A 257,953-nucleotide genomic window follows, 5' to 3' on the forward strand; every position below is an offset into this window, starting at 1 on the left:
GAGGAGGATTCAGGAGGGAGGAGAAGGTGGCAAAGAGCTTCCTAGGGTTAGAGGCAGATGCTTGGAATTTAGAGTGGTAGAAAGTGGCTTTAGCAGCAGAGACAGAAGAGGAAAATGTAGAGAGGAGGGAGTGAAAGGATGCCAGGTCCGCAGGGAGGCGAGTTTTCCTCCATTTCCGCTCGGCTGCCCGGAGCCCTGTTCTGTGAGCTCGCAATGAGTCGTCGAGCCACGGAGCGGGAGGGGAGGACCGAGCCGGCCTGGAGGATAGGGGACATAGAGAGTCAAAGGATGCAGAAAGGGAGGAGAGGAGGGTTGAGGAGGCAGAATCAGGAGATAGGTTGGAGAAGGTTTGGGCAGAGGGAAGAGATGATAGGATGGAAGAGGAGAGAGTAGCGGGGGAGAGAGAGCGAAGGTTGGGACGGCGCGATACCATCCGAGTAGGGGCAGTGTGGGAAGTGTTGGATGAGAGCGAGAGGGAAAAGGATACAAGGTAGTGGTCGGAGACTTGGAGGGGAGTTGCAATGAGGTTAGTGGAAGAACAGCATCTAGTAAAGATGAGGTCAAGCGTATTGCCTGCCTTGTGAGTAGGGGGGGAAGGTGAGAGGGTGAGGTCAAAAGAGGAGAGGAGTGGAAAGAAGGAGGCGGAGAGGAATGAGTCAAAGGTAGACATGGGGAGGTTAAAGTCACCCAGAACTGTGAGAGGTGAGCCGTCCTCAGGAAAGGAGCTTATCAAGGCATCAAGCTCATTGATGAACTCTCCAAGGGAACCTGGAGGGCGATAAATGATAAGGATGTTAAGCTTGAAAGGGCTGGTAACTGTGACAGCATGGAATTCAAAGGAGGCGATAGACAGATGGGTAAGGGGAGAAAGAGAGAATGACCACTTGGGAGAGATGAGGATCCCGGTGCCACCACCCCGCTGACCAGAAGCTCTCGGGGTGTGCGAGAACACGTGGGCAGACGAAGAGAGAGCAGTAGGAGTAGCAGTGTTATCTGTGGTGAGCCATGTTTCCGTCAGTGCCAAGAAGTCGAGGGACTGGAGGGACGCATAGGCTGAGATGAGCTCTGCCTTGTTGGCCGCGGATCGGCAGTTCCAGAGGCTACCGGAGACCTGGAACTCCACGTGGGTCGTGCGGGCTGGGACCACCAGGTTAGGGTGGGCGCGGCCACGCGGTGTGAGGCGTTTGTATGGTCTGTGCAGAGAGGAGAGAACAGGGATAGACAGACACATATTTGACAGGCTACAGAAGAGGCTACGCTAAAGCAAAGGGGATTAGAATGACAAGTGGGCTACACGTCTCGAATGTTCAGAAAGTTAAGCTTACGTAGCAAAAAATCAATAAAATTAAAAATCTTATTGACTAAAATGATATAGTACTGCTGGCTGGTGAAGTAGCCTGGCTAGCAGTAGCTGCGTTGTTGAAAGTGAAGCTGGCTAGGTGACCTCGACAGTTTCTCTAAGTTTCTCTAAACTACACAATTATCATGGATACAAGGACAGCAAAGACAACTAGCTAACACTACGCTAATCAAGTCGTTCCGTTGTAATGTAAGTTTCTACAGTGCTGCTATTCGGTAGAAGTTGGCTAGCTAGCAGTGTTAGCTAGCAGTGTTGGCTAGGTAGGAGGACGGCAGCGCGGCAGGCGAAACTAGCTGGCTAGCTAACCGATAATTACTCAGAGTTACACAATTATCTTAGATACAAAGCTAGCAAAGAAAACTATGTAGCTAGCTAACACTACACAAAACAAGTCGTTCCGTTGTATTGTAATCGTTTCTACAATGCTCTTCGGTGGCAAGCTGGCTAGCTAGCAGTGTTGGCTACGTTGCGTTAATTTCGAACGAAAATAGCTCGCTAGCGAACCTCAATAACGACGCAATTATGTTTGATAAAAGACGGCTATGTAGCTAGCTAAGATCAAACAAATCAAACCGTTGTACTGTAATGAAAATGAAAATCAGACCGTTGTACTATAATGAAATGTAATGAAAAGTTATACTACTATTCGGTAGACGGTGGACGTTTGCTAGCTGCTGGGCAGATAGCAGTGGACAACGAGACGACGAAATACGATAATTACGCAGTTATCTTTGATACACAGACGGCTATGTAGCTAGTTAAGAAGAAATTGCTAAGGTTGGACAAATTAAATCGTTGTACTATAATGAAATGTAATGAAAAGTTATAAAAGTTATACTACCTGCAGAGCGAATGCAGAGCGAATGCAAATGCGACCGCTCGCCCCAAACCGGATGTCGGAAAAAAAAGTGCAGTCACTGCATTGTTTTTGGGTGCCATGGTAGGTACAGTATGCAAATCAAAATGGAGGCACATTTCAGCATTGGACCTAGAGAGCTGAGCTGGCTGCACTTTCCCATTAATATTTATACTTTAATATGAATATCAATGGTTTTCATAACCGCATTTCTCTTTATTTCTCTCCTCCTAACTTGTTTTCCCAGAGCTGGCCACAGTTTACTGATCTCTCCTCCTAACCTGTTTTCCCAGAGCTGGCCACAGTTTACTGATCTCTCCTCAGTGATCCATGCAGGGAGGCATGCTTACACACATACTATACACAGACACACACAGGCAGGCACGGATACACACACGCAAACACTCACATGCACACACATGCACACACATGCATGCAGCCCCCCCCCCCCCCCAACCCCCCCCCCCCCCCCCCCCCCCCCCACACACACACACACACACACACACACACCACTACCACCCACACCCTCCTTCTCTCTGAACACCCCTGAACAGTGTTGACTAAGTAATGCTCTTCTCCCGTCTCTCTCCAAATGGGACCTTTAAGATATATTGGCCTTTGAAATGTTTGGATGATGAAAATGGAAATTCCCATTCAACAGGTTCTGGAAGCATTTTCCAACCTCACAGTGACTGCAGCTTTAATCTCTTTCTAAGTCTCCAGACCTCCCACTAGTTGAAATTGCTCCCTGCATTTAAACAGAAGAACAATCCATTTACAGGTGAGCTTGGAGGAAAAGGAATACAGGAATTCAAATTGCTCCTTGCATCAGGTTAAAAGCATCCATTTATGAGTTCGGAGAGGGAATACGCAGCTAGATTTGCTTTGAAGATTGCTTAGGTGAAAGCAACAGAGTCTGTTTGTGCTTGGTATCGGCTGTTTACCATTCCCCCGGCTTTCATACCTGACCTACCAAATCCAGAGAGAGAGAGAGGGAGAAAGAGTGAGAGAACTCTCCACAGGTCATAAACACGCTTTGCCCATCAGGACATCTTTCTTTGTTTTTGTTTTTTAAAAGTGTATCTTTTCTCTCTCTTTCTTTTCCCCTCTCTCTCTATCTATTTTTTCTAGGGGGGAGATGGGATAAAAGGTGCGTCATGTCCTGTTCGCCGAGCAACTCACCATTGTGAAGAGGTTCTCCACTCCGTAACGGGATGGTATAAATAATTCAGCAAACACTGGAATAAGACACAGATTGTATTCTTTTATCTTTAAGTTTGGGGAGATGGGAGAAATTGTACACGAAGAGACTCACACAGGGTGATATCTCTACTTGGGAGATAAACACAGTACTGGGAAAGACAATGTGGAGATAACTTTTTTATGCAAAAGGGAATAGTGGTGTTGTTGTTCAGGCCTTCCTTTGCATTATGGGTATTGTGAGGGTGACCATTGCGGTGTATCAGTGAGGAGGACGACCAAATGCAGGTGCCAGAGTTTCAGGATTAACATAATAAATTAACGCTATTTAAAGATATGTACAACATGTGCAAGTGAAAGAAAGGCTATGCATACATGGCTCAAAGTATTTCAAGACCTTTAGCTCTGGCCTGGCATAACCCTCTCTCCTCCCTGTCAAATGGCACATCACAGCTTCTTATAGCCTTGCAGGAAACCACCTGACAGGAAACATGACTGATCAACCAATCAACAGTTACATACATGGTTTCAATAAGGCAGTACATTCAAATTAACACATCAAGGAAATAACATTGGAATTCCCATAAACGTACACATTTCAATAATAGTGTGAACCCTTGTCAAAAGGACATGAAATTAAACCATAAAAACTATTCCCCCGGGATAATTTTTCCTTGTCGCGCGCCCCCGACATAAGATAGAATTGCTTGTCTCAAAACCAAACTGTTTGGCAGCTGACCTCCCAAACCAGGAAGAGCAAGAACCCTCGCCAAACAGTGAGTACTAATAATAATGATTTATTAAACCTTTACAATGAACAGGCATACACTTCATGGTTAATGCTAAACATCTTTACATTGTCAATAATGATAAATAGATTTTGGAAACCGCCTCAGCTCAACAGACAAATGCCCGCATTTAAAGGTTCCCAGAATGTTTTATTAGGTTGTGGGAACAGTCTGGGAGGAACATTGTGGGGACGTCACAAAATATAAACAGTCCAAAATATAAACTGTGCAGATGATTATACAACGCTTCTTTTAGGGCGCAAAAAACCTTTACCTGATGGTTCAAGAACGTTCCCAGATTTAAAAAAAAGTATGTTCTGTAAAAGTTCCTAAAACATTTCTTCAGGCTGTTGGAACATTGTGGGGATATGACAACACATAGTTTCCGAAAACACTAAAACTGGAACTTAATGGGAATCTTAGGTAATGTTCTGGGAATGTTCCAGGTTTGCTGGGTAGTTATGTGCTCACAATGGTGTATTATTCAGTAGTCCAAGCACAAGCGTTTGAAAGGTAATGTGGTATTAGTCACTGTACTACACTCAAAACCTATGCAATAACAAACGTTTTGACGCTCAGACCACTGTCCATACACTGACAACATCCACACAAATCAATGGCGTCACCATGGTCCCCTGAGACTGTACCCAATAAAGATAGTCAACATCACAGGTCTGCTCTCGTAAAGAGACAACCATTAAACATATAACATAAAGCATGTGCATTCAATGTGTCACCAAACAGACCACTGTAATTGTATTAGGTTCCATTGGATCAAAAACCAGACGGTGATACAGAGTACATACCTCCAAAGCCTTTGGTATCCAGCACGTTTCAAGACAACATGAATGTGACATTTGAAAGAGGCTTACGTGGGTTGACTGCTTGACCTGTCGTCGTAAAAGGTCTGGTTTTGATAGAGTCTTTCGAAATGTGACTGCAATTTATCTTTTGAGTCTGATAATGAGACTAAGATCAACATAGAGTACCTTATGTGTTACATACGCTCAAAATCAAACACAACCACATGTTAGTCCAGCTCTACCTGTGGATGTTCTGTGCAAAATCCCTTCCACTAATTGTTTAAGCTTGTTCTCGCTGCAGCTTGGTTGCCAACTGTTTTGTACAGTATGTTACTGAGGAAGCATCTGAAACTTCTGAACTGTAACTATTGGAAAGCACTAATACAACCCTAAATATGTTTTACAAACCACATGAAGCATACTGTTAAAAGTCACCATTTGGTGTCATCTTCCCCTTGCCACCGTCCAAATAACCTATTACAGATACTGTCAACCGGATCGTTACCGTGGGAATTACAGTATCTGTCTCAAAAGATCATAACAATGATTTTGAGCCAAGATGGCGGTGGCGATAAAACGTGTGTGAGCTTTTTTAAACTTTGTCAAAGTAATATAATAATTAAAGCTCTTAAATTAGGTTTCTTTCTCCCATAAAAGAGGACAGCGGGGGGAGTCAAGTGAATAGCAGGAATATTGATTTTCGCATCAATCTTATTTACAGACTGACAGTGAAGATTGCTGCTTGGTTCTCTACAAGCCGACTCACAATCTCGTCTCTTTCACAGGTGTACTTGCCAATGGCAGGTTTGTACCCCAATCCATTTCAAATCCCCTCCCTTACTTAACAACATCCATCTTCTCACCTCAGGGTCCTCTGTAGGCAGTTAGACTCCAAAATAGCTGACTTAGCTGTATTCAATTAGGGCTTTTGGGGGGAAACTGAGCCATCGCTGTGCAGCCTGGTCTCATAGACAAGATGTAACATAGTAAATGTAAATCTGGAAATCAAAAATGTGTACGATATGTTATGTTTGGTATTGTTACAGAAGATTACTTAAGACAAACACTAAAGTAGGGTGGTTGAGCATATAACAAATGTCTAGTAACCCAAAGGTTGTATGTACAAATCTCATTATGGAAAACTTTAGCATTTTAGGTAATTAGCAACTTTTCTACTGCTTACTACTTTTTAGCTACTTTGCAACCACTTAGCATGTTAGCTAATCCTTCCCCTAGACCTTTAACCTAACTCCTAACCCTAACCTTAACCTATCTAGCTTAAGCCACCTAGCTAATGTTATCGACAACAAATTGGAATTCAGAACATGTTATACATTGTGTAAATTCGTAACATATTGTGCGAATTGCAATTCATAACATATTGTACAAAGGTTGCATCTATGCATTATAGTGACATACCTCAAGGACATGTAGGTGTAGGTGCAGTAAACACAGGGGAGAACAAGGTCTCTGTAAGTCTCTAAGTTTCCTTTTGATGTAGATTATCGAAAGTGCTGCTTGTGCCTATGAAAAGCATTTGAGTATATTTGGAAGAGGGTGAAACTACTGTATAGATTGTTTCCTTGCAATGATGTGTGAGTGAGTTCACTGCTTTGTCAATAGTGACAATGTTAGACAATGGCACATGTATTTTCTATTTATTGAATACAAAGTCCCTAAGCAAAATGGTTGCTTCCGGTCCTGCTGTGTTGAGGGTGATTGGCACATTCACAACACACTTGCAATTGCTTCCAATTTGAGGGCTCTTACATTTCTTGGAATTCACATTCCCAGTAGGCCTACTCTATTGAATGCCACTGTAGGTACCCTCAGATGGCCAATAAACAGACCAATCTTCAGAAGAAATTCCAATCTCCAAAAGCCATTCAAATGTCAATTGACCTACATTGCATTGTACATCTTTCATTTTTCATCAAGGTTCCCCTGCTTTTCTCCGGAAAAACACAAGCGAACATCTCTCTAGACTAGAATGACAAACAAAAAAAGGAAGGAAGGTGGGAAGGAAAGAAAGAGGGAAAGAGAGAAGGAAGGAACTGAGTTACTAACTTTCCAACTAACCAACTAACTACCTAGTAAAGACACAGAAGATACGATGCCGTAATAGCATGACGCAAGAGTTCTGTATGGATTGGTAAAAAAGACATACATTCAGTTTCGCCAGGCTTGATCTATTTAAGTGATAATGCCCTCGAAGCAGGTGTTTGGAGGATATATTGGCATGGAGTGCCGGCCCTCGACGTCGTCTCAGGCCTATATATCTTCCAAACACCTGCTTCTCTCTCATTATCACTTAAGTAGAAACTGGTGAAACTGAATGCAGTGTTACTACTAAATGTGTTCTGGGAACGTTCTTGCAACATCAGGCAAATGTTTTTGATTCAGCTGTGGGAAAATTAATATCCACATCAAAGTTCTCTGCCTATCCTAACACTCACAATCAAAGAGCGTCAGAAGTTGAACTTTACTTGGATTCCTTTTGCAATAGTGAGAACAAATGGATACAAGTATTGAGCTTTTATATACAGAGTATATCCTGGTGGTTTATAGTCTTTTAAGGGTTCAAGGGTTATACTAGAGGTATTTTTTACCAATCCATACAGAACTCTTGCATCATGCTATCTCAGAACCTCAGTTCGATTGGAACTCATTGGCTTTCAAACCACTACAGTATGCTACAGTTTTGCTGGAAGCGGTACCAGTAGCCAACTCACATATTTTTACATACTGAGCAGGCAGTCATGTTCAGCTTCAGGGTTTGCAGGCAATACCAGGAATAATGCATTTCACTAATGACAAATTGTGGAGCCATTAAACCCCCATGTCAATTACCATACAAATAAGAAGCCAGAAGACAGTATATCATCCATAGGGTGAGTGCTGATCCTTGTTGTCTATGGGCTATGATCAGGAAAAAGAGGCTTACAACAGAAGGCCTAGAAAAGGACAAGCTGGGTTGTTATCACATGTCTGCATACCAACATAGATTCACCGGTGTTATCTTACAAGACCGGTAAGTTCAATGTTGATAGATTTTGGAATGATTGTATCCATTTCAAACCTTAAGAAGGATTAATAACTTCAGCTACATTAGACAGCCATGGTATAACTGATGGACGGGTGGCGATGTGACACAGAATAATGGTTTTTGCTCCATTTCATTAATATCTCATTAAAGCCATAATCATTCCTACAATAATTCAATAATTATTTACAGTTGCCTCTGTAAAAGTTGATATGTTGATCATTTTTTAGAAGCCTTGGTCCCGTTACATCACATAGCCCTATTGGGTTGTGTCCCAAATGGCTCCCTATTCCTATTTGTCCCTTGTCTAAAGTAGTGCACTATAAAGGGAATATGGTACCATTTGGGAGGCACATTAGATGTATGGCAGCGGTTTAACGTGAAATTAGCAAGAAGAATAAACGGCTAAATGGCATTTTTCCATCCCCAGGAAAAGTTCAATCACTGCATCCCAAATGGCACACCTATATAGTGCACTACACTTTTAGAAGTAAAGGTGCCTGGTAGAACTTTTTGGGTTGCTACACCGGTGGAACCTTTGCAGTTGAAAAAGGTTCCTTAAGGAACCCCTCTGAAAAGGGTCTTCAAGGAACCCCTGTGTAAAGCTTAAAATCTGAATCTTTTTGTGATGGGAGGGGTTCAATTTGGAACCTTTTTATAAATACATTGTAGAGGTGGCAGGATATCAGATGGGAGGTGTAGCTTATTGGAGGAGTGGCTTTAAGATAGTTATTTATAATAGTTATTTTATGTACACATCTGGAGCTGGAGCTTTTGTTGTGAGTGGCATGTTAATTTTGAGATTTTTGAGATCGGTATCTCATTTCATTCTTAGTCTAAATTGCTATACATTTCACAATGTGCAGACCTCCACAATCAACCTGATACTCCAAATAAACAATTTTGGATATGCCTAAGGTAATTATGGGCATGGTTGACCACCCCCTTCCCTCCCAGCACTCATTCTTCTGGCGTTTCAGTTCGTCCTCCCAATGGCACATGTTCAAAGTGGATGGCCCTTGATAATGTCTCTCCCCTGAGCCGCCACTGTTCTTTACAGTCCATTATGTCTTTGTCCATTTTCCTACCAGTACACCAGCAGCATGAGAGCAGTTTGGACGGGATCTCTCTCCATGCTCACTCCACATGGACTCATGTCGCACTTCTGAGAGAAAAGGCAGTTGATAGCTTCGACTGGGTGCTGTGTACATGTTACTGGCTCATACACAGGTCTCACGGTAGAAATGATGAAGGACCATACTGAACGCCATTGTTGACATTACTTCAGCCACTAAGGAGGGGTTTACGTTGGGTTCTTCAGTACATTTCTTATCGAGAGAATTTGCATGTGTGCAACCAAACTTGGACATTAGATACCTCAAAGATTTTCATTTGTGTGCCCTTTAAGGTGCGTCCTTTCCTCAGGAAGTCTTTCAAAAGGAGAGACACGGCACCATTTTTAAACACGTCAACAAGAAAAACGTGGTAGCGGACATACGTCTTGGAAGAAAGAAAATAGACGTCTTAATCATTTTGAACATGTTGCATTGACATACATAGCCTTTCGAAAGTATTCACCAACCTTGGTATTTTCACTATTTTTTGCCTTACAACCTGGAATTAAAATCGATTTTTTTGGGGGGGTATGTATCATTTGATTTACACAACATACCTAGCAACTTAAATTTTTTAATGATGGATTTCATGGTGCTCCGTTGGATGTTCAAAGTTTCTGATATTTTTATAACCCAACCCTGATCTGTACTTCTCCACAACTTTGTCCCTGACCCGTTTGGAGAGCTCCTTGGTCTTCATGGTGCTGCTTGCTTGGTGGTGCCCCTTGCTTAGTGGTGTTGCAGACTCTGGGGCCTTTCAGAACAGGTGTAAATATACTGAGATCATGTGACAGATCATGTGACACTTAAATAAAGTCCACCATAACTAATTATGTGACTTCTGAAGGAAATTGGTTGCACCAGATCTTATTTAGGGGCTTCATAGCAAAGGGAGTGAATACATATGCACGTACCACTTTTCTTTTTTAAATATGTTTTTATTTTTTGAAACAAGATCTTTTTTAAATTTCACTTCACCAATTTGGACTATTTTGTGTATGTCCATTACATGAAATCCAAATAAAAATTTATTAAAAATAACAGATAGGAAAAATACCAAGGGGAGTGAATTATTTTGCAAGGCACTGTATGTTCCTGTGATATCAGCTAGCCAAAATAGGAAACCTGATGTTTAACAAATCTGCTAGGACCTTCAAAACAGTTGGTGCTTGCTTATCGGCTCAATATTCAGCACTAAAACATTTACTTGTATCTACTTGTCACGTTCCTGACCTTATTTCCTTTGTTTAATCTTTGTTTAGTTGGTCAGGACGTGAGCTGAGTGGGTATATTCTATGTTATGTGTTTCATTGGTTTATGGTTGTCTTTTGGCCTGACATGGTTCTCAATCAGAGGCAGGTGTTTTACGTTGTCTCTGATTGGGAACCATATTAAGGTAGGCTGTTCTCACTGTTTGTTTGTGGGTGATTGTTCCTGTTCGTTGCGTTCTTTGTTTTATAGGTTCACATGTTCAGGACTGTAGCGTCGTTGGTTTCGTTTTGTTTATTGTTTTTGTTTGTGTAAAATAAATGTATTCAAATAAATATGGATACATACCACGCTGCGATTTGGTCCTCCTCTCTTTCACAATACGACGATCGTTACACTACTTCAATTCTGGAAACAGTTCTACGTTTAATGAAACAAATTACTGTTTTAGATGACCTTCTTACTTCAATCACTGCTGCTACCCAAACTATAGCATTGAGCAATAATAATAATAATTGGAAATTTTCAAAACCATCTCTTACTCTTACTATTCATACCTCTGTCCCAAATGTCCCCACTGTGTCCCTTACAAACTGTTTTATTTCAGTGAGTACTGGTGGCTATCTATTGTTCCACAGGAAACTTATCTCTAACCCAAACACCAGATGGCGGCCGCTAATTTAATATCAGTCCCAATGCTCAATCCCTCTGTTCGTCATGTGACCTTATATTGCAACATTTACTTCTTCAAATTACTAAGACATTGCGTTATTAGAGTGCTATCTGAAAGCCAATTACCATTTGTTACTTAACACTTATTAACTTCTTTGGGGTAGGGGGCAGTATTTTCACGTCCGGATGAAAGCGTGCCCAGAGTAAACTAACTGCTACTCAGGCCAAGATCCAAGGATATGCATATTATCAGTAGATTTGGATAGAAAACACTCTGAAGTTTCTAAAACTGGAATTCTCCATTTGGAACATTATTGAAGATTTATGTTAAAAACATCCTAAAGTTTGATTCTATACATCGTTTGACATGTTTCTACGGACTGTAACTGAACTTTTTGGACTTTTCGTCCGTACTTTCCGCTGGACTTGCACGCACCTCGTGAGTTTAGATTGTGTACTGAACGCGCGAACAACAAGGAGGAATTTGGACATAAATGATGGACATTATCGAACAAAACAAACATTTATTGTGGAACTGGGATTCCTGGGAGTGCATTCTGATGAAGATCATCAAAGGTAAGTGAATATTTATAATGCTATTTCTGACTTCTGTTGACTCCAACATGGCAGATATCTCTTTGGGTTGATTTGTCGTCTGAGCGCCGTACTCAGATTATTGCATGTTTTGCTTTTTCAGTAAAGTTTTTTTGAAATCTAACACAGTGGTTGCATTAAGGAGAAGTGGATCTAAAATTCAATGTGTAACACTTGTACTTTCATCAACATTTATGATGACTATTTCTGTACATTGATGTGGCTCTCTGCAAAATCAACGGATGTTTTGAAACTACTGAACATAACGCGCCAATGTAAACTGAGATTTTTGGATATAAATATGAACTTTACAGAACAAAACGTACATGTATTGTGTAACATGAAGTCCTATGAGTGTCATCTGATGAAGATCATCAAAGGTTATGATTCATTTTATCTATATTTCTGCTTTATGTGACTCCTCTCTTTGGCTGGAAAAATGGTTGTGTTTTCCTGTGAATAGGCACTCACCTAACATAATTGTTTAGTTTGCTTTCGTCGTAAAGCCTATTTGAAATCGGACACTGTGGCTGGATTTACAACAAGTGTATCTTTAACAGAAAATCATTTTCAACATTCATTGGTTCTATTTATAGTTTTATTGGTTAGGGGTAAGTCAAGTCCCGTACATTTACCAATAGCCGATATACGCCAATCTTTGTCTGAGACTCTATTTCCCAGACTCTTTAGACAGTCATACAATGATTTAACCGTATCTTTATCAAATTATCCATAAAGGGACCAATCTGAACATTTCTCAGAATACTTTTTACACCACCTACGTACGTCTATGTGTGGGTGCGCAAATTGTATATAATTATTATTATAACTTTTTTCCATTGCGACTTTATCAAATCTCTAGAAACCAAGCATCATTTTCTTCACCAATTCCTTCTTTAGACTAGTATTCCATTCATACAGGGGTTTAGATATTTACACTAATTGTTCTATTTAACAGCATATTCGGGAATTGTACTTTCTCCTTTCATATCTTCATACAGAATCCCTTTATAACGTTAAAGATCATAAATGCCTACAGACATCCACACCACTCATGAGCATCTACGACTCTAAATGCCTACAATAACACCATGTGCTATTATCCGTGGTTCTCCGACCACGTAGACACTTCACTTATAAATGCCAACAGACAATTGTTAATCGAGCCTCCTGCCCTAATGCTAGCCTTCTCCTAAGACTAGATTGCCTCCACTTCCTATAGATACACAATAACCGTAGATAACATTTAGATTAAAAAAAACTCAGCTCACAGAACTGTTTGGGGTATCCATTCAGATACACAATCTCTCATATTACCGCTTTCACACTGGAGCCAGTCCCCTGAAAGCTCTTATTCACTCAGTACTTAATAGCAAAAATCTCTTATTATCCATATTTCAATCTCTTGTTATGAAAATGTATATCAGCTTAACATACATATTTCAATCAATCAGCTTATTATCCAAATTTCAAACATAAAGTAATACTTTCAATTAATTTATTATCAACATTTCAATCAGATTAATATGCTATATCTCACAATCACACAACTTTACATCCACATTCACTTAGTACTATTCCCAAACACACTCAGTGATCACTCTTATTACCCCATGTGCATCTTCAATGATTCTCTTGTCATTACTTCCTATGCACGATATATATGAAAAATGATGTGTCTCCTCCTGGGCAACTCACAGCAAGGGTCTGGGTGGGTCTCGTTGTCTTTTGGTCAGACAGGAATTTCCCTCACGCTTCATAAAATGCGCCACAGGTTTTACTCGCAGCCCCCACTGGAAAGCTCCACAGACAGAATCAATCATCCTGATGCCAAAGTGTCATGGAAATTCTTACACAGAGACAAACAAGTTATATTTGCATGATTTAGCTTATTCATCATTCATAATTAATTAATCATTAACATTTACTTTATTCATGTGACAGACCAATACTGGGTCATGCATGTGACAGACCAATAACTCACGAGGCTTCTTCTCTCTAAACTGAGACCTTGAGACTGATATATCCCTTTCTCAAAACACGGTTCTGGGCGTACTGCCAAATTGCAGATACTGATAGTGAGGATTCGTTCAATCAGTCACTTGCATGAACACAGCAATGGGTTATTAGAAAAGAACATGAATAGAACACAGAAATTGGTCATTATTAAAGCACAAACAGAAAAATGTCCATCACAAATACTTTCAGTTTTTTCAGAATTCACTTCACTGCACATATAGATGGATGCTTGCGCTACCAGAGTTTGCACATATGCAACTAAAATACACAGCTGGAATGCCGATGAAGCTGTTTACATGTCCCAATAGTTTGAAATATTGCTCAGAAAACCAGGTGTTTTAATTTGCGTATGCTTACTTCCATTTTGACTGTACGCTGATTAAGCTAAGCAGAGTAAAATGTTTCCATGACTATATCCATACTCGTCCTACTGCCACAATCAATTTAACATTGAATTATTAGTGTGCATGTACTCATGAAAGCTACAAAACTGTCAGTGTTCAACTTTAACATGTTGTGGCAATACAACAAAATAGATGAACAGGAATGACATGGCTGCAGGGGCAGTATTGAGTAGCTTGGATGAAAGGTGCCCATTTCAAACGGCCTGCTCCTTAGTCATAGTTCCTAATATTTGCATATTATTATTAATATTGGATAGAAAACACTCCAAAGTTTCTAAAACTGTTTGAATTATTTCTCTGAGATTAACAGAACTCATATTGGCAGGCCAAATCCTGAGTTGAAATCAAAACAGGAAGTCAGAAATCTGAGATTGTCTGTATTCAACAGAGTCCCTAAAGAAATCCAAATGACGTAGGACTGGGGTTGCACTGCCTAGGGGTTCCACTAGAGTTCAGCAATCAATAGAAATTCCAATGATATTTCTATGGTGTTGTGGGAGAGAATGAGAGCAGAATCAGTCAGGTGTCCATAAAGCAGCCACTCGCGTAACATTACACTTCCTCATGCAAGCCACTGCCGTTCCATGGCTCACGAAGAGAACAAAGAATACTCCAGTTGGAACTTTATTGAAGCTATATGTTAAAAACATCCTAATGATTGATACTTAGTTTGATTGATACTTAGTACTTAGTTTGAAATGTTTCTTCGACCGGTAATATCACATTTTGAAGTTTTTGTCCGATATGAAGCTGACAAGAATTAGCGTTTGGATATGTTTACCAAATGCGCTAACAATTGGACATAAATAACGTATTTTTTCAAACAAAACAAACATTTATTGTGGACCTGGAGTCCACTAATTTGAAGGGGTGTCCCTTTACTTTTATATATACAGTATAGTGTATAACTTAAAGCCATGCCCCTACTAAGCCACGCCTCCACTCTAGGAAGAACCCGTTGCTACATTGAACCATTAAATATTCCTCCAAGAACCCCTGAACTAACTGAAGGTGCAAATATGAACCATTGACTAGCAATGGTTCTTTGAGGATCTCCAGGGTTCCTTGAGGATCTCCAGAGTTCCTTGAGGATCTCCAGAGGTTCCTTGAGGATCTTCAGGGGTCCTTGAGGATCTCCAGGGTACCTTGAGGATCTCCAGAGGTTCCTTGAGGATCTCCAGGGTTCCTTGAGGATTTCCAGGGTTCCTCGAGTCACCAATATTTCTAAGAGTGAACTTTTGACAAGAACCATTTGTGAATAGGGTGCCATTTGAGTTAAAACTTTTGTTATTTCCTCTATGGCGTGGAACTATTTGGAGGTGCAGTGGTTTTAGCCATCTTGACCCCAACGAGACCACAACATATTCAAGTTTATCGCTATACCAGACACCATTGGAGGTCATGAACCTGTGGATTCTGTCTGATTCTCCCATCCACTGCTAATGTATTATAGATATGAAGGACATTCTGCATATTTCTATGTCTTAGGTTTTTCTGTGATGTAGGCTAGATTCTATGAGAAATTGGTAGGCTGCATTCAATTTTGAAATGTCCAATGGGATTTGATTTGATTTTGATTTGATGTGTTATAATTTTTCACACTTTGGCTGCTTCTTAATTAAGTCTTGGGTTGATAAACACCTGGTGTCTTTGTCCAAATCCATCAATCCCTCCATACCTCCCGCCCTGTCCACCGGACTCTCTCCTTTTGGCGCTGGTTGTGTTTTACTACTGGGAATAGCCTAATCCCTTGCCAAATCCGCCCAATTCACCGTATTGATTCTGCGCTGGGCCTTCTCTGCACGCACACTAGAGCTCAATTTGAATGCCCCAGCCCAGTACAGTACTCTGCCGTCAGACTCGACTCAGCCGCCAGCTATATGCCGTCAGACTCGACTCAGCCTTGTGCGGCTCGTTCATTTCTGGTCGCGTCTGTTGGCTGTCATGAGACATAAATGAAAATGATGACAAGATTGTTTCATTCTTGAGCATGCAGAGATACAAGCATTGCGCACAGGTCTATAACATAGACCTATAACAAACCACACCTCAAACTGCTATCTCAAACATACAGTTTAAAATATGCTTTCTATTATCTAACGGAGGATGATGTCTGGATCAGCGGACGAGCTGGCCAATCAGTGGTCTATTCACATGAGTATTTTCAGGACCAGAATACGCCACATAGTTCTGTTGTTGTTGTATGCCAACACCATTCCAACAAAGAAGCACAGGTCATTAAAAAATAATCTAAGGAAAACTATTTCAGTCATATTGTAATTGTAGTAGGTCATATTTCATGGAAATCTGGAAACACTGGACAGTTACTTTAATACCTTTTCTCAAATAATAACAAGTTAATAACTGGACAATGTCTTTAATGTTCTGGTTGCACAAACATCATTTTTATTCGGCTGCTGATCTTTAAAAAATGCCATTGCTTTATTGCGCTAATAATTCCCTCTGTGCGCACATTAACCTTTATGTCATGGCATAATGGAACATCTAATTGGCAAGAGTCTAAGGTGTCAGAGCACCTGCTACATTAAAGTAATTTTGATGCATTTCAGGAAATACAGTTTCCTTTGGACAGGACTACATTAAAAACCAATTACTTTGATTCGGGTTAATAAAAATAATGAGTTCTGAAGCACTATGAAGACTATAATGTGTTGGACATCCTGGTCCCTAATCACATCAAGCATCGTTATACATTGACACCATTGATTTGACTTTGATATGAACATTGTCAGATGTTATCTCTCTGCTGAAAGCTATGTTGAATAGGTATTTATCCGTCATATCATATTCGATTACTAATGGGCTATCACCACCAGTGTGAAAGCCACGGCGCATCTCTCTCTCTCTCTCTCGCTCTCTCTCCCGTTCTCAGCTCTCGCTCTCCTCTCACTCTTGCGTTCGCGTTCTCTCACAGTCTCCCTCTCATCCGGGTGTACATTCGGCAGCTCGGCTTCGATACAGCTCCTCCCCTATGTGGTGGCTCCCGCGACCAGCTCCTTGAACGTGAACAGTTTAGCTGAAGAGCGCTTTTCTAAATACCCCAACAATCTCACCGACTTCGGGAGGAGTTGGTCCTCGGTTGGATAAGGTTTTCCCGCTCCGTGTGTTGGACCGAAATCTCTAACTATACCAGCAATGGATACTTGGCTTGGCTTCTGCCCAGGCTTGCACTTAACTATGTGTACCTGGCTTCTGATCTCCGCTCATACCCAGCTAAATGTCAAGGCGGAGATAACTTGCGCATCGTGCCAGTCACCGGTCCAGCTACACCTGAAGGAATTACAGCTGGATATCGGTACGCACGCGGCTGATGGTACGAGGCAGGCGGCTCTGGAACAGGTCCTGCTGGAGCGCCAGCTACTCGGAGTTACTGACCAAAATACTGGAGTACCAAGCGACACCCAACAGGCAGGTGTTCTTGTGAATGAGCCGAGATTCAATGACGATGGAATTACACCAAAAGTCGCTCTGGAAGATTTAACTGGGTCTAGTGAAAACGAAGAAGGGTACCGTGATGAATATAATATTGGGGTGAATGATTTGGGTAAAATCACTGATGGTGCTGAGGATGTTGCGTTACGGAGAGCGAAGCGAAGCGGTCCCGAACCTCCCGAGTTTAGGGAGAGCTTTAGGACCGGTGGCCCCGGTTTAGAAGGAGAGACATCAGATGAGAGAAGGAGTCCTGGTCCGTTACTGGACGGACACAGACTGGGCCGATCCGAATTCAAGTGGAACAGGGACGAGGGTCGAGGGACTTCCAGAGGAGATGATCCCAAACTAAGCAGCACTACTTTCGCCTTGACCGGCGACTCAGCGCATAACCACGCAGTGGTTTACTGGTCGGGGCAAAACAGCAGCGTAAGTGATGATTATTCACCATTTGTCATGTGTATTTGTATTTCACAAAATAAACAATTTTATATTATGAAGCACTACGTTTCGCCAAGGACTGTAAAGGCTTATTATATCCAAACTGTTTTGTGCACGGAAATATTCGCTTGTTTTAGCGAGTTCTTTGTCCACTGTAACAGGTGCATTGGTTCAGTTGGGCACAGCAGGACAATATCCCACATAGGTTTCAGCACCTCCAGATGCATTCGGGGCCCGGTTGGACTGGTATTGCTATTGCACACGGAGATATGCTTGCTTGCTGCAGACTCCGTGACCGTGCCATACCGAGAGCAGGACTGCTTCACATAGCGGTTGGAAAACACTCACTATACTTGCGCCTTTAGGTTACTCTGACAGGTGAATTCCACTATTTTTAGTTCATTTATATGTAATGAATACGACTGAAATAAATTATAATCGTTAACGTGTCCTGTATTTTGCAATATATATGTTTTGTTATAGATCGTTTATATGTCGCTTTGGATCCGATATTTTTCATCCAATCTAGGCTAATTGATCGGGCAGATTTGTAAATATTTTTGACGTGGGTATGAATTATTTGAACTCTTTACTTGTAATAACGAAATTTAACATTGAATGAAAGCGAGCCTATGTGGTCCTCTGAATTGCTGGCTTGTTCCTGTTGCTTCTATGTTCACAATTCCTTTACAAAAGCCATAGATTTAATAGGCCTAGTTTAATAATTATATTCTATGCCTATGAATTATGTGGACTTTATATGCATATTTACCATTTATTGGGATTTTTTTATGAATGAATCTGCAAACTATCATCATACCAGAGTAACTCCTATTCAGAATAATGCCTCGCTCCTCAAATTAATAATCGGTGCACTTGTTACCTGCACTTACACAGACACTCCAAAGGGTGGCGTACAATGTACGAGAGACTTATCATTATGCTTCCCAAAAGCTGCATCTGCAGTGGTGTAGGGATACAGAGCCTGAGACAATGGTCTCTAATTGAATCGTCCAGGGAAGGACCCTTGTGAAGCCTGAACTTCCCTAGCAAACATTCACAGCACTTAGACCACTGTTCTTAACATGCCTTGGCCTATGTGATCAATACCTGTGGTGATGGTCAATAATACAATGTCATTGATTGGCAGGCTATGAGCCCGTAATAGCAGCTTTACAACTGCACAGAGGAGAAGTGGTATGTCATATCTGATTTTGATCCATAAATGTTGTTCTGCCACCAATATCTGTCAGTCTTCATAAGGGTAGTAATTGGTGATGCACTACAACCCGTCTCATCCTCTGTGAGTGAAGACAGCTTGTACTTTAACCGAGGTCTCTATGGAACGTGTAGGTCATGTTAATGATAGGACCTGTCCCTGTTCTGGCTAATACTTCAGGTTTCTAATAAATAAATGGTTGTTATGACACAGATTAATCATCTTATAGAAGCAGCCAGATCATTCCATCCCAATTGTATTCTGAAATGGCTGGAAAACTGACATGATTTCACCCCCCTCCCCCTAAAAGGGCACAGAGGCCTTCATTTGAAACAGAATAATAAGGTGAAATGAATAGAAGTTATTTCCACAACCGTGCAGACTCAGAGCAGAGAAAACCACTGGGCTCTTTTTTGCATCGTTCTTACATGTTTCTTTTGTTGTTGTGGCTGCCTCTTTTTGCTTGATTTCATTTGGATTCAAAAAATGAATCCCTCAGTTTCAGTCCTCTGTCTGAAATTATTATGACCCGCTGCATGAACTTGTTTTTTAACTCACAGTGATGGCTGCGGCGGTTTGGGGAAATGTGTGTGTGTGTGTGTGCTTGGCTCTGTGTGTGTGTGCTTGGCTCTGTGTGTGTGTGCTTGGCTCTGTGTGTGTGTGCTTGGCTCTGTGTGTGTGTGTGTGTGTCTGTGTGTGTGTGTGTGTGTGTGTGTGTGTGTGTGTGTGTGTGTGTGTGTGTGTGTGTGTGTGTGTGTGTGTGTGTGTGTGTGTGTGTGTGCGCGCTTGGCTCTGTGTGTGTGAACAAGTTTTTCTGGGTGTATTGTCTACCACAGCCAGCCCAACTCCCTGCCTCTGTTCCCCCAGCTGTAAATCTGTAATAGTTATCTTGAAGATGGAAACACGCATCCATTTTGAAATATTTTCTTATGGCCAGGCAAGGGGGACTGACTGCCTACTCAAGCATGTTTTCTCCAGCTCTCAGACACTAGTACTGGACTACTTTATCTTCATTGGGCCTTAGCTCCTGATTGAATGGGTGATGAATTAAGCCCTCAAGGACGGCCTGATGGAGCCTGAAGTCCTCTAACTCTAACTTAACCACAGCAGTTAGGGTTGGTGTGTGTGTGTTGTGGGGGTGGGAGGCTGAACGAGTCTAATCTGGCCTCACCCATGGATTCACTCAGTTGTCGATGTGCCACCACACTCCCTTTCCCCCTTTCCCTCTTTTACTTTTTTTGTTTTTGACTTCTACTCAGAATGCTCTGCTTGTGCTCCCTGAGCTGTGTTGTGCCCTGTGCCACTACTCCTCTAGGGTGACCTGGGTAGTAGTGGTGTAGTAGTGCCACTACTCCTCTAGGGTGACCTGGGTAGTAGAGGTGTAGTAGTGCCACTACTCCTCTAGGGTGACCTGGGTAGTAGTGGTGTAGTAGTGCCACTACTCCTCTAGGGTGACCTGGGTAGTAGAGGTGTAGTAGTGCCACTACTCCCCTAGGGTGACCTGGGTAGTAGTGGTGTAGTAGTGCCACTACTCCTCTAGGGTGACCTGGGTAGTAGAGGTGTAGTAGTGCCACTACTCCTCTAGGGTGACCTGGGTAGTAGAGGTGTAGTAGTGCCACTACTCCTCTAGGGTGACCTGGGTAGTAGTGGTGTAGTAGAGCCACTATTCCCTCTAGGATGACCTGGGTAGTAGTGGTGTAGTAGTGCCACTATTCCCTTTAGGATGACCTGGGTAGTAGTGGTGTAGTAGTGCCACTACTCCTCTAGGATGACCTGGGTAGTAGTGGTGTAGTAGAGCCACTATTCCCTCTAGGATGACCTGGGTAGTAGTGGTGTAGTAGTGCCACTACTCCTCTAGGATGACCTGGGTAGTAGAGGTGTAGTAAAGCCACTACTCCTCTAGGGTGACCTGGGTAGTAGTGGTGTAGTAGTGCCACTACTCCTCTAGGGTGACCTGGGTAGTAGTGGTGTAGTAGTGCCACTACTCCTCTAGGGTGACCTGGGTAGTAGAGGTGTAGTAGTGCCACTACTCCTCTAGGGTGACCTGGGTAGTAGTGGTGTAGTAGTGCCACTACTCCTCTAGGGTGACCTGGGTAGTAGTGGTGTAGTAGTGCCACTATTCCCTCTAGGATGACCTGGGTAGTAGAGGTGTAGTAGTGCCACTACTCCTCTAGGATGACCTGGGTAGTAGTGGTGTAGTAGTGCCACTATTCCCTCTAGGATGACCTGGGTAGTAGTAGTGGTGTAGTAGTGCCACTACTCCTCTAGGGTGACCTGGGTAGTAGTGGTGTAGTAGAGCCACTACTCCTCTAGGATGACCTGGGTAGTAGTGGTGTAGTAGTGCCACTACTCCTCTAGGGTGACCTGGGTAGTAGTCGTGTAGTAGTGCCACTACTCCTCTAGGGTGACCTGGGTAGTAGTGGTGTAGTAGAGCCACTACTCCTCTAGGGTGACCTGGGTAGTAGTGGTGTAGTAGAGCCACTACTCCTCTAGGATGACCTGGGTAGTAAGGCATGTAGACAAGGCTAATGTGGTCTCTTCTCTGTCTGTCTGTGTGCTTGAGCCCTGGGTGGATACTAGCCTCCCTTTGGGGAGAAAGCCTCCCTATGGGCTGAGTGTCGAGTTTCTCATTCTCAGTGGTGTTTATGAATTTAATGGCAGGTTTTCTTCTTCTTGCCAGTGTGGATCCAAAATGGCCGCCAGTATTGTGCTTCATGCTTATCATTACTATCATAAAAGCCACTTTCCTAAGTGATTTTCAACCTTGATAATGTATTTCATCCATCCACTCGCTTTTGAAGTCATTGCTTCCAGTAATGCACTTCGCTGGTAGTGAATATCTACATACTGTATATGTCAATAGTGCAGGAAAATCTGCTTGCCTTGGCAGGATATATGGCCAATTTTTATCTTGATGTTTTTTCTTCATGATGCAACACACGGTTTTCTCTTTGTTCTTCATACATCCAGTGGGGAAAATCTAAATATGAATTTGCATACGATGCAGATTGGGACTCTGTGAGTGGTCTTTAATGTAAGGAGAGTTCATTATATATCTGGCAGGTTATCAATGTAGTGAGCTGGTCTTTTGAAATGCCCACATCTCTTTCAGAGAGCTAATAGATGCACACACACACACACACACACACACACACACACACACACACACACACACACACACACACACACACACACACACACACACACACACACACACACACACACACACACACACACACACACACACACACACACACACACACAAAGTAGTTTAAGAGACCCATTTTGTAAGGCTACTGTAATCTACTGCACATGTGGAACTCTTTCATACACATTCATTAACTATACTGTTGGCATACTGCATGGACCATAATTGGAAACATTTAATTTCTTCAATAATTGCAGTACATTTAGTAGACTCAAGCACCTGGCTCCTCAACCTGAACAAAGGAATATGTTAGTACACATGGATTCTTCCCCTCATAATAATCTAAAATAAACTGAAATGAACTAAACTCAACTGAAATGAACTGATATCAACTGAAATGAAATAAACTGAACTAAACTGAAATGAACTGAACTCAACTGAAATGTACTGAAATTAATTTCACAAACTGAAATTAATTGAACTGAACTGAAATGAACTTCCTTAGTCAACAACATCCACTCGTCTGGAAGAATATCGTTGTTTGCCAACCCCCTAACTGCAACCACCAACAGTAAGGAGAGGGTGGCGTAGTTGGTTGGCATAGCTAAACACAGCTTTGGCATCCATGCTGAGGCCTGGAACATGATTTAGGATGTACACAGGTGGCTTGTTCCTAGCCCTGTCTGTGTCTCTTCTCACCCCTTGGATGGCTTCCCTTCCATTTAGTGATGCTAATGGCTTGTAAAGTGGCACTATTTTGCTACCTACCGCTATGGAGGAACTAACTGCTCTGGAGGAAGAAGGGAAGAGAGGAGGATAGGATGGGATAAATAATGCACTCTTCCAAAGGGACATTTCCTCTTTTCATCCCTCCATCCCCTCCCCTCTTTGTCTACTTCGTGTTTACAAATGTGTTTTCCCAGCCCTTGTTTCCTCTCCGCAGTGGAAGTAGTGAAGCTTGGTGGCAAGACGTCATGTGCCGCCATGACTAAATGGAGGATTTGTCTTGACTTGCACCCCAGAGCTAACGTCTTGGCACTTGACCCAACGTTTTCAGGCTAGCGTTTAGCATCTTATTTAGTCGCTTTATCAAGATTGACTACATGCATGCCATTTATTATCTAGTTAATGAACTGGATTGAGAGAAACATGTGAAAGGTGATGGAATTATACATAGGGTCCTCGTTTTACCTTAGTGAACTTTCCCTGGTCGGGCCAGGTCATGAAACTCCTTGTCATAACTGCTCTCCAAGACCTACTGAATAAGGTAGTTTAACATAACTACAGTTGGCTTATCAGCTTTTGATAGCCACACATTTACCCAGTATGCCTGCATTGATGCTGCATTGATGCCTGCATTACAACACATTCAAGGTCACTTACAATCACATTACATAGCACCTGCTGTTGGAACAGAGCAACATCTAAGACCACAGAAGTCACTAAAAACCTTGAGACTCATGTCTCCTGCATGGCTCGGAGCTACCCATTGGATGAAAGGTTCTAAAAGCAGTCAATTACCAAGCTAATGGTCTCATTCTGTTTCCTGTGCCATCGCCACGGTAGAGGTACTATAGTAGGCCTTTGTGGAAGGATACGTTAAGAATGTATGACTTGAGTGTAATAATACGCTTGGCCACTGATCCCGTTCTGCAGTACAAGGGTGTCGACAGAGCACTGAGCTGCATTTGTGGTGTACGTGTGTGTGAGTTTGTCAGTGTGTGTGTTAGAGAGAGAGAGGCTGTGTGTGGGTGTTAATTACATTAATATAAAAGTGTCAAATGTGATTTGGTTTCATTTGGTTTCATCTTCATTCTATGAAACCCCTTTTCCCATGGGGGGTATCTCAGGATAAAGTAGGAGCCGACCGTGACATTGTCTCTGGCTCTCTAACAGCTGATCCCAGTACAGTTTGGATGGTAGTGGTTGGACTGTCGTAGTCTGACTCTCTCTAGTTCTCTAACAGCTGATCTCAGACCAGTTTTGCATGGTAGTGGTTGGACTGCATGGTGCAGTGTAGTAGGTAGATCGATGTAGGTGGTATATGCAGCATGCTCCCCCTTGACCTTTACCACCTGCTTTTTGAGTCAAAGTGGGATACCTTGTAACGTCGATCTCTCTTGGCATTTCCTGAATGTTAGCACACTAGGCAGAACGCAATGACTAAGTAATGATGTCAGAGAGGATGTTGAGGGGGAGATCACCTACCTCTCTCTCTCTCAGTCACACTCCCCCCCTCTCTCCCACACACGCAACCACTCTTTCCCTCCCCCTTCCTCTTTCTGTCACTCTCTCCCTCTTTTTCTCACTCGGTCGGGTGAATGGTGTCACTCTTGTGAGGGGTTGTCGTTGGTGCAGACCAATAATGGCACATTTTATCCCAGGACCCACACTCAATTAACACACTGTCCAATTAAAATGATCTAGCGGTTTATCTATGAAAAATACTGTGTGTGGTTGTAAAACGGGGCCACGCCACATTAACTTTAGTATCCCCTTCTCCTTCCCTTTTTTATTCCCATTTATATTTTAATGATAATAACCTGCTTAAACATCGGCCATTACCAAACATATTGTGTTAGCGTCTGTCATTTAGTGGAGGGAAATAGATGCAGCTTGATGATAGGAGATTTGCTAACAGAGTCAGTCTGGGGAAGCAAGCAGTATGTGACTTTGAACTCCTATCTCACCATTGTATTTTCTAAAGGAAGAATCTATTCCTCTTTTTTCTCTCTCTCTCTCTCTCTCGACTTTAATGAGAATAGTTTAACTATTCTCATTAAAGTCGCCTCTAAACAAATGAGTCACCCCCTCTACACATTCACACATTTACATTTTTAATAACGCTTTAAGAGAAGTAAAGACGAGCTTGATTTGAAACCTAATAATGCAGCAGTGCCCAGTAAAACAGAGAGAGAGAGAGAGTGTTTATAGAGTGTTCATAGAGTGTTCATAGAGTGTTCATAGAGTGTTCATAGAGTGTTCATAGAGTGTTCATAGAGTGTTTATAGAGTGTTTATAGAGTGTTTATAGAGTGTTTATAGAGTGTTTATAGAGTGTTTATAGAGTGTTCATAGAGAGTTTATAGAGTGTTCATAGAGTGTTCATAGAGTGTTCATAGAGAGTTTATAGAGAGTTTATAGAGTGTTCATAGTGTTCATAGAGAGTTTATAGAGAGTTTATAGAGTGTTCATAGAGTGTTCATAGAGAGTTTATAGAAAGTTTATAGAGTGTTTATAGATATCACTGCATTATTCATTTGCCTTCTCTTTAGAGGAGTTTCGCTGAGTGGGAGGGGCATCAGAACATGAGCTAGCTAGGTTCACTGCTTTGTTGTTGGTTTTACACAACGTGGGATTGTTATGAATGAAAAGGGCCTGGAGATATCCTTGACTGCGTATCCCAATCAGGAGATACTTTGGGCCCATGTGATTGCCTATACTTAGTGCCTAAGGTAATACTCTGGGCCCTTTGATAGCCTATACTAACTAGTGCCCACAGTTTAATCAAGTTAGGAAATGCTCATGAAAAGGCCTTGTGTGAACAATGCCCTTAGGTAAGGTGTTAATTGCTTCTAAAACTCTTTGATACAGTATGTAGGCTAGCACCTGTCTGCTCCATTGGACAACAGCCGATTTCTACCTCCAGACAGTCTACATATACGCAGAGGGGTTGTTACTGCTTTCCTTATGTATCTGGTTATTACCTGTCTAGGGCTGCGTCCCACATGGCACCCTATTCCCTATGTAGTCCCCATATAGCTCTGGTCAAAAGGAGTGCACTATGTAAAGTATAGGATACTCATTTAGTAATTTGGGACTCATTCTAGCAGGCGTCAATACAAAGACAAGGAAATTGCCAGATATCCTGGTTTGTCTGGGTGTGTGCCTTGAAGTTTCCTCAGTCCCCAGATTGATTATAAATAGCTTCTACCACTGTTGCTATTAAAATGTGAGGCCATAAGGGGGAAATGATGATGCAACTTTGTTTAATTGAGGGAATGTGATATACTGTAAGTTGATTATACAGCAGTAGCATTACTTAACAAGTGTTTGGTGGTAAATTGCTGAATGAGAGGTTGGCACAAACACACACACACACACACACACACACACACACACACACACACACACACACACACACACACACACACACACACACACACACACACACACACACACACACACACACACACACACACACACACAGAGAAAAACACACACACAACCTCCCCCTGCTAATTTAAATATGTAAAAGTTGTTAGTCTCTCTCTCCCTCTCTCTCTGTTCATACTGTATTATAAAGCCTGAGTTCAGACAGAGTTGAGTTGAACACCTGCAGTAATGAATGGTAACAAACGTGTAACTAAATAAATACTTACCCTGACACATTTCAGGTGTTTCAGCTTACTCACTACTTTTTGCTCTTCTGGCTGCTACGTCGAAAAACGCAGCAATTTTCTGCAGCGAGGCCCATAGAGCTGAACACAGCACATAAACACCTCCTGGTTCTCTCCCCATCCATCTCTCTCTCTCTCTCTCTCTCTCTCTCTCTCTCTCTCTCTCTCTCTCTCTCTCTCTCTCTCTCTCTCTCTCTCTCTCTCTCTCTCTCTCTCTCTATTGTAAGTATTATTTTTTCGCGGGGGCTCTATAAAACTAAACAGTGTATCTCAAGAGATTTCATCCTGCAAAATGTCAAATAAATAAATACATCTCTCTCTCTCTCTCTCTCTCTCTCTCTCATAGCTTTTATTGTTTCCCTCTCTTTATGTCTCTACTATATCCATTTTATCACCCTCCCTTTTGAATGGTTGTAATACGTAAGAGGAACACTAGGGCAAACAGTCTGCTTTATTTCATTGTTATCCTGTGTCCCAAATGTGATACTCTTGATACCTGTGTGACAGTACATAAGGAAATACTGAAGTCTGCGGGTACAGTATTGTCTGTAGCTACCCCTTCAGGGCAGCCCAAATAAAAGCCTCACAACATCTGTTGTCTGCCACCAAAGCCTCTCTGTGTCTTTTCCCAACTGGGGTATAGCTTGCTAGTGGTAACAGTAGCGCCTACCACAGTTGTTGTAAGGTTCTGCATTTATTTTATTAGTCAACCTTGTGTTCTGTTTCGTTGTGTTCTTGAACGTGGCGCCGTCTTTCATTTTTGTTCATTGATTTCACCTGTGTTAGTTACTCAGTTCAGTTCATTCTATTTGTGCCTTTTGTGAGGTATTGTTAGTTTTGACTCTACTAAGCCTTTCCCTAGCTTGTTTGTGAGAACCAGTTATAGCCTTCAGTCCTAGTTTTTATTCACCTGCCTGTTAGCCTACCTGTGTATGACCATTGCCTGCCTGTGAACATGATTCCTGCCTTCTGCGAAGGTCGAAATAAACACCTGCCGCGCTCTGCGCATAAATCTACACCTTTTTCTCCCTGAGTATTCATTACAGTTGTCTGCTAGTGATCGAGGCTAATACTATTGTAAGCCTCAAACAACATGGGTAACATACTTAAAAAAATAATATGTTGATGAATGTCTTTGTCTGTAATGCTGTTTCACTTAAAATCCAAAGTGCTGTAGTACAGAGCCAAAACACCTAAAGAAAATTCACTGTCCGAATACTTTGGAGCTCACTGTACATAAACTCATTACGTCTCCAAATGGGAGACGACAGCTAAGGTTCTAGTGTGTTCAGGGATTCCCCTGCACCCTAACAGTGAATACATTGTTGTGTAATCCCACTACACTGAAAGTAAGTCGGTTATAAACTCAGCAAAAAAAGAAACGCCATCTCACTGTCAACTGCGTTTCTTTTCAGCAAACTTAACCTGTCTGGCACCGGGGTTCCGCTAGCGGAACTCCTCCCACTTTCCACTGAAAAGGCAGAGCGCGAAATTCAAAAAATATTTTTGAGAAATATTTAACTTACACACATTAACAAGTCCAATACAGCAAATGAAAGATACACATCTTGTGAATCCAGTCAACATGTCCGATTTTTAAAATGTTTTACAGCGAAAACACCACATATATTTACGTTAGCTCACCACCAAATACAAAAAAGGACAGACATTTTTCACAGCACAGGTAGCATGCACAAAGCCAACCTAACTAACCAAGAACCAACCCAACTAACCAAGAAACAACTTCAACAGATGACAGTCTTATAACATGTTATACAATAAATCTATGTTTTGTTCGAAAAATGTGCATATTTGAGGTATAAATCAGTTTTACATTGCAGCTACCATCACAGCTACCGTCAGAAATAGCACCGAAGCAGCCAGAGTAATTACAGACACCAACGTCAAATACCTAAATACTCATCATAAAACATTTCTGAAAAATCGATGGTATACAGCAAATTAAAGACAAACAACTTGTGAATCCAGCCAATATTTCCGATTTTTTAAGTGTTTTACAGCGAAAACACAATATAGCATTATATTAGCTTACTACAATAGCCTACCACACAACCGCATTCATTCATCAAGGCACGTTAGCGATAGCAAAAGGTACGTTAGCGATAGCGAATAAACCAGCAAAAGATATTAATTTTCACTAACCTTCATAAACCTTCATCAGATGACAGTCCCATAACATCAGGTTATACATACACTTATGTTTTGTTCGAAAATGTGCATATTTAGAGCTGAAATCAGTGGTTATACATTGTGCTAACGTAGCATATTTTTCCCAGAATGTGCGGATATTTTTATGACACTCAACTATTCCGACCAAATAACTATTCATAAACGTTACTAGAAAATACATGTTGTATAGGAAATGATAGATACACTAGTTCTTAATGCAATCGCAGTGTTAGAATTCTAAAAATAACTTCATTACGACATCCACTTTAGTTATAGCGAGAGCGTGCTCAAAATCTGGGCGCAAACTACTATTTCACATGTTCGACAGATATATGAAATAGCATCATAAAATGGGTCCTACTTTTGATGATCTTCCATCAGAATGTTGTACAAGGGGTCCTTTGTCCAGAACAATCGTTGTTTGGTTTTAGAATGTCCTCTTCTCTAGTCAATTAGCACGGAAAGCTAGCAAAGTAGCGCAAAGCTCTCCTTCCTGAAAAAAGGCACACAACGCAACACGCCTAACTTCCCGAATAAATTTCAATAATCTAATAACACTATATTGAAAAAACATACTTTACGATGATATTGTCACATTTATCAAATAAAATCAAAGCCGGAGATATTAGTCGTCTATAACGACAGCTTTTCAGAAGGCAATACCAGGTCCCTTCTCGCGCGCTCCAGTAAACAGGAAACTGGTGACACGTCATGCCAAGAGCTTTTATTCGACCCCAGATCAAGTTATACACTCCATTTCTTCTCTCACTGCCTGTCGACATCTAGTGGAAGGTGTATGAGGTGCATGTATACTGATATATATGAAGGCCATTTATAGGCAGGCCCTAGAACAGAGCATCGATTTCAGATTTTCCACTTCCTGTCAGGAAGTTTGCTGCAAAATGAGTTCTGTTTCACTCACAGATATAGTTCAAACGGTTTTAGAAACTAGAGAGGGTTTTCTATCCAATAGTAATAATAATATGCATATTGTACGAGCAAGAATTGAGTACGAGGCCGTTTAAATTGGGCACGATTTTCCCCCAAAGTGAAAACAGCTCCCTCTGTCCTCAACACGTTAACATGTGTAAATATTTGTATGAACATAACAAGATTCAACAACTGAGACAAACTGAACAATTTCCAAAGACATGTGACTAACAGAAATGGAATAATGTGTCCCTGACCAAAGTGGGGGTCAAAATCAAAAGTAAGAGTCAGTATCTGGTTTGGCCACCAGCTGCATTAAGTACTGCAGTGCATCTCCTCCTCATGGACTGCACCAGATTTGCCAGTTCTTGCTGGGAGATGTTACCCCACTCTTCCACCAAGGCACCTGCAAGTTCCCTGACATTTCTGGGGGGAATGGCCCTAGCCCTCACCCGCTGATCCTACAGGTCCCAGATGTGCTCAATGTGATTGAGATCTGGGCTCTTCGCTGGCCATGGCAGAACACTGACATTCCTGTCTTGCAGGAAATCACGCACAGAACGAGCAGTATGGCTGGTGGCATTGTCATGCTGGAGGGTCATGTCAGGATGAGCCTGCAGGAAGGTTACCACATGAGGGAGGAGGATGTCTTCCCTGTAACGCACAGCGTTGAGATTGCCTGCAATGACAAGCTCAGTCCGATGATGCTGTGATACACCGCCCCAGACCATGACGGACCCTCCACCTCCAAATCGATCCCGCTCCAGAGTACAGGCCTCAGTGTAACGCTCATTCCTTTGAAGATAAATGCGAAGCCGACCATCACCCCTGGTGAGACAAAACTGCGACTCGTCAGTGAAGAGCACTTTTTGCCAGTCCTGTCTGGTCCTGCGACGGTGGGTTTGTGCCCATAGGCGACATTGTTGCCGGTGATGTCTGGTGAGGATCTGCCTTAGAACAGGCCTACAAGCCCTCAGTCCAGCCTCTCTCAGCCTATTGCGGACAGTCTGAGCACTGATGCAGGGATTGTGCGTTCCTGGTGTAACTCGGGCAGTTGTTGCTGCCATCCTGTACCTGTCCCGCAGGTGTGATGTTCAGATGTACTGATCCTGTGCAGGTGTTGTTACACGTGGTCTCTAGGACTCCGGGATGCTGGCCTTCTAGGCAGAGTTGCAAAGAAAAAGCCATATCTCAGACTGGCCAATAAAAAGAAAAGTTTAAGATGGGCAAAAGAACACAGACACTGGACAGAGGAACTCTGCCTAGAAGGTCAGCATCCCGGAGTCATTCTTCAGTCATCATTCTTAAATGGAAGAAGTATGGAACCACCAAGACTCTTCCTAGAGCTGGCCGCCCGGCCAAACTGAGCAATCGGGGGAGAAGGGCCTTGGTCATGGAGGTGACCAAGATCCCGATGGTGACTCTGACAGAGCCCCAGAGTTCCTCTGTATTTGTATTTGTATTTATTATGGATCCCCATTAGCCGCTGCCAAAGCAGCTACTACTCTTCCTTGGGTCCAGCAAAATTTAGGCAGTTTATACAATTTAAAAACATTACAATACATTCCCAGGTTTCACAACACACTGTGTCCCCTCAGGCCCCTACTCCACCACTACCACATATCTACAGTACTAAATCCATGTGTATGTATGGTGCGTATGTTATCGTGTGATGTGTGTGTGTGTGTATGCATGTGTCTGTGCCAATGTTTGTGTTGTTTCACAGTCCCCCTGTTCCAAAAGGTGTTTTTTTTATCTTGCTTGCGTCATTTACTTGATGTGGAATAGAGTTCCATGTAGTCATGGTTCTAATGTGTACTGTGTGCCTCCCATAGTCTGTTCTGGACTTGGGGACTGTGAACAGACCTCTTGTGACATGTCTTGTGGGGTATCCATGGGTGTCCGAGCTGTGTGCCAGTCATTTAGACAGACAACTCGGTGCATTCAACATGTCAATACCTCTCATAAATAAAAGTAGTGATGAAGTTAATCTCTCCTACTTTCAGCCAAGAGAGATTGACATGCATATTATTAATATTAGCTCTCTGTGTACATCCAAGGGCCAGCCGTGCTGCCCTGTTCTGAGCCAATTGCAATTTTCCTAAGTCCTTTTTTGTGGCACCTGACCACACGACTGAACAGTAGTCAGGGTGCGACAAAACTAGTGGCTGTAGTACCTGCCTTGTTGATAGTGTTGTTAAGAAGGCAGACCATTGCTTTATTACAGACAGACTTCTCCCCGTCTTAGCTACTACTGCATCAATATGTTTTGACCATGACAGTTTACAATCTAGGGTTACTCCAAGCAGTTTAGACATCTCAACTTGCTCATTTTCCACATTATTTATTACAAGATTTAGTTGAGGTTTAGGGTTTAGTGAGTGTTTTGTTCCAAATACAATGCTTTTAGTTTTTGTTGGGCTAACCTATTGTTGGGCTAACCTATTGTTGGGCTAACCTATTCCTTGCCACCCACTCTGAAACTGCAGCTCATTGTTGAGTGTTGCAGTCATTTCAGTCGCTGTAGTAGCTGACGTGTATAGCATTGAGTCATCCGCATACATAGACACTCTGGCTTTACTCAAAATCAGTGGCATGTCATTAGTAAAAATTGAAAAAAGCATGGGACCTAAACAGCTACCCTAGGGACTTCCTGATTCTAACTGGATTATATTTGAGAGCCTTCCATTAAAGAACCCCCTCTGTGTTCTGTTAGACAAGTAACTCTTTATCCACATTATAGCAGGGGGTGTAAAGCCATAACACATAAATTTTTCCAGCAGCAGACTATGATTGATAATATCAAAAGCTGCACTGAAGTCTAATAAGACAGCCCCCACAATCATGTTATCATCAATTTCTCTCAGCCAATCATCAGTTATTTATGTAAGTGCTGTGCTTATTGAGTGTTCTACCCTATTAGCATGCTGAAATTCTGTTGTCAATTTGTTTACTGTGAAATAGCATTGTATCTGGTCAAACACAATTTTTTCCAGAAGTTTACTATGGGTTGGTAACAGGCTGATTGGTCGGCTATTTGAACCAGTAAAGGGGGCTTTACTATTCTTGGGTAGTGGAATGACTTTAGCTTCCCTCCAGGCCTGAGGGCACACTCTCTCTAGTAGGCTTAAATTGAAGATGTGGCAAATAGGAGTGGCAATATCGTCTGCTATTATCCTCAGTAAATTTCCATCCAGATTGTCAGACCACGGTGGCTTGTCATTGTTGAAAGACAACAATCATTTTTTCACCTCTTCCACACTGACTTTACAGAATCCAAGTACAATTCTTGTCTTTCATAATTTGGTCCGATATACTTGGATGTGTAGTGTCAGCGTTTGTTGCTGGCATGTCATCCCTAAGTTTGCTTATCTTGCCAATGAAAAAGTAATTAAAGTAGTTTGCAATATCAGTGGGCTTTGTGATGAATGAGCCATCTGATTTAATGAATGAAGGAGCCGAGTTGGCTTTTTTTCCCAAAATGTAATTTAATGTTCTGTGGCGGAAGAATCAGAATTAGTTGGGTAACATAGATAATTAAGATGTTTTATTTGCATAATAGTCATTAGAATGTATCCTTTTGGACTATAGTGTTGGCAGTTGCACTTTTCCCTCAGCTAGGGCTCAGTCACTTGGGGCCCAGAGAGGGGAGAGGTCAGGCTTGTCTTTTACATGTCCCTGGTGCTATGCAGAATATCAGAAAGGGAAGAGGACAGAATGGAACATTGTCTTCATATGTGAATGTGTCTTTACCTATTCTTAAACCATGTGAAGGGATGTTGTGATTAATGGGGAACCAATTACTTGTCTTCACAATGTCTGTGTTCCTGTCACTCCCTCCTTTTCCCATTGGGGGAGATGTATGTCAGTGTCTGGAAACATTGTATGTCCTCTCTGATCTTACACTTATCCTGGGATAGTGTATGACCTAGAAGCTCACTACCATCAGTGAGCTTGTCCAGGAGTGGGGTCAAGAGGGGGTTTACTTGAGATGGGAGTATCTAGAGTTGATTATTGATTTATGCCATTGGATGAGTTGGTGTTTTTGTACTATGAAGTACCAGGAACGAGATTAGAACCTTGTCTGAGGGACCAAACTCAACGATAATTAATAGTGAATGTTATCTGGCTAAGGGATACTCCTTTCTCAAGAAAAAGTCTTTCTTTGTGAACAGTTCCTAAGATCTGTAATTCGTAATTTAAGTTGAGAGGGGTGTATCTTGGCTATAAAAGATCTTTGTACTTTTCTGTTGGTACTTCTCAACGGTTCATTAGAAACAGTGAATTGTTGAAAGTCAAATGCTATTGCAAAGCTTATTATTATATTTAAAGATGTAGTTTAAGTATAAATCTGACTGGTGTGTAGTTTGTATCTCTCCTCATTTGGTAAAGCAGAAATATGCCACCACAGTTCCCCAAAGCTTTTTACTATCATTCTTCATATAATTTATCTTTGTTTCATAGTGTAGTTTATTTTTCTATTTATTTAGTTTAGTCACAATTTCTTAATTTGCAGTACATTTGCCAATCAGTTGATCTGCCAGACTTAATTGCCATACCTTTTGCCTAATCCTTCTCAACCATAACATTTTTAAATTCCTCATCAATCCAAGGGGATTTAACAGTTTTTACAGTCATTTTCTTAATGTGTGCGTGCTTATTAGTAACTGGAATAAGTAGTTTCATTAATGCATCAAGTGCAGCGTCTGGTTGCTCCTCATTAGGTTGCAGTTGCAAATGAGAACTTGTTCTCAACTAGCCTACTTGGTTAAATAAAGGTTAAATAAAAAATATAAAAAAATTACACACCACAGATGGGCAAATATTCTTTACATCATCAACATATGAATCACAACAAAACTTATTGTATGACCTCTTATACACTATATTAGGCCCAGACTTTGGAACTTTGGTTTTCCTAGATATGACTACTATATTGTGATCACTACATTCGATGGATTTGGATACAGCTTTCAAACAAATATCTGCAGCGTTAGTAAAGATCTGATCAATGCATGTTGATGATTTCATTCCTGTGCTGTTTGTAACTACCCTGGTAGCTTGATTGATAACCTGAACCAGGTTGCAGGCAGTAATTACAGTTTGAAGTTTTTTCTTGAGTGGGCATCTTGATGATAGCCAGTCAATATTTAAATCACCCAGACAATATACTTCTCTGTTGATATCACATATATTATCACGCATTTCACACATATTATCCAGACACTGACTGTCAGCACTTAGTGGTCTATAGCAGCTTCCCACAAGAATGGGCTTTAGGTGAGGCAGATGTACCTGTAGCCATATTACTTCAACAGTATTTATCGTCTATAAGCTTAACAGGAATGTGGTTCTGAATATAGACCGCAACACCGCCTCCGTTGGCATTTCTGTCTTTTCGGTAGATGTTATAACCATGTATTGCTACCACTGTATAATCAAAGGTATTATCTAAGTGAGATACAGAGATGGTCAGAATATGAATGTCATCTGTTACAAGCAAGTTAATGACTTCATGGAGCTTGTGTCTTAGGCTACATATGTTAATATTGGATATTTTTAAAAAACTTTTCTGGGTTGATAAATTGTTTTTAATGCTTTACTGGGAAAGCTTATCAGAGGTAGAGTTACTCATGTTTTTTACATTGGGGCTGATAGTGCAGGGTGAGCTACATAAAGTGGTCTTCCTACTATTGCACACCGCCTCAGTGTAACTCTGGTTTATAGGCTAATGATTACTGCTTACAATAGCTGTAGGATAAACATATGTATTCGGTGCAATTAGGGTTAAATAAATTAAATTACTTACATTGTGTTTGCCAATACCCCTAAGATCATGTACAGTTGAAGTTGGAAGTTTACATACACTTAGGTTGGAGTCATTAACTTGTTTTTCAACCACTCCACAAATTTCTTGTTAACAAACTATAGTTTTGGCAAGTCGGTTAGGAGATCTACTTTGTGCATGACACAAGTTTTTTTTCCAACAATCGTTTACAGACAGATTATTGTCACGTTCCTGACCTGTTTTCCATTGTTTTTGTATGTGTTTAGTTGGTCAGGGCGTGAGTTGGGGTGGGCATTCTATGTGTTGTGTTTCTATGTTGGGTTTAATGTGTTGCCTGATATGGTTCTCAATTAGAGGCAGGTGTTTGACGTTTCCTCTGATTGAGAACCATATTAAGGTAGGCTGTTCTCACTGTTTGTTTGTGGGTGATTGTCTTCCGTGTCTGTGTATGTCGCACCACACGGGACTGTTTCGTTGTCGTTCGTGTATGTAGTCTGTTCCTGTTCGTGCGTTCTTCGTGTCTTTATGTAAGTTCTCAAGTTCAGGTCTGTCTACGTCATTTGTTGTTTTGTAGTTTGTGTAAAAGTTTTCGTGTTTCTTTTGTCTTTAATAAATATCTATTATGTCTGCATTCAACGCTGCATTTTGGTTCGACCCTTACTCCTCCTCCTCATCCGAGGAGGAGGCATTAGACAGCCATTACAGAATCACCCACCAACAAAGGACCAAGCGGCGTGGGATTAAGCAACAGCGATCGCAGGATTCATGGACATGGGAGGAAATATTGGACGGAAAAAGTCCATGGGAACAGCCTGGAGAATATCGCCGCCCCAAGGAAGAGCTGGAGGCAGCTAAAGCTGAGAGGCGGCGATATGAGGAGGCAGCACGGAAACGAGGCTGGAAGCCCGCGAGTCAAACCCCAAAATTTCTTGGGGGGCTCTCGTGGAGTGTAGTTGGGTCAGTCAGGAGACTTGAGCCAACTCCTCCTGCTTACCGTAAGGAGCCGGTGAGGGCGGAATTGGAGGTGAGTGACGCAGAGACAGTGAAGGAGTTAATGGGGAAATTGGAGGAGAGAGTTATGAGGTATGTACTGGTTTGGTGCATGAGGCACGACATCCGTCCGACTGAACGTGTTGGTGAGTTGATGTCACCGGGAACAGCTCTCCATACTCGTCCTGAGGTGCGTGCTAGCCGTCTGGTTAAGACAGTGCCTACACCACGCATCAAGCCTCCTGTGCGTCTCCAGAGTCCTGTGCGTCCTGTTACTGCTCCACGCACTAGCCCTATGGTACGTGTCTCCTGCCCATTACCACCAGTGCCTACACCACGCACTAAGCCTCCTGTGCGCCTCCAGAGTCCTGTGCGTCCTGTTGCTGCTTCCCGCACTGAAGGTGCGTGTCATTAGCCCGGTACCTCCAGTTCCGGTACCACGCACCAGGCCTACAGTGCGCCTCAGCCGACCAGAATCTGCCGTCTGCCCAGCGGCGCCTGAACTGCCCGTCTGCCCAGCGGCGCCTGAACTGCCCGTCTGCCCAGCGGCGCCTGAACTGCCCGTCTGCCCAACGGCGCCTGAACTGCCCGTCTGCCAAACAGCGCCTGAACTGCCCGTCTGCCCAACGGCGCCTGAACTGCCCGTCTGCCCAACACCGTCTGAACTGTCCGTCTGCCAAGCGCCGCATGAACTGCCCGTCTGTACTGAGCCTGCAAAGCCGCCCGTCTGTATTGAGCCTTCAAAGCCGCCCGTCTGCCATGAGCCTTCAGAGCCATCTGCCAGACAGGAGCCGCTAGAGCCGTCCGCCAGACAGGAGCAGCCAGAGCCTTCCGCCAGACAGGAGCAGCCAGAGCCTTCCGCCAGACAGGAGCATCCAGAGCCTTCCGCCAGACAGGAGCATCCAGAGTCGCCAGCCAGCCATGAGCAGCCAGAGCCGCCAGCCAGCCATGAGCAACCAGAGCCACCAGCCAGCCATGAGCAGCCAGAGTCGCCAGCCAGCCATGAGCAGCCAGAGCCGCCAGCCAGCCATGAGCAGCCAGAGCCGCCAGCCAACCATGAGCAGCAAGAGCCACCAGCCAGCCATGAGAAGCAAGAGCCGCCAGCCAGCCATGAGAAGCAAGAGCCGCCAGCCAGCCATGAGCAGCCAGAGCCGCCAGCCAGCCATGAGCAGCAAGAGCCGCCAGCCAGCCATGAGCAGCCAGAGCCGCCAGCCAGCCATGAGCAGCCAGAGCCGCCAGCCAGCCATGAGCAGCCAGAGCCGCCAGCCAGCCATGAGCAGCCAGAGCCGCCAGCCAGCCATGTGCAGCCAGAGCCGCCAGCCAGCCATGAGCAGCCAGAGCCGCCAGCCAGCCATGAGCAGCAAGATCCGCCAGCCAGCCATGAGCAGCCAGAGCCGCCAGCCAGCCATGAGCAGCCAGAGCCGCCAGCCAGCCATGAGCAGCCAGAGCCGCCAGCCAGCCAGGATCCGCCAGAGCCAGCCAGCCAGGATCCGCCAGAGCCAGCCAGCCTGGATCCGCCAGAGCCAGCCAGCCAGGATCCGCCAGAGCCAGCCAGCCAGGATCCGCAAGCCAGTCCGGTGCTGTCCCTCAGTCCGGAGCTGGCCTTCAGGCCGGAGCTGCCCCTCAGCCCGGAGCTGCCAGTAGTCCAGAGTTGCCCCTCTGTCCTAAGCTACCTCTCTGTCCTGAGCTACCTCTCTGTCCTGAGCTACCTCTCTGTCCTGAGCTACCTCTCTGTCCTGAGCTACCCCTTCAGTCATGAGCTGCCCTCCAGTCATGAGCTGCCCTCCAGTCATGAGCTGCCCTCCAGTCAGGAGCTGCCCTCCAGTCATGAGCTGCCCTCCAGTCATGAGCTGCCCTCCAGTCATGAGCTGCCCTCCAGTCCGGATCTGCCCTCCAGTCCGGAGCTGCCCTCCAGTCCGGAGCTGCCTTTCAGTCCGGAGTTGCCCCTCTGTCCTGAGCTGCCCCTCTGTCCTGAGCTGCCCCTCGGTCCTGAGCTACCCCTCGGTCCTGAGCTACCCCTCTGTCCTGAGCTACCCCTCTGTCCTGAGCTACCTCTCTGTCCTGAGCTACCTCTCTGTCCTGAGCTACCTCTCTGTCCTGGGTTACCTCTCTATCCTGAGTTGTCTATATTTAGGAGGGGCCTTGGTGAAGGCTCCTGGACCATGGTCCTCATCCGAGGAGGAGGCATTAGACAGCCGTTACAATTACTTCACTTTTAATTTACTGTATCACAATTCTAGTGGGTCAGACGTTTACATACACTAAGTTGACTGTGCCTTTAAACAGCTTGAAAAATTCCAGAAAATAATGTCATGGTTTTAGAAGCTTCTGATAGGCTAATTGCCATCATTTGAGTCAATTGGAGGTGTACCTGTGGATGTATTTCAAGGCCTACCTTCAAACTCAGTGCCTCTTTGCTTGATATCATGGGAAAATCAAAGAAATCAGCCAAGACCTAAAAAAATGAATTGCAGACCTCCACAAGTCTGGTTCATCCTTGGGAGCAATTACCAAATGCTTGAAGGCACCACGTTCAGCTGTACAAACAATAGTACGCAAGTATAAACACCATGGGACCACGCAGCCGCCAACCGCTCAGGAAGGAGACACGTTCTGTCTCCTAGAGATGAATGTACTTTGGTGCGAAAAGTGCAAATCAATCCCAGAACAACAGCAAAGGACCTTGTGAAGATGCTGGAGGTAACAGGTACAAAAGTATCTATATCCACAGTAAAACGAGTTCTATATCGACATAACCTGAAAGGCCGCTCAGCAAGGAAGAAGCCACTGCTCAAAAACCGCCATAAAAAAGCCAGACTACGGTTTGCAACTGCACATGGGAACAAAGATAGTACTTTTTGGAGAAATGGCCTCTGGTCTGATGAAACAAAAATAGAACTGTTTGGCCATAATGAACAACGTTATGTTTGGAGGAAAAAGAGAGAGGCCTGCAAGCCAAAGAACCCCATCCCAACCGTGAAGCACGGAGGTGGTAGCATCATCTTGTGGGGGTGCAATGTGGCAGGAGAGACTGGTGCACTTCACAAAATAGATGGCTTCATGAGAAAGGAAAAATTTGTGAATATATTGAAGCAGCATCTCAAGACATCAGTCAGGAATTTGAAGCTTGGTCGCAAATGGGTCTTCCAAATGGACAATGACCCCAAGCATACTTCCAAAGTTGTGGCAAAATGGCTTAAGGACAACAAAGTAAAGGTGTTGGAGTGGCCATCACAAAGCCCTGACCTCAATTCTACAGAAAATGTGTGGGCAGAACTGAAAAAGCGTGTGCGAGCAAGGAGGCCTACAAACCTGACTCAGTTTCACCAGCTCTGTCAGGAGGAATGGGCCAAAATTCACCCAACTTATTGTGGGAAGCTTGTGGAAGGCTACCCGAAACGTTTGACCCAAGTTAAACAATTTAAAGGCAATGCTTCCAAATACTAATTGAGTGTATGTAAACTTCTGACCACTGGGAATGTGATGAAAGAAATAAAAGCTGAAATAAATAATTCTCTCTACTACTATTCTGACATTTCACATTCTTAAAATAAAGTGGTAACTGATCTAAGACAGGAAATTGTTACTCGGATTCAATGTCAGGAATTGTGAAAACTGAACCTAAATGTATTTGGCTAAGGTGTATGTGAACTTCCGACTTCAACTGTACATTTGATGCAGCATTATGACAACTCATTGTCACAATGGTAGGGATTAACTGAGCCCGTTTTGGATCATTTACCAGTCATTGTTTCAACTTAGCCTTGAAAGGCGTGGACAGAGTCCAGGAGCCAAGATGATTTGGATGGACTCTGTCATTCCTGTAGAGTATCTTTTGTTTCCAGAAGGTGTCAAAGTTATCAATACAAGTGACTCCAGCAGAGCTACAGTAGTCTTTTAGCCAGATGTGTAATGCCAGTAGTCTGCTAAATCTTTCACACCCTATGATGACAGCTGGGGATGTTGAATGGGCCGGTCACTCAGGCAGCCTCACGGTTTGGGGAGGCTGGGAGCTCTGGGGATCTGAACCCGAGGTAGAAGCCACTGGAGAGGGAGACTGAGCCGAAGACGAAGATGCGGGTACCTCCAGATCCGATCTTGATTGGGAAGCCACCAAGGACGAAGGTGCCGGAACCTCTGGATCCAGGGCGGCAAAGCTGTTTCTGGTCTGTGTCAGTTCCTGGCTCAACATCTTCATGGTGACCCCCGTTGCCAGAGGACGCCTTCTTCGACTTTCACGGCGAGTGACGTACCTCCATGGCTGGTTGGTTGGGTTGAGATCAGCTCCGTTCTCCAGAGAAGGGGGAGACCCCTTCAGGGATGGAACCCTGCCTAGCACCGGCGAGTTGGCTGTGCAGAGCCGACACAGCGGCGAAAAATAAAAAGTAGGTGGGCGTGGGTTCCCCAGTAGCTTATGTAGATTTGCTACTTGCAAACAGTTGCTACATTGAAAGTCAGCGCAGTCCACATTGTCCCGGAACAAAGCAAAGTAAACACAGCTCCCGCAGCGCTGGAAACGTTCCAGAAGGACAAACATCTCTGCAGCACACCACCAATCAGGCCTTTATGGTAAAGTGGCCAGACGGAAGTCACTCCTCAGTAAAATGCACATGAAAGTCTGCTTGGAGTTTGCTAAAAGGCACCTAAAGGACTCTCATACCATGAGAAACAAGATTATCTGGTCTGATGAAACCAAGAATGAACTTTGGCCTGAATTCCAATTGTCACATCTGGAGGAATCCTGGCACCATCCCTACGGTGAATATGGTCATGGCAGCATCATGCTGTGGCGATGTTTTTCAGCGGCAGGGACTGGGAGACTAGTAATGATCGAGGGAAAGTAAACAAAGCAAAGTAAAAGCGAAGCCAGTTCAGAAGGGAAACTTGAGTGTGGTTGATTGCATCAGCTGATATTGCACCAATTGGATTCACACTCTAATTACATGCAGTCTATTTAGGTGACCAGTTCTACAGATGCTTCCTCGATGCCGGATGTCACCCACTGTCATGCGCTGGTGTCTCTTGCTGCTGTAACTAGCTGTTACACTCTATGCTTGCTGTTTCTGATATCCCACCACCAACCCAGCCTCCACCTGTATGGGTTCTGTTTCCTCCATCAGGGGATTTGATATAGCATATCGTGCTCACTGACTGTAGTTATAGTACCATCTTGATATGACGCTTGGCTCTGGCAGTGAGCAACCCTGAAGGAGCAGAGCCCTATTGACAAACCATACATTCTTATCTTTTCTAATGGTTAAATGTACACGTGGGTTTTCTTTCTGAATATACTTTGCACATATTGTTCAATCAGGATGGTTTCTCAATTGGTGTGAGAGATGTATTTGTGAGAAAGAGAGATAGAGGGACAGAGAAAGAGAGAGAATGAGTTTATGTATGTGTTTTTATTCAATATAGACATATACCCTAAGACCTACAGTATCAACCATCCTCTCAATACACTATGTTTCCTAGTTAGCAGTGGGAACATCACATTATCACATACAATCTAGCGTGTGAGGGCTGTCTGTGTGAGTCTGTTGTGGATGACAACGTTCACAGTGCCTGTTGGCTCGTCCTCAGGAATTGCCTGTGTCTATCACTAGAGGGAGTGTTCAGCATGGGGAAGATTAACACTAACATGGGCCAACGGACAGGATGAGTCGATGGAGCTGGAGTGGTCTGAGACAGGGAGATAGAGGGAGAGAGAGAGACACACACACACACACACACACACACACACACACACACACACACACACACACACAGACACGCACACGCACACGCACACACACACACATAGGGACACACACACATAGAGACAGACACACACACAGAGGCACACACACAGAGTCAGAGAAGCACAGAGACAGACACACACACACACACACACAGAGACAGAGCCCCACACATACAGAGACAGAGCTACAGACACACAGAGAAAGAGAGACACACATACACACAGAGACAGAGACAGAGATAAATACAGACGGAGACACACACACTCAGCACAGAGAGTCATTACTAGCTGGAGTTCGCTCATGTTTAAAATCCGTAGTCTGACTTGCCTACTTAAATTAAATAAAACAAATAAAAATAGTCTCTACCACCACTGTCTTTGTCTTGGCCTCAGTCTTGGCCTCAGTCTCTATTTAAATAGCTTCCTCTTGCTCTCTCTATCCTGTCTCAGGCTGAGGTTGTTCGTTGCCATTCCCGTTCACAGCTCACTTGCCACACATGAAAATGTTTATGTGGGCCTAATTGAATTTAGTGATACATGACTTGACAGATAAGGAAGCATTTGTAAAGCAGGCTGGCTATGAAAGATAATGTATTCTAACTGGTAAACAGGCCACTGTCCCTCTGTATTTTTCATTCATATTGTAAGCAGTGTTTCAGCAAGTGCAGGGGACGTTTGAATGGAATTGGTTTGTTTTTTAATCTGAATTTACTGATGTGCGATTATAGGAACCGAGTAGGCTTTGCTCTCTCGCTCTCTCTCTACCGCACCTGCTATCTCGACCTCTGAATGCTCGGCTATGAAAAGCCAACTGACATTTACTCTTGAGGTGCTGACCTGTTGCACCCTCTACAACCACTGCGACTATTATTTGACCCTGCAGGTCATCTATGAACATTTGAACAACTTGAAGAACAATCTGGCCTTAATGGCAATGTGCTCTTATAATCTCCACCCAGCACAGCCAGAAGAGGACTGGTCACCCCGCAAAGCCTGGTTCCTCTTTAGGCGTCTTCCTAGGTTCCTGCCTTTCTAGGGATATTTTTTCCTAGCCACCATGCTTCTAAATACATTTTCTTTGATTATATGAACACAGCAGGCTTTGTGTGATTTCACAAACTGCAGACATTTGTTAGTATGACAGCATGGCTATAGTGTGTTTATGCTTGACTTAGCCCGTATATCATGTAAATGTATTACATGTACTGTACATACATGCAGAATTCAAGCTACACTTCATTTGAACTCTGCCTGACATTTGACACGCACTGTTTAGAATAGATATTAGTCAAAGCTGCTAAGACTTAAACAAAAAAACGATTCTGGTATTCTAACAACTCAAGATTAACCTAGAAGAAGACAGAGGTTAAAGCGGATGACAATACATCAAAATATATTCATATTTGTGTATACTCTATACCTTCTATCTACCTTTTCTTCTTACTCAACAGGAACGCCATTCAAATATCTCCCTTCCTGGGTGTAAATTAATATCCTATTTTGTGTCATCACCATGCCAGCTGCAATAGTCATTACATTTATGAGACGCTATTGCTGTAACTTGTGCGTGTCCGAAGTTGTCAACGACATTTTTATTTTAAAAATGTTTTGTTGTTGTAATTTTACCCCATTTTCTGCCCAATTTCGTGATATACAATTGCAGTCTTGTCTCATTGCTGCAACTCCCCAACAGGCTCAGGAGAGGCGAAGGTCGGGTCATGCATCCTCCGAAACATCACCCGCCAAGCCACGCTGCTTCTTAACATCCGCTCACTTAACTCTGAAGCAGCATCAATGTGTCGGAGGAAACACCATTCAACTGGCGACCGAGGTCAGCATGCAGGCGCCCGGGCCTCCACAAGGAGTCGCTAGAGCACGAGGAGCCAAGTAAACCACCCCAGCCAAACCCTCCCCTAACCCGGACACCAATTGTGCTCCGCCCTATGAGACTCCCAGTCACAATACACCCTGGGATTGAACCCTAAGCTGTAGTGACACTGCAACACCGTGATGCAGTGCCTTTGATCACTGCGCTACTTGAGAGGCCCGGCAACAACAGTTACCCCCCTCCCTGAGCTCAGAGTGATGGGCACCAAAGAGCTGCTGTGATGTTAGACAGGGCCGGGTCAAACCATTCACTGACATGTCGAGGGGGGTTGGGAGCACCACAGTGTAGAAAACCTCAGGAGTGGGTCCTAATACAGTGAACAGTATTAGGGGTGGGTCTAATACTGTTAACTGTTTAAGACATGATGCTATATACTGGGTGTTAGGTATGTGACGGTCATGGATTTTTGGGTGAGGGTTATCTGTCAGATAAATGACCGGGGTCACGTTATAAAATAAACATATATACAATGGGGTCTGAAAATATTGACAATTTCGATAAAGATGGACAGTAATGACTGAATATTATTATAAATTAATATTATAAATACTGAGCTATACTGTATGCTAAAAACAGTTGGAAATGTATCTAATTTTAATCTATGTACAAATGCTCAGAGAAAGAGATTTTGTTGAAGGTAGGGGTGACCATTTTTGAAAGCACCTAAAGATTCTTATAAGTAAAGTAGTAAAAAGTTGAGTGTTTAGTCCTACGTATATCCCTAGCACAAAAGGACTACATCAAGCTTGTGACTCTACAAAGTTGTTGGATGCATTTGCAGTTCATTTTGGTTGTGATTCAGATTATTTTGTGCCTGATAGAAATTAATCGTAAATAATGCATTGTGCCATTTTTTATTTAATTTTATTGTAAGTAAGAATAGAATATGTTTCCAAACGCTTCCACATGAATGTGGAGGCAACCATGATTACGGATAATCCTGAATGAATCGTGAATAATGAAAAGTGAGATGTAGATATGAGATGAGATGAGAGATGTGCTCTATTATGTTGTATTTCTACAAAGATGTAAAGCTTTAGCTTTAACATCAACAACAGCCCCCCTCATAGAGCTCACAGAGCATTCGATGCTTACATTTGATCAGAAACGCTTGAAAATAAACAGTCAACGAGAGAACTATCTTATTTTTTATCAAATGCTTATCAAGAGGGAAGTATTTGAAACAAACAAAAAACTACCGGTGTTCCTTGGGAGGGCTGTGTGGGGCTGCTGACTACACACATGCATACACAGACACACATATACACACACATACAGTGACACACACACACACACACACACACACACACACACACACACACATTTGGAGATATACATTTAAAAGATCTGAAAACACGGTGGATCTCGGAAGTATCATTTCCTGCTTCGCTGCACTGTGGCATCATGGGATGTCTAATTCAGTGGAGTGGAAAGCAGACAAAGAGAAGCGCAAATAAAGGCATTCCATTGCGCACACACACACACACACACACACACACACACACACACACACACACACACACACACACACACACACACACACACACACACACACAACAAGTAAAGACACAGAGAAACACACACACAGGGAAACCACACACAGAAATATTTTGAAACACACACACAGCCACAGCCACACACACGCACACGCACACGCACACACGCACACACGCACGCACACACGCACACACACACAGAAACGCACACACCCCACAATGCCTCAGCCATAATCTAAAATTAGATATTAACCGCTTAAAAGTGACTCTGGGAATCTAATTGGGAAGTAGAGGGAACTAAGTAAGATTGGGGGTTGAATCTAGATGCAGAATCTATGTCACTACAGTCTCTGTCTTAATCATCTCCATCTCTCACATGTCAAACCCATGTGTTGTCTATATGATCAGTCATATGTGTCTGTCATTACATGTGTATCCTACAGAGTGTGGAGGAATTCAATTCACAACTCCATATCTAGTGTAGTGTTTTGGTTCTGAACCCTAAAGAGTCCTTATCTGTTAAAGAGGATCCACTGTACAATCCTACATACAGTTTGGATTCTCTATCTGTAAAAGAGGATCCCACTGTACAATCCTACATAGAGTATGGATTCACTATCTGTAAAAGAGGATTCCACTGTACAATCCCATATACAGTGTCAAGTTTGTCTAATGATGGGAGACAGGCACAGGAATACGTATAAGGGGTTTTATTTACTCCACCCAAGAAAAAGAGTGAGGTGTAAACCTCTAAACAACACACGGGATGAGACCTGTAAAACAAGTGCACAATAACATGGAATAGCATGGAAGCTGATACAACAGCACAGGTACTCACAGGACAAACGGACATGGTAACAATAACCGACAAGGACAATGGGGAACAGAGGGCACAAATATAACATTCTAATCAGGGGGAATGGGAACCAGGTGTGGGGAATGGGAACCAGTTGTGCGTAATGAGACAAGACAGCCCGGGGTTGTTCGTAATTGTCACGTTCCTGACCTGTTTTCTGTTATTTTTGTATGTGTTTAGTTGGTCAGGGCGTGAGTTGGGGTGGGCATTCTATGTTTTGTGTTTCTATGTTTAGGTAATTGGATATTAGCCTTATATGGTTCTCAATCAGGGACAGGTGTTTGACGTTTACTCTGATTGAGAACCATATAAAGGTAGGCTGTTCACACTGTTTGTTTGTGGGTGGTTGTCTTCCGTGTCTGTGTATGTGCACCACACGGGACTGTTTCGTTTGTTCGTTCGTTTCTGTAGTCTGTACCTGTTCGTGCGTTCTTCGTGTATATGTAAGTTCTCTTGTTCAGGTCTGTCTACTTTCGTTTTGTTATTTTGTAAGTTCTTCAAGTGTTCTTCGTGTTTCATCTTTAATTTAATAAATCCATTATGTCGTATCACAATGCTGCGCTTTGGTCCAATCCATACTCCTCCTCTTCGGACGAAGAGGAGGAGGACAACCGTTACAGTAATGAATCCAGTTCAGTGACGCCTAGAAGGCCGGTGACGTAGACCTCCGGAGCTGGTGAACGGAATGAACAGCAGTAGCAGTACCGGGGGGATCCGTGACATACAGTATGGATTCACTATCTGTAAAAGAGGATCCCACTGTACAATCCCACATAGAGTATGGATTCACGATCTGTAAAAGAGGATCCCACTGTACAATCCTACATAGAGTATGGATTCACGATCTGTAAAAGAGGATCCACTGTACAATCCTACATAGAGTATGGATTCACTATCTGTAAAAGAGAATCCCACTGTACAATCCTACATACAGTATGGATTCACTATCTGTAAAAGAGGATCCCACTGTACAATCCTACATACAGTATGGATTCACCATCTGTAATAGAGGATCCCACTGTACAATCCTACATACAGTATGGATACACTATCTGTAAAAGAGGATCCCACTGTACAATCCTACATACAGTATGGATTCACTATCTGTAAAAGAGGATCCCATTGTTCAGAATCTGTGATTACTGTGTTGACAGAACGAGTGGTGGAGAGTATTAAAACGTTACCTACAGTGAAGTAAGCAAACGACGACACCACCATAGCAGCGGTGTTGGTGACCCCAACGTTAACTCCTTTAATCATGTTCATTCAAATGGGTTGGAGGGCTGGTGGTATGTATGTGTGTGTGTGCGTGCTTGCGTGTTTGGCCGCGTGTGTGGCAGTAGCTCTCTGTGTGTGTGTGTGTGTGTGTGTGTGTGTGTGTGTGTGTGTGTGTGTGTGTGTGTGTGTGTGTGTGTGTGTGTGTGGTCATAGATCAGCGTAGCTTTGGACAGCTTCTGGCCTGAAGTCATTCACTCCCTTCTTTCTCTCAGTTCTGTGTTTTTCCTGTTGTTTTAATCCTCAACAGACTGCTTTATCAAACTCCCTGTCTTTATCCTAGCTTGTTGAGGAACGGGTGGATAAGGATTTGCAGGCAATGAAGCTTTTTGAATAGTTCACATGCTGCACAATGTTCCTGGTTGTTGGATAATTTGTTCATTGCACGTTTATTAGCTAGCAATTTGGATAGGTGTAGAATAATACTATGCCGTCTGTATGTGACACAAGGGACCAATATGATACTCCTGAATCCATTCCTTTCGTGCTGAATTAAGTCAATGTCTTCTTTGGAGTAAACTTTACGATTAACTCGGCATGCACAGTTTTTTAACTCTCACAAATGCTTGCCAGTATAACCCAATAGTGTGCAATATGACAGCAATCCAGAAAGGTTAAGAAGCAGCATATGGTTCCTAAAGGAGAGAATCTGTGTGAATTGTCTGTACTCTCCAAGTCCCCAAAAGGACGAGGAACTCAGGCAATGAACTTGTCCGTGGATGATTATTGAATTCCATCTATTTTATCAATTTTTTTTCTCTCTCCTTTTATAATTTTCTTCACTCATTCCATCATTTTTTTCTCATGTTCTTCTCTCCTCTCCGTTTCTTTCTCCTCTTCCTCTCCTCCTATTCCTTTTCCTCTCTCCTTCCTTCTCTCCTCCAAGTGTCCTTCCATTTCTGCGTTAGACATCAAGTGTCTGTCTTATTCATTGGAATGACCTTGAGTACGATGTCTTTCTATTTCCACATTAATGATAAACTGTGATAGATATCCTCCTCCCTCTTTCCTCCTTCGCCACAGAGCAATTGGCTACACTTGAGGAAACGTGACTTTTCACCTTCATCGGAAAAAAACGGCATACCTGTTGAGCCAAATTGACGTTTTTTTCATGTGACAGACGGTGACCATTTTCTCCCAGGGGATCGTGGGTAAATTAGCTTTCAAAACAAGGACGTATATATAACTACAAATCAAGTACTACAGTAGCCCCTAACAGCCAATGTATTCAGCACCTTGCCTGAGGCTTCTGCTGGCCAATCACTGCTTTGTGTTTGCCTGTGAAGCTTGTCCTACCGTTTGGCTAGCTTTACTTCACAATCAACGACAATGCTGTCTGATATTATCAACAGCCTTGAAGCAATCGGAATGTAGGTAATTCAACTTATGAATTTGGCCCATATTGTGAAATATGCAGTATAAGGGAAAATAGGGCCAGAGAGAGAGAGAGAGAGAGAGAGAGAGAGAGAAGAGAGGTTGAGAGACCTGTTGGACAAAATTGTGCCTCAGGTTTTTGTTTCGGTTCATGTCTAACAATATCCATACACGTGGAAAAAACATTGCATGCATCACAAAGTCTGTGTTGGGAGCCTCCCCCAGTTCAACGAGTCATTAATCTCTTGTCATTTCTCTTCAGGCCTCTTGCAGCTATATCATCATAAATCCACTATTGGGATGAAAGATTAGGGAGCCAAGATGGAGCAGGCTTTTCTTCCCCCACAATGCATGGACCATGGGTCCTAAAACTTAAGTTCCAATGAAGTTTCTAGTATGGAATAGACATGTATAAAATGGAATAAACTGCTTTATTTCTGTTCACCCTTCCCAGCGGACAAAACTGGTTGATACTACGTCATTACAACCGTCATTATTACCTTCGTTTAACCAGTTTTGCCCACTGGGTGTGGATCCTTTTTCTCTATTTCATCAGTTTCCATGTTGTAAACATGTATGACAAAACTGGACTTGTGGACTGCTAGAGAGCGAGAGAGCGAGAGAGCGAGAGAGCGAGAGAGCGAGAGAGCGAGAGAGCGAGAGAGCGAGAGAGCGAGAGAGCGAGAGAGCGAGAGAGAGAGAGAGAGTCAGGTCACATTAGAAATGCTCCCCAATGGCCACATTTACACAGGTAGCCAAATTCTGATTTTCTTTCCCACTAATTGGTTATTCAACCAATCCCATCAGATCTTTTCACATCAGATCTTTTTCAGAGCTGATCTGATTGGTCAAAGACCAATTTGTTCAAAATTATCAGAATTGGGCTGCTTGTCTAAATGCAGCCAATGGGGGATCAAATCAAATGAAATTGTATTTGTCACATGCTTCGTAAACAACAGATGTAGACTAACAGTGTAATTACTTACTTATGGATCCTTTGCCAACAATGCAGATCATTTTTGGTTGTCGAAATAATAGAAAAATAATAACACAAGGAATAAATACACAATGAGTACTGATAACTTGGTTATATGCAGTACATGGGTTGATGTGCAGGGGTACGAGCTAATTGAGGTACAGTAGATATGTACATATAGGTAGGGAATAAGTGACTAGGCAACAGGATAGATAATAAACATTAGCAGGATGTGGTGTACAGTCTGTCTCTGCCCCACGAGGCTGTAGTGGTGTAGGATACTGGCTCGGGCATGAAGGGGAGGATCACTGTGGGAGAGAGGGAAGATTGTTTTGAACTCTCCTGGTAATTAACCACTGTCGTACAGAGTAAACCTCTCTCCTCTCCTCCGCTCAGCTCTTCTGATCATCCCTCCATCCCTGGCATTACGGCGACATACTCAATCCAGTGATGTTCCCTCTTTGATGCCATAGCAGTACATGACTGTTGGCACTCAGAACTTCTTAAACTGTATTTATGAAGGAGGGAGAGAGGGACGGTGTAGGAGAGTCCTGTGGGAAGTAGCGAGGGAGGTTGTAGCTGGTAGTTCCTCTCCCCCCCTAGGCTAGCTAGCTAAAGGTCTTCCATCATTCAAAGAGAACACTGACGCACAGTCAAACTCCTCTCATCTCCTTTCATGTACCTGCTGCTGCTCCCTACAGTACAGTTACATCGTTGGCAAAGTGGCTTTTCACTTCTGTTGTAATCTGTACTGGTCCACATACAACATCTTGGATAAAGGATGATATTACAGTAGCTCTTACATTCTGTAAGGGTTTCACTTGGTCTTGATCAGTGTTATGTAATGCTGGTCCTGGGGACCCACAGCATGGGCAGGGTTTTGTTCCAGCCTAGCACTAACACACCTGATTGCACTAATCATCTAATCATCGAACCCTTGTTAGGTTTAATCAGGTGATAGTGCAGGGCTGAAATAACAGTCTGTGTGTCCCCATGGCCAGAATGGGACAACATTGATCTAGATAGTACACCATGGTATTATAATCATACATGGAAGGACATTATGTGATTTGTTCAAAACACCTGGCAGACACTAATGCAGTTTAAACCACAAAGGTGTTGCATATTTGTGTCATTTGAACCACCTTGCTGACCTAGGTCACATGGTCAGCCACACTTAGCCAATGGCCAGTGGGGAAAGAACAGGGGTCAGGAGGTCACAGGCTAATAGTAGAGAGCATGTTGGGTTCTTGTTTTTACCAGGGAGTTATGGAACAATGAAAGAAGTGAGGATTGTGTTCTGTGGAATGAAAATGTGTATATTCTGGATAAGGAGGCCTATAAATCATTTCAGATGATTTTCACTGTTTTCATTGTTGATTTTATAATGTGCAGTATATTTCATTTATCTTGATGTCATGCTACAGATTCAGGATGAATTCATCATGATTCCATCAGCGAAATGCTGTCCTTTGCTCTCCTATGGTTGTTTTTCTATTAGTCTAACCAATACAGTTAGACAATAGTTCTGTCCTCACTTGTCAGTCTGCTCCTCATAACTCACACCTTATCCTCCCTCAATTACTCCCATGTAGCCCAATCTACCAGGGAAGTCATGTATACACAGGTTGCATCCCAAACGGCATCCTTTTCCTTATATAGTACACTATTTGTCAAGGCTCATAGAGTTCTGGTCAAAAGTAGTTCACTATGGAATAGGGTGCCATTTGGGATGCAGTCAAAGTGTGAAAAGTTCACCTCTTTCTGAATCAGTGGGCTGATTCATGTGTTTTAGTTGGACGTTTGAATTGGTGGATATGAAAAGCCTAAATTAAGGGCCTATGATCTTCAAATTGTCAATACCAACAGTAAGGCAAGGATTGTGCTGTATGATGTAAATGCATATAGCTGTTGGGCAAGGGCATATGAATGGACTTGCCCAATGCTACATAAATGATGTGCCAACAAGCATTGTAACGACCATCTGGTATTTTTTTTTTAACATACATACACATACAATATACACTGCTCAAAAAAATAAAGGGAACACTTAAACAACACAATGTAACTCCAAGTCAATCACACTTCTGTGAAATCAAACTGTCTACTTAGGAAGCAACACTGATTGACAATACATTTCACATGCTGTTGTGCAAATGGAATAGACAAAAGGTGGAAATTATAGGCAATTAGCAAGACACCCCCCAAAACAGGAGTGATTCTGCAGGTGGTGACCACAGACCACTTCTCAGTTCCTATGCTTCCTGGCTGATGTTTTGGTCACTTTTGAATGCTGGCGGTGCTCTCACTCTAGTGGTAGCATGAGACGGAGTCTACAACCCACACAAGTGGCTCAGGTAGTGCAGCTCATCCAGGATGGAACATCAATGCGAACTGTGGTAAAAAGGTTTGCTGTGTCTGTCAGCGTAGTGTCCAGAGCATGCAGGCGCTACCAGGAGACAGGCCAGTACATCAGGAGACGTGGAGGAGGCCGTAGGAGGGCAACAACCCAGCAGCAGGACCGCTACCTGAGGCCTTATAAATGGGCTGGCAACGTGGTGTACTCTCTTTTTTCCCTTTGCCATGACGCAAGACAGACCTCAGGATGTCGTTCTGGAAAGCTACCGTTATAGGCCTTAGATATATCCGGCTCTGATTTTATTCGATATAGGTGTTAAAGACATCATAATGTTGCTATTTTAAACCGAGTTATATCAGTTTATATCAGTATATTGCGATTTTCGGGTATTTATTTGTGCTGCGTTCTAGGGAGTTGGACACGTCTGGCCCACATGGCTAATGTTTACTGCTAATTCCAACGTTGAAGGCGACAATCTACAACCGAGCAACGATTCTTTTGGAAAAAGGAGAACTTGCCCAAGATTCTGATGGGAGCTCATCAAAAAGTAAGAACTATTTATGATGTTAATTCGTTGTTCTGTTGAAAAATGTAAAACTCATATTCCGCCATTAATTTCGGTGCGGTCTCGCTTTAACGCACGCTGTATGTCGTAGTAACGTTAATTTTAAAAATCTAACACAGCGATTGCATTAAGAACTAATGTATCTTTCATTTGCTGTCCAACCTGTATTTTTTAGTCAAGTTTAGGATTAGTTACTGATTAGATTAGGTGCCTCTCCCAAGATTTCTCCCGACATATTGTTGGCAGCTTGGCTACTACTCTCATTGTATAACCACGATTTGTGCCGCTAAATATGCACATTTTAGAACAAACTCTATATGTATTGTGTAATATGATGTTATAGGACTGTCATCTGAAGAAGTTTGAGAAGGTTAGTGAAAAAATTTATATCTTTTGCTGGTTTATTCGTTATCGCTATTGTTGGCCTGAATCAATGCTGTTGTGTGGTTGGCTATTGTAGTAAGCTAATATAATGCTATATTGTGTTTTCGCTGTAAAACACTTAAAAAATCTGAAATATTGGCTGGATTCACAAGATCTTTGTCTTTCATTTGCTGTACGCTGTGTATTTTTCAGAAATGTTTTATGATGAGTATTTAGGTAATTCACGTTGGTCTTTGTAGTTATTCTAGTTGCTTTGGTGAGAGTAGTGATGGTGGCCGCAATGGTAAACTATGATTTATACCTGAAATATGTACATTTTTCTAACAAAACATATGCTATACAATAAATATGTTATCAGACTGTCATCTGATGAAGTTGTTTCTTGGTTAGTGGCTATTTATATCTTTATTTGGTCGAAATTGTGATAGCTACCTATGCAGGAAAAAAATGGTGGGAAAAAAAAGTTGTTTCTTTTGCTGTCGTGGTTAGCTAATAGATTTACATATTGTGTCTTCCCTGTAAAACATTTTAAAAATCAGAAATGATGGCTGGATTCACAAGATGTGTATCTTTCATCTGGTGTCTTGGACTTGTGATTTAATGATATTTAGATGCTAGTATTTACTTGTGACGCTATGCTAGGCCATGCTAGTCAGCTTTTTTACTGATGGGGGTGCTCCCGGATCCGGGATTGTGTGCAAGTAGAAGTTAATGAGTCCCCCGTCAGTGGTATCTAATGATGAAGCACCTGTCTCTGTCTCTTGTTTTTTAAATATTTAGATATACCATTTAGATTTTACCATTCACCTCACACAACTCTAAACCAGGCTTCTCCTCAGGCCTACAGAGGGGGAAGAGATGAAACATGAAAGTCCAGGATAATCACAACTACTTCGTACCGAGTTGAATGGGAGCAGGGACGGCCCATCTGACAGAAACAGAGAGTGAGAGATACAGAGATATGATCTTTTTCTGTAGAGTAGAGACCTGCAGCCCAGTTGAGTAGTAGAATTTGACACATACATTAGTCTAGTCTGACTTTTAATGAGCCAAGTTGCCGTAAGAGCCAAACAATCAAAGTGGAGAGAGTGTTCAGTCAAAACTCCAGGGGAGCTTGTGTCTGTATGATCCTTTTAACACTTAGTATTAGGAGAGGAGAAGTAGGAAGAAGAGGACAGATACAGAGGGAAAGAAAGAAGATTAGGAGGAGAAAAGAGAAAGAAAGAAAGAAAGGATGACCCCCGTGCAAGCACGCAGGAGGGGAATATTATATGTTCTTCTTCTATCTTCTCTGTTGAGTTGCTTAATTGTAGCCCTGTGAGAGCCGTCTGAAAATACTCTCCCCTGTCAATGTCTAATGCTACAGCCATCACAGCGCATAAATTAAAAATAAAATAAAACTGGCAGATATACTGTAATATGCAGCAACTGGAAAGAACAGGGGGTAATCAACTCCCTCCCACCCCTCCTCCACTCTGAATAAAAAAGCTACAAACTGATAGGGGGAAAATACTAACTTTACGAGCCAGGGCAAAAGTAACCATCAACCACCTTATATAACCATCAACTACTTGATGTCACGTATTGCCTTAGTACATGGTGCAAAATGAAAGCCTGATCTAACGCAGCTCATGTAACAATTGCTGTTGGCTTAATGAGGAGGATTGTGCAAGAGTTTAGACAAGAGAAGGGGTTTATAAGGTTACATCTTTTTAGGTGTCATACTAGATGTACTGGATGTGTTGGAATCAAACAATCTTTACTAGTGTAAAGACAATAACCAACCTAATTAGACGCAGTATCAGAAACATCAAGACTATACGTTGACATCAAAGGATTCCATACAGATGTAGGTTCTTAATTTTACCAATATTCAGTCACAGCAAAATAATCCTGCAAAAACAGGATTTGAACATTTAGTCCACAATGTTGCTTAATCGGTGGTTAGCAATAAGCTGGCCAAAAGAATGCTACATGAAAAGTGCAATACTGTTAATATAACCATGTGTTTGTGTGGATTTTCAGTGAATTTATGTAAATCACAAAATTCTCAGCAACAAAACAGTGGTCAAATTAAGATCCTACATCTGTATGCAGTATATTGAATTATGGTATGATGTTACTGTTGCCTACATATGATTGGACATCTGATTCTGCTTTAGAACCATAATTAATGTATAATGAAATGTGTACCAATTAAAAGCTTTTAAAAAGACAAATGAAGCACAGTACTTCAAAATACTGTGTTTAATTGCTCATTATTTTTGGTGATTATTCCATTTGAATTAAATTATCAAGCTAATCAGTGTTGGGAATCATTAGAATGCCCATTGTTAGTCCTCTGTGTGCACTTGCACTGCCGAGCATAATGGGAAAATGAAATGTCGACTGAGGTGACTGACCGAGTAATCCTGCTGGCTTGCCTCTGAAGCTAAGAAGAGCTGGTCCTGGTCGGTCCCTGGATTGGAGACCAGATGCTGCTGGAAGTGGTCTTGGAAGGCCAGTAGGAGGCACTCTTCCCTCTGGTCTAAGGAGATCCCAATGCCCCAGGGCAGTGATTGGTGACAATACCCTGTGTAAGGTGCCGTCTTTCGGATGGGACCATAAACGGGTGTTCTGACTCTCTAAGCTCACTAAAGATATTATAAGAGTAAGGGTGTTAACCCTGGTGTCCTGGCTAAATTCCCAATCTGACCCTCATACCACCATGGCCACTTAATCATCCCCAGCTTCCATCTGGCTCATTCATCCCCCTCCTCTCCCCTGTAACTATTTCCCAGGTTGGCTGTGTCCAAAATGACTCCCTATGAAGTGCACTACTTTCAGATCCTTTTGGGCCCGGGTCAAAAGTAGTGCACTATATAGTGATTAGGGGACAATTTCAGAAGCACAAAGGGCACCCAGGGTCAACAACAACACAGGACAGAAAATAATCTTGCCACTGAGGCCAAGTTCACTCATAAACAGTGTGATTTCTCTTGAAAAAAAAAGCAGATAACTTGCCAAGACGGTTTCCGATTACAACGAATTTCCTTACAATCTTATTATACATGTATGGCATTCTGTGTCTGTGAGCACAGGAAAAGTGTTGATTCCATTATCACAGCTGGCCAGCCCTTTCAGAAGAGATATTCCTCAAGATATTCCTCAAGATACTTCAGTCATTAAGTGCAAATCGCAGTGGGAGGGGAGTCAATCCAGGCTGTATCACAATCAGCCGTGATTGGGAGTCCCATAGGGCAGCACACAATTGGCCCAGCGTCGTCCGGGTATGGCCGGTGTAGGCCGTCATTGTAAATAAGAATTTGTTCTTAACTGACTTGCCTAGTTAAATAAAGGTTAAATAAAAAAATTAAAAATGACTAACAATGTGGCAGTCCACAGGAGATCTGCATGAAGAAAACACTAACACGCTAATGAAGCTAACCGCTAGCCAGATTGTCACGGCAGCAGTCTAACTTTAGCTCTGTATATTATAGGTCTCTTTTGTCAACTTGTATGTAGCCTATATGCAGCCCATCGGAAGCCAACATTCAGCAATAGACATTGTTATTTCCAAGTCTGAAAGAAAGTGGTGTTTCTTCAAAGTATCCATAATACATACCGAAGTCTTTCAATGTATGGAAATGCACAGACGTATTTTCAAACAGATTATTTTGTTGTTTTGTAGGCTTTAATTGCCTCCCTGGTGTCAATCTACATGTCAATCTACCTCATTCACATGACGTTTTCCTTCACATCTTCACTCAAAAGTAGCTGTTTGTCTACAGAGAAGATTGAAATAAAGAGCAAGGCTGCCAATTTCACTGTGTATGGTTAATTGCTGCACCACCTAGTGAAACTGAGCGGATCTTCCCCCAGAATGAAGGCCCACTATGCCAGACTGAGAGCAAAGCACTGCCAGCCTTGTCTTACACCCACTCCTCCAAGAATACAAATTGGTAGTTAAAGAAACAGACGGATCCTGGAAAACAGTGTTTACTTGTTGGACTAGTTTCCTGGACCTGTATAAACGAAGCATCTCATAGTAGGAACAGTGGTGGAAAAATTATTGCATTTTTATACTTGAGTGAAAGTAAAGATACGTTAATAGAAAATGCCTAAAATAAATGTGAAAGTCACCCAGTACTACTTGAGTAAAAGTCTAGAAGGATTTGGTTATAAATATACTTAAGTATCAAAAGTAAATGGATTTACTAAAATATACATAAGTATCAAAATAAAAAGTTTAAATCATTTCAAAAACCTTATATTAAGAAAACCCGAAGGCAAATTTATTATTTGTTATTTTTTTATATCCGAAGACCCCTAAAAACTACACCATGTTCTAAGTACTTTTAAGCTTTTCTAATTAAGTACTGTACTTTACACCACTGAGTAGGAGTACTGATCTAGGATCCGTTTAGCCTTTTAAATCACGATTAAGAAGGGGTTGGGCTGATCCTAGATCAGCATTGGGCTGAGTCACTTTGTGAATGTGTGACCTGGGTCACTTAGACCGTTAGGCTAGAATACATCAGACTTATAGTGTTATGGTCTGCTTTAGCTGTAGATAGTGGGCACCAACTGAACTTAGAGCACTTTGTGATGACAACAATGTCAGACCGATGACAACATTGTCAGACTAATGACAACCATGGCGGACTGGTGACAACAACGTTTTTTCAAAAGGTGTTAGACCTATCTATGTATATCTCTGTACATTTCCCCATGTTGCCACTATGTTTTCCATCTCTAAAGCATCTCCACCATCAATTCCCCTTACAGTATCTACCATCAATACCCCATAGAGTATCCACCATCAATACCCCATAGAGTATCTACCATCAATACCTCATACAGTATCTACCATCAATACCTCATACAATACCTACCATCAATACCCCATACCATATCTTCTATCAATACCCCATACAGTATCTACCATCAATACCTCATACAGTATCTACCATCAATACCCCATACAGTATCTTCCATCAATACCCCATACAGTATCTTCCATCAATACCTCATACAGTATCTACCATCAATACCCCATACCATATCTTCCATCAATACCCCATACAGTATCGTCCATCAATACCCCATACAGTACAGTATCTACCATCAATACCCCATACAGTATCTTCCATCAATACCCCATACAGTATCTTCCATCAATACCTCATACAGTATCTACCATCAATGCCCCATACCATATCTTCCATCAATACCCCATACAGTATCGTCCATCAATACCCCATACAGTACAGTATCTACCATCAATACCCCATATAGAATCCACCATCAATAACCCATACATTATCCACCATCAATACCCCATACAGTATCCACCATCAATACCCCATACAGTATCCACCATCAATACCCATACAGTATCCACCATCAATACCCCATACAGTATCCACCATCAATACCCCATACAGTATCCACCATCAATACCCATACAGTATAGTATCTACCATCAATACCCCATACAGTATCCACCATCAATACCCCATACAGTACAGTATCCACCATCAATACCCCATACATTATCCACCATCAATACCCCATACAGTACAGTATCTACCATCAATACACTATACAGTATCTACCATCAATACCCATACAGTATAGTATCTACCATCAATACACTATACAGTATCTACCATCAATACCCATACAGTATAGTATCTACCATCAATACACTATACAGTATCTACCATCAATACCCCATACAGTATAGTATCTACCATCAATACCCCATACAGTATAGTATCTACCATCAATACCCCATACAGTATAGTATCTACCATCAATACCCCATACAGTATAGTATCTACCATCAATACCCCATACAGTATAGTATCTACCATCAATACCCCATACGGTATCCACCATCAATACCCCATACAGTATCTACCATCAATACCCCATACAGTATCTACCATCAATACCCCATACAGTATCTACCATCAATACCCCATACAGTATCCACCATCAATACCCCATACAGTACAGTATCCACCATCAATACCCCATACAGTATCTACCATCAATACCCCATACAGTACAGTATCTACCATCAATACCCCATACAGTATCCACCATCAATACCCCATAGAGTATCCACCATCAATACCCCATAGAGTATCTACCATCAATACCTCATACAGTATCTACCATCAATACCTCATACAATATCTACCATCAATACCCCATACCATATCTTCTATCAATACCCCATACAGTATCTACCATCAATACCTCATACAGTATCTACCATCAATACCCCATACAGTATCTTCCATCAATACCCCATACAGTATCTTCCATCAATACCTCATACAGTATCTACCATCAATACCCCATACCATATCTTCCATCAATACCCCATACAGTATCGTCCATCAATACCCCATACAGTACAGTATCTACCATCAATACCCCATACAGTATCTTCCATCAATACCCCATAAAGTATCTTCCATCAATACCTCATACAGTATCTACCATCAATGCCCCATACCATATCTTCCATCAATACCCCATACAGTATCGTCCATCAATACCCCATACAGTACAGTATCTACCATCAATACCCCATATAGAATCCACCATCAATAACCCATACAGTATCCACCATCAATACCCCATACAGTACAGTATCTACCATCAATACCCCATATAGAATCCACCATCAATAACCCATACAGTACAGTATCTACCATCAATACCCCATATAGAATCCACCATCAATAACCCATACAGTATCCACCATCAATACCCCATACAGTACAGTATCCACCATCAATACCCCATATAGAATCCACCATCAATAACCCATACAGTATCCACCATCAATACCCCATACAGTTTCCACCATCAATACCCCATACAGTACAGTATCTACCATCAATACCCCATACAGTATCCACCATCAATACCCCATACAGTATCTACCATCAATACCCATACAGTACAGTATCTACCATCAATACCCCATACAGTATCCACCATCAATACCCATACAGTATAGTATCTACCATCAATACACTATACAGTATCTACCATCAATACCCCATACGGTATCCACCATCAATACCCCATACAGAATCCACCATCAATTACCCATACAGTATCCACCATCAATACCCCATACAGTATCCACCATCAATACCCCATACAGTACAGTATCTACCATCAATACCCCATACAGTATCTACCATCAATACCCCATACAGTATCCACCATCAATACCCCATACAGTATCTTCCATCAATACTCCATACAGTATCCACCATCAATACCCCATACAGTATCCACCATCAATACCCCATACAGTACAGTATCTACCATCAGTACCCCATACAGTATCTACCATCAATACCCCATACAGTATGCACCATCAATACCCCATACAGTATCCACAATCAATACCCCAAACAATACAGTATCTATCATCAATACCCCATACATTATCCTCCATCAATACCCCATACAGAATCCACCATCAATACCCCATACAGTATCCACCATCAGTACCCCATACAGTATCTACCATCAATACCCCATACAGTATGCACCATCAATACCCCATACAGTATCCACAATCAATACCCCAAACAATACAGTATCTATCATCAATACCCCATACATTATCCTCCATCAATACCCCATACAGTATCTACCATCAATACCCCATACAGTATCTTCCATCAATACCCCATACAGTATCTTCCATCAATACCTCATACAGTATCTACCATCAATACCCCATACCATATCTTCCATCAATACCCCATACAGTACAGTATCTACCATCAATACCCCATATAGAATCCACCATCAATAACCCATACAGTATCTTCCATCAATACCCCATAAAGTATCTTCCATCAATACCTCATACAGTATCTACCATCAATGCCCCATACCATATCTTCCATCAATACCCCATACAGTATCGTCCATCAATACCCCATACAGTACAGTATCTACCATCAATACCCCATATAGAATCCACCATCAATAACCCATACAGTATCCACCATCAATACCCCATACAGTACAGTATCTACCATCAATACCCCATATAGAATCCACCATCAATAACCCATACAGTACAGTATCTACCATCAATACCCCATATAGAATCCACCATCAATAACCCATACAGTATCCACCATCAATACCCCATACAGTACAGTATCCACCATCAATACCCCATATAGAATCCACCATCAATAACCCATACAGTATCCACCATCAATACCCCATACAGTATCCACCATCAATACCCCATACAGTACAGTATCTACCATCAATACCCCATACAGTATCCACCATCAATACCCCATACAGTATCTACCATCAATACCCATACAGTACAGTATCTACCATCAATACCCCATACAGTATCCACCATCAATACCCATACAGTATAGTATCTACCATCAATACACTATACAGTATCTACCATCAATACCCCATACGGTATCCACCATCAATACCCCATACAAAATCCACCATCAATAACCCATACAGTATCCACCATCAATACCCCATACAGTATCCACCATCAATACCCCATACAGTACAGTATCTACCATCAATACCCCATACAGTATCTACCATCAATACCCCATACAGTATCCACCATCAATACCCCATACAGTATCTTCCATCAATACTCCATACAGTATCCACCATCAATACCCCATACAGTATCCACCATCAATACCCCATACAGTACAGTATCTACCATCAGTACCCCATACAGTATCTACCATCAATACCCCATACAGTATGCACCATCAATACCCCATACAGTATCCACAATCAATACCCCAAACAATACAGTATCTATCATCAATACCCCATACATTATCCTCCATCAATACCCCATACAGAATCCACCATCAATACCCCATACAGTATCCACCATCAATACCCCATACAGTATCTACCATCAATACCCCATACAGTACAGTATCCACCATCAATACCCCATACAGTACAGTATCTACCATCAATACCCCATACAGTATCTACCATCAATACCCCATACAGTATCTACCATCAATACCTCATACAGTATCCACCATCAATACCTCATACAGTATCCACCATCAATACCCCATACAGTATCTACCATCAATATCCCATACAGTATCCACCATCAATACCCCATACAGTATCTATCATCAATACCCCATACATTATCCACCATCAATACCCCATACAGTATCCACCATCAATACCCCATACAGTATCTACCATCAATACCCCATACAGTATCCACCATCAATACCCCATACAGTATCCACAAACACACACACACACACACACACACACACACACACACACACACACACACACACACACACACACACACACACACACACACACACACACACACACACACACACACACACACCCTCTCCCCCCGACCCACCATTCCTTACTCAAATTCCTCCCATACGATGAGAGAGGGTGGCAGCGTTGGTGTGATGTGAGAGGAAACTCTCTTCTCAGCAGGCTCCCTGCTACAATTAATGAAGAGATCACATTATATATTTATATTATATATTTATTTCCCAGTCATTATGATTCTGCCCCCAAGAGCCGACATCTTCCTGTTGTTGCTAGTGTGTTCTCCTGGGAGCATTCATTTTGTTTGGTCTAGATAACAAAAGGACAATAATTCAAAGTTACCATACCAGACTTTTTTCCTCAAAGCTTGGCATGCAGTTTGTATTGCTGTGGTTTGTATATGTAAACATGGGGAATAAACTATTGAGGAAAGTTGTTTATAGGTTTAATTAAATGGATTTAAAGAAAAGCTACAGGCAAAAGCTTTATCCCATGTATTAAGAGGTTGGTTATTGTTGGCTATTGTTTCAAAGGAACAATGGTTTAATGTTAAAAAGCATTTTTGGATGTCATTTTGCTTCACAAGCTGTTATGTTGTGCTGAGCAAGAGTAATGACAGTAGACATTGTGTCACGTTCCTGACCTTGTTTTCCTTTTGTATAGTTGTGTTTAGTGGGTCAGGACGTAAGCTGGGTGGGCAGTCTGTGTTTGTTCTATGTTACGTGTCAGGTTTAATTGACCTTGTATGGCTCTCAGAGGCAGGTGTTTTACGTTTTCCTCTGATTGAGAACCATATATAGGGAGGTTGTTTCACATTGTTTGTTGTGGGTGGTTGTCTTCCGTGTCTCTGTATGTTGCACCACACGGGACTGTTTCGGTTTGTTCGTTCGTTTATGTAGTCTGTTCCTGTTCGTGTGTTCTTCATAGTTTGTAAGTTCTCAAGTCAGGTCTGTCTACATCGTTTATTTGTTTTGTAGTCTGTTATAGTGTTTTCGTGTTTCGTTTTACTTATTAAATATCATTATGTCGGAAAACTATCACGCTGCGTATTGGTCCTCAGATCCTTTTCGCCTCTCCTCGTCTGAGGAGGAGGAAGAAGTAGACAATCGTGACACATTGTTAAGGAAGCATAGTACATAGTAGTTGTATTGCTTCTTTAATCAGGACAACAGCTTTCAGCTGTGCTAACATAATTGCAAAATGTTTTTCTGATGATCAATTAGCCTGTTCAAATTATCAACTTGGATTAGCTCACACAACGTGCCATTGGAACACAGGAGTGATGGTTGCTGATAATGGGCCCCTGTACAACAATGTAGATATTCCATAAAAAAAACTGCCGTTTCCAGGTACAATAGTCATTTACACCATTAACAATGTCTACACTGTATTTCTGATCAATTTGATGTCATTTTAATGGACAAAAAAAATTGCTTTTCTTTAAAAAACAAGAACATTTCAAAGTGAACCCAAACTTTTGAACGGTAGTGTATATACACTGCTCAAAAAAATAAAGGGAACACTAAAATAACACATCCTAGATCTGAATGAATGAAATATTCTTATTAAATACTTTTTTCTTTACATAGTTGAATGTGCTGACAACAAAATCACACAAAAATTATCAATGGAAATCAAATGTATCAACCCATGGAGGTCTGGATTTGGAGTCACACTCAAAATTAAAGTGGAAAACCACACTACAGGCTGATCCAACTTTGATGTAATGTCCTTAAAACAAGTCAAAATGAGGCTCAGTAGTGTGTGTGGCCTCCACGTGCCTGTATGACCTCCCTACAACGCCTGGGCATGCTCCTGATGAGGTGGTGGATGGTCTCCTGAGGGATCTCCTCCCAGACCTGGACTAAAGCATCCGCCAACTTCTGGACAGTCTGTGGTGCAACGTGGCGTTGGTGGTTGGAGCAAGACATGATGTCCCAGATGTGCTCAATTGGATTCAGGTCTGGGGAACGGGCGGGCCAGTCCATAGCATCAATGCCTTCCTCTTGCAGGAACTGCTGACACACTCCAGCCACATGAGGTCTAGCATTGTCTTGCATTAGGAGGAACCCAGGGCCACCCGCACCAGCATATGGTCTCACAAGGTGTCTGAGGATCTCATCTCTGTACCTAATGGAAGTCAGGCTACCTCTGGCGAGCACATGGAGGGTTGTGCTGCCCCCCAAAGAAATGCCACCCCACACCATGACTGACCCACCGCCAAACCGGTCATGCTGGAGGATGTTGCAGGCAGCAGAACGTTCTCCACGGCGTCTCCAGACTCTGTCACGTCTGTCACATGTGCTCAGTGTGAACCTGCTTTCATCTGTGAAGAGCACAGGGCGCCAGTGGCGAATTTGCCAATCTTGGTGTTCTCTGGCAAATGCCAAACGTCCTGCACGGTGTTGGGCTGTAAGCACAACCCCCACCTGTGGACGTCGGGCCCTCATACCACCCTCATGGAGTCTGTTTCTGACCGTTTGAGCAGACACATGCACATTTGTGGCCTGCTGGAGGTCATTTTGCAGGGCTCTGGCAGTGCTCCTCCTGCTCCTCCTGGCACAAAGGCGGGGGTAGCGGTCTTGCTGCTTGGTTGTTGCCCTCCTACGGCCTCCTCCACGTCTCCTGATGTACTGGCCTGTCTCCTGGTAGCGTGTCCATGCTCTGGACACTACGCTGACAGACACAGCAAACCTTCTTGCCACAGCTCGCATTGATGTGTCATCCTGGATGAGATGCACTACCTGAGCCACTTGTGTGGGTTGTAGACTCCGTCTCATGCTACCACTAGAGTGAAAGCACCGCCAGCATTCAAAAGTGACCAAAACATCAGCCAGGAAGCATAGGAACTGAGAAGTGGTCTGTGGTCACCACCTGCAGAACCACTCCTTTATTGGGGGTGTCTTGCTAATTGCCTATAATTTCCACCTGTTTTCTATTCCATTTGCACAACAGCATGTGAAATTTATTGTCAATCAGTGTTGCTTCCTAAGTGGACAGTTTGATTTCACAGAAGTGTGATTGACTTGGAGTTACATTGTGTTGTTTAAATAAACAGTTCAGCCCGCATACCTTTCAGTCCTCAGTACCGATTCAGTTTGTACCCATAGTCAAGCCCTCTGTATTATATGATGTAGGCCTAATGGAGTGGGTATGAAGTTGACATGAAATAAAACAATGGAAGTGTTGGTCATATTGACAACATCATGTTGTTCAAGGATGATGATCTTGAAAATGATGCTTTCTATAAGATCCTTGCACTTGTATGTAGCAGTTCAGAAAGGCGGGACTAAATACTGACCTTACTATAGCACCTTTTCTTTATTAGCTAGTATCATGCTGAACTAATAGAACCCGGGCCATGACCCCAGTCTCCGAGGTTGTCTCAGGGAAAGTGGGATATGCAAAAATACTAATTTCCAATTCAGACGTGTACTATAGTTTTTCTCAATTTCTTTGGCTCAATTCTCAAAGGAGATTTTTTTTTTCAAAACAACAAGTTCAAATCTCTGAACAATTAGTTTCTTGGTCACACCGGATTTGAAGTTCTTATTCATTTAAGCAAATTGCATGTGTTTTGGCACGTGTGCAAAACAGTAATTACAGTTGTCTACAATTTGCCCAATATCTACATGCACATGGCTTGCTGATGAAAACTGATGAGTTGATTCTCAGAGAAATTATCATACTCTTCACAACTTCTAAACATTCTTTCATTGTGTGAGCCATCACATGCAAAATGATCCATTCAAATTTCAAAATCTGTCAGACATAAAGTTGCTTCTGAAGCTTCTAAAGCCATGACATAGTTTTCTGGAACAGGGATTGGATTGCTGAGGAATGGGGTAAAGTAATTTTCTCTGATGAATCCCCTTTACCATTGTTTGGGGCATCCAGAAAAAAAGCTTGTCCAGAGAAGACAAGGTGAGCGCTACCATCAGTCCTGTGTCATGCCAACAGTAAACCATCCTGAGACCATTCATGTGTGGGGTTGCTTCTCAGCCAAGGGAGTGGGCTCACTCACAATTTGCCTAAGAACACAGACATGAATAAAGAATGGTACCAACACATCCTCCGAGAGCAACTTCTCCCAACCATTCAGGAGCAGTTTGGTGACGAAGAATGCCTTTTCCAGCATGATGGAGCACCTTGCCATAAGGCAAAAGTGATAACTAAGTGGCTCGAGGAACAAAACATCGATATTTTGGGTCCATGTCCAGTTAACTCCCCAGACCTTAATCCCATTGAGAACTTGTGGTCAATCCTCAAGAGGCGTGTGGACAAACAAAAACCCACAAATTCTGACAAACTCCAAGCATTGATTATGCAAGAATGGGCTGCCATCAGTCAGGATGTGGCCCAGAAGTTAATTGACAGCATGCCAGGGCGGAATGCAGAGGTCTTGAAAAAGAATGGTCAACACTGCAAATATTGATTCTTTGCATCAACCTCATGTAATTGTCAATAAAAGCCTTTGACACTTATGAAATGCTTGTAATTATACTTCAGTATTCCATACTAACATCTGACAAAAATATCTAAAGACACTGAAGCAGCAAACTTTGTGAAAATTTATATTTGTGTCATTCTCAAAACTTTTGGCCACGACTGTATATGACATGTAAGAAATATGTAAAAATGGACATGCAAATGTGAATTTTCTAAGAGACATGTAACACATTGCTACAAAAATAAATTGACTGTATACATACAAATGTACATATTCATTTTCAGTATTGACATGCAAATGTGAATTTTCTAAGAGACATGTAACACATTGCTACAAAAATAAATTGACTGTATACATACAAATGTGCATATTGATTTTCAGTATTGACTTTTCCCAGTAAACTTTTACCTACTGTTGAAATTGGTAACTAACAGCTCAGTGTGATACACAATAACATTCAGCTAGACAAAACTGACATTCTTGTATAGTGCATTAAGCAGTCAGTGTCAACAAAAAAGTCGAACAAAACTGAAATTTGTATTTAAAAAACATTTCTAAGGTTGACTACCATGGTGAAAAAACATCTTAACTTTTTGACCAGTACGGCTCACACAATGACAAAAAAACTTTTCATTTTGGTGGCATTAGCCAATTTACTGACACAATAATTTGATTTTGAAGCATGAATTTAATGTTTTGGGTGAGTTTCTACATTTTGCAGACATGGAATAGAGTTGTGATGTCCCATAAAACAGTTATGACAATTGCACTTAAAGTTTAGGGAATGTTTATTAAAACAGTTTAAAAAAAATTGCCAAAGCGATTGGGACAAACTGTAATACACTTGTGCATGTGTGAAATAGGACGAATATGAGCACCCAAATTATTATTTTTTATAATATCACATGGAATTAGATATACTGTATTCTGAAGAGTGTATTCTACTCCTTTCACTGGAGAAAAACATCCTACTGGCCTTGCTCATTTATCAAACGAAAGGCCAGCTAACAATCTCGAGCGTTTTATCTTGTCAAGGATAGGATGCTTAGAAGACAAGTACAGAGTTATGGCATTTCCTTGTTTGATATTATCCCTGGTAAAAAATATATATAAAAAAATATATATATTTTCTTTCGCCTTTACACTTTGTGAAAAGCGTCTGTATCTGTGTGCTGTCTGAGAGCAAGTCTCCCTGTTAGTAAACACTATTCAAGCAATACTCAATAATTGGTTTCAGAGATAAGGTCTGCCTTGTTCACAATGGGGATAACTCCATCCCTGATCTTGTTAGAAAGCTTTTAGGGGATAGAGAGGATCGACAGAGTCTCAGAGTCCAGCCTGCTGTTTTTATCTCACGGACACTATCTTCTCTCTGATGGCTCACCTTAAACCCCATAATGGGCTTGGGAAAGATTACATTTGGCATTCTACTACGAATCAGATGAAAATATTGTACAGCTAGCCAGCCACATACAATGAGACTAGGGCAAAACTGAACTGAACTGTCTGACTGTCTGCTCGCTCGGATCTTTACGGTTTCTTCACACGTCTTTCTGTACTCCAGTAATTTGAGCTAGCCAAGTAGCCGTAAAGACTACCATTGCTGTGGGATTTGCAATTCAGTCCTTCAGTTCAACCATTGTGACTTGTGTATTTTAGCAGTGTGTAAAAACCGTTTCATGTCAGTGGTCGCCCATGGTCCTGTGAGGTCCCCTCTTATGGGAGTTATTAAGGAAATTGAAATCATTATTTAATCAAGCAGATGAAATGTTTTCAGCTTTTGTGGCCAGGGCTTGATATAAAAATCGATGCGGTGGATATGGAGCCGTGGCCTCCCCTGAGAGAGCACAGAGGTCTGAGGATGCCTTAAATACCTGCAGTGTATTGATGACTGGATTTCACGGCTCTCTGTCTTCTCTGTCTCCACTCTCTGTCTTCTCTGTCTCCAGGTCTGGCAGGGTAACCTTTAGAAATATGCCAATTACACCAGACTCAATGCTGATGTACAGTATCACATGTGTAAAACACGTGTAGGTGATTATGTTGGTTCAGAAGCACCAGTCGGCACCATACTAGGTAGCATGCAGTTATTATGTTGAAGTATTTGAAGTACCATGAAGCAGGGCTTCCAAAACTCAGTCCTTGGGTCCCCCCACCCCCAACTCATCAAGCTTTGATTATTTGAATCAGATGTTTAGTGCTAAGGCAAAAACTAAAACGTGCAACCAGTTCTTGATGTGTGTTTATTGAAGCAGTTTTGGGTCATCTTAGGATGTATAACGATTCTCAGTGTGTACTGTAGAGAGACCCCTATGCTTGCTCCCCCCACCCCTCCCTTCCTTTTTGAGTCTTTTTTAGCCATCTCAAATACTACAAATATTAAATATTAATATTACCGTGCACCATGAACCCGCATGCTGCTATGGTTTATCTCTATGTTACATGCCCTGGTCGTGAACCTCCTTACGAAACTTCTTACTGTACTGGGTGTTCTGAGGAGAGATATAGTTTGTCTGGTGCTTTTCCTCAAGTGTTAGTGGGGAAGCATCACCCTCTTAGAAGTCATTTAGCTTTACAACTACTTACCAAAGTTTGGAAACCAAATCTGTAGGTACAGTGTGCTCACTTAATCTGTTTTTCAGGAGTCATTTCACTGGACAATCTGTGCCAAAGTGACAGTAGCTGTGAATGGCTGGACCTTTAGGATTGGAGCCCAGTTGGTACCCAGTTGATTTGATTTGATGGTGGAAGGGAGGCTCTACAGAGAGAGAGACAGTCTGGCGGTACAGATCGACCCCTGTTTGTCAGTCTGTTGTTCCAAGCAGACCTCTCTCTCTCTCTCTCTCTCTCTCTCTCTCTCTCTCTCTCTCTCTCTCTCTCTCTCTCTCTCTCTCTCTCTCTCTCTCTCTCTCCTCTCTCTCTCTCTCTCTCTCTCTCTCTCTCTCTCTCTCTCTCTCTCTCTCTCTCTCTCTCTCTCTCTCTCTCTCTCTCTCTCTCTCTCTCTCCTCTCTCTCTCTCTCTCTCTCTCTCTCTCTCCTCTCTCTCTCTCTCTCTCTCTCTCTCTCTCTCTCTCTCTCTCTCTCTCTCTCTCTCTCTCTCTTCTCTCTCTCTCTCTCTCTCTCTCTCTCTCTCTCTCTCTCTCTCTCTCTCTCTTAATTGCCAAGTAGGGTAGAAAGTGCTTCACAGATTACAGTATCCAGGAGGGCCAACTATGATGATGTTGTCCTGTGTCATGGGTCCATGTTTGCACAGAGAGTCATAGAGAATGTTTCGTAACATTTAAAATTATACTCCCCCTATACTCTTACCCCTAAAAAGCATAGCAGTGATAATGGCACCAGGTGTCAATCTGCAGTGACAAAAATGTCTAGGAGCCAAGTATTTCACCTTTTATGGCTGCAGTCCCGTTAACGGGATCGATATGACAACGGCCAGTTGAAGTGCAGGGCGCCAAATTCAAAAAACAGAAATCTCATAATTAAAATTCCTCACACAATCGAATTGTTTACCAAACACCCTAACCAAAGTCTCAAAGCGCGACCACTATAACGTGACGAAATGTCCAAACGTTCCGTTACAGTCAGTAGAAACATGTCAAACGATGTACTGAATCAATTTTTTGAATGTTGTTAACATACATCTTGAATAACGTTCCAACCCGGAGAATTACATTGACTTCAATTGAGAGATGGAACGGAACTGCCTCTCACGTGAACGCGCGTGTTGAATGCATGGTCACCTCATGGCAGTGATTACTAATTCCTTTCTCCTTCGACCCCCCTTCACATTAGAGTCATCAGACTTCGTTCTATTGACTGTTGACATCTAGTGGAAGCCGTAGGAAGTGAAAACCCATCCATATCTCTCTGTATTTTCAATGAGAGCTTGGTTGAAAATATGGCACCCCCAGAAAAAATCCAAACAGGAAGTGGAACTTCTCAGGTTTTTGCCTGCCATATGAGTTCTGTTAATATCACAGACATAATTCAAACAGTTTTAGAAACGTTGGAGTGTTTTCTATACAATACTAATAATAATATGCATATATTAGTAACTGGGACTGAGGAGCAGGCCGTTTACTCTGGGCACCTTTCATCCACGCTACTCAATACTGCCCCTGCAGCCATAAGTAGTTTTAATATACCATCTGATTCAATTCTTAGATTGTGAAAGATATTTTTGCAAGACATTTTTACGTCCAAGAGTTGACTGTACATTTTACCCAGGTGTCACTTGCCATGCAATCACCTTGTCTCTCTCGAATGCTTGTAAATGATAATTTTGGTCTCTGAATCAAAGTCATTATATTTCATCATAAAACATTATGTGTGACAAAGAAAGGATTGAGGCACGAGAAACCATAAGGTCTCAGACAGTTTACACCATTTACCGTCATGTACTCCACCACCTACAATACAACCCTCGGTGCAAAGTGACAAGTTATGCTAATTCAAAACAATGAATCATCTGAACGCAACACAGATCTTGATTAAGAGGTTTGAAGCAGAACTTTTATTTTGGAATATTACATTACATTAATGTACTGCGGAATCTCAGAAGAGTACGTCATGAGGGACAAGGCAGGTTACGGTGTTCATTGCCATGTCATGCTAATTGCTAATGTTTTCCAACCATGTAAATTAATTAAACACACACATTAGTTGAGCTTTAATGGGTGCTTCAATGTCGTATAAGCAAAGCCGTCAGCAGACATTGCACGCGTAGATGCATAACTTCTCAAACGTAGGCTTAAAGGGTTTTTAAGCACACAAGGCTCACCATCGTGGAGACGGCTTCCGTCTTTCCTTTAAACATCTAGTAGTATTGTCTCATTACTATGTATCTCATGTGTCGACCGTCCGGGTTTCTTTTCAGCGATTACAAACTGACAATTAGCAGTGTTCAACATTACCTCATCACGTATTGATACTGTCAGAGAGTATCACAATGAGCTAGAGGAGTGTGTTATGATTGGCTGTCCATCATGGAGAATTTGCCACTGAAACCTCTCGCTGACAAGCGGTTGATGGACTCCATTAGTAAATGAGAGAATTGCAGTGACAGTCATCTCCTCACAGCTATTTGTCCACATGTTCATTTTAATATGTTTCCCCACAGAGTCAAATGATAAGATGCCAAATGATATAGATTATCGAAAACATGACGTCCAGCTAGAATATAACTCTGAAACCAATAAGGACATGACTTAAACTCATCATCAACTAAATTATTGAGAGAAGGTTGACATTACCATCCTAACCCTATTACTTCTCTCCTCAAACCTAGAATAAGTCCCCAAGAGGTTTTGAAGGGAAAAACATTAGTAGACAGAGTGAAGATTTTTCTCTTTTAGGAATGTGGTCCTAAGTGGTCAGGACACAATGTTCATGGGCCATTTAGTTGTAAACACATCACTTCTGATGGCATCTGTTTTCCTTCAGGATGAAATAAAATCCCACAATGCACTGTAATTAGACATGGGGAGAAAGTCCCCTGCATCGCTCTGGTTTGTGAAAAATAATAACATTTAAGATATCCACGGGAGGCCCGTACTCACATGGTGAGGGTTCTCATGTCATCCTGACAAACTTGATCTAAAGGACAAATGTTGTCAACAAGTCGTTTTGACAACTTTCAAATCTGACCTACTTCAAATCTGTTGAACAAATCTAGTTTTCCCTAAATCATACGTGGCAGATCAGCCAGTTGTCAAGTTAATTAGTAACCTGAATAAGCTGTTTATTTTTCATAGTCAGAGTTTCAATTCACAATACCAACTATGAAACTAGTGAAACATGGGGGACACTAAACGCAGAAAAACCCCGCGGAGGGTCATGGGTTAAAGCTCTGACAGGCAAGAGTCCGTTGAAAATTTGCACAAAGTGGTGCAGGAAAGATCGTTTCTGGAGCCAAAGAATGTGAATCATAGTCATTGCTGCAGTGAAAGATGAGAAGGAATCATCATCAGAAAGTGAAAAACAAGTGGAGAGGGGAGACGGAAGTGGAGCAGGTGGTGGGATGGAGGGAACAGGGGAGGGAGGAGACGGTTGGAGAGATGAGAGAGAAGAGAACAAATTGGATTGCACCTCCGACGGGTATTGATGGTTCAGATTTTGTAAGAGTTGGGAGAAAATGTGAGGATTTAAGGGTTGAGGTGATGAGGTGTGTGATGAAGGAGGGATGATGAGGGGAGCTGGACTGATGTCAATCAGAACTGAAGAAACTTGATCTCCTACATCTCTCGATTTCGGAGGGAATGCAACCCGTCTGCCGGCTTTCAACCGGCCAGTGGGATCCTGGGAGTAGGAGCTGGAAACAGAGGTGTGAAAAGCAAAATAAGTCTGTTGAGGATGCAGAGAGAAGACCACATTGGCTATGACAAAAGTGTGAGAACACCAACTAAAGCACAATGGTGAGGATATGATAGGAGCAGAGAGAGAGGGAGAGAGTGGGCCGGGGTTCAAGGTTGTTGCCTGGAAATGACTCGAGTGTTGTTGGAAGTGAAGAAGTATACTTGAGGTAAGAAAGTCATTGAAAGTGTTTGGACTTTAGAAAAATGTGATATAACATTGTCTTACTCTGTTGGATGGATAAGGTACTGAAGGAATCAATTAACTTGTAGATATGGGTTAATGTTTTGCCAAGGCTTATTGTGCTGTTAAAGAAAGTACATTGCAGTTTATTAATATGTATTCTATTAAACAGGCATTTTTTAAATAATAAATGATACCATTGATAAATGATACCATATCAGCCATAGAATGCCTTCAACATATGAACCCCATGGATTTTAATTCACAATAGATTTTGAGTCATTCTCTCATCTCCTTTGTACAACCACAAAGTATAGTACTGCTACACACTGAGAGGAAGAGCCTTGGATCTCAGCAGTTTTTTGTGAACGTAATGGATTCATTACTGCTCTACTCACATTCAAGCCCAGGGCAATGTTTAGTCACTTCATTAAAATGGGACACAAACGGACAGTCCTGTAGTTTCTGCTCCATTTTACTCTGAGAAGTTCAGCCGGAATTGTCCTACTAGAGCTACACTAAAGATCCAGTGTCTTTGAGATTCTCTACTGGAGAACAAGGGTGATGTGAAATTACTACAACTCATGAGAGATATGAAGCTAAACAGTTAATTAATATCTATGTGTCGAGATAGATTTGTTGTCTTCAAAATGCTCAACTTAATAACTATGCTAATATGATCAATATATGAGTAAAGAGCAATACAGGGGCTTCCTTGAAGACTATTTACTAAAGAACTCTGATTATGCAAAATGATCACAACTCTCAATTTGTGAAATATTGAGAATGACATGAAAAAGTGTACGTCTGTGTACTTAGAGTTCATTATGTCTCTGTCGATTCCACTTTTCCCAATATGACAGGGAAAACAGAATGCATTGATCTTCTCATTTCCAACCCCTTGGTAAACAGCTCACACCATCTGTTCCCAAATCCAATGAATTACCTTTCAGGGGAATGCATGTTGAAATGCCATGGCTCCCAGTTTGCCAGAGGCACGGAGCTTCCAAAGCCTTTCTCCCCATGTTCCTGGCATGGTTTGCGGATGTGCATGAAGCCGCCAGTGACAGAAAGTTGGTGTATGGAAGTGGGGTGGTTTCATATCTCTCTGAGAGAATTACTCGCAGACTATCAGATTGGATTGCAGAATTGATTTGGGAGTGTAAGGCTGCGTAAGACCATAGACATGCTAGATAACCCCGCCCTTGATGTTGTCTCGATGTTGTCTCCAAAGTATAAATTGTATGAATTGAGTTTATCCTCTGAGTCTTCTGATCTTTAAAACAAACATATACTGTATGTTGGCAAGACGCGTCTCAAGAACCTCAAATGTGTCTGAGCTTCTAAAGAGACTTCTAAGAATCTGTATTGATGTATGTAGCACTGGATAAATATAGAGTGGGTTTAAGGTCATTTTCAACTCTGGATGGAGATATTATTTTGTGACTCTTTGAAATTGACTAAGGAGTAGAGGGGAAGGGAGAAACTACTCAGAGAGGATGTAAATGTGGTTTAATGTGAGAGAGGACAGCAAGGAGGTGGAGGACACCCTCAGGTGGTTGGCAGAGACCAACAGGAGGAGAGTCTGTGACCAGCATGATAGAAGGACAGAGGAAAAAAACAAAGAGCGGAAACATGTAAAAAACATGTTGAAGAAGTACACAAGTATCATCTGCATAGGAGTGATAGGAGGCAACTGGGAAAGGCAGCGAGATGGACCAGTGAGTGGGCGTCAAGTGAGAAATAACAGGGCTGAGAACAGAGCTCTGGGGTACGCCAGTGCACTGAGGTTAATGAACAGAGCGATACTCTCCAGGAGGCCAGAGGAAGTGAATGCCATTGGAAGAGTGGAGAGGAGAGCAGGCCTGCATTAAACCCACTGCCGGGTTCAGAGATCTGCGCCACAGAGGAAAATTGAGAGCAAATACCAAAAATAGTAATTTTTTAGGTTTTCAAAAAGAAGGGTGAAAGCTTTGTTCTGTTCACCCCTATATGTTGAAGGACGTAGAGATCAATGAATCAACATTTCTGTTGCACCAAATCCCTGGATATCATTGAATGTTTTGTCGTTTGGGATCTTCGAATGTGGACTGTACGCATCTGAAACAACCTTGCTTCAGGCTTGGGCAGTGGCTATGGTCAATTGATAAGGAAGCCACTACAATCAAGTCAAGCCATACAATTATACAAAATCCCATATAGAACGAGAGTCCATTGATCTGTCTCAGAGTTGAAGTGTTCAGGTGTTCAACTTCCAAAACTGTCAAGAGTTTGACATCCAAAAAATGTAAGAGTTTGACATCCAGAAATGTAAGAGTACAACATCCAAGAATCAGAGGTGCACGTGATTCAAAGATGGAGCACTGCGTGTTTGTGTCTCAATCAGCCGCCTATTTCCCCCCAGTATTAAAGTGAGGAATGGCAATTCAATCACTGAGATTTCATGACACTGCATGCAAGTTCACCTAGTGCAAAATGAGTACAAAGCATTTAAAGTAGCAGTAGAAAACCTCCATTGAAATCAACCGTCTTGAGCGATCCCCAGAGTGCTTCCACAACAACAACAGCAACAACAACAACAGCAACAACAAAGGGATATGAACATTCATTATATTACTGTTTCACCCACAGTCGTGAGTAGGCCCTATTTTGCCACAGTTACGGACTCTGGTGACTTCTCGTGTGGGGATTTGCTGCTGTAATATACGTGCAATGAATGTGTTAAAAAATTAAGAAGCATTTGTAAATGAGCCCTGTCAGTCTTTTGTTGCATTTACTCTGCATGTTCACACAGTGAGTTCATATTGTCAAGCTACATTTAATTTTGCAGTGGTTAAATGTGAGATCAAGCCACCTAGGGTGAGCCATATGAATTGGGTCCCTGTTGTAGCCCTGTCCTCATTTCCTACCTCTTTCAGTCACATTTAACTCATATACAGTGGCTTGCGAAAGTATTCACCCCCTTGGCATTTTTCCTATTTTGTTGCCTTACAACCTGGAATTAAAATAGATTTTTTGGGGGGGGATTTGTATCATTTGATTTACACAAAATGTCTACCACTTTGAAGATGCAAAATATTTTTTATTGTGAAACAAACAAGAAATAAGACAAAAAGACAGAAAACTTGACCGTGCATAACAATTCCCCCCCCCCCAAAAAAAATCAATACTTTGTAGAGCCACCTTTTGCAGCAATTACAGCTGCAAGTCTCTTGGGGTCTGTCTCTATAAGCTTGGCACATCTAGCCACTGGGATTTTTGCCCATTCTTCAAGGCAAGACTGCTCCAGCTCCTTCAAGTCGAATGGGTTCCACTGGTGTACAGCAATCTTTAAGTCATATCACAGATTTTATAATTGAATTGAGGTCTGGGCTCTGACTAGGCCATTCCAAGACATTTAAATGTTTCCTCTTAAACGACTCGAGTGTTGCTTTAGTAGCATTCTTAGGGTCATTGTCCTGTTGGAAGGTGAACCTCCATCCCAGTCTCAAATCTCTGGAAGATTGAAACAGGTTTCCCTCAAGAATTTCCCTGTATTTAGCGCAATTCATCACTCCTTCAATTCTGACCAGTTTCCCAGTCCCTGCTAATGAAAAACATACCCACAGCATGATGCTGCCACCACCATGCTTCACTGTGGGGATGGTATTTTCGGGGTGATGAGAGATGTTGGGTTTGCGCCAGACATAGCATTTTTCTTGATGGCCAAAAAGCTCAATTTTAGTCTCATCTGACCAGAGGACCTTCTTCCATATGTTTGGGGAGTCTCCCATATGCCTTTTGGCAAACACTAAACGTGTTTGCTTACTTTTTTCTTTAAGCAATGGCTTTTTTCTGGCCACTCTTCCGTAAAGACCAGCTCTCTGGAGTGTACGGCTTAAAGTGGACAGATACTCCAATCTCCGCTGTGGAGCTTTGCAGCTCCTTCAGGGTTATCTTTGGTCTCTTTGTTGCCTCTCTGATTAATGCCCTCCTTGCCTGGTCTGTGTGTTTTGGGGGCGGGTTTTGGCAGGTTTTTTGTAGTGCCATACTCTTTCTATTTTTTAATAATGGATATAATCGTGCTCCGTGGGATGTTCAAAGTTTCTGATATTTTTCTATAACCCAACCCTGATCTGTACTTCTCCACAACTTTGTCCCTGACCTGTTTGGAGAGCTCATTGGTCTTCATGGTGCCGCTTGCTTGGTGGTGCCCCTTGCTTAGTGCTGTTGCAGACTCTGGGGCCTTTAAGAACAGGTGTATGTATACTGAGATCATGTGACAGATCATGTGACACTTTGATTGCACACAGGGGACTTTATTTAACTAATTATGTGACTTTTGAAGATAATTGGTTGCACCAGATCTTATTTTGGGGCTTCATATCTAAGGAGGTGAATACATATGCACACACCACTTTTCCGTTTATCCTTTTTTAGAACTTTTTAAACAAGTAATTTTTTTCATTTCACTTCACCAATTTGGACGATTTTGTGTGTCTATTACATGAAATAAAAATAAAAATCTATTTAAATTACAGGTTGTAATGCAACAAAATAGGAAAAAACACCAAGGGGGATGAATAGTTTTGCAATATAGCAGTAGACTGGGAAACTAAATAGTAGGAAAAACACAGTCCTGCAAGATGGACAACGTTTTCTCACCCCTTCTTCTGCTAGGTTGCCAAAACAGAGATTGTTACCAAATTGTTGAAGCATGAAGTGCTTACAGCATCGCTCAGGGCTATGTTCAACCTTTTCTCTCTAGTATGGGGAGAGATGTCTGTTGAATTCTTCACTGTTTATAGGCCTAGTCAGTGAGGAGATGAACTGGGAGGAATCTTGCTTGGTGGAACAAGGGAGAGCCATAGGGGTGAGAATATCATTTACTCTTCAGACAAATCGCCCCCTTGTTTCTACCAGCAAAATATTCTGCAAAAATAGACCAACTTTAAAAAAAATGAATTGTTCATCAAATGGTCATAAATGCATGATATTTGTTAAAGTTAACATTATTATCAGGGCATATTATATTATTGGTCATAATCTTCACAATCTTAAAATGACATTCATTACACATTTTCCTTTTAAACAGGCACTGATGCAAAGTTAGGGAGGGTGCACTGAGGTATGATAGCCCCATCAAGGTCCACATTGAGGTGATAAAATGATCAATGCAATTGACTAGATGACAGAGCGGATCATATCCATTAATCCTCCTGTGGGACAGGTGTTAGCTTGAGTGACAAGTCACAATTATACACCGACTAACAAGGGACACTCACCCAGAGTAAAACTAATTAAGACCTGGGAGATTTCAGATCAGGTAAAAAGGAATAAAAAACAAACCCAAAATATGTTTTATTCTGTGAAAGTCAGTCACTGTGGAGTTGTAAATCACAGTGTTGAATGTGTTTTAGTGACAACAGAACCTAGAAGTTACTCTAAAACTCTTCAATCTCATTGAAATACCTGCAGCCTTCATCACACTTTTGTTGCTGACATTAAAACATAGTTGTGAACATCTGAATTCTACAAAAAACAGCAAGGTTGTCTCAGGTTGCGATTGCACTCGTTGTGATGCAACATATTCCTATTGATGTCAGCTGCTTTGGACGTGTCGCAGACTCACAGTCACACCGACTGGTTGCACTTGACCTCTTAAGGCGCTCCTGTCTTTCTGTCTCTGTCTCGCAGACATGGAAAGCAGGTGTTTGACAGATGATGGGTCTAGCTAAGTCGGGTAAAGAACGCTCATCCTAGTAATGAGGTACATGAGAGGGATTGTGTCCTTCATTTGACTTTAACACAAAAGTCTTTTCACAAAACTGTTATGATTTTGTCTGGGATTTTCTTTGTTTCTTCTACTTAGAGGCAAAAGAGAAGGAAGTGTCTCAGAAAGGTCTCATAAGGTGTTTTCAATATTTTTCATTGCTTTTCATCCATTTCCCATCTGGTTGAATATAAACAATGTGTTTTTCAGTGTACCTTTCTTTGCGGGGTTTCCAGACTAGAAAACCAGTGACATTTAAATTAGGCGATCATGGGAGATTGAATGGCTGTTTTGCAGATTGTAGGGGCTTATGGGTAATGCCATTAGACATAAAAAGAGAATAATCTATCCTTCATACTGCATAATACACCCTTAGTGTTGTGATGTAATGGACATTTAAATAACTAAACAAACTCCATCCTCATCACCACATCTGTCATTACGCAACCCTAGTTATTCAAATAATTCCATTACGCATCATCACACTTTGTAATTGGAATCCAACCAGGCATCTACAGTACAACAGATTCTGCTTTGAAGAAGTGAATAAAAACAAAGGGTAAAAAAACTACAAAACTAAGTCAGATTACTGTATCTTGACTGATCCTCGTTGGACCCTGGTTAAGAATGCATGATGATAGAGGAGAGTCCCAGACAGTCTCTTTGTGAAACGGTGGCAGATTACTGTATCTTGACTGATCCTCGTTGGACCCTGGTTAAGAATGCATGATGATGGAGGAGAGTCCCAGACAGTCTCTTTGTGAAACGGTGGTAGATTACTGTATCTTGACTGATCCTCGTTGGACCCTGGTTAAGAATGCATGATGATGGAGGAGAGTCCCAGACAGTCTCTTTGTGAAACGGTGGCAGATTACTGTATCTTGACTGATCCTCGTTGGACCCTGGTTAAGAATGCATGATGATGGAGGAGAGTCCCAGACAGTCTCTTTGTGAAACGGTGGCAGATTACTGTATCTTGACTGATCCTCGTTGGACCCTGGTTAAGAATGCATGATGATGGAGGAGAGTCCCAGACAGTCTCTTTGTGAAACGGTGGCAGATTACTGTATCTTGACTGATCCTCGTTGGACCCTGGTTAAGAATGCATGATGATGGAGGAGAGTCCCAGACAGTCTCTTTGTGAAACGGTGGCAGATTACTGTATCTTGACTAATCCTCGTTGGACCCTGGTTAAGAATGCATGATGATAGAGGAGAGTCCCAGACAGTCTCTTTGTGAAACGGTGGCAGATTACTGTATCTTGACTGATCCTCGTTGGACCCTGGTTAAGAATGCATGATGATGGAGGAGAGTCCCAGACAGTCTCTTTGTGAAACGGTGGCAGATTACTGTATCTTGACTGATCCTCGTTGGACCCTGGTTAAGAATGCATGATGATGGAGGAGAGTCCCAGACAGTCTCTTTGTGAAACGGTGGCAGATTACTGTATCTTGACTGATCCTCGTTGGACCCTGGTTAAGAATGCATGATGATGGAGGAGAGTCCCAGACAGTCTCTTTGTGAAATGGCGCTTGTCTGTGACATATGGACATCAGATGAGGATACACACTAAGTAGACACACAAAGTGGTTTTCCAAATACCTCGATGACTCCGTCCTTCTTCGTAAAATGAGATAATATCAAGGAGTAATGACTGAAGGTGATTTTGCTGCAGGCTCTTAAGTATCTAACACTCCCTTAACACTGTTGGTTATTTTAATATCAAATTAATACCCTCAGACTTTCTTAAGTATTTGGAGTAGTCGTTAATCGATAGTCGTTAGGGGTTTTAATAATTCATAACATGGCAAACACAGGCAAAGAATATTGTTTTACATCAAATGATGTATTTGTAGATCAAGGGAGGGCAAGACATTTCACTTGGTATTGTGCGGTAGATAATGAAAATGACGTTGAAAGTGGTGGAGTTTCCCTTTAACTCCGGATTTAATAAAGAGGCCAGTCGTCTTCCTGGTGGCTCTTTTATTTTCACAGGCCAAAATGTACAGGGGGAAGAGAGAGAGAGAAAAGGGAGATGGAGGAGGATGAGAATAAGTATTTTGCTTGGGACACCATATGGCACACACCTAACATCAGTGAAAACCAGCGAAGTCATGAGCCGAGGCAAGAAGAATGATGGATTGTGTCGAGGTTAAAAGCAAAGGAAGTGAAGAAATAAGTAATATAAAACACATCTTCATGATTTCCTTCGTTTTACCGAGAGGCACTGGAGCTTGTTATGTTGTTAATGGTGTCAACTCTGACTCTCTCTTTCTCTTTGCTCACGGCACTGTTTTAGCTGCAGAAGGGAGTTGGAAAGAACTATTTAGTACTTGAGGGTGGGTTCACAACCTCTTTCCTCGTGTAGTCCTGCACTCTATTCATCAACCGCCCACTGTGGAGTGGTCAAGGTTTGCTGCCTTGGTCAGGGGTCTGTTTTCCTAGCCTCTGGTCCAGCAGAGTGAACCCGACCAGCGGAAGGTTGCCAGATTGGATTTGTCTGAATACCCCTTTTGTGCTGGGCTGGTGGTATCGAGGTAGGCAGGGTGTTAAAAATACAATAAATGACCAGGATGGTTCTGTTACCATGGAGTTCAGCTAGTCTCTACATAGTGAAATTTCAGGAAGAATTTAAATTGCCTGAGCAGATGGGGGTTGTGTAATTTTACTGGGACTGGGAATCTGAAAATGGAGGGAGAGTTGGAATCAAAATGACAGAGACATGTTTGTTTCTGAAATAGTCTTGTTACCTGCACATAGTCATTATAAATCCATGTTCTGTGACTGGTAACTGTCGTCATGTGATAACATATACTTGGATGAACATGAGGTCATCCATCCCCTCTCTGGTACGGATTTGAGAACATGTTAATAGTTTATAACTCTGAAAACAACACGATTGGGACTCATTGTTAATAAGACTATATAAAACGTTCAGTCTATTCTCTTGAGACTGTCTTGAGACTGTTGTTTCATTAAGGAACACATTCATAGCTAAGTACCTCAGAACACCTCACAAAACAACACGGTTGACATTCAAGGTTAATAAGACTGCCAGTCTGTTACGGCTTTCATATTCCTCCTCCTCGGACGAGGAGAGGCGAGAAGGATCGGACCAATACGCAGAGTGGTTATTGTCCATAATTTATTAGCATTGAACTGAACACTATACGAAGCAAGATAACAAATAGAGAATCAAACCGACAAACAGTCCCGTGTGGCACAACGACTACACGGAAGACAAACACCCACAAAACACGCGTGAAACCCAGGCTGCCTAAGTATGATTCTCAATCAGGGACAACGATTGGCAGCTGTCTCTGATTGAGAATCATACCCGGCCGAACACAAACATGCCAACATAGAAAATCAAACATAGACAAACCCACCCCAACTCACGCCCTGACCAACTAAATAAATACAAGAAGGAAGGAAAAACAGGTCAGGAACGTGACACAATCAGATATTATTTCTAGCAACATGTTACATGTCCTTAATCACTGTAACTGTACTGCCTTTCACTTTCCATCAGCAGCGTCTGATCTGAATTTCACTTTCAGACTAAAGTTCAGCCTAGAAGCTGGTAGGAGCTTGTATCCCATCAGGCTTGATGAGGTGTCATCAGAGAGAGAGTTGGAATGATTGATATCTTCAAATGGAAGTGTGGCGGTGAGAAAAGGCAACGTTTCCCCCTCAGGCAGACGTCTGTATTAATAAAACATTAGTAGGAATAAATCACCAGCTCTGTCTGTGCCCTCGGAGGTACTTAATGATTGTTGTTTTACCTCAGGTAGGTATAAGTGTTTAGGTGCACTAATAATACTTCTAAAAGTACTAAAAAGAAAAACTCCTGTGAACTTTACCCACATGTCACATTTCAACAAACATCTGTTCTGTCCTTGATTGGTAGGCTACAACACTTCTTCTGTGTACAATTATTTTCCTTCCTATCTATTTAAAATACAACCATTTGAAATATCAATCATTTGTCACTGGTTTCTAAAACCATGTTCATTAAATTGGTTGTGAATTAAATCATTATGGTGTTGGGGGAGACAATGTTTTGGCCATTATCTGGTGGTGATATTGCGGGAGCTTGACGTTTTGTTTACCGGAAAGCCATTTGGAGGTAATTAGTTGTGCAAATATTTCCAATTTAATCTATATTCATTGTCCCGACTTGCTGTCTCTTTGTATTGTGCCTTTGCATGATAAACAGGGTAGTAACGATGAGGAATTCAATTCTGTCTGCACAGCAACATTCTAAAGTAGATTCACACATGAGCTGAAACAATTCAAATGTGAAATTGTATGTCCTTGTCAAAATTTCGACTTCATGTGTAGCCTATTTATCTATGTTTATTATCCATTACACAGGACCATTTTCTTTCCTCGAGGTACTGTAATAGAGATACATGTGATTCTTGTTTGGCTAAAGCATTTAATTAACCAAAGGCTACAATCGAAATGCACAGTGTGTACTCTCAAAACACATGGGAGAACATATGTTGATTATTTAGGAACGTCATGGGAATGGCCAAATTACATTGTAAAGAGGAATGACAAAAAAAACTCTCTCCTCATTACTCCGTTCATTTTGGAGCATGTTATTCTGTATAATTTCGTCAACATTTGTGTTCATCAGGTCTCTCAAATCCTCAGTGACAGAAAATGACTCCCACTGGTCTCTCTGAAAGGATGATCGTCATCAGAAGTTCATCACAGTGTAATGATGGGGATGCGAGTCGGTCCGAGGCAGGGAGGAGGGAAGCCATAATAGAAAGAGATTGGAGTGGTGGCTACGGTGGCAGAGCTCACAGCTCACCATAATGTAAAAAGGACTTTGTTGGAGAGGTGCCACCATACATTAAATAAAGTGCAATCCTGTACTCACTCACTGAGTGGGTTAACATGACAATCTTCATGAGGAGGGGACTGTGGCAAACCCCCGTCTGGGAAAACAATGGGCCTCATTCAAATCCAACCCAATCAGAGAAGCCATAAACCAAACACTTGCTCGCTTGCTCGCACACACACACACACACACACACACACACACACACACACACACACACACACACACACACACACACACACACACACACACACACACACACACACACACACACACACAACCTGAAAAGCCTTGAAATGGCATGTAGCTTTGTGTTTTACCACGCCATTGAAAATGTGTTTTCCTGAGGACCTCTATCTTTTTTAGTGACGTTGGTGAACTGTTATAGAAGCAGGCAGGTAGAGAGGGATGGTGGAGGAGAAGAGATGGTGGGAATAAGGATGTCTGGCAATTGTACTGCTGGGAATTGACAGGATAGGGATTTCCATGTCGTGCCAATCACTGTCAGTCACTTGGCTAGCGGAGGCTACATTTACATTTACATTTTAGTCATTTAGCAGGTGCTCTTATCCAGAGCGACTTACAGTAGAGTGCATACATTTTTTTACATTTTTTACATACTGAGACAAGGATATCCCTACCTGCCAAACCCACCCTATTCACCCCTTGTCACAATGTAGTGATTCCTTTGAGTTAAAACTAACAACAGCTGATATCTAAAGTGCATTCCGAAAGTAGAAACCCCATAATGACAAAGAACACAGGTTTGCAAATTTATTACAAATGAAAAACAGAAATACCTAATCAAGTTCCTTGGCATCCATATAACCAACAAATGTATCACTAGCCACTTTAAACAATGCCACTTAATATAATGTTTACACACCCTACATTACTCATTTCATATGTATATGTATATACTGCACTCTATATCATCTACTGCATCTTGAAATCTTTATGTAATACATGTATCACTAGCCACTTTAAACTATGCCACTTTATGTTTATATACCCTACATTACTCATCTCATATGTATATACTGTACTCTATACCATCTACTGCATCTTGCCTATGCCGTTCTGTACCATCACTCATTCATATATCTTTATGTACATATTCTTTATCCCTTTACACTTGTGTGTATAAGGTAGTAGTTGTGGAATTGTTAGGTTAGATTACTTGTTGGTTATTACTGCATTGTCGGAACTAGAAGCCCAAGCATTTCGCTACACTCGCATTAACATTTGCTAACCATGTGTATGTGACAAATAAAATTGGATTTTAATTGATTTGAAACTAACATGGTCCAAGCACACCAAGACAGTCATGGAGAGGGCACGACAAAACCTATTCCCCCTCAGGAGACTGAAAAGATTTGGCATGGGTCCTGGTTTGGCAAATGCTCGGCCTGTGACTACAGAGGGTAGTGCGTACTGCCCAGTACATCGCCGGGGCCAAGCTTCCTGACATCCAGGACCTCTATCCCAGGCGGTGTCAGAGTAAGGCCCTAAAAATTGTCAAAGATTCCAGCCACCCTAGTCATAGACTGTTCTTTCTGCTACCGCACGGCAAGCGATACCAGAGCGCCAAGTCTATGTCCAGGATGCTTCTAAACAGCTTCTACCCCCAAGCCATAAGACTCCTAAACATCTAATCAAATGGCTACCCAGACTATTTGCAATGCCCCCCTCCCCTCTATGCTGCTGCTAATCTCTGTTATTATTTATGCATAGTCACTTTAATAACTCTACCTACATGTTCATATTACCTCAATTACCTCGACACCGGTGCCCCCGCGCATTGACTCTGTACCGGTACCCCCTGTATTTAGCCCCGCTATTGTTATTTACTGCTGCTCTTTAATTATTTGTTATTCTTATCTCTTACTTTTTTGCGGGGGTATTTTCTTGAAACTATATTGTTGGTTTAGGGCTTGTAAGTAAGCATTTCACTGTAACTTCTACACCGGTTGCATTCGGCCATGTGACAAATAACATTTGATTGGATTTATTTACACAAGTATTTAGTCCCTTTGATATGAGACTTGTAAATAAGCTCAGGTGCATCCTGTTTCCTTTGATCATCCTTGGTATGTTTCTACAACATGATTGGAGTCCACCTGTGGTAAATGCAATTCATTGGACATGATTTGGAAAGGCACACACCTGCTTATATAAGGTCCCCCAGTTGACAGTGCATGTCAGAGCAAAAATCTAGCTGTGAGGTCAAAGGAATTGTCTGTAGAGCTCCAAGACAGGATTGTATCGAGGCACAGATCTGGAGAAGGGTACCAAAAACATTCTGCAGCATTGAAAGATCACAGTGGCATCCATCATTCTTAAATGGAAGAAGTTTGGAACCACCAAGACTCTTCCTAGAGCTGGCCGCTCGGCAAAACTGAGCAATCGAGGAGGTTACCAAGAACCCGATGGTCACTCTGACAGAGCTCCAGATTTAGTCTGTGGAGATGGGAGAAACTTCCAGAAGGACAACCATCTCTGCAGCATTCCACCAATCAAATGAAATGTATTTGTCACGTACACATGTTTAGCAGATGTTATTGCGGGTGTAGCGAAATTCTACACCCGCAGTAACATCTGGCCTTTATGGTAGAGTGACAAGACGGAAGCCACTCCTCAGTAAATGGCACATGACAGCCCGCTTGGAGTTTGCCTTAAGACACCTAAAGGACTCTCAAACCATGACATACAACATTCTCTTGTTTGATGAAACCAAGATTGAACTCTTTTGCCTGAATGCCAAGCGTCACGTCTGGAGGAAACCTGGCAACATCCCTATGGTGAAACATGGTGGTGGCAGCATAATGCTGTGGGGATGTTTTTCAGCGGCAGGGACTGGGAGACTAGGCAGGATCGAGAGAAAAATGAACGGAGAAAAGTACAGCGAGATCCTTGATGAAAACCTGCTCCAGAGCGCTCAGGACCTCAGACTGGGGTGAAGGTTCACTTTCCAACAGGACAAAAACCCTAAGCACACAGCCAAGAGAACACAGGAGTGGTTTCGGGACAAGTCTCTGAATGTCCTTGAGTGGCCCAGCCAGAGCCCGGACTTTAACCCGATCGAACATCTCTGGAGAGACCTGAGCTTAGCTGTGCAGCGACGCTCCCCATCCAACCTGAGCTTGAGAGGATCTGCAGAGATGAATGGGAGAAACTCCCCAAATACAGTTGTTCCGAAGCTTATAGCGTCATACCCAAGAAGACTTGAGGCTGTAGTCACTGCCAAAGGTGCTTCAACAAAGTACTAAGTCAAGGGTATGAATACTTATATAATGTGAAATAAAAATAAACAAATTAAATTTGCTAAAATTTCTAACAACCTGTTTTTGCTTTGTCATGATGGGATATTGTGTGTAGATTGATGAGGGGGAAAACGATTTCATCAATTAAAAAATAATGCTGTAACGTAACAAAGTGTGGAAAGAGTCAAGGGGTCTGAATACTTTCCAAATGCACTGTATATACTGCACCATGATTCAGGCCATGTCTTTTTCCTGACCACAAAAAAACTGCTGTGGTTTGCTCTGTAAAATATTATCCACGTCGCTGTGAATACATGGCAATTCCCTCTGTCTATACAGAGCCATCAGAGTATTGCTGTGTCATGAACATTCACATTCATGCTGGAAACATTGCCTTCTCACTCTCCAAATGGAAAAGTATAGGCCTAGTATATCTCTACTGGGGATGGTGAGAACAGCTTGTTGGACACACACACACACACACCAGAGTCCAGTGTCCCCACAGCGATGCTCTATTCCCTGTAGACTCCTTATCTGAAATGACATTATCCATTAGATATGGCACGGCCACACAGAGAAGTGTCCCTCACCATGGGATAAAGAGCTGTGAAGATTAACCTCAAACCACAAAGGAGTTCCTTACTGGGTGTCAATAAGGCTGTTCAAAAGGTCTTTCTCTTAACACTTCTAAGGTTATTTCTTTGGCATATAGGCAGACATTTTATACCAAACTCTAATATGTTATTTAGTTGTAGTGTTAAGCAGACATGTTATACCATACTCTAATATGTTATTTAGTTGTAGTGTTTAGCAGACATTTTATACCATACTCTAATATGTTATTTAGTTGTAGTGTTTAGCAGACATTTTATACCATACTCTAATATGTTATTTAGTTGTAGTGTTTAGCAAACATGTTATACCATACTCTAATATGTTATTTAGTTGTAGTGTTTAGCAGACATTTTATACCAAACTCTAATATGTTATTTAGTTGTAGTGTTTAGCAAACATGTTATACCATACTCTAATATGTTATTTAGTTGTAGTGTTTAGCAGACATTTTATACCAAACTCTAATATGTTATTTAGTTGTAGTGTTTAGCAAACATGTTATACCATACTCTAATATGTTATTTAGTTGTAGTGTTTAGCAGACATTTTATACCATACTCTAATATGTTATTTAGTTGTAGTGTTAGGCAGACATTGTATACCATACTCTAATATGTTATTTAGTTGTAGTGTTTAGCAGACATTTTATACCATACTCTAATATGTTATTTAGTTGTAGTGTTTAGCAGACATGTTATACCATACTCTAATATGTTATTTAGTTGTAGTGTTTAACAGACATTTTATACCATACTCTAATATGTTATTTAGTTGTAGTGTTTAGCAGACATTTTATACCATACTCTAATATGTTATTTAGTTGTAGTGTTTAGCAGACATTTTATACCATACTCTAATATGTTATTTAGTTGTAGTGTTTAGCAGACATTTTATACCATACTCTAATATGTTATTTAGTTGTAGTGTTTAACAGACATTTTATACCAAACTCTAATATGTTATTTAGTTGTAGTGTTTAGCAGACATTTTATACCATACTCTAATATGTTATTTAGTTGTAGTGTTAAGCAGACATTTTATACTGTTTACTTTAAGTGTCAAGGCAACAGAAGAGGGCTGTTTGCTATTTTGTTCATACAGCAATTTCTTTAAAGGGCAAATGGGACTGGGTTGAGTAAACGCATGTCATTATCCATCAGTGAGTCAACAGTTTACTGTGGAGGGGCTCCTTGGTGACACAAGAGCCAGATCCTTTAATTAATTTTGGCATGTTGTATCAACAATCGCTGTGCCTCTCTCTCTCTCTCTCTCTCTCTCTACCTCTACCTCTACCTCTACCTCTACCTCTACCTCTACCTCTACCTCACAGGCACACACAGACATGCAGGTCACACACACACACGTACATGCGTGATACGATGACACATACACTCACTAGCTCCCACATGCAGACTCACATACACAGATGAACGCACACACACACACACTAGCACTGCATGCAAGCACCAACACACACACACACACACACCTTCTGTGTGCCCGCCTTGACTGCTAAGGAATTATGGCATTACTCTCAATTTGACCGACTGCTGGACTGTGAGTATGCGTTAGCCCTGGACAGCTGTCTAGCCCACAGTGAAATGTGATGGATGGATAGGGGAGCTATGGGGGACATATGGAAATGCCCAGGCATGAAAGAATGGAAGAAATTCTCTGTCTGGGCCTTTGTTTCACAAACTCACTCAAGGCGAATTGCCTATAAAAAATTAATCGCAGCTTTTATTAGGGACGAGAAAAAAACTACCTCAATGAGGTTGCCGATTGTTTTCAAAACCAAAAACAGAATCAATAATCAATCTGGATTTTATCAACTGCGAATCATTTTATAGACTGCGAATCATCCCCTCTTTCCCAAACAGCTCCTTAGGGGTTATTTGTAAAAGATTCACTGGCTAAGCAAACACATTGAGATGCAGCTGTCTGGTGTTTAAGAGACATCTGTCCCTCATTTGTAGCCAGAAGCAGTACAGAGGGTCCCCCACGGCGTCGAGCGGGGTGGTGTCTGTGATGACAACAGTGGACATTCGGATTGACAACGTGGGTCATTGTTTGTGACGAAGTGGCAGCCGGTAAGTCACCATATTTGCCGACACCATTATTCAGCTAGAAGGCCCCAGACCATCCATTCAGGAGAATTGATCTGGAGAGAGTGTGGTGTATTATGTGTGTGTGTGTTGTTGTGGTGATGGTGGTGGAGAGAGAGAGAGATATATTGTGTGAGAAAATACTGCTAATGTCAATGTACACTTGCATGTGTGTGTGAATATGAAACTCGGAGTGTGTGAGTTGTGTCCACCACTTCCATGAGAGCTGGCTGAATACAGAGCTAACGATGAGCCTACAGTAGTCTTCACATGGCAGGTTGAGGTTGAAAGGGTGACAGGGGGTGAGCGTGTGTTAACCCAGTCCACCAGAAGAACACTTGACAATTTCCTCTTGGTCACCTTATCGTTCACATTTCAGATAAAAGGCTCATGCCTCTGAGTTAATCACGAAACCTCAGATAGAGATTTGAACTTTTTAATTGACCAGATAACCTTTGGTGAAGTGACGTGCAGACGAGCTATATCATCCAAAGGACATAAGGAAACTGTCGATGGGTCTTGGTTTGGGTTTAGGTCATCTGGGTTAACTCAGAACTAAAGTCTTTCATAATTGGTCAGATGCTCGATTAAGTTCTGAGTCCATACGTGTTAAGAGAAGAGATAGAACAAGGATGAGAACCGGAATGAAGAGCTCCACCCTCTCTCTTTGCAAGTTATCGGCAAGTCTATGGGGAAAATGTCCCCTCCCCTTCCGAAATTCGAAAGGTGATACCATTTGCGAGATCCTGATTTGTTCTAAAATAACCAGTGATGAAAAACCCAAGCACCGGAACTGATGATCTCACGCATCCCGTTGTATCGTGACAGATCTACGCTACTATTTATGGTTACATACAAGTCTGTAAACGAGAGACTTTACAGACAGGTTTAGGCAATACTGTCAGGAAACATGTCTTCACTGCGATTGGCAATGTGCTTTTTAAATTCCTTTCATTTACAATGAAATCAAGATATTTGCAAACTTCTCAAAGTAAAGACCAGGGTCCATCTTTTATTGAACCCCATAGTTTATGAGGTTTTGAGGTTTTGACCAGATTAGTCCAGGCTGTTTCTTATGATGTGCCTCTGCTGCCTCTGCTCAAAGTCGTTTCTGGAATAATATTGTGAAGTGCATGGATGCACTGTGTTTTGAAAGCCAACTGGGGAAATGGTTGGGACCCTGCCTTAATGTACCATATAGGAAGCAATGTAAATAAAGGTTTTATGGTCTTATTATTTTAAACTCTGCCTGGTTTCACTGGCTGGTTTCATGGCTTTGGAATATGGATGAGGTAGGCTTGCAAGCGGTTGTCTTGCAAAGCGTTATAGGATTATATAAAGTTAATATTTGACTGGTTGCAGGTTTTGAGTCTCAGAAATGTAATCATAGGAGGGCATTTGTATTATTTTGCTGAATTCGACCAAAGGATGAAGTAGCAATGACAGCAAAAGCCAACACTTCCTTAATCCAATATACTGTATAATACACCAAAGATTCTACTCTGCACTCCAACATTGAATAATTGGAAACGTAGTTTTGCTGTTATCAGTAATATGTCGTCTTAAATCAGCATTGATTTTGGTGGGTATTGCTGGGGTGTTTCAGTTTATGAGAATGAGAAAATGAGAATATATATCTGCAATGCTGAGTTGCGCTACATGCATTTTGTTTCCTCCATGGCCCAGTGCTTCTGTTTAATTGATTCCCTCAATGTACATTCATTTATTTTGACTTCTGGCATTCTGGTTGACAACAACAGATAGGGATTTTGCATCTCCTTTATCAAACACAGTGAGATACATGTAAAACGCATTTTAAAAAGGGACCATTTATAGTGTTACACTTTACAAAAAAGTAATTACTCTTATGTATTTAAACATCTCTTTTCTTCCATTTGTTCTAATTCAACAAGTCTTCCCTAAATCGTCCCTAATGTATAGATGATAGTCTTAACAAGACTGCAATGTATTTAGAGTTTTTTAGTTATTTAGGTCTGCAACTTCAGTCAGACAGAACCAACCTGATTAGAGCGTTGAGCCAGTAACCGGAAGGTTGCTGGATCGAATCCCCGAGCTGACAAGTTAAAAATCTGCCGTTCTGTCCCTGAGCAAGGCTGTTAACCCACTGTTCCCCGGGCGCTGAAGACGTGGATGTCGATTAAGGCAGCCCCCTGCACCTCTCTGATTCAGAGGGGTTGGGTTAAATGCGGAAGACACATTTCAGTTCAATACATTCAGTTGGACAACTGACTAGGTATCCCCCTTTCCCTTTCAGGCCAGGGAACTGAACAGTTGTTTGCATTGGTCCATCTGAAAATATCTGCAGGCGCAAGAACCAAATTCACCTTCCAGGCCCACAGAGGTAAAGGCTGGAGCAGAAGAGGAAGATGGGAAAGAAAACAATCAGGAATACGCTAAAGGAGCTTGTGCTAAGATAACGGGTCACCTTTTAAATGTTAATGATGATCATCAGTGTATAATTAGGGCGAGGTGACAATGCCAATTTGTGTACGTGACTGCAGAGCCTTTTATACTCCACTGGTGCATTGTACTTTCAGCAACTCCTCCTGTTAGTAATACGGTTGTGGTCAGGATAACTTGTTTGATTTTTGTTGCTCAGTAGATGACTAATATGAGACCCTAATAGTGTTGTAGGCAATTCCTGAGAGTAGAGTATGACGCACACACTAATAAATTCTTCTGTCTTTTCAACCAGGGAGTTGTCTGCATTTTCTGAAATTGTTAAGATAATCAAAGTATAATACAAAATGCCAACATTTTATTTCTAAACATAGCAGCAGGTGACACTGAATGAATCAATCACGTAATTGACAGCATATCCAACACATCAGACATCACAAAGCTACCAGCTACCTTTACTCCACAGAAGAGCACCCACCCACTCTCAGTTTACAGACTGCAACCTTAAAGCTCTGAAGGCAAGGTGCCAGTTCTAATTCACTGCAGTCTGCAAGCCGTCCAATTGGTTGACTCTACTCCAGCAGAGAGAGAGCGAGAGAGAGCCCTGGGAACAAAGTCACTGAAGGTTTTGATCTTGATGAGTGAGAAGTATCGCAATGTCCTAATTGAGCTGGCTTTGAGCCTCTGCACGGCCAACTTCCACCTGACCTGAAAGCTATTGGAAAGCATGCCCACACTCGTGTGCTTCCGCCAAAAGAGTTCAACCCCCATGTATTCCTTGCCTGATAATGAGGCCTTTCCTTGGAATGATGTATTAGCCTGAATGAATACATAGACACGTTGCCATAGCTGTCCTTCTTCAATGTGATTGTGATGCTTTGACAGCTTTATTAACCTGCATGTTTGCCTGGATTTCTTCTATTTATAGTCAAGATAATTTAGGAGAGGAGCAGGAGGAGAGATAGTCAGAGGTGCAGAAATAGTCAGACATTGTACTATAGCTACAGCAAGACGAGTGGGATTCTTTGATGTTTCAAACACATTTTTGAAAAGGAAACAAAGGGCATTAATAAGCTGTAGGATACTAGGCTTCTTGGGTTGTGAACAAGGCAAAACCAAGCGTTAGTTGTGTTGTTGTTGTGTACTCGCTGTTGTCATGAATAAAAATGGCTGCTCATTTAAAAGTTATTCATCTCCTTTGGCATTTGCAGGATATCCGTCCCTGATGTTGATCTATTCCAAAGGGATGTTTTTTCTCTCAATATATTACTTTCTCTCCTTCTCTAGCTACAACATCGAAATCCCGCTTTGCAGAGTATATCCATTGTATTAACGAAGCTGGTTGCGAACGGTGTGTCGATTTTAGCAACGAGGCCCGTTATCTACCTCCGCAGAGTCAGATGAACTGGTGGATTCCAGTTGTATCTCTCTGTGTCCAGTATGAAGGAAGTTAGAGGTAGTTTTGCAAACCAATGCTAGCTAGCATTAGCGCCAAGACTGGAAGTCTATGAGTATCTCAAATCAAATCAAATCAAATGCATTTATATAGCTCTTGTTACATCAGCTGACATCTCAAAGTGCTGTACAGAAACCCAGCCTAAAACCCAAACAGTAAGCAATGCAGGTGTAGAAGTACGGTGGCCAGGAAAACCTCCCTAGAAAGGCCAAAACCTAGGAAGAAACCTAGAGAGGAACCAGGCCATGAGGGGTGGCCAGTCCTCTTTTGGCTGTGCCGGGTGGAGATTATAACAGAACATGGCCAAGATGTTCAAACGTTCATAAATGACCAGCATGGTCAAATAATAATAATCACAGTAGTTGTCAGGAGTAAATGTCAGCTGGCTTTTCATAGCCGATCGCTGAGAGTATCTCTACCGCTCCTGCTGTCTCTAGGGAGTTGAAAACAGCAGATCTGGGACAGGTAGCACGTCCGGTAAACAGGTCAGGGTTCCATAGCCGCAGGCAGAACAGTTGAAACTGGAGCAGCAGCACGGCCAAGTGGACTGGGGACAGCAAGGAGTCATCATGCCAGGTAGTCCTGAGGCATGGTCCTAGGGCTCAGGTCCCCCGAGAGAGAGAAAGAGAGAAAGAGAGAAAGAGAGAATTAGAGAGAGCATACTTAAATTCACACAGGACACTGGAGAAATACTCCAGATATAACAGACTGACCCTATCCCCCCGACACAAACTACTGCAGCATAAATACTGGAGGCTGAGACAGGAGGGGTCAGGAGACACTGTGGCCCCATCCGATGATACCCCCGGACAGGGCCGAACAGGCAGGATATAACCTCACCCACTTTGTCAAAGCACAGCCCCCAGACCACTGAAGGATATCTTCAAACACCAACTTACCATCCAAGCATGCTAGTGCCAAAATCCCCAAATATCCCTTTAAGAAAATAGGGATTCATGGAAAGGCATTGACTGTGTCTGAGGCATGTCTGACAAAGAGAATACATGTGCTCTTCATTGTAATAATCACTCTAAGCCCAGTGGCCTTATCTCTGTAGCATGCTGAAAATCAAGAAGCACAGCACACAGTCCCATGTGGACCGAATCAAAGCCACTAGTGAGACTTAATAGTCTTAATTCGCCTCCCTCAATAGCACATCCTTTATTTTCTATTGTACGACTTTGAGCTATAATGTCGATTAGAGCCTCACAACAACAGGAGGCCTGGTATTTAGGTATTTTGATGTGTCAATGGAGATAATACAAGCTTGGAGGATTGTGATTTGGGCCGGTTAGTTGTTGCAGGTGTGTTATTTACATGAAAGGGTTGCATAAGCAGTGAATCTTTACTTTAGAAAAATATTTCAAAGTATTAGGCGAGATGATTGTAGAAAATGACATGTTCTTTGAATGGGGTTGAGTTTGTTGTGGAGCATATTTTAAGTTTAAATTTACATAAAGCCTTGAATAAAAATAAAAGAGGACCGTTGTTTTTCGTGTTATAGAACAATTCATACACAGTACCTGTAATCGTTCGTTATTCAACACTAGTAAGCTATACTTTCTCAAATTAGCATTTCAGTTCTTTTAGCGCCTATTGTTCTCGTCAGCAGTGTAGAAAATCTCCCAGCTTTACTTATTAGCTAACTTCTGAAATAGTCACGTTTTCGTTTTTGAGTGCTCGTTTGAGAATAAAGAAAAGCTACTTAACGTACACACGTTGTCAGATCCTTCAGAGCCCAATCTTATTCATTAACAACCCATGTTCCAATTCTCTCCACTGCAGAAATCTCAGATAGAGAGAGGGAGAAGAAAGGAGCAGAGCTCTCACATCGTCTTATTATCATGCTCAATTTAATTGCTAAGTAAAAAGTCTAATGATCAAAATTTGAACATGGGCCCATTTGGGATTTATCTTTTCCCCTCCAAGGCTGGGACCTTTTAGACTTCTAATTGGTTAATAAAGAGTCTCTCTAACACACGAGCATTACAACTTCACGAGATGACTGTTCAATTAGAGTATTGAAAATATACCCGGGGTTCAAAATACCTCTTGTAGGACCAACACTTTGTTAGACAATTCAATCAACTTTCTGTATCACTGAAATACATTTTTTTTAAACGTTCATATGACCTTTAGTGCTCATAGGGGTTACCCAAACTTAGGTCTATCTCCACAGCTCAATGGTATATACAGTATACAGTTCAGCTAACCCTACATCTTCTTTGATGCTGATGTGATGGATCATATATTGAACCTTGGTCATCCGCATGACTCAAGAGCAGACTGCCTAGCCTTTAGCTCCAGGGGCTAACTAATCAGTCTTTAGTGGCTGTCCCCACTACACTGTAGGCATAACTGATCTCAAATCTCACCAAATCACCACTGCTCTTTCTGTGAACCTCCATAGTGATCACCCTACAAGCCTGCGAGTGTATCCCAGACCTAGTCCGCTTTTCTGGGGTGACTCATCGGATGTGCCCTGTGAGGTCGCTGGATGACCATGAATGTCTGAATGAATCATACCATGCAACTAACGGCAGAACTATTTCTTAGGGCTGCCTGGGACTGGGTGATAAGTGTGTATAAGTGACCATGCCAGACCTGAATGAGCCAATGGATAGACCTTCAGGGCCTGTGTTCAATCATGACAGCTGAAGAGTGACATTCTGTATGACGGAGTCACCATGTTTACCAATTGACCTCAACTGTATGCACATATGTTTCTGGCTCAGATGTGTTTTTAAGAAGAAAAAATAGCACTAATTTCCACGACTCATATAATTAAATCTCCTAACAATTAAAAACACTTTTTCGTTTTCTTATTCTCAACACTCCAAAATTCAGTTAATTTATTTAGTAATTCCCAGGTCTATTTTAACCAACAGGGCTCTTTTAAATTGTAAATATGGAGTTAGATATTCATTTTCTGCCATTTAAATAATTTACTGATTTGCCTTCAGAACCATGTCTCTCAACAAGGGAAGATATGAATGAATCTGTGACAGACTGACAGACCGTGTTACAGTAAGTGTATTTAACACACTGTTTTCGTCCCCTTTGGCTCTGTGAATCACTAACATCTCTCATCGTTTACTCTGGAAAGACATAAATCACAAAAAGTGCAGGGAGCAACAACTGCCAAAGCGATTCTCCAAAATGGCTGATCAATCATAAACAGTCATAAATAGCAATAATGGATGGAGTCGTGGCTGGCGGGATGGTGGGAGAGGATTGGCACGGTAACGCACACCAGCCGTCGTCTACCACCCTGACTTTGCCTTATCAGGATGTTAATGCTGGCGGGTGGCCCCCGCCAAGTCGAGCCGCATTATTGGTGTGTCGTATCACATTGTGCCAATGGATCACTTAGTTGATGGATGACAGCGACCATTCCCCCCGGTGTCACCTGCTGAGGGAGAAACCATATCTCAACGCAGGCCACTAAAAGGACAACATATTGAATTTTTAATTGCACCTGACAGATGTTATGACTACACCGGCACACTATCGGTAACACTCCACTTTGAAAAGGGTCATCTTTATTTTTTAACAACTCCTCCTCCATATTGGATACAGCTAGGTGACTGTTTTTAGACCCTAGCCTACTTACGTCTTCTACCCTGATGAACACTGTGCATTAGACCATACTAATGCCCCAGTATATCTCCAAACCTGGTCTCACATCACCCTGCACTTTTTCTGTCCCCTACTCCTTAACCTTCTTGTATTTTGGTCCTTTACTCTTTTAGTATTTGTCCTATGATAATGTACCATGAGAGACTTTGAAGTCTCAGGCCAGAGGTTCACAGTTCAATGTCGAAGGGAGAGAAGAAGGAAGGAGATATCTCACCACTCAAGACTGGAGATGAGATGGAGTCAGAGAGAGAGAGTGTCTGGGTCTGCCAGGCCTGGAGAAGAAGGAAGGAGATCTCACCACTCCAGACTGGAGATAAGATGGAGTCAGAGAGAGAGAGAGTGTCTGGGTCTGCCAGGCCTGGAGAAGAAGGAAGGAGATCTCACCACTCCAGACTGGAGATAAGATGGAGTCAGAGAGAGGGAGTGTCTGGGTCTGCCAGGCCTGGAGAAGAAGGAAGGAGATCTCACCACTCCAGACTGGAGATGAGATGGAGTCAGAGAGAGAGAGTGTCTGGGTCTGCCAGGCCTGGAGAAGAAGGAAGGAGATATCTCACCACTCAAGACTGGAGATGAGATGGAGTCAGAGAGAGAGAGAGTGTCTGGGTCCGCCAGGCCTGGAGAAGAAGGAAGGAGATCTCACCACTCCAGACTGGAGATGAGATGGAGTCAGAGAGAGGGAGAGTGTCTGGGTCTGCCAGGCCTGGAGAAGAAGGAAGGAGATCTCACCACTCCAGACTGGAGATAAGATGGAGTCAGAGAGAGAGGGAGTGTCTGGGTCTGCCATGCCTGGAGAAGAAGGAAGGAGATCTCACCACTCCAGACTGGAGATAAGATGGAGTCAGAGAGAGAGAGTGTGTCTGGGTCCGCCAGGCCTGGAGAAGAAGGAAGGAGATCTCACCACTCCAGACTGGAGATAAGATGGAGTCAGAGAGAGGGAGAGTGTCTGGGTCTGCCAGGCCTGGAGAAGAAGGAAGGAGATATCTCACCACTCCAGACTGGAGATAAGATGGAGTCAGAGAGAGGGGGAGTGTCTGGGTCTGCCAGGCCTGGAGAAGAAGGAAGGAGATCTCACCACTCCAGACTGGAGATGAGATGGAGTCAGAGAGAGAGAGAGTGTGTCTGGGTCCGCCAGGCCTGGAGAAGAAGGAAGGAGATATCTCACCACTCCAGACTGGAGATAAGATGGAGTCAGAGAGAGGGAGAGTGTCTGGGTCTGCCAGGCCTGGAGAAGAAGGAAGGAGATCTCACCACTCAAGACAGGAGATAAGATGGAGTCAGAGAGAGGGAGAGTGTCTGGCTCTGCCAGGCCTGGAGAAGAAGGAAGGAGATCTCACCACTCCAGACTGGAGATAAGATGGAGTCAGAGAGAGGGAGTGTCTGGGTCCGCCAGGCCTGGAGAAGAAGGAAGGAGATCTCACCACTCAAGACTGGAGATAAGATGGAGTCAGAGAGAGAGAGTGTCTGGGTCTGCCAGGCCTGGAGAAGAAGGAAGGAGATCTCACCACTCCAGACTGGAGATGAGATGGAGTCAGAGAGAGGGAGTGTCTGGGTCTGCCAGGCCTGGAGAAGAAGGAAGGAGATCTCACCACTCCAGACTGGAGATAAGATGGAGTCAGAGAGAGAGAGTGTCTGGGTCCGCCAGGCCTGGCTTGTGCTTTTATCCTTCTTCCTCACAGTGTGAATGCTCAAAACCCCACCAAGGATTCTCCTGGGCAGCCAGATAGCGTTTAATTCACTTGACTTACTCCCTGGGCTAGCGCCAGCCTGAGAGACAGTTGCACCATGGGAAAGGAAAAAGGGCAACGGTAATGTAATGTAAGAGAAGGATACAGCTTGTGGCCTCACTCTGGAAATGTCAAACACATAGAGCAGGTATAGAGAGCATTGAGAGAACACTTTTGATGACACTTTAAGTTAGCATTAAGTTAGCTTTTCCAGAGTTCCTGTTTGCCAGGGAATAGGGTTGTATTAGTCTGACTGATCTGTTTGTGCTGTGTAGTGAACTCATGTTTGTTATGTTGTTATGCCTGCTGTTATACCTAGCATTTGATCTTTGTCTGTGTCTGATGAGATGATGATTAATGATGAGACATATTGGATAGAACATGAAATATGAAGTCCTATTATGACAATCCAGCACATATCATCATGCTTTGTTCAACGTCAGACCACCGAATCATAAAACGATGGGGTACACACTGGTCATGGTGACCCAGTCTCACCAAACGTCATGGTCTGGTAGAGAGTTGTATCCATCCCAATGCTAGCTGTGCCTGGTTAAATGTTACTCTTTGGTTTCCAGAAAATATCCATCCAAAATGGCGCCGGGAAGTATCAATCTGTTCCTGTGAATGTACAGGGACAAAAGCAGCAACATTTAAGTTGTTATGGTAGCACTCTTCTATCGCTGGACTTTGAAGTTGAAATTGGAAAGTGTTTCTGACAGGTGATTATGAAGTGGAATGCCACCACGTAAAGACTTCAGATAAAGATAGAAGAATGTTGTGTAGTAATGTGCCACGTAATGGGAACATATAGAAACCAGTTAATTTATGTTGGTGTGAAAGGTAACATCTTCCAAATGTATGAAAATAAGCAATTTCTCTTGAGATGGTTAAGTTCAATGAAAATCAATATTGACTGTGTTGTGTATGTTTCAGGTGTATTTGTGTAATAGCCTATGACAGTGGTGTGATCAATCGATCACCTTTAAAAAAACAATAGTTGTGATAGGTGAGAACTCTCTCACTTTGCATTTCATGGAAGGTATTTAATTCAAAATCCAAACAGATAAGTACCACCCTTCTGCTTTAACGAGCATTCAGTAAATATACATTGATTTTAATTAGGCCTCCTCCTTGCAGTGTATAACTAACTCAGCTCCCTTCTGCCTTAGGGAGAGAGAGAGAGGAGGGAGGAAGAGAGAGAGATGGGGTGGAGCGAGATGGTAGAGAAGAGAGACAGAGATAGGAGACGGAGAGAGGGAGAGGAGGGGCGGAGAGAGGGGAGAGAGTAGAGAGGAGGAGCGAAAGAGGGAGTGAGGGCTGTGGAGTGATAAACACCTTTCTAACTCAGTTGCTGGAGAGGAAGGAAACCACTCAGGGATTTCACCATGATGCCAATGGGGACTTTAAAACAGTTACAGAGTTTAATGGCTGTGATAGGAGAAAACTGAGGATAGATCAACAAAATTGTAATTAATCCACAATACTAACATAATTGACAGAGAGAAAGAAGGAAACCTGTACAGAACCTGTTCAAGACAAGCATCCTGTTTACAACAGGGCAAAAAAGTAATGCTCCCAGAAATGTGGCAAAGCAATTAAAGTTGTGTCCTGAATACAAAGTGTTATGTTTGGGGCCATTCCAATAAAACACATTAAGAGTACCACTCTCCATATTTTCTGGCATAGTGGTGGATGCATCATGTTATGGGTATGCTTGTAATCGTTAAGGACTGGTAAGTTTTTCAGGATAAAAAACAAACTGAATAGATCTTGTGGTGGAATATTATATTCAAGTGAGAGCAGCTTTGTCATTTCTTCAAACAATCATCTTTATTCAATATTGACCAATTATTACAATATTGAAACCGTCAATCATAGCTGGTTCAAACCACCCCCTCACCCGTAAGCCACCATAAGCCACTTTGTGTTCATCTTGTGGTCACCTCCCTCTGGTGTTGTCTCCCAGATGCCAGGATAATTAGGAATACTGAGGCTTTTTGTTCTGTTCCTCCAGGCTATCTCTATCTCGGTGACACCCACCACATCTGATCTATGGAATTCCAGCTGTAGGTTTTTTATCACCAAGCCATATCCAGCAGCATACCACCTTGCACCTCACTGCTGGCTTGCTTCTGAAGCTGAACACGGTCGGTCCTGGTCAGTCCCTGGATGGGAGACCAGATGCTGCTGGAAGTGGTGTTGGAAGGCAAGTAGGAGGCACCCTTTCATCTAGTCTAAAAAATATCCCAATGCCCAAGAGCAGAGATTGGGGACATTGCCCTGTGAAGGGTGCCATCTTTCGGATGGGACGTTAAACGGATGTCCTGACTCTCTGTGGTCACTAAAGATCCCATGGCACTTATTATAAAAGTAGGGGTGTTAACCCCGGTGCCCTGGCTAAATTCCCAATCTGGCCTTCATACCATCATGGCCACCTAATCATCCCTAGCTTACAATTGGCTCATTCATCCCCCCTCCTCTCCCTTGTAACTATTCAGCAGGTTGTTGCTGTAAATGAAAATGTGTTCTCAGTCAAGTTACCTGGTATAATAAGGGTTAAATCAAAATAAAAAGCCATCACTTAATCAGTTGCCAACCCAAGCTTCCAAAGACTCCTCTCAGAAAAGGAGAGAGAGAGTCCAAAGAATCTTACTTTATTAAATAAAACAAACATTAGGTGCATGAATAAAACATACTCTTGTGTTTCTGCTACCACAATCGAAGCACTGGCAAAATCCTAGAGGAAAACCTGGTTCAGTCTGCTTTCCTCTAGACATGGGGAGATGAATTCACCTTTCAGCAGGACAATAACCTAAAAACATGGCCACATCTACACTAGAGTTGCTTATCAAGAAGACAGTGAATATTCCTGAGTTACACTTTTGACTTAAATCTAATTGAAAATCTATGGCAAGACCTGAAAATGGTTGTCTAGCAATTGTCAACAACCAATTTGACAGAGCTTGAAGAATTTTGAAAATAATAACGGGCAAATGTTGCATAGTCCAGGTGTGGAAAGCTCTTAGAGATGTACCCAGAACAACTCACAGCTGTAATCACTGCTAAAGGTGCTCCCCAAAAAGTTTTAACTCAGGGGTGTGAATACTTATTAAATTAGATATTTATGTATTTAATTTTCAATAAATGTAGTAACATTTCTAAAAACATGTTTTCACTTGTAACGAAGATGCTGAGAGTTGAGAAGCAGGCGCAGGTGGTACGTTTAATAAAACAACAAACATGGAACGAGAAACATAGCAGTGGCATCTACACATTATCACAGAAGCAATACTGACTGGGGAAATAACCTAAGGGAGTGCCAGATATAGGGGAGGTAATAAATTAGGTAATGTAGTCCACCTCATGATGAAGTGCAGGTGCACGTAATGATTGGTGCCAGGTTTACGTAATGACGGATGCCAGGACCAGTATACTGGCGATGTCGAATGCTGGAGGGGAGGAGCGGGCGTAGACGTGACAGTACCCCCCTGACGCGCGACTCCAACTGCAGGACAACGTCGACCAGCAGGACGGCCCAGAGGACGAGAAGCGGGCCGGTCGGGGCTGTGAAGGTAGAAATCACGGATGATGTTGGGATCCAGAATATCCTCCACCGGAACCCAACACCCCTCCTCTGGCCCATACCCCTCCCAGAAGGTGCGATATGGTAGTCTCTGGGAAGCTGTAACCTATACGTCACCTCATTGATCCTATGGAGAGCCTTGAATGGCCCCACAAACCGGGGGCTCAGCTTCTTGCAGGGCAGGCGGAGTGGGAGGTTCCTGGTAGAGAGCCAGACACAATCCCCAGGATGGAACACGGGGGTCGCACTGCGGTGGCGGTCTGCCTGCTCTTTCTGACGGTGGACAGCATGCTGGCATCTCACCTGAGCATCACTCCATACTTCTGCACCTGAACCACTCATCAACCACAGGGGCTTCAGTCTGACCCGGGATCCACGGAGCCAGGGCAAGCTGAAAATCCAGAACACACTGGAAGGGGATCAGCCAAGTGGAGGAGTGACGTAGCAAATTCTGAGCAAACTCCGCCCATGGACAGAATTGGGCCCACTCTCCCTGCTCTTGGTTCATCCTCTCCTGGCCCATTGGACTGAGGCCTATACCTGGAAGTGTCTTCTACATAAAGGCTCTCCATACCTGTGATGTGAATTGGGGGCCACGGTCGGAGACAATGTCCTCCGGAAGGCCAAAATGCAGGAAGACCTGCTGGAATAGTGCCTTAGCGACCCGGAGAGCAGTAGGGAGACCAGAGAGAGGGATAAAACAACATGATATGGAAAATCTATCCACAACCACCAAAATGGTGGTGAAACCGACAGAGGAAGGGAGATGGATAGATGAGACCAGGGATGCTGAGGCACGGGAAGGGGAAGGAGTTTCCCTGCTGGAGCGTTACGGGGGGATTTGGATGTGGCACATACGGATCAGAAGTTGACGTAGTGAGTGACTTCCTGCGCCAAGGTGGCCACCAGTATTTTTCAGAGATAGATTGGGTAGTGCGAGAAATGCCTGGATGTCCAGCGACGACAGTTGTGTGTGTCCAGGTCAGCAGCCGATCCCTTATCCCTGTGGGAACGTAGATGCACTCATGGGGACAGTTATTGGATGTGGGCTCCCTCTCCAGAGCCTGGCAGATGTCTACAACTACGTCCCAGACCACAGGGGCTACTACTGGAGAGGATGGGATTATAGGTACATTCTGGAAAGGACCCTCTCCCGAATCGTAGAGACTGGACAGGGCATCGGCCTTGGTGTTCTTTGAACCTTGGCGATAGGTCAGCGTGAAGTCAAATCTTGTGAAGAAAAGGGCCCACCTTGCTTGCGCCAATTCAGCCTCCTAGCTGTCCGTATGTACTCCAGGTTCCGATGGTTCGTGAGGATGACAAATGGGTCTTTGGTGCCCTCCAGCCATTCCACAGGTCCAGTTTGGTAAAGAACTGGGCCCGCGGAGCTGTTCGATGGCTGTCGGCACCAACGGGAGAGTTTAAAGGCACTTAGTGGTGATTTCATTGAATCCTCTGTAATCAATACAGGACGCAACCTCTACCCTTCTTGGCCACAAAGAAGAAACCAGCCAACGCAGGAGAAGTGGACGTGCGGATAAAACCTTGTTGGCGTGCCTCTAGATGTACTCCTCCATGGCCTCGGTCTTGATGGCACAGTCCCAGGGGCGATGAGGAGGCAGGTGGCATGGGTCTAGGAAAATAACTCCTGCAGGTCCTGATAAACCTCCAGGATGTTATGCTGAAGGGTAACCACAGAACACTCAACCGACGTGGAACCACAGGGAAGCAGGTCCTCCGGCATTCGGGTGACCAGTCGTTGATTTTCATCCTCGACAATGAGATGGTGGGGTTATGGCAACGAAGCCAAGGGAGGCCGAGGATGATCTTGGGAACAGCTGCACTGGTGATGAAGAAGGGGATGTTCTCCTGATGAATGGACTCCACGGTGAGGGTGAGTGGTTGGGTGATGTGTGTGATGTTTCCGGATCATAGTGGCCGATTATCGAGGGCTTGAACCGGGAAAGGAGAGGAGAGCGGGTATGAGATGATGTTAAGAGAGGAGGCAAGGGTCTGGTCAATAAAGTTCACCTTGGCACCGGAATCCACTAACGCTGGTGACAGAGTACATGAGGGACAGTCAACTAGTGTGATGGACACCAAAAAGAGTTTAGCAGAAAGTGATGAAGAGGGAATACTCACTCCTGCCCCAGGAGGTGGTAGATCATGTGACAATCCATGTGCTCTTGTGGATCCCAACGTTGTAAAGTAACAGACACCACTGGAGCTGGTGCCCTCCTTGACCACAATGAAGAAAGAGCCCCGTCTGTCTCCATCTGTGTCGCTCTGCCGCAGGGAGGTGTGTGACCTCTACCTCCATGGGTTCAGGCTCTGATCCAGAGTGTTCACTGAGGGAGGGAGAGAAGCGATGAGAGTACCGATGCTCCCAAAGTAGGTTATCCAGACGGATGACTGTCGAGAGGTCCATGGAGAGGTTGTCGTCTCGACAGGCCAGTTCCTTCTGGACCTGCTCGCGCAGCCCTCTTCTGAAAATCATAGGAAGCGCCGGCTCATTCCATCCGCTGGGTGCTTTTAATGTCCGGGAAGGTGAGCGCGAATTGGGCAGCCGTCTGGTCCTCCTGGCGTGATTGGAGTAGGCGCTCACACCCGTCTCTACCCTCCTTTAGGTGATCGAAGATACATTTGAACAGAGCCATGAACCCCTCATATCAATCTAGCTCCTCCTCTCCTCTCTCCCAGATGGCCGTAGCCACCCTCCCAGTCAGCAGAGAAATAACAGTGGCAACCTTGTACCTCTCGGTTGTGGGGGCTCCCATCTGGTGGGCAAAGTAGAGGGAGCACTGAAGTAGGAAGCCACGGCATTTACAGTAGATGGGGTGTATTCATATTTATCTAGGGGGGACAAACGAGCATCTCTGACCTGAGCGGGTTGCTGAATGGGCTGTTGTGCTGGCTCGTTGGGTCGACTGCTTGTAGAATGTCCTCTGCTAGTTGACTGCAATGCCTATGGGTATGTTTGAGACGTTGCACTCAGCAAATAACCTATTCCATAGCCGTCCCCAGTTGTGCCAGCTGGTCGTGGTGTTGAGGAAGAAGGTATCCCTGCTCGTCGACCGATATACTGTTTTCCTGCTGCTTCCATTGTTTGAGTCAGCATTCTGGAAGGAAGATGCTGAGAGTCGAGAAGCAGGTGGTACGTTTTATAAAACAACAAACCTGGAACGAGACAATATAGCACTGGCACCTACACAGAAACACAGAAACAATACTGACTGGGGAAAGAACCTAAGGTAGTGAGGTAATGGAGTCCAGGTGTGCCTCATGAGGAAGTGGTTAGTATATCGGTGATGTCGAACGCCAGAGGGGGAGGAGCGGGAGTAGACGTGACATCAGTTTATCATTATGGGGTGTGTAGATGGCTGAGAAAATATATATATTCAATCCATTTTGAACTCGGGCTGTAACACAACAAAATGTGGAATAAGTCAAGGGGTATGAACACTTTCCGAAGGCACCGTAGCTAAATTCTAAGTGTGCAATCAAGTAGAATAGATACAGAAGTCTTTGAATGAGAAGAATCATTGTGAAAACAGGCAGAATGTCTCATTAACCTACATCTATACAGGTGTCTCAAGAAAAAATAACATATAATCAGCAAATGGTCAACTACTGTAGGTTCCCCACACTACATTCATGTTTTAATGATTATTATGTGACATGTTCCAGACCACCGCTACTGTGTGGTTATTGCAAGAATGATGCAACACTGTGGTCGCATGCTGCACCAGTTATCCACAAGGACACAGACATTCTGAGGTGTTATATTATTAGCCAGGCGTTTCCACCACGCCACACTGATTCAACACTCCTGAGGGACTAGATACTCATTCAGTATTCGCTACTGAAAAGCACATTTAATTTAGTGTCCTTGTAACCGGCCGCAAAGCATTGACCCCGGCGATAGACACCAGCAGTTTGCGAGGCTAATACAATTAAACGTCTGATTGGCTTGGAGGAGATATTAACTGTTTTCTCAAAGTCATTAGTGACCTATCATTAGCGTGCCGCAGAGCTAAATCAGCATTCAAAATTGTGTTTGCCACTTTGAATTGGGTCTTTGTGGACATGGGACATTTAGTTATGCTAATAATATGTTTTCGCCACAGTTGGTTAATTGCGAGGCAACAGGCTGACATTTTCTTCCAATGCATTGCCGGTCAATTAGGGTTTTCGAAGAAAAAGGGCCGCCTAGGGAAATGTAATTGTTTACATTTTTTGCCATTCGTATTGCATTGAATCCATTGTCAGTCGACTAAACAGAACCAACAAAGATCTGCATTATGTAAAGAAACTTGACAATATGTTACAAGGACTTGCTGAATGTTCAGTCGTTTTTGCAACCGCCCCACATTTAATGCTTTCACCGTTTGTATTCCGTTTGTGGCATTTTCAGTGACATGATTATGATTTTCATGACGGTGATACAAGCTGACAGGATAAAAGTATTCTCTGGGATTTCAGCTGGTGCCCCAGTTATTCAATGTGAATTTTCAATTCATGCTGTCATGGAAGGGGACTGCTTCCTGTCTGTGTGGTGCCACCCCCTGGCAGAGGAGAGCGAGCTTGTCTGACAAAACATCAGACCCCTCCAGGAATCTCCATACACACACACTCTTAAGCAAGAGCATGCAAGCGCACACACACACACACACACACACACACACACACACACACACACACACACACACACACACACACACAAACAATCAACACTCCAAGAAAAGCTCAGTTTTGCATTGCATTTTACAGGCATGGCATGAATCCAATTTTCTTCTTCTATGTTATTCTTCCTCTTTCTCTACATTGCCCTCTCTTGGAGTGCAATCTTGTTTGGCCCGAACCATCTGCTCACAGTGTTAGGAGGAGGAGAGGGGCCCCGGGGTGGTGGCACCGTCTCTTAGAGAGAACCATCAGTGGCTCCCCAGTGAGGTCCAGGCCAGTCCTTGGGGCTCTTAAGGCCAGCCAGGCTAGTGAGGCCCAGCCTGGAGCCTGTACACATGGACCACTGAGGTCAGGTCTAACAACTGGTGTTGGCTTTATTCCCTTCTCCCTCCTGAGTTCCATTTTCCTGATGTACATCTCTAAATGTAGTCAGGCAAGACGAAGAGAGACAGCTAGCGAATCACCTTGCAGCGAAGTGACTCAAGTCAGACTTGTTGGTTCACTTTAACTTAACATACGCTTGGCGCAAAGCGGGGGACGCTAACAAGAGACAAGTATGCAAATAAATAAAGACAGATTCTATTTGGTTTGTAGCGTTAGATAAAAAAGCGACTGCTGTGAAAATAGCATTTATTATGTAAAAATTCTTCCCCCGTGCACACTCAAGTCATCTGTGTCGGGACGAATGATAAATAATTAAGGTTCGAGTCATTCTGTTCCATGTTCTTGTATTTAACAAATTCCAGCGACAACCTTGGAATTAACTACGCAACCCGGAGGTGGTAATATAAATCGTTAGTAACGCTGTGACCATCTGGCTGTTGTGCATTTATATAAAGACAGTGTTGTCTTCCCAGTATTACGCTTTGTTTGTCTCCTCCATAGACTCCATATGTGCCCAAGTTATAGCCTACCATACGCTGAATTCCAAATCAATCCCTTGGCCCTTTCTACCAACAGCCTCTTCTGTAGATCTAAGATAGGTTAGGCTGGATAGGTTTAAGTAGAATGTTAATAACTTTTTAACAATTTGCCTTCTAATATGTTGCGGGGGGGGGGGGGGGTATTTTTGCCATACTGCTTGGACATACAGTACAGATGTAGGATCTTAATTTGAGGCAGTTTGATATAGCAGCACACGGGAATGTAAATTATTATGTGGATTATAAGTATGTATATTTTTTTATTTGACATTTCAAAGTAGAAATTGCAAACTTCATAAGCCTTTTTAAACATTAAATACACTACAAGTTTAACATTTCCTACAGGACAGCCTAGGGAGGAGTTATAGGGGTTGATTTTGGATCCTGTTATAGATGCCACTTCAGGCATCACTGAGTTTTCTGGTCCTCTGTTTTGAAATCAAATCTGACCACTGGGTCTCTAGAATAGGGTGAGCCATCTTGGTCTGTGATCCACCCGTTACTCTGTTAAGTGGGTTATCAAAGACCCCCTTCCCTCATCGCTCTCTTTCCCGCTCTACAAACCACTCAGATCAAAGCTATCGGAACAGAGAGACGGACATAAGGACTGTGCTTGTTGTTGTTTTGATAGTTTTTTTATGGAATATGTAGGTTGGTGTTCTTCTAAGAGAATATAACATACGTTTGCCCAGTCTCTCATATCCTCTGAAAGAATAACCTGTGGTATTCTTAAATGTTTCTATTTATTATCTAATAGGTTTGAGTTATTAGTCTTATTACATACTTATAACCCCTGTTATGTGTGTTTTGTTTCCAGGTGATCCTGATTCTGACCAAACTTTACGACTTTCACCTGGGGAGTGTTACAGAGAGCACCTTGTGGAGGTAAGACAGTAGCCTTTCTTCATATCTCCATCTCTGTCTCTCTCACTTCCTCTCTCCCTCTTTCTTTCCCTTCCTCCCCTGACACGTATTCTCCACCCTTTTTCTCTTTTCTACTCTCTCGGCCCCCTTCATGTTTCTCTCTCCCTCACTGCTTTGTACAAGACTGCTGCATGCAGAGCAGCATTGCCCTACTGAGCATTGGGCAGTGCGCCCCAGGTGAACGATGACTAGTCTCTACACTTGTGTAGACTGGGTGCATGTTTAACATGATGTTCCACTGATGTACCTCTGTACCCTTACACTTTCCCAGGACACTAACACAAAAACAACACAGAGTAACAACACAAAGTGCATTAAAAATACACTGACAAAAGGAGAAGTATACAAGTCCCCTTTGAGTCAATGGGAAGCTACGAGCATTACCACCATCAACATATTTTTGTACGGACAGGTTGTCTTCATTCATTACTTTCATTGCCGTTTTTCTTGTCGTTTTCTTAGCGCTGACTGTAGTGGTGACACAGTAAGAGCTTGTCGTCCTTTCAGGCAATTGTGTGTGTAAATACAATGAAAGTTGAATGATTCTTGTAAGATTATAGTGATGCGGCTCTCGGTGTGTTTGTGGGACCCAGAGAGTCAGACTGTGACGTGTGTAGATCACTCTCCTGTTGAGTGAGTCAGACTGACGACAAGGAAGAGAGAGAGGAGAGAGGGGGAAGGAGAGAGAGGGACTCAGTGATTTTGTTTAGGACGTGGTGGAGGAGAGAGAGAGAGAAGAAACGACTGCTGTGAAAAGACAGTCCTAATTTAATATTCTGTGTTTTGTTATTCCAAGACTTACATTGTGTTTCAGTACAGCATTTGTTTTCCATTGGGTAACAAGAGAGGATTCAATCTTCATCTTTTTTTTGTTCAGTTCAATTCATATTTGTGTTATTGCTAGTTACACATAATACTGCACCATGTTTGACTCCAATACAGACTCCAGTAATTGGGCTTGTTTAGATTGCCAGCTACAACACTCTATCCAGGGTTGGGTAGGTTACTTTCTAAATGTAATCCGTTACAGTTACTAGTTACCTGTCCAAAATTGTAATCAGTAACGTAACTTTTGGATTACCCAAAGTCAGTAATGTCATGACTCTCCTGTGAAGATCTGAAGGATCAGGTTAAAGTGGGTCCGCTCTGCAGCGCTCTCTCTCTCCCGTGGAGGAGGAGAGGGAGGAAGTTGGCCGTTTTATGACGGTCGTAAATACCGTGTAGAAACTCTCCCTCTGGGCTTTGCAGGAGGAGGGGAAAGAAACCTCTTTATTACAAGGAGATTCCTCCCGCCAAAACAGTAACATCAAAAGGTTGAATAAGGAAACAATATTTCTGTAATCCAAACAGTTGGAATAGCCCTTGGGTACTGAAAGAACAATTGTCAGATCAGTTGTTGTTTTTGGGATCTCATTAAGGATGGTATAACAACATAACTGTATCTCTGAATGTGTATATTTTACAATTATCAGATTTACATCAACATTTTGTGGAACTTATATGATTAAATATGAAACTATTTGTGAGAAGATGAAATGTCATGTTAGCCTTCTAAATGAGAATTGTTTTTCATATAAAAGTTTATAACCAGTCAGTGACCGCACCCTTTGGCCCCTTTGGCCCCTTTGGCCCCTTTGGCATTTTTCCTATTTTGTTGCCTTACGACCAGAAATTAAAATTATTTTTGGGGGGTTTGTATCATTAGATTTACACAACATGCTTACCACTTTGAAGATGCAAAATATTTTTTAATGTGAAACAAACAAGAAATAAGACAAAAAGACAGAAAACTTGACCGTGCATAACTATTCACCCCCCCCCCCCCCTCAAAGTCAATACTTTGTAGAGCCACCTTATGCAGCATTTACAGCTGCAAGTCTCTTGGGGTATGTCTCTTTAAGCTTTGCACATCTAGCCACTGGGATTTCTGCTCATTCTTCAAGGCAAAACTGCTCCAGCTCCTTCAAGTTGGATGTGTTCCGCTGGTGTACAGCAATCTTTAAGTCATACCACAGATTCTCAATAGGATTGAGGTCTGGGCTTTGACTAGGCCATTCCAAGACATTTAAATGTTTTCCCCTAAACCACTCGAGTGCTGCTTGAGCAGTATGCTTAATGTCATTGTCCTGCTGGAAGGTGAATCTCCATCCCAGTCTCAAATCTCTGGAAGACTGATACAGGTTTCCCTCAATAATTTCCCTGTATTTAGCGCCGTGTATCATTCTTTCAATTCTGACCAGTTTCCCAGTCCCCGCCGATGAAAAACATCCCCACAGCATGATGCTTCCACCACCATGCTTCACTGTGGGGATGGTATTCTCGGGGTGATGAGAGGTGTTGGGTTTGCGCCAGACATAGCGTTTTCCTTGATAGTCAAAAGCTACATTTTTGTCTCATCTGACCAGAGTACCTTCTTCCATATGTTTGTGGAGTCTCCCACATGCCATTGGTGAACTCCAAACGTGTTTGCTTATTTTCTTCTTTAAGCAATGTTTTTTTTCTGTCCACTATTCCGTAAAGCCCAACTCTGTGGAGTAGACGGCTTAAAGTGGTCCTATGGACAGATACTCCAATCTCCACTCTGGAGCTTTGCAGCTCCTTCAGGGTTGTCTTTGGTCTCTTTGTTGCCTCTCTGATTAATGCCATACTTGCATGGTCTGTGAGCGGCCCTCTCTTGGCAGGTTTGTTCTGGTGCCATATTCTTTCCATTTTTAATGATGTATTTAATGGTGCTCTGTGGGATGTTCAAAGTTTATGATATCTTTCAATAACCCAACCCTGATCTGTACTTCTCCACAACTTTGTCCCTGACTTGTTTGGAGTGCCTTGGTCTTCATGGGGCCGCTTGCTTGGTGGTGCCCCTTGTTTAGTGGTGATGCAGACCCTGGGGCCTTTCAGAACAATTGTATATATACTGAGATCATGTGACACTTAAATTGCACACAGGTGGACTTTATTTAACTGATTATGTGACTTCTGAAGGTAATTGGTTGTACCAGATCTTATGGGCTTCTTAGCAAAGGGGGTGAATACATATGCATGCACCATTCTTTTGAATTTTTTAATTTCACGTAACCAATTTGGAGTATTTTGTGTATGCCCGTTACTTGTAATCCCCCAAAAATCTATTTAAATTACAGGATGTAATGCAACAAAATTGCCAAAACGCCAAGGGGGATGAATACGTTTGCAAGGCACTGTACCGGACGGCAGGCTCACGGTCAGGGTAGGCAGAGGTCAATAATCCAGAGCTTGGGCAAAGTTACATGTCAGCAGGCAGGCTTAGGGTCAGGGCAGGCAGAGTGGTCACGCAGGCGGGCTCAGAGTCAGGACAGGCAAGGGTACCAACCAGGAGGGCGAGAAAAAGAGAGATTGGGAAAAGCAGGTGTAACGGTAGTCCTCTTCCTCTTCATCCGAAGAGGAGGAGCATGGATTGAACCAAAACGCAGCTTCTGAAGTTGACATATTTATTTACAGAAAACACGAAAACACAAACTTCACTATAACCTAACAAAACGGAGTAGACAAACCTGGACATGCGAACTTACATACAACGCAGAACTCACGAACAGGAAAATGACTACACAAAAGACCGAACGTACAAACAAACCGAGAACAGTCCCGTATGGCGTAACATACAAACATTGACACAGGAGACAACCACCCACAAAACAAACAGTGTGAAAACACCTACCTTAATATGACTCTCAATCTGAGGAAATGAAAAACACCTGCCTCTAATTGAGAGCCATATTAGGTACCCATAACCAACATAGAATCAGAAAACATAGACTGCCCACCCACACTCACGTCCTGACCAACTAACACATACAAAACTAACAGAAACCAGGTCAGGAACGTGACAGCAGGAGCTGAGACAAATCCGCTGGTTGACTTGACAAACAAGATGAACTGGCAACAGACAAGCAGAAAACACAGGTATGAATACACAGGGGATATTGGGGAAGATGGGCGACACCTGGAGAGGGGTGGAGACAATCCCAAAGACAGGTGAAACAGATCAGGGTGTGACAGGTATTGGGTTCAAATACACATTTAGATTTGTGAACAGCCATCCACAACAACCACAATCCAAATAGCTACATGAGAGAGCAGCAGTGTGATTTGGCAGGTACAGTTGCCTCGTGGTTAGAGCGTTGGGCCAGTAACCGGAATGTTGCTGGATCGAATCACCGAGCTGACAAGGTAAAAATCTGTTGTTCTGAGCATGGCAGTTAACCCACTGTTCCCCGGGTGCCGAAGACGTGGATGTCGATTAAGGCAGCCCCCCGCACCTCTCTGATTCAGAGGTGTTGGATTAAATGTGGAAGACACATTTCAGTTGAATACAATCAGTTGGACAGCTGACTAGATATCCCCCTTTCCCTATGCGTTATGTAGATATCACCACTGCTGTCATCCTTACCTCCAAATATTTATTCAAGTTGGATAATCTTTGGGTGCCGACAGCAGTCGCACCATTGGAAGACATAACTTGGACTTTAGCATACAAAAGCCTATTCCTGCTCATTTCCCGCGATCCATCAAACACATTTGGTGTGTCATCATAGTGGTCTCTGACTTGTGGTCAGACTTGCTCAGGTGGAACAAACTGAAACTTGCGCCTTTTTTCAATGCTGATTTGAATGTCATTGAGAAAACAGAGAAGTGTCAAAGATTTTGTTTCGCAAACATCCATTCTGAATTTAAAAGTAATCCTGAAAGTAATCATCTAGTTTTTCAAAAGTATCTGTAATCTGATTACACATTTTTTCTGGTAACGTAACAAATTACAGTTACCGTTTTTTTTTTTTTACATGTAATCTGTTACTCCACAACTCCGACTTTATCTGTATGTAGCTATGGGATTTTAAGGACAATACCTCACAAAATAAATGCCCCCTTCATGTTTGAGGAGGTTTTCAGAGAGACATTCAGATGAAAATGGCAACTGGTTTGTATAGTTTTTCCTTGTGCAGTTGTTCCTCCATCTGATAATGCAAGCATGCTCCTCGCTCCTCTTCCCTCTCCATCCCCTTATTAGACGCTTGATTGTGGTCTTAATGATGTGCTGTATGGTGAAGTCATATGATGATAACTGACAGGAATTACTGTTAATAAAAGTGACATTATGCAATTTTATAATGATCTGAAATGGGAGTGCACTGTACAAGTGGATGTCGAATGCAATGGATATCGAGTCTGGTAATTATTTCATGTTGTGAGAAGTGTGAAGTGGTACTGTTAGGTTAGACTAATTGTGTAATTGTGAAATTAAGTGTACTGTATAATACAACATACAGCATGTTCTGGGCATTTGTATTAATGAGTCTCTGTTATTGTAGTAATGTTCTCATGTCACACTTTCTATGAATACTTTCCCAACTGAAATGTATCATAGTTCAAAGTTCAACACATTGTGAAGTTCTCCTGCTGTGAGTTAGTGGGTGTCAATTCACTCCTTAAAAGGTCCTAGAGCCTCCCGGGTGGCGCAGTGGTCTAGGGCACTGCATCGCAGTGCTAACTGCGCCACCAGAGTCTCTGGGTTCGCCCCCAGGCTCTGTCGCAACCGACCGGGAGGTCCGTGGGGCGACGCACAATTGGGCTAGCGTTGTCCGGGTTAGGGAGGGTTTGGCCGGTAGGGATTTCCTTGTCTCATCGCGCTCCAGCGACTCCTGTGGCGGGCTGGGCGCAGTGCGCGCTAACCAAGGGGGCCAGGTGCACGGTGTTTCCTCCGACACATTGGTGCGGCTGGCTTCCGGGTTGGAGGCGGCTGTGTTAAAGAAGCAGTGCGGCTTGGTTGGGTTGTGCTTCGGAGGACGCGTGGCTTTCGACCTTCGTCTCTCCCGAGCCCGTACGGGAGTTGTAGCGATGAGACAAGATAGTAATTACTAGCGATTGGATACCACGAAAATTGGGGAGAAAAGGGGGGGGGGGAAAAAAGGTCCTAGAAAGAAAGAAAACCTTTAAGGTTCCTCAAGTAGGAAGTCTCAGAAAAGGGCTATGACTGAGATCTGATTTGATATTCATGTAAACGTCTGACGGTATAGGTTTTCAGATCGATTCTCATATATTGTAGAATATCTATGTTTATCATAATGTGTTATCGTCAAGTCATACAGTAAATTCCATATCAAAGCCGCTCAATCTAGATTATTCATAAGCAGATGTCATCCAGGACTCAAAACAAAGGATTTGCCAACATAGTCCTTTGCGTCAACAGATAGGCTTTAGTCCATGGCATTGTAACAATTTGAAAGAATCCCTTGATATACAATATCTACATCTTCCGTTTTACAGTGAAACTGCTATGAAAAACACTCATAGTTTTGCTCTCCATATAGGATTTCTAGTCATTTCAATGGGCACGTCCTTCTCCCCTCCCATTTCCTGGTGTCTGATACATGAATCACTCATTCTATTATAGAAGAGGTCATTTATGTAGCTCCTTTCTCTCAATATTTAAATTCAACCTTTTTAATTACACACTCTTGGGGTTCCCACCCATATCCTGAAGCACACTCTAATTTACATTCTGTCATAAGAGTAAATGGTTGGATTTCATCACCAGCTCTAACTGCCAGCAGGCTTATATTACGGGTTTTCTATACAAATGCAACTCAAGAGCAGCTCCCTTTTTAAATCCGCAGCTCTCGGTTTTGTTTGTGGTTATCAAGTTAAAATCTCATCAAGCCGCCACGTGTCGGAAATAAAGGCAAAATGATTAATCCTCTTGAGCGTGAATGCTTAATTGATTGTTGTTTTTTCGTGCGGCACAGAGGTTGTCATTCGATCTCTACGACCCTCTACTTCGTTGTTGTGATACTAGGTTTGTTTTGGGGTTTCTAACTCACTGGACTTTATCATTCCATGTACAGGCCAGTGTACTAGTACAAATTGTACACTGACCAGTGCATGCAGACAGTACTGTACATGTTGCCTCAGACATGATGATGTTTTTGTAGTCTGGCCTACAAGTCACACTGTGTGTGAAATTAGAAATCTTGAGTAAACCACTAGTTTTCTGACATAAATGACATAAATACTACAAGAAAGGCTACTTTCTGACAACTGTTGTGAGGGGTCCTGAATGGTTGCCTGTGGTTGCTTGCTGTTGATGTGGGCCTAGTTGCGTGTGTTGTTTTTAATTTGCCTACCAATTGTCCCTACCACACGGTAGTGAAACCACAGAGCTGCCATGGACGCCAAGGGCTTAAATCCATTGAGATTATGGATGGACTTTTGCCCACACTGTGACAGAGTTCTGAGAGCATTCTGGGGACTGAGAGAAGGTGACAGGGATGTGTCAAGAGAGAACAAGAAGACAGCCTCAATGCCAGCCGAACTTATCTGATTCCTGTGAACCTGGCCTGGAAAACAACATTATCCATTTCAATGAAACAGATTAGTCAGAATGTTGCTTCTTCACACTTCTCTTCCTGAAGTTTGGGGAAGTTTTTTCTTTACTTCCTCCTTCAGATCAACTCAGCCCATCTCCTCATGATGCCTGAGTTATACCTTTCCACATGATTGGCTCTGAAACTACCTATAGAGAGGGAGAAGGAGGAAACAGACAAAGGATGTAAAAGGTGGAATATTGCTTCCTCTCACTTCCACTCTCCCTGAGAGTTCTCCTTTTTTCTATATCTCTTTGGAGAGTTGCTGGAAACAACAAAACACATACCCTTTGAGGGGATCACAGCAGGATGTAAGGCAGCGAATATGTTTGATAGTACACTATCAAATCTTTCTTATTCAACCCCAGATCCCAGCCCGAAAAACAACCTTTGTTACAGTTAAACAATTGCACGTGGGCCATTTATTCCACAATGTGATTTATACAAGACAGCGAGGGAATACGTGTATTTGGGGAGTTTCTCACTTCTTCTCTGCAGATCTTCTCAAACTCTGTCAGGTTGGATGGGGAGCGTAGCTGCACAGCTATTTTCAGGTCTCTCCAGAGATGTTCGATCGGGTTCAAGTCCGGGCTCATTCAGAGACTTGTCCCGAAGCCACTCCTGTGTTGTCTTGGCTATGTGCTTAAGGTCGTTGTCCTGTTGGATGGTGAACCTTCACCCCAGTCTGAGGTCCTGAGTACTCTGGAGCAGGTTTTCATCAAGATCTCTCTGTACTTTGCTCCCTTCATCTTTCCCTCGATCTTGACTAGACTGCCTGTCCCTGCCACTGTATAACATCCCCACAGCATGATGCTACCACCACCGTGCTTCTGGTTTCCTGTAGACGTGACACTTGGCATTCAGGCCAAAGAGTTGAATCTTCTTTCTTTTGGTCTGAGAGTCCTTTAGGTGCCTTTTGGTAAACTCCAAGGGGGCTGTCATGTGCATTTTTCTGAGGAGTGGCTTCCGTCTGGCCACTATTATAAAAGCCTACTATAAAAGCCTGATTGGTTGAGTGCTGCAGAGATGGTTGTCCTTCTGGAAGGTTCTCCTATCTCCACAGAGGTGCTCTGGAGCTCTAAGAGTGACCATTAGGTTCTTGGTCACCTCCCTCACCAAGGCCCATTCCCTCCCGATTGCTCAGTTTGGCCAGGCAGCCAGCTTTTGGAAGAGACGTGGCGGTTCCAAACTTCTTTCATGATTGAGGCCACTGTGTTCTTGGGGACCTTCAATGCTGCAGACATATTTTGGTACCCTTTCCCAGATCTGTGTCTTAACACAATCCTGTCTCAGGGCTCTACGGACAATTCCTTTGACCTCATGGCTTGGTTTTTGCTCTGACATGACCTGTCAACTGTGGGACCTTATATGCATGTATGTGCCTTTCCGAATCATGTCCAATCAATTGATTTTACCACAGGTAAATGTTTCAAGTTGTAGAAACATCTCAAGGATTATCAATGGAAACAGGCTCTACCTGAGCTCATTTTCGTGTCTCACAGCAAAGGGTCTGAATACTTATGTAAATAAGATATTTCTGTTTGTTATTTTTAATACATTTGCAAAAATGTCTAAACTAGTTTTCACTTTGTCATTATGGAGTATTTATTGTGTGCAGATTGATGAGGAAAAAAAAATATTTAATACATTTTAGAATAAGCCTGTAATGTAACTGTTATGCATTGATATTCTAGTTTGTCCCTTTAGGGCACCTGTAACATCCCCCCTTATGTACATTGGAATGCTTGGAATGTTTTGTCCTGTAAAACTCATTAAACAATGCCCACGTTAGTTTTTACTCTCGTCTCATGTCCTGCCCTTACATTAGTTGTATACATAACAGCGTGTGCCCCTAAAAAAAAATAAAAAATAAAATAAAATTAAAAAAAACAGCGTGTGCTGTACAATAGTAACAAAATGTGGAAAAGGGGAAGGGGCCTGAATATTTTCAGAATGCACTGTAAAACAAGAGTGTGTTTTTGGACCCTCATTCATTAATACATGGCTTTGGAAAGCCTGGCAAGATTCCGTAAAATCATTGCTAATGCTAAAGTGCACACGGTGTGGTAGCACCTGTGTGGCAACACAACTGTGTCGAACCACCTGCTTTCAATAGACTTTCAATCCCTTCTTTACTCAAACGTATCCATTCTTTTTTGTTTGTTACCTGTACATTACATAAGAAAATGATAAACGTAATTTAACCTACTTTAATTTCCTCTAGTTGTAAATAATGAACGGAAAGCTTTATTTAACTAGGCAAGTCAGTTAAGAACAAATTCTTATTTTCAACGACAGCCTAGGAACAGAGGGTGAACTGCTTTGTTCAGGGGCAGAATAACAGATTTGTAGCTTGTCAGCTTGGGGATTTGAACTTGCAACCTTTCGGTTACTAGCCTAACGCTCTAACCACTAGGCTACCCTGCCTCCCCTGCTGTTGTACTCGTGCCATATCCACACAGCCAGAGCAAAGATCCCACCTAAATATTATACCCGAAAGCCTGCTGCTGTGCTCTGACCGGAGCGTGACTCCGCCATGTCACAACAACCTTAATCCACTGTGAGGAAAGGGCAGAACGCGTGTTAGGGTGTTGTCAGGTCAGAAGAGGTTCTGAGGTGACCACACGATGAGTCAACACCATTGCGTTTCAAGTCAGTGGCGATGCTTGGCGATGAGCGGAAAAAAGGCGGTGACTTTTTAGTGGTGACTTGCTTGTGGATTTGTCTCGGTGTAACCTAAAAAGCTGTCTTCGCCCTCATGCAAAAAGAATCACGCCTGGAGGGGGAATCTCAAACTTTTATATGTTTATTGAAGGATTTGTTCTGGAAAAGAGCTTTGTGGAATGTAGAGAACAGGGGAGAACACGAGGTCAAGCTAAGACACTTGAAGATGCACAGTCAGGAGTGAATGAGGAACGTTGAACGTGACAGAGATATCAACGAGACAGTATGTGAGGTCACTTAAAACATCCTCCAAATGTCAGCGTTTCTTCCGCTATAGTTCTTCAAAGCACTTCAAGAGTGCATTTGTGAATGAAAGCGGTGACATGCATTCATGCCATGAAGGCCATGCTTAAAGCGCCATGAAAGGATGACTTAGGACCATAGTGAGATTTAAACTTTCATGTCTCATAGTTGTTTTCCCCTGTGTCCAGTAACTTGATCAAAGTGCCATAAATGTATGACACATGCTGTATCTTGTGCTCACTTATGTCTGTTATATGCATACAGTTCCATGTTAGGGTTAGGTACATTGGGAGATTGAAACATTCCTGTCTCATAGTTTTTCTCCTCCACAAAGTGTTCAGGAAAACTTGAAAAGAATAATGATACATTTAGGAGGTGCTAATATTTGTCCTGTTACACGTGTGTCATGGAAATGTGTTCCTTGCATATCCCAACTCCCCCTGAGACACCCACAGGGAGTGGGGTTACGGTCAGGATCACTATTGTCCAGCGCCCCTGGAGCAATTTGGGTTAAGTGCCTTGATCGAGGGCCCAGCAACAGATGTTTCACCTTGTCGGCTCCAGGAGTCAAACCAGCAACCTTGTCCAACGCTGTAAACCTCCAGGCTACCTGCAGTAGCTATACAGTACCTACAGTACCTTGGTTCTTATCTAACATCTTCATTTCACACAGTGGGAACATTTATTGACTTCCTAGTTTATTATCTGAAAGCCAGAGAGCCTAGGTGGTGTAGTGAATCTGTTTGTGCATCAGACACATTTCCCTGTTCCTGCTGTTGTGGTTTTGTTTCATGCGTGGACTGTTTCATATTTCCTCTTCCTGTCTCTGTTGCCTGTCTCTCATTTTTCAAGGTCACTCCAAGTGTTGAGATAAAGAAGAAAAAACACATCATTTTTCAAGGTCACTCCAAGTGTTGAGATAAAGAAGAAAAAACACATCTCCTCTCACCGATTGGACCCAGTCTGTAAATGTGAATGTTTTTTTCCATTATTCATTCACGCTTGAGTTTCCACCCTCCTACATGTCTCTCACCAGCGATCCACTGTGCTCTTCCGGCAAACACCTGCAAATATCTTTCCGTACCCTTATTGTGGCAATTCTCCAAAAGTCATTTTCAATTATGCTTCAATGGATTCTGTTATTAGAGGAGAGATTCTGCTACAGTAAATGTGCTTTAGGGGTGTGTGTGTGTGTGTGTGTGTGTGTGTGTGTGTGTGTCTCAATGCCTCTGTGTTGTGTATATGTTCCAACAGATAAACACTCTGACAGCTTGTACAATGCTGGTCACCTTCCTGAGATAAGGTATGCTGATGGTAGCAGATATTATTAAAAGCTTTATTTGCTGCCTTTGCCCTCTACACCTTCCTCTACTGACGCATTCTCTTCAATATTTTTCCCCCTCTTCATTTTCTCCTCAATTTCTTTCTCTTTCTCACTCTCTGTTTCTTTCCGCGCCAGCGGAATGGATTTTCACAGTCGTCACAAAACTTTCAGCTCAGCTACTATCTGAACCCAAAACGACAGCAGTTTGCTGATGGGAGGCTCTTGTGATTTATCCCGGAGATGTGATTGTTAATGGTGTATATTAAGGGGTTAGATTAGCCTGAGACAATGTGCTATCACAGTCCCTTTTACTGTGGGCCTTATTGTCAGTTAACTGTTTCTTTATGGGCCCCCGACTCTGCAGAACATTTTCTACCACATTCTCTGTGTTGACTGCACTTTTCTCTAAGTTGTTTTTCAAGAGGATAGAGATGGTTTTCTTCTTTTTAAAGTAAAAACACTTTTTCTTCCAGCACCCCACAATGGGATCTGCTATGAGGATGGATAATGAAGAGTTAGAGCAGTTTGGGTTTTGAATAGTTCCAGTCAGCTATTTCCTTTCAACTATTCACTTTTTTCCCTTTTAGTCGGTTTTTGCATGACCTTTTCACATTACCTCTCTTCATCTGTCTCTTATTAAGATTGCTGGCCCCACAGTCTCTCTGCTATCCAGCACTATCTATCAGAGCAATGATGGTAAGGCATTGCCCAATTCACGCCCATTGCGGTTTGTCTCTGCCAACCAAATCTCAGTCGCTAAACTCTCATTTTCCTGTGTCGTCCAGAGGTCTCAGCATTGATTCAGACAGTTGATTCATCGGGTTTAGGATCTGGTGTTTGGACCCATATTGCATCTGTCATTCCCCTGCAGTCTGACTAGGAACAAAAATAACTTGTAGTATCTCAAATAATAGCTGTAGAAATGTTTCACTGTGGATTCAGACGTTGTGTTCTGACCCCTTTAAGACTGGATGCCGGGGCTTCGTCTACGTTCAGAATAATGTTTAAGCATGTCAATCAGAGGAAAGATCTTGTTTTGACCCTGAATGCTTGATCTTGACTCGGGGTCTTCAGCTAAGAACTTTCCTGTTTTCTCTCTTCTCTCTCACAGTTGCAATGTCAGGTAAAGTTGTTCCTTTTTGTTAACCCCACTTCTGACACCAACAACCCGACTATGTAAAAGTTTTGGGCCCTGGTAGAATTTTTGGATAAGGTTTTTTGCCCTGGCTAGTGTGTCTGGTGTCTTAGTTATGCTAGCATCCAGTTACTATCTCTTTGGTTTGGTCAGCGGCCAGCCAAGTCAGCTTCAAGAGACAGAGAGAGACCTCAGTCTGTGAGCTAGCTATGCAAGATAGATCACCAACCTTTAGTTTCGCTGCTGGAACAATACAGGAATAGGACCTCTGAGTCAGTTGCGCTCCTGAACGCCCCAGTCTTTTTCTCTTCTGTTTTGTGTGTTACGACAGACTTAGATGATTTGGTTTTGGAGTTTGGTCCCACTCTCGCTTTGAAGTACTGAGCTTTTTCCTCTCTCCCCAGAGCTTGGTCTCCAAACAATGCCTCTGCACACCAACCACTTAATTGTTCTGCTTTACAAACAGCCATCTGGCAAAGCCTCACAACAATGCCTAATGCGATTTGTGGTCACTGATTCTTTTTTACTGTTCATATGATGTTCATGAAGAAACATGCACATTGTTTCCCCCCTCTATCTCACACCTCTGTGAAATTGATTTGGTTATGAAAAAGCTCCTCACTTTGTGTCAGGGAAGATGGAACCTGGTCAAAACACTGGGGGATTTGATTTCCGGGAAGAAACATCCGGGATTCTGTTATTTCCCTGGACTGTTACAGTATATGTACTTGTTACATGTTCAGCAATCTGCAGTATGAGGTACATGGTTTTAGTGTGTACGAATAATCTCTACATGAATCTTCAAACAAGATTTAGCCTCACTCTGTCTTACATTTTTACTGTATTTTACCACTCAGTGTTTACTTTAACACAACAATATTACTTAGTACTTAGACACTAATCTCTTTCACTGTCGGTATATTGTATTCTGAAGCAACTGCCTTTCATTGCTTGGAAAAGAAAGTTCTTGGATTGAAGCTAGGAGTTTAACTCTAGGATATGAGAGAAGTTTTCTCTTGCCTCAAAGGGTGTACAATTGGAATGGATGATTAAACTGCTTCAAGCACTCTTATTTAGCTTGAATAACTAACTTCTTTACTATAGTGAAAGCATTTCAGCACTAATATCCACACTACCTCAGGGTTTCTTCCTCGATGCAGGCAGACACAACAACAGCAGACAGTGTACCTACTACAGTACCTAACCCCCTCTCTGATAGCAGCAGTCTGAAATATTACTTGACTATCTTCCATCAGCATGCCAAAACCCCATTAGTTTCAGATGCCTTGGGAAGCGTTGTGATATTTCATAAACTGCTACTCCAACAGCAAGAGCGAGTATTACCTCTCTGCTGTGCTGCTGAAGAAACTTCAGCTATGTTTCGCTCAGAATTGAAATTCTGAAGGCAAATGAAGTTTCGTCTTTTTCTCAGAATCTCCCTTCATTTGCAACACTGCTTCTGTCTCACTCTCCCTCAACACATTGTATCCAGGCCAGAACCTAAACACCAGATAAACAACCGTCTCGGTGGACAGGGGCTGATGAGGAAGAAAGTATTGAATAGAAAACAAGGAAGGAAGAGAAGTGCCTATTGTATGGCGGTGTAACCAGGTTTCAACACCGCAATTGAATGCTAATTATGACTACAGCTTCCTTCCCCACAGACACTCATGAATATGTATGTCATTCTAGGTTTTGGATTATCAAAAAAAGGCGCCTTGGAAATCAGACTATCTGAAAGAGGCATATGCGTTTTGGTTTGGAGGTTTGATTGAATGTTTTTCTGTCTGATTGTACAGTCTGTCCGTGACACTCTCACACCAGAGCCTTAGTACTTGAGGATAGAACTAAGTGGTGAAAAGTAAAATGGATGCAAAGCCTACATACAATACCACACAGGAGCCTGCTATCTCTTCAATGTATGCTTGACAAGCCACTCAGGCAGGCAGCATTCTGTGTCTGGTCTGTAATGTCCCTGCCTGCCGCGGACATGAGAAGACTCTAACAATATAACGCAGCCATTGGGAGCTTCCTAGTGCTCGGAGGCCCATTCCACATAATATTTCTCTCTCCAATCAGTCATCGCCCCATTCCTTTCTCTGACTCTTTAAAAAAAAAAATCCTGTCGAAGCTGTCAGCACGCCCTCATGCAGTGTCTTTCTCTCTCGTTATTCTACTTTGTAATCATCGTTACCGTCTCTCCCCGGCACTCAGGAAAGAACTGGAATGAAGAAAGATCTTATTGTAATATAAACCGAAACTCTATTACTGGCAGAGCTGCACAACTCTCTGCCGACTACGCCATCAGGAGAGAGAAAACCTGAAGAGCTATAAAATAAGAATTCTTTCCCATTCGTCTTTCCTCACTCATACTGTAAATTGCACCGCACATCCGAAGGGGGTTAATGCTGAGTGGGTGTGGACTTTTCGCAGTCTTCAGATTGAAATAATTAGGTAATCACAGGGACATGGTAGCTATTCTTAGGCTCATGTGAACATGCACACACAATCGGTGCGAAAGTGTAGCCTGTCTATACAGCCATAAACGGTGATGCATTTTCAAAACACAAGATAGGCTACAGAAATAAACTGTGTTTTACACCTGCATTTTGAGCTGAAAGTCATTCATGTTAGCAGCCAATATCAGCTAGGGATATATAGTGTCACTTCCCTGGTGTCCAGAGCAAGCAAAATCATACGGCCTATTTTTAACGGAGGTTGCATGATCATATGGAAAACATGTCTGTCTGCACCATTCCATCACTTTGGAGGGCAGCATGCTTGCAGAGTGCTTGTTGCCAGCCGGGTTGCTCTGTTCTTCCTCACAAATGTCATAATAAATTGAGCATAATACGTTAAATCTTTATCCCATAATATTGAAAGCAGTGCAATGTTACAGCTGTTTATCTTTAGACATACACTGAGTATATAAAACATGAAAAACAACTGCTTCTTCCATTACATAGATTGACCAGGTGAAATCTATGATCCCTTATTGATGTCACTTTTTTAAATCCACTTCAATCAGTGTAGATGAAGGGGAGGAGACAGGTTGAAAAAGGATTGTTAAGCCATGAGACAATTGAGATGGTGTATGTGTGTTATTCAGATGGTGAATATAGTAGTAGGACACAGACGCACCGGTTTTTGTCGAAAACTGCAACGCTGCTTGGTTTTTCAGGCTCAACAGTTTCCAGGGTGTATAAAGAATGGTCCATCACCCAAAGGACATCCAGTCAACTTGACACAACTGTGGGATTCATTGGAGTCAACATGGGCCAGCATCCCAATGGAACTCTTTCGACACCTTGTAGAATCCATGCCCCAACAAATTGAGGCTGTTTTAAGGGGGAGGGCAACTCAATATTAGGAAGGTATTCCTAATGTTTGGTAAACTCTGTTTATAGCCAATAGGCACCCAAACTTGGCCTTTCTGAAATATGAAATTAGATCAATCAAATCACCACGTAGCCTGTTCTGCAAAAGATGAGTTAGTAGTAAATCTCTAAACTGTATTTTATATGGATGATAAACGTAGATCTACTCTGTTTTAATCAGGGAAAATTTGAATAAATTATACAAATTTTTGATCACTAATTTGGATATGTGTGCCCACCTTTTTGCTCCAATTCTGATGACTGGTGATTGGTCAACAATCAAGACATGCAACCTTTTGGTTTTGAAGCATGGATGAGCATTTAAAGATGACTTGCAGGATTCAGAACGACAAAATGTGTATAAAACCAACAAAAAATTGGGTGAGGGGGGGAATTCTACGATAACTGAAAGGGCACTTTGGAGACTGTAAAGGCAAAGGGGAACATGCTCTGCACAGGTAGAGATGTGGTTGTGGTTGTAAGCAGGTGTTGGTACATAACCACTGTCTATAAGTCTGTATGTCTGTCTGTCTATACTTTGAACTGCCTGTCTGTCTGTATTTCTCTCTGTCTAAACACATTTTTTTTCATTTACAGATCAACAGACTATGGATCCACCTATGAGAGGATGAATGACAAAGTGGGATCTAAGACAGTGCTGAGTTACCTGTATGTCTGTCCATCCAACAAGAGAAAGGTAAGACAAACTTCAAAAGGGTGATTTTCAATAACACAATAATGACTAAGACTTAGAAGAACGTAATTACATTTATTTGAGTTAACTAGAACTGAATTGTTCATTGTCCATTCTCTGCTGCCGCTATTTGCTCTTTCTGATCAAATCAAATGTTAACTCGAAGTGAAGGTTAGACGGTAGACTCAAATAAATATGGTTTGAAAAAATGTGTTTCTTTCATGCTTTTAATTGTTTTTGTAGTTCATGAAATAACCAAAGTTTAATGACTATATTTAGCTCACATTGCCTTAAGCTGGCAGTTTGCCTGGACTTAGAAAGTCAATTCAAGATTGCTACCAAGAAACACTTTCTCATACTGTAGTTATAGCCTCAGGACATTTACCATGACACAACACAAAGAACAAAAAGACCTGTTAGAAAGACAAAACGTATTCAAGAAAGAATCTTGTTGGTTTGTAGATAAATGCTGAAGCAAAACTAATTGAAAAAAGTAGTTTTGCTTCAGCATTTATCTACAAACCAACAAGATTCTTTCTTGAATATCTTCTCTGAGCAAAATACATTTTTTACTCTGCAAAGGAGACCATCTATTCCACATTATAACAAAGGTGTCTCAGTCTCTCCTGAAAACTTTCTAAGGGTCATGTTAAGGTCCCTCACTAGCAAACCGTCCATGAATAAACTTTTCTCTGTTGGTATTGTGAAGGGAAAAGGGCCCCAGCTGGCTTTCTGGGCCTCCTGAAGAGAGTCAAATCAGTCCATAGATCACTAGTGCTGACCCTGAAAATCCCTCTATGGAAAGAGAGGGTTTGTGGGATACTGAGCTGATGGACTTAACCCGCGTCAGCATTGGACTCAGTAATACCTCGGTCTGACCCTGTGACTATTTTCTCACTGGCCGGCCGGATTTAGCAATAGAACCTATGGTGTAGTTGAAGGTTGAGTATGCCCATTCAGCACATTTCCCAGGTATAGGGATAAAGGCTAACCAAGCCAAAGACACACGATATACGTGGACAGGCAACAGATTTGCTGCAAGGGTCTTATCATCTCCCTTTAATGGTGATAGACCAAGGATCTTGTAGTTTTCTACACCCAAGTTAGGGAACTACATTGTAGTAGAAGCTAGTCACGAGATCCTATGATGTCCAGATGCCCTTGTTAGGGCCATGTTTTGTAGACAACCACTATTGACCTCTGGCTTCAACCGACCCACAATCCTCCTCACCTTATCTTTTATCTCATTATGGATGGATGAGCCCAACTCTCTACTGGATAAGCTGGGATGTTTTCTCCTCATTGCATTCCAGTGGCCACGCATAACATGTGTGTGTAGCATGGGGAAAACACGGCGAGGATTATGTCTATATCTGTTGAGATGAGGCAGTAATGACCCTTAAATCACCATGACAATATATTTGTGTATTTAATGCCTCAAAGGTGTTTTTTCTCCCATGTGAATATTACAATATTACAATATTACAATCGATTGGTTTCCACACAACAGTATTCTGTTAACATCACCGACTATATTCTCACATGATGTCTAAAGGAAAAAAGACAGAGGCTTGACCTTTCAAGGAGCAGATAATAGATTTGAATGATGGTGGTGACATTTATCTTCAAGCTTGTGAGGAAAACACCCATCATGAATTGCCCTTACGCATGTTCAGCCTTATTTCGAAGTCTTCTGCACAGTTTGACTCACAGCCACTGATAATAATGAAGAGTCTAGCATTCTAGACGTATGCATAGAATTAATAGACATAGAATGAATAGACATTATATTTCTATGGTTATATCTAGAGTGATATCCCAATTCACCAGAATTTAGCCTATTTATACCTTCCCTACAGACTGCTCACTCACAGATAGGCCGCAATTGATCTGTGTGACAAGATTAATCTGCTGTGAGAAATCCTCTCCTCCGCTCTTCCCCTTGTTTGTGGTCAGCAGATGGCTTGCGCACCGTCCAACAGCAGGCTTCAGCCCCTCAGACAACACAGCAATGACTATCGCACTTCTCGCTTGATGATTAGCTGGCCTCCCACCAACTAGCTGAACATCAGCAGATAGCATGCCGGGGTTATCCCTACAACCTGTATTGATCTAAGCTTAGTTACTAACCTCACTCCTCTTTGTTCCCAGGAGATCAGTTGACATGTGGATGTGGAGGGAAATGTTAATTACCTGCCGATGGTATATTTGATGATGTGAAAGTTATTGACGATGATGTGAGCTGTTACGTAACCTCCCCTCGTGGAACTTAGTGCCTGTTAAAACTGATTCAGGAACAGATGGACATGCCCATATCCATATGGATCCACATAAACAATCTCGGAAGGATATTAATTCAATCTACTGAGAGATGGGTTACGAAAATGCTTTTATTCCAGTTATGGTATTTGTCCAATACATTTTTCTACATTTTGTAAGAGAAATTATGTTTAAATAAGGTTTATTCTTGAATATGTCACATGGCAAATAATATTTACCGTGCAGGAAGTTAAATCAGGTTGGTTTAAGATGAATCATCTTTGGCCGTTAATACATTTTCAGACTTTTTATTCTCAACATATAAAGTGTAATATTATACCTTCCAATAAATGCAACAGTGAAATAGGGAATATACAGAGTGCAGCTATACACACAGCTACAGTATACAACAAGCCCTTAATAGAGATATGTCTTAATATGAAGTGTATTACAGTAAATATAAAGGAAGCCTGGTTGAAAAGGACTCGCCTAAAGTATTATTATTAGAGAGCTGAGAAACATTCAGTGTCTCCCTGTTCAGTGGTGAAGAAACACTGATTCAACTAGATCCTTCAAGGACTTCTAGCATTTGTACTTTCCCCTCTAAGTGGTGAGACAGAGAGAAAGGGCCTGACAGAAGAATCAGAAATACAAGGTGAAATACAATTTCCACTCATACTAAATGCTGTCGTTTAATACGATATTATGAAAAATGATTAGACCTGACGTTAGAAACTATTTAATTACATGTGGCAAGGCTCTAAGACACTGGGGGAAATAGACGGGGCCCTTCGAAGGTGAGGCGAACAACAAAAATTGAAGAAACATATATTTTTTAAGAAAAAACCTGGCACAGAGTCCGCAGTCTGTTTATTGGCTTTACTGAAAAGCAATTTATCTAAATCACCACCGGGAGGATTCCTAGTTAAAGCTGGATAAAGAGTGCTGGGGAGGATTCCTAGTTAAAGGTGGATAAAGAGCGTTGGGGAGGGTTCCTAGTTAAAGCTGGATAAAGAGGGTTGGGGAGGGTTCCTAGTTAAAGCTGGATAAAGAGGGTTGGGGAGGATTCCTAGTTAAAGGTGGATAGAGGGGTGGGGAGGGTTCCTAGTTAAAGGTGGATAAAGAGGGTTGGGGAGGGTTCCTAGTTAAAGCTGGATAAAGAGGGTTGGGGAGGATTCCTAGTTAAAGGTGGATAGAGGGGTGGGGAGGGTTCCTAGTTAAAGGTGGATAAAGAGGGTTGGGGAGGATTCCTAGTTAAAGCTGGATAAAGAGTGCTGGGGAGGATTCCTAGTTAAAGCTGGATAAAGAGGGTTGGGGAGGGTTCCTAGTTAAAGCTGGATAAAGAGGGTTGGGGAGGATTCCTAGTTAAAGCTGGATAAAGAGGGTTGGGGAGGATTCCTAGTTAAAGGTGGATAGAGGGGTGGGGAGGGTTCCTAGTTAAAGGTGGATAAAGAGGGTTGGGGAGGGTTCCTAGTTAAAGCTGGATAAAGAGTGCTGGGGAGGATTCCTAGTTAAAGCTGGATAAAGAGTGCTGGGGAGGATTCCTAGTTAAAGCTGGATAAAGAGGGTTGGGGAGGGTTCCTAGTTAAAGCTGGATAAAGAGGGTTGGGGAGGATTCCTAGTTAAAGCTGGATAAAGAGTGCTGGGGAGGATTCCTAGTTAAAGCTGGGGAAAGAGTGCTGGGGAAGATTCCTAGTTAAAGCTGGGGAAAGAGGGTTGGGGAGGATTCCTAGTTAAAGCTGGGGAAAGATGGTGGGATTTTTGTCAGTGACAAATGCACTGCTGTTTTTTCCAATTCAAATCTGTTGCAGGGAAAGAAAACACAGCAGTTTGGGCTGTGACACTATCCAAGTCACGCTTTCCCTTCTCCCTTTTCTGTCTGGGTTTAGTAGTTAATTATAATTAAAGCCAGGTGTCAGGTTAATGTCGTGTTGCATTAAATCACAAAGAGAAAGCATATTTGAGCTATGTGTCTTATTAATCAACATGTCTATGGATTCATTTGAGAAAATAGGCCTTGGTTCTATATAGTGGAAATACTTTTAAAGGATATATCTGTGTTTTGAGAGTAATGAACTTTAATGAAAATGTCTGCTTTACTTCCCCCACAAATAAATCATATTATACCAAGATATACTGTAGATAGTCGACCAATAAGGTCAGATTTTGTTACAATGTAGTATTTAATATTATATATATATATCATACGGGCTTCCAAACAAAGGGCTTCATCTTAATTAAGTTGTGTCAATGTTGTGTACTTTTACAGTATCTTGATTTTAAAGTATGAACATGTACTGTAATTTACATAATTATACCTAATACCTACATTTGTGTTCCTATTATGATTTTAGTTTTACAGATCTTGCTCTGTTATTGCTTTCACGAGAGGCTCATTTCCAACAAACATTTACATTTTCACAGAATTTATGACGAAATGAAAGTAGAGACTGTATTATTCCTAGCATGGAATTAGAATTCGCGCCACTGTGGTAACATTGAGCATTCCACAAAGACATGATTCTTAATTGCACAAATATTTGTTATTTCTCATCACAGATGTAGATATTGTTCCAAACAAATTGTATTGCCTAGACATGTAGTCACGCTTGGTAAACGCCAAGTTGTGGAGTTCTCTCTTGCTTCACAGCTGTGTTACAGAATACCATAGCACAGCACCCTATTGATCTACAATATATTCTTAAAACTGTATTCTTAAAACATAGTATATTCTTTAACATAGCAACGTATTGTTGTAGTTGTATTGTGGCCCCTCGTGGTTGACTTAAAGGTCCACAGGGGTATTCTGAACCACCACTATCTCATTAAAGGGAATGTATCTGGAGAGGGGTGACTGGAAGCCAAAGTGCACCAAAGAGCAGACCTGGAAGAGGCCAAAAAACCATGGCAACAGAGCGCGAGAGGCACATTTGTAAAATGAAGTCCAAAACAATGTGAAGGTGTTAGCGCTAGTAACAGCATGATGCATGCCAACCACTAGACCTGGAGTGCTGACATGGTGACCCCTTCTATCTCTCTCTCTCTCTCAACTCCCTTTCTTTTTTTTTATCCCTCTCCATCTCCTCCCTCACCCCTCTTCTCTCTCTCTCCATCCCACCCCCCTCTCCCTCTCTTCCAGATAATGGTGCTGACAGACCCTGAGTTTGAGAGCAGTGTGCTCATCAGCTCGGATGAAGGAGCGAGCTATCAGAAATACCGCCTCAGCTTCTACATCCTAAGCCTTCTGTTCCATCCAACACAGGAGGATTGGGCTCTAGCCTACAGCCACGACCAGAAGGTGAGCTCCATGTCATTTTTTCACCGCAGTTGATTATTTTATACAGTAGGCTTTGGATTTTGAACAGTGATACACAGTTGGATAAAACTCCAAGCTAAACATTTTAATCTTATTTCCATCTCGGTTTCAACGGCGCCATGTTGGTTTATTGAATATTCTTCTGCCATGATTTAATGATTTATTTAGCTGGAAGTTTTGATAAGAACATTGATTATTGTTATCCATTTGATGTTACCTTATTTAATTACCATGGCGATTTATTTAGAGCAATGGAAATGTTTGTGTTATAACATGATTCCAACTACACAGTAACTTTACTTGTAACTACAATTGAACATTCCAATTTTCATTAGAAAATGTAAGCACTATTGGCCTGCATACCACATACAGCGACTATGCAGTCCTATACACCAGTGCTCTCATCTGTAACCTTCCCTGTACAGTGCTCTCATGTTGAGGAGAGCTCTGTACCCTCCATTCACACACAGGTCACATCCCATATAACCCCCTGTCAAGAAGACCTACCATTATGGCCAATGAGTCTGACCAGGCTACCAAGATGGCTATCACACAGGGGAGTCTGGTTGAGGTAGAGGAGGGAGAAGACTGACACCTTGGGTTGCTAACTGACCCCAATATCAGTCATAACAATGAAACCTGGACAGATCCAGAGGTTGTAATTTGTTGCGCTTTCAGTCTGTGATGGCCTTCGTTTTAGAATGTGGACTATACGAATTTGAAACAGAACCTTTTGGGCTGTTTAATGTACACTATATATGTTGGTGATGTTTTGTTTGCATTAAAATGATGAACCATTGTGGACATGGAACTCTCTCAGAAGACATACCTTTGTGGACATGGAACACCCTCAGAAGACATACCTTTGTGGACATGGAACACCCTCAGAAGACATACCTTTGTGGACATGGAACACCCTCAGAAGAAATATCTTTGTGGACATGGAACACTCTCAGAAGACATTCCTTGTGGACATTGAACACCCTCAGAAGACAAACCTTTGTGGACATGGAACACCCTCAGAAGAAATACCTTTGTGGACATGGAACACCCTCAGAAGACAAACCTTTGTCGACACGGAACACCCTCAGAAGACATACCTTTGTGGACATGGAACATCCTCAGAAGACATACCTTTGTGGACATGGAACACCCTCAGAAGACGAACCTTTGTGGACATGGAACACCCTCAGAAGACGAACCTTTGTGGACTTTAAACTCTCTCAGAAGACATACCTTTGTGAACATGGAACACTCTTAGACAACATACTTACAGTTCTAATGAAACGATTCCTTAAGCATTGATGCAATGTGGAATCAATGGTGATTATTCAATTAGATAATGTAATAAATTAGATATTTAGTTGGGAGTCAATACAAGTACAAACAGTCTGTTCTGTACTGATAACATATTGAGTTTTTCTATATTAAAACATCTGTGTCTCAAACTTTGTCAGATCACTTTGTTATTTGTCTTCAGTCGTTTTGTATTCAATGCAGGTCAATCTTTATCTCTTTCCTCAATGTCTGGAGTGAAGTGTTCTATTTCGAGTTCTAGAACTCTGGGTGACCTGTCTTGACTCTTATCTCAGAACGTGTGGGCAGTGTAAAATACATGATTACAATTGATGTAGCTGTTCCTCCCTCTCTCTGACTAAGGGCGATACAATTAGAGCGTTTGTGACACTTCTCACAAGTGCAGAAACAACTCAAACATAATACAGAACTTTTTTTCTTCTTGTTCTTCCTTGTTCCTCTGTGGCTTTTCCATTGTTCAGGTCTCCTAATTGACTTCAGTATTAGAGCTGCTTGTCTTATAAATATTTTTACAAGAGCTGTTATGCTAGACAACGTCCGAGTTGTTTAGTGCAGTTATTCATGTAACACCCTCCCTGCTGTTAGATTCAAAGAGAGAAAGCACAGATTATATTTTTCTGAATGTGTTTATAGTCTGGGATGTTTTGCGTTGTAGGGGGGGGTAGGAAGCGAGTGGTGGAAGTCTCAAGGGAGAAGTGAAAAGAACCCTAAAGTCCCCACAATTCAAGTTATTTTCCATTCTTAACATATTACATCCCGGCTCACACACCTCGTTGGCCCTGTGAGACAAGGCCTTGGGTCCCTAATGGAGTGTGTGAAGGATATGTTCATCAAATCGTTAACTTGGTGGGAACGTTGAGATCAAGTATTCAGTACACATTGCAATTGTCACGTGTGCTCCCTCTCCGGCCTCTAGGTCACCAGGCTGCTCGCTATGGCGCACACCTGTCACCATCGTTACGCGCACCTGCGCATCATCTGACTCACCTGGACTCCATCACTTCCCTGATTACCTTCCCTAACTCCTTATCTGTCTGTCTGTTAAAAAATATATGTCACTCCCTTTAGTTCCTTCCCCAGGCGTTATGGTTTCTGTTTCATGTCTGTGTATTGTTCTTGTTTCTTATTTTGTATTATGTTGTGTTTATGTATTAAAACACTCACTCCCTGAACTTGCTTCCAGACTCTCAGCGCACATCGTTACAGTAATTACTGTGGTCACTTGGGGATATGGGGTTTTGATTTCATTATTTAGTTTGAAGTGTTAATGAGAGCAGACAATTCACATCAGAAAAAGCTGCTAGTGTAGATACAATGACATTAGCACAGACAGACATTAAACATTGATTGTACAAAAAGATCCAGTTTATGTCCATTTATCTATTGCCAGTCTATGACGAAGCCTAACAATATCTAGTCTGTTTAAGTTCAACCTTAGTTCCCTCAGCACTAGTCTTTTAATACAAGTGTTCTCTGTGTTTAATACCCTTATTCAGGTTTCTGGTGTTCTAATCATTTGGTTTTGGGTATGTCAAGAGGAGAACCCCAGGTGTCTGACATAACTTTGTTTTCCCCAAATAATGTTCCTGCCAGCCCCCTGTAGTCTCCCACTCAGACGCACAATGTCAGATGAAGAATGTCAGTCTACCGCATTCTATACAACAACCAAATCAGATAGTTGACATGTTGGAGATGCATTTATTCACACTTCCTTTCAACATTTGAAAAAAGTGAGCAAAAAAGTTTCACTTCGGAATTATCTACAGAAACAAGTCACATTTCTTCACACAGTCAAACGAGCTACAGTTTCCAGCAAATGTAAATGAATATATCACAACCAATGCGTTTGGATTCAATCACCTGCATACACTATTTGCAGCCGAGTCACCCAGCACCGTAATTACATTGCAGGCAACCCAACACATCGCCTAAGCCCTGTTTGGATTATTTGTAATTCCTTCCACTGGGGGAAATAATCTGTGTTGCCAGACAGCGCCGCTTGAGTAAAGCGTCAGTGTATCTCAGGTTTATTTGTGACTTCTCCAGTCTCTAACTCAGTTGATTGGCCCCTTGTCTGCATTAGGTTTGTTGGCTATTACAGATAGCAGGATTACTGTCATTAGTCAATAGACGATAACTAAATGTTGTTGTGGAGGGGGGTCATCCTGCTGAGGATGAATCTGGAGAATGTGTTGTGGAGGGGGTCTTCCTGCTGAGGATAAAGCTGGAGAATGTGTTGTGGAGGGGGGTCTTCCTGCTGAGGATATAGCTGGAGAATGTGTTGTGGAGGGGGGGTCTTCCTGCTGAGGATAAAGCTGGAGAATGTGTTGTGGAGGGGGGTCTTCCTGCTGAGGATAAAGCTGGAGAATGTGTTGTGGAGGGGGGTCTTCCTGCTGAGGATAAAGCTGGAGAATGTGTTGTGGAGGGGGGTCTTCCTGCTGAGGATAAAGCTGGAGAATGTGTTGTGGAGGGGGGTCTACCTGCTGAGGATAAAGCTGGAGAATGTGTTGTGGAGGGGGGTCTACCTGCTGAGGATAAAGCTGGAGAATGTGTTGTGGAGGAGGCTCTTCCTGCTGAGGATAAAGCTGGAGAATGTGTTGTGGAGGAGGGTCTACCTGCTGAGAATAAAGCTGGAGAATGTGTTGTGGAGGAGGGTCTACCTGCTGAGAATAAAGCTGGAGAATGTGTTGTGGAGGGGGGTCTTCCTGCTGAGGATAAAGCTGGAGAATGTGTTGTGGAGGGGGGTCATACTGCTGAGGATAAAGCTGGAGAATGTGTTGTGGAGGGGGGTCTTCCTGCTGAGGATAAAGCTGGAGAATGTGTTGTGGAGGGGGGTCATACTGCTGAGGATAAAGCTGGAGAATGTGTTGTGGAGAGGGGGTCATACTGCTGAGGATAAAGCTGGAGAATGTGTTGTGGAGGAGGGTCTTCCTGCTGAGAATATATCTGGAGGTGTGTTTTTTTGAGGATGTATACATTTTCACTACAGCAAATGGATGGAGGTGTGTTGTTAAATAGAGAGAGGAGCGAGGAGCCAATGTGCCAACAACAAGGAAACAGATTGTAGCGTGTGTAAGAAACACAATTTTGTTTGGTCATTGTCAGGCCTCTCTTACCATGCACCTGTGTTCCTTTGGTGATATGGAGGTGTGACATCCTTTTGGTTTTTCATCATGTCCCGGGCCTCTTTATATTGAGTTTAAAGCCCCAGTTGATGGACTGCCACTTCAATTCAAACCATAGGTTGTACTGTGTGTGTAGAGGAGTGTGTGTGTGTGACAGGGAGTGAAGATGATGAATTAAAGTTTGTTTATCTGTTTTGAAACAGGGCCTCCAGAATATTCTCACTTTGTTCTATCAATTTACATTCCAAACCCCCAACTATCTGAGATTTCCTGACACTTGGTCAAAATCACTTATTTCCAATGAAACGTATTGGCCCATATTACAGTGACAGTGAGGGAGAAAACAGACTTTCACGGTTTGCATACGTCCCTTCCCTGAGCTGGCACTGATGGTGATCTGACACTTTTTTACACCACTCCCACTTCCTCTCTTGTTTCTTCCTGTCCCTGCCTTTGGAATCCCCCTCTTCTCTTCCGCTGCAGACAGAAGTCAGAGTGTGTATCTCAGCCAGGTACAAGAATGACATTTACCTTTTCAAATGGGTATCAGTGCCAGAGCTGCCAACCTTCCATCATTATTCTGTGGGGAAGACATAATAGTCGACGTGATGGATTCTGCCTCGCCTAACTACAGTCCAACAGCCTCGTTCTGTGGCCGGCTCCACTTTCATATGTCACTAAAATGACCCGCTCTGCATTTTTTTCTTGTTTATCAGTATGATGAAGTCTCACTCTGAGGGAGAGCGATAGTGAAAGATGTGGTCATTTTGAAACCATTAGTGTTCATGGTCATTTGAACCTGCCAGACGCAGTATTGTTTCCTCATCATCTGTTAGAAATAGGGGATTATCAAAGCATCTTGCTCTTTCAGTGGAATGTTGATGTGGACTGAAGTTGGTCTATACTGGAGTTGGTGTTACGCTCACCTCTATGAAGAGGCAACGCAACACCCTGCTACAACTCAAATCCCCATGAAGTGAAAGAGGTATGGGACTGTAGGTGTGAGAAAGGACGACAAAAGGCTGAATTGACCGTTTACTAAGATTTATTTCCTTTACACGGTAATATGGGGAAAGGGGCTGGACGGAAATCAAAGCAAAGAAAGTAAATGTCAAAGCCCCCCCCACTCCTATCTAACCTGCCTACTCACTACTTACCACCACCTGGTGCCCTAACCAAAATACAGGGGGTGGTCCGCCCAGGTCTTACCTAGTGTGCTTAGACAGTGAATATACTACAGGTATATGTATGCCCGTGGGCCTCTTGCCTAAACACTCCCTAGGTGCCTTCCCCTTCTCCCCTGGGAACAAATGAAACGATCTTAAAAAAATCCACTTCACAACAAAACTGAGAAAACTCAGGCCATTAAAGAAGCTCTGACAGCAACAAACACAGAGCATACCAATGCTGCTACCAACAACAACTAACACAGTACATACCAACGACCAACATGCTATAACCCTCAGCCATCAACCTCTCTCAGCAATGATCTATATAACATTCAATCTCTCTCTGCATTCCTTCTCTCCTATGATCTCTCTCTCTGAACAGAACACTGGCTTTTATAGCTTCAGGTGGCAATGGTAATTAGAGACAGCTGTATCTTGACGAGGGGGCGGGGTCAGCTCTCCAATCATCAATTGGGGCCGAGCAATCAGCTGCTTGGGGAGAAATTTCAGGAAGCCATCTCCTGAAACACACACACTCAAATAAACTACAACACAGAAACTGGGGAACGTAACAGTTGGTCTATACTGGAGTTGGTCTATACTGGAGTTGGTCTATACTGGAGCTGGTCTATACTGGAGTTGGTCTATACTGGAGTTGGTCTATACTGGTTTGGACTATACTGGATTTGGTGTATACTGGAGTTGAATTTAAAAAATAAATAATAATATTTCACCTTTATTTAACCAGGTAGGCTAGTTGAGAACAAGTTCTCATTTGCAACTGCGACCTGGCCAAGATAAAGCATAGCAGTGTGAACAGACAACAACACAGAGTTACACATGGAGTAAACAATAAACAAGTCAATAACATAGTAGAATAAAAATAAATAAAAAAAGAGAATCTACATACAATGTGTGCAAAAGGCATGAGGAGGTAGGCAATAAATAGGCCATAGGAGCGAATAATTACAATTTAGCAGATTAACACTGGAGTGGTAAATCATCAGATGATCATGTGCAAGTAGAGGTACTGGTGTGCAAAAGAGCAGAAAAGTAAATAAATAAAAACAGTATGGGGGTGAGGTAGGTAAATTGGGTGGGCTATATACCGATGGACTATGTACAGCTGCAGCGATCGGTTGGCTGCTCAGATAGCAGATGTTTAAAGTTGTTGAGGGAGATAAAAGTCTCCAACTTCAGAGATTTTTGCAATTCGTTCCAGTCGCAGGCAGCAGAGAACTGGAAGGAAAGGCGGCCAAATTAGGTTTTGGCTTTAGGGATGATCAGTGAGATACACCTGCTGGAGCGCGTGCTACGGGTGGGTGTTGCCATCATGACCAGTGAACTGAGATAAGGCGGCACTTTACCTAGCATAGCCTTGTAGATGACCTGGAGCCAGTGGGTCTGACGACGAACATGTAGCGAGGGCCAGCCGACTAGAGCATACAGGTCGCAGTGGTGGGTGGTATAAGGTGCTTTAGTAACAAAACGGATGTCACTGTGATAAACTGCATCCAGTTTGCTGAGTAGAGTATTGGAAGCTATTTTGTAGATGACATCGCCGAAGTCGAGGATCGGTAGGATAGTCAGTTTTACTAGGGTAAGTTTGGCGGCGTGAGTGAAGGAGGCTTTGTTGCGAAATAGAAAGCCGACTCTAGATTTGATTTTGGATTGGAGATGTTTGATATGAGTCTGGAAGGAGAGTTTGCATTCTAGCCAGACACCTAGGTACTTATAGATGTCCACATATTCTAGGTCAGAACCGTCCAGGGTGGTGATGCTAGTCGGGCGTGCGGGTGCAGGCAGCGAACGGTTGAAAAGCATGCATTTGGTTTTACTAGCGTTTAAGAGCAGTTGGAGGCCACGGAAGGAGTGTTGTATGGCATTGAAGCTCGTTTGGAGGTTAGATAGCACAGTGTCCAAGGAAGGGCCAGAAGTCTCCAGAATGGTGTGGTCTGCGTAGAGGTGGATCAGGGAATCACCCGCAGCAAGAGCAACATCATTGATATATACAGAGAAAAGAGTCGGCCCGAGAATTGAACCCTGTGGTACCCCCATAGAGACTGCCAGAGGACTGGACAACATGCCCTCCGATTTGACACACTGAACTCTGTCTGCAAAGTAGTTGGTGAACCAGGCAAGGCAGTCATTAGAAAAACCGAGGCTACTGAGTCTGCCGATAAGAATGTGGTGATTGACAGAGTCGAAAGCCTTGGCCAGGTCGATGAAGACGGCTGCACAGTAATGTCTTTTATCGATTTCGGTTATGATATCGTTTAGTACCTTGAGCATGGCTGAGGTGCACCTGTGACCGGCTCGGAAACCGGATTGCACAGCGGAGAAGGTACGGTGGGATTCGAGATGGTCAGTGATCTGTTTGTTGACTTGGCTTTCGAAGACCTTAGATATGCAGGGCAGGATGGATATAGGTCTGTAACAGTTTGGGTCCAGGGTGTCTCCCCCTTTGAAGAGGGGGATGACCGCGGCAGCTTTCCAATCCTTGGGGATCTCAGATGATACGAAGGAGAGGTTGGACAGGCTGGTAATAGGGGGTGCGACAATGGCGGTGGACAGTTTCAGAAATAGAGGGTCCAGATTGTCAAGCCCAGCTGATTTGTATGGGTCCAGGTTTTGCAGCTCTTTCAGAACATCTGCTATCTGGATTTGGGTAAAGGAGAAGCTGGGGAGGCTTCTGAGAGTAGCAGCGGGGGGGGGGAGGGGCGCAGCTGTTGTCCAAGGTTGGAGTAGCCAGGAGGAAGGCATGGCCAGCCGTTGAGAAACGCTTGTTGAAGTTTTCGACTATCACGGATTTATCGGTGGTGACCGTGTTACCTAGCCTCAGTGCAGTGGGCAGCTGGGAGGAGGTGCTCTTGTTCTCCATGGACTTTACAGTATCCCAGAACCTTTTGGAGTTAGAGCTACAGGATGCAAATTTCTGCTTGAAAAAGCTGGCCTTTGCTTTCCTGACTGACTGCGTGTATTGGTTCCTGACTTCCCTGAACAGGTGCATATCGCGGGGACTCTTCGATGCCATTGCAGTTCGCCACAGGATGTTTTTGTGCTGGTCGAGGGCAGTCAGGTCTGGAGTGAACCAAGGGCTATATCTGTTCTTAGTTTTGCATTTTCTGAACGGAGCATGCTTGTCTAAGATGGTGAGGAAGTAACTTTTAAAGAATGACCAGGCATCCTCAACTGACGGGATGAGGTCAATTTCCTTCCAGGATACCCGGGCCAGGTCAATTAGAAAGGCCTGCTCGCAGAAGTGTTTTAGGGAGCGTTTGACAGTGATGAGGGGTGGTCGTTTGACCGCGGACCCGTAGCGGATACAGGCAATGAGGCAGTGATCGCTGAGATCCTGATTGGAGACAGCAGAGCTGTATTTGGAGGGCAAGTTGGTCAGGATAATGTCTGTTAGGGTGCCCCTGTTTACGGATTTAGGGTTGTACCTGGTGGGTTCCTTGATGATTTGTGTGAGATTGAGGGCATCTAGCTTAGATTTTAGGACTGCCGGGGTGTTAAGCATATCCCAGTTTAGGTCACCTAACAGAACAAACTCTGAAGCTAGATGGGGGGCGATCAATTCAAAGATGGTGTCCAGAGCACAGCTGGGAGCTGAGGGGGGTCGGTAGCAGGCGGCAACAGTGAGAGACTTATTTCTGGAGAGATTAATTTTTGAAATTAGAAGTTCGAACTGTTTGGGCATAGACCTGGAAAGTATGACAGAACTTTGCAGGCTATCTCTGCAGTAGATTGCAACTCCTCCCCCTTTGGCAGTTCTATCTTGACGGAAAGTGTTATAGTTGGGTATGGAAATCTCAGAATTTTTGGTGGCCCTCCTAAGCCAGGATTCAGAAACGGCAAGGACATGAGGGTTGGCAGAGTGTGCTAAAGCAGATAGTAAAACAAACTTAGGGAGGAGGCTTCTGATGTTGACATGCATGAAACCAAGGCTTTTTCGATCACAGAAGTCAACAAATGAGGGTGCCTGGGGACATGCAGGGCCTGGGTTTACCTCCACATCACCTGAGGAACAGAGGAGTAGTAGGATGAGGGTGCGGCTAAAGGCTATCAAAACTGGTCGCCTAGAGCGTTGGGGACAAGGAATAAAAGGAGCAGATTTATGGGCGTGGTAGAATATATTCAGGGCATAATGTGCAGACAGGGGTATGGTGGGGCACGGGTACAGTGGAGGCAAGCCCAGGCCCTGGGTGATGATAAGAGAGGTTGTATCTCTGGACATGCTGGTCACAATGGGTGAGGTCACCGCATGTGTGGGAGGTGGGACAAAGGAGGTATCAGAGGTATGAGGAGTGGATCTACGGGCTCCATTGTAAACTAAAACAGTGATAACTAACCTGAACAACAGTATAAAAGGCATACTGATATTTGAGAGAGACATACAGTAAGGCATAAAGTAATTGCAGGTCTTGATTGGGAGAGCTAGCTAAAACAGGTGAGACAACAGCAGCTAGTCAGCTAACACAACAGCAGGTAAAATGGCGATGACTAGGCAGAGAGGGTCGGATTACCTACACACAGAGCCTGAGTTCGCGGCTGGGGCCGACAGATAAAACACAAATAAACAGAATGGAGTACCGTGATTAATGGAGAGTCCAGCAGGCATCAGCTATGTAGCCAAGTGATCATAGTGTCCAGGGGGCAGCAGTAGGTGGAAGAGGGAAGCCGCCACTACGCTAGCACGCGGCGTTTAAAGTTAGTAGCCCGGGGGTGGTCTGCTCAGACGGAGGGGGTCTGCTCAGAGGGAGGCCGGTTGAGGGCACAGCGGATGGAGTATTCGTCAGCAGACCAGACGTGGTGGTGCAGCGGGACGCCGTGTCGACAGAGAATCCAAGCCAGATGGCGAAAGAGGTATTGTAGAATTTTGTTTGCTAACTGGTGCTAACTTCGTGGCAGTGGCGTCAGCCACTATAGCCAATCGGTAGCAGTGGTGATCCGGTGCCAAGGTCCAGAGTTTACAGCAAGGATCAGGTGGAGTATTGGGCTCTAGTCGTGTATGACTGGGGTTCGGGTAAACAGCTGAGTAGGCCGGGGGTGGGCCTCAGGGATAGCTTTGGTACTGGGTGCCACGGAGGGTGCAAGCTAGCTGTGAGCTAGCTAGCTGCAAGCTAGCTGTGAGGATCAGAAGTAGTGGCTCAGGGATTCCGGCTGCAATCCGGCATTGTTGTGGAGAGACAGTCCGATGCTGGTAGATTGGTGAGTAATATCCAGGCTAAGAACAGGGCTGGTGTCTGTGCAGAAGGTAAAATCCGCTAGCAGTGGCTAAAAATGACTAAATAGCTTGTAGCTGATTAGCTGTTTAGCTACTGGAGGTTCTTGAATGTGTTCCAAAGTTAAAAATAATAGCGATTCTGTATCACATTGGGTGAGGCAGGTTACCGGAAGGTATAATTGAATTCAAAATCGAAAAGAGATAGATTTTTTTTTTAAATATATACAAAAAATACGAAAAATAAAAAAGTACACGAGAGGATGAACAAAACACGCCTACACTGCTACGCCATCTTGGATCAAGACTATTATGCTGGAGATGGACTATACTGAAGTTGGACAACACAGGAGTTGGATTATACTGATGTTGGACAATACTAGATTTGGTCTGTAGTGGAGTTGGATTGTACTGGAGTTGGACTATACTGGAGATGGTCTATACTGTAGTTGGTCTACACTGGAGTTGGACTATACTGGGGTTGGTCTGTATAGAAGGACTGAAGGACTATAATGGAGTTGAACTATACTGAGGTTGGTCTATACTGGAGGACTATAATGGAGTTGAATTATACTGGGATTGGACTATACTGGGGTTGAACTACACTGGAGTTGGTCTATACTGGAGCTGGTCTATACTGGAGCTCGTCTATGCTGGAGTTGGACTATACTGGAGTTGGTCTATACTGGAGGACTATAATGGAGTTGGACTATACTGAGGTTGGTCTATGCTGGAGCTGGTCTATACTGGAGGTGGACTATGCTGGAGCTCGTCTACACTGGAGTTGGTCTTTACTGGAGTTGGTCTACACTGAAAGACTTTACTGGGGTTGGACTATACTGGGGTTGGACTATACTGGAGTTGGTCGATACTGGAGTTGGACTATACTGGAGCTGGTCTGTATTGGAGTTGGTCTACACTGGAGTTGGTCAATACTGAAGTTGGACTATACTGGAGTTGGACTATACTGGAGTTGGACTATACTGGAGTTGGACTTTACTGGAGTTGGACTGTATTGGGGTTGGACTATATTGGAGATTTCAAAAAAACTTTACGGAAAAAAGCGCTCAGAGAGTCCATCATTTATGTCTAAATACCTCCTTTTTGTTTGCACATTTAATCCAGTAATCAAAATTCATGAGGCGCGATCACTAGGTGCAGACGAAAAGTCAAAATGTTCCGTTACAGTCCGTAGAAACATGTCAAACGATGTACAGAATCAATCTTTAGGATGTTTTTAACTTCTCCAGGGTAGGGGGCAGCATTTGGAATTTTAGATGAAATGCATGCCCAAATTAAACTGCCTACATCTCGGGCCCAGAAAATATGATAAGCATATAACTGGTAGATTTGGATAGAAAACACTATAAAGTTTCCAAAACTGTTACAATAGTGTCTGTGAGTATAACAGAACTGATTTGGCAGGCAAAAACCTGAGAAAAATCCATTCAGGAAGTAGTTTCTTTTTTGGTTTTGTAGTTTTCTATTCAATGCCAATACAGTATCCATTGACTTAGGACTCAAAATGCAGTTACTATGCCTTCCACTAGATGTCAACAATCTTCAGAAAATGTTTTAGGCTTGTATTCAGAAAAATTAAGAAGTAAGAGCAGTCTGCATGAGTGTACCCTGCCGTGTCACAGAGCTTTTTCCTGCGCAAGACCGAGAGAGTGCGTTTCTTGTTTACATTTTATATTGACAACGTTATTGTCCGGTTGAAATATTATTAATTATTTAGGCTAAAAACAACCCGAGGTTTGAATATAAACATCGATTGACATGTTTCTATGAACTTTACGGATGCAATTTGGATTTTTTTTATTTTTTTTTACTTTGTTTGAGCCTGTGGATTACTGAAGAAAACGCGCAAACAAAACAGAGGTTTTTGGGTATAAACAGACTTTATCGAACAAAAAGAACATTTATTCAGTAAATTAATGTCTGCTGAATGCAATCACATGTAGATCATTAAAGGTAAGGGATTAATTTTATCTCTATTTCTAAATTGTGTATCTGTTCTACCTGGCTGGCTACTGTTTGTAATGATTTGTCTAGTGGGCTATGTTCTCATAATCGTAATGTATGCTTTCGCCGTAAAGCATTTTAACCTGTCTAGGATCAGCGTGGCTCTAGCGGCACACCCCCCCCCCCCCACTGAAAAACCAGTGCCGCGAAATTCAAAAAAAATATTTTTTTTAAATATTTAACTTTCACACATTAAAGTCCAAAACAGCTAATGAAAGACACAGATCTTGTGAATCCAGTCAACTTGTCCGATTTTTAAAATGTTTTACAGGGAAGACACAATATGTAAAGATGTACATCTATTACCTAAAAACACATTAGCATAATCCACCATCTTTTATTTGTCCACCAACACCAGTAGCCATCACCAATTCGACTAAACTAAGATATTTATAGCCCCTAACCAACAAAAAAACTCATCAGATGACAGTCTGATAACATATTTATGGTATGGGATAGGTTTTGTTAGAAAAAAGTGCATATTTCAGGTAGATGGCATAGGTTACAATTGCACCCACCGTCACAAATGGAATAGAAAAACTACTTAGAGCAACGTGTTTACCTACTTACTAATCATCAAACATTTCGTAAAAATACACAGCATACACGAATCGAAAGACACAGATCCTGTGAATACAGACAATATTTCAGATTTTCTAAGTGTCTTACAGCGAAAACACAATAAATCGTTATATTAGCTTAGCACATAGCAATTAGCAGCCCAGCATTGATTCTAGCCAAAGTGAGCGATAAAAGTCAACATCGCCAAAAGATATTAATTTTTTCACTAACCTTCTCAGAATTCTTCCGATGACACTCCTGTAACATCACATTACAACATGCATATACAGTTTGATCGAAAATGTTTATATTTAGCCACCAAAATCATGGTTAGACAATGTGAAATGTAGACAAGCTGGTAAAGAAAAAGTCCTTGCGCCACTTAGACAGTGATCTACTCTTATACATAAATACTCATAAACGTGACTAAAAAATATAGGGTGGACAGGGATTGATAGACAATTTAATTCTTAATACAATTGCGTTATTACATTTTTTAATTTATCCTTACTTTTCAATACAGTTTGCGCCAAGCGAAGCTACGTCAAAAAACATGGCGTCCTAAGCCACTAAAATGTTTCGACAGAAACACGATTTATCATAATAAAAATGTCCTACCTTGAGCTGTTCTTCCATCAGTATCTTGGGCAAAGGATCCTTTCTTGGGAGGAATCGTCTTTTGGTGGAAAGCTGTCTTCTTGCCATGTGAAAATGCCAACTGCGTTCGGGATGAACTGAAAGCGTGCCCACCTATTCACAGCGTTAAAGAAATAAATGTCCCAAAATCGCACTAAACGGATATAAATTGCTATAAAACGCTTTAAATTAACTACCTTATGATGTTTTTAACTCCTATAACGAGTGAAAAGATGACCGGAGAAATATAACAGGCTAAACTAACGCTTGGAACAGGAGAGGGTCGGTGTCCTCCACGCGCGTTACGCAGCAAGAAAAGACTTGCTAGCTACAGGGTTTTTTCATTTGTAGTGCCTGTGAACGCGCAATCGACCCCATTGGAATCGTCATCACGTAAAGGCATCCAGGGGAAGACGTAAGAAGTGTCCGTATAGTCATAGCAAAATCAGTGCCGTTTTAACTGACTTCAGAACAGTGGCCAACATTTCTGAAATCTGAATCCATGTCAGGGAAATTGCTGTAGAATGGGCTCTGTTCCACTTAGAGACAAAATTTCAACTCCTATAGAAACTATAGACTGTTTTCTATCCAATAATAATAATAATATGCATATTGTACGATCAAGGATTTTGTGGGAAGCCGTTTCAAAAATTAGCCAAATTAGCATAAATAGTCTAAACAGCGCCCCCATCCCCAACAGGTTAAAAATCTGACACCATGGTTGGATTCACAAGCAGTTAATCTTTAAACCTATGTAAAATATGTTTTGTTTTCTGAATTTTTATAATGAGTTTTTCTGTATTTGAATTTGGCGCCCAGCAGTTTCACTGGCTGCTGTAGAGGTGGGACGCTACCGTCTCACGTGCCCAAGATTAACATAAATCTTCAATAATGTTCCAACCGGAGAATTCCTTTGTCTGTTGAATAGCAATGGAACGGAAGCTAACTATCACGTGAACGCGCATGGCCAGCTCGTGGCTCTCTGGCAGACCTCTAACTCATTCCCCTCTCATTCGCCCCCCACTTCACAGTAGAAGCCTCAAACAAGGTTCTAAAGACTGTTGACATCTAGTGGAAGCCTTAGGAAGTGCAATTTGACCCCAAACACACTGTGAATTCGATAGGCAAAGAGTTGAAAACTACAAACCTCAGATTTCCCACTTCCTGTTTGGATTTTTTCTCAGGTTTTTGCCTGTCATATGAGTTCTGTTATACTCACAGACTTCATTCAAACAGTTTTGAAAACTTCAGAGTGTTTTCTATCCAAATCTACTAATTATATGCATATAGCTTTCATGGCTGAGTAGCAGGCAGTTTAATTTGGGCACACTTTTCATCCAAAATTCCCAATGCTGCCCCCTAGTGAAGTTAAACTTCCAATCAGATACTAAACCTGGGCGATTCTGCCTCATGTACTGTAGATTTGGACAGCAAGACAAATTGTATCCACAAAGGTGTAATCTACATTATTGATATGACTTTTCCAGAGCATCAATTCCAGTATATCTAACCTGTAGTGTTATGCTACACATCAAGGGTTAATTATCTACCTTTCCTATGACATTAACAACCAAACACAATGAAAACGCCCGGAGAATGCTTTTTCATTAGCATTTTCATGCGCTCTCAGCTGCAATTCCTTTCCCGCATATATACCACTTAGACATACATTCCGTGCCAGTTTTATTTGGACTTGGGGAACCTTTGATGCCCTTGAGGTTTAGAACCTACAGTATTTGTTCACTGTGGCCGGAGATGGGCTCTTTAGGACAACATTATTATTGTACTAATTGGAGTGTGAAATTATAGGGAGTCGTCATTGCACAAAATGCCATTACACAAATAGTGCGGAGGGAGGATCAAAGATGTATAGTTCAAAAGTGCTGCGTTCACCAGAAAAATAAATATCCCATCCACCACCCCCCATCTCTAGTCGTACACATCCCCCACATTTCCCCTAATGATCGTAACTTGCCCAGGAGCCTATAAATCGTGAACAGTAGTGACACTAAGTGTCTCATCATTATGTGGTCTCCACCTATCCTCTCTCAGAGAAAATCTACCATATGTCCTGAAGAGTAGTGTCAGAATCTCGTTTCCGTAAGCTTTTTATTTAAAAAAAATAATAATTAATTACGTCCTCGTGCCATTTTGTTGTCTTTGGCGTAATGTGCTAAGCTGAATTACTCTACCAGTTGACTAATGGTAATGGGTGACTGAAGATGACAGGGCCCATTATGGGTTGTGGTATAGTGCTGTTGCTGTTAGTTCATTCCCTGTGTGTTAGGAAACCCCATTGGAGGTCCATGTTAAGACGGTTGTCACATTAACAACTGCATGTGCATTCATAACATGCCTGTAGGGGTTTTAACATGTTCATGGTGCCACCACGGAAACATAAACCCATATGTCTATATATACAAATATATAGTCTAAAGCTTATTTTAAAGCTGAACTCCCCATAAGGTGAAACAGTGTTCCTCCCAGCACGTGGTATTGCTTTTGTTTAGTTGAAGTAATAGAGGAGATGAACATCCAGCGTCGCAGTAAAAATAAATCACAGTAAATACTCTGCTGTTCTATTGTGATGTCAGAGAAAAACAAAACAGTATTCCTTGTTTGAAGTAACTTTGATGTTGTAGCATTGCAAATGGACGTGGCAGTTACATAATTAAGGATTCCAGGTTTAACTACAAATCTATTGTTTAGTAGTAATCTACCATACAAAATGCTATATAGCAACATCAACCTTTCAATATGGCATATTCCATGTACACTTATGTTTAGTATTGTATTGAATATGAAACAAACATTGTAGATAATGTTGCCAATATGTCACAGTCCAGCCTACTTTGTAGTATACTAGTTTGTGTGATGCAGGTCATTGTTGGAAGGAAATATCCTCTGAAACCCAATAGGATACAACATGTTGTTCAACTGTACGTACACTTACTTAGAGAGCAAGGAATTATAAGAATAAGGATTTTAAGAAACAGCAGGGAGCATTTTGGATGGGGAGCAAATGAAAGTCATGGGGGCTGAATAATGAAAGAGGGAACAGCCCGAAATGTACCTTGTACCTCTCCTCCTATAATCCTCTCTCTGTTATCCAGAGGAGTTGAGTTCGGCAAAAGAGCAAAACGCACACTTCAAGGGCATGTGAAACTATCTGGAGGATAGTTTGGCTTCTCTGGGATACACAGGGATCATACTGAAGAGGTGCGACCCACATCTGGACAAACCCATCATCAGTCTGTCAGGGTCTTAGGATTTGGAGGTATTATCAGTCTGGAGAGAGAGGCAGGCTGGGAAATGAGAAAATAACACTCTGACTGTCGAGAAAAATGGCCACATAACCTTTGTGGCAGAACTAAGTTGTATAAATGGAGAAGACTCAGGGAGAGGTAAAATGTTGCTAATCACTAAGGTGTTTTATCATCAAAACAACAGATACGGTTGTTCTCTTGACACTTTCTACCTCATTAACCTTGGTGATTAGGTTTCTCCAACATTTGTTGCTTGCCATTGCTTTTGCTTTTCAAAACACACAGGCCACAAATAAACGTGACGAATGTTGGCTGTTGGCGCTTAGCTAAATGGATAATTTTTCTCCATTCCCTTCTCCCAGGGGGGCAGCTACCAAAAATCTAATCAGGAGATGGTAGGAATCAGCCTCGTTGAGCGTGCCACACAGTCCCTCCAGTCCTTCTATAAGCAAACATTGCTTGACTTAATCCGCCCTAATGATGCTAATGTACGCCGTAAATTATTTTCTTCACAGAATCGTATCGCCGCTAAACGTTAGCCCAAATGCAAAGGGGGACATCTGTCTCAATAAAGTATGCAGAGTGAGAACATAAATATATATTTTTTTTCTGTCTTCATTTGAATTAAATTGACTGTTTAAAAGTGCATAAAAATGCAATTCTGTGGTAATAGTAGTAATATTTGGGATATTGCCTTTCTATGGATGGGTTTCAGCTCTTGTCGTTGGAGGAGTCTCCTTCAGATAAGCTGGTTTAAATCAATCCTTGTCTAATAGGAGTCAGTGAATTTATAAATCATGAAGTGCTTTCGCTTACAGGATCTCTTGTCATTGTAATCCGTGGCTGACACCTTTCTGCTGCTCAAAACTGATTCTTCATTCTAAAATCTCCCGTTTCTGACATCGACAAAACTTAAATAGATGCACTATAGTACAGAGAGAGCAGTAAACCATATTTCTGATTTAAGAGATTGTGTTGTGTTAGCAGAAGCAACATCTGCCCCTTATGTGTGTTCCCAGACCTGTGTCCGGGTAGTAAAAGTTTAGTATCCAACTGTGGTTGTATTATATTATGTGGTGCAAACTCTGCAATGGAACACACTGTATGACAAAATGGCTTCCTTACATCAGCAGTTTCACTCCTCCGCATAAACTGATCCTGGAAGGTGATGTTGATCTTGAGTCAAAATGGCCTCCCCAGTCTCCACCACTGCAGTACATAGGCCCAATTTGTCATGACACAACCAGCAAGGTGCTGTGGAGTCAGACCAGGTTCCTCCACAATATAAACATACTATCCATTAATTTAAATCCAAAATGGCCTCCACCACCACCGCAGTGCCTTCCCTACCGCACCCACCTTAGATCTGGATGCGACCCTTCAAAATGTTGCTGAGCCAGAGCCAAAATGTCTGCTCCTTCTCCTCCTCTGCTGTGGTGCATTTCTCAGCTCAATGCCCCTCCAGATGGCAGGTATCTTTAGTGCTCAGCCCACATGTCAGCTGAAGCTGCTCCCCTTGCAGTTCACTGGAACCAGCAGGTCCTCTCAGGACACCTTTAATGGACTTTAATTTGAAACACACTGTCATGACAATGACAATACAGACCTCCATATTATCTTTAAAAATTGACTAATAAGTGCCCATATTGCCTTTAGCAGTGGACTAATAAGTGCCCATATTGCCTTAAGCAGTGGACTAATAAGTGCCCATATTGCCTTTAGCAGTGGACTAATAAGTGCCCATATTGCCTTAAGCAGTGGACTAATAAGTGCCCATATTGCCTTTAACAGTGGACTAATAAGTGCCCATATTGCCTTTAGCAGTGGACTAATAAGTGCCCATATTGCCTTTAGCAGTGGACTAATAGTGTCATTTTCACTGCGTTTACCTCGTAGCACTTCACAGAGCAATTAATCCTAATTGGTTAACAATGCAGACATACCAAGCCTAAGTACTTAGTTGTGTATTATTAATTTGCATTGTGAATCACCACATTTTTTCACAGTCTAGACATGTAGAAGCAATATACTTACTTACACATCCACACACATTTTTTCCACCATAAAATTAACCTTTTAAAATCTCTTTACACACCACTAAACTACACCTATAAAAGGTGTCGGGTTCTAGGAAGAGGTTGTTGTTGACGAGTTTGCAGAGCGTAACGAGCGGAATAGATGACTGAGCTCAACAGCCATCATTCCTCCCCACCAGAGATTACACATTTGGTGACATTGTGAACCAAAGCAGTTGCAGCGCCGTTTGAACGGCTGCTATCATTTGTTATTTAACTGCGGTAGTGCAGATGTGTGCCCCATTAAGATCCATTGAGGGACGGTGGTGGGTAATATGTCACCGCAATGCGAGAGGGAATTGGTATTGGTTTATAGGAAAGTGGGCTCCATTAGCGTGTGAAGTTCATCTCCTGAGATAATTGTTTTATTTGGCAGGTGCATACTACTAGCAACATGAGATGTTCCACTTACATGTTTAGCGATACGGTATGCTGTATGAGAATACATGCTGTTGCCATTGCAGTGTGTTTCATTTTTATATGTGTCATCAAACTCTGAAGATTATTACTTTCTTGATTAATTAATGCTGTGCTGTAATATGTATTACAGGTCTATAAGTCTATAAGACTGAGATTTAAACATTATGCAACAGATTTTGACACATCAGCCTACCAAAATATTCTTACTGCAGTTGCAGCATGGCACCTAACAAACGTGATAGACATCCATACAGTATCATCAGGTCTAATTCCATTTCCAGTATTGTTCATCAATTTCAAACATAACTGTCAAATTAACCACATCAAACTCTGGAGTTCATTATAGAGTATCAGCTCTACTGTACAGTATATGTACATAGTTTACATCCCAAATTGCACCCTGTTCCCTATGGGCCTCTGGTCAAAAGTAGTGCACTATATAGGGAATAGGGTGCCATTTGGGACTCATTACAGTCTTATTTCTATAGAACATACAAGGGAGGGGTGACAAGTGATGCAGTAGTTTGTGCTCCGGAGCAGACCATTTTACTCGCCCTAGTAAAGCTGGTTAGGCTCTTTTTGTGTTACCCAGAGCGGTGGTGTCTGCAAATGTGCTGCTGGCAACACTTTAAACTAGCCTTTTTTTGCCAACGTTTACTGACAACGGCCATATTCTACGGGTGTTGAGCGTTCGTAAATTTGTCAGTTATTCTGCGCTCTGGCACACGACGAGAGTGCTCTGAAATCGGAGTAGATAGCCAGAACGAATTTACCAGTTACATCTATCAACAGTTGTCGAAGTGACATCAAAAACATTCTATTGAAATAGTTACTTGCATAGTGGAGTCTTTTGTTTAAACATGTAGCTAGCTAGCTAAACAATTAACCACAATCCCAACTCATAATGTTACTACCATGCATGAATCTGCAGGTAACTAACCAACCAGGTTCAATGTTAGCTAGCTAACATTCGGCTATAACTAGCAATGCAAATGGCTCTGAGATACAAAACATATTACAACACAGATCACATACGTAATGTTACCTAACTAGCCAGCTAGCTAACGTTAGCAGTAGAATTTAACTTCAAATGAAAATGACTTTCTGACTAAATTAAAAATGTGTAATATCTGAAAATGTAGCTAGCTAGACTCTCTTACCCGTATACATGGATTGACGCTTCTCCCTCTCTGTCACGGTTGCCCTTAGTTTGAGGATGTAATCCGGAGCCTTCAGTGTTCTCTTTTCGACTCCGTCTGCATATTTGCAGTCAAACTCCATAATTTTCCCCATCTCCTTAGCTATCAAAGTCTAATTCCACTGATTTCAAAACTCGATCCTCTAGAAAGTGGAGAGCAACACTTATGCAGTTCTACTATGTGATATCTTTCAAAAAAGCAACGTTGGAAAGGGTTACCTACACATACTGACCAGTTCATATTATAGACAGAAGCCTGCTACATGGCAGACCAATTCAAACTCATCTCTCGGCATGTCCAGCCCACTCATTATCTCAGCCAATCATGGCTAGAGGGAAGGTTGCTAACTTTTTCCATGGATAAACCAACTAGGCTCGCAATTTATCAATTTTATTCATATTTACAGATGGCATACAAATTTGCACATTCAAGTTCACATGTTCAGGAAGGCATTTTTGCCCAAAAAAGCATTTTGATTTCAAAAAAAGTTTATATTCAAATAGTGCTCCTGTGAAGTAGTGACACGCAACATGCGCCTAGTCACCTATTGTAAAGTATTGTTTAGGCTTCAACTCACATATATAGCCTGAAGTATGGCACCAACAAACTTGACAATCTCTGATACTATTAGCTTGCAATCCTGTTTTAGTTCCTTCTATACTTGAGCTGATACTGTATACAGTTAAGAAATATGAGTTGATTGTTGCCCTGTAGCACACTGTAAATGAAGCCTCCTGTTACCAATTTGAAACACAGTCTGCCATCTGCCTTGCAAATGACTGCCACTTTAGCCTAGGGTTCATACAGAGCTCACAGTAGACTAAAAATCCACAAGACCAAGACTGTTGTCAAATGATGCCACCCTGTTTCCTCTATGTCAATCAGGATCCAGACATGATGGACAGAATGACAGTGATCCTAGTCATCACCTCATAGCCACTACCATAATGATTAGGTAGTGATAGTACAGTGTTCACAAGCATGTGTTGGTAATATCATGTATTGTATCTATGTACAGCTACTAAAGTGACCGTGTTGAAGGGATGGCTGTCTAGATTGACCACAAACTGTATAGTATGGCTTCTATACAGGTTCACTCTGGCCAAGACACTGTCAGACTGGCCAAGACACTGTCAGACTGTCCAAGACACTTTCAGACTTGCCAAGACACAGTCAGACTGGCCAAGACAATGTCAGACTGGCCAAGACACTGCAATACGCTGTGTGCTAAGAGGTGATGAACTTTCACTTGTGTAGACATGTCTGACAGATTTTGATGTATCAGTCACAGTAATATGCTCACATTCACTCATAAAAAAGCACCTCCAGATATGAAATTGAATATTCCCATCTAAATGAAATCAGTCATATGGACAATGTTAAAATAAATCCCATTTATTCCTTCCCTTAAAGACCAAGGCATAACATTTATTAAGATGACGCCGGAGAGGATGGCTGACATTTTACATGCTCCTAACCAACTGTCTTTTAAAACGTTTTTTTGCATAGTTTGTAACTTATTTTTTAAACTTATTTTGTACATAATGTTTCTGCTGCCGTCTCTTATAACCGAAAATAACTTCTGGACATCAGAACAGCGATTACTCACCTCGAGCTTGACAAAGCTTTGTCCTTTAACGAGTCCGACGAGAAGGTTATACTGCTTTCCCGGGAACAGGCCCAAATCCCCGTCATTTGCGTGAAGAAAAGACAGAAAAAATGGGGGTGGAGGTTGGGCTGCCTCCTGAGAATTCATAGGCGAGCGAGTAAACTTCCACTGCCATCCGTTCTATTGGGCAACGTGCAATCATTGGTAAATAAAATCGATGACGTACGATCAAGATTATCCTACCAACGGGACATTAAAAACTGTAACATCTTATGTTTCACCGAGTCGTGGCTGAACGAAGACATGGATAATATAGAGCTGGCGTGATGTAAGACGAGGGTTTGGGGTGTGTGTCTATTTGTCAATTTCTTAAAAAAAATATATTCACCTTTATTTAACCTGTCTAGGATGAGGGTGCCGCTAGCGGCACACCCCCCCCACATTCCACTGAAAAGGCAGAGCCGCGAAATTCAAAAAAAATATATTTTTAAAATATTTAACTTTCACACATTAAAGTCCAATACAGCTAATGAAAGACACAGATCTTGTGAATCCAGCCAACATGTCCGATTTTTAAAATGTTTTACAGGGAAGACACAATATGTAAAGATGTACATCTATTACCTAAAAACACATTAGCATAATCCACCATCTTTTATTTGTCCACCAACACCAGTAGCTATCACCAATTCGGCTAAACTAAGATATTTATAGCCCCTAACCAAGAAAAAAACTCATCAGATGACAGTCTGATAACATTTTTATGGTATGGGATAGGTTTTGTTAGAAAAATGTGCATATTTCAGGTAGCTGGCATAGTTTACAATTGCACCCACCGTCACAAATGGACTAGAATAATTACAATGAGCAACGTGTTTACCTAACTACTAATCATCAAACATTTCGTAAAAATACACAGCATACACTAATCGAAAGACACAGATCCTGTGAATACAGACAATATTTCAGATTTTCTAAGTGTCTTACAGCGAAAACACAATAAATCGTTATATTAGCATAGCACATGTGCAAACATTACCCCAGCATTGATTCTAGCCAAAGAGAGCGCTAACGTAAACATCGCCAAAATATATTATTTTTTTCACTAACCTTCTCAGAATTCTTCAGATGACACCCCTGTAACATCACATTACAACATACATATACAGTTTGTTCGAAAATGTGCATATTTAGCCACCAAAATCATGGTTACACAATGACAAAAGTAACCCAGCTGGTGAGAAAATGTCCGTGCGCCATATTAGTCAGTGATCTACTCGTATACATAAATACTCATAAACGTGACTAAAAAATATAGGGTGGACAGCGATTGATAGACAATTTAATTCTTAATACAATCGCGGAATTACATTTTTTAAATTATCCTTACTTTTCAATACAGTTTGCGCCAAGCGAAGCTACGTCAAAAAACATGGCGTCCTAAGCCACTAACATTTTTCTACAGAAACACGATTTATCATAATAAAAATGTCCTACTTTGAGCTGTTCTTCCATCAGTATCTTGGGCAAAGGATCCTTTCTTGGGTCTAATCGTCTTTTGGTGGAAAGCTGTCCTCTTGCCATGTGGAAATGCCAACTGCGTTCGGGATGAACTGGAAGCGTGCCCAGAGATTCACAGCGTCTCAGAAATAAATGTCCCAAAATCGCACTAAACGGATATAAATTGCTATAAAACGCTTTAAATTAACTATCTTATGATGTTTTTAACTCCTATAACGAGTCTTAACATGACCGGAGAAAGATTACTCCCAACACTAATGCTTGGAACAGGTGCGGGTCGGTGTCCTCCATGCGCATGACGCAGCTGCAAAAGAGTGACTAGCTACAGGGTTTTTTAATTTATAGTGCCTGTGATTGCGCAATCGACCCCATTCAAATCGTCATCACGTAAAGGCATCCAGGGGAAGACGTAAGCAGTGTCCGTATACTCATAGGAATAACATTGGCTTTAAAACTGACTCCAGAACAGTGGCCAAAATTTCTGAAATCTGCCTCCATGTCAGGGAAATTGCTGTAGAATGGGTTCTGTTCCACTTAGAGACAAAATTTCAACTCCTATAGAAACTATAGACTGTTTTCTATCCAATAATAATAATAATATGCATATTTTACGATCAAGAATTTTGTAGGAAGCCGTTTCAAAAATTACATGATTACCATAAATAGTGACAACAGCGCCCCCAGCTTTAACAGGTTAAGACATCGCACACCAGCTGTTATTGTCAGCTATCTGAGTAGCTAACCAATCACTGCAGCTGTACATAGCCCATCTGTATTCAACACCATAGTACCCACAAAGCTCATCACTAAGCTAAGGACCCGGGGTCTAAACACCTCCCTCTGCAACTGGATTCTGGACTTCTTGATGGGCCATCCACAGGTGGTAAGGGTAGGCAACAACACGTCTGCCATGCTGATCCTCAACACTGGGGCCCCTCAGGGGTGTGGACTTAGTCCCCTCCTATACTCTGTTCACCTACGACTGCATGGCCAAACACGACTCCAACAACATCATTAAGTTCGCTGACGACACAAAAGTGGTAGGCCTGATCACTGACAACGATGAGACAGCCTATAGGGAGGAGGTCAGCGACCTGACAGTGTTGTGCCCGGACTACTACCTCTCCCTCAATGTGAGCAATACAAAGGAGCTGATCGTGGACTACAGGAAAGGCAGGACAAACAGTCCCCCATTAACATCGACGGGGCTGTAGTGGAGCGGGTCGAGAGTTTCAAGTTCCTAGGTGTCTACATCACCAACATACTATCATGATCCAAACACAATAAGACAGTCGTGAAGAGGGCACGACAACACCCTTTACCCCTCAAGAGACTTGACATGGGTCCCCAGATTCTTAAAAAGTTCTACAGCTGCACAATCGAGAGCATCCTGACCGGTTGAATCACTGGCTGGTATGTCAGAGAAAGCCCCAAAACATTTCAGAGACTCCCGTCACCCAAGTCACAGATTGTTTTCTCTGCTATCGCACAGCAAGTGGTACCGGAGCGCCAAGTCTAGGACCAAAAGGCTCCTGAACAGCTTCTACCCCCAAGCCATAAGACTGCTGAACAATTAATCAAATGATCACCGGACTATTTACATTGACAACCCCCCCCCCATTTGTTTTGACACTGCTGCTACTTGCTGTTTATTATCCATGCATAGTCACTTCACCCCTACCTACGTGTACAAATAACCTCGACTAACTACATTGACTCGGTACCGGTACCCCCTGTATATAGCCTCGTTTTTGTTATTTTACTGTGTTACTTTTTATTATTTTTAATTTAGTTTATTTGGTAAATATGTTCTTAACTCTTCTTGAACTGCACTGTTGGTTAAGGGTTAAGCATTTCACGTAAGCTCTGCACTTGTTGTATTCGGCGTGTGTGACAGATTTGTTTTTGATTTGATTTGATAGCTGTAAACGTTCTGACTGGCTGGCTGCAGACAATTTAAAAGATGTTGCTGTCTGGAAAAAGAGGCCTGTGTAAGATCTTGGAGCCTTGACTGTGATGCCCACTCTTTGGGGTTGCAACGCACCATATGCATCAGCGATAATGTTTGTACATAATGTTCTGCGTTTTCCTTGAATCCACATTAGAATGAATGATTCTTTAGATGAAGACGTGCGACGTCCTTCCTGCCCTCATGCGCCGTGATGTTTTTGTTCTTGTACATAATCAGATGTTTTCGTTAGTCCGCTTGACATGTTCTCAAACGCTTACATTGTTTACCTACCTAGCTTCTGCACAACAACCATGACTCTGTTTTTCCGTCTCCTAGTAAACCGCATGTTCTACTTTGAAAATGATTTAGTTGGTGTCAACGTTTTGCAAAAGTACACAGCTAAACAAGCCTCAGAACACAATAACGTACATACCGCCATATGGATTTAAATTGAAATCCTCCATCAACATGAATAGATGAGTATAAGCAAAAACTGTTATCCTCAATCCTTCAACCACCATTTAGAGAAGTTTCCCTGGCAGCTCTCGTTCTCTAAGTCTCTTGGCTGTCGCCGGGCAGGACTCATCAGTGGCTCTGGATCTGGCGGGTGTTTTGAGTTATTGACGTGAGTAGGAAACTATGAAGCTCACTTTGTGACAGCTCTGAGCTTTTGAATAAAACATGTAATTGGCCTGATGAATGAGTGCAGCTTGACGAGAGACAAGCCCGACCTGCCTACCTGCTACCCGGCTCCGCCTACCTGCCACCATAGACTCCCATTGGGAGGAACATGGCTCCGCCTGTCTGCCACATGTAGGATCCTATGAGGTGCAACATGACTGCGATTTATTTACTGATGGTTTAGCTATAGGATCAGATCTGGTACCAAGCCAGCGATAAATAACATGATGTTTTTGATGATGACAGTTTAGTTACAATTGTGTGTGTGCATAACAATTTGTTTGCATAAAGCAAATATGATTGTTGGCCTCAAAGTTGAATGTCAGATTTCCACTCTGATAAAGGTAGAACATTAGCATGGCGTCTGACTGGGGCCACCGACTCTGTTTGTAGGACTAAAATAACAATACAGACAGCCAACAGGATGCAACATCAGTACCATCTATCAGTGTAATGGAACAAAATGCACCCTGTCATAATGCACCCAGGAAGTGGGAAATGTAATTAGACCAATGAAATTAGGCCATGGGCACTTCTACGCCTGCTCGTCAACAGGGAAATATATTTATTTTTAGGCAAGTATATTCTTAATTTACAGTAGCATTCTGGATTTGTATTCTTCCTCATATTTATAGGCGTTGGTTTCCATTTGATTGATAAATAATCTGCTATATAAGCAATCCACTTCATTTGGTCGCCAGTAATCCACCAAAGGTTTTGCTGTTCCAGGAAAAGCAAATGATAATATTAAACCTATTTTGCACCGAACATATTGGACTTGAAGTGCTTTATCTATACCACGTGCTAATTTACAATTGGAAAAGGAAACAGGATAGGTCTGGAAACAGGATAGTCTTAACATGAATGGTCTGAGTTATAATGATGATGTCAGTTTAAAGCTATGTCAGCCTATCTAGAGTGTCACGCTTTATTGCTCACGGGTACGCTCTTCCCTAGCATTATCCTGCCATGACTGATATGTTCTCTATCTCTCTTTTCTTTCTCTTTTTATGTTCTTCTTCACAGTTGTACGCATCCTTGGACTTCGGGAGAAAATGGCAGCTGGTTCATGAGCATGTGAACAGGTTCTACTGGTGAGTCATAGGCTTGTCTTCTTTCTTTCTTCTCATCATCCTTCGCGTCCTCTCGTCCTCTCTGTTGTCCTGATCTTTTCCTTTGTTTACTCAGACTCTCATCACAAACTGTTTTTGAGCATCACTAGCAGTGTGTGGAACATGTTGTTTGCTTTATGCATTGCAAGAGACTGTGAAGGATATTGATAATATGGCAACAGTCTTACGGGCACCCAACCAATTGAGGTATTGTGTATTTTTTTCTCGTTTATTGTAACTTATTTGATGTTTCTGCAACCGTATCTTACGGCAAAAAGAGCTTCTGGATATCAGGACATTATCATTCACTCACCTTGCATTAGACGAAGATTTTTTCTTCAACAAACAAGACGCAGAAGACATTCTCCAAACACCTGGCAGGGCCGACATCCACGTTATTTACAAGAGGAAGTGACGCAGGTACAAAGGACAAAGAGCCGGATGCCTGGTCAGGACCCGAAAAAGGCGAGTGGGAAAGCTGCCATTACCGTCAATACTACTCGCCAACATGCAATCTTTGGACAATAACTTCTTGTGGGACGGTAGCGTCCTGCCTGGCCAACATCCGGTGATATTTCAGAGCGCGTATTTCAAAATACAGAAATATAAATATTTAACATTCATGAAAATTCAAGTATTATACATCAAAATAAAGCTTAACTTCTTGTTAACCCAGCCGCTGTCAGATTTCAAAAAGGCTTTACGGCAAAAGCACACCATGCGATTATCTGAGGACAGCACCCCACATACAAAAACATGAAAAAAAATTCAACCAGGTAGGTGCGAGACGAAAGTCAGAAATAGCGATCTAATAAATGCCTTACCTTTGAAGATCTTCTTCTGTTGGCACTCCAAAAGGTCCCAGTTACATCACAAATGTTTTGTTCAATAAAGTCCTTCTTTATATCCATAACTCAGTTTAGCTGGCATTTTTCATTCAATAATCCAACTGTTTCCCTCCTTCAAAATGCGTACAAAATGAATCCCAAACTTTACCAATAAACTTATCCAAACAAGTCAAACAACATTTATAATCAAACCTCAGGTACCCTAATATGTAAATAAACAATACAATTTAAGACGGAGAATAGTGTGTTCATTACCGGAGATAAATTAGAAAAAACGTGCATGGAAACACTACAGCCTAAATGGGAGTCACTTAGAAAAACTACAGGGGGTGCTGAAGGTGGCGGCGAGTGCAGACGAGATTTCAGCTTGCTCCGAGTAACCTTAACGTTCCTCCCTCTCAAACTTACTTAAATGTAACGGAACTTGCCTTATAAGTAAACACAATAGAGAACAACGCTTAGTTGACCGCTAATTTGATCTGAATCTTTGAGAAATGGAGAAAAGAAAATGTGCAAAGAGCAAAGGGAGGAGAAGGCAGTTGCTAGCTGAGCACTCATACATTGGAGAAAAACCGCCACCTGACTCCTCGGGAGAAGAAATGGAGGATTCTGGACATTTGGTTGATTCTGAAAATTCAGTCAATAGTCCTGCACCCAATAGTCCTGCTGTCTCTGCAAAAATAAACGAAAGAGCCGATGGTCTGGAGAAAATGATACACGAAAACACATGAAAAATTGTTGACCTCGAGACCTCTCTGAATCATGCATACAAGAGTATCGAAGAGCTTAAACTTGCTAACACTGCTACTTCTGAGAAATGCACTGCACAGGAGAAGACCATCGCAGACATACAAGAGCGCTTATCGGAAGCAGAACGATACTGGAGAAGTTGGGTGCTACGGCTTTACGGTGACCCCGAGGACCAGGATGAGAATGTGAAGCGCTTAGTAAGAGACATCTGTAACCGTGTGGCACCGGACAGCGCCGATGGATATATGGATATGGCTGTGGATGTCGCTCATCGTATTGGGAAGAAACAAGAGGCCATCGTCAGCTGCTTGATCATCATCCATTTTGCTTTTTGCACAGCGAGAGATGCAGTCTGGAGGAAAGAAAAGGAAAGCTCCTTTCTGAAAGAGAGAAAATTTAGATTGGGTGAGGACTTGACTGCAGCAGACAAGGCGGCAAAGGCAAAAGTGTGGCCTCTTGTACAACAGGCCCGAAATCAAGGAATGGGTGGATACTACAGGGGAATCAGAGCCTTTTTTGCCGATGGAAAATAAATACAACCAGGGTGATTTGTTCTGTCGGTAGGTTTACAAGGTAGCTCCTTCCCCACTGCAAACTGAGCGTTCTAGTTTTGAATTATGGTGTTACTGTTTACAAGTTAAAACCTGTTAGGGGTGCAGCCCGACACCGGTACACTTATGACAACATCCAGCTCAAGTGCAGGGCGCAAAATTCAAAAGATATTTTTTTTAAATATTTAACTTTCACACATTAACAAGTCCAAGACACCAGATGAAAGGTGCACATCTTGTGAATCAAGCCAACATGTCCGATTTTTAAAATGTTTTACAGGGAAGACACAATATGTAAATCTATTAGCTAATCACGTTAGCAAAAGACACCAATATTCTTACTCCATCAGTTTATGACTCCATCAGTAGCTATCACAAATTCGGCCAAATAAAGATAAAAATAGCCACTAACCAAGAAACAACCTCATCAGATGACAGTCTGATAACATATTTATTGTATAGCATATGTTTTTTTTGAAAAATGTGCATATTTCAGGTATAATTCATAGTTTACATTTCAGCTACAATCAGAAATTGCACCGAAAGCAGCCATAATATTTACAGACACCAACGTCAAATACCTAATTACTCATCATAAAACATTTCTGAAAAATACATAGTGTACAGCAATTGAAAGACAGGCATCTTGTGATTCTAGACAATATTTCCGATTTATTAAATGTTTTACAGCGCAAACAAAATGTAGCGTGAAATTAGCATAGCCACAATAGCCAGCAACACTTGGGCGCCCACGACCAGTCAACATGCACGACAGATATTAGAAATAGCATCATAAAATGTTTCTTACTTTTGCTGATCTTTCATCAGAATGTTGAACAAGGGGTCCTCTGTCCAGATGAGTCGTTGTTTGGATTCAGAATGGCAAATTTCCCTCTTCACTTAGCATTGGCACTAGCCGAGTGGCACAAATCTCTCCGACGTAAACACAGTCAGAGGACGGAACACGGCAAAACTCCCGAAAAAAATTCAATAATCTGATTAAACTATATTGAAAAAACATACATTACGATGATATGTTCACATGTATCAAAAAAATTCCGAGCCGGGGATAGTTGTCGTCTATTACGGCAGCAAAACAGAAGGCAATGGCACTTCCTTGTCGCGCGTTTCAGAGTACCGGAAGTGGACGGTCACGTCAAAGAAATAGCTTTTATTCCACCCCAGACCAAGATGAACACAAAATTTCTTCTCTCACATCCTCTTGAGACCAAGAGGAAGGCGTATGGAGTGTAAGTAGACTCCTAAGTGTCATGACCATATATAGGCATCAAGTTGAACAGAACACATATTTCTGACATTTCACTTCCTGGTCAGGGAAAGTGCTGCCAAATGAATTCTGTTTCACTCAGAGAAATAATTCCAACGGTTTTTGAAACTGGAGAGTGTTTTCTATCCAATATTAATAATAATATCCATATTGTACGAGCAAGAATTGAGTAGGAGGCCGTTTGAAATGGGCACGATTTCACTGGCTACTCAACACTTTCCCTTGCAGCCAGAAGAAGTTTAAGACTTCTGTTAATACATATATGAAGCAACATTTATAGAGACGGTAGAGTTGAGATCGCATAGTATTTTTCTTTCTATTCTATAGATACGGACTTGAAGTTTATGTCAATCAATGCGAGGGGGATACGAAACCTGTTAAAGAGAAAAGCTTTTTTTTGTAAGGACTGCAACGCAGATCTTGTATTCGTTCAAGAAACACATTCATGCAAAGAGGACTATAATTATTGCAAAAATCAGTGTCATCTAATCATTCAGCTGGGGTTGCAATTTTAGCACACAATTTCAAAGGGACATTTTTGTTTACTCAAATGGACTCCAATGGACATTGACTAGTAACGGTCATCAACCACATGGACAGATTATTTGTGTTGTGTAATGTACATGGATACTGTTCTAGTCCTCCAAATAACTTACTTCTAGAGGAAATTGAAGAAATTCTTAAAAGTCTTCTGAGAAAATATCCATGCAGTCAGATTATAGTTGGTGGAGATTTTAATATGGTTTATTCTAATGAGACAGATGATAGATTGCCCCATAGGCCTAACAATGGTGTGAACAAGTTGGTGAATTTCTGCCAAAGCCTGGAATTAATTGACATGTGGAGAGTTAAAAACACTGAAGAGAAACAATACACATGGAGTAATAGAGATCGTTCTCTACAATCAATAATTGACTTGTGGGTGATAACCTCTAGTCTTGAACCCAACACTGTAGAGGTCAAAATACTGCCTGCAGTCCTGCAGTCCTGACATAAAGTCATATGGTTGACTGTAAGAATGTGCAGTAATGATGGTAAGAAATACTCTGGTGGTTATTGGAAATTAAATAACTCATTGTTATTAAATTATTATTTAAAAAATGTGATTAAGAATCTAATTTCTGTTTACTGGAGTTTAGCTACATCTAATGCAGAATATGGGAAATATTGGGAACTGCTGAAATTTAAAATCCGCTCAGCCTGTATTACTTATGGAAAACAGCTTGCTTTAAGAAGGAGATGTGAGGAAGCTGAACTCTCTAAGACAATTGCGGATATCACAGAGATTGAGCATCTTGATCTTAATGAGAAAGCTAAATTGAATGATTTACAGAATCAACTAGATACATTGTATGAGGAAAAGGCTAGAGGAACTTTCATAAGATCCAGAAAACAATGGCTTGAAAAAGGCGAAAAGAACAGTAGATACTTTTTTAATTTGGAAAAGATGAGAGGGGAACTCAACACACTTCGGAAATGTAAGATTAATGGGGTTACCACTGAGGATAGAGAGTTGTTATCAGACTTTACCACTGAGTTTTATGAGAATCTTTACACCTTAGATAACAATTTGAGTGACTCTAAGGATCTCCTTGATTCTACAGAGAATGTTAATTCGGTTAGTGAAGAATTCAATCAGTATTGTTGTCAAGATTGATCCATTATGGACATCCAGTACGGGGTTGCTCAATAAAAAAATAACAAATCTCCAGGTTGTGATGGATTAACATCTGAATTTTACAAAACCTTCTCTGAAGAAATAGCACCATTTTTACTCGAAACCTTTAAGGAGGCTATAAAGAAGGGAGAACGACCTGCCTCTCTGAAGCAAGGGGTTATTACTCTTATACCTAAACCACACAAGGATCTCTTAAATATTGATAATTGGCATCCAATCACACTCCTTTCAAAAAGGATTTACGGCGAAAGCACACCAAACGATTATGTTAGGTCAGTAAAACACAGCCATTTTCCCAGCCAAAGATAGGAGTCACAAAAAGCAGAAATAGAGATAAAATGATTCACTAACCTTTGATGATCTTCATCAGATGACACTCATAGGACACTCATAGGACATCATGTTACCCAATACATGTATGTTTTGTTTGATAATGTGCATATTTATATCCACAAATCTAAGTTTACATTGGCGCCATGTTCAGAAATACCTCCAAAATATCCGGAGAAATTGCAGAGGGCCACATCAAATAACATAAATACTCATCAGAAACTTTGATGAAAGATACATGTTTTACATAGAATTAAAGATAGACTTGTTTTTAATGCAACCGCTGTGTCATATTTCAAAACAACTTTACGTAAAAAGCAAACCATGCAATAATCTGAGACGGCGCTCAGATATAAACAACATTTCTCCGCCATGTTGGAGTCAACAGAAATACGAAATTACATCATAAATATTCCCTTACCTTTTATGATCTTCATAAGAATGCTAGTTCCACAATAAATTATTGTTTTGCTGGATAATGTCCATTAATTATGTCCAAGTACCTACTTTTGCTAGCACGTTTAGTACACATGTCCAGACGCTTGCACAGGTCCAGGCGAACGTTGGACAAAAACTTCAAAAAGTTATATTACAGGTCGAATAAACTTGTCAAACTAAGTAGAGAATCAATCTTCAGGATGTTGTTATCATAAATATCCAATAACGTTCCAACCGGAGAATTCCTTTGTGTCTACAGAAGTAATGGAACGCAAGGCGATATCATGTGGAATGCACGTGACCAGGGACTGGCACTCTGCCAGACCACTGACTCAAACACCTCCCATCTGGCCCCACATCACAGTAGAGGCTTCATTCAACGTTCTACAGACTGTTTGCATCTCGTGAAAGGGGTAGGAAGTGCAAACATATCCATATCTTACTGGGAATTGAAAAGGCGATGAGTTGAAAATCCACCAGCCTCAGAATTCTCACTTCCTGTTTGGATTTTTTCTCAGGTTTTTGCCTGCCATATGAGTTATGTTATACTCACAGACATCATTCAAAAAGTTTTAGAAACTTCAGAGTGTTTTATATCCAATAGTAATAATAATATGCATATATTAGCATGTGGGACAGAGTAGGAGGCAGGTCACTCTGGGCACGCTATTCATCCAAAGTGAAAATGCTGCCCCCTATCCTAGAGAAGTTAACAGAAGATGACCAAGGTGCAGCGTGGTGAGCATACATTTTCTTTATTAACTCAAAATGACGCCAAACAAAACAATAAAGACTACAAAACCAAACCATGAAGCTCAAAGGCTATGTGCCCTAAACAAATTCAACTTCCCACAAAGACAGGTGGGAAAAAAGGCTACCTAAGTATGGTCCCAAATCAGAGACAACGATCGACAGCTGTCCCTGATTGAGAACCATACCCGACCAAAACATAGAATGCTCAAAATCATAGAAACACAAAACATAGAATGCCCACCCCAACTCACACCCTGACCAAACCAAAATAGAGACATAAAAAGGATCTCTAAGGTCAGGGCGTGACATCCCTGTTTTCCTATTTTTGGATTTTCAGATTCAGATTTCCCTGCACTTGAGCTGGCTGTTGTCATAAGTGTACCGACGTCGGGCTTGCAGCCAGAATAAGTTTTAAGGGATATTTTCTACAGGAAGTCTATTACCTCTGCGATATTTTGCCGGGCTTCATCGTTTGATGTAAACTGGCGCCATGCTTGGCTCACTCCACACAAATTTATGGTGACCAATGAAGTAAAGGAGATCTCATTTAAGAATAGCCATAGATTCTATCCATGTAATAGCTTGATTTCTAAATATATACCTGATGTTACCAGTGAACGTAGTTTTTGTGAACTAGAAACTGAATCTATTGAACACTTATTCTGTCATTGTTTATATAGTGAAGTGTTCTGGACTGATATAAAACTATATCTTGGCCTCAAATTGCATTCAACCATTGACATTTCTAAGTTTGACATATTATTGGATTACACTGATTCCACAATTGAATGTGAGTATGTCATAAAAATAAAAATATCCTTTTCTTCGTTTTTTTTCTGATTTGGAAAACTATTTAGTCTTTAAAACATATACAAAAACAAAATGTCCCAAAAATGTATTCGCTATATGTATGTATTTGATTTGATATAAAGTGAATTATTTTTTGTCCGTTTTTTTCATTCTCATTTCTTTGTGGAATCCTTCTGGCTGTCATGTTTATGTTTTGCAAGTTACTGGTACTAAAAAATAAGAAAATAAAAATGTATAAATAAAAAACTTTGTAACACTACAACTTATAGCACATTTTTCCAAAAACCAGCCTGAAACTCTTTCTAAAGACTGATGACATCTAGTGGAAGCCCTAGGAACTGCAATCTGGGAGGACTTCACCTCATAATAAACATGAAAGCCATTGGAAACAGTAGAAGGCTTAAATCTTTTTTTTTTGGATGGTTGGTCCTCGGAGTTTCGCCTGCCATATCAGTTCTGTTATACTCACCAACATCATTTTAACCTACCCAAGAGAGGATACACTAGACGAGGTACGATCACGAATATCCTATCAACGGGACATCAAAAACTGTAATATCCTATGTTTCATGGAATCGTGGCTGAATGACGACATGGATATTCAGCTAGCGGGATATACGCTGCACTGGAAAGATAGAACAGCACACTCTGGTAAGACGGGGGGGGGGGGGGGGGGGGCTGTGCATATTTGTAAACAACAACTGGTGCACAAAATCTAAGGAAGTCTCTAGATTTTGCTCTCCTGAAGTAGAGTATATTGTGATAAATTGCAGGCCACACTACTTGCTTAGAGAGTTTTCAGCAATACTTTTCGTGGCTGTTTATTTACCACCACAGACAGATGCTGGCACTAAGACCGCACTCAGTCAGCTGTATAAGGAAATAAGCAAACAGGAAACCACTCACGCAGAGGCGGCGCTCCTAGTGGTCAGAGACTATAATGCAGGGAAACTTAAATCAGTTCTATCAAATTTCCATCAACATGTTAAACGTGCAACCAGCGGGAAAAAAATTCTAGATCACCTGTACACCACACACAGAGACGCATACAAAGCTCTCCCTCGCCCTCCATTTGGTAAATCCGACCACAATTCTATCCTCCTGATTCCTGCTTACAAGCAAAAATTAAAGCAGAACGCACCAGTGACTCGGTCTTTAAAAAAGTGGTCAGATGAAGCAGATGCTAAACTACAGGACTGTTTTGCTATCAGAGACTGGAACATGTTCCGTGATTCTTCCGATGGCATTGAGGAGTACACCACATCAGTCACTGGCTTTATCAATAAGTGCATCGAGGACGTCGTCCCCACAGTGACTGTACGTACATACCCCAACCAGAAGCCATGGATTACAGGCAACATTCGCACTGAGCTAATGAGTAGAGCTGCCGCTTTCAAAGGGCGGGACTCTAACCCGGAAACTTACAAGAAATCCTGCTATGCCCTGCGACAAACCATCAAACAGGTAAAGCGTCAATACAGGGCTAAAATTAAATCATACTACACTGGCTCCAACGCTCGTCTTATGTGGCAGGGCTTGCAAACTATTACAGACTACAAAGGGAAGCACAGCCGCAGGCTGCCCAGTGACACGAGCCTCCAGACGAGCTAAATCACTTCTACACTCGCTTCGAGGCAAGCAACACTGAGGCATGCGTGAGAGCATCAGCTGTTCCAGGTGAGAGACTAAGGAGACTAAGGAGATTTTTGTGGACTACAGGAAAAGGAGGACTGAGCACGCCCCCATTCTCATCGACGGGGCTGTAGGGGCTGTAGTGTAGCAGGTTGAGAGCTTCAAGTTCCTTGGTGTCCACATCAACAACAAACTAGAATGGTCCAAACACACCAAGACAGTCGTGAAGAGGGCGCGACAAAGCCTATTCCCACTCAGGAGACTAAAAAAATGTATCATGGGTCCTGAGATCCTCAAAAGGTTCTACAGGTGCAACAACGAGATTATCCTGACTGGTTGCATCACTGCCTGGTACGGCAACTGCTCGGCCTCTGACCCAGTACATCACTGGGGCTAAGCTGCCTGCCATCCAGGACCTCTACACAAGGCGGTGTCAGAGGAAGGCCCTAAAAATTGTCAAAGACCCCAGCCACCCCAGTCATAAACTGTTCTCTCTACTACCACATTGCAAGCGGCACCAGAGTGCCAAGTCTAGGACAAAAATGCTTCTCAACAGTTTTTACCCCCAAACCATGAGACTCCTGAACAGGTAATCAAATGGCTACCCGGACTAATTGCATTGTGTGTGTGTCCCCCAACCCCCCTTTTTACGCTGCTGCTACTCTCTGTTTATCATATATGCATAATCACTTTAACTATACATTCATGTACATTCTACCTCAATCAGCCTGACTAACCATTGTCTGTATGTAACCTCGCTACTTTTATAGCCTCGCTACTGTATATAGCCTGTCTTTTTACTGTTGTTTCATTTCTTTACCTACCTATTGTTCACCTAATACCGTTTTGGCACTATTGGTTAGAGCCTGTAAGCATTTCGCTGTTGTATTCAGCGCACGTGACAAATAAACGTTGATTTGATTTGAATAACTAGTGTTGCTGCTGGGAAATTCTGTGTACGATTCTGCTCATTTCCACTGTTGATATGATTGGACTGTGATAAATCTACATCCACACTGTCTCCATTTTACATTCTGCCTCTCACATGTCACATTCTGGTTCATCTTAACAGTTCTTACTTTTTCATTGGGTGTTATCCATACATACTGTACATTCATAAAATAGGAAGATACTGTATAATTTGTCACCTCTCATCTAATTACATCGGTCCACCCCCATTCTGAGTAAGTACACACTCATCACAAATGTAGCTCTGAATTTATTCTGCCTCATTGCTTTCCTTCCTAGAGATGTAGGAGATGCTCTCTCTGTGTGTGTGTGTGTGTGTGTGTGTGTGTGTGTGTGTGTGTGTGTGTGTGTGTGTGTGTGTGTGTGTGTGTGTGCGTGCGTGCGTGCGTGCGTGCGTGCGTGCGTGCGTGCGTGCGTGCTTGCGTGCGTGCGTGTGTGTGCGCGTGTACGTGCGTGCATGCATTTGTGTATATGTGTGTGAGTCGAGCTGCCGCCAGCTATGTCCACAGCAACTTGCATAAATCCAGGGTCTACTTTTCATTACATATCCTAAATAATTTGTGTGATCCATCCTTGATCCAACCCCTTCAAGGACTTTAAACTCTGACCCTCATGATTAGTACCCCATGCATCTCAAGCCATGATTACAGACAATAAGTTTATCAGCCTCACTCTACCAAGAATGACATACATAACACTATAGGAACACCATATCTTGTAGGCTCTAGTTAGGCTAGTGGTTAGAGCGTTGGGCTAGTAACCGAAATGTTGCTCGATCGCATCCCCGAACCAAAAAGGTACAAATCTGTCAATCTGATCAAGGCAGTTAACCCACTGTTCCTAGGCTGTCATTGTAACCAATAATTTGTTCTTTTAATGACTTGCCTATTTAAATATACAGTTGAAGTCAGAAGTTTACATGCACCTTAGCCAAATACATTTAACCTCAGTTTTTCACAATTCCTGACATTTCATCCTAGTAAATATTCACTGTCTTAGGACAGTTTGTATCACCACTTTATTTTAAGACCTTGAAATGTCAGCATAATAGTAGAGATAATTATTTATTCAAGCTTTTATTTCTTTCATCACATTCCCCTTGGTTCAGACGTTTACATACACTCAATTAGTATTTCGTAGCATTGCCTTTCAATTGTTTAACTTGGGTCAAACGTTTCGGGTAGCCTTCCACAAGCTTCCCACAATAAGTTGGATGAATTCTGGCCCATTCCTCCTGACAGAGCTCGTGTAACTGAGTCAGGTTTGGAGGCCTCCTTGCTTGCACACGCTTTTTCAGTTCTGCCCACAAATTTTCTATAGGATTGAGGTCAGGGCTTTGTGATGGCCACTCCAATACCTTGACTTTGTTGCCATTTTGCCACAACTTTGGAAGTATGCTTGGGGTCATTGTCCATCTTGAAGACCCATTTGCGACCAAGCTTTATCTTCCTGACTGATGTCTTGAGATGTTGCTTCAATATATCCACATACTTTTCCACCCTCATGATGCCATCTATTTTGTGAAGTGCACCAGTCCCTCCTGCAGCAAAGCACCCCCACAACATGATGCTGCCACCCCTGTGCTTCAGGGGTGGGATGGTTTTCTTCCGCTTGCAATCCTCCCCATTTTTCCTCCAAACATAATGATGTTCGTTATGGCCAAACAGTTCTATTTTTGTGTCATCAGACCAGAGAACTTTTCTCCAAAAAGTACGATCTTTGTCCCCATGTGCAGTTGCAAACCGTAGTCTGGCTTTTTTTTATGGCGGTTATGGATAGGTGGCTTCTTCCTTGCTGAGTGGCCTTTCAGGTTATGTCGATATAGGACTAATTTTACTGTGGATATAAATACTTTTGTACCTGTTTCCTCCAGCATATTCACAAGGTCCTTTGTTGTTGTTCTGGGACTGATTTGCACTTTTCGCACCAAAGTACATTCCTCTCTAGGAGACAGAACACGTTTCCTTCGTGAGCGGTATGACAGCTGCATGGTCCCATGGTGTTTATACTTGCGTACTATTGTTTATACAGATGAATGTGGTACCTTCAGGCGTTTGGAAATTGCTCCCAAGGATGAACCAGAATTGTGGAGGTCTACAATTATTTTTCTTAGGTCTTGGCTGATTTCTTTTGATTTTCCCATGATGTCAAGCAAAGAGGCATTGACCTTGAAGGTAGGCCTTGAAATACATCCACAGGTACAGCTCCAATTGACTCAAATCATGTCAATTAGCCTATCAGAAGCTTCTAAAGCCATGACATCATTTTCTGGAATTTTCCAAGCTGTTTAAAGGCACAGTCAACTTAGTGTATGTAAACTTCTGACTCACTGTAATTGTGATACAGTGAATTATAAGTGAAATAATCTGTCTGTAAACAATTGTTGGAAAAATTACTTGTGTAATGCGCATAGCAGATGTCCTAACCGACTTGCCGAAACTATAGTTTGTTAAAAAGAAATTTGTGGAGTGGTTGAAAAACGAGTTTTACTGACTCCAACCTAAGTGTATGTAAACTTCTGATTTCAACTGTATATTTATATATCTATTTTAATCTGTCCAAGTTTGTTCACTATACCCATTAAAATGATATAATACAGTGATATACAGTACAGCGATTCTAACTTTAATTATGTGGCACAGCCTTGCCGGTGTACAGCGCCATACAAAATAAATGCCATATGTAGGTTGTTGCGTGTATACACTTTTGTCACAGATACCACTTTTTGTAGAATAACAAACCCACAGCGTCTGGTTGTTGCTGTGGGGGTTGCTAAGGGTAATGTGACATTTTGTGACACATCTCTGTGGAGAACGTCCTCACATGGAATGGCATTGCTATTTTATTGACATCATTGTTGAGACAACGCTGAAATGAGACGTCTATGTCTGGAGTGGAATACCTCTGTTGAGACTCATCTCCCTCTGTTTGTTGTCTTCTTCCCTCCTTCTCTTCCCTCATCCTCTTCTCTTCTTCCCTCCTTCTCTTCCCTCCTCCTCTCCTCTTCTTCCCTCCTTTTCTCCTCTTCCTCCCTCCTCCGTGCCGCTTCTACCCTTCTCGTCTCCTCTTCTTCTCTCTGTCTCCCCTTCTCTCTGTCTCCCCTACTCCTCTTCCCTTCTCATTGCTTTGCCCCTCCTTCCCCCTCCTCCTCTTCATCCTTCCTTCTCTCCTCGACTTCTTTAATCCAGGTCTGTAACGGGTCTAGACAAGGAGTCAGATCTGGTTCACATGGAGGCACACACCCCCAATGGACGTGAGTAGCACTACACACACACACAGACACACAAACACACCTCTCTTTTTCTCTCTGTCACACACACTACAAAGAAATGCCCCCACATTTGCAGTCCAATTATCAGCCCTCTAAAGATAGAAGAGAGTGAGAGTCTGTCAAGGAATAAATTCCAACCTGGGTTCAGAGCATCGTGTCCCAGGAGAGTGACAGTGGATTACCCCACTGATAAATGCAGTGCATGATAGTTGATTAATATGGCCTTTTCCTCTAATCTCTCTCACCCTGCGTGTGTCAGCTCCATAACTCGCCACGGCAACGCCACCCAAGGTCATCCATAGGTGAAATTGTGAGATTGTTTATTCTAGCTACAGTATCTGCTGCTGCTGTTGTTAGAGCCCCGGAATCAGAGACAGTTTAGTTTTCTGTACACAGAGAATGATCATAGTTGATCATGTTGAATAGTGACAAACCTACTTCTTTACATACTGTATGTATGAACCAACAACCATTATAGAATGGAAATCACAACATACTGGTCAAATTCCAATTATATATATAAACAGTCAGTACACCGTCACAAGTTGAATGTTATCTCCTCTATTGCATGTCAATCACAAACCATACAAAATGTCCCTGTTATCCAGTAATCTTGATCTCCTCATCTTGCAGGTATACAGTATGTAACATGCCGGGCTCTAACGTGCTCAGAGACCAACAGAAACTACCCCTTCCCTGGATACATCGACATCAGCTCACTGGTGGTCCAAGATGACTATATGTTTATTCAGGTAAGGCTCTGTCTGAAGAAAATATATTGTAAAGTATTGTATGTGGACCATGATGCATTGCATAGGATATGCATCGTTAGCCTTCAATATTATGGGCATTTGTTATGCGTTACGCACAACTTGTTTTGGCTAGGACTGGGAGGGGATTTGCATATTTTACAGCACCACATGCAAGGTTTGAGAAAATGGTATGATAAATATTTTATATTTATGATTAATTGTTATGTTGACACATTGTATGAACGGCAGTATTTTCTTGATTAGGATAGATATGGGAACCATTGATAGACGCAAAGTTTTTTAACTGTTAATTTTGCAATCAGACCCATTGACTTTTTCCAAATTTTGTTACGTTACAGCCTTATTCTAAAATGTATTAAATAATTTTTTCCCTTATCAATCTACACACAATAACCCATAATCACAAAGCGAAAAAAGGTAAAAAAATGTTTTGTTGCAAATGTATAAAAAAACTAAAACAGATTTACTTAAATACATAAGTATTCAGACCCTTTGCCAGGAGACTCCAAATTGAGCTCAGGTGCATCCTGTTTTTATTGATCATCCTTGAGATGTTGCTACAACTTGATTGGACTCCACCTGTGGTAAATTCAAATCAAATGAAATCAAATGTATTTATATAGCCCTTCGTACATCAGCTGATATCTCAAAGTGCTGTACAGAAACCCAGCCTAAAACCCCAAACAGCAAGCAATGCAGGTGTAGAAGCACAGTGGCTGGGAAAGACTCCCTAGAAAGGCCAAAACCTAGGAAGAAACCTAGAGAGGAACCAGGCTATGAGGGGTGGCCCGTCCTCTTCTGGCTGTGCCGGGTGGAGATTATAAGAGTAGATGGCCATTTAAGGCCAGATTGTTCAAACGTTCATAAATGACCAGCATGGTCAAATAATAATGATCACAGTAGTTATCGAGGGTGCAGCAAGTCAGCACCTCAGGAGTAAATGTCAGTTGGCTTTTCATAGCCGATCATTGAGAGTATCTCTACCGCTCCTGCGGTCTCTAGAGAGTTGAAAACAGCAGGTCTGGGACAGGTAGCACATCCGGTGAACAGGTCAGGGTTCCATAGCCGCAGGCAGAACAGTTGAAACTGGAGCAGCAGCAAGGCCAGATGGACTGGGGACAGCAAGGAGTCATCATGCCAGGTAGTCCTGACGCATGGTCCTCCGAGAGAGAGAAAGAAAGAGAGAAGGAGAGAATTAGAGAGAGCATACTTAAATTCACACAGGACACCGGATAAGACAGGAGAAGTCCTCCAGATATAACAAACTGACCCTAGCCCCCCGACACATAAACTACTGCAGCATAAATACAGGAGGCTGAGACAGGAGGGGTCAGGAGACACTGTGGCCCCATCCGATGATACCCCCGGACAGGGCCAAACAGGAAGGATTTAACCCCACCCACTTTGCCAAAGCACAGCCCCCACACCACTAGAGGGATATCTTCAACCACCAACTTACCATCCTTAGACAAGGCTGAATATAGCCCACAAAGATCTCCGCCACGGCACAAACCAAGGGGGGGGGGGGGCGCCAACCCAGACAGGAAGATCACGTCAGTGACTTAAGCCACTCAAATGACGCACCCCTCAAGGGACGGCATGAAAGAGCACCAGTAAGCCAGTGACTCAGCCCCTGTAATATGGTTAGAGGCAGAGAATCCCAGTGGAGAGAGGGGAACCGGCCAGGCAGAGACAGCAAGGGCGGTTCGTTGCTCCAGAGCCTTTCCCTTCACCTTCACACTCCTGGGCCAGACTACACTCAATCATATGACCTACTGAAGAGATGAGTCTTCAGTAAAGACTTAAAGGTTGAGACCGAGTCTGCGTCTCTCACATGGGTAGGCAGACCATTCCATAAAAATGGAGATCTATAGGAGAAAGCTCTGTCTCCAGCTGTTTGCTTAGAAATTCTAGGGACAATTAGGAGGCCTGCGTCTTGTGACCGTAGTGTATGTATAGGTATGTACGGCAGGACCAACTCGGAAAGATAGGTAGGAGCAAGCCCATGTAACGCTTTGTAGGTTAACAGTAAAACCTTGAAATCAGCCCTTGCCTTAACAGGAAGCCAGTGTAGGGAAGCTAGCACTGGAGTAATATGATTTAAAAAAATGTTTGGTTCTAGTCAGGAATTCAATTGATTGGACATGATTTGGAAAGGTACACACCTGTCTATATAAGGTCCCCCAGTTGATAGTGCATGTCAGAGCAAAAGTCAATCAGTGAGGTCAAAGGAATTATCCGTAGAGCTCCGAGTCCGGATTGTGTCGAGGCACAGGTCTGGGGAAAAGTACCAAAACATTTCTGCAGCATTGAAGATCCCCAAGAACACAGTGACCTCCATCATCCTTTAAATGGAAGAGGTTTGGAACCACCAAGACTATTCCTAGAGCGGGCCGCCCGGCCAAACCGAGCAATTGGGGGAGAAGGGCCTTGGTGAGGGAGGTGACCAAGAACCCGATGGTCACTCTGATAGAGCTCCAGTGTTCTTCTGTGGAGACGGGAGAACCTTACAGAAGGACAACCATCTCTGCAGCACTCCACCCATCAGGCCTTTAAATTAGAGTGGCCAGACGGAAGCCACTCCTCAGTAAAAGGCACATGACAGCCCGCTTTGAGTTTTCCAAAATACACCTAAAGGACTCTCAGTCCATGAGAAACAAGATTATCTGGTCTGATGAACCCAAGATTGAACTATTTGGCCTGAATGCCAAGCGTCACGTCTGGAGGAAACCTGGCATCGTCCGTACAGTGAAGCATGGTGGCGGCAGCATCATACTGTGGGGATGTTTTTCATCGGCAGAGACAGGGAGACTAGTCAGGATTGAGGGAAAGATAAACAGAGACAGTACAGAGATGACAACCTGTTCCAGAGCCTCAGACTGGATTCACCTCCAACAGGACAAAGACCTTAAGCACAGAGCCAAGACAACGCAAGAGTGGCTTCGGGACGTCTCTGAATGTCCTTGAGTGGCCCAGCCAGAGCCCGAACTTGAACCTGATCTAACATCTCTGGAGAGACCTGAAAATAGCTTTGCAGCGATGCTCCCCATTCAACCTGATAGAGCTTGAGAGGATCTGCAGAGAAGACTGTGATAAACTCCCCAAATACAGGTGTGCCAAGCTTGTAGCGTCATACCCAAGAAGACTCTAACCTAGAGAGGAACCAGGCGATGAGGGGTGGCCCGTCCTCTTCTGGCTGTGCCGGGTGGAGATTATAAGAGTACATGGCCATTTAAGGCCAGATTGTTCAAACGTTCATAAATGAATGGTGCCAATGGTGCCAATGGTGCTTCAACAAAGTACTGAGTAAAGGGTCTGAATACTTATGTAAATGTGATATTCCAGTTGTTGTTGTTTTTTATACATTTGCAAAAATTACTAAAAACAAGTTTTTGCTTCGTCATTATGGGATATTGTGTGTAGATTGATGAAGGAAAGTAACAAATTAATCAATTTTAGAATAAGGCTGTAAACATTTTTTTTTGGGAGGGGGGGGGGGGGTCAAGGGGTCTGAATACTTTCCGATACTTTGTAATGTTCACCTCCGAACCTTGACCGGTTGTTATTCTGCATGGATATTTTATATCTAACCACACATTCTGTATGAAGAAAAGGCACCTCGCGTGACATATGTAAAATATGCAAACCTTTTGTTTGAACCTTCATTCTTGAGTCTGCATTTGCACACTATTCTGATTCAGAAGTGAAATCTAGGGAGTTTTGTATTCTTCTACACCAGTCCCCCTGTATGTCATATTAATCATAATTTATGCAAGAGAGAGAAATCTGGTAATGTGCTGAATTCTAAGTAATGCTGGTGCCTTAATATGTTTTACATTGACATTGTGCAAATGAGGCTGCATCAATTTAAAAGAAAACAGTTAAAGAGGAATAATTATCCTGACAATCCAGTCCAGTATAATTCACTATTTCATCCAAATTGAACTCCAAAGAACTACCTTGCTGTTTGAAGTATTTGAAGGGGAGAGTTTTGGATGTATTTCTATTAGAACATGAATTAGGGCCAGAAGTTTTTCCAGGTCAGGTCACACGGTCAGGGAAAATTCCTGGTCCTAACTATTTCAATTAGAGCCAAAAGTTTTCCCTTGAGAAAGTGGCTTGACCAGGAAAACTCTAGGCTCTTTTATTCTTTGTCAGGGGTTCAGTAAGAACTATCAGCCCTAAACCTGATGCCTTGGAAAAACTCTGCCATCTACTTATAGCCTACGCAGGGCCAAGACTACAGGTTCTACACATGACTGGCTTCATTCTGCCAGAATAATGGAAATGACGATTTCTGGTTTCTTGCCATGCTTGAGGCATCACTACAGACCAGGGTTTGATCCCGGGCTGTGTCACAGCCGGCCGTGTCCGAGAGAGCCATGAGGCGGATTTCCTTGTCCTGTCGCGCTCTAGCAACTCTTGTGGTGAGCCAGGCGCCTGCACGCTGACTTCAGGCGCAAGTTGTAAGGTGTTTCCTCCGACAAATTGGTGTGGCTGACTTCCTGGTAAAGCGTGCAGTGTGTCAAGAAGCAGTGCGGCTTGGCAGGGTCATGTTTCGGAGGACGCATGGCTCTCGACCTTCGCATCTCCTGAGTCTGTACGGGAGTTGCAGCGATGGGACAAGACTGTAAACTACCAAAAGAAGACCTCGAGATTGGGTAGAAAAAGGGGTAAAAAAAATAACAATTAAAATAAGTTCTGTGTTCTAAGAGATCCCTCAACTATGTTTGACCACACTCATACGTCTCCCTAATTAAACCCACAACCACTCAACCTATACCTCCTACCGCATCTTCAATTCAGGGAACCTACAATGTTTTCTCACATTGCGTCACAACCGAACATATTCTATGAAAGTGGGTAATGATAAATCAATCATCCCAATATCTCTTTCAGTTCAAAACCTCTCTCTCTCTCTCTCTCTCTCTCTCTCTCTCTCTCTCCCCCTCTCTCCCGCTCTCCCTCCCTCCCTCCCTCCCTCTCTCTCTCTCTCTCTCTCATTGAAGTGCACTTAGAAGCACACTAAGAGGCCTAATTAGTTCTGTCATATGATAATGATCCTATTTCACCTCCCCCTTTTCCAACCCAGAAAGCCAGCGGCTTGTGGATTAATTTTGATTAATGGAATTACGAAAGAGGAAGTGGATTAAATAAATTGCTATCTAGTGCTGATGCTTGGACAATCACACTTTTGTTGACGAAAATTGTTCTCCTATCCTTATAGCCTCCGAAGCCTGTGCTCTAATTACAGGTTTCTAACACTTTCTTCCCCGCTGGCGGTGTTTGTACTGCATAGGCTAACAGCAGCTAACAGCTCGAGTGTTTGCTTGCTGAGGCGCTGGTATCATTAAGGATGACTTTCCTAAGACAGGCCACTGAGCATTACTTGGGAGAGAATAATGAGGCTATTGATTGTCCCTATGAGATATTTTCCCAAGTCTACCTTCCAAACCACAAAGAGCATCGACAACAGGAGAGGAGGTTCCTCTCTGACAATGAAGTATATATCTTTACATCATAAACAATGTTATCCATGTTCACTTGGGTGAAGGTTGCAACATTTATGAACTTTTTAGATTAATCCAAGTAGTTAATTCATGTGATGTGTACTGTAGCGTGGACAAATTCTGAACAAAAAGGGAATACTCCGTGTTTTGGCTCAACGTGTTCCAGGTTACTACAGCAGGACAGGCCAGCTACTATGTGTCCTACCAGAGGGATCCATTCCTCAAAATCAAACTGCCCAAATATTCTCTGCCTAAGGTAAGCAAAAATCATTTTACAGTGATAAACACCATGCCTACAGTGATACATACAGTCAAACAATTATTCAGATTGAATACTTTTTTTTCTTTCTTACTTTTTAACTGTGCATTGTTGGGAAGGGCTCGTAAGTAAGCATTTCACAATAAAGTCTACACCTGTGGTATACATAGAATGGGACAAATAAAATTTGATTTGAAGTACCCAACAATTTCCCCCTTTGTTTTCTCCCTTCAACAAAAGGATTTAGCTCTAGAAATATCTGTAGCACTACTACACAATGGTGTGTAGTCTCATAGTGCAGTCTCACTCTTCTGTTGCAGCTCTTAAAAGAATACAATATATTGTGTAGAGAACATTGGCAGCTCTAGTGTTAAACATTCAATATGCACACGAGACCTGATCTTGTGACGCCCAACACGTACTCGGCAGCTCGTTACAACCCCAACCCATAAGATCCGTCATCTCTTTATAAATCCTCGAACCGCTCCAACCCCCCATCCTCTGTCACCAGGACCTCCACATCGTCAGCACAGACGAGCACCAGGTCTTCGCGGCAGTACAGGAGTGGAACCAGAATGACACGTACAATCTGTACCTCTCCGACACCCAGGGCATCCTTTTCACCCTGGCCATGGAGAACGTCAAGACCACCCGCGGCCTGGGGGGCAACCAGATGCTGGACCTGTATGAGGTAAGTGTCCACAGTGTGTTTGTGTGTGTGTCTGTAGAGGGGGGGGGGGGGGGGGGGGGGGGGGTGCGCACATGTGTACTACTACCGGACTGGTAGTAGCCTTGTTAGTAGGTCTCTATGTCATTAACATTCATTGCGGCTCGTCCCCCCTCCTTTTTCCCCTCTTTCTCAGGATGAATCCCCAGTTTATCACAGACACTGGCAGGTGTGATGGAGGGAGGCAGAGGAGTGAGATATAGGTCTGATCTTCAGAGTCAGATGTCATTAACAATGCTACTACTACTGATGCTCCTTCTAACATGTGTTTTAATGGTTTACAAATACAGAGTTAGTATTAAAATGAATGGTCACACCCAGTGGGTAAAACTGGTTGAAATGACGCCAATCCAGTTTTCCATTCAGTCTGATGTTGTTTTAACTAGTTTAACCCTCTGGGTATGCATGCATGTGCTAATCACAAACTATTATAAACTGAAGTTATGCTGTATGTATCGTTTTTTTTTTTTTGAAGAGGCTCTGAGATTGCTCTGAGATCCTCTGAAAAAGACTGTAGATATAACTCTGACCAAAGTACTTTGTAGGAGTCCCAAGTATGGTTTTAACAACCCCTGGAGTGTTGGGCTTCAGAAGGCCAATGGCCTCAAAGACTCAGAGAGGAATCATTCACTAAGTACTTTGAGCTCAACAGGGAACAGAGAGACTGAGTGAAAGCAACAGGCTTTTACTCTTTCCCCTGGATTGTCAAATAATGATTTGCCTTTCGTCAGTATTCTCTCACTTTCTCTTTCCCAGTCTTTCTCTCTCAAAAATAAATTATATTATTCTCTGGAATAAAACAATTTTTTCCCCCACTTTAGACTAATGGGAGTAACTTGAGTGTCAGTTGGATTCAATCTGGACAATCTTCCCTTCAATCAAAAAGTTTTTCTCTAACTCCCAGTCGAGTTAATCTTAGCCATTTAGTGTTTGGTTTTTGATTCAATCCATCTCCCAGAGGTATGAACTTCAACACTGAATATTACAGAACTAACTTGCCTAGCACAGTCAATACTCAGAGTGGTAGACCAACAAATCAACAACAGGCCAATGATGAACTACCTGATTCCCTAGTCAGAGCTATAAATAGCTTTTGAATGAGTGAGTGGTAGGAGGGAGGAAGAAACAGATGGAGGGAGGGAGGGTTAGCTAGATGATTTAGGTAATGCAATGGTCATGATGATGATGCTCCTTTCTGTTAGCCTAGCGGTTTGTGTGTATTAGCTCTCTGCCAACCCTCTTAACCCCTCCTCCCATTTCACCCTATTCAGACCCTCTGATTCCCTGATTCAGCAGTGGATCCATATTTCTAATAGATTGCGGAAAACTTCATTAATGCATATTGAAAGATTGTAAAAGGGAAGTGCATGTACTGAGGGAAGTCTGGTTTTCAGTGGTCGTGTATCGGACTAGTGCTACTGTGCTGAAAGTTGTATGTTTTGTCTATGTAGGTGGATCCACATGCATACATCAGTCTGTATTTAATATTACTAGAGTACTGAAAGTTGTTTGTTTTGCCTTCGTAGATGTTTCCACACAAATACAGGTAACTGCCAAAATAATGGAAACACCAACATAAAGTATCTTACCACCATGAGCCAGAACAGCTGCAATGCACCTTCGTATAGATTCTACAACTGTCTGGAACTCTATTGAATGGATGCAACACCATTATTACACAATAAATTCCAAATTTGGTGTTTTGTTGAGGGTGGTGGAAAACGCTGTCTTACACGGAAGCCAAACCGGCTGTGCGCGTGCGCCATCGTGCGCTATCGTGCATAAATGTATTTTGTCCCCCTACACCAAACGCGATCACGACACGCAGGTTAAAATAGCAAAACAAACTCTGAACCAATGACATTAATTTGGGGACAGGACAAAAAGCATTAAACATGTATGGCAATTTAGCTAGTTAGCTTGCACTTGCTAGCTTATTTGTCCTATTTAGCTAGCTTGCTGTTGCTAACTAATTTGTCCTGGGATATAAATATTGAGTTGTTATTTTACCTGAAATCCACAAGGTCTTCTGCACCGACAATTTATCCACACATAAAACGGCCAACCGAATCGTTTCTAGTCATCTTTCCTCCTTCCAGGCTTTTTCATCTTTGAATTTATATGGTGATTGGCATCTACACTTTTACCACAACAACCGGCAAAACATATAGTCTTTCAATCACCCACGTGGGTGTAACGAATGAGGAGATGGCACGTGGGTACCTGCTTCTGTAAACCAATGAGGAGATGGCACGTGGGTACCTGCTTCTGTAAACCAATGAGGAGATGGGAGAGGCAGGATTTCCAGCGCGATCTGCGTCAGAAATAGAAAGGAGTTCTATTTTAGCCCTTGGCGTCACAGACGCTTGTTGTTGCGCGCGAGCAGTGTGGGTGCATTAATTGAATAACATGGATTTCTAAATGTATTTTGCGACGCTCGCGCACGCGACGTGTCCGGTCTGGTCAGCATGTCAGGCACCGCTCCAGAATGTCCCATAAGTGTGCAATTGGTTTGAGATCTGGTGACTGAGACGGCCATGGCATATGGTTTACATCATGTTCATGCTCATCAAACCAGTCAGAGACCACTCATGTCCCGTGGACGGGGGCATTTTATCCTGGAAGAGACCACTCCCATCAGGATAGATCTGCTTCACCATATGTTGAAGTTAATCCCTCAGAATGGCTGTGTATTTATTGGCATTTACCTTGCCCTCTAAGGGGTTGAGTGGACCTAAACCATGCCAGGGAAAATCACCCAACACCATAACAGAGACACCAGAACCCTCATTTACTCAAGAGTTTTCTTTATTTTGGCAGTTACCTGTAGGTCCATATGTACAGTAATTATACTATATGACAGCCACACATAGCTCTACACATATTACTAGATATCACTCTTATAATCAATGAGACATTGATGCCAACAATCATTAAAGCAATGTACTGATGGCTATCATTATTAGTACTGTAACAGTTTGGATTTAGTACCTAGTTAAAATATTAGCTTGCAGGAAGTGTACTGTGCTGTTGCCAGGGGCAAGGTGGCCAGCAGTGTTTTTTTTACCTTGTACTCTACCTCGCCTGTTCTCCCACTGTGATATATCTTGACAGAGGTAATATCTCCATCAATACTGTAGTACCAGCCTACACTCCCTTGGTATTACACCTCTGACTATAAGTTGCTATTCCAGAGTGGAGATCTAAGTCCCTGTCCTTCACTACAGCAGGGACCCTGTCCTTCACTACAGAAGGGACCCTGTCCTTCTCTACAGCAGGGAAGTAGGGACTGTTGGTGGAAGATGCGATAGAGGGATGGGTGTGGGGGGACGATAAATAATTACCGCTGTGATTGACACGTCTGGTCATGGGAGGAGGGAGGGGCCCCATCCCGCCTCATTAGCTGTGTCCATCCCGGGTGGCCGTTTTTCTATGACGATGTCAAACATGGCGCCTATTAGTGCCACTTATACTGGTAAGGTGATACGACTGAGGGTCCTCAATGTCTGCTGCAGTATCTTATTTAAAGCACAGTCGTCAGGTTTACCCCCATCACATTTCCATCCTGGATGGGTTATCGTAGGAAGACAGTTTGACTAAGGAGGCAAGGAGCTATGACTTCTCTCTCTCTCACTTTGTGAGTGGGTGTCACATGGATGTGACAGTTTATCAGTTTTAACATCCAGCATAGCAATGTTGTCACAACAGTGGTGAGCGGTTGATGAGGACACAATTAAAGGGAGATAATTAAAGGACAAGGAGACTGGTTTTGAGACCAGTCTGATGTCTGTCAGCATAGCCGCGGGAAGATGTTTGGGGTTGGGGGTGCTGAGAACATTTTGTGGACTGTGGGGTGGCAGGAATTATTTTTGCCCACGCTACAGACAACTGTAGCAGCCCGCTAATACAGGACTGTTAAGGCCCAGTGCACTACTTTTGTGAGAATTTAAAACAATATATGTAATTATAATTTGCCCGCGTTACAGATGGCTATATCGGTCTGCTAATACAGGACTACTAAAGACTCAGTGCACTACTTTTGTGACTTTTGTGAAAAATCTAATTTTATATATATACAGTACATATAAACTACCGGTCAAAATTTTCAGAACACTCATTCAAGGGTTTTCTTTATTTTTACTATTTTCTACATTGTAGAATAATAGTGAAGACATCAAAACTATGAAATAGCAGATATGGAATGCAGAGGATAATTACACTAGAGTTACCAGCCTCAGAAATTGCAGCCCAAATAAATGCTTCAGAGTTCAAGTAACAGACACATCTCAACATCAACAGTTCAGAGGAGACTATGAGAATCAGGCCATCATGGTTGAATTGCTGCAAAGAAACCACTACAAAAGGACACAAATAATAAGAAGAGACTTGCTTGGGCCAAGAAACACGAGCAATGGACATTAGACCGGTGGAAATTTGTCCTTTGGTCTGGAGTCCAAATTGGATATTTTTGGTTCCAACCGCCGTGTCTTTGTGAGACGAGGTGTGTGTGAACGGATGATCTCCGCATGTGTATTTCCATCCATTAAGCATGGAGGAGGAGGTGTTATGGTGACACGGTCTGTGATTTATTTAAAATTCCAAGGCTCACTTAACCAGCATGGCTACCACAGCATTCTGCAGCAATACACCATCCTATCTGGTTTGGGCTTTTTATTTATTTTTATTTGACCTTTATTTGAGCAGGTAGGCCAGTTCAGAGCAAGTTCTCATTTACAACTGCGACCTGGCCAAGATAAAGAAAAGCATTGCGACACAAACAACACAGAGTTACACATGGGATAAACTAACGTACAGTAAATAACACAATAGAAAAAACGATATACAGTGTGTGCAAATGTAGTGAGATTAGGGAGGTAAGGCAATAAATAGGCCATAGTGGCGAAATAATTACAATTTAGTAGGCTTAGTGGGACTATCATTTTTGTTTTTCAACAGGACAATGACCCAACACACCTCCAGGCTGTGTAAGGGCTATTCTTTACCAAGAAGGAGTGTGATGGAGTGCACAATCCCCTGACCTCAACCAAATTGAGATGGTTTGGGTTGAGTCAGACTGCAGAGTAAAGGAAAAGGAGCCATCAAGTGCTCAGCATATGTGGGAACTCCTTCAAGACTTTTGGAGAAGCATTCCAGGTGAAGCTGGTTGAGAGAATACCAAGATTGTGCAAAGCTGTCATCAATGCAAAGGGTGGCTATTTGAAGAATATATTTTATTTGTTTAACACTTTTTTTGCTTACTACATGATTCCATATGTGTTATTTCATAGCTTTGATGTCTTGAAAACCCTTGAATGAGTAGGTGTTCTCAAGCTTTTGCCCGGTAGTAGACATATTTGTATTAAAATATAAATATCTATTTTTTCAGGAGGTGTCGCAGCACCCTCAGCATCCTACTTCCCGCAGATATGTCAGTCAGGGGGCATGTTGGGTACTGTTCAGTGCTTGAAAAATAAAAATAAAAACATAATGTCATCTGTTTTGGTGGTTTGATTGGCTAGTTTTAGTGTCTGTTTTAGTTTTTGTTCTCTATTTATACCTAGGTAGCAGGTATCAAAGGCATGCTAATCGCAAACAGGAGGCTAGACAACCAGGTGAAGACCTACATCACCTACAACAAGGGCCGTGATTGGAGGTTACTGCAGGCCCCGGCGACAGACCTGGCTGGCAATGACATCCACTGTATACTGGTGAGTTATACTGACGCTAACAGGGAAGGCTCATTGCAGTGGTAATCAATCATGATCTAAGACTGCCTGAACACTTTGAGGTGCTTTCCCAGACCCAGATTAAGCCTAGTCGAAGAGTTAAAGAAGCATACTCTATAGATAATCTCCATTGAAAGTTTATTTTAGTCCAGGAATATGTGTTCAGTTCCCTTCAAATTATATACATCAATGATAACAGTCGTGTTACATCACACACTCAAGGGAGTTTGCTTACTCATCTTAGTGGTAGGGGAATTACTTTACGTAATCACATTTAAGCTATGATATCAAGATGAACTGTGTACACACTCCTTGTTATTTACAGTTATTATTAATTTAGGCGCCCTATCTTTCCTTTTATCCCACGTGAGGCGACTGTAAAGGATGACTATGTAGAGAAATCATTTTGAGACATTAGCAGTAGAGTTCATACTGTTTATTAAAAGCCTAGGGAGGCAACTGTGGGGACTGCACGCCGTGCGCTGAGTGGGCTACAGGTTGAATACGATTGTGCATTTATGTAATATTTTAATTACAGATTCTATTTGATTACCCTGTTAAATCCTGTTTGTCCTTACAGCAATGTCATACTATGAATTGGCAGGGTAATCTGTGAACAGATATAATAGACTTTTGTTGTCGGCTCACCCCTGAGACTTTTTAAATTATACTTTTTTTTATTTACCCTTTATTTAACCAGGCTAGGTCAGTTAAGAACAAATTATTATTTACAATGACGGGGACTGGGAAAAAAAATAAAATAAAAAAGTAGGACAAAACGCACATCACGACAACACAACACTACATAAAGAGAGACCTAACACAACAATATAGCATGGCAGCAACACATGACAACACAGGATGGTAGCAACACAACATGACAACAACATGGTAGCAACACAACATGGCAGCAGCACTACATGGTTGCAGCACAGCACATGGTACAAACATTATTGGGCACAGACAACAGCACAAAGGGCAAGAATGTAGAGACAACAATACATCAAGCAAAGCAGCCACAACTGTCAGTAAAAGTGTCCATGATTGAGTCCTTGAATGAAGAGATGGAGATAAAACTGTCCAGTTTGAGTGTTTTTTGCAGCTCGTTCCAGTCGCTAGCTGCAGCGAACTGAAAAGAGGAGCGACCCAGGGATGTGTGTGCTTTGGGGACCTTTTAACAGAATGTGACTGGCAGAACGGGGGTTGTATATGGAGGATGCAGTAGATATCTCAGATAGGGGGGAGTGAGGCCTAAGAGGGTTTTATAAATAAGCATCAACCAGTAAGTCTTGCGACGGGTATACAGAGATGACCAGTTTACAGAGGAGTATAGAGTGCAGTGATGTGTCCTATAAGGAGCATTGGTGACAAATCTGATGGCCAAATGGTAAAGAGCATCTAGTCGCTCGAGAGCACCCTTACCTGCCGATCTATAAATTACATCCCTGTAATCTAGCATGGGTAGGATGGTCATCTGAATCACGGTTAGTTTGCAGCTGGGGTGAAAGAGGAGCAATTTTGATAGAGGAAACCAAGTCTAGATTTAAATTTAGCCTGCAGCTTTGATATGTGTTGAGAGAAGGACAGTGTACCATCTAGCCATACTCCCAAGTACTTGTATGAGGTGACTACGTCAAGCTCTAAACCCTCAGAGGTAGTAATCACACCTGTGGGGAGAGGGGCATCCTTCTTACCAAACCACATGACCTTTGTTTAAAAATGTGAGAGCTCACATGCAGCTGTGTCTCCCTCTCTCTCCTTATCTCCCTTGACTTGTTGATTTTATGTAAAGACCCTCCCTGTATTAATGACTGATAATGACAATTAATAAGACAAACTATGGAGAGGCAGCATGTTTTGTTTTGTACACAAAATATAGTTATTTGTATAGTTATCTGCCTATGTTAGCATTGTTGTTAGCATTTGGTGTAAATGTAACTCACGGGAAGACTTCAGATTCAAAAGGACTCTATTAGGCATTATTTTTAGGCTTTTTGAGATGAAGACAGCATAGCAGCTTTTCTTTTCCTTGTCTCAAGAACCTCTTGAAATAAAAAGCATATGCTTTGTGCACCTTTAAAGGTCCTTTAGTGTTCTATGTAACATTGGGGATTTGATTGACCAGTGTATAAGTGTATAATGACTTCATCAAATATAATGGACTGTCTGTCATTTCTCAGCCCTTCTGTTCGCTCCATCTCCAACTGCAGACGTCTGAAAACCCCTACCTGTCAGGCAGCATATCAACCAAGGCCTCAGCACCGGGAATCATAGTGGCCACAGGTGAGAGAATACAAAATGAACATTTGATAGATACGATTAGATTAGATTACCTTATTGTCCACTTATGTGAAAATTAATTTGGCTGAATTTGGCTATACAATTTAGGTAATGGTACAAAAGAAGAATAGCTGTCTATCTTTTCCAGGTCAGTTCTGAAATTCCATTTGATTGTGAATATTATGATGATTATCCAATCCCTAACATTACTGATAGGGATCTGCAAGTCCTGCTATTAACAACTCATCTTCGACTGTGTGGGATACAAAATATGAGATACAACATGTTGTTGTATCATATTGACATATTGAGATACAACAACAAAAACGACCTACATCCATGAATCTGCTTTCTTGATCTCTGTCCTCAAACAATATTTACTCTGTCACCAAAACAATAATTTGTACCCTCCTCCGATCCTCTAATCTCTTACTGGATATGTGAGATCCCTAAGCCACTGTGAGCCTGTATAAATGTACTGAATCTGTCCAGAGACACACTATAGCACTTCTGATGTTGTCCTTACTCACAGACGTTTTGGTGATGCAAAGTCACCCGGTTTATTTAAGTGGGCCAGTGCAGACTGAGGACACATGACACAGCAGATTATGTTTGTGTGTGAGTGTGTGTTCGGGTATCTCTACACAACCCTCTGCTTCGGCCCCGTTCATCACTCGCCCTCACACACACACACTCGCCCTCACACACACACACACACACACACACACACACACACACACACACACACACACACACACACACACACACACACACACACACACACACACACACACACACACACACACACACACACACACACACACACACACACACACACACACACACACAGCTGGTGCAGAGATCAGGGGGTGACCCTGAAACACGGTGCTGCTCAACACTCACGCCTGACACTGAACAGTGGTTGGGGGATATCACAAGGCATCAACAAAGTGGAGATATCTGCTCAGAGAGGAAAATGTTACATCATTGCTGAAGAAAAACTGAGCAATATGAAATCAAAGTTTATTTGTCACATGTGCCGATTACAACAGGTGTAGACCTTACAGTGAAATGCTTACTTACAGGCTCTAACCAACAGTGCAATTTCTAAAAATAAAGATATGGGGTGAACAATAGGTGAGTAAAGAAATAAAAACAACTGTAAAAAGACTGTGAAAAACAATAGTAGCGAGGCTATAACAGTAGCGAGGTTATATACAGGCATCGGTTCGTCAGGCTGATTGAGGTAGTATGTATATGTAGATATGGTTAAAGTGACTATGCATTTATGATAAATATAGAGTAGCAGTAGCGTAGAAGAGGGTTTGGCGGGTGGTGGGTGGTGGGTGGGACACAATTGTCCTAGACTTGGCACTCCGGTACCACTTGCCATGCGGTAGTAGAGGGAACAGTCTATGAATGGGGTGGCTGGGGTCTTTGACAATTTTTTGTGCCTGACACCTCCTGGTGTAGAGGTCCTGGATGGCAGGCAGCTTAGCCCCAGTGATGTACTGGGCCATATGCACTACCCTCTGTAGTGCCTTGCGGTCGGAGGCCGAGCAGTTGCCATACCAGGCAGTGATGCAACCAGTCAGGATGCTCTCGATGTTTCAGCTGTAGAACCCATGAGTACCCATGCAAATCTTTTGGTTTCCTGAGGGGGAATAGGCTTTGTGAGACGCTCTGTGAGAGCGTGATCTCACAGTCGTCCAGAACAGCTGATGCTCTCATGCATGCCTCAGTGTTGCTTGGCTCGAAGCGAGCATAGAAGTGATTTAGCTCATCTGTCCTTCCATTTGTAGTCTGTAATAGTTTGCAAGCCCTGCCACATAAGACGAGCGTCAGAGCCGGTGTAGTACGATTCAATCTTAGCCCTGTATTGACGCTTTTCCTGTTTGATGGTTCGTCGGAGGGCATAGCAGGATTTCTTATAAGCTTCCGAGTCCCGCAGCTTGAAAGTGGCAGCTCTACCCATTAGCTCAGTGCGAATGTTGCCTGTTATCCATTGCTTCTGGTTGGGGTATGTGCGTACAGTCGCTGTGGGGATGACGTCCTCGATGCACCTATTGATAAAGCCAGTGACTGATGTGGTGTAATCCTCAATGCCATCGAAAGAAACACGGAACATGTTCCAGTCTGTGATTGCAAACAGTCCTGTAGCTTAGAATCTGTTTCATCTTACCCTTTTCTTATTGACCGAGTCACTGGTGCTTCCTGCTTTATTTTTTGCTTGTAAGCAGGAATCAGGACGATAGAATTGTGTTTGGATTTATCAAATGGAGGGCGAGGGAGAGCTTTGCACGCGTCTCTGTGTGATCTAGAAGGTGATCTAGAATGTTTTTCCCGCTGGTTGCACATTTAACATGTTGATAGAAATTTGGTAGAACTGATTTAAGTTTCTCTGCATTAAAGTCTGCGGTCACTAGGAGCGCCGCCTCTGGTTGAGTGGTTTCCTGTTTGCTTATTTCCTTATACAGCTGACTGAGTGCGGTCTTAGTGCCAGCATCTGTCTGTGGTGGTAAATAAACAGCCACGAAAAGTAAATCTGAAAACTCTATAGGCAAATAGTGTGGTCTGCATTTTAAAATGTTACATCATTGCTTAAGAAAAACTGAGCAATATCCATCCATTCATGAATGTTTGTTCTTCTCTTCTCTGCCTCTATTCTTCATTGTCATTTACACCATCTTCATAGTTTCAGCATCATTTGAACATTTAACTAATGCTTTGTTCCATTTTTATCACAGGGAATATTGGGTCTGAGCTGTCATACAATAACGTTGGAATGTTCATCTCGTCTGATGCTGGTAACAACTGGAGACAGGTGAGTTTGGACTGAATTTGGGGGTAAAATCTAAGGCATTCTAATCATATATTCGAATGTTGTCGTTTGGAAAATAAGTATTTTGGACTGCTGTCTCTGCCTTTTGATCTTGAGGTGTTATGAAACTCTCAGTGTTCAGCTAGATGTGTACAATCGGTAACTGTACGTAAATAATATATTATATTGAATGGGCTGTGTGTCCTCTTTCAGATATTCGAGGAGGAACACAATGTCTGGTTTCTGGATAAAGGAGGGGCCCTTGTCGCTGTGAAACAACCAACCGTCCCCACTAGGCATTTACAGTAGGTTTATATCTAATTCAGTGTTTGTATATCTGAAAACTGGTTGCTGTAACATGTTAGTACTTCTATTGAAGTTGAAGTTAGTACTTCACTTTATATATGATTAAACATATGCAATAAAGATACAAACATGTTGTCAAAAATCTAAATTGGGGGAAAGTGTTTTTCTTCACCAAGTCCCCCTTTTAGTACTTTAACATACCGCCCATCCTCTTCTAAATTGGAGCGCCCACGTTTTGCCTCAGTGAAGACCAACTCAACTGAAACGACATCTCTCTTCTTTTTATATCACTTTAGGAAATTACTTTTATCACCAGTCAAGTGTGGAGGATTCCTTCCTTCCTGGTCGTGTCTCCTAGATGATTTAAGTGCACTAGTGGAGGAAAGGAACACAGTAGAAGCCCTCATATCAGACCCGTTTTCAAATAGTATTTTTTTCTTTCAGTGTTTAATTGCGACATTTAATTGTCTAGAGTGCCAGATGGGTGGGGGCTGCGCTTTTGGGCCAATTCCATTGGATCCATTAGGCCAGGTAACGGGCAACTAAAGTATTTGAAAGATAAATACTATTTGAACCCAGGCAAGCGCTGTAGAAACCAATCGTGTCTCTCTCTCGCTCTTCAGAGCTAGGTTAATAGAAAACATTTCCTGGCCCTGGTATCCTCCTAATAGATGTGTATCAATACTTGGTCTGTTGTCTGAACTTTTAGCCAGATGAAGGCATGCTGGCTGATGGAGGTTTGGATGGAAGCTGCAACATGGAGGCTGCTGCTTCTTGTATCCTAGTGCAAGACTCTGCATTGTTGAGTGTTGTTCCCAACCTTGTCACACACAGTACTCCCGTGTTCTCACATCTGAGGTGATGTTGATGAGACGTCAGAATCAATAGAGAACAGGCCCGGAGGATGAAAGTTGCCCATTCTCTTTTTTATTTTTTTATTTGTCTCCCCACACCTCTCCGCCCCTGTTTTGTAGTCGTTAGAACATGAAACAGTTCTATTCTGGTTTGTTTTGTGTGTTGTGTTATTTCTTCTACATCACCTCACTGTAGACCGTAAGTAAACTCAAGACTTTGAGTTGTCTCCACGCTTTGATAGTCCAACACAGTTCTGTTGTTTAATTCTTCATCTATTCAGCAGAACGTGTACTAACTGTAGTCAATTCGATACAACCTGAGATTCAGCGGGTGACTGTCTATGGAGACTATTCACTCCGCTGATCTTCCATGAACCCAGTTGACTCACTGTAATTGGGAGCATCAGGGCTAGAATTCAGAGTAGTATCCAGGATCAGATCCCACCGGTCCGTATAATCTCATTCATTATGATCTAAAAGGCAAAACTGATCCTAGATCAGCACTCCCAAGTCAGAATGATGAATATTGACCTTCTTGTTACCGCCAGTGAATGGTTGCAGCCCAAATGACACCCTTTTCCCTAGTAGGCTTCACTACTTTAGACCAGAGGCCTGTAGACCCTGGGTGCCATTTGCGATTCATTCAATGTGTTATTGTGTTGTGACTTTGTTACAGAATCAGTTTTGATGAAGGGCGTCAGTGGACCAGACACAGCTTCTCCTTGGTGCCTCTGTTCGTGGACGGGATGCTGGTGGAGGCCGGGACAGAGAACCAGATCATGACGTGAGTCGGGACAATAGAATCATCGAGGGATGACGTGCAGTGATGAATGATCTAGAGACGGGGGATGACGTTCTTTTGTCCTCCGTAGGAAGTCTTAGAGAGATGGAGAAAAGGAGGGATGACGTGTTTAATCTTTCTGTCTGCCATTGTTTTGAGACTCTGTTCCTTTTGGTGAAAGGGAAGGGGATGGAGGGATGAGATGGATGACATAATTTGTCTCTTGACCTTGTTCTCTTGGGAACCCTGTTCCTCTTGGAGGGAAGATATGAGGGGATGGGGAGGAATTTTAATTCAACGACTGCTGACGTCTCGTCTTTATTAACAGACGTTGAAATGGGAGAAAATATTTGATTCATAAGGGTTGTCAGTCTGTTAGCTTAGGACTGAATGCCCCATTGGTGAAACCTTGTGGCGCTGACAACCCTTGTCGAGTTATATTAACCTATGTATCCATCCTTTGTTTCTCAAGGTTTTTTGGACATTTCAGCCATAGGTCTGAGTGGCAGCTTATCAAGATAGACTACAAGTCCATCTTCAACAGGAAATGTACAGAAGGAGACTATCAGACGTGGCACCTTCACAACAAGGTAAGACCTCTTAAACAGGAAGTCGGTCCAACTAATCAATATGTGTCCCTATTACCTAATAACAATGTATTTACATGCTAGTTAGGGACTGTACGTTATTTATAATGACAATACTTGGAGAAAATTGGACCTCTCTGAAAAGAAAATGGATGGCCCTTCCTTCAGGAAAATGTATTTCTACCCGACCTTCCTTAATGGTAAAAAAAAAAAAAAGTGACCCTCCCCTATAAGCAAAATAATAATTAAAACATTAAGTGGATAGCAGAGAACATGCCTACCATGTACCTTCACTCCTAGGACAGATCAGAGCTTTTGATAATCAGTTTTAGAAACCGTTATTCATTTTATTAGATTTGTGGGTTCAAAGACCACCGCGGACAAGGGTAGTGGTAAAAATATATCAATTATAACAAAAGCACTGCAAAAAACAGATTATTAACACATTTCATGCAATTCTACATCATTTTACATGACTGGAGACAGTAAGAATCTTTTTTTAATAGCAAAATAGAGCATGACAACGAATGAGCGCATGCTGCAGCACCAGAGAGGTTTTGATTTCTCTACAGGCTATTGTTAAAAATAGAGGATAGACTATGTCTGCAACAGTGCTAAAGTTGTCTATCAACTGTAAAAAGTGAGCACAACAGAACCAGTTACAACTGAAGTACATGATCATCGATTCATTTGAGAAAAAGCCATTAGTTGTTTAACACAGCAAAAAAAATGTCATTTGGGAAACTATCAGTTTCTATTTTATTCCATGATATTATCGGGAATCAAGGTAATACCCAATTGCAGACTGTGTGAAGTAACAATGTTTATTGTAACAACAGGCGCAGGCAGACGACAGGTCAAGACAGGCAGGGGTCGGTAATCCAGAGTAGAGGCCAGGACGGCAGGCAGGCTCAGGGTCAGGCAGAGTGGTCAGGCGGGCGGGTACAGGGTCGGGACAGGCAAGCGTCAAAAACCAGGAGGATGAGAAAAAGAGGGACTAGGGAAAAACAGGAGCTGAGACAAAATGCTGGTAGGCTTGAACAAACAAGACAAACTGGCACAAACAGACAGAAAACACAGGTATAAATATCCAGAGGATAAGTGGGGAAGATGGGTGACACCTGGAGGGGGTGGACACAAGCACAAGGACAGGTGAAACAGATCAGGACGTGACAGATATTGTTGCTGCAAAATAGATTTGTGTAGAATGTGATTAAGGCATGGGAGTATAATAGCATCTGCTAGTCTAAATTAACTAATTAGGCATGCGTATTGTAGCTCACCACATGATCCTCAAACCAAAGACTGGCCAAACTCGTGTTTCTATTTAATTCTCAGTCATTTATTTTATTTTATTTAATACCGCCTTAATGCGAAATGTACTGTATAGGCATGTTGTTGAAATGCTGTGCACCCCTGCCAGCCTGTAGCATGTCACAAATGTTTCTCAATTTATTTATTTTTACCTCTTGGCGCACAGATCCCTTTAGCGGGATCATTTTCATCCACAACTGCTGAATTGCAAAGCGCCAAATAAAATAAAATTACTACAAATATTTATATTCATGAAATCACAAGTGCAATATAGCAAAACACAGCTTAGCTTGTTGTTAATCCACCTGTCGTGTCAGATTTTGAAAATATGCTTGATAGCGAAAGCAATCCAAGCGTTTGTGTGAGTTTATCGATCACTAAACAAAACATTACAAACACCTAGCAGCAATGTAGATTGTCACGAAAGTCAGAAAAGCAATAAAATGAATCGCTTAACTTTGATGATCTTCAGATGTTTGCACTCACGAGACTCCCAGTTACACAATAAATGTTCCTTTTGTTCGATAAAGATTATTTTTATAACCAAAAACCTCCATTTGGTTTGCGCGTTATGTTCAGAAATCCACAGGCTCGAGCGGTCATGAAGGGCGGACGAAAATTCCAAATAGTATCCGTAAAGTTCGTAGAAACATGTCAAACGTTTTTTTAAATCAATCCTCAGGATGTTTTTAATATAAATAATCAATAATATTTCAACCGGACGGTAAACTATTCAATACAATAGATAATGAAAATGTTGAGCTACAACTTTCGCGCGCAGGGAACTAATCAAAGGACATCTGGCTATCCACTGATGTGTTTTGATAAATCTCACTCATTTTTTAGAATAAAAGCTTGAAACTATGTCTAAAGCCTGTTCACAACCTGTGGAAGCCATTGGAAAATGAATCTGGTTGATATAACCTTTAGATGGAGGATAGGCAGGCAATGGAACAGGGATTTTTCAAAATAAGAGGCACTTCCGGGTTTGATTTTCTCAGGTTTTTGCCTGCAAAATCAGTTCTGTTATACTCACAGACAATATTTTGACAGTTTTGGAAACTTTAGAGTGTTTCCTATCCTAATCTGTCAATTATATGCATATTCTAGCATCTGGGCCTGAGAAATAGGCCGTTTACATTGGGAAAGTTATTTTTTCAAACTTAAAAATTCTGCCTCCTAGCATCAAGAAGTTAAATGGCAGGCTAATGCCTGGAAATAATAATAATATAAACATTTTTAGGCTACCTGGCTTGCTCCTGACTGATTTTAGAGTTAGTATGTTTAATAGCCTTTTAAAATGTTGAACGTCAATTAATAGTGACAGATTCACACATTACTTCCCACACAAAGTACATTTCTTGTCTCCTTGGCTATAGAAGTTGTAGCATAGCCTCTGCATGTCATAGAGACAAACCAAAGATATCCCATATGCATCGGAGTCTCGTCTTTCCCCGGCATTTTACAGCTTGTTTCTAGCATAAAGAATTGCGGATTAAAGTGTCCTTATATATCACTTCATATAATCAGGTCCATACACTTTTATTTCCAAAATAACAAGCTAACAATGGGGTAGGCTTATGCTTTTAGCCATGCTCTTTAACAAAAGCCACAATACCCTCACATACCTCCTCATTTCGAGCCCTGGTTTTAACTTAACACACCAAGCTCTTCACTGACACTGAGATATTTAAGGAGTGCATGGTGACTGACGGAAATGGCTGACAGTCTATGGATAGTAGACTATAATTTAATCTGTCAAACAGGTAGGTCTACTTCTTATGTCTTGAATAGGAAGAAAAAGGCTCCAACACAAAGTCCTCTTGTTGTTAGTAGCCTAAAGTCAAACTAAACTGCTACTGCGCCATAGTAATGTAAATTATGTAAATTACATGAATATGGCTTATTGTGAGGTCAATAAACCTGATAAACAGCTTCATTATGGGCAACAAAACATATTGTTTTTATTAAAATCAATTTTATCAGTAGGAAGTTCACCTCGGGTCTTCCGTTTCATCCTCACTCTCTCCCTCTCAAACTGAACAGGGCATCAGTAGGCCTAGTCTGCAAGCACAGATATATACTTTTTTGGACAAATGAAATAAAAAATCCGGAATAAGTCTTTGACTCGCCTCCTGAAGTGCCATCGTACACAGCACAGTCATTTGTTAGGCAGCACAAAAGTGTTTACATCAGCAAGAGCAGGACAGGTCGGGACTCATGATTGGGAACGCCTATCTATTGCAGTGTGTAATGCAGTGAAACCTAGTTCTATATACACCACCACAGCAATGCAAAACCTCAGGAAGGAAGTACATGTTCTTAGAAATGTAACTTTGCCCTGTGCTTCTCCTAGCATGCTCTTCATATAGCCCAGGCTTATAGCATATAGTATAGTCTATGGATCATTTGATTGTGACCACAGAAGTAGCACACATCGAGATAGTATAATAATTCTCAAAACCTGAGCAATTTCATCGATTACAAATTACCTGACCCTCCTCTGGCCAAAATAAAAAACCCTCCCCCTGACTGAAATTAAAAAAGCATGACCCTCCCCCATTTTCCTCCGGGTACCAATGTTTTTACAAGGTAGATGCAGTGTACTTACAGTGTGTGGCTAGTTCCAATAAACTCAATAGGTTAACATAAGAATGGTTTGACTTGCTGTTCTATGTGAATTTGACATTTGAAAATGACATACTGTAATCCCATGTGCGTTCACTATATGGATTAATATCCTGTATGTGTTTCACAGGGCGAGCCGTGCGTGATGGGCCAGAAACAGATCTATATGAAACGCAGACCAGGAAACTATTGCATGCTGGGAAAAGACTACGCCAAAGTCCTCTCTGCTGAATCGTGTATCTGTCGGGCCCACGACTTTGAATGGTAATTATAGTATACTGGTATAATAACTCACAATTGCAGTAAAATAGAACATGTGAAAACATGTATTTTTATCACAAATCTTAACATGAGTAGATCAACAGAGGTTTCATTGTCCATAAAAGAAAGAGACATGTTGTATGATGCTTTGTCTATGTTGTCCCATTTAAGTCAATTTTGGATTTAATACGCTATTTCAGGATCATTTGGTTCAATTTGCTCCAATTATCAGATATTTTGAGGGATAATTTTCTCCTAACGTCTGTCTCTCTGCTTAGCTTGTTTTGCCATGTTTATAATAACGTAGACAAGACGAGGGGTGTTAATAGGACTGTAGGTTGTTGTTGTTTTTTAGCTTCAAAAGGAAGAGAAAAGCAATGATACATTTGTAAATGCCAGCGGTGTCAGGTCAGACTGTATGAGCTGTAATTAGAATCCATTAGTCTCCAGTGATATTTATTTTAATTATTTTGGACTTAAATTATTATATGACACATTTCACAAACTTCCTGAACACATGGCATGTCTCTCTCTCACTCTCTCACTCTCTCTCTCTCTCTCCCTTGCTATCTCTCTCTCTCTCTTTCTCGCTCTCTCACACTCTCTCTCTATCTATCTCTACAGCTGGCAGTGAAATTCAAAAATGTAAAAAAAACAATCTCTTTGAGAAATGTCAATGTTCAGAGTGAATAACAATACAACTTCTAATTGACTTTGAAGTGTTCACAAAGTCAAGGTCTGAAATGTTTACTGATTGCGTATTGCGTAAGAGGGTGACAATTCACCGGCCTTTTGTTCTGTTGTGCTGTGAACAAAAGGTCCAGGGGTTGATTCCAAAGTGGGACAGTGACTCGACTGAAAACAGAGTTTATACACTGAACAAAAATATCAACACAACATGCAACAATTTCAAATAAATTACTGAGTTACATTTCATATGAGGAAATCAGTCAATTGAAATATATTCATTAGGCCCTATTCTATGGATTTCACATGACGCATCTGTTGGTCACAGATACCAAATTGGCCTCACAGTGGGCCTCATGGTCTCATCAAGATATTTCTGTGCATTCAAATTGCCATCGTAAAATGCACGTGTGTGTGTTGTCTGTAGCTTATGCCTGCCCATACCATAACCCCACAGCCACCATGTGGCACCCTGTTCACAACGTTGACATCAGAAAACCGCTTGCCCACGACATACACGTGGTCCGTGGTTGTGAGGCCAGTTGGACATACTGCCACATTCTCTAAAACTACGTTGGAGGTGGCTTATGCTGGAGAAACGAATATTCAATTCTCTGACAACTTTCCTGCAGTCAGCATACCAATTGCACGATCCCTCAAAACTTTGAGACTTCTGTGACATTGTGTTGTGTGACAAAACTGCACATTTTAGAGTGACCTTTAATTGTTCACATCACAAGGTGTACCTGTGTAATTATCATGCTGTTTAATCGGCTTCTTGACATGCCACAGCTATCAGGTGGATGGATTATCTTGGCAGGAGAAATTCTATGCCTATGGAACATTTCTGGGGATCTTTTATTTCAGCTCATGAAACATGGGACCAACATTTTGTGTTTATGTTTTTGTTCAGTGTATATACATAGATATAACACTCTATATACTATATTAATAATGCGTGAGGAGAGATTAGTATTAATATGTAACCAAAACACGCTGGGAGTCTGCATAACTATAATGTACTAAACTGGACACCATACTTTTCTGTGACTTACTGGAAAGAAATGTAATCTATGCATTACCAAAGCTGTGATTCAGTGGTGCTGTAATGTCCTGTACCCTCATTGGACTCACTTGGTCCCTTATAACTATTATCCCGACCAACCAAAACACCATAACTTCACTTGACAGCCTGTCAATAAATTGGGGGAGGTTCCTAATCACACTGAGGCCAGACCAGGCCATAGGGAGTCCTATAGGGACCTCAGGCTTTGTTGCTTCCTGTTAGTTCTGGCTAGGTAATTAATTGATGAATCATTGACAGCGTCATTATTAGAATCGGCACTTGCCTAACGTGCTTTGCGTGATGTAAATCACTTTGTGATTGGGAGGTAGCTAACGTCAGCCGGTGGAAGTCAGCCATCCCTGACCTGGCTGCCTGTGTTGACATGGAGTCCTCCAGGGCTCAGTCTTCCTACCTCTGCTGATCTGGAGCATTTGTCAACCGCAGCCCAATCAATATATAATAATTATGCGTTGCAATGCAAAAAATATCTATTATTTGTATTATGCTGAGGGGATAGGAAAGGGAAGCTGTTACATATAACACAGTAATACTGTTTGTCCTTTCGCTCAAAATCATATCAAATTGTATTTATCACATTCTTCGTAAACACCAGGTGTAGACTAACAGTGAAATGCTTACTTACGGGCTCTTCCAACAATACAGAGAGAAAAATATAGAAAAATAATAATAAATAGATAATGAGTGACGATAACTTGGCTATATACACAGGCGAGTTGACGTGCAGATGTATGAGGTAAATGAGGTAGATATGTACATTTACAGGAGGTAGAGGTAAAGTGTTGATATTGATCACATTCTCTATGTGATTTGTTATAGTGATTATGGCTATGAACGGCGTAGAGAAGGGAACTGTTTACCAGCGTTCTGGTTCAACCCAGCTGTTGTATCAAGGAGCTGCAGCCAAGGACAGAAGTACCTCAACAGCACAGGGTGAGTTGCACATAGGGACACTATTTGTAACGTTTCTATGTTGTCTATTCTAAGTAAAGGCAACCCTTCTTTATATTTCTGCTCAGTGGGAGGCCATATATTTTTGCTCTGATGTTTTCCATTTCATTTTGTAAAACATTATGATGGTCATATTATGGTCCATGTTAAAAAACCTGAATAGGTGTCACACATTTCAAAAGAGAAGTACAAAAACACATTCAAACTTACAGTGGCTACAGTATCTCTCTGTATAGGTTGGACAATTCTTTGTCATCTTCCCATCTTCCCACTGTAATGAAACACTGGCAGGGTGTCATACCTTCTGGCACGGCTCCTAGTGTGAATAGTGATATTGGCTATTTAGGCCTGAGTCATTCACCAGACAGTAGATCTATACTGAGTGACATAGTGTACTACTGAGAGCTACAAAGCACAGTCAGGAGTCCTAGGACACAGATTAGGACGCCTCAGGATAGTGTAGGTCTGAGGAGAACGGTTCATCGTTAATTTATGCATTCGCTTCCCCAAAAGGTCAAAAGTCACGTTTTGTCCAGAAGTTAGAAAACATGTTGGAGTTTTGTCAATGTGACTGACAACTACTGTACGTCTTGTGGCAGACATTAACGTTCAGGGTTAAAAGTACTTTTTGAATTAGTAATTACTAAGCATTTTTAAGATTAGTCACAGAATAGCAAGTCTTGTTCACTAGCTCTGTCACTTCCACAATCAATTTGAGGTTAAAAACATAAAAAATACGATTTCTAGTCAAGCTTCATTGATGAACGTGACCAGTACCTTAGCCTTGTTAACTAGTAGAGTCAGGAAGCCATAACCTCAGTAAACCATACTGAACATGTACTAACTAATTCATATGGTATCTTCTTAAGGTACCGAAAAGTGGTGTCCAACAACTGCATCAAGGGAGTCAAGGACATGTACACACCCAGGAAGCAGATGTGTCCCAACAGGGCTCCAAAAGGCCTTTCTCTCTCCACCAGAGAGGGCAAGCTTACCGCCGACCTGCACACCAACGTCACCTTCCTGGTGCATCTGGATGAGGTAGAGCTGGGCCAAAAGCCAAAATGGCTTCCTTTTTGTATATCATTGTTCTGGGCCTAGGAGCCCAAATGGACGCCTTTGTACACATTACTGTAATGAGTTGCATTGATTTTTACCTTAATTAAGCCATGTAATGAAAAATCTATGTGTTTTGTGTATTTATGCATGGTTGTAAAAGTAGTCCTAGCATGTGGTGCACAACTCACTCACTGTAGGCCTGTTACTGAGTGAAATATGGATGTTTCTCCAGACATAAGCTTGAAATGATTTCCCTGTTATGTCATCTCATATACACCAACTCCTGAAAGTGTAATAGTCACTTGCAGCACAACATCACCCACACACAGCTACAGACCCCAAGCCCCGAGCTGAGAGACAGAGTAAGAGATAAAGATCTTAGAGAGAGATGCACCCCTGGAGACCCTGTTATAGAGTGATAGACTCAGAGTAGCCTCCTTCTAGGGCCAGGGCCTTGCCTCACTCCCCTCAATCCCTAGACACTGTTCAACCACCTCACATTAAATTCAGGTTGAAGAAGTGAGGTAGCACTCTACTCGGTGCGGTGGTGCTTTCCCCCTGCACTGCAGATAAGAAGTGTCTTTCCCACTAGGTCTCTCCCGGGCCCAGTTGTCACATTACAGTGTGATGAGTTGAGGAAATTAGGATATATTTATTTCACTAAGAGAGGCCTCCTCTGCCATGTGGTCAAAAAGTTTGTGAAATGTATCTTATAATAATTTCAGTCCCAAAATAATTCAAAACAACTATCACAGGAGACTAATGGAGGTGAAGAATCTTCATGGCGTCGGGTCTCATGCATTCGGGAAAATCCTTCGGTCCCATCGAATCAGACTTTAATTTATATTCATGAAGCCCGAGATGGCAGTATTTCTTGGGGAGAGCAAATGGGCCTAAATATGTAATGTGTGGTAATGGCAGGTAGTGAACATGGCAGTTCAGAAAAGAAAATAAAGGAGGGAGGTGGAAGAAAGTTTGATGTTTTGAGAGAGGGATCAATCAATCAATCAATCAATTTTATTTTATATAGCCCTTCGTACATCAGATAATATCTCGAAGTGCTGTACAGAAACCCAGCCTAAAACCCCAAACAGCTAGAATGCAGGTGTAGAAGCACGGTGGCTAGGAAAAACTCCCTAGAAAGGCCAAAACCTAGGAAGAAACCTTGAGAGGAACCAGGCTATGAGGGGTGGCCAGTCCTCTTCTGGCTGTGCCGGGTGGAGATTATAACAGAACTATGCCAAGATGTTCAAAAATGTTCATAAGTGACAAGCATGGTCAAATAATAATCATGAATAATTTTCAGTTGGCTTTTCATAGCTGATCATTAAGAGTTGAAAAACAACAGGTCTGGGACAGGTGGCGTTTCCATAACCGCAGGCAGAACAGCTGAAACTGGAATAGCAGCAAGGCCAGGCGGACTGGGGACAGCAAGGAGTCACCACGGGCGGCAGTCCCGACGCATGGTCCTAGGGCCCAGGTCCTCCGAGAGAAAGAAAGAGAGAAGGAGAAAATTAGAGAGAGCCAAGATTTTCAAAATGTTCATAAATGACAAGCATGGTCAAATAATAATCAGGAATAAATCTCAGTTGGCTTTTCATAGCCGATCATTAAGAGTTGAAAACAGCAGGTCTGGGACAGGTAGTGGTTCCATAACCGCAGGCAGAAGAGGGATGAGATCTGTGGTGTCACACGTCAAGATTTCATTATCACAAAGTGACCTTATAGCATGTCATGTGTACACCATCCAGATTTACTGTACATTAGCTACCTTATAGCATGTCATGTGTACACCATCCAGATTTACTGTACATTAGCTACCTTATAGCATATCATGTGTACACCAACCAGATTTACTGTACATTAGCTACCTTATAGCATATCATGTGTACACCATCCAGATTTACTGTACATTAGCTACCTTATAGCATATCATGTGTACACCAACCAGATTTACTGTGCATTAGCTGCCTTATAGTATGTAATGTGTACACCAACCATAACCAATGGAATGGTCCCAAAAGTGCAAATCAGTCCATCTAGCTCTCCAAGCAGGCTCAATCAAACACTCAAAACATTTGAAATAAAGCGAAAACTATTTGAACCCAGGTATGACACCCCATCAGCACGACAGCACTGACATCACACCGTTTATACCATCCTTTGTGTGTTGACATTCACCTGAACAAGAGTACCTTACACTGTCCTACTGTGTCTGAACCTGAACTAACAAAACCCCTCATTGTCAAGCAGCACTGTTGTCCAGACCATGACGCTTACCCTATTATGCATTTTTGGATTTTGAGGCCCTCTGAGTCACACACGGAGCCACGGACACAAAGCTTGACATTTAGCCAGCAGGCCAGAATCAGTCTCATGCAGATTAGTTAGTGATCCCAGGACACCTCGATATAGAACTAGAAATGTCTAGAGAATGTGAACAGCGGACATCAACAAAAGCCTGAATGACATCGACGCCACTGAAAACCTAAGTGTCATTGCGAGTTACATTTTTGGCAAAGGATTGTGGGTCATTACAGTTCCACACAATAGCCGCCAACGTTATATACCCCCAGAAGCCTTCTCGTGTTTTCATACTCTGCTGTGCTTGAAAAGAAGCAAAACATATAGTGAAGAAAGAGAGAAAGAGAGAGAGAGAGAAAGACACACACACACACAAACCTCATTAGGAATAACAGGCAAACAGACCGCTCTCACGTTGGGGCAGAACATGATGCAAACCCAATGTTGGGCTGGTGATGACTGATGGTGTCTGTGTGTGAATGTAGCCCAGCAGTCTGTTGAATAGTGTACCTGCCACCCTACTGTCTCTTGATTACTACACTGCCTTGACCTCCCTGTGGTTCTCTCTCTCTCCATCACACACACACACACGCACTGCTCTCATGGTGGGGCAGAATATGATGCAACCCCTAGTGCTGACTGCTTGTGTCTGTGTGTGAATGTTGCTCAGCAGTCTGTTGACTAGTGTACCTGCCACCCTACTGTCTCTTGATTACTACACTGCCTTGACCTCCCTGTGGTTCTCTCTCTCTCCATCAGACACACATATACACACAAACACACACACTCACACCACAGGGACTCATGTCAGACTCAGGATGCATGCTGATGTAGAGGTGTCACAACACCATCTGTTGGACTTCTGACAAAAACAGACAAAGATGCCCTGCCTGTGCTCATGCATGCTTAGTGCTGATTACTGAATGGTACTGTGGTTTTGAGTTCTTGTATTGAACCCCATTTAAAAAAAAATACTTTTAACTTTTATTTAACTAGGCAAGTCAGTTAAGAACAAATTCTTATTTACAATGACGTACAATGGCCTACCAGGGAACAGTGGGTTAACTGCCTTGTTCAGGGGCAAAACAACAGATTTTTACTTTGTCGACTCGGGAATTCAATCCCCGAATCAACCTTTTTGGGGGTTACTGGCCCAAAGCTCTAACCACTAGGCTACCTGCCGTCACAAAACAATGATGTATTTAAGTCTATAATAAACAAAAGTACAAGCATCTAGCTGGGCTCTCAAGTACAATGGAATTGTTATATATATATTTTTTATGTAACTTGAACTTATTTTTTTATTTATTTTTGTCTTATTTCTGTCTTTTCTGTCTGTCTTTCCTTCTTTCTTCATCTGTAGTCCTTACTTGAGACTTTACTTGCTTTCCAGGGGGACTCAATGAGAACCAACATCCAACTGGATTTTGGAGATGGCACGGCAGTCTCCTACTCCAACCTTAGCTGGATCGAAGAGGGTATCAGACATGTTTACAAGACGGCTGGGATATTCCGTGTCTCTGCCTTGGCGGAGAACACCCTGGGATTTGACACTACCACCTTGTACCTCCATGTTACGTGTACGTCACCTCTATACATTCATCTATTTTGTCAGGGATATTCAATTCCCGCCATTGAGGAACAAAGTATTTCTGGTTTTAGTTTCCACTGTACCTGATAGATAATTGGTCAGTTACTGTGACATCGGCCATTGATTGGCCAGAGTGGTCACTCATCTGGTTACCAAGGTTTAAATCAGTCCCTGATTGGAAAGAAAGGATAGAAAACAACAGTGCTGTGGGTCTCAAGGATCATAATTGAATATCTCTGCCTCATATTTCTCTGTAAATAACCACCTTACTAAATATACAGCAGTGTACAATGGACCCAGTTAAAGACAAAGGACCAGAATGCTCTGCACATAGTACAGCACTTTGATGCTCTCTCGCTCTTTTCATCTTGTAATGAACAAGCCAGCCAAATGTCAAGTAAATAATAGTGACAAATATAACATGCTCATGTCTAAAAGGCGTCAAGAATTATCCAGCTCTTTGAAGTGCTGTATTTGAATTAACCCCTCGTCTCCTGATTTGAACAGGGAGGCTTTAGTCAATTAATGCCTTTTAAATGTTGTCTCTGGTCGCCACGACACTTTCAATCAGTGTACTTTGATACTTTTGATGACATTCATTCTGCTGGTGTTTTTTTCTCCATGGTTTGGTACAAATTATTATACTTTTTTAAAAACTTTTACCCCTTTTTCTCCCCAATTTCGTGATATCCAATTGGTAGTTGCAGTCTTGCCACATCATTCCAACTCCCGTACAGACTCTGGAGAGGCGAAGGTCGAGAGCCGTGCGTTCTTCAAAATAATACCCTGCCAAGCCGCACTGCTTCTCGACACACTGCTCGCTTAACCTGGAAGCCAGCCGCACCAATGTGTCGGAGGAAACAACATCCACCTGGTGACCGCAGTCAGATTGCAGGCGCCCGGTCCGCCACAAGGAGTCTCTAGAGCGCGATGGGACAAGGATATCCCGGCCGGCCAAACCTTCCCCTAAACCGGACGTCTCTGTGCCAATTGTGCACCGCCTCATGGGTCTCCCGGACCCGGCCGGCTGTGACAAAGCCTGTGATCAAACACGGGTCTGTAGGGACGCATCAAGCACTGTGATGCAGTGCCTCAGACCTCAGCACTCGGAAGGCTGTTTGGCACATTTTGAGGTAATTTACAAGGGAGAGAGAGTGCAGATGATGCTTTAAGCAATGTGCCAATCACGATGCCACCACATACTTCAAATTGAAATATTTTTAACAACCGACACAGTTTAGGGAACCTGACCAAATGACTCACATCACACACATGCACATCTGCATAGACACAAACTTAAAAGAGGGAGACACACAGATACGCACACTTTCTTTCTCTGTCACACACATCACAAACATACACAGACACTAAGACAGACACATACATAATCTGCATGTGTTTGAAAGCTAGGATAAAGATTCGTCTCAGTTAAAAAGGATAACAGAAGCCCAGGTGGAGACGTACAAGCCTGAACGCCGAGTCACACCACTGTCAGCCGGAATATTACTGTTAAAATACCGTGTTATATCTCTCCGCTATAGGAACCTTCACCACTTAGATGACGGTAATGCCACGTACACCCACGTTATCTCCTATTATGGTCTCAGCATGGCAGACCACAGTATTACTCACAAGGTATCACGTCAAAAACATGATAACACCAATGTGTTTTAAGTCCAGAATAAATCCTGTTCAACTTAATCCCATCAAAACTCAAAAACATTATGACAGTTATGACATTTGTTGAGGAAGATTTCATTCACCTTCCCTTTTCAGCTAAAGTAGTCTTATTGAGAAGAAGATCTCACATATTACCCCAGTGATAATGTTAGGGATACTGGCAAGTGCAGTGTGAGAGATCTTCTTTTCTCTAATTCTTCATTTAAGAAGGTTGCTATTTATTTTTTCCCACGCACCTGAAAAATTAATCTTCGGATGTGCCGGTGCTTTTCAGATTTAACCTAAAAAAATTAAAATATATTATGTCGATGTGCGAGTGCTTTTCCTATTTAAACAAAAAATCATCTAAAAATAATATTTCCATGTGCGAATGCTTTTCCTATTGTGAAATAGGCAGTCTCAAGCAATGTCCTTGTAATTACAATCATATATGGAGTCTGAATCATTCAATACTGAGTCTGAATCATCCAATACTCACTCTGAATCATCCAATACTGAGTCTGAATCATCCAATACTCACTCTGAATCATCCAATACTGAGTCTGAATCATCCAATACTGAGTCTGAATCATCCAATACTGAGTCTGAATCATCCAATACTGAATATGAATCATCCAATAGTGAATCTGAATCATCCTCTGTGTTTGTATCAGGTCCTGTGGAACATGTCCAGTTGCTGACTCCGTTTGTGGCCATCAAGAACAAGGAAGTAAACCTAACAGCAGTGGTGTGGCCCATCCACTCCAGGACCGTCACCTACTTCTGGTGGCTGGGGAACAGCACTGAGGTAAATTAGACTTAAAACACTGGGTGTACAGGGAAGAGGGCCTAGAACCGAGCCCTGTGGGACTCCAGTGTTGTGTATAGTATACAGTATATGTGGGGTACCAACTGTACAACATTAGAGGTAAATGGGCACTATTCAAAAGTTGTCTTATCCTATAATGCCATATACTGTACATGTACTGCAGTGGTGGCTGGTGTCACTGTAACTAAATCGGAGGACAGGCTTATTGTAATGGCTGGAACGGAATCAATGGAACAGCATCGACCACATCAAAGACATGGTTTCCATTCCAGTTCCATTCCACTTCAGCCATTCCTATGACCTGTCCTCCTTTCAGTAGCCTCCACTGATGTATATATGAGTTATACATAATATCTATGGTATTATGTAAATTGACCTCTTCTATTAATGAAGACGACTATGATAGAGGCTGAGCAGTCTCTGATCTTATATTTTGTTCAGACATCTTATTAGTATGTCATTATGACCTCAGCTGCATTGGTTCTAGGTATTATGGGGAGGATGTGTTTTGTAGGGTTTTGTTCAAGTCAGAAGCTCCGACTACTCTAAGTGAGAAGTTGAAGGAGAAGTTGTTATCATCTGGAGTGGATTTCTTTCATGTTCTGGGGTTTTAGCGAAAGGTTTTAGGTGAAGGGATACTTACCGGATCAAAGTGTGATCATCCATTTTGTCCATGTTCCCTCTTCCTCCAGCCGCTGATCAGCTTAGACGGGAGCATCTCGTACACCTTCACCAGCGAGGGAATGAACACTGTTACGGTCCAAGTGTCTTCAGTCAACACCATACTGCAAGACACCAAGACCATAGCAGTCCAAGGTTCTCTCTCTCTCTCTCTCTCTGATCACCCTAATCAAATTATTCTACTTAATGTAATGTTCATTAGCACATCTAGCTGGCATCTCACTTGGTATGCAACTTTTGACTGTACTTGACATTTGAATATGTCAGGATATATGCGAAAGGGGACATTTCCCCAATTATCTCAGAAATCACTTAGCAAGCAATCATCTCCCCTTGTCAAACCATGAGCACATGCATATTGTACCCACGCCAACATCTCTGTCAGATTTCCCACCCATCAGAAGGCAGTTAGAGGAGGGATACAACCAGAACTAATGACAGTGGGGAATGAGGAGGACACCTTGAGAATAATGCACCTAGATCAGGGCTGAATTAACGGTCTGTTTGTGTTTCTCCCCTGGGTCTCTCTCTCTCTCTCTTTCTGACAGAGTTCTTCAAATCTCTGCTTTTATCTTTCTCCCCTAATCTGGACGAGTACAACCCTGACGTCCCCGAGTGGAGACAGGATGTGGGGAGAGTTATTAAGAAGGCTCTGCTCCAAGTAAGTGTGAATTCCTTCCTTTTGTCTTATTCTCCCTCTCTCTCGTCTCTTTCTATCCGCTGAGATGCTTCGGCGTTCGCCCTCGGGCTGTCCTGTGATTCGTTATCACACAGGTGCGAGAGACTTGGCTTCTTCTTCCCCCCTCGAGGCAGCTTGATGAGCACTAACAACTTATTTTCAGAAGTCGGAGCAATGAAATGCATTCTTCGGAATTAGCCTGGAATGAAGGAGATCTTAGGCATTACTGTGACATAGGATGTGCATAGTATCTGTGGAGGAGAGCTAGAGCTGATATGTCATAGTTAAGTGTGTTACTCTTCCACTTCGTGTGTTGTTTTAGGCCTATAGTTTGAGACTTGTGGTCTCTCTGTGTTTTCACCATCTCCACAGTTGATTTGATATGAGACCTCAGGCGAGCTAGGCTGAGAGCCAGTGGAGGGAGCTACTGTGATGTGGGTCAAAGTGAGGCTTTGTGAGGGATAAAGTGCACTTTGTCACCTGAGAGCCACATAGTATGTTCATGGCAGTATAGTACCAGCCAATTGAATTGTATTGAACTGAGGGCACACTCAGTTATAGACAGCTATAGATCTAGCTTGAGCTGTTAATTGCTAGCCTCAATAGACTGTTACAGCACCTCTTTTCATACAAAACGTTTTGTTATACAACCTTTTGGAACCTACATATATTATACTGTATCTATTGAGTTTATGAACACTACTTCATGTGTCACATGCTCCTCCATATACAGTTTAATCCTATCAAACCTTCCCTCCTTTCATCTCTTTCCCTTTCTCTAAAAGGAAATCATATTAAGGCCTATTCATCCATGTACTGCTAGAGTTGACTTAGGGTTCAAAGTCTTGATATTGTGCAACAACCGCCATACAAAGTGTTATTAGAATTGTTCTGTTCATTTCTTTTTTCTGCGGTTCACGTTCAGTTGACCTTCAAGATTAAACATTTTCCATCGAGTCAATGTAAACATCTCCCCACAATAAAGCAAAGATCTCTGCAAAATCGCAATTAATGTCAGGGTCCATTAAACTGCAGTGTTGCCGTACTACAGTACAGCTCTATGGCTGACCATAGTGAGAGCAAGGCAGGGCTTTTGCTTCTCAGGTGAGTTCAACCCACTGCTTAATAGAGGTTTGAATGGGGAGTTCAGTAATAGAGGCTATTTCAAGTTATTTTCCAAAGTCATTCCATCTCCGCTTTCTCCGGCTTCTTCTTTCCTCCCTCTGCGGAACAAGGAAGATGCCGAAAGCTCACTCTCAGGTTCCAGACAGTGACTGTCGGGAAATTCATATAATTTTGGATGCTTCGCGGAAGCCCCCCCTGGTTTCACCACCACTTGTTAATGCACCTCTCAGTGTGGTGCAAGAGGTTAACATGTCCTCTTTTTTCCCTAAGAGAGTGCACTTCTTCTGGGCATCCCTTTCTCGCTCTTTCCCCCCCCCCCCTCCCCCTTCAGTTCCTGGGTGACGACTGTACTGTACTTTCTTTCAAAGAATAAAATGATAGTTATAGGTAAATCATCATAACCTATTTATAACAATATTGTTGGAATAATGCACTATGGAAGGAGTTATGAAGATAGAATAACCCAGTATTGTCAAGTTCACGACGAATGAAAAACAGAATCCACATCATGGGGTGTTTACAATAGTAATTAGTAATTGACCACTGTTTCATCTTATTTATTTAGCTTTGCATACAGTAAGACTGTGATGAAGCCTCTCCAAAAGCGTTTGCTGTTAATTAAAATATTAAAGCAACAAGATACAGTTCTGAAGAGGTGGTTTTCCAACCAAATTTGGGCTTGGACAAAGTTCCCTCAAAAACAATCACTCATTAGACTGTCTGACTCATCTATTCTCCTCCCTTAACGCAGATCAGATTTTTCACTCCAGCCAATGAGTTTGGGGGCACAAAATGCCAGCGCTACCCAAGCACACAGAGCCAGAAGTCTTTTTAGACTAATGAGTGATCGCAAAGAGAACAAATATGTGCTGAGTGTATTGATTTTTACAGAGGCTATTGCATCGTATCCCCTTCCCTCTCCCCTTCCCTCTACCATTCATTCTATACCTCTTTCCCCTCATTCTTTTGCTCTTTATTTGTCCACTACTTTGCTACTCAAATAGTGATTTTAAGGCTTGATAATTGATGTGCTTCAAGTGCATGTGACTCGCCGACGACACCACTCCATTGTCCGCCGATAGCCCCATAGAGAACCTATAACAACATTAGTGGCTTTTTAAATGGACACTGATTGCTGGTTGGAACCCGTGCCTCGCTGGTAATCTAAAGTGGATGAAGGCCATTCTAAAGAAAAATATTTAGTAGTAGCTATTTTGAAGGCATGGAAAAACAGTTGTTTGGCAAGACGTACTTTTCCCATCAAGAAAAAAATACACTTTTGCGAAAACATGGAGGTTGAGATCGGATTTTAAAAAGTACAACACTTTATTTGACAACACATTAGGACACGGTCATAACCATGTCATAGTAGGTCACAACAGCTGAAGCAACTTGTCATAAACTGTCATTATATGGTCATAACATTATCATGGCACATATATTTAGCCTGTTGTGACATATTGCATTATTTTATGGCTTGTTATGACACCTACATAAGAGTGTCAAAACCCACAAAACCTACCACACAGAGCAAACCATTCTATAACACCGTAGCCTACTTGTAAACAGTAGGTTTATGTTATATTACATTTTCTAAAATGTACCATATTAAATTGCAAACACACATTGATGTCAGACATGTACCTACCCCAATCCTCTGTTGCTCATGACTGGCATGAATGCAGGAGCAGATTTCAGGAGCAGAACAAGACACCTTATTTGTGACTGATGACCAACATAAGGGCATGTACGTGATAGGTCTATCTGGCTTATATGATTATGATGCTCATAATGCTTCTTGACAGTGTCATGAAGTGTATTAATCCAAGTAAAATAACACAGGATGTTCATAATGCTTCTTGACAGTGTCATAAAGTGTATTTTCTTAGCACAAGTAAAGTGACACAGGATGTTCATAATGCTTCATGACAATATGTATTTTTCATAAGTTATACAAAATTTGAGGAACAAAATATATGACTGTAAAGAATTCATTACAACAACAACATCAAATGATATAACTCTAAATGTTATTATTTATGTTACATTTTTTCCCTGCCAAGAAGCTTCATTTTTCCAAAGAGGATGTTTTTCCTTCTCTTGCATTCATCCCAGTCATCAGTGAAAGAGCATTGGGCTAGGCACATGTTTGACATCAATGTGGGCACTATTACAATGGTAATAAAATGGACAATTTAAGAAATGTTATATAACATACTATTTACAAGTAGAATGGATTGGTTTGCCTTGTGTGGTAGGTTTTGTGGGCTTTAACACTCTTACATAGATGTCATAACCAGCCATAAAATATTGTAATATACAGTACCAGTCAAAAATTTGGACACCCCTACTCATTCAAGTGTTTTTCTTTATTTTTTACTATTTTCTACATTGTAAAATAATAGTGAAGACATCAAAACTATGAAATAACACATATGGAATCATGTAGTAACCAAAAAAGTGTTAAACAAATCAAAATATATTTTATATTTGAGATTTTTCAAAGAATCACCTTTTGCCTTGATGACAGGGGTATTTTCTGTATACCACCACTCCCTTGTCACAACACAACGGATTGGCTCAAACACATTAGGAAGGAAAGAATTTCACAAATTAACTTTTAACAAGGCACACCTATTAATTAAAATGCATTCCAGGTGACCTCCTCATGAAGCTGGTTGAGAGAATGCCAAGAGTGTGCGAAGCTGTCATCAAAGCAAAGGGTGGCTACTTTGAGGAATATAAAATCTAAAATATATTTTGATTTGTTTAACACTTTTTTGGTTACTACATAATTCCATATGTGTTATTTCATAGTTTGGAGGTATTCACTATTGTTCTACAATGTACTGTAGAAAATAGTAAAAATAAAGAAAAACCCTTGAATGAGTAGGCGTGACCAAACTTTTGACTGGTACTGTACAGTATGTCACAACACATCTAAATATATGTGTCATGGCAGTGTTATGACATATTATGACATGGTTATAACCGTGTCATAACGTGATAAGATGCTAGGTGTCAAATAAAGTGTTACTGAAAAAGAAAGTAGAAGTAATGCTGACTTGTCATCTATTGGTGACATATTGTACCATTGTTTACATGGAGGTTGTATTGGTTATTAACACATGTTGGTCAAGCCCAAATCTATTTCATTGTCCCCTCTTAGATTATGTATATAATCTAAGGGCAGTGTTTTGACTGTAGACTAAGAATACCATACAAGTATGAACTTACTGTAACAGTACTGTCCATTGTCAACAGGTGTCAGACTTTCCAGAGGATCAGCTGTTGGTTGCAGTGTTTCCAGGTGTGCCAACGGCCGCTGAGCTCTTCCTGTTACCACACAAGAACCAATCAGAGGGCAGGAAAAAGAGCGAGGAGGAGCTAGAGCAGGTATGGGATAGTTAGATTGGACACTGACATTTTGAGTGTCAGTGTAATTCTGTCATGGCATGTATGACAAATTGTTTCCAATCCTTCACACCAATTCACACAATAGGATAAATGCATTGTCATGGCTGAAATGACACACACGCAGACATTAATTCTATGTGCCGAGTCCGACAATTGAGACAACTGAACCAACGTGGTGGGCGTCGTGACGAAACAGCAAATACGATTTAATGATACATTGTGTGTGAATTGAAAGAGCTGCAAAGTGTGACAATTGTTTGACTAAATGATGCTTCTTTCATTTCCTTCAACAGATCTCTGAGATACTTGCCAGCGCTCTGAACCAGAATCTGGTGGAGTTTGAACTAAAGCCAGGAGCTAGAGTCATCGTTTACATCACACAGCTAACTTTGGGTAAGGAAAGAAGTCAGTATCAAGATAATTACATAAATTAACTGTATGTACTTGCACGAGAAATCATTATTTTCTCTACATATTGTTTTTTTAGCTGTGTTTGTTTCTTTTTGTGATGTCATAAACGCAATATAATTTACCAGCGCCAACGTCTTCATATTTGTATAGCATAAACCAAACACATTATTTTTTGTTCTGGATTTAAAATGCCTTATATGTTTGTCACAATCTTTGGTGTATGAAGATTGGAGGAGGACGTGAGAGGAAAGGGAGGATGGATTTTATTTGAAGTGGAACTCCTTGACACAATTGATACTTTATATCTGCCATCAAGACGACCCAAACATCTGTTCACTGTCTTTTACAGCCATCCAACCACAAAATGAGTGTTGCACTGAGTGTAATTATGTTGATTGTTTAGTCCTTGAGAAAAGGACAAAAAAAGAGAAGTTTGGTTAGAAATGCATGCAGAATTCAGAATCGCCTAAAAAGTAATCAGCAACATTACACGAGTTTGAGTGTTGGCTCAAAATGAGACAAACAAATAACTACTCTTGGCTGAAATTAAAATGCTTTACCAGCGTCCACCCAAAAACAACACAAATCCTCTTTCACATTGGAAAAGATTCTCAGTTGAGAGTATTGAATGGATACAGAGCAGTAGTCCAGCTTTCTACTACAGTATATACTCATACAACACCACACTTACTACAGCAGCTGGGTCCACATGGAAGAGTTGAGGGTTAAAGTTGGAAGTGCCCTTACGGAAAATCACATAATTTCACATAAAATGTAACTTTTTGGAACTCTTCACATGTTTTTTTTCCTGTATGGGTGGGGGTGGTGGTTGCAAAGGGGATTGCCAGGTTTGCCAGGTCTAATAGTACATATTTTGAAGGTTCTATTAGCCACGTAATCCCAGTGAGAACACATAGCCTTGAGCTGGCCGTCTGTGGCTTAAAGGTCTAGGTATACACAAGCAGGTCGGGTGCTGGACCGTAAAGTGTGTGTGTGTGTGTGTGTGTGTGTGTGTGTGTGTGTGTGTGTGTGTGTGTGTGTGTGTGTGTGTGTGTGTGTGTGTGTGTGTGTTTGTGTGTCAAGGGTGTGTAATACCACAGAGAGAGGTGTTAAATAGTATAATCAGCACCACATACCTCCAGTTTATTCCACAGTAAATGTTGCACTTTATTTGTGACAGTTATCGATGTAAAAGGCTTGATTTAACCATAATTTAGCATTTACCTCTGAATATAAATGTTGCTACTGAAGGCTTGTTTAAGGCAGATGGCTTTTAGTTGGAGAAAAGGCAACCATTAAGAAATAGTAATTACACGCTATCACAGCCTTTTAAATTTGGGATATTAAAAATGCACTATCATTGCCTTGGATCAACCCATAATACATAGCCAGATTTATTTGCTTGAATCAACAAATTGATTCAAGTAAAGCATATGCATTGACTGTATGTATCCCTGTAGCAAACTATTATGATGCAAAATATGCATCTCAACTGTACTCCATGGTTGTTATTAGTGACACAATATTATACAGTATAGGATCAATATTGGCAATGAAGCAAGAACATCTCCAAGGCATTCCCAGATTAGCCTTTATTGTGTTGCTCTGTTCTTGTTATGTTTAATGTTCGTCTTCCTCTACTCTCTGTTACAGCACCCTTGGTGGATTCCAGCCCGAGACACAGCAGTTCAGCCATGCTGATGCTCCTATCAGTAGTATTCCTGGGTTTAGCAGTGTTTCTCATCTACAAATTCAAGAGGTATGTACTGTACTGCATGTTTATATCCTTGAACATTATATCGCAGCACTGCTCTAATCACCTGCCATCATCATTAATAATGCATATTATAATAATATGCTAGATCGGTAGGGCCTGCATAAATAATGAGCTAAAGACGTTCCTTTGAAGTAACTTTTAGTCCTTTATACTGTAGATGTAGTAAACAAATTTAGTGATTTGGATGCATGAGGCACGTGTGTGAATCAGTGATGTATTGTTAAGAAAACTATCATTTAATTGCTTAAAATGCTGTTGACATACTTTGGCTGTTAGAAGCTGAATTATTAAAATTATTCTCATGGAAAAGTCTGCTGAAAACGCATCAATTAGGGATATGGAATTAATCTAAAGAAGAAACCGATTTATTGAAATGTCACACACGACAAAGCAAAACAATTAAGTAACAAAATTACTTGTAATTTGAAATAAATTGAAGTAAGAGTGGATGAAACAAATGTCTAATCATAAATAGAAATGGGAAAATAATTTTTCTGAGATTATGCAAAAGGTACACTACCGTTCAAAAGTTTGGGGTCAATTAGAAATGTTCTCAACTAGTCTAAAGAAGGACAGTTTTAGTGCTTCTTTAATCAGAACAACAGTTCTCAGCTGTGCTAACATAATTGCCAAAGGGTTTTCTAATGATCATTTAGCCTTTTAAAATGATCAACTTGGATTAGCTAACACAACGTGCCATTGGAACACAGGAGTGATAGTTGCTGATAATGGGCCTCTGTACGCCCATGTCAGCAGTTTCCAGCTACAACAGTCATTTACAATGTTAACAATGTCTACACTGTATTTCTGATCAATTTGATGTTATTTTAATGGACCAAAATGTTGCTTTTCTTTCAAAAACAAGGACATTTCTAAGTGACCCCAAACTTTTGAACGGTAGTGTATATACATTAGGATTACAGTCTTATATCACTACATTGATGTCATATGGGGATTTAATGATGTATAGATTAAGATTTTCTTAGTTATATATCTAGTGGCTTCATGATAATAGGGAGATTAATATAGTTTTGTCAACATACCAACTCTGAACAAAAAGTGTAACATACATCTTTGAGAAATGTTGCCAAAAGGACGGATCATCGTTGAATAGTCATCCCCTATTTTAACAGGGCTATTGTCTGTCTACATTTACCAATCTGCAGAAAAATCCCCTGGATTAACATATACGCGGAGGTGAACCAGGAGAAAGAGCAGGAGATGATCGGTTCGGTCAGCCAGAGCGACAGCACGCCTAAGATCCCACTCAGTGAGTTCTCTACGGCCAAAGAAGTCATGGAGAAGGAGATGGACGCCAGAGTTAAACGTAAGATACATACATAGTCTGATAAATCATGTTTTTAATAGCAAGTTGCTAATTTGGTGACTATGAACTTCCAACAATATTACACATACTTTGTCCAAATTCATTATATTGGACTAGAACACATATGGGTCATATCTCCTTGTATAACAATGTTGACTTTTGACCTGCAGTGTATACACTACATAGTGGTTATAAAGTCTACATTGTTTCTTTAACTGGTAGGAAAAAGGAGGAGTAGTGTATCTTTAAAAGAAAACTAGGGATCAAACGAAGCAACGTTCCGCAGCATTAAGCTGATCAACCCCTTAAACCTTTTTTTAAATAAAAAGGAAACAAACGAACCAATGGGTCAGCCACTAATGTCCCACGTATGAAACAACAGCTTAGGAGATTTTGATAAAACACTGTAATGAAACCCCAGTAATTAACAGGCAGTATCAGTGTCAAAGTAGGTATTTGTTTCACAGACATCAAAACCTCTACTACCAGTGGACTAACCTATGTTGTTCTTATGTGTGTTTCTTTTCTCTCTCTACCGCAGGGCGAATTGGAAATGCCTGCGAGAGCACGAGGGAGATTCCAAACTGTACTAGCGTGTAAAGCCGAGGAAGGAATGCAACAAATGTGTACATACAAAGTATTGCCGTTTTAAGAGTTCCCTCTTTCTTTGGTTTCTTTTGTAATTTCTCAAACACAACCCCAATGTTAATAGTTTTCTAAGGGCCTGATTTATACTGATGTGCATGGGTGTCTTGGTTGATAGCATCTATGCGGCGAATCTGAAATCCACCCAACGAGACAAGTTTCAATTACAAGTATGAGCTTCTTTGGCCTACTGTTACACAATTTGGATTACAAAGAAACGTTCCATTTTCAGCCCGTAATTGTCTTATTTCATGGACTTTTATCAAAGCCTTTATCGAAATCTACGAAGAGAGTTATGTACATTTCTTAATGTTTTACTTTTCATGAGGTATAAGCGTTTTTGTCTGTATGGGCCATCATGTCTAGGTCTCCGATCTAACGGAATATTAATGAAACCATATTATCTTTAGATATCAGTTATCGCTCTGTATATACTATATGTATGTTCACTTTTCACATGCTTCAAGTAAAAGTACAATGCCGAACACAGGAGATCTAATCATGGCCTGTTATCAGTTCTTAAAAGTGTGTTAAAAACAAGATGTTACTTATAGAAAGAGTCCAACTTTGTTTTTAATGAGGTCCTTGACTTGTGCATGTTATTATTAAGGACGCGATGTATGTGTTGTAGATAAGCAAGTGTTGTAAATAGTTATTTTCTATTAATTAAAAGAGCTCAGTCACTTTTACATACAGTATATATACAGACTCGCATATTCTTCATTTAGTTAATTTATGGCTATACAATGTATCTGTCTTGTACAAAGAGTTTAACTGTTAAGATGGGCATCATTTTTAAAATATCAAACCAGGTTAATACAACGCCACCCCTGCTTGAAATGAAATAAAACACATCATTGGTGGTAATTTTTACCTGCATCTCAACGGTTAAACTCCTTGTAACAGACGACATTTGCCATAAACATCATGGGATTATTTCTAATGTTTGCCCTTTGAATGTAACGAGAAACGTGGAGTCAACCATTTTTGATCCGTGGATGAAATTTGTGTCTGAATCATCAAGATGATCCCACATTGTTGTAGATGTCAATTGTTATTACTGATGAGTATACTGTACAAGGCCCATCAGCGTGTCACGGACAAGTATCTTGGGGGTATTTTGCAGGGATATAGTTTATCAAGTCCTTTGCTGGCATCTATTCATAGAGTGTTCTATCTCTGTAAAGCATATCAACTCTCCCAGAGTTTCATGGTAATATCCTCAAACATTATCTCTCAAACAATATCTCCATACAAAGAGGGAATAAAACAACTTTGTGTTGACTTTCCACTCATCTGACAAGGTATCTAGAGACAAAACTACACAAGTCCCTCATTTTAAAACCACCATCCCATCCGTTTGAGTCTCATCAAATTATCCCACTATCAACACATTTCATCAGCTTCATTTTGAAGTTAGAAACTAACTGTTGAGTCAAGTTCCACCACTTGAATTCCCTAGTGTAGTGAAATACACACAATAGTGTACATTCTAGCTAGTAGCTAGTTTCCTCCACTACACTGCTGTGCACTGCAGTCCTCCGAAAGCTGTCATCATCAAGAGTAGGAGCTCCAGTCAGCCAGTCAGCGGCTTGAAGGCACGGACAGGTCCTCTGGCAGCAGGTGTAGCCAGTCTGGCGGTAAGCGGAGATGGATGGATGGTTAAGCACCGAATGCACCATGCCGAGCTATCCCACAATGCCGTGCCTAGATTCGGCACATGACGACACACAGGAGAGTGAGAGGCGGGAATGGCGGGAATGTTTAGAGAATGTTCCAGAAGGAAAGTGTTTTCCATGATCGTGTACATAAGTGTGTTCAGTAGTAGAAGAAAGAGGTGGAGCTTCTGTATCTGTCGTCCCTTGTTACATTGTAACGAGAGTGGAGTTACATGTTAATAGGAGTGTTATAGCAGTTGTCAAAGCAAGTTGTTGCAGTAGCGACAATCTAACGTTGTTATGATGCATGAAACTCCATCCACAGAGGCATTCTTCCTGACATGACAGAACAAAGCAACACTTTGTTTTGTTGAACAATAATTGCATCATCCTCACTCATCTGACTGTCCTTATTTTGTTTGTTGTTGACAACTCATTCTGATGTTCTCAATGTCACGCCGGCTTTGTTCAAATACTTATTAAAAAGAAACAAGATTAACGTAGTGACAGATAACGGGAACATTAAATTGTTTTTTCTTTGTGTCGTCTCTGCCACCACCAGTTCCTAAGGTGACTCCTCCACTGGCAGACTAAACTGAACTAGCTGAGCTAAAAGGTCACTGAGAGTTCCTCCACGTGAATAATTCCTTTCATTTCTCCTGAATTTCTTCAGAAGACATTCCTTCGACATGTAAGGCCATTATAGCGGTGGATTACAACTATTCATCCCATGAGCCTCGAAGCTCCTTTTGCCCTATGAGTGGGAAACACACGTTGGCATTTCCGCCTTGGTCGTTGATCATTCAACAGTGCTAAGTCCTTCAGAGGCAATTTTTGAAAATATATTTTTCTGTACTGCTGCAGGTTTGTAAGGAAAGTAATTGGGGTTTTGTTACAGTTTGTGTGCTTATTTATTGGTGTAGATAATTTATTCTGCAACGTTCGTTTGAAAAGTTTTCTCTGGTGTTTATTGCTTTACATCAGATTCCATTGAGCTGGTTTGAGTAGTTTTTGGTACAAATGTTGAACACCTATTATAAGATTATCTATGAAATCTGAAAGGGAATCAAGATTGTGGGAAAGGGAAATTAAGAAACCTTAGTGTACATAGATGCAGTAATGAGGTCAGTGGAACTCGACCAAATTAATGGACATGCCATGGAAACACGTGGGGGAAAGATGGCATGGGGGAAATGTCCTGAAACTCCTCATTGACCCCCAGCAAAATGTGGCTACACTTAGGCTATTGTTTATATGTGTATTTCACACTATGTAGAGGTAGAAATCGGAGTGTAATGCTTGTATGGATGTTATTGTGACCAATCAACTGCATTACAGTTAAAAACGACTTTGACTACTACCACAGAGTTCTGTACGCTAGCTATGCTACCAGCTTATATGAACAGGAGTTAGCATTTAGCAGTCACTTCTCCAAACCTGATATGGGAAAACTTCTAAAATGTTATGCACACTTTAGTAACCACTTAGTGGGTCTGTTACAATACATCAATCATGATGGATTTGACAGCTCTCCACTTTGTTAGATCAAATTTGTTGAATGTGCGCCAATCCCCACGGTCTGCGTTCCATTGACCTCTTTACCACATGTATTATGATTCTAAGGGCAGACCATTGTAATACTCTTCATTGCACAAATCCTACAAATGCATGCATCATCAGTACTGTTCTGTTTCATCTTAATTTCAATATTTCTACTGTAAAGAAAATGTCATTTTGAAATTGTTTCAAATAAATGTATTTTTCTACATCAACGCATTTCTCTCTGGGTAATGGAATTCTTTCAACTCTGAGAAGGGTAATAGGAGGTGATTTGCACTGCATATTAAACTGACTTTCTTATTGCTATATCCCACACGTTACTGTGTGTGTGTTTGTGTGTGTCTGCATTCTTGTTTCGAGCCTCTGTTTATCTCTCTCTCTATGAAAAGCCAACTGACATTTACTTCTACGGTGCTGAGCGGTTGCACCCTCTATATACCCCTGTTTATATTATTTGACCCTGCTGGTCATCTATGAACATTTGAACAGCTTGAAGAATGAGACAGTACTGTGCAGCTGTATTCATCGACCTGGCCAAGGCTTTCGATTCTGTCAATCACCACATTCTTATCAGCAGACTCAACAGCCTTGGTTTCTCAAATGACTGCCTCGCCTGGTTCACCAACTACTTCTCAGATAGAGTTCAGTGTGTCAAATCGGAGGGCCTGTTGTCCGGACCTCTAGTAGTCTCTATGGGGGTGCCTCAGGGTTCAATTCTCGGGCCGACTCTTTTCTCTGTATACATCAATGATGTCGCTCTTATGTTGGTGATTCTCTGATCCACCTCTACGCAGACGACACCCTTCTGTATACTTCTGGCCCTTCTTTGGACACTGTGTTAACCTGTCTAGGATCAGCGTGGCGCTAGCGGCACACCCCCCCCCCCCCCACTGAAAAACCAGTGCCGCGAAATTCAAAAAAAATATTTTTTTTAAATATTTAACTTTCACACATTAAAGTCCAATACAGCTAATGAAAGACACAGATCTTGTGAATCCAGTCAACATGTCCGATTTTTAAAATGTTTTACAGGGAAGACACAATATGTAAAGATGTACATCTATTACCTAAAAACACATTAGCATAATCCACCATCTTTTATTTGTCCACCAACACCAGTAGCCATCACCAATTCGGCTAAACTAAGATATTTATAGCCCCTAACCAACAAAAAAACTCATTAGATGACAGTCTGATAACATATTTATGGTATGGGATAGGTTTTGTTAGAAAAAAGTGCATATTTCAGGTAGATGGCATAGGTTACAATTCCACCCACCGTCACAAATGGAATAGAAAAACTACTTAGAGCAACGTGTTTACCTACTTACTAATCATCAAACATTTCGTAAAAATACACAGCATACACGAATCGAAAGACACAGATCCTGTGAATACAGACAATATTTCAGATTTTCTAAGTGTCTTACAGCGAAAACACAATAAATCGTTATATTAGCATAGCACATACCACATAGCAGCCCAGCATTGATTCTAGCCAAAGTGAGCGATAAAAGTCAACATCGCCAAAAGATATTAATTTTTTCACTAACCTTCTCAGAATTCTTCCGATGACACTCCTGTAACATCACATTACAACATGCATATACAGTTTGATCGCAAATGTTTATATTTAGCCACCAAAATCATGGTTAGACAATGTGAAATGTAGACAAGCTGGTCAGAAAATGTCCTTGCGCCACTTAGACAGTGATCTACTCTTATACATAAATACTCATAAACGTGACTAAAAAATATAGGGTGGACAGGGATTGATAGACAATTTAATTCTTAATACAATTGCGTTATTACATTTTTTAATTTATCCTTACTTTTCAATACAGTTTGCGCCAAGCGAAGCTACGTCAAAAAACATGGCGTCCTAAGCCACTAAAATGTTTCGACAGAAACACGATTTATCATAATAAAAATGTCCTACCTTGAGCTGTTCTTCCATCAGTATCTTGGGCAAAGGATCCTTTCTTGGGAGTAATCGTCTTTTGGTGGAAAGCTGTCCTCTTGCCATGTGGAAATGCCAACTGCGTTCGGGATGAACTGAAAAGCGTGCCCAACTATTCACATCGTTTCAAAAATAAATGTCCCAAAATCGCACTAAACGGATATAAATTGCTATAAAACGCTTTAAATTAACTACCTTATGATGTTTTTAACTCCTATAACGAGTAGAAACATGACCCGAGTAATATTACCCCCTTCACTAATGCTTGGAAAAGGTGCGGGCCGGTGTCCTCTAGGCGCATGACGCAGCTCCAAAAGAATGACTAGCCTCAGGGTTTTTTCATTTGTAGGGCCTGTGAACGCGCAATCGACCCCATTGGAATCGTCATCACGTAAAGGCATCCAGGGGAAGACGTAAGAAGTGTCCGTATAGTCATAGCAATATCAGTGCCCTTTTAACTGACTTCAGAACAGTCGCCAACATTTCTGAAATCTGAATCCATGTCAGGGAAATTGCTGTAGAATGGGCTCTGTTCCACTTAGAGACAAAATTTCAACTCCTATAGAAACTATAGACTGTTTTCTATCCAATAATAATAATAATATGCATATTGTACGATCAAGGATTTTGTGGGAAGCCGTTTCAAAAATTACCCAATTAGCATAAATAGTCTAAACAGCGCCCCCATCCCCAACAGGTTAAATAACCTCCAGACGAGCTTCAATGACATACAACTCTCCTTCCAAGGCCTCCAACTGCTCTTAAATGCAAGTAAAACCAAATGCATGCTCTTCAGCCGATCGCTGGCCGCACCTGCACGCCCGTCCAGCATCACTACTCTGGACGGTTCTTACTTAGAATATGTGGACAACTACAAATACCTAGGTGTCTGGTTAGACTGTAAACTCTCCTTCCAGACTCACATCAAGCATCTCCAATCCAAAATTAAATCTAGAATCGACTTCCTATTTTGCAACAAAGCATCCTTTCCTGCAACTCATGCTGCCAAACATACCCTTGTAAAACTGACTATCTTGCCGATCCTTGACTTCGGCGATGTCATTTACAAAATAGCCTCCAACACTCTACTCAGCAAATTGAATGCAGCCTATCACAGTCCTGTCACACCCTGACCTTAGAGAGCCTTTTTATGTCTCTATTTGGTTTGGTCAGGGTGTGATTTGGGGTGAGCATTCTATGTTCTGTTTTCTAGGTTTGTGTATTTCTATGTTTTGGCCGGGTATGGTTCTCAATCAGGGACAACTGTCCATCGTTGTCTCTGATTGGGAATCATACTTAGGCAGCCATTGTCCCTTGTGTCATTGTGGGAAGTTAACTTTGTTAGAAGCTTCATAGCCCTGTTAAGCTTCACGGTCATTTTGTATTGTTTATTGTTTTGTTGGCGACATTCAAATTAAAAGGAATATGTACGCTCACCACGCTGCACCTTGGTCCACTTCTTTCAACGGCCGTGACAAGTGCCATCTGTTTTGTCACCAAAGCCCCATATACTACCCACCACTGTGACCTGTATGCTCTCGTTGGCTGGCCCTCGCATCATATTCGTCGCCAAACCCACTGGCTCCAGGTCATCTATTAGTCTTTGATAGGTAAAGCCCCGCCTTATCTCATCTCACTGGTCACTATAGCAGCACCCACCCGTAGCACACGCTCCAGCAGGTGTATTTCACTGGTCACCCCAAAAGCCTATTCCTCGTTTGGCCACCTTTCCTTCCAGTTCTCTGCTGCCAATGACTGGAACGAATTGCAAAAATCACTGAAGCTGGAGACTGATATTGCCCTCACTAACTTTAAGCACCAGCTGTCAGAGCAGCTCACAGATCCAACTACCTCATCCCCATACTGTTATTTTTTTATTTATTTTTATTTTTTGCTCCTTTGCACCCCAGTATCTCTACTTGCACACACATCTATCACTCCAGTGTTTAATTGCTAAATTGTAAATTGTTTTGCCACTATGGCCTATTTATTGCCTTACCTCATTTATTGCCTTACCTCACCTATCTGACCTAATTTGCACACACTTTAAATATACTTTTCTATTGTGTTATTGACTGTATGTTTGATTGCTCCATGTGTAACTCTGTGTTGTTGTTTGTGTCGCACTGTGTAAGGGCTGTCTCTCTCCTCATCCTCGGACGAGGAGAGGAGAGAAGGATCATCAGACCAAAATGCAGCTTTCGGGAAATAAGCCATCTTTTTAGTTACAACGACGATGGCAACACGAAAAACAAAACACTTTCAAATATACAAAACAAGAAAACGACGTAAACGAAACCTGAACATAAACTTACATAACTAAACGTAAACTCACGGACAGGAAACAGACGACATCAAAATAAACGAACAGCCAAACAGTCCCGTATGGTACATACATTCGACGACACAGGAGACAATCACCCACAAACAAACAGTGAGAACGCCCTACCTAAATATGACTCTTAATTAGAGGAAAACGCAAACCACCTGCCTCTAATTAAGAGCCATACCAGGCAACCCAAAACCAACATAGAAACAGATAACATCGACTGCCCACCCAAAACACATGCCCTGACCTAAACACATACAAAAACAACATAAAACAGGTCAGGACCGTTACAGAACCCCCCCCTCAAGGTGCGAACGCCGGGCGCACCAGCACAAAGTCCAGGGGAGGGTCTGGGTGGGCAGTTGACCACGGTGGTGGCTCCGGCTCTGGACGCTGTCCCCACACCACCATAGTCACTCCCCGCTTCTTTCTTCCCCTCCCAATGACCACCCTAAAACTAACATCCCCTAAATGAACGGCTATCACCGGGACAAGGGGCAGCACCGGGACAAGGGGCAGCACCGGGACAAGGGGCAGCACCGGGACAAGGGGCAGCACCAGGATAAGGGGCAGCACCGGGATAAGGACCAGCACCGGGATAAGGGGCATCACCGGGATAAGGGGCAGCACCGGGACAAGGGGCAGCACCGGGATAAGGGGAAGCACCGGAACAAGGGGAAGCACCGGAACAAGGGGAAGCACCGGAACAAGGGGCAGCACCGGGACAAGGGGCAGCACCGGGACAAGGGGCAGCACCGGGACAAGGGGCAGCACCGGGACAAGGGGCAGCACCGGGACAAGGGGCAGCACCGGGACAAGGGGCAGCACCGGGACAAGGGGCAGGTCCCGGCTGATATACTCTGGCAGATCCTGGCTGAGGGACTCTGGCAGATCCTGGCTGAGGGACTCTGGCAGATCCTGGCTGAGGGACTCTGGCAGATCCTGGCTGAGGGACTCTGGCAGATCCTGGCTGAGGGACTCTGGCAGATCCTGGCTGAGGGACTCTGGCAGATCCTGGCTGAGGGACTCTGGCAGATCCTGGCTGAGGGACTCTGGCAGATCCTGGCTGAGGGACTCTGGCAGGTCCTGGCTGAGGGACTCTGGCAGGTCCTGGCTGAGGGACTCTGGCAGGTCCTGGCTGAGGGACTCTGGCAGGTCCTGGCTGAGGGACTCTGGCAGGTCCTGGCTGGACGGCTCTGGCAGGTCCTGGCTGGACGGCTCTGGCAGGTCCTGGCTGGACGGCTCTGGCAGGTCCTGGCTGGACGGCTCTGGCAGGTCCTGGCTGGACGGCTCTGGCAGGTCCTGGCTGGACGGCTCTGGCAGGTCCTGGCTGGACGGCTCTGGCAGGTCCTGGCTGGACGGCTCTGGCAGGTCCTGGCTGGACGGCTCTGGCAGGCCCTGGCTGGACGGCTCTGGCAGGCCCTGGCTGGACGGCTCTGGCAGGCCCTGGCTGGACGGCTCTGGCAGGTCATGGCAGGACGGCTCTGGCTGGTCATGGCAGGACGGCTCTGGCTGGTCATGGCAGGACGGCTCTGGCTGGTCATGGCAGGACGGCTCTGGCTGGTCATGGCAGGACGGCTCTGGCTGGTCATGGCAGGACGGCTCTGGCAGGTCATGGCAGGACGGCTCTGGCTGGTCATGGCAGGACGGCTCTGGCTGGTCATGGCAGGACGGCTCTGTAGGGAGGAGAAGGAGAGACAGCCTGGTGCGTGGTCTAGGCACTGGCTGCGCTGGAGAGGAGGAAACAGCAGGAGAGAGAACCCGGAGAGACAGCCTGGTACGGGGGGCTGCCACCGGAGGACTGGTACATGGAGGTGGCACCGGGTCTACCGGACCGTGAAGGAGGACACGTGCTCTTGAGCACCGAGCCTCCCCAACCCCACCAGGTTGAATGGTCCCCGTAGCCCTGCCAGTGCGGCGAGGTGGAATAGCCCGCACTGGGCTATGCAGGCGAACCGGGGACACCACCTGTAAGGCTGGTGCCATGTACGCCGGCCCGAGGAGACGTACTGGAGGCCAGATACGTTGGGCCGGCTTCATGACATCCGGCTCGATGCCCAACTTAGCCCTCCCAGTGCGGCAAGGTGGAATAGCCCGCACTGGGCTAAGCACGCGTACTGGGGACACCGTGCGCTTTACCGCATAACACGGTGTCTTACCAGTACGACGCCTTCTACCTCCACGGTAAGCACGGGGAGTTGGCTCGGGTATCCTACACGGCTTTGCCACACTCCTCTGTTCCCCCCCCCAAGAAATTTTTGGGTCTGACTCACGGGCTCCCAACCGCGTCGACGCGCTGCCTCCTCAAACCAGCGCCTCTCAGCCTTCGCTGCTTCCAACTCCTCCTTGGGACGGCGATATTCCCCTGGCTGAGCCCAAGGTCCTCTACCGTCCAGGATCTCCTCCCAAGTCCAGGAGTCCTTGTTGCTCTGTTGAGCATTCCCTTGCCGCTTGGTCCTATTTTGGTGGGTGATTCTGTAAGGGCTGTCTCTCTCCTCATCCTCGGACGAGGAGAGGAGAGAAGGATCATCAGACCAAAATGCAGCTTTCGGGAAATAAGCCATCTTTTTAGTTACAACGACGATGGCAACACGAAAAACAAAACACTTTCAAATATACAAAACAAGAAAACGACGTAAACGAAACCTGAACATAAACTTACATAACTAAACGTAAACTCACGGACAGGAAACAGACGACATCAAAATAAACGAACAGCCAAACAGTCCCGTATGGTACATACATTCGACGACACAGGAGACAATCACCCACAAACAAACAGTGAGAACGCCCTACCTAAATATGACTCTTAATTAGAGGAAAACGCAAACCACCTGCCTCTAATTAAGAGCCATACCAGGCAACCCAAAACCAACATAGAAACAGATAACATAGACTGCCCACCCAAAACACATGCCCTGACCTAAACACATACAAAAACAACATAAAACAGGTCAGGACCGTTACACACTGCTTTATCTTGGCCAGGTCGCAGTTGTAAATGAGAACTTGTTCTCAACTAGCCTACCTGGTTAAATAAAGGTGAAATATATATTTTTTTTTTCTTCTTATCTAGCCTTTATGGCCATGTACTATTAGAATCTCCAACTGGCACAGCTAGAAGAGGAGCCACCCCTCAGAGCATAGTTCCTCTCTAGGTTCCTTCATAGGTTCTTGCCTTTCTAGGGAGTTTTTATGCCTCTGTGCTTCCACATCTGCATTTTTGCTCTTTGGGGTTTTAGGCTGACTATCTGTATAAGCACATAGTGACAACTGCTGATGTAAAAGGGGCTTAATAAAATTAATGTGATTGATTGATGGGTGTTAAAAGGATGTTATGCAGGTCATTCCTTCTTCATTACAGTTGTCTAACTGTTACAGTGTTAAAACATTGTAGAAAAAATACTGTTTTGGGAAAAACAGTGTTGAAAAAAATCATTGTCAACAGTGTTGTGGAAAAAGTGTTTCAAAAGCCCAACTTCAGCGGATACCTTTACTCAAAGTCGAACAGCTCCAGTTTCTCCTAGTTCATCAGCACTGAAGTCGTTAAAGCAAACCACATCACTGTCCACTGTCTGACAAACCTTGATACATTACAGCTGCTTCAGCCAGCTACAGAAGCTACAGCCAGGAGCTGAAGTGTACACAATGCTCTCCCAAGCACCAACACTGCAGATCTGAATCAGCCATCAGTTACTTACACTGCTGCAGGCATTTAGACAATGTACTGCTGTATTCCTGTCTGTCACGATGTTACTGTGTGAAGAATGCATTATCTACAGCTATTAGGGAGATATGTGTGTGTGTCTCTAGTGACGGGCATGTCATTAGCAAATAGCAGCTACAACAGTTGATGTAAAATACTTATGGTAAATTCAAAGGCTGCAAGTCAAAGGTCGGGCATAAATATTGTCAATGTGACTAATGTGATAGTTTGTGATAACTGTCACCGACACTTGTTCAGAAATGATAAAAGCAGTTTTGTGTTAATCTTTAATCTTCCGAGTTAATCTTTCCGATACTGCAGTCATGTTATACAGTAAGTTCCTGTTAAAGCTACTGTATCTTGTTACTGTAGATACTATACTGTATCTTGTTATTGTAGATAATATACTGTCTCTTGTTGTTGTAGATACTCTACTGTATCTTGTTATTGTAGATACTATACTATCTCTTGTTATTGTAGATACTATAGTGTACCTTGTTACTGTAGATACTATAGTGTATCCTGTTATTGTAGATACTATACTGTATCCTGTTATTTTATATACTATACTGTATGCCGTTATTGTAGATACTATACTGTATCTTATTATTTTAGAGAAGATATATTTCTTTCGAATATTTTCCAAATGTCCTTTACGGTAGTGAGGTGACTGCGTGTCTCCTTCCTGAACCCAAACAGGTGATGAGGTATTCCTATGAGGCACTGGTTTAATTATCACCACGGCGACAGGATGACTTCACAGTATAATGGGATGCCACTTCCCCTTCTGATCTGTTCTACTGCCATTCTTTTGACACTGACAGGTAAATCGTCCTTAATTTGACATCCACGTCGTGTGACACCTGCTACCACTCGAACGTCAACAATGAGCCTTGTCTAAGAGGCCACGTTTTTTTTTCATTATCCTCTAGCCGCCTGTAGCCGGAAAGAGAGGACGAAGTGGTGAACAATTGATTGGAGGCAGAATATTTGCACTTGATAAAATACCCTTGTCAAGAAAGATGGCAGCATTGTCATCTGAAAAAAGCCACCGTCTCCTCAAGGGATTGGGCCTTCACCAGACAATAAAAGTACTGTCACTTAATGGCGAATAAAGACTCTACATCGATTACAGTTTATTTCACTATTGCAGTTTTCTGTCGTAGTTGGCAGATGGACCGACTTGGCATACACAAGGGACATTTGTCTTGACTCGCAAAGGGAAAGCTTTCAGAGCAGCCTCATTATACCTAGGATTAGATTAATTTTGGGGCCTTTCTCAAAATGTTACAGTTATCTTAGGCTGTGTTTACACATGCAGCCCAGTTCTGATATTTTTCCCACTAATTGGTCTTTTAACCAATCAGATCAGCTCTAAAAAGATCTGATGTGAAAAGATCTGATGTGATTAGTCAAAAGACCAATAAATGGACAACAGATCAGAATTGGGATGCCTGTGTAAACACAGCCTTAGAACCCCAAACACATACTCTAACTCTTGGAGAGGGTTGCTGATCAAATCAAATCAAAGTGTATTTGTCACGTGCGCTGAATACAACAGGTCTAGACCTTACAGTGAAATGCTTACTTACAGGCTCTAACCAATAGTGCAAAAATGTATTAGGTGAACAATAGGTAGGTAAAGAAATAAAACAACAGTAAAAAGACAGGCTTTATACAGTAGTGAGGCTATAAAAGTAGCGAGGCTACATACAGACACCGGTTAGTCAGGCTGATTGAGGTAGTATGTACATGTAGATATGGTTAAAGCTAGACCTGTGGGATGTGTAATAGAAGCTTGGTTCTAGGCAAAAGTGTATTTACACATTGTTTTAATGTGAGTTGGTCTCCAACGCATATGCAGAGCTCCCACATGTAGGATAACACTGATATTGGTTAGGATGGCACTACTGTGAAGAGGGTGGTTTGATCATAAGGATGTACATTTTGTCAAGACCGCCCAGGGCCCAAGACTGTGTGTTATGGTGCTTAGGATAGTTGATTGTGAGTAAACGTAACAAAAATAAAAATTTCAACAGCTAGTGTTTTCTGTAATAAATGATTTCATGATTACTCCATACCTCCCACGTGTTGTTTATCACATCAACATGTGAACTAAAAATAACTTGAGTTTCAGTGTAATCATTCAAACATTGACTATCAAAAAACATATTAATGTAGGCCCACTGTGGTATTGCACAAACAGGGATGTCATGTGATGTGCCAAGATGTGGTCTTGGTTGAAAACTACAATATCATCATCTAGTGTCTCCCATTGAGCATAACATAGAGTGAAACAACCTCCATGAGCATGTATTTCCTCTGACTGGGGTTATTTTCCTCTGCTAACAACAGGCAGGCTAGAGGACCGCTTTCCATTGTCTTCCATCCCACAGGGATCGGAAGAGGACAAGAAGCCATTACCAGAGGTGGTTTATGCATATTGTAATAACAATCATCCATTTATTAAATCTACCACAAAATCACATTCACAAAGACGCCTATACATAAACAGAGGTACTTAGCTTGATGAAAGGCCCTTCTAGTCATTTCAAAAGTTCGGCAAACACTTATACTGAAGAGAGGGGATAGACATCAACCTCTGTCGACTATCATAAGAGAATCGGTTTGATATCAAATCCCCTTAAATGAGCTCTGAAACGTTTTGACTCTTCAAGTGGGAGTAAGCTTATACATTTACCATTAGAGATTATCTTAATGAAAAATGTGAAATGAGTGCTAGACCAGAACAACAACAATATTTAGTATTCCTTCTAGAGTCCTACTACAGACTGAAGAATCTGAGGTGACGTACTGCTGTCCACAATACTTGAACAATATCTCTCAGAGTTTAGCATAAATAAATTCACGCAATCATGTAAGATGAGTAATGAAACATTCATATTTTTATAATATTAAGAACACAACGGAATAAATAATTTAGTTATTAATGAGTTCACAAGCTCAGCAGATTATTTAAAAAATATGCATTATCTACCTCTCGTCAATATGGAGCTGTCAGACATGCAGGCGTTTTTGATCAATTAGCACGACAACACCGGAGGCTATTTGTTGTAATTCAAAGGCTGAATATGTATCATTGTACCCATGTCTAGGTAAGCTTTAGCATGAAAAATGATCTGCACTAACACGTTTGGACATGAGCTCCATCTAAAGCAAATAATTAAATGCACTATGTTCTAGTTTAACTTTAATTTATGAAGGTAATATAATTGGCTAAGCCTGATGGCAACTCTATGACCTCGTGATAACAGGGTGATGGAAGAGCATGGGTGAGCAGAAGGTCCAGCTGCACTGCAGAGATTTAGAAAATAGATGAATAAGGGAGATATGGAGGATCCATTAGGTAGATAATGAGCTTATTGTCAATATCGTTATATTGATCATAATGTAGATATTTGGATTAGCAATAACCATTAAAAGATAAGTGTATGTATGTAAGTATATCAAGGCATAAGCATAAACTTGTTAAGTTTGTAATATTCTGTCATGAGTCTTTTAGAGTGAGAGAGAGTGAGACAACCAACTCTCTCGGTTGTCATGTGTTATGAACAAAACTAAAAGGGTGATTTCCAAAAAGTTGGGGATGGGATCAATAAGCGCATCATCTTCGGCACACACTCCTGACTTGAATGATACAATTCATGTTCCACTTTCTTTTTTTTTTTCTTTTTTTTTTCTTACCCCATTTTCTTGGTATCCAATTGTTAGTAGTTACTGTCTTGTCTCCACGTGACAACTCCCGTACGGGCTCGGGAGAGACAAAGGTCAAGAACCATGCGCCCTCCGAAACACAAAGCAACCAAACGGCACTGCTTCCTAACACAGCGCGCATCCAACCCGGAAGCCAGCCGCACCAATGTGTCGGAGGAAACACTGTACACCTAGCGACCTGGTCAGTGTGCACTGCGCCGGCCCGCCACAAGAGTAGCTAGTGCGCGATGAGACAAGGATATCCCTACTGGCAAAATCCTCCCTAACCCGGACGACGCTAGGCCAATTGTGCGTCGCCCAATGGACCTCCCGGTTGCTGCCGGCTGCGACAGAGTCTCTGGAACCCAGAGTCTCTGGTGGCACAGCTAGCACTGCGATGAAGTGCCTTAGACCACTGCGCCACCCGGGAGGCCTCATGTTCCACTTTTAAATAATAAAACAAGCATGACATTCTCATGAACAAATCCCCCCTGTCGTGGGAAGTATTTCATCTGTTACATGTCAAGTTTCAAAATCAATATTTTGTACGAAATTGCGCAAACCTCAAACAAATGGCATTGCGTGCTGGTATAGAACTTCGCACTGAGGCCGGCAGGCTTTCTGGTTCTGTCGAAAGTGGCTATCTGAGGGTCTACTTAGCCCCTACATCGTCTATAATTTAATATGGAATAGCTACTTTTCAAGTAGATAGTTGGTTCATCGCTAGTTCAAGGACAAATCACTGTACATTTGTGTGAAATGCTGCATATTACACTGTATAACATTGGACTGTGGAGACAAGATAACATAACCTGTTTTTTATTGCTTTCCCTCAATGACATGATTCGACTCACCTTAGAGAGAAAACATAACTGATTCCTTATGTAAGTGGGGTTGTCAGCCCTCGCCTGCACTGAGCAACATACACTCAATGGTTTTGGTATTTCATGACACTTTTAAAACTCTTTGATGAAGTGTGATCAGCAAACATATTAAGAGAGCATCTGTGCTTTCATTTTCAATTTCTCTGTCTCCAAAGGACCAAACTGAATGTGTCTGAAGCTATTGTGTCTGAAGCTATTGTGTATTCATATCACCCAACTCTTTACACAATGCTGCAAGGTTTCATCTCTAAGCTTGAGCATGGCACCTTCTCAGTGTGCCAGACACAACCCAATTCAGTGAGGCTCATAAATACAAATTAATATCAGTTGAGCTTTTGTTGTTGCTCTTTATCTGTCAGTCTCAAGAGTGGAGGCAATTTTAGTGGAGGAAATGCAGGTACAGTGTCTTGCAAAAGCAGTCAACCCCTTGGCGTTTTCCCTATTTTGTTACATTACAACCTGTAATTTAATTGGATTTTTATTTGGATTTTATGTAATGGACATACACAAAATAGTTTACATTGGTGAAGTGAAAATATATATATTTTTTATTAAATTAAAAACAGAAAAGTGGTGCATGCATATGTATTCACCCCTTTGCTATGAAGCCCCTAAATGAGATCTGGTGCAACCAATACCTTCAGAAGTCACATAATTATTTAAATAAAGTCCACCTGTGTCACATGATCTCAGTATATATACACTTTTTCTGAAAGGCCCCAGAGTCTGCAACACCACTAAGCAAGAGGCACCACCAAGCAAGCGGCACCATGAAGACCAAGGAGCTCTCCAAACAGTTCAAGGACAAAGTTGTGGAGAAGTACAGATCAGGGTTGGGTTATTGAAAAACATCAGAAACTTTGAACATCCCACAGAGCACCATTAAATCCATTATTAAAAAATGGAAAGAATATGGCACTACAAAAAACCTGCCAAGAGAGGGCTGCCCACCAAAACTCACGAACCAGGCAAGAAGGGCATTAATCAGAGGAAACAAAGAGACCAAAGATAACCCTGAAGGAGCTGCAAAGCTCCATAGCGGAGATTGGAGTATCTGTCCATAGGACCACTTTAAGCCGTACACTCCACAGAGCTGGGCTTTGCGGAAAAGTTGTCAGAAAAAAGCCATTGCTTAAAGAAAAAAAGAACAAACACGTTTGGTGTTCGCCAAAAGGCATGTGGGAGACTCCCCAAACATATGGAAGAAGGTACTCTGGTCAGATGAGACTAAAATGTAGCTTTTTGGCCATCAAGGAAAACGCTGTCTGGCACAAACCCAACACCTCTCATCACCCCGAGAACACCATTCCCACAGTGAAGCATGATGGTAGTAGCATCATGCTGTGGGAATGTTTTTCAATGGCAGGGACTGGGAAACTGGTCAAAATTGAAGGAATGATGGATGGCGCTAAATACAGGGAGATTCATGATGGAAACCTGTTTCAGTCTTCCAGAGATTTGAGACTGGGACGGAGGTTCACCTTCCAGCAGACCATGACCCTAAACAACACTTGAGTGGTTTAAGGGGAAACATTTAAATGTCTTGGAATGGCCTAGTCAAAGCCCAGACCTCAATCCAATTGAGAATCTGTGGTATGACTTAAAGATTGCTGTACACCAGCAGGAACCCATCCAACTTGAAGGAGCTGGAGCAGTTTTGCCTTGAAGAATGGGAAAAAATCCCAGTGGCTAGATGTGCCAAGCTTATAGAGACATATCCCAAGAGACTTGCAGCTGTAATTGCTGCAAAAGATGGCTATACAAAGTATTGTCTAGGGGGGTGAATAGTTATGCACGCTCATGTTTTCAGTTTTTTTTAAACGTATTTCTTGTTTGTTTCACAATAAATACATTTTGCATCTTCGAAGTGGTAGGCATGTTGTGTAAATCAAATGATACGACCCCCCCAAAAATATATTTTAATTTCAGGTTGTAAGGCAACAAAATAGGAAAAATGCCAACGGGGTGAATACTTTCACAAGACACTGTAACTGACAAAATAAAGAAAACACCAACATAAAGTGTCTTTAATAGGGCGTTGGGTCACCACAAGCCAGAATAGCTTAAATGCACCTTGGTGTAGATCTTTCAAGAGTCTGGAACTCTTTTGGAGGGATGCAACACCATTCTTCCACAATAAATTCCATCATTTGGTATTTTGTTGGTTGTAGAAAATGCTATTTCAGATGCCGCTCCAGAATCTACCATAGGTGTTCAATTATACTGAGATCTGCTGACTGAGAAGGACATGGCATATGGTTAACATTGGTGTTGTGCTCCTCAAACAATTCATCGACCACTTATGTCCTGGGCAATGTCATCCTTTGGGGGCATAGTCATGGTAGCCAAAATAATGACATGCCCATCATTTTTATACATGACCCAATTCATGATGGGATGTACATTGCTTCCTTAAGTCAGGAACCACACCTGTGTGGAGGCACCCACGTTCAATATACTTTACTGTATCCCTTTTATACTCATGTGTTTGCATTACTTTGGCAGTTACCTGTATGTGAAATATATTTTAAACCCGTCCACCTGTGCCGCTGAAGATATACACTCAAAGGGCTTTATTCGATCCGTAGTGCTGAAGATACTCTTAAAAGCATGATTGACAATTTAAGGCAATGTTTCCACGTTTGCGGAGACTACATTCATGGTAGGCCTAAACGCTGCATTTGTCCTTAACATTTTTACGCAGATCTTCCGCAATACTTCAGCGATGCGATTTGAATCCAGCCCAAAGACTTGCCTTAAAGTATATCTACCAAAAAGGCAAAGCTCACATATGTTTTTTGGGGGGCTGAGTAGATTCAGGTTTGTGATGTAAAATGACATTGCAGAGGTGACTCAAGGATTATCCACTGTCTATAACAGTGGATGGGTCTATAACAGTGGATGGGTCTATAACAGTGGATGGGTCTACAACAGTGGATGGGTCTATAACAGTGGATGGATCTATAACAGTGGATGGGTCTATAACAGTGGATGGGTCTATAACAGTGGATGGGTCTATAACAGTGGATGGGTCTACAACAGTGGATGGGTCTACAACAGTGGATGGGTCTACAACAGTGGATGGGTCTACAACAGTGGATGGGTCTATAACAGTGGATGGGTCTACAACAGTGGATGGATCTATAACAGTGGATGGATCTATAACAGTGGATGGGTCTATAACAGTGGATGGGTCTATAACAGTGGATGGATCTATAACAGTGGATGGATCTATAACAGTGGATGGGTCTACAACAGTGGATGGGTCTATAACAGTGGATGGATCTATAACAGTGGATGGGTCTATAACAGTGGATGGGTCTATAACAGTGGATGGGTCTATAACAGTGGATGGATCTATAACAGTGGATGGGTCTATAACAGTGGATGGGTCTACAACAGTGGATGGGTCTATAACAGTGGATGGGTCTATAACAGTGGATGGTTCTATAACAGTGGATGGGTCTACAACAGTGGATGGGTCTATAACAGTGGATGGATCTATAACAGTGGATGGGTCTATAACAGTGGATGGATCTATAACAGTGGATGGGTCTATAACAGTGGATGGGTCTACAACAGTGGATGGGTCTATAACAGTGGATGGGTCTATAACAGTGGATGGTTCTATAACAGTGGATGGGTCTACAACAGTGGATGGGTCTATAACAGTGGATGGATCTATAACAGTGGAAGGGTCTATAACAGTGGAAGGGTCTATAACAGGTCTGTAACCTGTCTTTATGATGTATCTCTTAGTCTCAGTAGTGGAGGCAATTTTAGTGGAGGAATATATATGAAATACACTATAAACCCATCCACCTGTGCTGTTGAAGATAGACAACCAAAGACTCGTCTTAAAGTATAGTGACCAACAAAGTTGAAGCTGAGCTGTGTCAACAACTGTAAAGTTAGAAAAAAAATGGAGCCTAGTTTTTCCCCAAAAGTAATTACCTTGGAGATCCAGTAAACTGAGTGGGTGCTGTGTGGCACGATTACACATTTAGTAAGAAAGGAGCCCTGTTGAATGGGACGAGTCAGTTGACATAGCAATGAGTGTGGTTTTTTCAGGTCTCACTTCCTGAGTCCCTGAGCATTTTAAGTCATCTGTCAAGCACAGTTCACCTGTGTACTTGGGGGGCTGAGTAGAGTCTCTCAACTGTACGTCACTTGGTCTCAAGTTGTTGTCATATTGATGTGGCTTTGATCTCGAAGAACAAACAAGCTTTTATACGTATTACTTTTCCATCAACAATGGAGGGTTAAAGAGGACTATGATCTCATTATGAAATGAAAAAAAAAGACAGAAGATGCTGGAATTGTAATTAATTTCCCTGATCCCTGATGTTTGATGTTAATGACTTTTGTATAATTTGAAATAAATAAACATGATTTATTATGACATCTTGAAACCCACAGATAATGAAAAATAATCAACAGGCCAGCAGGCCATGTTTGAAACTTTAATCATTAGCAATAGAACAAAATATAACATTAAGATTATGTTCAGATGTATATCAAAGGGTATCAAAAGTGTTTCGCCCACAGAAGTTGTTTTGTCATTTCAAACCCAAAACGGAGATGTGCAATGAAAAAGCAATATGCATCTGCCTGCTGTTGTACTCAGTCAATGGAAAATGAAAATTCTTCACATTTCACATCTCAGCTGTGAATAGTATCCAACTCCAGATGCTTGGGCCAATGTTAGATCAACGTTATATATTTCACCTCGTGATTTCAGCCATTGTTGAAGGTTTCTGAAATATTCTAGTAGTTTTTCAAAGCCTGTTTATGTGATTTTGATGAAAATCGATTTCCATACAAACCAAACAGTGCAACCTGAGTGGAGTGCAGATGCTGAGCGCTACATAATAACATGAAAGTATAATGATGAAAGACATCAAGTCCTAATGAAGCATCTGGAATCATCAAATAAGAAGACAACCTGATGTATTCCTTCTCTCCCTCCCTGGTGGAATAGATGCTTGTCCTTGATGCTCAGCGCCTTGTAAAAAACACACACAAAAACTAGGTGGATGCCGTGGGAGGGTAACCAATAGGGGGGTAAGGGGGTTGGAAAACTCGTAACTTTCCATGAGTTTGTCTGAAATGTTTCTTAAATGTTTGAAGTAGGCGCTGTGATTGATTACAGTTGAAGCTCTGCGGGCTCGGTTGAACTCCACCCTGCACATTGGAAACTGACCGTTTAAGACGTACTTTGCATTTCACAGAGTTATGTGTCAAGTGGTGAGATGTGATGGCATTTATTTCATCACAGCAATGATAGACACCAGCACACAGGGGGATCTTTAATGCAGGTATAGCTGTGTGTAACAGTGTGTGCGCAAGTACATGGATGTGTGTGTTGAGAGGGTGGACAGTATTTTCAACCTTCTTCCCTTATTTATGCCTGTAAGTAAATTGACAGAAAACAACAGGTCAAGGATAGGACAGCTTAAAAGCTTACCCCGCAAGGTTCAGTGTAAAGGTGAATTAACTTTGATTTCCTCTCTGACTCGGCACAAAATTATGTATCGCGGGAGCTTACCAGGGCGGTTGAATTAATTACAAAAAAAGGGTTCAGATGGAACTGTTTCTGGGATTGATTGACCAGAAATGGACTATAAAACTCTGTTCATTGGATAAAATACTACTGTATTTGGCAAAAACATTTATTTGCGCAAACATTTGATGTGAGTCAGTGATGATTATTATTTTTCAGAAGCCTGGAGGTTGGTTTTGTTAGCTTAATATTTCACCTCGGAATGGCGATAACTGGAATGAAAGTAAATGCAGAGGTATTCATGAGTGATGTAAATGGTCAATTTCTTCAATGGCTGAAGTGGCTGAGTTGAAGCCTAATTGAACTAAGTGTTCACTCTGACACTGGGGTTTGGGATATTTACTTATACAGTTCTATAGAGTATGGCAGTGTTTCCAAACCCTGATCCTCGAGTACCCCCAACAGTACACAGTTGAGATGTAGCTCTTGACAAACACACCTCATTGAGGACTTGATGATTAGTTGAAAAGTGGAATCAGTTGTGCTTGTCCAGGGTTACAACAAACATGTGTTCTGTTGGGGGTATTTGAGGACCAGGGTTGGGAAATGTATCTTTCCGTTACTTTCTGCTTAAAGTTATTCCTGTTATCTAGTCATCCCTGTAATCTAAACTCAGCCCTGTTACCTAAAGTCATCCCTGTTACAAAAGTTTTAGTGTCACAGTTACATTTCAATAGTTTGAAAAATAAACATATAAGAGCACTCCCTTTGTGCATAGCTGTGAGTGGACATTTTCAAACTGGCAGTGCATAATGTCAGATACCAGGAAATGCATTACATATTTTACAGAAGGATAGGAAATTAGTTTCATATTTCATTGGCCACAGTCTCACGTTTCCATTTTCAGAGTTTCTGTGGAAGTGCCTGAACATGTATAGCCTGAATTATCGACCTCCTGGCTCAGAACTATATTCATGACATAGGATTAAATGAAAGGGTGTTCTGTTCCATACTGGTTGTTTAGTCGCTACAGTATTGTAGGGCCCTCTGTTATTTACAATCATATGAATAGCTATAAGAACAAATCTATCTTCACTCCTTATACATTGTCAGGCTCAGTCAGAATCTCTGGAATGGATACGCCACAAACCATTGCACTTTCTAGTTCTCTAGAATGTCCCTCTTAGCTAGACGAGTGGAGCTATTTCCGATACGACAAATATCAAATCGGAGAAAAAATAATGAGTCCCTCTCACCGCCACTTCACCCTCCCCTACCTCGACACACAATCCTCCAATGAGAAGTATTTAATGAAGAGCATGGCGCTTGCAACGCCAGGGTTGTGGGTTCAATTCCCACGGGGGGACCAGGGTTCAATTCCCACGGGGGGACCAGGATGAATATGTATGAACTTTCCAATTTGTAAGTCGCTCTGGATAAGAGCGTCAGCTAAATGACTTAAAATGTAAAAATGTTTGATAGTTTAACATTAGCCTTAGTCTAAAGTGTACTGATACTACCTCTTGTAAGTCCAGAGTTCTCCATGCAACAGCTGGGACAGCTGCCCTCGTTCACAGCTCATTTGCTTCTGCTTGTCATCTGTGTATGAATAATAACTCCGCCGAGACCTACTTGTTTTTTCCTTCTACATTTATGTGCCATCGTTATCCCCTGTCAGGTATTTCTGTCAATAGCCTTGTGAAAGGAACACCGTAACTTGCGTAGTCATACAGTTGGTCATATTTGTGGACGTTTGAGAGTTTACTGACCACTATCAATTTAGTGAAGTCGCTATTGATTTTATTGAACCACTATTAAACAAATGTTTTCCCTATTGTGTTAACATCATATTCTGTTGAAATACTAGACCAATGTCTTCAGATATGTACAGTGCCATCAGAAAGTATCAACACCCCTTGACTTTTCCCACATTTTGTTGTGTTACAGCCTAAAGCAAATGTGCCTACACAAAATACAACCTTAATGTCAAAATGTAATTATGTCCCCCCCCCCCCCCCCAAAAATCCAAATGAAATACTAATGAAAAGCTGAAATGTCTTGAGTCAATAAGTAATCAACCCATTTGTTATGGCAAGTTCAGGTGTAAAAATGAGCTTAATAACAAGTCACATAAAAATGTGCATGGAATAATAGTGTTTAACATGATTTTTTAATGACTACTTCATCTCTGTACCCTCACATATACAATTATATGTAAGGTCCCTTAGTGAATTTCAAACACATATTCAACGACAATGACCGGGGATGTTTTCAAATGCCTTGCAAAGAAGTACACCTATTGGTAGATGGGTAAACATTTAAAAAAGCTGACATTAAATATCCCTTTGAGCAAGGTGAATTTATTAATTACACTTTGGATGGTCTATCAATACACCCAGTCACTAAAAAGATAAAGGCATCCTTCCTAACACAGTTGCTCTAGAGGAAGGAAACCGTTCAGGGATTTCACCATGAGGCCAATGGGGACTTTGACACAGTTACAGAGTATAATGGCTGTGGTAGGAAAAAACTGACGATTGATCTATAACATTGTGTGTTACTCCACAATACCAGCCCAATTGAGAGAGTGAAAAGAAGGAAGCCTGTACAGAATAAAAATATTCCAAAACATGAATCCTTTTTGCAACAAGGCACAAAAGTAATACTGCAAAAACATGTATTTTTGTCCTAAATACAAAGTGTTAATACAAAGTGTTATGTTTCAGGCAAATCCAATACAAAACATTACTGAGTACCACTCTCCATGTTTCAAGCATAGTGGTGGCTGCATCATGTTATCGGTATGCTTTTAACTGGTGAGTTTTTCAGGATAAAACATTTACGGAATGGAGCTAAGCACAGGCAATGGACAACTGTTACAGTCTTCTTTCAAACAGACTCTGGGAGATGAACTCACATTTCAGAAGGACAATAACCTAAAGCACAAAGCCAAATCTACACTGGAGTTGCTTTCCAAGAAGACAGTGAATGTTGCTGAGTGGCCGAGTTGAAGTTTTGACTTAAATCTGCTTGAAAATCTATGGCAAGACCTGAAAATGGATGTCAAGCAATGATCAACAACCAATTTGACAGAGCTTGAAACATTTTGAAAAGAACAATAAGCAAATGTTTCACAATTCAGGTGTGGAATGCTCGTTGAGCACTCTTTGAGCAATTACCCAAAAAGACTCACATCTGTATTCACTGACAAAGGGGATTCTAACATGTATTGACTCAGGGGGTTGAATGCTTATTAATCAAGACATATGTGTTTAATTTTTCACTTTATTTTTACACATTTTATCATTTTTCTTCCACTTTGACATTACAAAATATTTTGTGTAGATCGTTGACAAAAAATTACAGTTAATTAAATGTTAATCTGTAGTGGGGTGCGTACTGGCGGCAGAGAAGTCAGGCGCAGGAGAGCGAAAACTGATTTAAAACGGTGTCGTTTAATATCCATAAACCACCGTCAACAGAACAATACAAAAAATGGGTCAAACAAAACCCGGTAAATACCAGCATACCAAACATAAGCACTACAAGAAACAATTACCGACAAGGACATGGGGGGAACAGAGGGTTAAAATACACACCATGGAATTGATGGAATTGGAACTAGGTGTGATGGAAGACAAGACAAAACCAATTGACAATGAAAGTGGATCAGCGATGGCTAGAAGGTCGGGGACGTCGACCGCCGAACGCCGCCCAAACAAGGAGAGGGACCAACTTCGGCGGAAGTCGTGACATAATCCCACTTTGTAACACAACAATGCGTGAAAGTCAAGCGTTGTGAATACTTTCTCAATGCACTGTATCAATACTTTTCATCTATAATATAAAATATCCCACTGCTGCATGATGTCTTGATAAATATATTTATCTTTTGAAGGTATTTCATCATTTAGATGCATGGTGTTATAACTCAGTCCATTGAAAGTTGTAAAGTATTTCACCATCTACTTCACAGCACATTTAAAAAAAAAAGTCTTACCTTTACTCAACTAGGCAAGTCGGTTAAGAACAAATTGGTATTTTCAATAATGGCCTAGGAAGAGTGGGTTAACTGCCTTGTTCAGGGGCATAACAACATTTTTTACCTTATCAGCTCGGGGATTTGATCTTGCAACCTTTCGGTTACTAGTGCAACGCGTGTAACCACTACCTGCCACCCCATTGTTGTGAAAATTCAGTTATTTTGCACCCACAACCACATCTCCAATTCTCTTCACTGGAAAGAAAGAAGTTAAATAAAAAGAACTGTCGTCAGTGATATTTCCATGTGATTAAGAGTCAAAATAAAACGTTTTTTAATTTATATTAATTAGTCCTTTGAGGTATCATCAAGGAAAGACTGATAAGGGGGACATGGGGGCTGAAATTGGTAATTCATCTCAGAGATTGCTGTTTGCTGGGTCAGCATTCCCATTTCCATTTATTCAATAGTGTGCCTCCCAAATTTTACAAGGTGATTAATTTATTAAGATGGAGAAAGAGCGACCAGGCCTTCAAAAGGTAAGTACCTACTTCAAAAAGAGGCAGGAGACTTAAATTAACATGCAGGGAAGATAAATGTAAAACTTCTTTGGACATTTTAAATGTGTGAGAGGGAAATGAGAGGCAGCATGTTTGCAGTGAGTGGTAGGGTCTTCTCACTGGTGCTCTGAGAGGTTTGTCAGATAGAACTATACCACATGTGTTTGGTATGTATGTATACAACCTGTACCATTTGTGGGAACAGAGAATAGCATTCAATGGTATCCTACTTGCAATAACACAGGGGTGGTCTAACCTCCTCCTGGGTAACTTTTGATGCAGGATTTTGCGCCACGCCCTTGTCATTCCTTGTTACAGGTATTTGTCAGACATATTGTCAGTGACTTTGTCTACATTGTGCAACGTCAAACCACACTATTTCCATATGTTTACAACATTTACGAATCTCGACACACTCGTCTTGCCCTCTGCTCTCCTCTGCAGACTGACTAATGGGTTATTGAGTAAGTAATCAACTTCTAACGAGTCGACAGCAGATTTCCAAATGGCGGCCGAAACGAGTCTGAAAGGCAAGCTAAAACATGCACTGTGACTCGACGTTCGGGACACTGCAATCTCCTCCAATAACTCTGGGTTGTGTCCTTGCGAAGAAGAGAAAAACGACACAATATATGTCAATATAAAGCAATAAATGGATACTTGTCTTCTTATTTACAACGTAAACATTAATGCAACTATGACGACATAGCAAATCGTTTTCCTTTGGGCAATTTTCCATAAAATATAGTATTTGTATGGCTAAAAACACCCATTGGACCTAATACTAATACAATACATTGAATTACAAAATCCCTCCATCCAGTTGTACTAGATTCTGTACTAGCCATGCTTAATTAGAGATCAAGTCACGAAACCAATAGTTTTTCTCCAAATGTCTTGCATTACCAAAACTTCCTCTAGTGTATGTCCAGCATCAATTGGAGAGATAAACATAATTAGCTGAGGGGAAAGGGCACAGAAAACATGCAGTTTTTTTTGGTTTCAACCACTGGTCGTCCACATCTGAACATAGAAATATAATTATTTGCATGGATACACTCAATATGGCTGTCGGCCTATCCATCACTGACTTGTAGTTCCAGTAATCACATTTCTATGGATGTGATTTCACAAGGTGGGCCAGACATGGCCGCCCCCTGTGGGGCTTCGACAATGCAGCTGTGGAGCGTGACATTTGGCAGTGACACTGGAACGCCGGTTTCCCGCTTGGAAGCCGGTTGAATAGAGAAACAACTGATGCTTTCGTTCCAGTTTTGTTGTTACAAATTTGTTATTGGGTTTCCACTTCTACCATTTATTACTCCAGCTTTGTCTTGTTTATTTCATAGAATGTATTATTGGGTGCGGCCAAATGTGTGTTTTGGTTTATAATGTCATGAATGACTGTATTTGGCAGGTTGTTGACAAGGGATGTTCTGACATAAGAGCTGGAGCACAGTGTGTGTTCACAGATGAGACATTGACATCAAATAGATATGGTACTCAGGCTGAACTACCTTTTGACAAAGTACAATCAAGGTATTAAACACTTACTTTACCAGGTAAGTTGATATACAAGCAAAGCTAGAGGTACAAGTTAGACTCAGAAATCTGAATTCTAAGATGTTGTTGATTCAACTCAGCTTCCCATCCATATAGATAGATAGACCAGGGGGTACGGGCTCATTCCCGTTAGGATGAAATTAGTAAGGGATCAACCTGTAACTCCCTATATGTGGCAGCACAACCACCCATAGTGTGTTTTTCTCTGTCTGCAACCTCCATGTCCCTGATTCATCTCACCACTAAGCCCCACGCTGCCCCAGTCCTCTTCCCTGTTCACACCTTCTGGGCACCGGGTGTGAAACTGGGCAAAGGGCGAGGTCAGGGAACATAGCTCAAAGCTGTCAACAAACACAACAAGCATGGAGTGCTGACCACCATGGGTGTAAAAGAGAGAAAAGGGAAGACAGGTGAGAGGGAAGAGTAAGTTATTTTGTAGTGGCAGCAGACTACGATTAACATCTTTCTATTATCTTTCTTTTAAGATGTGTTAATACCTTCTACAAAGCTGTTTTTTACTGCAAATAAACAATTTAATTGGCATAGAGTTATCTTTAAATGCAAATCCTCTATCAAAAGAAATTATGATTGTGTTTAATATTTACATAGAAAATGGCATTAAATCTAACAAATGAAATGATGTATTGCTCAAAACAAATAATATATTTTGAAGAGAAAAGAGCATGGTGAGACATCTAAGAGCAACCTGTGCTGTAGTATCTATCCTGTAAATAGAGTGAGGGTTCCATCAAGGTCTTTTAGTTCTTTCCATTGAGCTCCATTTCACTCTATGGATGTTGATGCTGAGAATATACAGTACATACTGTAACCACACATGATTCCCCGTGATTCCTACAGCTACCATTACCCAATAGCCTACGATCTGAGAACATGGTCAGTTTATAACCTCCCAGTATTAATAATAATAACACTACACACTATTATTAATTCTCTTCCTATAGCCTGTACATGATAGATTACTCTCCGCAATTACAGCAAATTGGCTACCGAGACCATGCATCTTCTCACGACCATAGTACCTATTTCAGTAATTCACGCGGTCAGGGTAGTTATACTGAGGCCATTTCTAGCTGTTGAGTGTGGAGTATCAAGGCGTATACTTGAGACTTGGTTTTCTATCCACATTTTAGATATACATAATCACACGTTAAAACATTCACACTGAGTATCCATTCAAGAGCTCCTAACCGCATGCATCATTGTAGATAAAACAATGCTACAATATTAGAATGAATTGGTTTATTTCCATTGACACGTATGAAACAATAGTCTAATTCAGCCCCATTTCCACAATGATTCTAAGAAAGAACAGCATGCACCTTTAAAATAGTCAACTGGGACGCAATGTAATTGACTCTATAAGAAGTCACAGCTCGTTCCTGGTGACAATAACGCATCGTCTCCCAGCGCGCTCCAGCTGTTATAGTCTACAAACACATCCACATTTCATGTTTCCATGTAAATAACATCTCATGTGGATTTCCTCTTTTCTCTGCCTTTCCATTCATCAACATCATGTGTCTGCATTCAGTGTACGGCAGTATAAAGGGCAACAACCTCAACGACAATGTGATTAAGAGGAGAAGGAGTGTTCGTGTCTACAACGATTAAATCAGAGTAATTCATTTGGCTTTCAAATTCAAACATTAGAACCATTTTTAAAACTGAGACACTGAATCCATGATTTCCCCTGGGTTGGGTCACGGACTCTGATCACAGAGCTCAAGGTGAAGGAGAAAAGAAGAAAAACAAAGGGCCTTATAAAAATCCCCTTACAGCTTGATAGTATTGTTTGCTGTACACCTGTGGAATCTAACACATGATGTCTGGTAATTATGTGGCAATACAACATAACAGGAGTCTGGGGTGTGCTGTTGTGAGAATGGGTTACCTTGAGATGACCTTGTTGAGTTCTCTCTTTGGTTCTCAACCCCTTGCTGCATATTGGAGAGTGTGGATATTAGCTACACAGTAGATATCTAAAGTAATTGCATTATTTACAAGGGAATAGTTGGTCTCATAATGCAAATGAAACAGTGTTGTAGCAGAGTAACAAAGTAAAAACAGGTCATCACAAGAAGTCATACAGGTCACACCACAACCTGCTTTTTTATATAAGTGCTATTGTAAACAACATACACAACTTTCACACAAAAACAACCCTGGCAGTCACACATATAGAATCATTTGTTTTGTACGGTATCAAGCAAAACAAAAAGTTGTGAGTGCCAAGTAAAGTAGCCTGGAGGTGGAGTAGAACTCTGTCCCCTCCCTTTGGAAGGTCTGGAGCATTTCAAAGGAGATGAATAACAAGGACGGTTATAAATGTCCTGAGGAGGACCCATAAGGCCGTTTCAGCGACAATCTGTTTGCTCAGTGTCAGTCGGAAATATGAAATTAAGGAGATACATCTCTCAGCTGTTAAACTTGGTTCAGCTTTCATAAATGTCCGTTGAGTTTTTACTCTGAGAATTAGAACCTAACAAAACCAAATACTTTTTTACTTTTACTCAAGTAGGTTTTTACTGGGTGACTTTCACTTGAGTCATTTTCTATTAAGGTATATATACTTCTACTCAAGTATGACAATGGGTACTTTTTCAGCTTTTTAGAAAAAACGTCCACTTGTACACTTTGATTGAGGGGATTGACCGGATGTACTCTCTCAACTGTTGTGGATGCCGGGTCCAAGACTAATGATCCAGAATTGGTCAGTTCTGGGTACTCTGGCCAATCGGAAAGAAATAACATTTTTAGAGTGATGCATGCTTTCAAAATGTAAGGACCTACTACTAGTGCTAATCATATACTCCGGTAATGTCATTGGCAAGTCCTGAATATTTCAGAGGCTCCTCTTAAACTGGTTATGGACATTATCTGAATAATTAAGAAATAGGAAATACAACAGAAATTGCAGATAGCAAGAGCTACTGTAGCTATAGCTCAAGAAGTAGAAGCATGACAAGCTGAGAGCACTGTCACTGTCAGTGTCTATTGCACATTCCTCACATCTGCCTTACTCCACTAAAGTGGGTAGTACAGTTCAACTTGCATATTCTTAATCGCAAGAGATATATTTGTACTCACAACCTTATGTAAAAATAGCACATGAAGAAGGTACTTGTGAATGACGTATCATCTTAACATTTAAAAACCCTAATCTTTGGATCACTCATCCATCTATCTTGCGATCCCATCAATGAGATGGTTAGCAACTCTGTGGCAGTAAATACAGCTCAGTAATTGGTGCACCGTTTTGTCACCTCATGCATAAAACATGAGTCTTTACTCTTACTGCATCTTTAAGTTCCTCATCTGGTACCTCGTCATAAATGGTCCAAGGAGAGATTTATCATTTCGCCTCCTGTCAGATGAGGAATATATTATAAGTGGAGCCTCCATGGAGGATCAGCTTCAGAAAAAATACCATATTTATAATGCCTGGAGAAAGATGATGGCGGCTGATAATTTGCTCTTGATGTCTGACCCAATGCTGACTCCTGGTTGGGACGAGTGATGGATGTTTACAAAATCCATCAGGGGGAATGTAGTGATTATTGATGAGTAATAGGTTAAATACTATGGAGACGAGTGGATCTTTTGTTTAGGTGCTGTTGTCTACTTCTGACAGATGGCTTACATTGACTAAGGAATATGGGCCAGAAAATCGCAGAGTCATCGAGGGTTACTGGTTCTGGGGACCCAGGGATACACATTTTTGTTCTTGCCCAGCATGAATACCAAGTTCAACTAATCTGATTTTTATCAAGCCCTCATTGTTAAACCTAACAGTCCCCCAAAAGGCCAATTTTTCATTATTTCGAGGACTTTGTTAATAAGTAGCTAGTTACGACAAAAAACACACAAACTACCATGATTCTGTGTTAATATGGAGGACTGAAAAATGATCTGTCTTTTGTATGCTAGTGGTGCATGGCAGAAAATGTTGACTCAATAGTACACTTTGTGATAAAAGCACCACGTTTCACAAAGATGTAGATCTATTTACCCTGAAAATATATAGAAACGGAGTCACAGGAGATTTGGCCCCTGGAGTGCGTGACAGCCACTATAACAAAACCAAAAAATACTGAAACATTTAAAGACATATTTAGCACCGGCACTCATATCGCCTATATTGGTGACCATTTTAGATACTACCGGATATGTCAGGTTAGCTCAATTGTCAATTTCTCAGCCTCTACGTATCACAGAAACACAACACTTTGAATGAGTAGCAGACATGTTCATAACCAGTGGCTATGGATTAAGTTGATCAAAATATATGTTAAAAACATGTAAAAACCTGTATTTGAAAAATGTACATGTATTTTGAGGAATTCAAAACATTTATTTGTGTTACCATTTTTTAATTTATCCTGTCTAGGATCAGCGTGGCGCTAGCGGCACACCCCCCCCCCCCCCCCCACTGAAAAACCAGTGCCGCGAAATTCAAAAAAAATATTTTTTTAAAATATTTAACTTTCACACATTAAAGTCCAATACAGCTAATGAAAGACACAGATCTTGTGAATCCAGTCAACATTTCCGATTTTTAAAATGTTTTACAGGGAAGACACAATATGTAAAGATGTACATCTATTACCTAAAAACACATTAGCATAATCCACCATCTTTTATTTGTCCACCAACACCAGTAGCCATCACCAATTCGGCTAAACTAAGATATTTATAGCCCCTAACCAACAAAAAAACTCATTAGATGACAGTCTGATAACATATTTATGGTATGGGATAGGTTTTGTTAGAAAAAAGTGCATATTTCAGGTAGATGGCATAGGTTACAATTGCACCCACCGTCACAAATGGAATAGAAAAACTACTTAGAGCAACGTGTTTACCTACTTACTAATCATCAAACATTTCGTAAAAATACACAGCATACACGAATCGAAAGACACAGATCCTGTGAATACAGACAATATTTCAGATTTTCTAAGTGTCTTACAGCGAAAACACAATAAATCGTTATATTAGCTTAGCACATAGCAATTAGCAGCCCAGCATTGATTCTAGCCAAAGTGAGCGATAAAAGTCAACATCGCCAAAAGATATTAATTTTTTCACTAACCTTCTCAGAATTCTTCCGATGACACTCCTGTAACATCACATTACAACATGCATATACAGTTTGATCGAAAATGTTTATATTTAGCCACCAAAATCATGGTTAGACAATGTGAAATGTAGCTCAGTTGGTCAGAAAATTTCCTTGCGCCACTTAGACAGTGATCTACTCTTATACATAAATACTCATAAACGTGACTAAAAAATATAGGGTGGACAGGGATTGATAGACAATTTAATTCTTAATACAATTGCGTTATTACATTTTTTAATTTATCCTTACTTTTCAATACAGTTTGCGCCAAGCGAAGCTACGTCAAAAAACATGGCGTCCTAAGCCACTAAAATGTTTCGACAGAAACACGATTTATCATAATAAAAATGTCCTACCTTGAGCTGTTCTTCCATCAGTATCTTGGGCAAAGGATCCTTTCTTGGGAGGAATCGTCTTTTGGTGGAAAGCTGTCCTCTTGCCATGTGAAAATGCCAACTGCGTTCGGGATGAACTGAAAGCGTGCCCACCTATTCACAGCGTTAAAGAAATAAATGTCCCAAAATCGCACTAAACGGATATAAATTGCTATAAAACGCTTTAAATTAACTACCTTATGATGTTTTTAACTCCTATAACGAGTGAAAAGATGACCGGAGAAATATAACAGGCTAAACTAACGCTTGGAACAGGAGAGGGTCGGTGTCCTCCACGCGCGTTACGCAGCAAGAAAAGACTTGCTAGCTACAGGGTTTTTTCATTTGTAGTGCCTGTGAACGCGCAATCGACCCCATTGGAATCGTCATCACGTAAAGGCATCCAGGGGAAGACGTAAGAAGTGTCCGTATAGTCATAGCAAAATCAGTGCCCTTTTAACTGACTTCAGAACAGTGGCCAACATTTCTGAAATCTGAATCCATGTCAGGGAAATTGCTGTAGAATGGGCTCTGTTCCACTTAGAGACAAAATTTCAACTCCTATAGAAACTATAGACTGTTTTCTATCCAATAATAATAATAATATGCATATTGTACGATCAAGGATTTTGTGGGAAGCCGCTTCAAAAATTAGCCAAATTAGCATAAATAGTCTAAACAGCGCCCCCATCCCCAACAGGTTATTAAGTGGTACTGGTTGACAGACTGTCTCTTAATTTTTTACCCTTAACCCCTTTGTCTCCTTTAAGGAAAATATGTTGTCGCTTTTAGGGTTAACTTTAACTTCAATCAATTAAATATTGCTGGCATTTCTTCTGAAGAAGGTGGCACCATTTTGTTACTGATGCCAGACTGAGCTGAAACACTTCAGCGGTTATTAACCTTTACTATGTGATAGATAAATCTCTTTTATTAGACTTTCTGTCACAACACTGGCAGTTGACCCCTGTGTTCATCATTGACCCCTGTGTTCTTGGCAGCAGGTCAGGTGCCCTTTCAAAGGGCTTTCAAATCTGACTTCATGTGTGGATCTTAAAGAGACCAATCTGGGGGGCGCTAGAGAGCGTGCTATGGAGTAGACGTGCATTGCTAGAGCTCCGCTCAATTTTGAAACAAATTAATATTTATCTTAACCTCTCACAACCTATAACTTCAAACAAATATGACAAAGGGAAAAGGCAACAAAAAAGGGGGCGCTAAACAAGGTAATTGGAATGAGATAGACAACGAACCAATTTCAACGTCGCCGACCCACGAGGAGCTAGCTGAAGAGGCTAGCTTCCAAGAGTTCCCCACAGATCCTACTCAAAGTGACATACTGGCTGCCATAAACGCACTAAGCAAGAAGGTGGACACAAGGTTGGCTGATATCTCAAAGAGTATTGGGACTTTGGCCGAAACTGTGAAGGCAACTAAGGGAAGGGTGCACGAGGTTGAGCAGACGACAATCGATCACGAGGCCAGGCTACAGGACATAGAGAAACAGTGCGCAACGTTCAAAAATGACTACAAAACCCTGAAGGCCCGACTGGAAATGCTCGAATCACATTCAAGACGCCAGAACATCCGAATATGTGGGATCCAGGAGGACACTGAGAAAGGGAAACCCACTGAATTTGTCTCGGAGCTGATACCGGCATTGCTGGGGAGTGAACACTTCAAAACGGCCATCCTGATCGACCGCGCACACAGAGCACAGGCAACGAAGCCGGCAAAGGCGGGCCACCAAGGCCATTCATTGTAAGGCTGCACTATCCCCACACCAGGGATCTCATCCTCAAGCTGGCTAGTCAAAAGTTCCCCCTTAACTACAACGGAGCCAGGGTGTCTTTCTACCCAGATCTTACCTTGGAGGTGAGGAACCAACGGAAAGAGTATGATGAGGTACGCAACAAATGCAGGGCGGCCAACATCCGATATGGATTCCTCTTCCCAGCCCGGTTTAAGGTGACAGTCGAGGGATCAACACGTACGTTTGACAACGCAAAAGAGGCCGATCTGTTCTTGACAAGCAAGCTCCCCGGCTGAGGATACAGAACGGCTGTGCCAGCAGGCTAAATGGCCAAATACAGGCCAGGAATGTGTGTGAATTGAATTTCCGGCCTATGTCTTTTCGATCAGAAGATCAGAAATTGGGACTTATATGATAGGTGAGATGTTGTGGCTAATATAGCATTGTTTGGCATGTCATGTTTTAGCGCCACTCACCCCCTAATGTGAGAGTTAATTTAAGTGTTATTTAATATTAGTTTATATGCGGAGCATCTATAGACGACGAGTTAGTTCAAGCTTTATGTCTAGACACCCTAACGTTTGTGTGTTAGCCAAGGAGTGCTTCGTTTGGGGAAGTCACTCAGTAAAGGGACGGGAGGGGGGATGGGGTCTGTGTTTTATGTTCACGTTTATTAGTACAGGTGGCATGACAAGCTCCCGCACGGCGGGATGTTTTTCTTCTGGGTTTTGCATGACAGCAGCAATTTGCTTTAAAATAAGAAATGCCACATAGTGACCGAGCACAGAGTAGACCAGGTGGAATAAAGATAGTCAGCTGGAACTGTAATGGATTGGGGCATGTCGTGAAACGAGCTAAGGTTTTTTCTCATCTTAAACCTGTTGAGGATGGGGGCGCTGTTGTGACTATTTATGCTAATCGTGTAATTTTTGAAACGGCTTCCCACAAAATCCTTGATCGTACAATATGCATATTATTATTATTATTGGATAGAAAACAGTCTATAGTTTCTATAGGAGTTGAAATGTTGTCTCTAAGTGGAACAGAGCCCATTCTACAGCAATTTCCCTGACATGGAGTCAGATTTCAGAAATTTTGGCCCCTGATCTGGAGTCAGTTAAAAGGGCACTGTTACTGCAATGAGTATACGGACACTGCTTACGTCTTCCCCTGGATGCCTTTACGTGATGACGATTTGAATGGGGTCGATTGCGCGTTCACAGGCACTACAAATTAAAAAACCCTGAGGCTAGTCACTCTTTTGGAGCTGCGTCATGCGCCTAGAGGACACCGACCCGCACCTGTTCCAAGCATTAGTGGAGGGAGTAATATTACTCGGGTCATGTTTCTACTCGTTATGGGAGTTAAAAACATCATAAGGTAGTTAATTTAAAGCGTTTTATAGCAATTTATATCCGTTTAGTGCGATTTTGGGACATTTATTTCTGAAACGCTGTGAATTGCTGGGCACGCTTCCAGTTCATCCCGAACGCAGTTGGCATTTCCACATGGCAAGAGGACAGCTTTCCACCAAAAGACGATTGGACCCAAGAAAGGATCCTTTGCCCAAGATACTGATGGAAGAACAGCTCAAAGTAGGACATTTTTATTATGATAAATCGTGTTTCTGTCGAAAAATGTTAGTGGCTTAGGACGCCATGTTTTTTGACGTAGCTTCGCTTGGCGCAAACTGTATTGAAAAGTAAGGATAATTTAAAAAATGTAATTCCGTGATTGTATTAAGAATTAAATTGTCTATCAATCCCTGTCCACCCTATATTTTTTAGTCACGTTTATGAGTATTTATGTATAAGAGTAGATCACTGTCTAAGTGGCGCACGGACATTTTCTCACCAGCTGGGCTACATTTCACATTGTCTAACCATGATTTTGGTGGCTAAATATAAACATTTTCGATCAAACTCTATATGGATTGTGTAATATGATGTTACAGGAGTGTCATCTGAAGAATTCTGAGAAGGTTAGTGAAAAAATTAATATATTTTGGCGATGTTGACTTTTATCGCTCACTTTGGCTAGAATCAATGCTGGGCTGCTATGTGCTATGTGCTATGCTAATATAACGATTTATTGTGTTTTCGCTGTAAGACACTTAGAAAATCTGAAATATTGTCTGTATTCACAGGATCTGTGTCTTTCGATTAGTGTATGCTGTGTATTTTTACGAAATGTTTGATGATTAGTAAGTAGGTAAACACGTTGCTCAATGTAGTTTTTCTAGTCCATTTGTGACGGTGGGTGCAATTGTAACCTATGCCATCTACATGAAATATGCACTTTTTTCTAACAAAACCTATCCCATACCATAAATATGTTATCAGACTGTCATCTGATGAGTTTTTTTCTTGGTTAGGGGCTATAAATATCTTAGTTTAGCCAAATTGGTGATAGCTACTGGTGTTGGTGGACAAATAAAAGATGGTGGATTATGCTAATGTGTTTTTAGGTAATAGATGTACATCTTTACATATTGTGTCTTCCCTGTAAAACATTTTAAAAATCGGACATGTTGGCTGGATTCACAAGATCTGTGTCTTTCATTAGCTGTATTGGACTTTAATGTGTGAAAGTTAAATATTTAAAAAAAATATTTTTTTTGAATTTCGCGGCACTGGTTTTTCAGTGGGGGTGGGGGGGGAGTGCCGCTAGCGGCACCCTCATCCTAGACAGGTTAAATCACTGGGTGCTGACATAGTGCTTCTTCAAGAAACTCATATTAAACGCTCCGCGCAGGCCAAGCTACGAGTCAGCTGGATAGGTCAGATATACCAGTCTAACTTTGATGCAAAAGCGAGAGGGGTAGCAATCCTGATAAGGAAAAACATTCCTTTTGTTTACTCAACCTCGATTTCAGATCCTAATGGTCGGTATAATATTGTGGCTGGTACACTGAATTCGAAACCAATAACCTTGGTCAATTTATATGGACCCAACTTCGATGATCATTATTTTTTCAAAGGGTATTTAAGGCCATACCAAATATCTCGGATACAAGTGTTATTGTTGGGGGTGACTTTAACTGTACGTTAGATCCTCTTTTAGATAAACAGCTATCAAGGTCACTTCAACAATCAAATGCCAGTGTCTGTCTAAATACATTGATGACAAACCTTAACATTGTCGATATTTGGAGACTGACGCACCCAACAGACAGGGATTATTCTTTCTTTTCATCAGTTCATAAATCATATTCCAGAATTGACTATTTTTTGTTGGACTCTAAACTAATTTCAGCAGCTGAGTCGGTTACCTATCACCCCATTCTAATTACGGACCACTCTCCTCTGTCCATGGTGCTGAAACTCGACAATATGTCGACAGGTCGGCGACCGTGGCGCTTAGACGCATACCTGTTGAAAGATGAGGCTTTTTGTCAGTATTTGAAGGAGCAGATTGCCTTTTTCCTCAGTACTAACGACACGGGGGATGTTGACGACTCCACCCTTTGGGAATCTCTAAAGGCTGTGATTAGAGGTTACATTATTTCTTATATATCAGAGAGGAAGAAACGTGCCAATACTAGGCTGAGAGAAATTGAAAGAGAGTTAGGGGAACAGGAGAACGTTTTTAGGACAAATTCCTCGTATACAGTCCTTGAGAAGATCACAAAGTTAAAGTATGAATACAATACCATCCTTTCGAAACGGGTGGGCTCTTTACTTGCTAGAACGCAACAAAGTTATTTTGAACAGGGGGACAAACCACATAAATTATTAGCAAGACAGCTAAGGCATGTACAAGCATCTAGAGCTATTCACAAAATAAAAGACAAGAAGGGTAAAATAGTAACAGATCCGCAGGACATTAACTTCTTGCAACTATAGGGGGTGCTGTTTCGCATTAGCATAATTAACTCTACAGATTAAACTGCCTAGTACTCAATTCTTGCTCGTACAATATGCATATTATTGTTATTATTGGATAGAAAACACTCTCTAGTTTCTATAGTCGTTTGAATTATGTCTCTGAGTGAAACAGAACTCATTCTACAGCACTTTTCCTCCCAGTGTGTGAGATTTAGACATCTTGGCCTCTGGTTCCAGATCAGTTTTTAAAGTCTCTGTTAATCCTATGAGATACAAACACTGCCCACGCCTTCCACTAGATGTCAGTAAGTGATGACAATTTGAATGGAGTCTATTGCGCGATCACAGGCTCTATAAATGACCAAAGACCGGAAGTAGGATTCCTTTGGAGTCTGCGCTCAATGCAAGAAGGATATCTGACTGGCCTTTTTCCAAGTCTTGGTTTAGCCAGTAATATAGCGTCGGTCATGTTTTTACTCGTTATAGGTGTTAGAAACATCATAATGTAGTTAATTTAAACCGTTTTATAGCAATTTATATCCGTTTAGTGCGATTTTGAGGCATTGCTTTGTAATAGACTTTGAAGCTCCGGGCACGTTTCGGGGTCCCGGTCGTACGTTAGTGAGCATTTCGACGGACAAGTGGACATCTTTCGACCAAAAGAAGATTAGACCCAAGAAAGGATTCATTGCCCAAGAATCTGATGGAAGATCGCCTCATAGTAAGAAATATTTAAGATGATAAATCGTTGTTCTGTAGAAAAATGTCAAACGCACGTTCTGCCATTTTGTTAGATGTAGCTTTGCTTGGCGCAACCTGTATTGAAAAGTAAGGATAATTTAAAAAATGTAATTCCGCGATTGTATTAAGAATTAAATTGTCTATC

The 257,953-nt window shown here is 42.0% G+C and overlaps 1 protein-coding gene across 2 annotated transcripts; it reads left to right on the top strand.

Moving 5' to 3' along the window:
• Window positions 1-16,971: 16,971 nt before the first annotated feature.
• Window positions 16,972-221,985, top strand: LOC129839789 (VPS10 domain-containing receptor SorCS3-like). 2 transcript variants are annotated; one of them, XM_055907426.1, is made up of 27 exons: window positions 16,972-17,942; window positions 109,711-109,778; window positions 126,615-126,714; window positions 132,110-132,268; window positions 160,095-160,162; window positions 173,416-173,480; window positions 174,132-174,250; window positions 179,948-180,037; window positions 180,552-180,731; window positions 186,329-186,475; window positions 188,674-188,776; window positions 191,521-191,597; window positions 191,808-191,899; window positions 193,431-193,538; window positions 194,008-194,125; window positions 198,195-198,328; window positions 200,916-201,029; window positions 201,917-202,088; window positions 205,804-205,990; window positions 208,335-208,468; window positions 209,182-209,305; window positions 209,719-209,831; window positions 214,239-214,370; window positions 214,685-214,796; window positions 216,456-216,561; window positions 217,746-217,906; window positions 218,448-221,985. In XM_055907426.1, exons 1-27 carry the CDS (start codon window positions 17,220-17,222, stop codon window positions 218,504-218,506), a joined length of 3,765 nt encoding a protein of 1,254 aa, XP_055763401.1. In that variant the 5' UTR covers window positions 16,972-17,219; the 3' UTR covers window positions 218,507-221,985. The 2 variants fall into 2 exon arrangements, with proteins under 2 accessions (XP_055763401.1, XP_055763402.1); XM_055907427.1 differs by having other exon boundaries at window positions 214,685-214,784.
• The last annotated feature ends 35,968 nt before the right edge of the window (window positions 221,986-257,953 follow it).

The sequence above is a fragment of the Salvelinus fontinalis genome, chromosome 40, assembly GCF_029448725.1.
Source record: "Salvelinus fontinalis isolate EN_2023a chromosome 40, ASM2944872v1, whole genome shotgun sequence".
Lineage (NCBI taxonomy): Eukaryota > Metazoa > Chordata > Actinopteri > Salmoniformes > Salmonidae > Salvelinus > Salvelinus fontinalis.

What these genes read in the sequence shown, in the direction of transcription:
- LOC129839789 (XM_055907426.1), top strand. Translation starts at nt 17,220, where the DNA reads ATGGATACTTGGCTTGGCTTCTGCCCAGGCTTGCACTTAACTATGTGT. An exon ending in CCAAATATTCTCTGCCTAAG is followed by an intron (nt 180,038 to 180,551) that starts GTAAGCAAAAAT and finishes CTCTGTCACCAG; the next exon opens with GACCTCCACATCGTCAGCAC. An exon ending in AGATGCTGGACCTGTATGAG is followed by an intron (nt 180,732 to 186,328) that starts GTAAGTGTCCAC and finishes ATTTATACCTAG; the next exon opens with GTAGCAGGTATCAAAGGCAT.